Source organism: Taudactylus pleione, unplaced genomic scaffold (assembly GCF_031769625.1).
Source record: "Taudactylus pleione unplaced genomic scaffold, aTauple2 ptg000212l, whole genome shotgun sequence".
Taxonomy (NCBI): Eukaryota; Metazoa; Chordata; class Amphibia; order Anura; family Myobatrachidae; genus Taudactylus; species Taudactylus pleione.
In genome coordinates, this window is record NW_028284614.1 from 23,300 (window position 1) to 311,657 (window position 288,358).

The window sequence follows — 288,358 nt, forward strand, 5'->3', positions numbered from 1 at the left end:
CGAAGACAAACATTGAATCAGCTAAGGGGGATCTGCTGAGAACCCCTAAGAGGCGGCCAAAGCACCGACAACCATTAAAAACAGCAGAGGGGGACCTGCTGAGGACCCCTAAGAGGCGGCCGAAGCGCCGACAAACATTGAAACAGCAGAGGGGGACCTGCTGAGAACCCCTAAGAGGCGGCCGAAGCACCGCCAAACATTAAAAACAGCAGAGGGGGAACTGCTGAGAACCCCTAAGAGGCAGCCGAAGCGCCGACAATCTTTGAAACAGCAGAGGGGGACTTGCTGAGAACCCCTAAGAGGCATCCGAAGCACCGACAAACATTGAAACAGCAGAGGGTGACCTGCTGAGAACCCCTAAGAGGCAGCCGAAGCACCGACAAACATTGAAACAGCAGAGGGGACCTGCTGAGAACCCCTAAGAGGCGGCCGAAGCGCCACCAAACATTGAAACAGCAGAGGGGGACCTGCTGAGAACCCCTAAGAGGCGGCCAAAGCACCGACAAACATTGAAACAGTAGAGGGGGACCAGCTGAGATAACCTAAGAGGCGGCCGAAGTGCCGACAAACATTGAATCAGCTAAGGGGGATCTGCTGAGAACCCCTAAGAGGCGGCCAAAGCACCGACAACCATTAAAAACAGCAGAGGGGGACCTGCTGAGGACCCCTAAGAGGCGGCCGAAGCGCCGACAAACAATGAAACAGCAGAGGGGGACCTGCTGAGAACCCCTAAGAGGCGGCCAAAGCACCAGCAAACATTGAAACAGCAGAGGGGGACCTGCTGAGAACCCCTATGAGGCGGCCGAAGCGCAGAGAAACATTGAAACAGCAGCTGGAGACCTGCTGAGAACCCATAAGAGGCAGCCAAAGCGCCGACAAACATTGAAACAGCAGCGGGGGACCTGCTGAGAACCCCTAAGAGGCGGCCGAAGTGCTGGCAAACATTAAAACAGCAGAGGGGGACCTGCTGAGAACCCCTAAGAGGCGGCCGACGTGCCAACAAACATTGAAACAGCAGAGGGGGACCTGCTGAGAACCCCTAAGAGGCGGCCTAAGTACCGACAAACATTGAAACAGCAGAGGGGGATCTGCTGAGAACCCCTAAGAGGCGGCCGAAGCGCCGGCAAACATTGAAACAGCAGAGGGGGACCTGCTGAGAACCCCTATGAGGCGGCCGAAGCGACGACAAACATTAAAAACAGCAGAGGGTGACCTGCTGAGAACCCCTAAGAGGTGGCCAAGATGCAGACATACATTAAAAACAGCAGAGGGGGACCTGCTGAGAACCCCTAAGAGGCGGCCGAAGAGCCGACAAACATTGAAAAAGCAGAGGGGGACCTGCTGAGAACCCCTAAGAGGCGGCCAAAGCACCGACAAACATTGAAACAGTAGAGGGGGACCAGCTGAGATAACCTAAGAGGCGGCCGAAGCGCCGACAAACATTGAATCAGCTAAGGGGGATCTGCTGAGAACTCCTAAGAGGCGGCCAAAGCACCGACAACCTTTAAAAACAGCAGAGGGGGACCTGCTGAGGACCCCTAAGAGGCGGCCGAAGCGCCGACAAACATTGAAACAGCAGAGGGGGACCTGCTGAGAACCCCTAAGAGGCGGCCGAAGCACCGCCAAACATTAAAAACAGCAGAGGGGGAACTGCTGAGAACCCCTAAGAGGCAGCCGAAGCGCCGACAATCTTTGAAACAGCAGAGGGGGACTTGCTGAGAACCCCTAAGAGGCTTCCGAAGCGCCGACAAACATTGAAACAGCAGAGGGTGACCTGCTGAGAACCCCTAAGAGGCAGCCGAAGCGCCGCCAAACATTGAAACAGCAGAGGGGGACCTGCTGAGAACCCCTAAGAGGCAGCCGAAGCACTGACAAATATTAAAACAGCAGAGGGGGACCTGCTGAGAACCCCTAAGAGGCGGCCGAAGCGCCGACAAACATTTAAACAGCAGAGGGGGACCTGCAGAGAACCCCTTAGAGGCGGCATAAGCGCCGACAAACATTGAAACAGCAGAGGGGGACCTGCTGAGAACCCCTAAGAGGCGGCCGAAGCGCTGACAAACATTGAAACAGCAGAGGGGGATCTGCTGAGAACCCCTAAGAGGCGGCCGATGTGCCGACAAACATTAAAACAGCAGAGGGGGACCTGTTGAGAACCCCTAAGAGGCGGCCGAAGCGCCGACAAACATTGAATCAGCTGAGGGGGACCTGCTGAGAACCCCTAAGAGGCGGCCAAAGCGCCGACAACCATTAAAAACAGCAGAGGAGTACCTGCTGAGGACCCCTAAGAGGCGGCCGAAGCGCCGACAAACATTAAAACAGCAGAGGGGGACCTGAACCCCTAAGAGGCAGCCAAAGCACTGACAAACATTGAAACAGCAGAGAGAGACCTGCTGAGAACCCCTAAGAGGTGGCCGAAGCGCCGCCAAACATTGAAACAGCAGAGGGGGACCTGCTCAGAACCCCTAAGAGGCGGCTGAAGCACCGACAAACATTAAAACAGCAGAGGGGGACCTGCTGAGAACCCCTAAGAGGCGGCCGAAGCGCCGACAAACATTTAAACAGCAGAGGGGGACCTGGTGAGAACCCCTAAGAGGTGGCCGAAGCGCCGTCAAACATTGAAACAGCAGAAGGGGACCTGCTGAGAACCCCTAAGAGGAGGCTGACGCGCCGGCAAACATTGAAACAGCAGAGGGGGACCTGCTGAGAACCCCTAAGAGGCGGCCGACGCACCGGCAAACATTGAAACAGCAGAGGGGGACCTGCTGAGAACCCCTAAGAGGCGGCCGACGCACCGACAAACATTAAAAACAGCAGAGGGTGACCTGCTGAGAACCCCTAAGAGGTGGCCAAGACGCAGACATACATTAAAAACAGCAGAGGGGGACCTGCTGAGAACCCCTAAGAGGCGGCCGAAGAGCCGACAAACATTGAAACAGCAGAGGGGGACCTGCTGAGAACCCCTAAGAGGCGGCCAAAGCACCGACAAACATTGAAACAGTAGAGGGGGACCAGCTGAGATAACCTAAGAGGCGGCCGAAGCGCCGACAAACATTGAATCAGCTAAGGGGGATCTGCTGAGAACCCCTAAGAGGCGGCCAAAGCACCGACAACCATTAAAAACAGCAGAGGGGGACCTGCTGAGGACCCCTAAGAGGCGGCCGAAGCGCCGACAAACATTGAAACAGCAGAGGGGGACCTGCTGAGAACCCCTAAGAGGCGGCCGAAGCACCGCCAAACATTAAAAACAGCAGAGGGGGAACTGCTGAGAACCCCTAAGAGGCAGCCGAAGCGCCGACAATCTTTGAAACAGCAGAGGGGGACTTGCTGAGAACCCCTAAGAGGCTTCCGAAGCGCCGACAAACATTGAAACAGCAGAGGGTGACCTGCTGAGAACCCCTAAGAGGCAGCCGAAGCGCCGACAAACATTGAAACAGCAGAGGGGACCTGCTGAGAACCCCTAAGAGGCGGCCGAAGCGCCGCCAAACATTGAAACAGCAGAGGGGGACCTGCTGAGAACCCCTAAGAGGCAGCCGAAGCACCGACAAACATTAAAACAGCAGAGGGGGACCTGCTGAGAACCCCTAAGAGGCGGCCGAAGCGCCGACAAACATTGAAACAGCAGAGGGGGACCTGCTGAGAACCCCTTAGAGGCGGCATAAGCGCCGACAAGCATTTAAACAGCAAAGGGGGACCTGCTGAGAACCCCTAAGAGGCGGCCGAAGCGCTGACAAACATTGAAACAGCAGAGGGGGATCTGCTGAGAACCCCTAAGAGGCGGCCGATGTGCCGACAAACATTAAAACAGCAGTGGGGGACCTGCTGAGAACCCCTAAGAGGCGGCCGAAGCGCCGACAAACATTGAATCAGCTGAGGGGGACCTGCTGAGAACCCCTAAGAGGCGGCCAAAGCGCCGACAACCATTAAAAACAGCAGAGGGGGACCTGCTGAGGACCCCTAAGAGGCCGCCGAAGTGCCGACAAACATTAAAACAGCAGAGGGGGACCTGAACCCCTAAGAGGCAGCCAAAGCACTGACAAACATTGAAACAGCAGAGAGAGACCTGCTGAGAACCCCTAAGAGGTGGCCGAAGCGCCGCCAAACATTGAAACAGCAGAGGGGGACCTGCTGAGAACCCCTAAGAGGCGGCTGAAGCACCGACAAACATTAAAACAGCAGAGGGGGACCTGCTGAGAACCCCTAAGAGGCGGCCGAAGCGCCGACAAACATTTAAACAGCAGAGGGGGACCTGGTGAGAACCCCTAAGAGGTGGCCGAAGCGCCGTCAAACATTGAAACAGCAGAAGGGGACCTGCTGTGAACCCCTAAGAGGTGGCCGACGCGCCGGCAAACATTGAAACAGCAGAGGGGGACCTGCTGAGAACCCCTAAGAGGCGGCCGACGCACCGACAAACATTGAAACAGCAGAGGGGGACCTGCTGAGAACCCCTAAGAGGCGGCCGAAGCGCCGACAAACATTGAAACAGCAGAGGGGGACCTGCTGAGAACCCCTAAGAGGCGGCCGAAGCGCCGACAAACATTGAAAAAGCAGAGGTGGACCTGCTGAGAACCCCTAAGAGGCGGCCGAAGCGTCGACAAACATTGAAACAGCAGAGGGGGACCTGCTGAGAACCCCTAAGAGGCGGCCGACGCACCGACAAACATTAAAAACAGCAGAGGGTGACCTGCTGAGAACCCCTAAGAGGTGGCCAAGACGCAGACATACATTAAAAACAGCAGAGGGGGACCTGCTGAGAACCCCTAAGAGGCGGCCGAAGAGCCGACAAACATTGAAACAGCAGAGGGGGACCTGCTGAGAACCCCTAAGAGGCGGCCAAAGCACCGACAAACATTGAAACAGTAGAGGGGGACCAGCTGAGATAACCTAAGAGGCGGCCGAAGCGCCGACAAACATTGAATCAGCTAAGGGGGATCTGCTGAGAACCCCTAAGAGGCGGCCAAAGCACCGACAACCATTAAAAACAGCAGAGGGGGACCTGCTGAGGACCCCTAAGAGGCGGCCGAAGCGCCGACAAACATTGAAACAGCAGAGGGGGACCTGCTGAGAACCCCTAAGAGGCGGCCGAAGCACCGCCAAACATTAAAAACAGCAGAGGGGGAACTGCTGAGAACCCCTAAGAGGCAGCCGAAGCGCCGACAATCTTTGAAACAGCAGAGGGGGACTTGCTGAGAACCCCTAAGAGGCTTCCGAAGCACCGACAAACATTGAAACAGCAGAGGGTGACCTGCTGAGAACCCCTAAGAGGCAGCCGAAGCGCCGACAAACATTGAAACAGCAGAGGGGACCTGCTGAGAACCCCTAAGAGGCGGCCGAAGCGCCGCCAAACATTGAAACAGCAGAGGGGGACCTGCTGAGAACCCCTAAGAGGCAGCCGAAGCACCGACAAACATTAAAACAGCAGAGGGGGACCTGCTGAGAACCCCTAAGAGGCGGCCGAAGCGCCGACAAACATTGAAACAGCAGAGGGGGACCTGCTGAGAACCCCTTAGAGGCGGCATAAGCGCCGACAAGCATTTAAACAGCAAAGGGGGACCTGCTGAGAACCCCTAAGAGGCGGCCGAAGCGCTGACAAACATTGAAACAGCAGAGGGGGATCTGCTGAGAACCCCTAAGAGGCGGCCGATGTGCCGACAAACATTAAAACAGCAGAGGGGGACCTGCTGAGAACCCCTAAGAGGCGGCCGAAGCGCCGACAAACATTGAATCAGCTGAGGGGGACCTGCTGAGAACCCCTAAGAGGCGGCCAAAGCGCCGACAACCATTAAAAACAGCAGAGGGGGACCTGCTGAGGACCCCTAAGAGGCCGCCGAAGCGCCGACAAACATTAAAACAGCAGAGGGGGACCTGAACCCCTAAGAGGCAGCCAAAGCACTGACAAACATTGAAACAGCAGAGAGAGACCTGCTGAGAACCCCTAAGAGGTGGCCGAAGCGCCGCCAAACATTGAAACAGCAGAGGGGGACCTGCTGAGAACCCCTAAGAGGCGGCTGAAGCACCGACAAACATTAAAACAGCAGAGGGGGACCTGCTGAGAACCCCTAAGAGGCGGCCGAAGCGCCGACAAACATTTAAACAGCAGAGGGGGACCTGGTGAGAACCCCTAAGAGGTGGCCGAAGCGCCGTCAAACATTGAAACAGCAGAAGGGGACCTGCTGTGAACCCCTAAGAGGTGGCCGACGTGCCGGCAAACATTGAAACAGCAGAGGGGGACCTGCTGAGAACCCCTAAGAGGCGGCCGACGCACCGACAAACATTGAAACAGCAGAGGGGGACCTGCTGAGAACCCCTAAGAGGCGGCCGAAGCGCCGACAAACATTGAAACAGCAGAGGGGGACCTGCTGAGAACCCCTAAGAGGCGGCCGAAGCGCCGACAAACATTGAAAAAGCAGAGGTGGACCTGCTGAGAACCCCTAAGAGGCGGCCGAAGCGTCGACAAACATTGAAACAGCAGAGGGGGACCTGCTGAGAATCCCTAAGAGGCGGCCGAAGCACCGACAAACATTGAAACAGCAGAGGGGGACCTGCTGAGATTCCCTAAGAGGTGGCCGAAGCGCCGACAAACATTGAAACAGCAGAGGGGGACCTGCTGAGAACCCCTAAGAGGTGGCCAAAGCGCCGACAAACATTGAAACAGCAGAGGGGACCTGCTGAGAACCCCTAAGTGGCGGCCCAAGCGCCGACAATCAATGAAACAGCAGAGGGGGACCTGCTGAGAACCCCTAAGAGGCGGCCGAAGGCCGGCAAACATTGAAACAGCAGAGGGGGACCTGCTGAGAACACCTAAGAGGCGGCCGAAGCACTGGCAAACATTGAAACAGCAGAGGGGGACCTGCTGAGAACCTCTAAGAGGTGGCCGACGCGCCGGCAAACATTGAAACAGCAGAGGGGGACCTGCTGAGAACCCCTAAGAGGCGGGTGACGCACCGACAAACATTGAAACAGCAGAGGGGGACCTGCTGAGAACCCCTAAGAGGCGGCCGAAGCGCCGACAAACATTGAAACAGCAGAGGGGGACCTGCTGAGAACCCCTAAGAGGCGGCCGAAGCGCCGACAAACATTGAAAAAGCAGAGGTGGACCTGCTGAGAACCCCTAAGAGGCGGCCGAAGCATCGACAAACATTGAAACAGCAGAGGGGGACCTGCTGAGAACCCCTAAGAGGCGGCCGAAGCACCGACAAACATTGAAACAGCAGAGGGGGACCTGCTGAGATTCCCTAAGAGGTGGTCAAAGCGCCGACAAACATTGAAACAGCAGAGGGGACCTGCTGAGAACCCCTAAGAGGCGGCCGAAGCGCCGACAAACATTGAAACAGCAGAGGGGGACCTGCTGAGAACCCCTAAGAGGCGGCCGAAGCACCGCCAAACATTAAAAACAGCAGAGGGGGAACTGCTGAGAACCCCTAAGAGGCAGCCGAAGCGCCGACAATCTTTGAAACAGCAGAGGGGGACTTGCTGAGAACCCCTAAGAGGCATCCGAAGCACCGACAAACATTGAAACAGCAGAGGGTGACCTGCTGAGAACCCCTAAGAGGCAGCCGAAGCGCCAACAAACATTGAAACAGCAGAGGGGACCTGCTGAGAACCCCTAAGAGGCGGCCGAAGCGCCACCAAACATTGAAACAGCAGAGGGGGACCTGCTGAGAACCCCTAAGAGGCGGCCAAAGCACCGACAAACATTGAAACAGTAGAGGGGGACCTGCTGAGAACCCCTAAGAGGCGGCCGAAGCGTCGACAAACATTGAAACAGCAGAGGGGGACCTGCTGAGAACCCCTAAGAGGCGGCCGAAGCACCGACAAACATTGAAACAGCAGAGGGGGACCTGCTGAGATTCCCTAAGAGGTGGCCGAAGCGCCGACAAACATTGAAACAGCAGAGGGGGACCTGCTGAGAACCCCTAAGAGGTGGCCAAAGCGCCGACAAACATTGAAACAGCAGAGGGGACCTGCTGAGAACCCCTAAGTGGTGGCCCAAGCGCCGACAATCAATGAAACAGCAAAGGGGGACCTGCTGAGAACCCCTAAGAGGCGGCCGAAGCGCCGGCAAACATTGAAACAGCAGAGGGGGACCTGCTGAGAACCCCTAAGAGGCGGCCGAAGCACTGGCAAACATTGAAACAGCAGAAGGGGACCTGCTGAGAACCTCTAAGAGGTGGCCGACGCGCCGGCAAACATTGAAACAGCAGAGGGGGACCTGCTGAGAACCCCTAAGAGGCGGGTGACGCACCGACAAACATTGAAACAGCAGAGGGGGACCTGCTGAGAACCCCTAAGAGGCGGCCGAAGCGCCGACAAACATTGAAACAGCAGAGGGGGACCTGCTGAGAACCCCTAAGAGGCGGCCGAAGCGCCGACAAACATTGAAAAAGCAGAGGTGGACCTGCTGAGAACCCCTAAGAGGCGGCCGAAGCGTCGACAAACATTGAAACAGCAGAGGGGGACCTGCGGAGAACCCCTAAGAGGCGGCCGAAGCACCGACAAACATTGAAACAGCAGAGGGGGACCTGCTGAGATTCCCTAAGAGGTGGTCAAAGCGCCGACAAACATTGAAACAGCAGAGGGGACCTGCTGAGAACCCCTAAGAGGCGGCCGAAGCGCCGACAAACATTGAAACAGCAGAGGGGGACCTGCTGAGAACCCCTAAGAGGCGGCCGAAGAGCCGACAAACATTGAAAAAGCAGAGGTGGACCTGCTGAGAACCTCTAAGAGGCGGCCGAAGCGTCGACAAACATTGAAACAGCAGAGGGGGACCTGCTGAGAACCCCTAAGAGGCGGCCGAAGCACCGACAAACATTGAAACAGCAGAGGGGGACCTGCTGAGATTCCCTAAGAGGTGGCCAAAGCGCCGACAAACATTGAAACAGCAGAGGGGACCTGCTGAGAACCCCTAAGAGGCTGCCGAAGCGCCTACAAACAATGAAACAGTAGAGGGGGACCTGCTGAGAACCCCTAAGAGGCGGCCCAAGCGCCGACAATCAATGAAACAGCAGAGGGGGACCTGCTGAGAACCCCTAAGAGGCGGCTGTAGTGCCGGCAAACATTGAAACAGCAGAGGGGGACCTGCTGAGAACCCCTAAGAGGCGGCCGAAGCAATGGCAAACATTGAAACAGCAGAAGGGGACCTGCTGAGAACCCCTAAGAGGCGGGCGACGCGCCGACAAACATTGAAAAAGCAGAGGGGGACCTGCTCAGAACCCCTAAGAGGTGGCTGAAGCGCCAGCAAACATTGAAACAGCAGAGGCGGACCTGCTGAGTACCCCTAAGAGGCGGCTGAAGCACCGGCAAACATTGAAACAGCAGAGGGGGACCTGCTGAGAACCCCTAAGAGGCGGCCGAAGCGCCAACAAACATTGAAATAGCAGAGGGGGATGTGCTGAGAACCCCTCAGAGGCGGACGACGCTCCGACAAACATTGAAACAGCAGAGGGGGACCTGCTGAGAACCCCTAAGTAATGGCCGAAGCGCCGACAAACTTTGAAACAGCAGAGGGGGACCTGCTGAGAACCCCTTAGAGGCTGCCGAAGCGTCGACAAACATTGAAACAGCAGAGGGGTACCTGAGCCCCTAAGAGGCGGCAAAAGTGCCGACATATATTGAAACAGCAGAGGGGGACCTGCTGAGAACCCCTAAGTGGCGGCCGAAGCGCCGACAACCATTAAAAACAGCAGAGGGGGACCTGCTGAGAACCCCTTAGAGGCGGCATAAGCGCCGACAAACATTGAAACAGCAGAGGGGGACCTGCTGAGAACCCCTAAGAGGCGGCCGAAGCGCTGACAAACATTGAAACAGCAGAGGGGGATCTGCTGAGAACCCCTAAGAGGCGGCTGATGTGCCGACAAACATTAAAACAGCAGAGGGGGACCTGCTGAGAACCCCTAAGAGGCGGCCGAAGCACCGACAAACATTGAATCAGCTGAGGGGGACCTGCTGAGAACCCCTAAGAGGCGGCCAAAGCGCCGACAACCATTAAAAACAGCAGAGGGGGACCTGCTGAGGACCCTAAGAGGCGGCCGAAGCGCAGACAAACATTAAAACAGCAGAGGGGGACCTGAACCCCTAAGAGGCAGCGAAAGCACTGACAAACATTGAAACAGCAGAGAGAGACCTGCTGAGAACCCCTAAGAGGTGGCCGAAGCACCGCCAAACATTGAAACAGAAGAGGGGGACCTGCTGAGAACCCCTAAGAGGCGGCTGAAGCACCGACAAACATTAAAACAGCAGAGGGGGACCTGCTGAGAACCCCTAAGAGGTGGCCGCCGCGCCGGCAAACATTGAAACAGCAGTGGGGAACCTGCTGAGAACCCCTAAGAGGCGGCCGACGCACCGACAAACATTGAAACAGCAGAGGGGGACCTGCTGAGAACCCCTAAGAGGCGGCCGAAGCACCGACAAACATTGAAAAAGCAGAGGTGGACCTGCTGAGAACCCCTAAGAGGTGGCCGAAGCGTCGACAAACATTGAAACAGCAGAGGGGGACCTGCTGAGAACCCCTAAGAGGCGGCCGAAGCACCGACAAACATTGAAACAGCAGAGGGGGACCTGCTGAGAACCCCTAAGAGGTGGCTGAAGCGCCGACAAACATTGAAACAGCAGAGGGGGACCTGCTGAGAACCCCTAAGAGGTGGCCAAAGCGCCGACAAACATTGAAACAGCAGAGGGGACCTGCTGAGAACCCCTAAGAGGCTGCCGAAGCGCCGACAAACAATGAAACAGTACAGGGGGACCTGCTGAGATCCCCTAAGAGGCGGCCCAAGCGCCGACAATCAATGAAACAGCAGAGGGGGACCTGCTGAGAACCCCTAAGAGGCGGCCGAAGCGCCGGCAAACATTGAAACAGCAGAGGGGGACCTGCTGAGAACCCCTAAGAGGCGGCCGAAGCACTGGCAAACATTGAAACAGCAGAAGGGGACCTGCTGAGAACCCCTAAGAGGCGGGCGACGCGCCGACAAACATTGAAACAGCAGAGGGGGACCTGCTGAGAACCCCTAAGAGGCGGCCGAAGCACTGGCAAACATTGAAACAGCAGAGGGGGACCTGCTCAGAACCCCTAAGAGGCGGCTGAAGCACCAGCAAACATTGAAACAGCAGAGGCGGACCTGCTGAGTACCCCTAAGAGGCGGCCGAAGCACCAACAAACATTGAAATAGCAGAGGGGGATGTGCTGAGAACCCCTCAGAGGCGGCCGACGCTCCGACAAACATTGAAACAGCAGAGGGGGACCTGCTGAGAACCCCTAAGTAACGGCCGAAGCGCCGACAAACTTTGAAACAGCAGAGGGGGACCTGCTGAGAACCCCTTAGAGGCTGCCGAAGCGTCGACAAACATTGAAACAGCAGAGGGGGACCTACTGAGAACCCCTAAGAGGCGGCCGAAGCGCCGACAAACATTGAAACAGCAGAGGGGGACCTGCTGAGAACCCTAAGAGGTGGCCGAAGCGCCGGCAAACATTGAAACAGCAGAGGGGGACCTGCTGAGAACCCCTAAGAGGCGGCCGAAGCACCGGCAAACATTGAAAAAGCAGAGGGGGACCTGCTGAGAACCCCTAAGAGGCGGCCGACGCACTGACAAACATTGAAACAGCAGAGGGGGACCTGCTCTGAACCCCTAAGAGGCGGCCGAAGCGCCGGCAAACATTGAAACAGCAGAGGGGGACCTGCTCAGAACCCCTAAGAGGCGGCTGAAGCGCCGGCAAACATTGAAACAGCAGAGGGGGACCTGCTGAGTACCCCTAAGAGGTGGCCAAAGCACCGGCAAACATTGAAACAGCAGAGGGGGACCTGCTGAGAACCCCTAAGAGGCGGCCGAAGCGCCAACAAACATTGAAACAGCAGAGGGGGATCTGCTGAGAACCCCTCAGAGGCGGCCGACGCTCCGACAAACATTGAAACAGCAGAGGGGGACCTGCTGAGAACCCCTAAGAGGCAACCGACGCGCCAACAAACATTGAAACAGCAGAGGGGGACCTGCTGAGAACCCCTAGGAGGTGGCCTAAGCGCCGACAAACATTGAAATAGCAGAGGGGGACCTGCTGAGAACCCCTAATAGGCGGCCGAAGCGCCAACAAACATTAAAAACAGCAGAGGGGGACCTGCTGAGAACCCCTAAGAGGCAGCTGAAGTGCACACAAACATTGAAACAGCAGAGGGGGATCTGCTGAGAACCCCTAAGAGGCTGCCGAAGCATCAACAAACATTGAAACAGGAGAGGGGGACCTGCTGAGAACCCCTAAGAGGCAGCCGAAGCGCCGACAAACATTGAAACAGCAGAGGGGGATCTGCTGAGAACCCCTAAGAGGCGGCCGAAGCGCCAACAAACATTAAAAACAGCAGAGGGCGACCTGCTGAAAACCCCTAAGAGGTGGCCAAGGCACAGACATACATTAAAAACAGCAGAGGGGGACCTGCTGAGAACCCCTAAGAGGCGGCTGAAGTGCACACAAACATTGAAACAGCAGAGGGGCATCTGCTGAGAGCCCGTAAGAGGCGGCTGAAGCGCCAACAAACATTGAACCAGCAGTGGGGGACCTGCTGAGAACCCCTAAGAGGCGGCCGAAGTGCCGACAAACATTGAAACAGCAGAGGGGGACCTTCTGAGAACCCCTAAGAGGCGGCCGAAGCATCAACAAACATTGAAAAAGCAGAGGGGGACCAGCTGAGAACCCCTAAAAGGCGGCCGAAGCGCCGACAAACATTGAAACAGCAGAGGGGGACCTGCTGTGAACCCCTAAGAGGCGGCCGAAGCGCCGACAAACATTGAAACTGCAGAGGGGGACCTGCTGAGAACCCCTAAGAGGCAGCCAAAGCGCCGACAAACAATGAAACAGTAGAGGGAGACCTGCTGAGAACCCCTAAGAGGCGGCAGAAGCGCCGACAAACAATGAAACAGCAGAGGGGGACATGCTGAGAACCCCTAAGAGGCGGCCCAAGTGCCGACAACAATGAAACAGCAGAGGGGGACCTGCTGAGAACCCCTAAGAGGCGGCCAAAGCACCGGCAAATATTAAAACAGCAGAGGGGGACCTGCTGAGAACCCCTAAGAGGCGACCGAAGCACCGGCAAACATTGAAACAGCAGAGAGTGACCTGCTGAGAACCCCTAAGAGGCGGCCAAAGCGCCGACAAACATTGAAACAGCAGAAGGGGCCTGCTGAGAACCCCTAAGAGGCAGCCGAAGTGCCGGCAAACATTGAAACAGCAGAGGGGGACCTGCTGAGAACCCCTAAGAGGTGACCGAAGCACCGGCAAACATTGAAACAGCAGAGGGGGACCTGCTGAGAACCCCTAAGAGGCGGCCGAAGCACCGGCAAACATTGAAAAAGCAGAGGGGGACCTGCTGAGAACCCCTAAGAGGCGGCCGACGTGCTGACAAACATTGAAACAGCAGAGGGGGACCTGCTCTGAACCCCTAAGAGGCGGCCGAAGCGCCGGCAAACATTGAAACAGCAGAGGGGGACCTGCTCAGAACCCCTAAGAGGCGGCTGAAGCGCCGGCAAACATTGAAACAGCAGAGGGGGACCTGCTGAGTACCCCTAAGAGGTGGCCAAAGCACCGGCAAACATTGAAACAGCAGAGGGGGACCTGCTGAGAACCCCTAAGAGGCGGCCGAAGCGCCAACAAACATTGAAACAGCAGAGGGGGATCTGCTGAGAACCCCTCAGAGGCGGCCGACGCTCCGACAAACATTGAAACAGCAGAGGGGGACCTGCTGAGAACCCCTAAGAGGCAACCGACGCTCCGACAAACATTGAAACAGCAGAGGGGGACCTGCTGAGAACCCCTAGGAGGTGGCCTAAGCGCCGACAAACATTGAAATAGCAGAGGGGGACCTGCTGAGAACCCCTAAGAGGCGGCCGAAGTGCCGGCAAACATTGATGCAGCAGAGGGGGACCTGCTGAGATCCCCTAGGAGGCGGCCGAAGCGCCAACAAACGTTAAAAACAGCAGAGGGGGACCTGCTGAGAACCCCTAAGAGGCAGCTGAAGTGCACACAAACATTGAAACAGCAGAGGGGGATCTGCTGAGAACCCCTAAGAGGCTGCCGAAGCGCCAACAAACATTGAAACAGGAGAGGGGGACCTGCTGAGAACCCCTAAGAGGCAGCCGAAGCGCCGACAAACATTGAAACAGCAGAGGGGGATCTGCTGAGAACCCCGAAGAGGCGGCCGAAGCGCCAACAAACATTGAAACAGCAGAGGGGCATCTGCTGAGAGCCCGTAAGAGGCGGCCGAAGCGCCAACAAACATTGAAACAGCAGTGGGGGACCTGCTGAGAACCCCTAAGAGGCGGCCGAAGTGCCGACAAACATTGAAACAGCAGAGGGGGACCTTCTGAGAACCCCTAAGAGGCGGCCGAAGCATCAACAAACATTGAAAAAGCAGAGGGGGACCAGCTGAGAACCCCTAAGAGGCGGCCGAAGCGCCGACAAACATTGAAACAGCAGAGGGGGACCTGCTGTGAACCCCTAAGAGGCGGCCGAAGCGCCGACAAACATTGAAACAGCAGAGGGGGACCTGCTGAGAACCCCTAAGAGGCAGCCGAAGCGCCGACAAACAATGAAACAGTAGAGGGAGACCTGCTGAGAACCCCTAAGAGGCGGCAGAAGCGCCAACCAACAATGAAACAGCAGAGGGGGACATTCTGAGAACCCCTAAGAGGCGGCCCAGGCGCCGACAACAATGAAACAGCAGAGGGGGACCTGCTGAGAACCCCTAAGAGGCGGCCGAAGCACCGGCAAATATTGAAACAGCAGAGGGGGACCTGCTGAGAACCCCTAAGAGGCGACCGAAGCACCGGCAAACATTGAAACAGCAGAGAGTGACCTGCTGAGAACCCCTAAGAGGCGGCCAAAGCGCCGACAAACATTGAAACGGCAGAAGGGGCCTGCTGAGAACCCCTAAGAGGCAGCCGAAGCGCCGGCAAACATTGAAACAGCAGAGGGGGACCTGCTGAGAACCCCTAAGAGGTGACCGAAGTGGCGGCAAACATTGAAACAGCAGAGGGGTACCTGCTGAGAACCCCTAAGTGGCGGCCGAAGCACCGGCAAACATTGAAACAGCAGAGGGGTACCTGCTGAGAACCCCGAAGAGGCGGCCGAAGTGCCAACAAACATTGAAACAGCAGAGGGGTACCTGCTGAGAACCCCTAAGAGGCGGCCGAAGCACCAGCAAACATTGAAACAGCAGAGGAGGACCTGCTGAGATCACCTAAGAGGCGGCCGACGCGCCGACAAACATTGAAACAGCAGAGGGGGACCTGCTGAGAACCCCTAAGAGGTGGCCTAAGCGCTGAAAAACATAGAAACAGCAGAGGGGGACCTGCTGAGAACCCCTAAGAGGCAGCCGAAGCGCCGGCAAACATTGAAACAGCAGAGGGGGACCTGCTGAGAACCCCTAAGAGGCGGCCGAAGCACCGACAAACATTAAAAACAGCAGAGGTTGACCTGCTGAGAACCCCTAAGAGGTGGCCAAGGTGCAGACATACTTTAAAAACAGCAGAGGGGGACCTGCTGAGAACCCCTAAGAGTTGGCCTAAGCGCCGACAAACATTGAAACAGCAGATGGGGACCTGCTGAGAACCCCTAAGAGGCGGCCGATGCGCCGGCAAACATTGAATCAGCAGTGGGGGACCTGCTGAGAACCCCTAAGAGGCGGCCGAAGCACCGACAAACATTAAAAACAGCAGAGGGTGACCTGCTGAGAACCCCTAAGAGGTGGTCAAGGCGCAGACATACATTAAAAACAGCAGAGGGGGACCTGTTGAGAACCCCTAAGAGGCGGTTGAAGTGCGCACAAACATTGAAACAGCAGAGTGGGATCTGCTGAGAACCCCTAAGAGGCAGCCAAAGCGCCAACAAACATTGAAACAGTAGAGGGGGACCTGCTGAGATACCCTAAGAGGCAGCCGAAGCGCCGACAACCATTGAATCAGCTAAGGGGGACCTGCTAAGAACCCCTAAGAGGCGGCCAAAGCACCAACAACCATTAAAAACAGCAGAGGGGGACCTGCTGAGGACCCCTAAGAGGCAGCCGAAGCGCCGACAAACATTGATACAGCAGAGGGAGACATGCTGAGAACCCCTAAGAGGCGGCCGAAGCGCCGACAAACAATGAAGCAGCAGAGGGGGACCTGCTGAGAACCCCTAAGAGGCGGCCAAAGCGCCGGCAAACATTGAAACAGCAGAGGAGGACCTGCTGAGAACCCCTAAGTGGTGGCCAAAGAGCCGGCAAACATTGAAACAGCAGAGGGGGACCTGCTGAGAACCCCTAACCGGCGGCCGAAGCACCGGCAAACATTGCAACAGCAGAGGCGGCCCTGATGAGAACCCCTATGAGGCAGCCGAAGCGCCGACAAACATTGAAACAGCAGAATGGGACCTGCTGAGAACCCCTAAGAGGCGGCCGAAGCGCATGCAAACATTGAAACAGCAGCGGGTGACCTGCTGAGAACCCATAAGAGGCAGCCAAAATGCCGACAGACATTGAAACAGCAGCGGGGGACCTGCTGAGAACCCCTAAGAGGCGGCCGAAGCGCTGGCAAACATTGAAACAGCAGAGGGGGACCTGCTGAGAACCCCTAAGAGGCGGCCGACGCGCCGACAAACATTGAAACAGCAGAGGGGGACCTGCTGAGAACCCCGAAGAGGCAGCCGAAGCGCCGGCAAACATTGAAACAGCAGAGGGGGACCTGCTGAGAACCCCTAAGAGGTGGCCGAAGTGCCGGCAAACATTGAAACAGCAGAGGGGGACCTGCTGAGAACCCCTAAGAGGTGGCCAAAGCGCTGGCAAACATTGAAACAGCAGAGGGGGAGCTGCTGAGAACCCCTAAGAGGCGGCCGAAGCACCAGCAAACATTGAAACAGCAGAGGGGGACCTGCTGAGAACCCCTATGAGGCGGCCGAAGCGCCGAGAAACATTGAAACAGCAGCTGGAGACCTGCTGAGAACCCATAAGAGGCAGCCAAAGCGCCGACAAACATTGAAACAGCAGCGGGGGACCTGCTGAGATCCCCTAAGAGGCGGCCGAAGTGCTGGCAAACATTAAAACAGCAGAGGGGGACCTGCTGAGAACCCCTAAGAGGTGGCCTAAGCACCGACAAACATTGAAACAGCAGAGGGGGATCTGCTGAGAACCCCTAAGAGGCGGCCGAAGCGCCGGCAAACATTGAAACAGCAGAGGGGGACCTGCTGAGAACCCCTAAGAGGCGGCCGAAGCGCCGACAAACATTAAAAACAGCAGAGGGTGACCTGCTGAGAACCCCTAAGAGGTGGCCAAGATGCAGACATACATTAAAAACAGCAGAGGGGGACCTGCTGAGAACCCCTAAGAGGCGGCCGAAGAGCCGACAAACATTGAAACAGCAGAGGGCGACCTGCTGAGAACCCCTAAGAGGCGGCCAAAGCACCGACAAACATTGAAACAGTAGAGGGGGACCAGCTGAGATACCCTAAGAGGTGGCCGAAGCGCCGACAAACATTGAATCAGCTAAGGGGGATCTGCTGAGAACCCCTAAGAGGCGGCCAAAGCACCGAGAACCATTAAAAACAGCAGAAGGGGACCTGCTGAGGACCCCTAAGTGGCGGCCGAAGCACCGACAAACATTGAAACAGCAGAGGGGGACCTGCTGAGAACCCCTAAGAGGCGGCCGAAGCACCGCCAAACATTGAAACAGCAGAGGGGGACCTGAGCCCCTAAGAGGCGGCCAAAGTCCCGACATATATTGAAACAGCAGAGGGGGACCTGCTGAGAACCCCTAAGAGGTGGCCTAAGCACCGACAAACATTGAAACAGCAGAGGGGGATCTGCTGAGAACCCCTAAGAGGTGGCCGAAGCACCGGCAAACATTGAAACAGCAGAGGGGGACCTGCTGAGAACCCCTAAGAGGCGGCCGAAGCGCCGACAAACATTAAAAACAGCAGAGGGTGACCTGCTGAGAACCCCTAAGAGGTGGCCAAGATGCAGACATACATTAAAAACAGCAGAGGGGGACCTGCTGAGAACCCCTAAGAGGCGGCCGAAGAGCCGACAAACATTGAAACAGCAGTGGGGGACCTGCTGAGAACCCCTAAGAGGCGGCCAAAGCACCGACAAACATTGAAACAGTAGAGGGGGACCAGCTGAGATACCCTAAGAGGTGGCCGAAGCGCCGACAAACATTGAATCAGCTAAGGGGGATCTGCTGAGAACCCCTAAGAGGCGGCCAAAGCACCGAGAACCATTAAAAACAGCAGAGGGGGACCTGCTGAGGACCCCTAAGAGGCGGCCGAAGCACTGCCAAACATTGAAACAGCAGAGGGGGACCTGAGCCCCTAAGAGGCGGCCAAAGTGCCGACATATATTGAAACAGCAGAGGGGGACCTGCTGAGAACCCCTAAGTGGCGGCCGAAGCGCCGACAACCATTAAAAACAGCAGAGGGGGAACTGCTGAGAACCCCTAAGAGGCAGCCGAAGCGCCAACAATCTTTGAAACAGCAGAGGGGGACTTGCTGAGAACCCCTAAGAGGCTTCCGAAGCGCCGACAAACATTGAAACAGCAGAGGGTGACCTGCTGAGAACCCCTAAGTGGCAGCCGAAGCACCGACAAACATTGAAACAGCAGAGGGGGACCTGCTGAGAACCCCTAAGAGGCGGCCGAAGCGCCGCCAAACATTGAAACAGCAGAGGGGGACCTGCTGAGAACCCCTAAGAGGCAGCCGAAGCACCGACAAACATTAAAACAGCAGAGGGGGACCTGCTGAGAACCCCTAAGAGGCGGCCGAAGCGCCGACAAACATTTAAACAGCAGAGGGGGACCTGCTGAGAACCCCTAAGAGGCGGCCGAAGCACTGACAAACATTGAAACAGCAGAGGGGGATCTGCTGAGAACCCCTAAGAGGCGGCCGATGTGCCGACAAACATTAAAACAGCAGAGGGGGACCTGCTGAGAACCCCTAAGAGGTGGCCGAAGCGCCGACAAACATTGAATCAGCTGAGGGGGACCTGCTGAGAACCCCTAAGAGGCGGCCAAAGCGCCGACAACCATTAAAAACAGCAGAGGGGGACCTGCTGAGGACCCCTAAGAGGCGGCCGAAGCGCCGACAAACATTAAAACAGCAGAGGGGGACCTGAACCCCTAAGAGGCAGCCAAAGCACTGACAAACATTGAAACAGCAGAGAGAGACCTGCTGAGAACCCCTAAGAGGTGGCCGAAGCGCCGACAAACATTGAAACAGCAGAGGGGGACCTGCTGAGAACCCCTAAGAGGCGGCCAAAGCACCGATAAATATTAAAAACAGCAGAAGGGGACCTGCTGAGGACCCCTAGGAGGCAGCCAAAACACCGACAAACATTAAAAACAGCAGATGGGGACCTGCTTAGAACCCCTAAGAGGCGGCTGAAGCGCTGACAAACATTAAAAACAGCAGAGGGGGACCTGCTGAGGACCCCTAAGAGGCAGCCGAAGCACCGACAAACATTAAAAACAGCAGAGGGTGACCTGCTGAGAACACCTAAGAGGCAGCCAAGGCGCAGACAAACATTAAAAACAGCAGACGGGGACCTGCTGAAAACCCCTAAGAGGCGGCCGAAGTGCCAGCAAACATTGAAACAGCAGAGGGGAACCTGCTGAGAACCCCTAAGAGGTTACCTCCCACAGCTTAACGTCCGACCAGGTTGATGGTCGCGATGGTGATCACCATCGCGACCATCGGGGGGCTTACGACCAGACCCTATGGTTGGGTGTGGGCACTCGTAAGCCCCAGGGAGCTTTCTGCTCTGATGGAGCAGGAAGCTCCCCACTGACATCACTGATGATGTCAGTGCGGCCGCATACAAAACGGTAGGCGTTCGTAAAGGAATGCCTCCATTTTTTAAACCACCCCAACGGCCCGCCTACCAAACGGGGGCAGCTGTCAATCAGCATCGACAGCCTGCCCTTTGGTAGTGAGCTCCAGAGCGACAGAGTTTCTCTGTCTCTTCGGGGCTTACGCACGTGCAGTGCGGTCGCTGTGCGTGCGCAGGCCTAACCATCGAGTCGGTTACGAGCTCATCAGCGCTTGCGACTGACTCTGAAAAATGTCCTGTATGCCTATAAAAATTGAAGTATAATACAGACACTAATATACTCAGAATGAATGGATTGGGAAACAATTGTTTGACATCTAAGCTATCATTAGTCAATGTAGGCCTTGGATCTAATATGATGTGGTTAAGAAATGAATTGTATTATAAATAAACCATTGTCTTTAAGTCTGATGCTTAAACAAATTAGCCTTACCTTTGTGATTTCATCAAGCACCTTTTGACCCCCTGTGTAAACCCATTGTCTGTAATTTTTTAGTCCAGACAAGTAATATCAAAAATATGTCAAGTAATACATAGATATATATATATATAGATATATATATATATATATATATATATTAATTAATGATAAATAAGTGCATGCACATAGGCAATCGCATGTGTACCCGCAATGCGTGCATATATATATATACACAGTTGCTATTGCAGATATAAACACGCACACAGTGCACCTTTTATGCTGTGCTCAGATGCACAACACATACTTACATATAATCATAAAATACACACGCACTCATAAAAGGTTCCTGGACATTATGTTTAATATTAAAGTTATTAATTATGATGTAAAATGTATATATTTGATATTAATGGTATAGAACATTGTAGACATTTCATGTTTGGTACTGTACTGATACTCTGTCTATTTCCAGATACCCAGTTATATCAGCAAGGGAATCGGATCATGCATTCAGGAGTTATGGGCCATAGTGAATTATTGGTTAAAATATAAAACTCTATGCTGAGCCTGTGGTTATTTTAAATCAATTAAAGAAAAACAATGCAATCTGGAGAAGATTGGACATACCCCTAGAACTGCAAAATAAGAAGATCACCCACGAGCTAGAACCAATGGAATTATGTTTGTCTGTCTACATTGCTGTTATCATGATCTGTTCAGGTATATAGCCTGTGTCCTGGTCCCAGTTAGTAGCCATTCTTCTTCTTCTTCTTGGATGACCGCAGGCTTCTGGATTGATAACTGTAACAGGGACCGGTGCACTGGCGTATGTATCGACTGTACCATAATGATTGTAACCTTTGCACAGTGATCACAGTGCTAAGTACATTTTTCTTTGCTAATAATATCTTTTGTGCGTTGGAACCACAACCAAGGTCTGAAAGTGTTTATTTCTATGTGCGACTAGTCATAACGCTAAATACCGTCATCTAAGGTATAGAGGTCTTAGGCAAGATTCCATAGAGGTTTAAATAGGATTCCAGACAGCAGCGGGGGACCTGCTGAGAACCACTAAGAGGAGGCCGAAGCGCCGAGAAACATTGAAACAGCAGCGGGAGACCTGCTGAGAACCCATAAGAGGCAGCCGAAGCGCCGACAAACATTGAAACAGCAGCGGGGGACCTGCTGAGAACCCCTAAGAGGCGGCTGAAGCACCGACAAACATTGAAACAGCAGCGGGGGACCTGCTGAGAACCCCTAAGAGGTGGCCGAAGTGCCGACAAACATTGAAACAGCCGAGGGGCACCTGCTGAGAACCCCTAAGAGGCGGCCGAAGCGCCGAAAAACATTGAAACAGCAGTGGGGGACCTGCTGAGAACCCATAAGAGGTGGCCGAAGCACCGACAAACATTGAAACAGCAGAGGGGGACCTGCTGAGAACCCCTAAGAGGCGGCCGAAGCGCCGACAAACATTGAAACAGCAGAGGGGGACCTGAGCCCCTAAGAGGCGGCCAAAGTGCCGACATACATTGAAACAGCAGAGGGGGACCTGCTGAGACCCCCTAAGAGGCGGCCGAAGCATCAACAAATATTGAAAAAGCAGAGGGGGACCTGCTGAAAACCCCTAAGAGGCGGCTGAAGCACAGGCAAACATTGAAACAGCAGCGGGGGACCTGCTGAGAACCCCTAAGAGGTGGCTGAAGCACCGACAAACATTGAAACAGCCGAGGGGCACCTGCTGAGAACCCCTAAGAGGCGGCCAAAGCGCCGAAAAACATTGAAACAGCAGTGGGGGACCTGCTGAGAACCCATAAGAGGCGGCCGAAGCACCAACAAACATTGAAACAGCCAAGGGGGACCTGCTGAGAACCCCCAAGAGGCAGCTGAAGCACCAACAAACATTGAAACAGCAGCGGGGGACCTGCTGAGAACCCCTAAGAGGCGGCCGAAGCACCAACAAACATTGAAACAGCAGAGGGGGACCTGCTGAGAACCCCTAAGAGGCGCCCGAAGCGCCGACAAACATTGAAACAGCAGAGGGGGACCTGCTGAGAACCCCTAAGAGGCGGCCGAAGCGCCGACAAACATTGAAACAGCAGCGGGGGACCTGCTGAGAACCCATAAGAGGCGGCCGAAGCGCCAACAAACATTGGAACAGCAGAGGGGGACCTGTTGAGAACCCCTAAGAGGCGGCCGAAGCGCCGACAAACATTGAAACAGCAGAGGGGGACCTGCTGAGAACCCCTAAGAGGCGGCCGAAGCCCAAATCAGACATGTCTCCTCAGCTAGGTACACAAAATGGGAACTAGCCCTGATAGCACCTGCAAACATCACCATAAAGCGGAGCAATACGTTAATCCAGTAACGTACTTACCTTATGTGTCTCGAAATACACAAAGGGTGGAGGGTGAGTCGCTGGCAGAAGGTGAGTTTTGCAGTAGTACTGATAAGCATAATTGTATGGTTTATTTGAATCAAACTTTTACAGCTATGCCTGATATACGTCCATCATTGTAAACAGTGTAGACTTTGCACAACGGGGGGATATTATATATCATTGGTGAGTTGAATACAACATTTTTTGCTCTAAATTTTACCTTAATTACCTTAATTACCCTTTTTTAGATACAGTATTAGGGTCATACCTTGTAGACCTGTGATCTGACTTCAATTCATACATATCCCAGCATCATTCTTTATGGTTTATGGTTCTTTGATACAGATATACTGCATTTTTGTATGTTTCAAGCATTTACAACGCTATTTGACAAAAAGCATTATTATTATTATTATTATTATTATTATTAATAATAATAATATGAATAATAATGATAATATGTAGCATTATGTCAACTTTACTGTAAATTAGGAAAATATTATAAGTCATCAAGTAATTGCATGACAATTTAGAACACAGTAGAATGTGTGCTTTTATACATGTCATGAAAAGGGATAGTAACTTCCAATATTTTTTTTTAATTTGTAGCAGGAGGTGCGTAGTTCCTCATAATACACACTTTCCTGCTATAGTCTGAAGTGATGACATCAGAACTCACAGTTTAGTCATATATTAACACTACTTGAATAAAAAAAATACAAATAAAAAAGAATATTTATTCCTGACATTTAAAGCAATATACGGATTGAAACAAATGTCTCTGAACTTTGAGAAAACCTTTATTATTATGTGTATTTATTTAAGAGTGATTTTCAGTAAAACAAGGATTTTTGTTACATAAAATGCTTTTAAAAACAGACATAAGTGCTTTTGACAACTATTAAGACGTGTTCATTACAGAAGGCTAAGTACTATTATTAAGAGTTTGCACATTCCAGAGTCATAGTGTATTTATATAGTAGAAGTGTTTCTGCCACTAATGTTTATTAGTGAATAAAAACAGATACCCCCTCTTATCCGCAGAGTACTCCTAATGACAGCTTCTATGTTCCAAACCAACCTCAGCCTATTATTTGTGTATAAAGTAACCCTCAGCAACTAACTTTCATTTTCCACCATATTATGTCAACTTTCTGAAACAAATTAAATCATTTTCCTATGCTCAGAAGCTGGGAATGCATAATAAGACTCGCAATTGCGCAATCCAGTCAAATGTCAAGTGACTTCTAATTAGACAATGTGGTAACAATTGCAAAAGGTTTAGGGGGAAGTTTATCAAAGCTTGGAGAGAGATTAAGGGGTACATTTACTGAGATGGGAGTTCTATTTAAGAAGTGATGTTGCCCATAGCAACCAATCAGGTTCTACTTCTCATTTATCTAGCACCTTCTAGAAGATAATACCTAGAATCTGATCGGTTGCTATGGGCAACATCACTTCTTAATAGAACTCCCATCTTAGTAAATTTACCCCTAAGTACCAACCAATCAGCTTCTGTTATGTTACAGGCTGTGTTTGAAAAATTACAGTTTGGAGCTGATCGGTTGGTACTTTACCTCTCTCCAAGTTTTGATAAATGTCCTTAGAATATAAGAAGGGCTCCATTTAAGAACAAGCCATAAACATTTTAGCAATCTTTAAAGGGGTTATGACATCCTTTTAGTATTCAGCAAATAGCGATGCGCCTAGCTTACCGCTGTTTGTCACTATACTGCTAACGCTTTCTATAAATGGTGTTAGCAGTTTCGTTCCCCATTGCCAGCTATATGCACCTAGCTAAAACATTTTCTGGCTCCAGCACAAACATAAGGATTTTTTTGTTATTGTAAAACAGCTTTTAAACTATTAATATTATGTTTTATCACTATATATTTTTTTAAATAGCAAAAATAGAAGGTGAAAACTAAGCTGGGTAAATTTCAGCAATAAGTATTCACTATGATAAGCGGTAATAAATAAATTACACATTTTGCCATTATTATTGTAACCCTCCCTCCCCGCACCCTAAACCTAACCTCCCCCCAAGTGGCTAAATCTATCCCTTCCCCTTAGTGTCTAACCCAGGGGTTCTCAAACTTTTTTGCTCTGGGACCCCATCTAACAATAAAAATTATTACAGGACCCCAGCATGTTACTGCAGAATGACTGCCACACATGTGGTCAGCAGACCGCTCATGAACAGTAACACTATGGAGACACAAAACTGTGAGGTGTCCGATTATGCAATCATTTAATTTTTTACACATTGTAGGGACGAGCTATTTTCAAAGCCCCTGTCCCTGCAAGGTGAGGCAGAGAGTGACTGAGGAGACAGGGCCGTAGCTAGGATAGTGCGCCCTGTGCCATCGCACAGGGCACCACAGGGCAGGGGGCACTGTTTGGACCAGTCAAATATCTGTTTATTATCATTCTTACTCGCAGTTTCCTCTTATTTCATCCCCAGTATCTCCTGGCCTCCCCTATCTCTTCCCTGGCCCTTCCCCATGAGGCAATTCCACTTTTTTGGGTGTATTATGTACCTATGAAAAATGAGGGGGGCGCCAATGCTCTTTCTGGCACAGGGCACCGAAAAGTCTAGCTAAGGCTCTGTCAGAGGAGACAGTGGGTTACTGGTGAGGCAAAGGGTGATGCAGGAGGCAGTGGATAACAGGGAAAAGCTGTGAGTAACAGGGAGAAACAGAGGGTGACAGGGGTGAGGAAGATGGTGGTAGAGGGTGGCATGGAAAGGCAGAGGGTGACTGGGGAGGCAATAGGTGATGTAGGAGGCAGGGGCTAATAGGGAGAAGCTGTGGGTGATGGGGAGGCAGTGTGTCGGAAGGTGATGGAGAGGCAGGGAGTGGCAGTGGCTGGCAAGTAGCAGCATAGGGTGGCAGGGAGAGGCATAGGGTGGCAGGGGAGACAGTGGGTGACTGGGGAGGTGGTGGGAGGCAAAGGGTGACATAGGAAGCAGTGGTTAACAGGGAGAACCAGAGGGTGATGAGGGAGGCAGATAGTGTCAGAGGGTGAGACAGAGGCAATAGGTGATGTAGGAGGCAGTAGGTAATAGGGAGGAACAGTGGGTGACATGGGGAGGCAGAGGGTGTCTGTGGGTGACTGAGAGGCAGTGGGTGGCAGGGAGAAGCAGTGGATGACAGGAGGGTTGCAGGAGGAGGCAGTGGAAGGCAGCAAGAAGCAGTGGGTGACAGGGGAGGAAGTGGTGACAGAGAGAGGCAGTGGGTGGCAAGGAGCAGCAAAGGGTGGCACAGAGAGCCAGAGGATGGCAGGAAAGACAGTGGGTGACTGGGAGGCAGCGGGGGGGAGGCTAAGGGTGACATAGAAGGCAGTGGGTAACAGGGAGAACCAGTGGGTGACAGGGGGAGGCAGAGGGTGAAAGAGAAAGACATAGGGTGGCAGGGGGTGATTGGGTGATGGGGAGGCAGAGGGTGATGGGGAGGCAGTAAGTGAGAAAGACAGAGGGGGGCAGTGCGTTTCAGGGGGGAGGTGGTGGATGACAGGGGGGAGGCAGCGGGTTTTTAATAAATTAATTTATTTTCTGCTTCCCCCCTCCAGTTCCCACACTATGGGCCTCATTCAGAGGCAGTGGAAGGATGCAAGCGGTCGTTCTGAAACAGGGCGGCCACTTGAATCCTGAACGGCTGCCTCCATGTCGGTCGTTAGGCTGTGGGTTAACACCCACAGCTCTAATGACCGACAAGGGTGATGGTCGCGATGGTCAAGACCATCGCGACCATCGGGGCTTACGACGAGACCCTAAGGTAGGGTCTCGTCAACCTTAAGCCCCAGGGAGCTTCCTGCTCTGATCGAGCAGGAAGCTCCCCACTGACATCACTGATGATGTCAGTGGGGCCACCCCCAAATGGCAAGCATTCCTACTGGAACACCTCTGTTTGGCCAGGCACGCCCCTGGCCCGCCCAGCAAACGGGGCGAGCTGTCACTCAACATCGACAGCTCGCCCCGTCTGCAACGAGACCCCTAACGACGGATCACCCGTCGTTAGCCAGGTCTCGCGCATGCGCACGACGGAGCTGGCTCCGTCGTGCACATGCGCTGTGGGGCAACATCGAGTCGGTCGTGAGTGCTCATCGCTCACGACCGACTCTGAATGAGCTCCTATGTGCTCCCTTGTTACCCCATTGGGTCTGTGCTCAGCACTCTCATTCCTCATGCTCCCCTGCTGTTTCTTCCCCCTCCACAGCAATCATCACAAATTCTGTGTCCCCCCCACCCTGGCAGCTGTGGCCCCCCAGGCTGCACTTACTTAAGAACATCTGCACAGACTGCAGAGATAGTCCGGCAGCTGGCTCTTCTGAGTCTGTCTGCTGCTGAGGCTTGCTGCCTGTGTGTCAGTTTCTGCTGCTGAGCAGGAGGACAGGAGACGCTGAGCACTGGGGTGGGGACGGGGCTGCCTGATGACACCTTGGATCTCTCAGCCAGTGATCCGAGGAGTCTGAAATAACAGACCAACTGGTTTCACTCTTCTCAGATCACTGACTGAGAGATCAGAGGAGTCATCAACCTGACCCCATGTGAGTCGCGACCCCAAGCTGAGATGGCCGCGACCCACTTTGGGGTCACGACCCACAGTTTGAGAACTGCTGGTCTAACCCTCCCCCTAACTCCATTACTTACCGTCGTGATACCGGCGGCCGTAATCACGGCGCCAGGATTTTGACTGGTGTGGGGATTGCAGCCCTGGCATTGTGAGCGCCTGCATCCCGGCGCCTGTCGATATTTCAACTACAGATGTAGCCACGCTCAGTGTTTCCGTGATGCAACAGCATAGAGCAGCATTCGCCAGGCTGTGAGCACACACGCCATAGATGCGGGCACACTAGTTGCGCCATCCATGCGGGATAGATGAGCTTGGCTACATCTGTACCTCCCAGTATAAACATTGTGGTCAAGTTTAAAGCAAATTCATGTATATGTAAGCTCCTATGAGCAGGGCCCTCTACCCTCTTATGCATCTCCTTACCATACCTTCATCTACTTCTTACTCTCTACCAGGGCACCTAACACTTGGTTGCTTTGCATTGTTGCTCATCTGGGTGTTATGGTCATGAATGTAGCAATGTATATTATCCATGTCCTGTAATGTATTGTACTGTACTGTAAGTCACTGTAAATCAATCTATTTGTTTATGTACTTTGTAAGGCGCTGCGGAACACTTGTGGCGCCATATAAATAAACGATAATAATAATAATAATATGATAAGCTGACACAGCAACAGTTGGTTAACAGCAGGTTCAGGCAGTCGGTGCCACTGTCTCACGGTGCCCACTTATTACCCCAGCTGGTGGGTGCATTTAATAAGTCACAAATAAAGCAATGATAATTTTGTTACTGTCTAAGTGCAAGTGTGAATAGTGAATGATGGGTGCATTCTTAACCTTAGGTTAGGAGAACCTTGTTCTATCACTGATTAAACCTTGACATCAAACATTTCTTTAATGTAATGTTTAATTCTGTATTTCCCGAGGGTGTAAATATCCAGGGCTTGTTGCTTCATGCAATTCGGTTATAGAAATGTTTCGTACTAGAATTTCTTAGATGACAATTACTGAAATGCATTCTCATTCGGTTTAATATGTATCCTTTGTGGTTTGTTTAACATAAAAAAAATTTTTAACATACCGATTTGTCATGCTATGTTATATTTAGTCTTTTGACTCCAACTTTTAATCTATTTTAGCAATAAATTTTACAAAATGACAGGCGTTAGCAAAATGTCCACGAAAATATTATTTGTAAGTCAGTAATAAATCTAATTTGCAGAAAGATGAGTTGAAACTACTGGCCTATCCTCTATGGGGTAAATTGACTAAGAATAGTGTTTGGTTGGGACTAGTAAACATGCTGGGCATCGCTGGGATACGTGAGAGTTTTTCCCAATTAAACATTCAAATTTACTACAAGTGCCGCAAGTCAGGCTTGCTGGGACCTTTAGTCCCACTGTGAAGAACAATATTATTTCTATATTTAACGCATTGCCCCTGCATCCACCGCCTCCATGCAGTCAAGAAGCCAACGGTCGAAATGCCGACCGCCCAGCCTCCCAACTGTCAAATCCCGCAAGGTACTAATGACAGGCGTCGAAATCCCAACGCCTGTCATTAGACCTACGCCGGGAGCCCGAGCCCGGCATACCGAACAAAGGTAAGCTGGGCGCGGACAGCCGCGGGAGGGGAGGGTTAGGTTTTAGGGCTCCCGGGGGGTCTTAGGGTCAGGCACCACCCCGGGAGGGTTAGGTTTAGGCTAGGGGAAAGGGGAGTTAGGGCTAGGCACCCCCGTGGGGGAGGTTAGGGTTGGGCACCCCCCAGGAGACTTAGATTTTGTCTGCAGGGAAGGGGGGGTTAGGTTTAGGCACTTAGAGGGGGGTTAGGGTTAGGCACTAGGGAGGGAGGTTAGGGTTAGGAACCCCTAAATAAGGGTTAGGGTTAGGGGGGTGGGTTTGACAGCGCTAGGTGGGTTTGGGTGCTCCTAGGCATTTGCTTATTTTGTCTATGCCTAGGGCCGGCTCTGGGGGTGTACTAGGACTGGAGGGGGCCCATGTGCAGTCTGTGTCCAGGCCCCCTCCTCTCTAGCCGGCGACGCTTGGAGGAGACTCTGGCACATATTCAGAAAAATGGCGCTGCCGCCCTAATTACTGCGAATTATGCAGCACTGCTGACACCGAACTCCAGAGAGAACATGGGTGAAGGGTGTGAAGTGTGTTAGCATTAGGGGTGTGCACCGGCCACTTTTCGTGTTTTGTGTTTTGGTTTTGGATCTGGATCTTTCTTCGTGTTTTGGATCTGGATTGGTTTTGCCAAAACCACCCTTCCGTGTTTTGGGTTCTGGGTTTTGTGTTTTGGATCTGTATTTTCTTGAAAAAAAGCATAAACAGCTAAAATCACAGAATGTGTGGGTTTTTCTGCTCCTATGCTATTATTAACCTCAATAACCTTCATTTCCACTAATTTCCAGTCTATTCTGAACACCTCACACCTCACAATATTGTTTTTATGGCCAAAAGGTTGCACCGAGGTAGCTGGATGACTATGCTAAGCGACACGAGTGGGCGGCACAAACACGTGGCCCATCTAGGAGTGACACTGCAGTGGCAGACAGGATGGCAGTTTGAAAAACTAGGCCCCAAACAGTACATACTGCAAAGAAAAAAAAGAGGTGCAAGATGGAATTGTCCTTGGGCCCTCCCTCCCAGCCTTATGTTGTATAAATAGGACATGCACACTTTAACAAACCAATCATTTCAGCGCCAGGGTCTGCCACATGACTGTGGCTGAAATGATTGGTTCGTTTGGGCCCCCACAAAACAAGCTGGCAATTAATGTGTCCCTGCACAAACTGGCTCTACGGAGGCAAGATGTCGTCCTCATCCTCCTCATCCACCGATTCCTTGGATAAAACAGGAAAAAGGAATTTAGGTGTCCCTGGACTGCTTACGGTCTTACCCAAAGTTTCTGAACTTGACAGTAACTTTTTATGAATGTGCTGCAGGTGACGTATAAGGGAGGATGTTCCTAGGTGGTTAACATCCCTACCCCTACTTATTTCACCTTTACATATGGTACATATGGCAAGACAGTTGTTGTCCGGATTTGGATAGAAATATTGCCAGACCAAAGAGGTGGAATGTTTGGTCTTCTGCCCAGGCATGACCGTGATGGGCTTTTTCATCCCACGGACAACAACTGTCTCCCCCGGAGCCTGATTTAAACAAACCACATCACCATCAGAATCCTCCTCGCCAACTTCCTCCTCAGCGCCAGCTACACCAGTATCCTCATCCTGTTGTACTTCAACAGTGACATCTTCAATTTGCATATCAGCAAGTGGACTGTGGGTGCTCCTTTCAGGGGGCGTGCAAATGGTGGAAAGAGCCACCTCTTCCCGTCCAGTGCTGGGAAGGTCAGGCATCGCAACCGTCACCACACTTGGACTCTCCTTGGGGATTTGTGATATCTTCTTAGAACGCACAGTTTTTCACTGTGCTTTTGCCAGCTTGATTTTTTTAGCGGGAGGAGGGCTTCCATCGTCATGTGAAGCTGAACCACTAGTCATGAACATAGGGAAAGACCTTAGCCATTCCTTGTCACTCCGTGTCGTAAATGGCATATTGGCAAGTTTACGTTTCTCTTTAGATGATTTAAATGTTTTTTTTAAGGTCATATTCCTGAACTTTGTCATTTGGGATTCTATGTGCCCTCTACTATGACATTGGGCATCGGCCTTGGCAGACGACGTTGATGGCATGTTATCGTCTATGTCATGACTAGTGGCAGCATCAGCACTAAGAGGAAGTGGTTCTTGATCTTTCCCTATTTTATTTTTATCGGAGAAAGTTTGGTCCTCCATTTATGTTATATTGATATATACGTGCGACTAAGGCGCACATAAACACAGAAAATTATTTTTTATTTTTGTTGGAGACTAGTGCACTTAGTGGGTTATACCACCCTTTAAGAAATGAGCCAGCTGGCTCTTTACTTATGGGACACAGGCGCACGCTTGGTGCTGCTCCTTTGTTGATGCACGTGCAGCCACAGTGCACACAATTCACAAACACAGAAAATATTTTTTTATTTTGTTTGGGGTGTACTTTGGGGGTTACAGCACCCTTTAACGGACAAGCCAGCCGGCCCTTTACTTATGGGACACAGGCGCACGCTTGGCGCTGCTCCTTTGTTGATGCACGTGCAGCCACAGTGCACACAATTCACAAACACAGAAAATATTTTTTTAATTTGTTTGGAGTGTACTTTGGGGGTTACAGCACCCTTTAACGGACAAGCCAGCCGGCCCTTTACTTATGGTACACAGGCGCACGCTTGGCGCTGCTCCTTTGTTGATGCACGTGCAGCCACAGTGCACACAATTCACAAACACAGAAAATATATATTTTTTTGCACTTGGGGGGGGCACCCCTGATGGACAGAGCACCCCCTGGACAACACTACAGCACCCCTTTAGGACTGAGACAATGCACAGGACTTTGGAGTGGACACAGCCCCTATGGACAACTGACTGCACAACACAGTCCAGCCAGCCCCTATGGACTTTGAAGTAGTGGACACAGCCCCTATGGACAACAGCAGCACAGCGCAGCACAGCACAGCACAACACTACACTGCACTACACTACACTACACAGCCCAGCCAGCCCTAACTCCCACCCTCCCTCTTCACTGTCCACAGCCGAGTGAGAAAATGGCGCTGACGCGGGTACCTTATATAGGATCCAAAACCTGCGAGACCCGGAAGGCGGGATGATGACGTTTTGCCTCGATTTCAGATCCGAGTCAGGCGGGAAAAGTCGAGCCTGACTCGGATCGGCCTCGGATCGGGGGGGCTCGGGAGGGTTCGGATTTCAGAAATCCGAACCCGCTCACCCCTAGTTAGCATACATCTCTGAATCAGGCCCTCTGTCCACAGCCGCTGTGGTGCTGCCAGTCACGACTCTCACGCCTGCCAGCAGCCAGAGACAGGCTTTACAAATACTCCTACTCTCAAAACCAAAATGAAGCAAGGGAGCATCATTATCTTCATCTGTCATGTGAGATTTCCAAAATATTTTTTTATTTGTTCAGTGGACACGTTTTTTTTTTAATGAAAATGCATACACTGTAGTTAGGATAAATTGTGAACTTTAAATGTGCTTTAAATGTCCAAATATAACAAGATTCTATGTACAGCCTGCACTTTGCCTTCATGGGAATGTAATTCCCATATAATGGGGAATATGTAACAGGGTGCAGTGCGGGTTGACTGCGCTGGCGAGATTTCCGCAAATGTCTCCCGGTTTTTAATTTTTCAAATGTAGCAACCCTACAAACAGGTAGAAGTTGGTAGAGTCTTCTGCACTAGGTTAGGAGCCTTTTTTAAAGCTAACCCTTATGGAACCACACTGCATGTACTTAACTGGGGAGACCTGGGATTACAGTAAATACCCCAACACCATCCCTGGGTTAGAAGTGAACCGTTGGGTTTAGCAGTGAGAAGTGGCAGCAAGTGAAATCCACATTTTAGTTAGAGGATACTGCACATGTTCTTAATTTTAAAGTATGGGCATCATGCAGGGCTGGCAACAGAAATCTTGGGGCCTGGTGCATCCATTTCTTTAGGGGCCCTTCCAGGGGTGTTTTAAGAGAGGAGGGGGCCCGTGTGCAGCCTCCATTTGGGGCCCCCTCCTTTCTGACGGTGGCTCTGCGGCTCTCTGAGTGCTGTAGATTCTGGCTTCATGCCAGAATCTACAGCGCATGCACGGGTCTCCGGGAAAATGGCGTCCGCGCCTACTTTCCTTGGGACATCTTTTCTGCGCATACGCAGATCACTGGGAAAATGGCTGCCGCCCTCCCCTCCCCTTCCCGCGTCCCTGTCAGGTACAGGCAGTGGCATATCTATAATGGGGCGCACAAGACCCTGGGTCCAGGGGGGCCCACACCGCGCACCCTGCACACATATAATTAGTATACTTACCTCTACGGAGTCCAACATCAGCCGTTTATTCTGACTTTAATCACCGGGAAAATGACACGATGGCCATTTTCCTGGTGATTTGCACATGCGCAATAGTGATGTCCCCAGGAACAAGGTGCAGACATTATGCTCCCAGAGACCTGCTCAAGGCAGTAGACTCTGGCACAAAGGGGAAGGAATGGTTCCTCCCTCAGTAGATGGTGACTTCGGTCAGTATTCATGTTAGAAATTACATCGTCCGGAAGATGCCTGTTTGCGTGGGAATATAACCAATGTCATTGTCATATAGCAATGTCCCTTCAGCACCCACAGTGTCTCTCCAGCCCATACAAGGTCCCTCCAGCCCCCACAGTGTCTTTCCAGACCAACAATGGCCCTTCATCCCCCACAGTCTCACTAAAGTCCCCACAGTAGCCCTCAAGCTCCAACAGTGTCTCTCCAGGCCCCTCAGTGTCTCTCCAGCCCCCACAGTGGCCCTCCTGCCCACACAGTCTCTCTTCAGTACACACAGTCTCTCTCCAGCCCCAACAGTCTCCAGCCCCAACAGTGGCCCTCCAAATGTCTCTCCAGCCCCCACAGTCTCCCTCCAGCCCCCACTGTGGCCCTCCACCCCCACAGTGTCTCTCCAGCCCCAACAGTGGTCCTCTTGCTCCCACAGTCTCTTTTCAGACCTCACAGTCTCTCTCCAGCCCACATTCTCTCTCCAGCTCCAACTCCAGTCTCCACAGTATCTCTCCAGCCCAAACAGTGACCCTCCAGTCCCCGCAGTGTCTCCCCAGCTCACACAGTCTCTCTCCAGCCCACACTGTGGCCCTCCAGCCCCCACAGTGTCTCTTCAGCCCCCATAGTGGCCTTCCTGCCACCACAGTCTCTCTTTAGTCCCTACAGTCTCTCCTGCCCACAGTCTCTCTCCAGTCTCCACAGTCTCTCTCCAGCCCCCACAGTGGCCCTCCAGACCACAAAGTCTTTCTCCAGCCCCACATTAGCCCTCCAGCCCCCACAGTGTCTCTTCAGTCCCCAGAATGTCTCTCTAGCTCCACAGTCCACCTTCAGCTCCCATAGTCTTTCTTCAGCCCCCAAAGTCTCACTGCCGGTGGCTACGGCGGCTCCCAGTACAGATCCCATTGCCTGTTTCCTTTTGTTCACTGAAGGAGCACAGGCAACAGTTAGATCTAGTTAATCAGTGGTCCTCTGGAGCCAACTGGAACCTCAGGGCCCAGTACAGCTGTACCCTTAAGTCCCCACCTGTCATTGGGCCTGGCATCATGTTCATTGACTATACATGCTAAGTATTACTTTGAAGTTATGGGCCTAATTCACAGTTGTATGCTAAAAGCATCATTGCTGTGTCTTTGAACGCAGTGCAATGCTAAAATATGCTAATGCCACAGGAGGCGTCTGAAGAAAAAAGACGCCCACTGCTGGTATTGCAGATTTGAGTGCTGTGTCCAAAGTGAGCAATCGGTTGTCATGGAGAAATGGGATTGAAATAACTGCGACTGTTCAGCCGCCAGTCAAATCCCTACAGTGGAAGCCTGACAGGAGGAGATCCCGATGCCAGGTGGTAAGTATCTAACCCTCCCCTGTCCCCCCCGTAATCCTAACCCTCCCTTGGTGGTGCCTAACTCTAAAACTCCCTGGATGGTGCCTAACCCTAAGTCCCCCCGGATGCGTCTAAACCTAACCCCCCTTCCCGCATCCTAAACATAACCCTCCCGGGGGATGCCTAACCCTAACCTCCCCCCAGTGATGCCTAACCCTAACCCCCCTCTCCCCCCTCTAACCCAAACCCTCCCTGGGGGGTGCCTATCCCTAACCACCCCCTTCACAGCTAACACTTACCTGGGTCCAGTCTCTTACGATCCGGATGTTAGGATTCCGATGCTGGTATCTAGATCGTAAGAGAGATAGTGGCGTCTGCATTTTGCCCGGCGGTGGGAGGCTAGAGGCAGTATATCGACGGCCGGCATCTTGTCCGCCGGGATATTGACTACATCCCGTCATGGATGAAGCCATCGGTTGAGGATTGCTCAGAATGACCGCCGGAACTGCTCAATCTACATCAGTTCCTATCTGCACATGCACAGAATGGGTTGTGCGCATGTGCAATCCCCCCACCCCCCACCATAGGACTTGAACGCACACAAATTTACAAAAATGGAGAGATTATCCTGAAAATTCATTGTCATCCTGCTGATTGCTGTTAAGGTTAATAACATTCATTAATGGGATATTCATTTCATAGTGACCTTGATTTAAAATAACATGTAGCCAAAGGAGGAGTGAAGACTATAGCCTGGGGAACTGGGTGATTAATAGCACACGTAAAAATAGCTATATTTCATACTTATTCTATTCCAAATATAAAAAAGTTTCACGTCTAGATGTATTTCAGTGCAACGTAATAATTAACCTTACATTATACATATACCAATAATATTAATGTTCTGCATAAACCAATATTGGGGGCTGAATAAAATAACATAGCTCAGAGGGAGAATCTACTTATATTTTTGTATCTCATCAGTCTACTAGGTAATAATATAAATAGGCAGGAATTTTTTAATATACATTTAACAAACTAAGGGCCTGATTCAGAGCCGGACGCTCAGACCAGAGCGCTCGCTCTGAATCAGGGCCGTCCTACCTAAACTTGGAGTGGCCTCTTGGACGCTCGCATAGCTGTGGGCGACCATCGGGCTTGCGACGAGACCCTGCGGTAGGGTCTCGCTGCCGCAAGCCCTGGAGTGATTTTGGCTCTATCAGAGAGAAAATCACTCCCACTGACATCACTAGTGATGTCAGTGGGGCCGGGCCCAGACGGTAGGCGTTCCCATGGGAACGCCTCCGTCTGACAGCCACGCCCCCGGCACGCCCACCAAAGGGGGCGTGCTGTCACTCACCATCGACAGCACGCCCCCTTTGGTGCGAGATCCCGAGCGACGGCTACCCCATCGCTCGCCTGGTCTCGCGTATGCGCAAGACGGAGCTCCCTCCGTTTTGCGCATGCGCATTTGGGTACCATCGACCCGCTTGCGAGCGTCCTGCGCTCGTGAGCGGGTCTGAATGAGACCCTAAGAATTTTGGTCGGGGATAAAACAACACAGGAAAATGTCTGTATTGTGCTCAAACTGAATTTCTCCTGTTACTACAGACTTAGAAAAATCGCTGCAAAATGTAGAGTAGTATACGTGGGCCACCCCAGGGGTTGAAATATGTGGTGGCTGAGCCGGGCGGTGTCCCTCTCTCAACTGACACCCCTGACGAGTGCCAACCTGGCCTACCGGTAGTTATAGCCCTGGCTTCCACTAGAGAGATCTTTATGGCTTATATGACTTACATAACGCAGTCTGAAATCGGCTGATTGGGTTTTTGCGTATGTGTGAGCAGATAAAATCATACATGCTCAGTCCGAACACGGCTAGACTATCTTGAAGGCATGTGCAAATATCTTGAATTGAGGGAAAAATCAATAGCTATACGCTGATGCCAGGCTACTGAAACTTACCGGAGAGGTAAGTTTACACAGGACCGCTCTGGGGGGTGCTGTTTTACTAAGTAAAGCACAAATAGGGGTGCAAAAATGGGTGAAATGTGCCGATGCTTTAAATCCAAAAAGAGAGAAGTTCTGTAGTTACACCCCATCATGTCTCACACTTAGGTGATCAGTTGCATCTGCTCCCTCATTGCACAACCAACTCAGTAAAGATTCCCCTGATCTCTATGCCTGATGCATTAAGGAACGCAGTTACTAATACACACGCAGTCGGCCTTTTCTTGCGTTCTGCGAATGCGTATGCATCGCAGTGTGCGCGTGCGAACTGGCCATTGTGATCGGAACTGCGATCGCATTGACTACACAGACCCATTGCAGAGTGATTGACAGGAAGTGCCGTTTCGGGGTGGTGACAGGGGGGAGGGGTCGGCTGAACGCAGGCGTGCCAGTGCGTTTGAACACCGTTGCATGTGCATGCATAAATGATTCACTGTGATGCCCTGCTCAGCCTGAGGCCTGATAGCATGCGTGGAAGTAAGGTCAGGGCTTGTGCAAGTGTGCGTGAGGCTGCGATGGTACTCGATTGTACCGATGGTTTCGCAGCCTTGCTAAACATTATGCTTGTGTGCTAAGTAAAGTGGGCGTCCTTGTGTAGTTCAGCGGCTGTGGCATTGCGATCGCAATGGATTAGCATACTATCGCAGTTGAACTGCGTGCACAATCACTATTGCATTCGCAGTTGCATTCTGTAGTGAATCAGGCCCTCTGTCTGTATGACTTGCTTACCTCAAAGTATATCTGCAGTGTAAATTCATGTACAGTCGTTTTGTTGTGACTGGTGGTAAAACTATTGGAGCAATTGGAACAAAAGGTTTTGAATCATTTGTAAATTTTTCTTGACAGCTACTTGCGTCTGCTGCACGCAACAGACTCCCGCAAAGATCTCAGCGCTCCTAATCTACAGCGTCCTTTCTTCAGTGTAAAGCGTCAGACGATGACCTTCCGTTATTAGGAACTGTTCTGTACAAATGCAAGTTTTGGGCTCATGTATTAAGTAGGGGTGAGCGGGTTCGGATTTCTGAAATCCGAACCCCCCCGAGCCCCTCCGATCCGAGTCCGATCCGAGTCAGGCTCGACTTTTCCCGCCTGACTCGGATCTGAAATCGAGGCAAAACGTCATCATCCCGCCTTCCGAGTCTCGCGGGTTTTGGATCCTATATAAGGTACCCGCGTCGGCGCCATTTTCTCACTCGGCTGTGGACAGTGAAGAGGGAGGGTGGGAGTTAGGGCTGTGTAGTGTAGTGTAGTGTAGTGCTGCTGTTGTCCACTACTTCAAAGTCCATAGGGGCTGGCTGTGTTGTGCTGCTGTTGTTAATAGGGGCTGTGTCCACTACTTCAAAGTCCATAGGGGCTGGCTGGACTGTGTTGTGCAGTCAGTTCTCCATAGGGGCTGTGTCCACTCCAAAGTCCTGTGCAGTGTCCCAGTCCTAAAGGAGTGCTGTAGTGTTGTCCAGGGGGTGCTCTGTCCATCAGGGGTGCTCCCCCCAAGTGCTAAAAAAATAATATATTTTCTGTGTTTGTGAATTGTGTGCGCAGTAGCCGCACGTGCATCAACAAAGTAGTGCCAAGCGTGCGCCTGTGTCATAAGTAAAGGGCCGGCTGGCTTGACCGTTAAAGGGTGCTGTAACCCCCGAAAGTACACTCCAGTCCAAACCAAAAAAAAATTATTTTCTGTGTTTGTGAATTGTGTGCGCAGTAGCCGCACGTGCATCAACAAAGTAGTGCCAAGCGTGCGCCTGTGTCATAAGTAAAGGGCCGGCTGGCTTGACTGTTAAGGGTGCTGTAACCCCCGAAAGTACACTCCAGTCCAAACCAAAAAAAAAATTATTTTCTGTGTTTGTGAATTGTGTGCGCAGTAGCCGCACGTGCATCAACAAAGTAGTGCCAAGCGTGCGCCTGTGTCATAAGTAAAGGGCCGGCTGGCTTGACCGTTAAAGGGTGCTGTAACCCCCAAAGTACACTCCAGTCCAAACCAAAAAAATTATAATTTTCTGTGTTTGTGAATTGTGTGCGCAGTAGCCGCACGTGCATCAACAAAGTAGTGCCAAGCGTGCGCCTGTGTCATAAGTAAAGGGCCGGCTGGCTTGACCATTAAAGGGTGCTGTAACCCCCAAAGTACACTCCAGTCCAAACCAAAAAAAAAATTATTTTCTGTGTTTGTGAATTGTGTGCGCAGTAGCCGCACGTGCATCAACAAAGGAGCAGCGCCAAGCGTGCGCCTGTGTCCCATAAGTAAAGAGCCGGCTGGCTCATTTCTTAAAGGCTGGTGTAACCCACAAAGTGCACTACTCTCCAGCAAAAATAAAAAAATATTTTCTGTGTTTAGCCGCACGTATATATCAAATCGATATAACATAAATGGAGGACCAAACTTTCTCCGATAAAAATAAAATAGAGAAAGATCAAGAAACACTTCCTCCTAGTGCTGAAGCTGCTGCCACTAGTCATGACATAGACGATAACATGCCATCAACGTCGTCTGCCAAGGCCGATGCCCAATGTCATAATAGAGGGCACATACAATCCCAAATGACAAAGTTCAGGAAAATGACCTTGAAAAAAACATTTAAATCAGCTGAAGAGAAACGTAAACTTGCCAATATGCCATTTACGACACGGAGTGGCAAGGAACGGCTAAGGTCGATCCATAGTATGTTCATGACTAGTGGTTCAGCTTCACATGACGATGGAAGCCCTCCTCCCACTAAAAAAATCAAAAGAGTTAAGCTGGCAAAAGCACAGCGAAGAACTGTGCTTTCTAAGAAGATATCACAAATCCCCAAGGAGAGTCCAAGTGTGGTGGTGGTTGCGATGCCTGACCTTCCCAGCACTGGACGGGAAGAGGTGGCTCTTTCCACCATTTGCACGCCCCCTGCAAGTGCTGAAAGGAGCACCCACAGTCCACTTGCTGATATGCAAATTGAAGATGTCACTGTTGAAGTACAACAGGATGAGGATACTGGTGTAGCTGGCGCTGAGGAGGAAGTTGGCGAGGAGGATTCTGATGGTGATGTGGTTTGTTTAAATCAGGCTCCGGGGGAGACAGTTGTTGTCCGTGGGATGAAAAAGCCCATCACGGTCATGTCTGGGCAGAAGACCAAACATTCCACCTCTTTGGTCTGGCAATATTTCTATCCAAATCCGGACAACTGTCTTGCCATATGTACCTTATGTAAAGGTGGAATAAGTAGGGGTAGGGACGTTAACCACCTAGGAACATCCTCCCTTATACGGCACCTGCAGTGCGTTCGTAATAAGTTACTGTCAAGTTCAGAAACTTTGGCTAAGACCGTAAGCAGTCCAGGGACACCTAAATCCCATTGTCCTGTTGTATCCAAGCGCCTGCAAACCACACCGTCAACTCCCTCCTCGTCAATTTCCTCCTTAGTCAGGATCGGAAGTAGTCCTGCAGGCCATGTCACTGGCATGACTGACTCTCCTATCCGGGATTCCTCCGAGGATCCTGCAGTGCTACGCCTCCTGCTGCCGCTGCTGCTGCTGGGAGTCGTTCATCATCCCAGAGAGGAAGTAGGAACACCACTACTTTTACTAAACAATTGACCCTCCAACAGTTCTTAGCGAGGAGGATGAAGTACGACAGCAGTCATCCTGAAGCAAAACGTATAACTGAGGCCTTGACTGCTATGTTGGTGTTAGACATGCGTCCGGTATCCGCCATTAGTGCAGTGGGATTTAGACAATTGATGGAGGTAGTGTGTCCCCGGTTCCAAATCCTGTCTAGATTCCACTTCACTAGGCAGGCGATACTGAGACTGTACAGAAACGTCAGAAAAAGTGTCCTCAGTGTCCTGAAAAATGCCGTTGTACCCAATGTCCACTTAACCACGGACATGTGGACAAGTGGAACAGGGCAGACTAAGGACTATATGACTGTGACAGCCCACTGGGTAGATGTATCACCTTACGCAGCAACAGCAGCAGTGTCACCAGTCGCAGCATCTCAGAAACGCCAGCTCGTTCCAAGGCAGGCTACGCTGTGTATCACCGGTTTCAGTAAGAGGCACACCGCCGACAACCTCTTAGAGAAACTGAGGGAAATCATCGCCCAGTGGCTTACCCCACTTAGACTCTCCTGGGGATTTGTGATATCTGACAACGCCACCAATATTGTGCGGGCATTACATCTGGGCAAATTCCAGCACGTCCCATGTTTTGCTCACACAATAAACTTGGTGGTGCAGAATTTTCTGAAAAGCGACAGGGGCGTGCAGGAGATGCTTTGGGTGGCCCGAAAAATTTCTGGCCACTTTCGCCATTCAGCGACTGCGTGCCGAAGACTGGAGCGCCAGCAAACACTCTTGAACCTGCCCTGCCATCACCTGAAGCAAGAGGTTGTGACGCAGTGGAACTCAACCCTCTATATGCTTCAGAGGATGGAGGAGCAGCAACAGGCCATTCAAGCCTATACATCCACCTATGACATAGGCAAAGGAGGGGGTATGCACCTGACTCAAGCGCAGTGGAGAATGATTTCCGTGTTGTGCAAGGTTCTCCAGCCCTTCGAACTTGCCACACGTGAAGTCAGTTCAGACACTGCCAGCTTGAGTCAGGTCATTCCCCTCATCAGGCTTTTGCAGAAGCAGCTGGAGAAAGTGAAGGAGGAGCTAAGACGGAGCGATTCCGCTCGGCATGTGGGACTTGTGGATGAAGCCCTTCATTCGCTTTGCCAGGATTCCAGGGTGGTCAATCTGTTGAAATCAGACCACTACATTTTGGCCACTGTGCTCGATCCTAGGTTTAAAGCCTATGTGGTGTCTCTCTTTCCGGCCGACACAAGCCTGCAGAGGTGCAAAGACCTGCTGGTGAACACACTGTCAGCTGAAGCGGAACGTGACACGTCAACAGCTCCTTCTTCATTTTCTCCCGCAACTGGGGCTGCCAGGAAAAAACTTAGGTATCCTAAGCAACCCGCTGGCGGTGATGCAGGGCAGGCAGGACCAAGTTTGGACATCTGGTCCAGACTGAAGGACCTGGCAACAATTTCTGACATGTCTACTGTCACTGCATATGATACTGTCATTGACAGAATGGTGGAGGATTACATCGGTGACAGCATCCAAGTAGGCATGTCAGACAGTCCATACCTGTACTGGCAGGAAAAAGAGGCAATTTGGAGGCCCCTGTACAAACTGGCTATATTTTACCTGAGTTGCCCCCCCTCCAGTGTGTACTCCGAAAGAGTGTTTAGTGCAGCCGGGAACCTTGTCAGCGAAAGGCGTAGGAGGTTGCTTCCACAGAATGTGGAGAAGATGATGTTCATCAAAATGAATTATCAGCTCTTCCAGGGAGACCAGCCTCCAGAACGTACAGAGGGACCTGTGGTGGTGGATTCAAGTGGGGACGAGTTAATACTTTGTGAGGATGAGGATGTACACACTGAAGAGGGTGAGGAATCGGTGGATGAGGAGGATGAGGATGACATCTTGCCTCCGTAGAGCCAGTTTGTGCAGGGACACATTAATTGCCAGCTTGTTTAGTGGGGGCCCAACCGAACCAATCATTTCAGCCACAGTTGTGTGGCAGACCCTGGCGCTGAAATGATTGGTTTGTTAAAGTGTGCATGTCCTGTTTATACAACATAAGGGTGGGTGGGAGGGCCCAAGGACAATTCCATCTTGCACCTCTTTTTTTTCTTTGCATTATGTACAGTTTGGGGCCTAGTTTTTCAAACTGCCATCCTGTCTGCCACTGCAGTATCACGCCTAGATGGGTCACGTGTTTGTGCCGCTCACTCGTGTCGCTTAGCATAGTCATCCAGCTACCTCGGTGCAACCTTTTGGACATAAAAACACTATTGTGAGGTGTGAGGTGTTCAGAATAGACTGGAAATGAGTGGAAATTAAGGTTATTGAGGTTAATAATAGCATAGGAGCAGAAAAACCTACAAATTCTGTGATTTTAGCTGTTTTTATGCTTTTTTTAAAAAAAATACAAATCCAAAACACAAAACCCAGAACCCAAAACACGGAAGGGTGGTTTTGGCAAAACCAATCCAGATCCAAAACACGAAGAAAGATCCAGATCCAAAACCAAAACACAAAACACGAAAAGTGGCCGGTGCACACCCCTAGTATTAAGGGCCCGATTGAGAGATGCACGCTAATACCGCCACTGCTGCATCGGTGTACGCAGCTGCAGTGCAAAAATATGCAAATGTCGCAGCCGTGGGGCGATGTATTGAGATACCCACCTGCGCCTCTGCCAATCCAAGCATCTGCGTAACATGTCGCGGCATCTGCGTACAAAGATGCAGCTTTGGTCGCAGATCTTTCGATTATTGCAGTCCTGAGTGAGTCTATGATCACTCAGAATGTCTGTGGGAACTGAGACAACGGAGCCATATTTCTCGCGTACGGGATCGCAGACACAGGGTGTGACACGCCCCCCCGTTACCTCCCCAAAACTCTCCCTGACTGTCAATTACACTGCGAATAAATAGTTGTACCCTGACGCATGCGCAGTGCGACTTAGACGCATGCTTGATGTACTGATCATCGCTCAACTCCGTAAACATCGGAAAAGCGTAACTATTTTGAATCAGGCCCATAGTTGCGTGAATCGGAACATTTTTCAGTGCATCTATCTATGGCCATGGATACAAAGGCCTGATTCAGACCCACTCGCTAGGATGCTTTCGCTCGTAGCTACCGATGGTTCGCAATGTGCGCATGCACAAACTAGTCCATGCGATAGCGAAGCGATTGCCCCATGTCCAAAAACACCCTGCCAGAATGAGTGACAGTACAAGACGTTTGTGGGTGGTGACAGGGATTGGTCTATAAGAAACGGGGGAGTGGAGGTGCGAACATAGGCGTGTCTGAGCGTCTCAACGCCGTTCCAGTGGAATGCATAATTAAGATGAAGCATCATAGTACACGTCACCTGGCTGGATTTTACACTGAAGTGATTGCAGTGCTTGCGGTAGAGTATAGTCAAACCACAAGTGTGCGTTCGCTTCCGATGGTGGCATACACATCCTGGAGATGACGTGCCCAAGTGGCCGTCTTTAGGCTGGTGGGCGTCTGCATACACAGGGCGATCGCCTGCCTTGCTGTTAGCCGAATTTGCATACTCATCTAGCGAGCGGACCTGAATCGAGCCCTATATGCAGTAACAAATAAAAGATACCAATATTTTGCCCTTACACATAATAAATAAGTTTACAATTGATGTACATTCTCACAAAACTGTCACGTGAAAATAAAGCCTCTATTTTCCCGTGGTGCGATGTCATGTTAATCTCTTAGCTAATGATTATGTGAAAAAATTCATAATCGGCATCATAAACCACTTTGAAATCGCTGTAGAATCTTTTGAAATGTAACAGATATGGTGCCTGTTAAGGTGGTTAGGCAAATATTTATTTGCTGTCTCTATGGTAGACAATAGTAAAAACAATTACTTATAGCAATTTTTTTTTGTGAATTTTTTTTTTCTTTTCATTTTGCTCACTATTTCTCTCTTAAAAATAGATATGGTAAAGTTAGTATCATTATTGAGGCTAGGAAGATAAACTGCTCTAAAAATATGTGAATGTTTTAAAAACAAACAAACATACAAGAAACATAAAATCTCTTTCAATTTTTTGAAGATAAATTATACCAAGGACATAGGACCTCATTCAGAGGCGGTCGTTAGTTGCAAGCGGTCGCACTGAATCAGGGTGGCCGCTTGCATCCTGAACGACCTCCTCCTTGTCGAGCTCTAAGCTGTGGGTTAACACCCACAGCTATAGCAACCGACATGGGTGATGGTCGCGATGGTCAAGACCATCACGACCATCGGGGCTTACGACCAGACCCTAAGGTTGGGTCTGGGCACTCGTAAGCCCCAGGGAGCTTCCTGCTCTGATCGAGCAGGAAGCTTCCCACTGACATCGGCAATGATGTCAGTGGGGCCGCCCCCAAACAGCAAGCGTTCCAGCAGGAATGCCTCCGTTTGGGCAGGCACACCCCCTGCCCGCCTCCCAAACAGGGCGAGCCACCACTCGCCATCGACAGCTCGCCCCATCTGCTGCGAGACCCTTAGCGATGGAGCGTCTGTCGCTAGCCGGGTCTTGCGCATGCGCACGACAGAGCCGGCTCCGTCGTGCGCTTGCCCAGTGGGGCAACATCGAGTCGTTGCAAGCACTCAGCGCTTGCGACCGACTCTGAATGACCCCCATACTATCCAGAATGGTTCAAACTTTGGGTATGTCAGATGAGGGGTATCCAATTAGGTATCCAATTAGCCGTGGTAAATTACCGTGGCTAATTACCTCGACCGGGGCTATCCAATTATCCCCAATGCCAGCACTTATCGGGGATTTTGTGGCAGGTGATAAGAGGCTGTTTTTCCCCCGAAAATACATAGGTTCGCGGATGCTACGTGTTTTCGTGAGAAAAGCAGAAAGTTTTCGGATGTAAAGAACGGGGTTTAATTGGATAGCACGAAAAAACAATCAGCAAAAAAGACCCCAAAATTTAAGAAAAACAGTTTTCTGCGTCCAAAATTTTTTCGCCAGTAATTGGATACCGGTTTTGGAGCTCATTCAGACCCGTACGCTGCACGGCAGGCGATCACACGACAAGGCATAAGCACGCCCTCTATGTCTTGGCGCGCAATGACTTCGTGTATACAGATGCCCCCAACAGCTTGTCTTAAGATACCCACTAATGCACGTCATCTCCAGGAAGTGTATGCAAGCATCGGTACATCGGGTACCATCGGAAGCGAACACAGCGTTTGAGGTAGACTATACCCTACCTCAAGCACTGCGAGCACTTGAGTGTACAAAACAGCCAGGTGACGTGTACAATGACGCTTCCTTTTAATTATGCATGCCTCTGGAACGGCGTTGTTTGGGTCAGGCACGACTGCGTTCTCATCTACATTCCCCCGTTTCTAGTGGCCTGCCCCTGTTACCTCCCACAGACGGCTTCTCCTGTCACTCACTCTGCTGGGCTGTCTATGCTGATTAGAGAGCGACCACTTCCCGATCTTTCACAGTGGTTTGCGTACGCGCACTGCGATGCATATGCATGCGCACAATGCGAACCATCGGCAGCTACGAGCAAATGCTTTTTAGCGACCGGGTCTGAATCAGGTCCTTAGAGTATAATTAGGTACAGTACATGGAGAAAAACCCTAATTTTTTCCCCATACTCTCCCTGTCGTACCCCTTCCAAGCAAATGCAAGTTCAGACAATGAAATCTCTTGTCCTCAGTCTTCATTGCATGTAAAAAAAATAACAATATAAATTCTTCCCTCTTACACACTAGCCAGATTGGACGACATATCGGCAACATCGTCTAGTGTGTACCCTCAATGTCACAGACGATACCTGTATGTGTTGATGTGGGACAGGTATGTGGGGGTGTAAATGATGTGGGACAGTTGTGTGGAGGTGTAAATGATGTGGGACAGGTATGTGGAGGTGAAAATGATGTGGGCCAGGTATGTGGAGGTGTAAATGATGTGGGCCAGGTATGTGGAGGTGTAAGTGATGTGGGACAGGTATGTGGAGGTGTAAATGATGTGGGACAGCTGTGTGGAGGTGTAAATGATGTGGGACAGTTATGTGGAGGTGTAAATGATGTGGGACAGGTGTGTGGAGGTGTAAATGATGTGGGACAGGTGTGTGGAGGTGTAAATGATGTGGGACAGGTATGTGGAGGTGTAAATGATGTGGGACAGGTGTGTGGAGGTGTAAATGATGTGGGACAGGTGTGTGGAGGTGTAAATGATGTGGGACACGTATGTGGAGGTGTAAATGCCGGCGGACAGGTATGTGGAGGTGTAAATGATGTGGGACAGTTATGTGAAGGTGTAAATGATGTGGGACAGTTATGTGGAGGTGTAAATGATATGGGACAGATATGTGGGGGTGAAAATGATGTGGGACAGGTATGTGGGGGTGTAAATGATGTGGGACAGGTATGTGGGGGTGTAAATGATGTGGGGCAGTTATGTGGAGGTGTAAATGATGTGGGACAGGTATGTGGAGGTGTAAATGATGTGGGACAGGTATGTGGAGGTGTAAATGATGTGGGACAGGTACGTGGAGGTTTTAATGATGTGGGACAGGTATGTGGAGGTATAAATGATGTGGGACAGGTATGTGGGGTGTAAATGATGTGGGACAGGTATGTGGAGGTGTAAATGATGTGGGACAGGTATATGGAGGTGTAAATGATATGTGACAGGTATGTGGAGGTGTAAATGATGTGGGACAGGTATGTGGAGGTGTAAATGATGTGGAACAGGAACAAGCTCCTACAAATGCTGGGCAATAGTGAAAAAAATATTTAAACGTCAACATTCTAAGCAGATAGGTCGAGTTGGGAGATACTTTGAGACAGATGAAGAAATGTATGTTGGCGTTCATGGTTTGTTTACGGCCTTGTATGTTAGTAGAAGCATTTTATTTTGGAATTAGTAATATACAGGTAGCCATTGTAAGGGCCATCAGAGTAGAGCAGCAGGAAAAGAACGTTTTGCAAAGAAAATCAATCTATCACTGCAGCCAGGGCCGTTTCGAGGGTCTGGGGCTCTGAAAATTAGTTCCCCCCCTCCCCCAGAGAAGCAGTGGTCACTAATTGTGCCCCTGGGAAGGGGGAGTAGCCTCATTGCAAGGGGCATTGTCTCAAAGTAAGGTGGTGTTGTCTCAAATAAATAAGACCACAGAATGTCAGCTGCTGTGACTGCTGAGCCCAGAGGCGGCTAACCAATCAGAGACAAAGAGTCAAAAAATATCTGTAGTCAAGTTAAAGAGTCAACAGTATGCGCCTAAGGCACGTGCTCATAAATGGGGCGTGGCCTTTGGTATGACATTTGCAGGAGTCACCTTGCGTCACACCCCCGTTTTTAATCATGCTGGGGGCGAGCCACTGTAGCATAAAATACACTGTAACAAGCCACTTCCACATAAAATACATTGAAAAAACCAGAGCCACAGAAAATGTTTTTTTAAATCCAAATACGTTTTGAAATGCAGAACCACATAAAATACATTGAAAAAGCAAGATTCACATAATACACACTTCAGCTCCTCCATGTGTCACTCCAGCCCCCTCCTTTACCATTCAAGCCCACATCCATGTGTCATTGCAGCCCCCAGCGGCCCCTCATGTATCACTCCTGTCACCCCCACCCCCTGCCAAGTTATCTCAACAGCCCCACTCTGCCCCCATAAGCATGAAAGCAGGCATCATCCCACCAGCTCTCAGGCTGCCCCCCCACTGGCTCTCAGGCAATAGTGCCTATTATGCTGTGCCCCCTGTTGTTGTCTCCATATGCAATGCCCCCTGTAGTTTTGCCCCTTATGCAGTGCCCTCTGTATTTGTGCCCCTTATGCAGTGCTCTCTGTATTTTTGCCCCTTATGCAGTGCCCCCTGTATTTGTGCCCCCTGTAGTTTTGCCCCATATGCAGTGCCCCCTAAAGTAGTGCCCCTTATACAGTACCCCCTAAAGTAGTGCCCCATATGCATTTCCCCCTAAAGTAGTGCCCCTTATGCAGTGCCCCCTAAAGTAGTGCTCCATGTGCTGGGCACCCTAAAGTAGTGCCCCATTTGCAGTGCCCCCTAAAATAGTGTCCCATATGCAGTGCCCCCTAAAGTAGTACCCCATATGCATTGCCCCCTAAAGTAGTGGCCCTTATGCAGGGCCCCCTAAAGTAGTGCTCCATGTGCTGGGCACCCTAAAGTAGTGCCCCATATGCAGTGCCCCCTAAAGTAGTGCCCCTTATGCAGTGCCCCCTGTAGTTTTGCTCCATATGCAGGGTCCTCTAAAGTAGTGCCCCATATGCAGTGCCCCCTAAAGTAGTGCCCCTTATGCAGTGCCCCCTAAAGTAGTGCCCCTTATGCAGTGCCCCCTAAAGTAGTGCTCCATATGCAGTGCCCCCTAAAGTAGTGCCCCTTATGCAGTGCCCCCTAAAGTAGTGCTCCTTATGCAGTGCCTCCTAAAGTAGTGCCCCATATGCAGTCCCCCCTAAAATAGTGTCCCATATGCAGGGCCCCCTAAAGTAGTGCCCCTTATGCAGTGCCTCCTCTAGTTTTGCTCCATATGCAGGGTCCCCTAAAGTAGTGCTGCCTGCTCCTGCTGCCACTGCCGCAGCGCCGCTGTCTCTGAGTCGCTCTGACTGGATCTGTATAGATACAGCAGGCACACAGGGCAGGCTCGCTCCTCACATCGCGGGTTACGTCATGGCGTCACCCGTGCAGTGCATCACTGGGAACGCTGGCCTCTGAAGCGATCAGAGGCTTCATTAGCCTCCGATTATTTCAGAGGCCAGCGTTCACAGTTCCAGGGAACCGCATGACAAACCATGGGTCGGAGGCATGATATTGCATGGGTCGCCCGCCCCTAGAAACGGCCCTGACTGCAGCACTTACAGGACTCATGCACCTCAACTGTATAATGGTCCTGTCTGTAATGGAAAGTGTAATAATCACACTTTTATCTCAGATATCTTCAGCTTTGTTCACTATTCTGCTTTTTGGGTAGGATACATCGTGGCACAGTCATACCAGGGACACTTTGCTAACAGGCAGTCTACCTTGGGTGGATGGCAAGCAGAAGGAAAGTGCAATGTGCCCACTGAATGGTGACTTGGAAATGCCTAAAGATCACCTATGAGCTGATTTCCGCTGTTCGGAACCTTTCCAAGGCTCTTCCTTGTGGGACAGTGAAAGATTTTGGACCTCATTCAGAGTCGGTTGAAGCGGCCGCACGGTCATACGGGAAAAGGGGCCGGATATGCAAATGATTCCCTCGCAAGTTGCGTCCCTAAGTTTGGATCGGTAGCTGGCCGACCAAGGGGAGGAAGCGGTCGGAAGACAAAAAAATACACCCCCTTCTCGTACGCATTGCACGTCATCTCCAGGCATATAAGGATTAATTGAGACCATCGGCAACCATCGAAACTGGTCGTAGAGCTTAAGGTTGACCATACCCTCTCTTAAGCTCTACGATCATGTCAGTGTAAAAACCTCCCATGTGCCATGACACTACTTTGTTAATTATGCACTCCCATAAACCATATGCACTCCCATAAAACGCTGTTCGCATAATTAGGCACGCCTGCGTTCGGATCTCCACTCCCCCATTTTCAAGCACCTACCCCTGTTACCACCCACAAACGTCTCAATCTGTCACTCAAACTACCGACCTGGCTGTGTTCAAGGAGAGAAAAATTTCTGATCGTAGCGGCTAGTTTGCGCACGAGCATTGCGAACTTTACACATGCGCAGTATAGCTAACATCGGTGGCGTACGATCGTGCAGCCGCTTCGACCGACTCTGAATGAGGTCCTTTGTCCCTAGTAAAAGTTTCCTTATAGCACCTTTTCTGTATTATTATTTTGTCTCACATTAAGGGCCCTATTTATAACATCCCACATTTTTAATGCAGATAAGGTGTGATAGATAATATAATCTAAATTCACAAAGTGAAAAAGAAAATCTTCACGCAAATTTAGCAATAATCTCCAATAAGAGCCCATCCCAGCAAACAGCTGGAAGCAGAGTGATGGCAAGCTGAATAACACGTGCCAGTTGAGGCAGATGGAAAAGGATCCCCCCCCCCATATGGGAGATGACATTGTAGTCCTCGTAACATCCTAGGGATGCTTACATTTTGCCGGGGCTTTACCGCAATTTAATTTTAATAAATATGCCTCTATAACCGTACAATTTAAATATGTAAGCACTCTGGTACTTACACTGCATCATTTATAGACACAGCATATACAAACTACAGTAAGATAAAGAGGAATGACTTCATTATAATGTACAGGTACACTCATCACCATTAGATATTCCTCTGTATGCACAGCTATATACAAAGATAGACTTACACAAACACACAGTGTTGTAATGCAAACAATGGACACACTTGGCACAAGTTACACAGACTGATGCTCTTTGTGTCTGCTCATACACAATGATATGTATACAAATTAGGGGTGTGCACCGGCCACTTTTCGTGTTTTGTGTTTTGGTTTTGGATCTGGATCTTTCTTCGTGTTTTGGATCTGGATTGGTTTTGCCAAAACCACCCTTCCGTGTTTTGGGTTCTGGGTTTTGTGTTTTGGATCTGTATTTTTTTGAAAAAAAGCATAAAAACAGCTAAAATCACAGAATTTGTAGGTTTTTCTGCTCCTATGCTATTATTAACCTCAATAACCTTAATTTCCACTCATTTCCAGTCTATTCTGAACACCTCACACCTCACAATAGTGTTTTTATGTCCAAAAGGTTGCACCGAGGTAGCTGGATGACTATGCTAAGCGACACGAGTGGGCGGCACAAACACGTGACCCATCTAGGCGTGATACTGCAGTGGCAGACAGGATGGCAGTTTGAAAATCTAGGCCCCAAACTGTACATAATGCAAAGAAAAAAAAGAGGTGCAAGATGGAATTGTCCTTGGGCCCTCCCACCCACCCTTATGTTGTATAAACAGGACATGCACACTTTAACAAACCAATCATTTCAGCACCAGGGTCTGCCACACAACTGTGGCTGAAATGATTGGTTCGTTTGGGCCCCCACAAAACAAGCTGGCAATTAATCTGTCCCTGCACAAACTGGCTCTACGGAGGCAAGATGTCATCCTCATCCTCCTCATCCACCGATTCCTCACCCTCTTCAGTGTGTACATCCTCATCCTCACAAAGTATTAACTCGTCCCCACTTGAATCCACCACCACAGGTCCCTCTGTACGTTCTGGAGGCTGGTCTCCCTGGAAGAGCTGATAATTCATTTTGATGAACATCATCTTCTCCACATTCTGTGGAAGCAACCTCCTACGCCTTTCGCTGACAAGGTTCCCGGCTGCACTAAACACTCTTTCGGAGTACACACTGGAGGGGGGGCAACTCAGGTAAAATAGAGCCAGTTTGTACAGGGGCCTCCAAATTGCCTCTTTTTCCTGCCAGTACAGGTATGGACTGTCTGACATGCCTACTTGGGTGCTGTCACCGATGTAATCCTCCACCATTCTGTCAATGGTGACCGTATCATATGCAGTGACAGTAGACATGTCAGAAATTGTTGCCAGGTCCTTCAGTCCGGACCAGATGTCCAAACTTGGTCCTGCCTGCCCTGCATCACCGCCAGCGGGTTGCTTAGGATACCTAAGTTTTTTCCTGGCAGCCCCAGTTGCGGGAGAAAATGAAGAAGGAGCTGTTGACGTGTCACGTTCCGCTTCAGCTGACAGTGTGTTCACCAGCAGGTCTTTGCACCTCTGCAGGCTTGTGTCGGCCGGAAAGAGAGACACCACATAGGCTTTAAACCTAGGATCGAGCACTGTGGCCAAAATGTAGTGGTCTGATTTCAACAGATTGACCACCCTGGAATCCTGGCAAAGCGAATGAAGGGCTTCATCCACAAGTCCCACATGCCGAGCGGAATCGCTCCGTCTTAGCTCCTCCTTCACTTTCTCCAGCTGCTTCTGCAAAAGCCTGATGAGGGGAATGACCTGACTCAAGCTGGCAGTGTCTGAACTGACTTCATGTGTAGCAAGTTCGAAGGGCTGGAGAACCTTACACAACACGGAAATCATTCTCCACTGTGCTTGAGTCAGGTGCATACCCCCTCCTTTGCCTATGTCATAGGTGGATGTATAGGCTTGTATGGCCTTTTGCTGCTCCTCCATCCTCTGAAGCATATAGAGGGTTGAGTTCCACCGCGTCACAACCTCTTGCTTCAGGTGATGGAGGGGCAGGTTCAAGAGTGTTTGCTGGCACTCCAGTCTTCGGCACGCAGTCGCTGAATGGCAAAAGTGGCCAGAAATTTTTCGGGCCACCCAAAGCGTCTCCTGCACGCCCTTGTCGCTTTTCAGAAAATTCTGCACCACCAAGTTTATTGTGTGAGCAAAACATGGGATGTGCTGGAATTTGCCCAGATGTAATGCCCGCACAATATTGGTGGCATTGACAGATATCACAAATCCCCAGGAGAGTCTAAGTGGGGTAAGCCACTGGGCGATGATTTCCCTCAGTTTCTCTAAGAGGTTGTCGGCGGTGTGCCTCTTACTGAAACCGGTGATACACAGCGTAGCCTGCCTTGGAACGAGCTGGCATTTCTGAGATGCTGCTACTGGTGACGCTGCTGCTGTTGCTGCGTAAGGTGATACATCTACCCAGTGGGCTGTCACAGTCATATAGTCCTTAGTCTGCCCTGATCCACTTGTCCACATGTCCGTGGTTAAGTGGACATTGGGCCTGATTCAGACCCACTCGCGAGCGGCTGTCCGCTCACAAGTGGGTCGATGTTCTGGACTGAGCATGCGTACGACGGAGGGAGCTCCGTCGTGCGCATGCGCCAGACGCGATGAGCGAAGGAAAGTCCTTCGCTCGTTGTGTCCGATCAAAGGGGGCGTGCTGTCAATGTTGATTGACAGCATGCCCCCTTTGGTAGGCGTGCTGGGGGCGTGCCTCTCTGATGGGGGCGTTCCCACGGGAACGCCTTCCGTCAAAAGCCGGCCCACTGACATCACTAGTGATGTCAGTGGGAGTGATTTTGGCTCTGAGCCAAAATCACTCCGGAGCTTGCGGTTGAAAACCTCAACCGCAGGCTCCGGCTCGCAATTTCGATGGTCGCGATGGTCTCGACCATCGCGGCCATCAAAATGCACGCTCGTATAGCCTGTGGGTGGTGACCCACAGCTATACGAGCGTCCAGAAGGACGATCCATTTTCATGGAGGCCGGCCCTCATTCAGAGCGTGCGCTCTGCTCAGAGCGTACGGCTCTGAATGAGGGCCCTTGTGTACAACGGCATTTTTCAGGACACTGAGGACACTTTTTCTGACGTTTCTGTACAGTCTCGGTATCGCCTGCCTAGTGAAGTGGAATCTAGACGGGATTTGGAACCGGGGACACACTACCTCCATCAATTGTCTAAATCCCACTGCACTAATGGCGGATACCGGACGCACATCTAACACCAACATAGCAGTCAAGGCCTCAGTTATACGTTTTGCTTCAGGATGACTGCTGTCGTACTTCATCCTCCTCGCTAAGGACTGTTGGAGGGTCAATTGTTTAGTAAAAGTAGTGGTGTTCCTACTTCCTCTCTGGGATGATGAACGACTCCCAAGCAGCAGCAACAGCAGCAACGGCAGCAGTAGGCGTAGCAATGCAGGATCCTCCGGATGAATCCCGGATAGGAGAGTCAGTCATGCCAGTGACATGGCCTGCAGGACTACTTCCGATCCTGACTAAGGAGGAAATTGACGAGGAGGGAGTTGACGGTGTGGTTTGCAGGCGCTTGGATACAACAGGACAATGGGATTTAGGTGTCCCTGGACTGCTTACGGTCTTAGCCAAAGTTTCTGAACTTGACAGTAACTTTTTATGAACGCGCTGCAGGTGCCGTATAAGGGAGGATGTTCCTAGGTAGTTGACGTCCCTACCCCTACTTATTTCACCTTTACATATGGTACATATGGCAAGACAGTTGTTGTCCAGATTTGGATAGAAATATTGCCAGACCAAAGAGGTGGAATGTTTGGTCTTCTGCCCAGGCATGACCGTGATGGGCTTTTTCATCCCACGGACAACAACTGTCTCCCCCGGAGCCTGATTTAAACAAACCACATCACCATCAGAATCCTCCTCGCCAACTTCCTCCTCAGCGCCAGCTACACCAGTATCCTCATCCTGTTGTACTTCAACAGTGACATCTTCAATTGGCATATCAGCAAGTGGACTGTGGGTGCTCCTTTCAGCACTTGTAGGGGGCGTGCAAATGGTGGAAAAAGCCACCTCATCCCGTCCAGTGCTGGGAAGGTCAGGCATCGCAACCACCACCACACTTGGACTCTCCTTGGGGATTTGTGATATCTTCTTAGAAAGCACAGTTCTTCGCTGTGCTTTTGCCAGCTTAACTCTTTTGATTTTTTTAGTGGGAGGAGGGCTTCCATCGTCATGTGAAGTTGAACCACTAGTCATGAACATACTAGGGATCGACCTTAGCCATTCCTTGCCACTCCGTGTCGTAAATGGCATATTGGCAAGTTTACGTTTCTCTTCAGCTGATTTAAATGTTTTTCAAGGTCATTTTCCTGAACTTTGGCCCTCATTCAGAGCCGTTCGCTATTTGCGGTCGTTCGTTCAAAAGCAAGGGGTGGCTATTCAAATGATCCGTTCGCAAGTTGCAGTCTGTTCACACCTCTAAGTCTGAACGAGCGAGCAAAACATACGCTCGTTTATTTGATAAAAACGCCCCCTGGCCGCTCGCACCATACATCATGTCCGCTATTTATTTGATTAATCGAGTACATCGTACAGCGTATGAACTGCTCGCTATTCTTGTGGTTGGTTTTTTCAACCGCTATTTTGCGAGCAGTTCTGAGTTTAAAAAAATCAAGTGACGTGGTCAATGACGCTGCTGGATTAATTATGCACACCCTTAAAACGCCCGTTTTGACCTTTAAGCACGCCTGCGTTCGAATTCCACTCCCCCCTTTTCAAGCACCTAACCCTGTTACCACCCACATACGCCTCATTCTGTCACTCAAAATAGCAGGCACTCGCTATATAGCGTACAAACGATTTTCGGCCGCACTGACTGGTTCGCGCATGCGTACTAAAAACCGTACGCATGCGCAGATGTGCAAACATCGCTCGGAACGAGCGTACTGCCGCTAACGAGCGGCTCTGAATGAGGGCCTTTGTCATTTGGGATTGTATGTGCCCTCTATTATGACATTGGGCATCGGCCTTGGCAGACGACGTTGATGGCATGTTATCGTCTATGTCATGACTAGTGGCAGCAGCTTCAGCACTAGGAGGAAGTGGTTCTTGATCTTTCTCAATTTTATTTTTATCGGAGAAAGTTTGGTCCTCCATTTATGTTATATCGATTTGATATATACGTGCGGCTAAACACAGAAAATATTTTTTTAATTTTGCTGGAGAGTAGTGCACTCTGTGGGTTACACCAGCCTTTAAGAAATGAGCCAGCCGGCTCTTTACTTATGGGACACAGGCGCACGCTTGGCGCTGCTCCTTTGTTGATGCACGTGCGGCTACTGCGCACACAATTCACAAACACAGAAAATAATTTTTTTTTTGGTTTGGACTGGAGTGTACTTTCGGGGGTTACAGCACCCTTTAACGGTCAAGCCAGCCGGCCCTTTACTTATGACACAGGCGCACGCTTGGCACTACTTTGTTGATGCACGTGCGGCTACTGCGCACACAATTCACAAACACAGAAAATAATTTTTTTTTTGGTTTGGACTGGAGTGTACTTTGGGGGTTACAGCACCCTTTAACGGTCAAGCCAGCTGGCCCTTTACTTATGACACAGGCGCACACTTGGCACTACTTTGTTGATGCACGTGCGGCTACTGCGCACACAATTCACAAACACAGAAAATAATTTTTTTTTTTGGTTTGGACTGGAGTGTACTTTGGGGGTTACAGCACCCTTTAACGGTCAAGCCAGCCGTCCCTTTACTTATGACACAGGCGCACGCTTGGCACTACTTTGTTGATGCACGTGCGGCTACTGCGCACACAATTCACAAACACAGAAAATAATTTTTTTTTTGGTTTGGACTGGAGTGTACTTTCGGGGGTTACAGCACCCTTTAACGGTCAAGCCAGCCGTCCCTTTACTTATGACACAGGCGCACGCTTGGCACTACTTTGTTGATGCACGTGCGGCTACTGCGCACACAATTCACAAACACAGAAAATATTTTTTTATTTTGTTTGGAGTGTACTTTGGGGGTTACAGCACCCTTTAACGGTCAAGCCAGCCGTCCCTTTACTTATGACACAGGCGCACGCTTGGCACTACTTTGTTGATGCACGTGCGGCTACTGCGCACACAATTCACAAACACAGAAAATAATTTTTTTTTTGGTTTGGACTGGAGTGTACTTTCGGGGGTTACAGCACCCTTTAACGGTCAAGCCAGCCGGCCCTTTACTTATGACACAGGCGCACGCTTGGCACTACTTTGTTGATGCACGTGCGGCTACTGCGCACACAATTCACAAACACAGAAAATAATTTTATTTTTGGTTTGGACTGGAGTGTACTTTCGGGGGTTACAGCACCCTTTAACGGTCAAGCCACCTGGCCCTTTACTTATGACACAGGCGCACGCTTGGCACTACTTTGTTGATGCACGTGCGGCTACTGCGCACACAATTCACAAACACAGAAAATAATTTTTTTTCTGGTTTGGACTGGAGTGTACTTTCGGGGGTTACAGCACCCTTTAACGGTCTAGCCAGCCTGCCCTTTACTTATGACACAGGCGCACGCTTGGCACTACTTTGTTGATGCACGTGCGGCTACTGCGCACACAATTCACAAACACAGAAAATATATTATTTTTTTAGCACTTGGGGGGAGCACCCCTGATGGACAGAGCACCCCCTGGACAACACTACAGCACCCCTTTAGGACTGGGACACTGCACAGGACTTTGGAGTGGACACAGCCCCTATGGAGAACTGACTGCACAACACAGTCCAGCCAGCCCCTATGGACTTTGAAGTAGTGGACACAGCCCCTATTAACAACAGCAGCACAGCACAACACAGCCAGCCCCTATGGACTTTGAAGTAGTGGACAACAGCAGCACTACACTACACTACACTACACAGCCCTAACTCCCACCCTCCCTCTTCACTGTCCACAGCCGAGTGAGAAAATGGCGCCGACGCGGGTACCTTATATAGGATCCAAAACCCACGAGACCCGGAAGGCGGGATGATGACGTTTTGCCTCGATTTCAGATCCGAGTCAGGCGGGAAAAGTCGAGCCTGACTCGGATCGGCCTCGGATCGGGGGGGGCTCGGGGGGGTTCGGATTTCAGAAATCCGAACCCGCTCACCCCTAATAAGGAGATGGGGAGACTGGATCACAGCCTCAGCGGAGTGTTTTGGACATGTGGAATATGCATCCTCGTGGTCTCTCTCAGCATCAGTCTGTTTGAAAACGTATTATTTTATTCTTGGGGGGAGATTTATCAAAGCTGGGAGAGAGATAAAGTGGAAAGACAAAGTACCAACCAATCAGCTTCTAACTGTCACTTTACAGATTCTATTTGAAAAATGACAGAAGCTGATTAGTTGGTAGTTTATCTCTCTCCAAGCTGTGGTAAATCTCCCCCTATGATAATATTTTCAATGAAGCTGAAATGTAATAATTAAACAGAGACAGAAATTTTGCTGTACATTTTATTTTGCCATTAAATTCACACTGATAGAAGCAAACAGTCTGTAATCCAAACAAAGGACCTGATTCAGACCCGTTCACGAGCGCACAGCGCTCGCAAGCGGGTCAATGGTCCCCCACTGTGCATGCGCGAGCCCCGGAGCGAGAGAGAAATTCTCTCGCTCTGGGACTCACTACAAAAGGGGCGGCTGTCAATGTTGATCGACAGCTTGCCCCATTTTGTAGGCGGAGCGGGAGGGTGGCTACACAAATGGAGGCGTTCCCGAAGGAACGCCTGCCGTTTGTGGGAGGCACCACTGACATCACCAGTGATGTCAGTGGAAAGCTTCCTGGTCTGTTAGAGCAGGAAGCTCTCTGGGGCTTGCAATGGACAAGAACCTACTACAAGGATCTCGTCGCAAGCCCCGAAGGTCACGATGGTCGCGACCATCGCGACCATAACCTGGCCGCCCGCAAAAGCTGTGGGTGGTCATCCACAGCTTAACAAGCGGCCAGGAGGCCGCAACCGAAAAAAAAAAAACGCCCTGATTAAGAGCGAGCGCTCTTAAAGAGCGTCCGGCTCTGAATCAGGGCCAACGTACGGCTACATCACTACAATTTCACCTTGTATCTGTCATTTATCCTACCTACTATCTCATGCTTGGCATTGGAGTATCATACCCAAGGTTTTGAAACGGGCTCTATATAATAACCAAATAATTAGGTCACGTCTAATCATCAAAGTGTTACTGCTCTGAAGGGAATGTTAATTTATGCATTTTTTTGCAGCTAAAGTTTGAGAATCAGGGGGAGATATACTAAGCCTTGGAGAGAGATAAAGTGGAGAGAGATAAAGTACCAACCAGTCAGCTCCTAATTGTCACTTTACAGCCTGTGGGGTAAATGTACTAAGCTTTGCACAGAGAGATAAAGTACAGTATCAACCATTCAAACCTCTCCCGTCTCCAAGATGTACCCATGCTGCTTCCTACCTCTGGAATTCTCCCCTTTAGATTGTACGCTCTCACGAGCAGGGCCCTCTTCCCTCATGTGCTTCTCCTTTCTCTTACTTACACTGGGGTAGATGTACTAAGCCTTGGAGAAACATAAAGTGGAGAGAGATAAAGTACCACCCATTCAGCTCCTAACTGTCGTTTTTCAAACACAGCCTGTAACATAAAACAATTATCCAAAGTGCCTGCGCCCTGAGACTGCAGCCCAGTACAAGCTCTAGGAGCACCACTCCTCCAGATATATACAACGATAAAAATGAGCGTTCCACAGGCGCTGTCCCAATAATGATGTCCTGTTAGCTGGATAAAATATATCTCAAAAATAAAGGAGATAGGACAAAGGTTACACTTTTCATCAACAGAAATATTACTAGGATGGAAGGGAATGACCACTTCTGGCACTCACCTACTAGGGGTGCCCTATGTTCCCATAAATGTTTCTTTAACTTCCTTTTGCCACCTCCAGTAATAATTTCTTCACTGAATAAGATACAAGTTCTCCCCTCAGGGATTTAACTCACCTGGGACCAGGTATTGCTGTTACCCAAAAGGTTTCTTTATATCTCTTAATCCTCCATACCAATGCGTCACACCATAGATAGGTAAAAAATATTTTATTCAGAAGTCTTCCTCCATTAAAAATTTTTTATTGCAGGTACAAAAGAAAATAATACAAAAAATCCCAAAAACCAACATCTATGGACTGTCTATAGCCTCTGGAAGGTGTCTATAGTCACCTTTGTCTGAATAATAGGTTCCTCCACAGCAGTCCTTAGTTCTTTACAGGGACTAAGTCTAGTCTTATAAAATATTAATATACACACCAACGCGTTTCTGACCTTCTCGGTCCTTCCTCAGGGTGAATATTAAAGTATTGCTCATATATATATATATATACCCCTTCCTCTAATTAGGGAGGAGGGCTGGTACTTTGGGGTCTATGTACTAAGCCTTGGAGAGAGATAAAGTAGACAGAGATAATGTACCAACCAATCAGCTCCTCAGTGGCATCACTCACCTAGGTGACACTTGGTGCAGAATCCTGGTAGACGATAGTAGTGCGCGCCAGTTAAAAAGGGGAAGTGGCATTGTGGGTAGGGGCGTGGCCTCGCAGCCCAAACCGCCTGTTTTAGTTACTCCGGAGGTCCCGGAGGTGCTGACTGCCCCTGGGGACCGCTCTATGTTCTGTGTCGGCTCCCTCACTGTGTCAGGAGCTGAGTACTGCATGTAATGCTTCTGTCACTGGGGAGGAGTCGGCACTTTGGCATCATCTCTCGGCGAGTGACACCTGGATGCAGCCTGCACCCCTCTTGTGACGCCACAGCAGCTCCTAACTGGCAGTTTACAGGCTGTGTTTGTAAAATGACAGAGGGACGGGATGTACTAAACTGAAAAATGCGGTGAGACCCTTGAAACTGCTCAGAAGGATGGCAGAGGGACTTCTGGGTGTTAAACCCGAAATTCTCTCTATCTGAGGCTATCGCAAAGGACAGCCTCTATCAGGAGAGCTGTCCTTTGTGATTTTAATCGCATTTCTAAGTACATACCGGGGTAATTATGCCCAATATGTACCTGATAAGAGGCGGGATGTACCTCATTGTGGATGCAATTCTTAGTACATCCCGCTCAGGAACTGATTGGTTGGTACTATATCTCTGACCACTTTATCTCTCTCCAAGGCTTAGTACATAGGTCCATTAAACTCTCATCACTTTATCTCTCCCAAAGACTTAGTACATCTCAGCCATAATCTTATACTTCCTACAACAGCACCAAACCTCTGGTTGCTGCCGCCCTGCAGCTTATTTGAGTGATATATTTGCGGATGCAGCAATGTTTATAAACCATGTCCATGTCTGGCATTGTTTTGTACTGTAAGTCATTGTATTCATGTTTTGCTCATTTGTGAGGTGCTGCCAAACCCTTGTGGCGCCATAAAAAATAAAGGATAATAATAATAATGCTAATAATAATAATAATAATAATAATAATAACCAATTAGCTTCTGTCATTTTTCAAATACAGTATAATAGAGTGACAGGAGCTGATTGGTTGGTACTTTATCTCTCTCCGCTTTATCTCTCTTCAAGGGTACAGTAAATTTACTGAAGGTTATTTTCAATGAATTTAATAGATTTCAGATTCGATCTAAATTGATCTAAACCACTGTTGTGTTTCTGAGTCTAAATCACACATTTACTAATAGACAATTTTTGATTTGGTTTTTTGTGTTAGTCAATGTTTGAATTAGCCCCAGAAACACAACATTAATTTGAAATCGATTAATATTGACCTTTAGTAAATATAACCCCAAGGCTTAATACATCTACCCATAATCCTAAAGTGGGTACACACTATACAGATATATCTGCAGATGATGGTTGTTCATACACACTGAACAACCATCTGTGCCTGCCCGCAGGTCCCGGCGACCGGGGGGTGTCCCGGCGGGTGGGGACATGTCGCGCTCCCCTTCTTCGCGGCTGCCGCTGTGTGTGTATGGGCGGTCTGCCGACCGATGGTACACACCTGCTGATGGACAGATATGTCTGCAGACATATCTGTCCATCGGCTGTGCAGCACAGCCAATGCGATATGTCGGTGAACGCTGACATTCACCGACATATCGCGGGTGCACAATGCCCAATGGGCAGTAGATACATTGGCCAATCAATTGATCGGCCAATGTATCTGTCAGTGTGTACCCAGCTTTAGATAACTGGGATGTATACTATTGCTGTCAAGCTATATTTCACTTTAAGCAATGAAATAACACCTCAGTGGCGTTTCAGCTCTGTATTTCATAAAGTGTAGTAATTACATCTTACCAACCAAGCTGTCGCAATAATAATGTAACATTACATGTAAGACTTTGACAGATTATGTTCCATTTTTACTTTAAAGCATTTCCAGCATCTCAAAATTCCTTTATCTGAATCAATATATATTTGTTTGACTTTCATTGTAAAACTTAACTCAAACAAATGGTAAACACCTTCTTACAGTATCGGCCATTTTAGATTTTGCTATTTGATCCATGTTTCCATGGTAACCCTACATTGTTTACTGCTAAACATGTATTGATTAAATAAAGCGCTAGGAAAAAAAATACCAATTAGCCAATCAGATTTATAGCCATGTGTCATTTTTTTTTTCTTTCATAGGTCCATAACTTTTATATTGTGTCTAAATATTATGGCATCCATGGCAACAGGTGCAGTTAGCCGCAGTTATACAGTGATAAATGAAGATATGTGAGACCTCACCCATCTAGTGCCATATATATGCTTTTGTTTTCCTAAAGCAATCATGGGTGTTCTCATGCTTAGCTTTGTATTGTTAGCTTCTGATTCAAATTAATATAAATATAAGTCCCAGGCCATCATGTGCGCGTAAAATGGCTTCTATGTGTTTTACTAACAGCTGCAGGATATTATATCAGGGCACAAGACTGTATTTACTTTATTATGTTTATCAGTTTCTAAGTCGGGTTAAGTGGTTTACAGTGTAATTGGACGTGTTGCTTCTTCAGTATGTGAAATATTATAGACACTGGTGGTTTATTTTTTTCATTATTGATTAGCTTTCTTTGCACTATGTTACAAATCTGCAATAACCACCAGGGCTGTCTTAACAGCAGTGTGGGCCCTGGGCAAAACAATGCACTGGGGCCCCTACCCACCCAGTCACGGGAAAAAAATGTTACTGCACTGTGAGAACAGCTCTCATCCACTCAGTATAGTAAAAGGAGATATATATATATATATATATATATATATATATATATATAAATATTCAGTATGACACTATAATTATGTGCATTACTACCCATACATGCCTACCCTCCCGGTTTTCGCAGGAGGCTCCCGATTTTTCAGGTAACCCCGGAAGGGTAGGCAATTCTCCGGCATTCTGCCCACTTCCTAGTGAAGTGGGCAGAATTAGGAGAATACCCGTGGCAATCGCGGGTCTCCGTGAAGGGGGCGGGGCTTAAACTGTGATTCTGCATGAATCACAGCATTTGGCCCCGCCCCCTATGTAAATTGTGCCCAATCGCGACAATTTTACCGCGAGGGGGCGGGGCTTAATGACGCAAATTGTCAAGCCCCGCCCCCCGTCGGCCCCCTGCTGCTTCTCTTACCCGGGCTTCTCCCGGGAAGAGAATATTAAAGGTAGGCAACCCTGTTACTACCTACAGTACTGTGTATATATGCTGGCTGCCCAGAACACTGATATGACACAGCCAGCCACCACCATATATTACACAAGAGAAGCCTGCTTCCCGTATTGGTGCTATCTAGCCTGGCATGCATTGCACTTTCTTAGTGGGGGATCATGTAATGTAACACCTGATCCATTCCCGAATCCCAAACCCTAATGAAGGACCGCCCAGACAGACCCTGTCGCGGAGAACAGGCCCTCACCTGCCGGGTCGGGCAGTGCCAGATTAAGGTCCACATGGGCCTGGAGCTGACATTTATGAAAGGCCTATTGTGTGGTGTTGGGGGGGTGACCTACACTGTGGGTGTGTGTCTACTGATGTGGGGTGTGGCTAGTACCATGGAGGACATAGCTACCACCTACCACCAAATACCACAATCTGTCTCCCCTCTTTCCATGTATGAAGTATGCACCACCTGCTTATAAATGCACACATACTGTGTGTATATATATATATATATATATATACACACATCCACAAATCTCTAAAAATAAACACACACTGCGAGGGAGACGGGCTGCCGGGGTAAGTATGGGGGTGTTGGGGGGGAGGGGGGGGGAGGGGGAGGAGGTACATGGCCACGATGGAAGAAGAGGACAGCAGAGAGGGATGTGACCAGTTAAAGAAAAGGTGGAGTGGAGTAGAGCAAGGGAGGGGGGATATATATATATATATATATATTTATATATGCAAGCGAAGAAACAGCGGCACTCCCGGACTTAAGAAATCAAAAGTGTAATTTATTGCATGCCCAAAGATGCCGACGTTTCAGGGCCATATACGACCCTTTTGTCAAGGCTGGCTTTGCACAAATATACAAACAACAGATAAGAAGAAACAACTAGGTCTCTTACCTTTAAATAGTGTTCTCCATACTGCACGCTGTGGCAGGCCAGGGCTGACAGGGGGAGGCGGTGCCGGGCACGCAGCCTCTCGGTCCTCCAATGATGACATCATACCGAAGTCCGTGGGTTGTCATAGTAACGCTCCACAGATCGGATACACAGTCTCCCCGAACCACACACAGAGGCTGCAGGATGGAAATGATAAATACAAATATACAAAGTTGCGGTTGGCAAAGAGATACTGGCGAACTAGCAGAGAAAATAAAATCAATAAAGATTATATCAAAAGTCTAAACTACAACATGTATCACAAACAATACAAAATATAACATTCAATTAGGCAGGATATTTAAATCTTCTATTCATTTATGTCGTGTCTACAATAGAAATTAGGTGAATACATTTAGAGAAAGTTTCTCATTTAAGCCAGCCGGATAAATGGTATTCAGTCTATGGATCCAGGTAGCTTCCAGTTTTAATAATTGACCTCCTCTATTGCCTTCCCATATTGAAGGCGGAATATGGTCTATAACCTGATGTTTGAATCCTGACAAAGAATGACCAGCCTCTAGAAAGTGGCGAGCCACTGGTTGTTCTGCTGATTTTTTTGTGAGCGCTATTTTAATGGCTGAGCGATGTAAGGCCATTCTCTCTCTAACCGTTCTAGTGGTCTTACTCACATAGTAATAATTACAAGGACATTTAATTAGATACACAACAAAAGAAGAGGTACAGGTAAGTACGTGTTTGATGTAATAAATCTGGTCCCGGTGGGGATGCTTAAATGTCGATCCTGTAAGCATATGTTGACACGTAGTGCATTTGTCGTTTGCCTTTAAAACATGGTAAATCTTTATCTGATGTTATTAATGGCCACAAGGCTCTGGTTGCTCTTTGTATAACTGGACTGCTTGTTTGAAACTCCATTTTCCATGGTATGACATTCTTATCATTCTTAATCCTTGGTTTTAATAGTTCATCACGTTTGATGGTTAGAACTTCATCTCTCTGTTTTTTTAAAGTGTTAAATGCATATCCTCTGGTCACAAATTTATCAATGAGTTTGTCCAGTTCATTCCTAGTTTCTTCAAGGTCACTCGATATCCTTGCTATTCTCAACATCTGAGACTTAGGAAGCCCTCTCACTAACGCTTTTGGGTGATGGCTACTAGCTGCAAGGAAGGTATTACGATCTGTAGGTTTTGAATAGACTCCAGTTATTAATTTGTCTTCTTTTATCGTAACTTGCACATCCAGATAATTTAATGTAGATTTACTAAACTGGTATGTGAGTCTAATCGCTGACTCTCGTTCATTGATGTATGACATTAAAGATGCAAATGACTCCTCACCTCCAGTCCATAACATAAATATATCGTCTATATATCTCGTATAAACAAGAATATTTTTGCTGATATCCTCGTTCTTAAAGAACATTTCTTTTTCTTCGCTGAACATATAGATATTAGCGTAGCTAGGAGCTACATCACTACCCATTGCGCATTCCGACACTTGTAGGACAAAATTCCCATTATACATAAAATAATTATGTGTCAAGGCCATCTGAAGTAATTTAACAAAAAACTCTTTATCCACAAGGGTTAGTTGTTGTTCTGCGAGGAAAGATCTTACTGCTGTTATTCCTTGTTCATGCGGAATCGATGTATATAAACTGGATACATCCATGACACAGATCAATGTGCCAGGAGGAATTTTTGGAACAGATTGTAACGTTAAAAGGAATGCTTTAGTATCTTTAATGAATGTTGGTTGGGATGTGACCATGGGTTGAAGAATAGTATCTAAATACATTGAAACCGGTTGGTAGAAAGAGTTTCTCGCTGATATAATCGGGCGGCCCGGAGGTGACTGCAAATTCTTGTGGATTTTAGGTACCGTGTATATAATCGGTACCACAGGAAATTCCTGTGTTAATGCTAATTTAATTTTAGGACTGATAATGCCTTCCTGGCAGGCTTCTGAAAGATAACAATCCAATTCAGTTTTATATTCGATGGTAGGATCCCTCAATAGGACTTGATAAGTGTGTCTATCTGATAATTGATGTTCTAATTCATTCATGTAATCACATAAATGTAAAATCACGATAGCACCCCCCTTATCGGCGGGGCGTATTATTATATCGCGATATGCACCTAAATCTTTTAGTGCCTTCTTTTCCTGTATACTTAAGTTATAATGTTGTATAGATGAAGCATTAGTATACCGGGAAACTGAATTGTCCATTAGACGATTAAACGTTTTTTAATGAAGAATTTGATGATTGTGGGTCAAAGGTGGATTGGCTCCGTGTTTGAAAAAATTTCTTGAACGGATTCGTATCATCTGTAGAATCTTGAGCTTGAAAAAATTCTTGCAATCTGAGTTTTCGTGAGAAGCGATTTAAATCAATTTGCCACTTTAGATCATTATGGACATTTGTAGGAACACATGACAGTCCTTTATTGAGAACATTGATTTAAATTTCAGACAATGTCCGTGAGGAGAGGTTACACACTAAATTTTGTTTTGTGAGGGTTGACTTTTTATACCTCTCGTTTTGACCCCCCCGACGGGTGGGCGTCCTTTTTGGGTTTTTTTGTTGGGAGCCACGGCTTCTGCCCCTAAAGGGACTGCTGCTGCTTCCATGTTGTCTTCTGAATCCCTAATGGCAAATTCGCTATCGCTATTAGATGTATTCGTTTCTCCTTGTTTATTTTCACGTCTAGTTCTCCAACTTGATCTTATCCTCTTTGTACTCTGAGATTGGAACCCCAGGGTGCTATAAGTGTGCTAAATGCACTACGTGTCAACATATGCTTACAGGATTGACATTTAAGCATCCCCACCGAGACCAGATTTATTACATCAAACATGTACTTACCTGTACCTCTTCTTTAGTTGTGTATCTAATTAAATGTCCTTGTAAGAGAGAATGGCCTTACATCGCTCAGCCATTAAAATAGCGCTCACAAAAAAATCAGCAGAACAACCAGTGGCTCGCCACTTTCTAGAGGCTGGTCATTCTTTGTCGGGATTCAAACATCAGGTTATAGACCATATTCCGCCTTCAATACGGGGAGGCAATAGAGGAGGTCAATTATTAAAATTGGAAGCTACCTGGATCCATAGACTGAATACCATTTATCCGGCTGGCTTAAATGAGAAACTTTCTCTAAATGTATTCACCTAATTTCTATCGTAGACACGACATAAATAAATAGAAGATTTAAATATCCTGCCTAATTGAATGTTATATGTTGTATTGTTTGTGATACATGTTGTAGTTTAGACTTTTGATATAAACTTTATTGATTTTATTGTCTCTGCTAGTTCGCCAGTATCTCCTTGCCAACCGCAACTTTGTATATTTGTATTTATCATTTCCGTCCTGCAGCCTCTGTGTGTGGGCCGGGGAGACTGTGTATCCGATCTGTGGAGCGTTACTATGACAACCCACGGACTTCGGTATGATGTCATCATTGGAGGACCGAGAGGCCGCATGTCCGGCACTGCCTCCCCCTGTCAGCCCTGGCCTGCCACAGCGTGCAGTATGGAGAACACTATTTAAAGGTAAGAGACCTAGTTGTTTCTTCTTATCTGTTATTTGTATATTTGTGCAAAGCCAGCCTTGACAAAAGGGTCGTATATGGCCCTGAAACGTCGGCATCTTTGGGCAATAAATTACACTTTTGATTTCTTAAGTCCGGGAGTGCCGCTGTTTCTTCGCCTGCATATCCAGTTCTACACAAGGACTACTATATATATATATATATACATATATATATATATATACACCACAATGTCCACCAAATGTAAGTGCTTGCATACCAAGTCGCAGAGATCAGTCAGCAGCAGCTGGCCATCAGGAAGTGACACCTTACTCAGCAGCACTGTAGGACTGTAGTGCTGTACACTATGGTCAGGAAGGATCATTCATCCGGTTGGTCGGGGCCAGGCAGCCTTCACGGAGCTGAGGCTGAGCTCCTACTTGCGGGCAGTGTTTATGCTGCATACGTCGGGGTGACATCACATGGAGGCACAGAGACGCTGCACAGTGAGGCTAGTGAAGCCGCTGTGTGTGATGTCTGGCGTTTGAACAGCGGGCAGAGAGGACCAGTCCGGAGGGGGCGGGTGCCACCGGGGGCTTCAGTGGGCGGGGCCTTGACGGCAGCTGCCAGTGAGGCAGGTTGTAACAAAAAGTAATCGTTACCCGGTCGGGAGTCGCCGGGACAGAGGCAGTGGCTGGCCTGGCAGTCAGAGGAGTCTCCTAAGTCCTGACTTCTGTGGAGGCTGAGACCGGGACGCCGACGTCGAAATAGATCCTGCAGTCCGGCACTGTGACCAGACTACGCGGCAGGCGGTGGCGGCTGAGCGGCACACATGGAGCCAGCAGCAGGTCTCAAGGCAGGCAAAGCCCCACTGCTTGGCCTGGGCGGAGCTGCTGCGGCTCACGCATTTAGCAGTCACTGAGGTGACAGGTCAGGTGAGTACTCGTCACGGGGGGTGGGGGGGGGTTTGGTTAGGAGGGTGTCGCTCGTCACCAAGGGGGATCGGAATACATACAGTGCTATCAAAAACAACAATCATTTACCAACCTGCCACGGCTGCGTGGCTGGGGGGCTGGCGGGCTCCTTGAAGCCTCGGGCCCTTGGGCAGCAGCCCAACGAGCCCAATGGAAGAGACGGCCCTGATAACCACATAACATGGCTACGTGGTAGCCATGTTGTTCTAGTTACTGTCTGTGCATAATATATCCAAACGCTTTCATGAGACATTTCTAAAGTAACATGTGCTGATAGCCACCTAGATAAGCGACATTTATGGTTTTGATCAGATGGAGTAAGCCTTAAGGTCAGTTTGATTTTTCAAATTACCCGAGCCCAGCCTGACTGAGGGGCCCAGCTCAGCCTGGGAGGAGGAGCAATGCCCCCCTGTCGGCATACACATTACCATCAATACATATTATTGTGAGAGGGGGAATGTTCACACCCCTAGGATTGGCCACACTCCCACATCAGCTTCTGGGCCCATCTCATACCTCCCAACATGACCCTCTCCAGGAGGGACACAATGCTCTGGTCCTGGACTTCCCTGGTAATTTATGATTGGTGGCGGCTCCAGGGGCGGGGCTGCAGCACAGTCCAAAATTCAAATAGTGGAGTCACACCAACTGCCAGTGAGTCCCAGCCGGTGATGTTTGGCAGCGTGTGAAATGACAGTTGGTGTGAGTCCCCTATTTGACTTTTGAACTGCGCTGCAGCCCCACCTCTTACCAGGGAAGTCCAGGACCAGAGCATTGTGTCCCTCCTCAGTGGCGGAACTCCCGGAGACAATGGAGTCATTTGCCGCCGGGCGTCAGCCCTGAAGGGGGCACCTGGCTCCATTGTCCCCGGGAGCTGCATGGAGAAGGAGCGCCGCTGATCGGCGATCCACCTCCATTGGTGTAACTACGGAGGGTGCACCCTCCATTTGCCGGGCGGCCGGTGAGTGTGTTAGCAGCGGGTGCCCGGCTCCTATCCTCCTGGCGGTAGCCGGAGGACGGAGCTCCCTCCGTCTTCCGGGTCCCGCAGTGTACTATGGGAGTGACGTCATAACGTCACTCCCATAGTACCGAGGAGCGGACGCCGGGGACGGAGCTCAGGAGTGAGCTCCGTCTTCCGGGTCCCGCAGTGCACTATGGGAGTGATGTAATGACGTCACTCCTATAGTGCCGAGAAGCAGACACCAGGGATGGACGGCAGCAGCACTGGAGCGGGGATAAAGGTAAGTGGGTTTTTTTTGTGTGCGCGCGCAATGGGGGCAACTACAGGGGCCTACTACTGGGAGCAACTACAGGGGCTCACTACTGGGGGCAACTACAGGGGCCTACTACTGGGGGCAACTACAGGGGCCTCACTACTGGGGGTAACTACAGAGGCCTCACTACTGGGGGTAACTACAGGGGACTCACTACTGGGGGCAACTACAGGGTGCTCACTACGGGGGGTAACTACAGGGGCCTCACTACTGGGGGTAACTACAGGGTGCTCACTACTGGGGGCAACTACAGGGTGCTCACTACTGGGGGCAACTACAGGGGCCTCACTACTGGGGGCAACTACAGGGGCCAACTACAGGGGCCTCACTACTGGGGGTAACTACAGGATGCTCACTACTGGGGCAACTACAGGGTACTCACTACTGGGGCAACTACAGGGGCCTCACTACTATGGGCAACTACAGGGTGCTCACTACTGGGGGCAACTACAGGGGCCTCACTACTGGGGGCAACTACAGGGGCCTCACTACTGGTGGCAACTACAGGGGGCTCACTACTGGGGGCAACTACAAGGGGCAACTACTGGGGGCTCACTACTGGAGGCAACTACAAGGGGCCTCACTACTGGGGGCAACTACCGGGGGCTCACTACTGCATAGGGGGACCATTACTGGGGAGCACTACATAGGCGGACCACTACTGGGGGCATTATATAAAAGAAACTGCATAAGGGGGGCGGCGGCAGCTGGGGCTGGCATACTGGGGGGTGGTACATTTTAGTTTGGGGGAGGGGGGGCACCAACATTTATCTTGCCTCCGGGCACCTTGGATGAAGTTACGCCACTGTCCCTCCCGGAGAGGGTCATGTTGGGAGGTATGCTATCTGATGTTTTTTCCGGCTCTGCACTACACCAGTAGCTGCACAGTAATACCAGTTGCCTGTCAGTGCTTTATTATTATTATTGGCAGCTGATTAAGCTGCTGTCATAGTATAGACACATAGACTTGACCTACAAACAGCTACAGTTATTTTTCCGCTGCCTTACGTATCAAGTGTTGACCATACCTCTTAGATTACCAGATTCGCTCAACTGGCAGTCTTGCGTAATGTGCCAGTGCTTTAATAAATAAGAGATTATAACAATAGTATAACCAAGAAGGAATATATTGTACATACAGTAGGTAGAATGAAAGTCACAATTGCAGATATTGGCCTAAATGTAATCATTCACAATTGGCGCAGTTTCGGTGAGATAGCTGCTAGAATTAAAGAGACAGTTAGTTTTATGGCAAAAGCTGTTAACAGATAAAATATAAAACATTAAATATCACAAAACATAATATGCATACATGCATACTGTACATATATACATACACATGGTACATGCATGCAGTTCATATATACAGTACAAGCATATAGTACATACGGTAAATATATACATACACATGGTACATGCATGCAGTTCATATATACAGTACATGCATACTGTACATACGGTACATATATACATACACACGGTACATGCATGCAGTTCATATATACAGTACATGCATATAGTACATAGATACATACATGCAGTGGTACATACACGCTGTACATGCATTTCTATGGTACATGCATGTGTTGCATACATACAGTATATACATATTACGGTTTGCTAAATACACTAAATACACTGCCGTTCATTAGATAAATGACATAGGGTGGATGTATCTGTTAGAGGTGTGCTCGGCACTGCCTCTGTCAGCCCTGCAGCTGTCAGGTACTGGGACCCAGCAGCTCTCCCTGGCCTCCGACATGCTCCTTCTGTGCATCCGTGGCTGCACCGTCATTCTCCTGTGGCGTACTATGCAAGCAGTCTTACTCCTTCATAAGGGGAACATACAGGGACCTACAGACACCCCATTTTACCCTGTACCAACATTGCTTAGTACGGGGAACATTACCCGTTAGCCTACAGGGTGTGTGTCTAAGGGCGTAGCTATAGTAGGTGCAGAAAGTGCCGCTGCTACGGGGCCCAGGTCTCCTCTGGGGCCGGCCCTCTCCCTGCACCGAGTTACACTGCCATCTCCTGAGCCCCGGCTATTCTATTCTCACCAGAGTGCTGCTGCCCGGCATCTGGGCCCAGAGCTGATCCCAGCTACTGCCATCTCTAGCTGCTGCCTGCAGGCATTGTGATGTCACAATGCTGGTCACAGCCCTATATAAAGGAGGCCCAGCTACTGGCAGCCATTTTGTGGTGACATTTTGTACTAGGTTGATACTCTGAGTAGTTCCTGCTTTATTTAAGCGACTTTGGATAACGACTACTGATATGAACTTTGGATTACATCTTCCAATAAGGTACTGAACAGCAATATCTTCAGAAACAGAGTATGAATAACATTTTTAGGAAACAACCTATATCCCAAATTTTGGCCTGTCACCCATACCCCTTCAGACTCTCAATTTATCTGTAGTTTTTAATTTAAAAAAACATGGATAAAGCAAATTATTCATCTGCTATGATGCTGCATGACTTAAGATGGGTTCACACTTGTCCAATCCTCCGAGGATCGAACTCCAGACCAGACTGTGTACACAATCCTACTGGAGAACTGGATGCAGATTCAGCACCCAATATATACCTACACACCTGTCCGATTTTGCAGCAGATCTCAGATCTGCATCTGCTAAAACAATCTGCTGAAAGGATTGTGTCACCGTATACACTCTTCCAATCTTTGGAAGACCAGCTGCCACTCACAAGCAAGGGACCAGCTGCCACTCACAGGCAAGGGCGTAGCTACAGTAGGTCCAGAGAATGGAGCTTCTATGGGGCCTCTGAGGCCCGGCCCTCTCCCTGCTGCGGACCCACGGCACAGTAGTCCACATAGAATTCTATGAAGCTGTAAAATTAAACTCTCCAGAGCTTCTACACAATAGGCAATGACATCTATGGATGGTGTTACCTATAGAATTCTATGTGCAATAGGACTCCTGGGTCATAAACCCCTGGAAGTCTTCCCTTTGCTGGGACAGATCGTATCGGAAGAGCTCTCCCAGAAGGTAAGTATACCTGCATAAAGACAAAAATAGATTCGGGTAGGCCATAGGCATTTGAAAAAGGACGAGATGTATAGGAATTTTTATGGGAAAATTGATACATCCCGTCCATTAACAAATAAAGAAAAATCTGAATGTGTTACTTGGTGCACAGAGGGACCTGGTTTTATAACAAGAGTTTGCTACTGTGACCTCCTGCGTCCTGTATTTAATACATAACTTTTATTATATCATGGTGTTTTATTACACCATAAATAACTTGGCAAAATATTGTGATATGCATGTGTGCAGAAAGTATGTGTTTTAAAAACAAAAAACATGTCACTGTTACAGCTTTACCTAAATATATTTGTGTATATGTTCACTTATTGGGGTGTGTCTTAATGAATGACGGGTCTGCTGTTGACAATATTCTTCAAAATCTGCACAGTTAAAACAACCCCTTGAATTTGGGAATTGCTTTATTGTGAACAAGTTATTAGGTGGTTGACAGTATTTATCTTATAATAGAGAGCAGACTTGATACATTAATTACAATTATCCTGCAGTGTTTATTGCAGCAATAATAAGTCTATGCTACATAATTACCTCTAAAGCAAAGGAATCAATAGTAAGCAGTTCAATCACGTTATTGCCATTTATAGCGTATTGTATACCTTATAGTTTATGTGTGTGATATAGTTATCGTTTGTAATAATAATGCTCCACATTTTTCTGTTATAATAGTCTCCCAAATACTATAAGTTACCGATAATGCCAAGGATTCATAGCTGACATTCAGCTTATTCTTAAGACGTGTATTCTCTCAGTATCTATTTGCAATATAAATTAGAAATGTTCCAGGAAGCTGTATAGTAATAAATAAAGAATGACATACCATGTTAGGAATTTAATCAAACAATGATACTATTATGATGTTTAATATTTCTCGTTATCTCGCCAATATTAGGTAAGTGATAACACAGAGGAATAATAACCTGTGTGTTGCAGTGACCTTAATGTTAGGATATAAATTCCCCCAGTAACAATTTTGCTGGTGTGGTCAGTGGAGGGAGCACAGCTACACCCTCTTATTGTGTATGTACCTATGGTGTCCGCCAGGGGTTTCGGGGGCAAATGTGGGATTTATAAAAGGGGGTTTCGAAGTGCTTGAATTTACAGTGAGTAAACCAGCCCATGATGAGAGCAGCATGTAACAAGCTATATTCTGCCTCATACAGTGTATGTAATGTTTCAGACACATGCAGGACCAGCATTTGCAGTAAGCCATTAGATGCGGCAGCAGTAACAGCCCGTCTCATCTGAATGGGTTTTTATCCAGATGTGGTCACTATTTCCCATTCCAAGTCCCCTGCTCTGCGCAGTATTAGAGCATGACCAGGAGTCTGGGGGAGAGGCCTAAGAACCTAGCACCAGCACTGAACATATATGTACGTATTGGTCTACTTATACAATGGATAGTGTACGTGATACAGTGTTATAAATGAAACATTTACTATGATCTATACTGGGCATAAGCAGCAGCTCCATCCTTTATACTGCATGTTGTGGCTGTAGTTCTAGTAAAATCGTATTATTTATTACTGCTATTATGGTCATGATTTGAGCTGCTGGTGGGCCAGGGAGGTGAATGGGGGTTTCCAAGCAACTGGAAACCCCCTATGTTTGCCTATGGGTGTGGTTTCAGCATTACAGGGAGTGTGGTTACACCTCCACTGCATTCCGGGCCACTGCAGACCCAGGTAATACATACTCCTTCTCTTCTTAGCACCCCTGGTTATATTGCATTGCCACTTTAAGGGTCATTAATAAGAACTTGTGGACTATGGGTCTGATTCAGACCCGAACGCTATTTGCGTCCGCTTGCTGGCTAAAAGAGGCCGGCTATTTAAATCATGTGCTCGCACAGCGTCGCGTAAAGCTGCCCACTAAGTAATAGCGAGCGGCCGCAATATGCGCTCGCACCTGTATAAAGACGCCCCTTTGCCACTCGCAACACACGTCTTCTCCGGCAGTTGTAGGATTAATCGGGAACATCGAGAGCCATCGGAGCTGCTCGCAGCGCTTGTGGTAGCCTTTTCCCACCACAACATTGGGAGCAGTTCAGGCTAAAATACAACCCAGTCACGTGTGCAATGATGCAACTTTGCTAATTATGCACCTTCCCCTGCTACCACCCACAAATGGCACTATCTGTCACTCAAAATAGCGGCCCGACTGCGTGCTATGGGCGAGCACTTTCCCATCGCAATGACTGGTTCGTGCACGCACATTGCGACTTATACGCATGCGCAGATTGCGAAAAATCGCTCAATGCAAGCGAGCGCAGCATAGCGTCCGGGTCTGAAACAGGCCCTATGTACAGTTCTAAAGGATATCTAATAACGCCCCATCACAGTCCAGTTACACCATTTCTGTCGTAAGTGGAGATGGGCTTAAAATCCACATGACAGTTCATCGCCCTTAGTTTGTGCACTTGGTACCGCAGCATGTGGATACATGCAAGATACATTAATCAAGCAAGTATGCACTCCACACAGTATGCAGTCACCATGTCTCCGTTGACAATGTTGACATGGTTAAAATGTCGACATCATCGATGTCGACACCTCAGCATTGGCAGAATGTTGACATCGGACATGTTGACAATGTCATAATTTTGACATTTCATTGAGGCTTGGGGTTATGGTTACCGTTAGGGTTACCATTACGGTTGTGGAGAGAATGACAGGGAAAATTGTATGTCGGCATTCTAAAAATATTGACATAACATCAGTGTCGACATGCTGAATGTGGACACTGTGAATGTGCTGACATCACGGCCATGTCGACATTCTCACATCGACCTTCTGAATGCCTAACAAACATTCTGACCAGACCATCTGGACTAACTAACGTCACTGCGCCTAATTTACGGATGATACCAAAACAGTTCTCATCGGTGTACAGGTCGTTCCAGTACATTCTTTTCACACTCTGCAAATAGCTGGAGACTTTTGCTATGTCAGAATCTTTCATTTCCTGTGTGACGCTGCCCCCGTCCTTTTCAGCATGACAGGGAGCGGCTCTGTAGGTTTTTTGTGATTCTTACTCAACTAAAACACTTTTCAATTTAGCCTATGTTGTTACAGAGAAGATAAAATGGAGGGAAGGCTGATTCACATGACGGTTTACTTTGCGTGCCTCTTCACATGTCTCGCTGCTTGATGCTTTCAGCCTGTCCAGACATATTGTGATTGAAAACTGTTTACGCTCACCGTAACCATGGCGATTAAGCACCCATAGGGGGGGAATAATAATAAGCAGTTTAGGAAAATTATTTGAAATGACTACACCAAGTACAAGGATTGCAACAAGCTTTTTGCTTTTAAAGGTATTGGTAGAAAGTCAGCGTGTCATGAATGTGTAATTGGTGTGATATATAGATAGCCATGCTCAAAGAAAGGATAAAACACAACAATTGTATATGAAAGATTTTAATGCATGCAACATTAGAGAACATAGCTTTCCAGGGTGTGCGGGGAACATGGGCCTCTGGGTCCAGGGGGGCCCCACACCTCACACCCCGCACCCATAATATTACTTACCTCTTCAGAGTCCCACATCGGCGTGGGGGTCCGGCGCTGTAAAACGACTGGAAAAAGGCCGCCGCGGCCATTTTCCCATCATTTCCGCATGCGCAGTACAGGGAAAATGGCCGCCACGGCCATTTTCCCGGGGACCTGTGCATACACTATAGACTCTGGGAACACTCTAGTGCCCAGAGTCTATAACTCTGGCATTGGCCGCGCACAGCTCAGTCGGAGAGGAGGGGGCCCGTGTCGGAGACTGCACACGGGCCCCCTCCTCTCTAGAAATGCCCCTGGTATAAGTAATGTTTTCATGAAAAAATAAATGTAAGTGTGTAAATATGGGATGTTGTTACGATCCCGGCGGTCGGGATGCGGTTCCGGCATCCTGGCGGTAAGTATTGGGGTTAGGGGGAGGGTTAGGTTTAGGGGTCAGGGTTAGGCACTAGGGGTAGGGGTAGGGTTAGGCTGTGGGGGGGAGGGTCAGGATTAGGTACTAGGGGTAGGGTCAGGGTTAGGCTGTGTGGGGGTGGTCAGGGTTAGGCACTAGGGTAGGGTTAGGCTGCGAGGGGGGGGATCAGGATTAGGCTGCAGGAGGGGAGGGTTAGGGGGACAGTTAGGGCTTAGGGTAGGGGGACCTACCTAGAGGTGTCGGGATACCTCTGTCAGTATTCTGACCACTGGCATCCCGATCGCCGGGATCCCGTACATACGGAAATATTATGGAGTTTTGGTGTTATAACAATCACTATATTTCATTCTGTTACTGACATAGTCAAATACTAAAAATATAATGTTACATATGCAGAGATTTCCATATGCTCCTATATTTCTGCATAATTTAACCAACATCTCCCAACCAGCTCCATTTGTCAGGCAATACAAGTCCTTTAATTACACCCAAATATCATTTAATAATAGGAAAGCTTTAGGCCTCTTACCCAGTAATGTTACTTTCATTTATTTTTTAACACTGATACAACACATGCAAACTTGTTTTAAAACAAAATAGAACTAATTGCTTATAATGACACTATACAAACTTACAATTTCAGTAACATTTGGATACACTGCGTTAATGTTTCATTTTTCCCCACATATATTTCCATATGCATGTTTATGCACGTGAATGCAATATAGTAATCACCAATGAGCCAAAAACACAATTAAAAAGGCTTGTCAGAAAAGTGTTATGTGCCTGACATACATGTTCACTGTCATTTTTACAAGCATTTAAAAACCACTCCAATACCAGTATTTGTGAGGCCTTAAAGAGCCAAACTAGTGTTGTTTATTGTTATTGCCTCTACCTGACCTTGTACACTATGTAGACAAAAGTGATTGGACACTGACAGCAAATAGATCAATGAGATTTTATTGACGTCAGTACTATGTAGGTCCAACACATGCAGTGATTGCTGCAGACGCCCTTCTTGGCAAACTGTCCATAAGTTCCTGGACAACAGCAGGCGGTACTGTATGATTTGCCATTCCGCCTTAAGTACAGTCACCAACTGTGACACTGTAGAAGGTTGAGTCGGCCTAGAAAGCTCCCATTGCTCCAGTTTGTCCCAGAGGTTCTCCCTGGAGTTAAGATCTGGACTCTGAGCTGCCCAGTCCATCCGGGTTACCGAATTTCCCTGTATACCAGTCCAGCGTCGCACTGGAAACATGACAGGTGGCATTGTCGTCCTGATAAAAACATTCATTGTTTCCATAGAACTGCAAGTGGATGGGCCTCCCTAGTGTTCTCAAGTCAAAACCATCATATTAGTGGCCACTTGGAACTCAGGTAAAATGGTACGCATGGTATGCATTTCGCTTGTGTGGGGGTGTCCAATCACTTTTGTCTACATAGTGTATTTCTGTCTTTACCCTGCTCCTCCTTACATAACCCTGTTGTAGTTCCAAACTTCCAAACGTGCCCTGGGAGCATCCTAATACTCCAGTGGAGCAGTCCTGAGGTGCAAGGCAGGTTCTAAAGGCAGTGTCGGACTGGGGCATGAAGGGCCCACTGGGAAAATGTACTGGTAGGGGCCCATGTTTAAGTGTTGTGGCCATCCATCAGAGAGGTAGTTTCTATAGTAGGGAACCAAGCCCCCATGTTGATCAGTGGTTGTTCTCCTCTAAGTAATTGAACATCTAATAGAGTGACAATCTATAATTTGAGGTCTGGAACCTGAAACCTAGAAGAGGAGTGTGGGCCCACAGGCAGTGGGGCCCAGCCGGGATTTCCCCTGTACCCCTGTGGGCCAGTCCAACCCTGACTAAAGGCCCAAAGCATGCTAAGACCAGGGTTTTACTTCCCTATCATTGTGTTATTCCTGGCTCAGGCTTATTCAATATCCTCTTTGTCCCCTTTGTATCTGCGAATAACCCATGCTTGCCGATTGTTTTTAAAGTGTTCTTAGCACCATACAGTGAAAGTTACATTAAAACATGCAAATAATACAATTTATTCAAACAGAGATATTTAGACAACGAAGTGACACACGGCCTGATTCAGCAAGGGAGAGAACGCACGCAGTCGGCCGCTGCTTTCGCACTGTGCGTGCGCAAACTAGCCAGTGCGATCAGGTAAGAGTACGCAGACTAGACGCAGTGTGTACGCAGACCCTTCCGATATTGATTGACAGTAAGTGCCGTTTGTGGGTGGTGACAGGGTGGTTGGGCGAATGCCTGTGCATTGGGACACCATTATAGGGGTGTGCATAATTAAGGCAGCGCGGCGACACACGCAGCCTGATGACTCGATGCAGGCAGGAAGTAGCCAAAATCCTGAGCCAGGTCAGCTCATCCTCTATTGTGCTTCTGGGTCCGATGGTTCTCGATGTTACCGATCTTTGTGCTATCCTTGGTACAGATTGAGCATTGAGTAAAGGGAGATGGGTGGCACTATGTATTGCTGGGCGTCTGCATCCTTGTGCTGCGGTTGCCGTGCGTATGCATTGTTTAGCATATACACACAGCGGCTGAGTGCTTGCGTATTCTCCCTTGCTGCATCAGGCCCACAGTGGCCTGGGACTGGTGAACGCAAAGGGTCAGAGTCCACTGTTCACTGGGGCTTACGATGGACGAGACCCTACCACAAGGGTCTCGTCGCAAGCCCGATGGTCGCGATAATCGCGACCCTCGCCAGGCCACCCGCTAAAGCTGTGGGTGGTCACCCACAGCTTAGCGAGCGGCCTGGAGGCCGGGGATAATAGAAAAATGGCACGCCATGATTCAGAGCGAGCACTCGCAAATAGCGAGTGGCTCTGAATCAGGGCCTTTGTTTGATATTGTTGAAGTTAACACATTTCTATGATAATGAAATTGCTTTGGTATCATAGGGGGAGATGTACTAAGCCTTGGAGGGAGATAAAGTGGAGGGAGATAAAGGGTTCTATGCACGGGTGGTGCCAATACACAGGACGATTTTTTACACGATATGGCCAGTTATGACAGGTTGGACAGACCAATCGTGTGAAAATAGGTGTATTTTGTGTGTTCTGCGACCCCGATGCGCGTCCCCTCCGTCCTCTAGTTGGATCGCAGATCAGATGGTTTTGCAGAGAGATCTACGATCTTTTGAGTATAATGTGATTAGGGGTGAGCGGGTTCGGATTTCTGAAATACGAACCCCCCCGAGCCCCCCCAATCCGAGGCCGTTCCGAGTCAGGCTCGACTTTTATCGCCTGACTCGGATCTATAATCGAGGCAAAAGTCATCATCCCGCCTTCCGGGTCTCGCGGGTTTTGGATCCTATATAAGGTACCCGCGTCTGCACCATTTTCTCACTCGGCTGAGGACAGTGAAGAGGGAGGGTGGGAGTTAGGGCTGGCTGGGCTGTGTAGTGTAGTGTAGTGTAGTGCAGTGTAGTGTTGTGCTGTGCTGTGCTGCGCTGTGCTGCTGTTGTCCATAGGGGCTGTGTCCACTCCTTCAAAGTCCATAGGGGCTGGCTGGACTATGTTGTGCAGTCAGTTGTCCATAGGGGCTGTGTCCACTCCAAAGCCCTGTGTAGTGTCCCAGTTCTAAAGGGGTGCTGTAGTGTTGTCCAGGGGTGCTCTGTCCATCAGGGGTGCTCCCCCCAAGTGCAAAAAAAAAATATTTTTTTTCTGTGTTTGTAAATTGTGTGAACTGTGGCTGCACGTGCATCAACAAAGGAGCAGCGCCAAGCGTGCGCCTGTGTCCCTTAAGTAAAAGGCCAGCTGGCTTAAAGGGTGCTGTAACCCCCAAAGGGCACTCCAAACAAAATAAAAATATATATTTTTTTGTGTTTGTGAATTGTGTGCGCAGTAGCCGCACGTGCATCAACAAAGTAGTGCCAAGCGTGCGCCTGTGTCCCATAAATAAAGGGCTGGCTGGATTGACCGCTATAGGGTGCTGTAACCCCCAAAGGACACTCCTAACAAAATTAAAATATATATTTTTTTGTGTTTGTGAATTGTGTGCGCAGTAGCCGCACGTGCATCAACAAAGTAGTGCCAAGCATGCGCCTGTGTCCCATAAGTAAAGGGCCGGCTGGACTGACCGCTAAAGGGTGCTGTAACCCCCAAAGGGCACTCCAAACAAAATAAAAACATTTTTTCTGTGTTTGTGAATTGTGTGCACTGTGGCTGCACGTGCATCAACAAAGGAGCAGCGCCAAGCGTGCGCCTGTGTCCCATAAGTAAAAGGCCGGCTGGCTTGTCCATTAAAGGGTGCTGTAACCCCCAAAGGGCACTCCAAACAAAATAAAAAATATATATTTTTTTGTTTTTGGGAATTGTGTGCGCAGTACCCGCACGTGCATCAACAAAGTAGTGCCAAGCGTGCGCCTGTGTCCCATAAATAAAGGGCCGGCTGGACTGACCGCTAAAGGGTGCTGTAACCCCCAAAGGGCACTCCAAACAAAATAAAAAAAAAAATCTGTGTTTGTGAATTGTGTGTACTGTGGCTGCACGTGCATCAACAAAGGAGCAGCGCCAAGCATGCGTCTGTGTCCCATAAGTAAAAGGCCAGCTGGCTTGTCCGTTAAAGGGTGCTGTAACCCCCAAAGGGCACTCCAAACAAAATAAAAAAATATTTTTTTTGTGTTTGTGAATTGTGTGCGCAGTAGCCGCACGTGCATCAACAAAGTAGAGCCAAGCGTGCGCCTGTGTCCCATAAATAAAGGGCCGGCTGGATTGACCGCTAAAGGGTGCTGTAACACCCAAAGGGCACTCCAAACAAAATAAAAAAAATGTTTCTGTGTTTGTGAATTGTGTGCACTGTGGCTGCACGTGCATCAACAAAGGAGCAGCGCCAAGCGTGCGCCTGTGTCCCATAAGTAAAAGGCCGGCTGGCTTGTCCGTTAAAGGGTGCTGTAACCCCCAAAGGGCACTCCAAACAAAATAAAAAAAATGTTTCTGTGTTTGTGATTTGTGTGCACTGTGGCTGCACGTGCATCAACAAAGGAGCAGCGCCAAGCATGCGCCTGTGTCCCATAAGTAAAAGGCCGGCTGGCTTGTCCGTTAAAGGGTGCTGTAACCCCCAAAGGGCACTCCAAACAAAATAAAAAAATATATTTTTTTGTGTTTGTGAATTGTGTGCACAGTAGCCGCACGTGCATCAACAAAGTAGTGCCAAGCATGCGCCTGTGTCCCATAAATAAAGGGCCAGCTGGATTGACCACTAAAGGGTGCTGTAATCCCCAAAGGGCACTCCAAACAAAATAACAAAAATGTTTCTGTGTTTGTGAATTGTGTGCACTGTGGCTGCACGTGCATCAACAAAGGAGCAGCGCCAAGCGTGGCCCTGTGTCCCATAAGTAAAAGGCCGGCTGGCTTGTCCGTTAAAGGGTGCTGTAACCCCCAAAGGGCACTCCAAACAAAATAAAAAATAAAAAATTTCTGTGTTTGTGAATTGTGAGCGCAGTAGCCGCACGTACATCAACAAAGTAGTGCCAAGCGTGCGCCTGTGTCCCATAAATAAAGGGCCGGCTGGATTGACCGCTAAATGGTGCTGTAACCCCCAAAGGGCAATCCAAAGAAAATAAAAAATATATTTTTTTGTGTTTGTGAATTGTGTACGCAGTAGCCGCACGTGCATCAACAAAGTAGTGCCAAGCGTTCGTCTGTGTCCCATAAATAAAGGGCCGGCTGGATTGACCGCTATAGGGTGCTGTGATCCCCAAAGGGCACTCCAAACAAAATAAAAAAATATTTTCTGTGTTTGTGAATTGTGTGGGCTGTAGCTGCACGTGCATCAACAAAGGAGCAGCGCCAAGCGTGCGCCTGTGTCCCATAAGTAAAGGGCCGGCTGGCTCATTTCTTAAAGGGTGGTGTAACCCACAAAGTGCACTAGTCTCCAACAAAAATAAAAAAATATTTTCTGTGTTTGTGTGCGCCTTAGCCGCATGTATATATCAATATAACATAAATGGAGGACCAAACTTTCTCCGATAAAAATAAAATAGGGAAAGATGAAGAACCACTTCCTCCTAGTGCTGAAGCTGCTGCCACTAGTCATTACATAGACGATAACATGCCATCAACGTCGTCTGCCAAGGCCGATGCCCAATGTCATAGTAGAGGGCACATACAATCCCAAATGACAAAGTTCAGGAAAATGACCTTGAAAAAAACATTTAAATCATCTGAAGAGAAACGTAAACTTGCCAATATGCCATTTACGACACGGAGTGGCAAGTAATGGCTAAGGTCTTTCCCTATGTTCATGACTAGTGGTTCAGCTTCACATGACGATGTTAGCCCTCCTCCCACTAAAAGAATCAAATGAGTTAAGCTGGCAAAAGCACAGCGAAGAACTGTGCGTTCTAAGAAGATATCACAAATCCCCAAGGAGAGTCCAAGTGTGGTGGTGGTTGCGATGCCTGACCTTCCCAGCACTTGATGGGAAGAGGTGGCTCTTTCCACCATTTGCACGCCCCCTGCAAGTGCTGAAAGGAGCACCCACAGTCCACTTGCTGATATGCAAATTGAAGATGTCACTGTTGAAGTACAACAGGATGAGGATACTGGTGTAGCTGGCGCTGAGGAGGAAGTTGGCGAGGAGGATTCTGATGGTGATGTGGTTTGTTTAAATCAGGCTCCGGGGGAGACAGTTGTTGTCCGTGGGATGAAAAAGCCCATCACGGTCATGCCTGGGCAGAAGACCAAACATTCCACCTCTTTGGTCTGGCAATATTTCTATCCAAATCCGGACAACAACTGTCTTGCCATATGTACCATATGTAAAGGTGAAATAAGTAGGGGTAGGGACGTTAACCACCTAGGAACATCCTCCCTTATACGGCACCTGCAGCGTGTTCATAAAAAGTTACTGTCAAGTTCAGAAACTTTGGCTAAGACCGTAAGCAGTCCAGGGACACCTAAATCCCGTTGTCCTGTTGTATCCAAGCGCCTGCAAACCACACCCTCCTCGTCAATTTCCTCCTTAGTCAGGATCGGAAGTAGTCCTGCAGGCCATGTCACTGGCATGACTGACTCTCCTATCCAGGATTCCTCCGGAGGATCCTGCATTGGTACACCTCCTGCTGCCGCTGCTGCTGTTGCTGCTGCTGGGAGTCGTTCATCATCCCAGAGAAGAAGTAGGAATACCACTACTTTTACTAAACAATTGACCCTCCAACAGTCCTTAGCGAGGAGGATGAAGTATGACAGCAGTCATCCTGAAGCAAAATGTATAACTGAGGCCTTGACTGCTATGTTGGTGTTAGACGTGTGTCCGGTATCCGCCATTAGTGCAGTGGGATTTAGACAATTGATGGAGGTAGTGTGTCCCCGGTTCCAAATCCCGTCTAGATTCCACTTCACTAGGCAGGCGATACCGAGACTGTACAGAAACGTCAGAAAAAGTGTCCTCAGTGTCCTGAAAAATGCCGTTGTACCCAATGTCCACTTAACCATGGACATGTGGACAAGTGGAACAGGGCAGACTAAGGACTATATGACTGTGACAGCCCACTGGGTAGATGTATCACCTTACGCAGCAACAGCAGCAGCATCACCAGTAGCAGCATCTCAGAAACGCCAGCTCATTCCAAGGCAGGCTACACTGTGTATCACCGGTTTCAGTAAGAGGCACACCACCAACAACCTCTTAGAGAAACTGAGGGAAATCATCGCCCAGTGGCTTACCCCACTTAGACTACTGGGGATTTGTGATATCTGACAACGCCACCAATATTGTGCGGGCATTACATCTGGGCAAATTCCAGCACGTCCCATGTTTTGCTCACACAATAAACTTGGTGGTGCAGAATTTTCTGAAAAGCGACAGGGGCATGCAGGAGACGCTTTGAGTGGCCTGAAAAATTTCTGGCCACTTTCGCCATTCAGCGACTGCGTGCCGAAGACTGGAGCGCCAGCAAACACTCTTGAACCTGCCCCGCCATCACCTGAAGCAAGAGGTTGTGACGCGGTGGAACTCAACCCTCTATATTCTTCAGAGGATGGAGGAGCAGCAAAAGGCCATACAAGCCTATACATCCACCTATGACATAGGCAAAGGAGGGGGTATGCACCTGACTCAAGCGCAGTGGAGAATGATTTCCGTGTTGTGCAAGGTTCTCCAGCCCTTCGAACTTGCCACACGTGAAGTCAGTTCAGACACTGCCAGCTTGAGTCAGGTCATTCCCCTCATCAGGCTTTTGCAGAAGCAGCTATAGAAAGTGAAGGAGGAGCTAAGACGGAGCGATTCCGCTCGGCATGTGGGACTTGTGGATGAAGCCCTTCATTCGCTTTGCCAGGATTCCAGGGTGGTCAATCTGTTGAAATCAGACCACTACATTTTGGCCACCGTGCTCGATCCTAGGTTTAAAGCCTATGTGGTGTCTCTCTTTCCGGCCGACACAAGCCTGCAGAGGTGCAAAGACCTGCTGGTGAAAACACTGTTAGCTGAAGCGGAACGTGACACGTCAACAGCTCCTTCTTCATTTTCTCCCGCAACTGGGGCTGCCAGGAAAAAACTTAGGTATCCTAAGCAACCCGCTGGTGGTGATGCAGGGCAGGCAGGACCAAGTTTGGACATCTGGTCCGGACTGAAGGACCTGGCAACAATTTCTGACATGTCTACTGTCACTACATATGATACTGTCACCATTGACAGAATGGTGGAGGACTACATCGGTGACAGCATCCAAGTAGGCATGTCAGACAGTCCATACCTGTACTGGCAGGAATAAGAGGCAATTTGGAGGCCCCTGTACAAACTGGCTCTATTTTACCTGAGTTGCCCACCCTCCAGTGTGTACTCCGAAAGAGTATTTAGTGCAGCCGGGAACCGTGTCAGCGAAAGGCGTAGGAGGTTGCTTCCACAAAATGTGGAGAAGATGATGTTCATAAAAATTAATTATCAACTCTTCCAGGGAGACCAGCCTCCAGAACGTACAGAGGGACCTGTGGTGGTGGATTCCAGCGGGGACGAATTAATACTCTGTGAGGATGAGGATGTACACAACACTGAAGAGGGTGAGGAATCGGTGGATGAGGAGGATGAGGACGACATCTTGCCTCCGTAGAGCCAGTTTGTGCAGGGACAGAATAATTGCCAGCTTGTTTTGTGGGGGCCCAAACGAACCAATCATTTCAGCCACAGTTGTGTGGCAGACCCTGGCGCTGAAATGATTGGTTTGTTAAAGTGTGGATGTCCTGTTTATACAACATAAGGGTGGGTGGGAGGGCCCAAGGACAATTCCATCTTGCACCTCTTTTTTTTCTTTGCATTATGTACAGTTTGGGGCCTAGTTTTTCAAACTGCCATCCTGTCTGCCACTACAGTATCACTCCTAGATGGGTCACGTGTTTGTGCCACCCACTCGTGTCGCTTAGCATAGTCATCCAGCTACCTCGGTGCAACCTTTTGGACATAAAAACACTATTGTGAGGTGTGAGGTGTTCAGAATAGACTGGAAATGAATGGAAATTAAGGTTATTGAGGTTAATAATAGCATAGGAGCAGAAAAACCAACACATTCTGTGATTTTAGCTGTTTTTATGCTTTTTTTAAAAAAAATCCAGATCCAAAACACAAAACCCAGAACCCAAAACACGGAAGGGTGGTTTTGGCAAAACCAATCCAGATCCAAAACATGAAGAAAGATCCAGATCCAAAACCAAAACACAAAACACGAAAAGTGGCCGGTGCACACCCCTAAATGTGATACACTTCTATATATCTCCTTCAATGTTTTAGATCTGGATTTGTTTTACAAAACCTACCTTGTGTGTTTTGGTTTTGGATCTCTATTTTTTTCTAAAAAATCATAAAAACAGCTGAATTCACATAATTTGGGCCTGTTTTTGTTCCTACAGTATTATTAACATCAATAACATTTATTTCCTGACATTTCCAGTCACTTGTGGCCACCTCACAGCTCACAATATTGATTTCATCCAGTTTAGGCCAAATGGTTGCAGCAAGCTAGCTGGCTGAATAAGATAAGCGATAGCAGTGGGCGGCACTAACATGTGGCAGTTCAGCTTCCAACATGGCACAGAGTGGCACAGCAGTGGCAGACAGGATGGCAGTTTAATAAACTATAAAATTAAAAAATTCAGGCAGCAATGCCCGAAACAGCACATAATGTAAAGAAAAGAGGAGCAAGATGGAATTGTCCTTGGGCCCTTCCACCCACCCTTATATTGTATATAGGACATGCAAAGTTTAACAAACCAATCACTTCAGCAACAGGGACTGCCAATTGTGGCTGAAGTGATTGGTTTATTTGGGCCCCCACAAAACAAGCTACCAATAGGCAGCTGACATTGCTGGCAAAAATCTCTCCATGCACAAACTGACTTTACAGAGGCAAGATGTTGTCGCTATCATCATCTGATTCCTCACCCTCATCAGTGTGTACATCAACTTCATACAATATTAATTCATCCTCGCTGGAAGCCACCATTACAGCCTCATGCGCCTCTGTCATTTTTGGATGTAATTGGCGGTAACGATTTTCCTCATGAAATTTATAGCTCATTTTCGTTCATGAACATCATCTTTTCCACATTTTGAGGAAGTAGCCTCCTACGCCGATCGCTGACAAGGTTCGCGACTGTGCTGAAAACTCTTTCTGAGTACACACTGGAGGGTGGGCAGCTCAAGTAAAGCAAAGCCAATTTGTGCAAGGGCCTCCAAATTGCCTTTTTCTCCTGCCAGTAGTGAAATGGACTGTCTGACATGCCTATTTGGATGCTACCATTAAAATAGCCTTCAACCATTCTTTGAATGGTGACCGTATCAGATGGAGTCACGGTAGAGGTCTCATTAATTGTAGACAATTCTTTTAGACCCAAACAGATGTCAAAACCTGGTTATGATGACTCATCTGCATCACCAGTGGGTCCTTTTTTGGGACGTTTAGTTTTTTCCTGTCTGTCGCACTTGCTGGAGAAACTGATGGAGGAGCCATCGCTGCATCACATGCCGCTTGAGCTGACAATTTCCTTACCAACAGCTCTTTGCATCTCTTCAGATATGTGTCCGCTGGGAAGAAAAACATGATGTATGACTTTAACCTAGGATCCAGCACTGTCGCCAAAATGTATTGATCTAATTGTAAGATCCTGACAACCCTTGGATCCTGGTGAAGGGAATAAAGGACTTGATCTACAAGTCCGACATACTTAGCAGAATCACTTCGTTTGAGCTCCTCCTTCAGTTTCTCAAGCTGCTTTTCCAACAGTCTAATTAGAGGAATTACCTGACTCAAGCTGGCGGTGTCTGAACTCACCTCACAGGTTACTACTTCAAAGGGTTTCAGCACTTTGCACAACACAGAACGTATTTTCCACTGAGCTTAAGTAAGGTACATTCCCCCTCCTCTTCCTATGTCATAGCTCGTTGTGTAGCTTTGGATGGCTTTTTGCTGTTCCTCCTTCTGCTGAAGCATATAAAGGGTGAAGTTCTAGCTTGTAACTACCCCTTGCTTCAGCTGGTGACAGAGCAAATTCAACAATTCTTGTAAGTGCTGCAATCTTCAACATGCATCTGCTGAATGGCAAAAATGTCCAGACATTTTGCAGTCCACAGAGAGCATCTCCTGCACGGCCCTGTCTTTTTTTTTTTTTTTGCACCGCCAAGTCAATTGTGTGAGCAAAACATGGGACGTGTTGGAATTCACCCTGCTGTAATGCTCTTACAATATTGGTGGCATTGTCAGGAATCACAAATTCTGAGGAGAGTCCAAGCGAGGTAAGCCATTTTGCAATGACTTCCCTAAGTTTTTCTAAAAGGTTGTCAGTAGTGTGTCTCTAATAGAGACCGGTAATACACAGAGTTTAGTTACAAAATAGTGGTGTTGCTGGCGCAGATAGATAAAAATTGTCCTTTTGTGTGAATGGGAAAATTGTACTGCGGATGGTGTGACTGGTGAATGATTAAAAAGGGAGAGACATATGGGGTGGTATATTAGTGTTTAATATGAAATGTAAACTGGATAAAATCAATGATTGCAAAATACATATATATAAAACACTCTAAAATTCTTTTGCCTGAAAATGCTATGTTGTCACCTTGATTATAACATGAATACATAAGCACAGTACAGAATAAAAAAAATAATATTGAAAGGATTGTGCTGGGTGGTAAACAGTTCTTAGAGTAAATTCACTTATTCCTTGTAGTGTGTAGTTCGGTAATATACAGAGTAGCCTGCCTTTGAATGAGCCGCTGTTTCTTCGATGCTGCTGTTGGTGGTGCTGAAGGCAATACACCCACCCAGTGGGCTGTACCAGTCATGTAATCTTGCATTTACCCTGTTTCACTTGTCCACATATCTGTGGTTAAGTGGACAGTGAGTACAATGGCATTTTGTAGGACACTAATTAAGTTTTTTTAATGTCCCTGTACAGGCTGGGAATTGCTTTTCTAGTGAAGTGGAACCTAGATGGAATTTGGTAGCGGGGACACAGGACCTCAATTAACTGTCTAAAACCCACTGCACTAATGACAGATATCAGACACACATCTAATACCAGCATAGATGTTATGGCGTCAGTGATCCACAACTGGGTGACTGCTGTCATACTTGCTCGCCCTTGCAAAGGATTGTTTAACAGTCAATTGTTTTTTTAACTACTACTAGGAGTCTTCCTGATCTACTCCCAGCAGCAGCAGGCATAGTGCTCAAGGATTCTTCTGAGGAATCCAGGATAGGGGTGGACTGAGTTAGCCTTATCAAATTGGATGCAGCACTAGTTTCATCATGATTGAGGACATTGTTGATGAAGGTGTTGGTGGTGAAAATGCCAGGTGCTTGGACCTAGCAGAGTTAAGGGAGCTAGCTGATGCTAGACTACTTGTTGTTACTTTTTTAGCCAAAGTTTCTGAATTGTGCTGTAGATGATGTAACAGGGAGAAGGTTTCTAGATGGTTAACGTCCCTACCTCTACTTACTCTGGCATGACAATGGGTACAGATGGCTTGACAATTGTTGTCCGGATTTAGGTAGAAATTATTCCACACATAAGAAGTGTATTTTTTCGTTTTATGTCCAGGCATGACAATGGGCTTTTCCTTATCATGGGCAACAACTGTTTCCACTGGGGCCTGATTTACACAAACAACATCCTCAACAACAACATCCTCATCATCAGCATCCTCATCATCAACATCCTTATTAGCGTCAGCTACACAAATATCCTTCTCATCATGGTGCACTTCCACAGAAGCATCCTCGGTTTCTATGTCAGCATGTTGACTTGTGCTGCTCATCCCCACATTTGCAGAGGATGCACAAGTGGTGGAAGGAGGCTCCTCTTTGAGTACAGTTTTGGAAAGGTCAGGCTCACACATGGCACCCACTGACACACTTAAGGCGCATATCCACTACACATTATAAGTGAACGATAACGATATTGTTTATCATTTGCAATACCATGCAGTGTATATGCCAGCAGTTACCAGAGATGCACGCTCCTGCTGGTCGCTGTTGGCATCTGTCATCACCTGAATCTACTGTCCAACCTGACGGTATTGTCAGGTTGTGCAGGTTCGCTGATGAGGGAGGGTGACTGCACTGAATGACATATAATTCAGTGTGGGCACAATATCCACTGCACAGTATAATGAACAATTGAACAATAATGATGTTGTTATTGTTCAATCGTTCATTAATATTGTAGTGGATATGCCCTATTAGACTTTCCTCAGGGATTTGTGACATTTCTGAGAGCACAGTTGGTGCCTGTGCCTTAACGATTTTCATTTTTTTGAAACATCTACAAGGGGAAGGGCTTACATCATCATAAGAGACAGTCCAACAGTCATAAATAAAGGCCAAGGCCAGCCTTTCCTTGCCACTTTGTGTGGTGAGGCATATTGCCAATTTTATGTCTTTCTGCAGCTAACTTTCCCTTTGCTGTTTTCTTCTTTACCACTGTAAAAGATTGCTTCTTTGATTTTAGATGCGCTGACTTAAGCCCTGGATGCTCTTTGGCATCACTTTAGTAGATGACGTAGACGGACTAGTATCGTCATGACTGGTGGCACTGGCTGCAGCTCAAGCACTAGTATGTGGTTCCTACTCTCCTCTCAACTGATCGTTCTCCATATCAACAAACAAGAATGAAGTGGGGTACAGCACACATATCAATTTGTACCAATTTTAAATATTACATTGCGATATCAATTACCTACAGTGTCGCAATATTTTTATGAATACACTGCGCTACCACTTACAGTGTCACAATTTTTTTTATGAATACACTGTGCTACAACATACAGTGTCACAATAGTTGTTGAATATTACACTTTGTTTCCACTTACAGTGTCTTAATATTTTTTATGAATAATACACTGCGCTACCACTTTCAGTGTCACAATATTTTAATGAATACTCTGCACTTCCACGTAGAGTGTCTCAAAACGTGTTGAATATTACACTGCTTTTCCACTTACAGTGTCAAAATATGTGTATATTACACTGCAGTTGCACTTACAGTGTCACAATACGTGTATGAATATTACACTGTGCTACGACTTATAGTGTGACAATACGTATATGAATATTACACTGCGGTCCAACCAGCAGCAATATATATATATATATAAAAAATTAAAATTTATATAATACACTGGGGTACAGCACAAAAAAAATTATATTATTAGCTTTTTTTTTTTTTTTTTACACTGGGCACCCTTGGAAGGACAGAGCACCCCTGGATGGACAAAGCAGATGCTGCCCCTGGATGGACAAAGCAGCCCCTGCTCCAGAAGGACACAGCAGCCCTTGGATGGACACAGCAGCCACTGCCCCTGGATGGACACAGCAGCCCCTACACTGGATGGACACAGCAGCCCCTGGATGGACACAGCAGCCACTGCCCCAGGATGGGCACAGAAGCCCCTGGATGGACACAGCATCCCATGCCCTGGATGGACACAGAAGCCCCTTGAAGGACACAGAAGCCACTGCCCCTGGATGGACACAGCATCCCCTGCCCTGGATGGACACAGAGGGCCTGATTCAGAGCCGGATGCTCTGACAGAGCGCTCGCTCTGAATCAGGGCCGTCCCTGCTCCTTTTTGGAGCGGCCTCCTGGCCGCTCGCATAGCTGTGGGTGACCACCCACAGCTCTAGCGAGCGGCCAAAATGATGGTCGTGACGAGACCCTGCGGTAGGGTCTCGCTGCTGCAAGCCCAGGAGTGCTTTTGGCTCTATCAGAGCCAAAAGCACTCCCACTGACGGCGCGTTGTTGGGTGTGCCGGGGGCCGGACCCAGATGGTAGGCGTTCCCATGGGAACGCCTCCGTCTGGGCAGCCACACCCCCGGCACACCCAACAAAGGGGGTGTGCTGTCAATCAACATTGACAGCACGCCCCCTTTGGCGCGAGACCCATAACAATGGCTTGGCCGACATTACTCGGGTCTCGCGCATGTGCACTTGGGCATCATCGACCCGCTTGCGAGTGCTCTGCCCCTGGAGGACACAGAAGCCACTGCCCCTGGATGGACACAGCAGCCCCTGGATGGACACAGCAGCCACTGCCCCTAGACAGACACAGCAACCCCTGGATTAACACAGCACCCCTCTGTTCACTTCACTCTCTTCACTGCCGGAGTGAAATGGCGCTGAAAACTGGGTACCTTTATAGTATACATAGCCCAGGAGAATCCGACAGCGGGATGATGACGTTTTGCCTCGTTTTGGGATCCAAGTTAGGTGGGAAAACCCGAGCCGGACTCAGAGCCCGACCCGGATCGCGAAGTCTGTACTCAGAACCTCTGTGTAAGCACTACGTACAGTATGAGTGTATGTCATTCACGATTTTAAAATGGCTGTGTAAGAGATTGTGTGAGCAGCAGAACCAATCAGAATGCACCGTTTTTATGCTACCAATTGGTCCTCCTGCTAACTTGTCCTCTCTACTGAGCTCATCTAAAATTACTAAATGAAGAATCCCTGTGGCTTTGGGAAGGTGAGAGGAGTTTTGAATATTTTTTTGTTTTAATTACTGAAGGTAGAAATTTTATCAAAATTAACTCAGTTTATTTTAAGTTGCAAACTTTACTAGGGTTCTAGGAGGAAAACTGAAAAAAGGCACCCTTTCAATTGCAAATCTGGCTTTTCTTTATATGCACATATGTAAATTACATATTGAATTTGTAGCGTGTACATCTACACAGGCTTATGTACTTTTCACTATAAACCCCAGTTTCCATTTCAAAGTACGAAATGTTTTTCAATTTCTGATCTTGCTATTAGCCCAGTTTGAAGCAATTTTCCGGATTTTTAAACTGCAGTTTTAATCCCCTATTTATTTTTTTATTTATTAGAAATATGTGAGACATAGTAGCAGCCAGGCAAATCTATTAAAAAATGGAGACATACCTCCGAGAATGGACAGTTACATAACAGTTGGCACAACACAAACATATAAAGTAAGCAGGGCCACCCAGATGTACAGGATGAAGTTATTTTAGTAGACAAGAGAACGGTAGTGGCAAATACATTTTTTCAATCGTAGCTCTCAAACATCTGTTACATATTCCTCTTTTAGCACTGTCATTAAATAAAGAGGCGTCTTGAGAAGTACATATATTTCCATCTCCTGTCCTCTCACTGTATGTTACAGATTAACATTTCTCATCCCTAAATTAATATTTACAATGTTGCAAGATTGGGCAAAAATCACTAAAGCACTCATATATTTGTAGTTAGCTTGCCGACACCCGGTATGTCGGCCGTCAAAATTCCAACATTGGAAGCCCGACTTGAGACTAAAGATAGGCGTTGAAATACTGACGCCTATCATTAACCCCACACCAAAATCCCAACAAGCCGGCATGCTGAATGAAAGTATGTGGGGCTCCTTAGCTGTTAGCCATGGGGGAAGGGTTAGGTTTAGGAAGCATAGCGGGGTTAGGGTTAGGTTTTTGGGGGGGTTAGGGTCAGGCACCACTGGGGGGGTTAGGGTTAGGCACCAAGGGGGGACAGTTAGGTTTAGACATCAAGGGGGGAGGGTTAGGGTTATAGTGCGTGGTGGGGAGGGTTAGGGTACAAGAAGAGAGGTTAGGATTAGGGAAATAAGGGGATAAGGTAAGTATACTTACTGGACCCCTGTCGGGATCTTCACCATTGGGATGCCGCTGTCGGTCTTCTGACCGCTGGCACCCCGTACGCCGGGTAATCATACAGATTCCTTCAGAATATCGAAAATTTAAATAAATACAAATGTAATTAAACTGTTTCTTTTTCTGCACATTCATTCCGAACAGTGCAGGATCAACAGGGTGGGCTGGGCAGTTGCCCAGGGGGCCCCCCACACATAGCTATCACCAGTGGGATGGGCAATGTGACATAATGTGAACTGGGGCACCACAGTGTGTTTAACATAGTTGTGGTTTTGGTTGTATACACACATTATAATTTTTAATAACATCACCAGCATACTGTATCATACTGAGAATGTATTGGTGGGGGCCCCCACAAACCTTAATCTAGCCCTGACAAATGAATAAGAAGATCTATTTTTCACCTACATGTTTGACTTCAGCATTGACGAGAACGGGAACCAAAATGGAAGAAATATATACCCAGCGCTAAACCAGCAGGAGGATCAAGTAATAGTGCAGCAGTAAGATAAAGAGGTGATTGTCAACCTCTAATAACTGCGCTCTAATACTTGAGTTGGGACATTAGTAAGCACAAGTGGAATAGATAAAGATAAAAATGTTTAATAAACACAAATATCAAAAGAATAATAAATCATATACAAATATTACGACTAATGAGGTAGAAAGAACATACATGAAATTACAATTACACATAATGGAGCGTACACACGGTCAGATTTGTCAGACTTGTCAGATGAACGACTGAACGATTAAACGATTTGAACGATTTGGACGATTTGACCAAAGTTTTGAACGATTTGAACGATTGAACGATTTTTGACTGCATTAAAATGAATGGAATCGTCCAAGTCTGACTGCAAACCCATCAGATGTCAGATATCGTTATCTGACAAACGGGAACGCGCATCGTTGATCGTCCATCGTTCAGGCATGTCAGATATGAACGATTTTCCTTCAGATATGAACGACTGAACGATTTTTAAATCGTTATCGTTCATATCTGAAGGAAAAATCTGATCGTGTGTATGCACCATAAATGTAACTAATCAAACACTGAGACTGCTTGAATTGTATATAAAGTAAAAAAGAGAGTTGATAAGGCTCTCTATAAAATAGTGTAGATAGACACATCGAGTCCCATATAAATAGCAAAATCTTGACTGAATGAAGCTGTTTTACTAAAAAGTGATTCCGGGTGGCAATTTAGTATGAACAAATAGCGGATGTAATTGCAATAATTCTCAATTGTCCCTGGAGATTCTCTCTTAAAGTGTATGTATATTCACACACACTCTAGCTCTTCTTTAAATGGTATACCTTGAATTGATGCGTAGCTCATCACAAATGATATGGCAGTAGAATGGGTTAATTGATCACACAAATTGGCGACGATTTGACTTAACTATTGTAGATGGACCCATATAGGTGCATAGCAGTGCACTCGATAATAATACAGGGCCTGATTCAGACCCGGTCGCAAGCGCATAGAGCTCACAAGCGGGTCGATGGCCGGTCAGTTCACACGCGCGGTGTGTGCACTGCGCATGCTCGAGCCTCGGAGCGAGTGAGAATTTCACTTGCTCCGGGGCTCGCTACAAACGGGGCGGCTGTCGATGTTGATCGACAGCTCGCTCCGTTTTGTAGGCGGGGCGGTGGCTTGCCAAACGGAGGCGTTCCCGAAGGAATGCCTGCCGTTTGGGGCGGCCCTACTGACATCACCAGTGATGTCAGTAGTGAGCTTCCGGCTCTATTAGAGCCAGAAGCTCACTGGGGCTTGCGGCAGACGAGACCCTACCGCAAGGGTCTCGTCGCAAGCCTGATGGTTGCGATGGTCGGGGCCATCGCGACCATCACCTGGCCACTCGCTAAAGCTGTGCGTGGTCACCCACAACTTAGCAAGTGGCCAGAAGGCCAGTCAAAAAAAAAAAACACCCTTCAGACCTGTGATCTGCCTCCGGCAGCAAGCGGGTATGAATCAGGGCCACAGTACATAGACACTTGTAGCTCATAAATAGAGTTGTCCCTGGAAAAGTGTCCTGCACAATGCTGAAGGGAACAGCCTGGTGTTATAAGCTGCTGTGAAAGATAAGCTGCGCTCGTCTTTAAGTGGTAGTAGCGGTGCAAAATGTAATGCAGCGCTTAGGTCCCGATCAGCTCCCGTCTCCACGTCCCAGCAGTAAAAGACTGTAAGAGGTGCAGTGCTTAATAGCGGTCACTTGCCAATTGCCGGTTATAGTCAGGGAGAGCGGCTGAATGAAGAGAGAATCTCCGGTATTCCAGAAAGGAGCAGCAACACGTTTCGGCTACCTCTGTAGCCTTTTTCAAGCAGTCTCAGTGTTTTATTAGTTACATTTATGTGTAATTGTAATTTCATGTATGTGCTTTCTACCTTTTAGTCATAATATTTGTATATGAATTCTTATTCTTTTGGTATTCGTGTTTCTTAAATATTTTTATTTTTATCTATTCCACTTGTGCTTACTAATGTCCCAACTCAAGTATTAGAGCGCAGTTATTTTCTTGGGAGAATGGGAACCATACAGATATGGGCCCTGATTCAGACCCACTCGCAAGTGGGCGTACGCACGTTCGGCGTACGTAAAAAAATATTTAAATTCAAGCACTCGCTCGTATTTTCGTACGCAGCTAAAAATCCGCCCCAAAGTCAGGCGACCCCTCCTCTAACTAACGAGCGTGCCAAATAGCGAGCGTACATCCCCGAAATGGCTTGAAGGGAACGCACGCACAAGTACAAACCGGAAGTGGGAATGTCAGATTCCGATTACCTGCTCGTTTTTTCGGCCTACCTCCCTCAATCGTATCATGGCAATCAATATATCAATTAGCTTAATTGTTTTTTTTTTCAACACAATGCAATAAACTTTAATCTTGTCCGTGTTTGTATTTGCTCGCAGAATACGTACGGCTGAAACCTTCGCTTTTATTGTTCAAAAGACATGTTAGCCCCAATTAAACAATTGTTCTATTTGTTTGTCTCCCCACAATTTTTCTGTGGTTCATTTCTTTATTTAAATTTGCTTACGCATGTCACTGCATCAAGCCTATCATAACTCTCAAGAGATTTGTGGCCCTGTCGAACACATGACTCATACACTAACCAATAGAATTTGTCCTGTTAATTTCCCAAATACATTAGCCAATCAAATTTGTTTGGGGTGCTTTATTAAAAATATTTTGTCAAAAAAACACCATTGCCATCATGAGATCCGCCGCATTCACCAGGCGCGAACTGCTGGTGCTGACGGAGGTGATGGACAGGCGGATCACCAGTCAGCCTCCACCCATCTCCAATAGGCGCAAGCGTTCCGCATATGCGGAGGTACGTCGATGCCTGCGCTCCTTCGGCTCACGCCGACATATTGGCCAGCTGGAGCGCAGGTGGTCGGACCTGCACCGGCGAACGACCCGCTTGCTGGCTTGCTTTCGCATGCAGAATGCGGAAAGTAAGTGTTCTGGACTGTGGTTTTCAAGTTTATCTTGTGGGCCCTAACTGCGTGTGCATGTTTTCATGTCTGTCCTATTGAGTCATTGTAGTCATATCTGCATGTGCATGTTTTCATGTCTGTCCTATTGAGTCATTGTAGTCATATCTGCATGTGCATGTTTTCATGTCTGTCCTATTGTGTCATTGTAGTCATATCTGCATGTGCATGTTTTCATGTCTGTCCTATTGAGTCATTGTAGTCATATCTGCATGTGCATGTTTTCATGTCTGTCCTATTGAGTTATTGTAGTCATATCTGCATGTGCATGTTTTCATGTCTGTCCTATTGAGTAATTTTTTATTTTTTTTGGATTCCTGTTGAAACTAACCACAATATTTTTGTCATTTTTTAGGGGCACAGCAAACACTACGGCGGCATCGCCACACAAGACGCCGGTCCCGGCCCCTCTCTCCAACCCCCAATTCGTCTATTACCCCCTCCTCCCCAGACCCTGTGGCCGAAATTTCAGGCCTACTTCCCCTCCAGCCCAATTCCCCCTCTCCTCCATCCGTCCCTCCTCCAAATACCCCCTCCCAGGATTCCGCAAACACCTTGCCCCTAGGGTTGGGGAATGTAGCCACCTCCGAGGTGGTCCAGGGAGTGGCTGCTGGCTCTGTCGTTTTGGAGAACGGTATGTTTTTAAAGTTTATTTTGGACACCACAAACTGTTTGTATGTAATCATGTGTAGTCCCTATTTTTTTTGCCTTTCTGTCGCCTTAGGGTATTTTTGGGGGTTGTCTTTACCTGTTCCTGCTGATGTCACCATACACATATCACACCTGTGTGCCTTTTTTTAGGGCCCTTGTATTTTTGCCCTTAGACATTTTGGGGTGCTGGGTTTTATCCGTGTAATGTTTTTTTGGCCCACAAGCTTGTAAGTTTTGGTTTGCTTGTTTTGTGTTTTTTTAGAATGTTGCTTCATTATCGATTTATTAATCCCCAAACTTTTGTCACCCACAGAGGAACAGAGGCGTCGGGAAGAGCTAGTGAATTGTGTGGGCCGTATGCGGGAGCAGGTCACCGGGCTTATGCAGGGCCTTGACCATCTGTTGGTCCTCCTTAGGAATTAGTTTTTTTTTTATTTTATTTTCGATTTGTTTCATAATAAATCAGTTTTAAATCAAGCTCTGTCTCATGCGTTTGGAGTAAATCCAAGATTCTTTACACTGACATAAGTAGACTCTTCAAGCAAGGATTGCCACAGAATCTCACTACAGATTGTGTGTTGTATTTTGAATGCAAACAGGCACAAGAAACACCTCCCAGTACCAATGTCATTTTCCTTTTTTGTGGTGGTCAACATGATAGTTTACACCATTTTTCAGGTTCCTATTTGGTGGCCAAACTGCTTAGGACAATCTTACGAAGGCAACTGATTGTACACGATTCCTTGTTGTGTTGGTTAGTACCCCGAAAACATATTACATTTTAGCTCCACTTGCTTCATTACTGGGTTACCCCTTAGGTAAAATTAACGTTTGGGAGTTTGTATACACTTGCTTCTAACGTGCCCAAAAAGGAAACAAATTACACTCTCCAAATATTTATTAACAGAAATCAAAATACAAAGTGGTCACTCACAAACAAAACACACAGTGATAATCAGAAATACACCACATACCAAAAACACGAAACAAACACACAACAAATCAAGAACTGGTTGACGAAGGTCCATGCCCACATGATTTCAAAAATATGGCGTTGCAATATTGGTGTCAGAATATATTCCCGAAGTTTCAACATAAAGGTTTTTGAAGGGTAGCAGGAAGTAGTCATCGTGGGAGTGCCAAAGATTATGCAAACAAACAGAAGATGGTGCTAGAATTAATATCAAAAAAGATGAACGTTAAAAAACCGTAACACATTGGGTATACACACTGTTGTTTGGTCAATAATTACCTAAAATATCGGGCCACCACATCATCGCGTTTGGCCCCCCCACATACTGACCTCCGACCAACCTCGGGGGGGCCATCCTCAGGTAAGGCATCCTCTGGCTGCATTGGAACACCACTCCTTATGGCGATGTTGTGAAAGATCCCACACAGGACCACAATTTTCGAAACCATATCCGGCAAATACATGAGCTCGCCACCAGAGCGGTGGAGGCATCTGAATCGACCTTTTAAAAGGCCGATACAGCGCTCCACCACTTGCCTGGTGGCTGTAAGTGCGGTATTAAACTCACTTTGTGGACCTGGTGTGGGAGCCAAATAAGGAGTGAGCAGCCAGGGCATGCAAGGGTATCCACTGTCTCCTGTGAAAAAGAATAGACAACATCAGGATCACTGTGTATCAAGCTTAACATTGTTATGTACTAAAGGTCTACACTTACCCAGAAGCCACGCATCACCAGCTTGGAGGTTGTTTAATTTGTGCCATATCCCTGATTGCCGGATGACGAAGGAGTCATGTGCACTTCCTGGTAATTTTGCATTCAGGGACAGGATCTGGAGGGAGGCATCACATACCACCATTACATTCAGGGAGTGATAGTGTTTCCTGTTTCGAAATATGGCCTCCAGCCGTGCTGGAGGCTGAAGTGGTATGTGAGTACCATCCACAACCCCTATGATGTGTGGGAAGCCAGCTAATTGGTAAAAATTGGCCTTGGCCACACTAAGGGCACCCATATCCAAAGGCTTTTGAATAAAATGATGGAGGTGCTTGAAAAGTGCCTCCATCACTGCCCTCAGGATCCGGGAAAAGGAGGATTGTGAGATGCCCGCCACTATTCCCACCGTTGTTTGAAACGATCCTGAGGCACAGAAATGTAACACCGCCATAATTTGCGTAAGTGGTGGTATTGCTGTTGGACTGTCAATTTGCCGCTCAAGATCACTCTCTATTAATGAGAGAGTGTCTATGATGATTTTGGGAGGAAGACGGTAGCGTCTTAAAACCTCATCATCGGGCATTCCAAAAAGGGTGACACGTGTTCGAAATATCTGGGGCCTTGCACGCCTACGATGCCTACGCCTGGGACGAGATTGAGGTTGGTCGGCTTCCGGGAGCATGGCCAGAACAATCCGCCCAAGATCAACCTGAAATGGCAAGATTGGAATGTAAGGCTTTGGATCCACCCCAAAAGAAAATTAAGAACAACTTAGCTTGATGCTACCATCCATTGCTGCTTACATGCCGGGGTATTGTCATGATACGTCCAAACTGAAATTAATCACAAAAAAAATGTGACAAATTTTACTCTGTGCATTTATGTTTCTAAATTTTGTGCTAGACAGAACTTAAAATATGCGAAACACACATTTGGCCAAAGAGCAAAACGACATTGCACACAGTACATCAAAATGGGTTGAAATGTTTCCCAAAAAAGCGAAAGGGCAGCCACAAAAAATTTTACAGGATTAATAAGCATTTAAAAATGCGCTAATTAGTTCGAAAATACAAGTCACAGTAGTAAGTAGTAAAAATGCGCTAATTAGTTCGAAAATACAAGTCACAATAGTAAGTAGTAAAAATGCGCTAATTAGTTCGCAAATACAAGTCACTATACAAACTGAGAAAAATGCGCTAATTAGTTCACAAATACAAGATAAAAAATGGACTTACCAAGAGCAAATATATGAGTCCAAATCAAAAGGTCTTTGGGTCCGAAATTAATAAAAAGCTAAAAGATATGAAATTATGGATCCAAAAATTAAAAACAAGAAGAAACACAATGAGACACCAATTGAACAAAAGTTAGAAACGAGGCCAAAAAAAAAAAAACCAAAAAAGAGAACGGAAAATAAAAACGCAAATCTAGCAAACAAAATAAACTCCAAACGCCAACTCCTTTATCCGCAAACAAGAAACTCCAACCAAGGTAACCTCCAACAATCCAAAAACGCCACCTCGACTCGAGACACACCAAGCCATAAATAGTGTTTCGTTTCCCGCACAAATTAAGGAGGGATCATAGGAACGCACAATCAATGATGCGGCCGCAAAATAAGGACGCATGTATAAATACATCACGAAAACACATTTAAATTCTGGTGTATTTCTTGTTTGGACCTCAGACATGGCGACAGACCAGGGAAACAATGCCCAAGAGTCAGGCGGTAAGTCTTTCATGCATTTTGTATCAATGATTAATTTGAAACATAAGATTGGGCAAGTTGTGAATTTGTGAAATCTGAATATTTACACAAATAGGTGAGGAGGCTGACATGGAAGAGGCTGCTGGGCCCAGTATTCCGGCCAAAGCTGCAAAAAAAAAAAGGCAGCCACATTTCACAAGAAAGGAGATGGAGGTTTTGATACAGAAGTGTGTGGACATCCTGCCACAGGCAGACAGGAATATGAGTCTAAGCCAGAAGTGGAGAATGTGGGAAGAGGTAGCCGTTGCTGTCAATAGGGTGGGTGATTATGTCCGTCTAGCCCGGGATGTCAAACGGCGGTAAGTAAACACTGCCCCCCCTAAAAACAAACACCATTTTAAACAAAAGGATAATGGCTTCCATTTTTTCCCACAGATGGGCCGACTTCAAATATCGCCTAAAGCAAAAACTCGCGGACAGGGCTAGGCATGCAAGGGGGACAGGTGGGGGTCCCACCCCTGTGTCATTGGAGTTGACGGATTTAGAAGAGCTGGCACAGGGGTGTGTGCAGCCTGTGGAGGTGTTTGGCGTGTCCAACATGGATACGGACATGCCAGACTTTGCGGCTCCTCATGTTGTCCCAGGTAAATCTTTTGATGTCACCAACTCTGAAATGTTAGTGGGCCAATATGTAGATTCTAATGTGAGTCTTTTCTCATTTTTCCTAACAGAGACACAGGCGGATGAGTCTGCTCCAGAGGGGAGCCTTGGCCGCCGAATTTCTGCTGGCTCGGCAGGGGAGGAACCAGTACATCCGGCTGAGGACCCTGCAGAAGCCAGTCCAGGGCAATCCCCCTCGCAGGCAGTGTCCCTCCTCACAGAACTCAATTTCAAATCGGATTTCCATACGGAGATTCTGCAGAGGATGGACGCCAGTCTGCTACGGGTGGCTGAGGCCCTGGAGCAAAATGCTGCGGCCAACGTGACCATTGGTCAGGCCCTGGCGGAAAATACCAGGGCCAACATCCGCATCGCCAATGCCCTGGAGCTGCTCGTTCGCCAGCACATGGTGGAGCCGACCTCCCTTCCTGCCGGAACATCAGGATCCTCCACCTCTGGCACAACATCAGCCAATCCTCCAAATGTGCCTAGCCCTGTGCCTAGTCCAGAGGCCACAACATCTGCCTCTGGACAGGCCAGCCCGATGACATCCCGGACCCGGTCTGGCGCCCTCCCTCCCCCATCCAAACGGGTGAAAAAACGGTGACAGCAATGGCGACTTTTCCCACACTCCTTCTGTGCTTGGCTCATATTCCTTTCTGGTCAAAACTTCCCTCTCCTTTCTTGTGAAATGTTTTTAATTTTTTGTTGTATGTTTATGTCAACAGTTATGTTGGGCCAATTTGTTTGATTTTGGGACTGATCTTTGCCAAAAAAAGATGTCCCCAAATTTTTTAGTAATTTAGTTTTGGTTTGACCAATAAATTGACGCCAAAAATCTGACATTGTATTGTGACATTATTGTACAAATGGGTTACATTTAATCCTGGCAAAAACTTGCCAAAAAAAAAATTATAATTTTTTTTTAAAAAGGGCTCTTTAAGGAACGTTAAAAAATTCATATAACGAGGCAAATTCAAGAGGCAAAAATAAAATGGTGAGAAAATTAAAACATGATGACATTATTGTTACAATAGGCCCTAACCACCAAATTGAGGCCAAAATAAACCCCCACAAATGTACGCAAATTGATTGTGTCATCCTGACATTAGCAGCTCTGATTTCCACCTGCGTACGGTTTTGTGCTATCCCAAAAAACTGATTACAAAACACATACCAAGCCGGTTTTCAATCCAACACTAATTGCTTTTCAAATCACCCGCGATTAATCGCAACAACATCGTGGAGTCCCGGGACGGAGGAGAAGGCCATCGCCAATGTGGTCGAGTAATCCAGACCCTAAGCTGTGCGAGCATTTTGAAGGGAAAGAGGATCATCCAGTGACGTATGAGTCGGTCCGAACACATTTTACGCTCGCATCTGCTAATGTATGTACGCCCCAAAAATGCCTCGCCACGCCTGCGTTTTTCCATCTCCACCCCCGTCAACACCCAAAAACGCCCTGTTCTGTCAATCACATTTGACATGTCACTTCCTGTACGCTATTTGACGAACGAGACCAAAAAAACTCGCAATCTGCCGTACGCACATGCGCAGTGTTACACCGACGCATGCGCAGTTATTCAACATCGGAACGCAACGAGCGTACTGCTGTTTGCGAGTGGCTCTGAATGAGGGCCATAATTTCCTTAACCCACAACAGTTAAACACAAACATGAGTTATCCACAGTTGGTATAGGAAATTCCAGGATTGTCCACACTGAGGGCCTGATTCAGACACGCTCGCGATCGCTATGCGCTCGCAAGCGGGTCGATAGTTGCCCAGTGCGCATGCGCACAATGGAGCCGGCTCCGTCATGTGCATGCGCGAGACCCAGATTGCGACGGGCAAACCATCGCTCTGGGTCTCGTACCAAAGGGGGCGTGCTGTCGATGTTGAGTGACAGCACGCCCCCTTTGGTGGGCGGGTCTGGGGAGTGGCTGCCCAAACGGAGGCGTTCCCATGTGAACGTCTCCGTTTGGGGGCGGCCCCACTGACATCACGAGTGATGTGAGTGGGAGAGATTTCGGCTCTGTTAGAGCCAAAATCTCTCCGGGGCTTGCGGCAACGAGACCCTACCACAAGGGTCTCATCGCAAGCCCGATAGTCGCGATGGTCTTGACCATCGCGACCATCTTCCTGGCCGCTCGCTATAGCTGTGGGTGGTCACCCACAGCTATGCGAGCGGGCAGGAGGCCATTCAAAAAAGAAAATAGCCCGGCCCTGATTCAGAGCGAGCGCTCTGTCGGAGCGTCTGGCTCTGAATCAGGGCCTGATTACATTGGTCGTGTTCTATGCTGTAAACCCGTCATGCAAGGCGGATAAAATTGTAAGTGCTATGTTAGCTTTATTTAGATTCAGTCAATAAGTGCTGAAAACAGGATTATTAGTTGAATTTTACAGTAATTCCACACGGTATGCACAGATTTTAAATAAAATAAAAAAATAATATTGTTGCTTCTGGTGATACAACTGCTGCAAATTAGCAAATCAAACGTTGGGTTATTCCAGCGACCAGGGGAACTGAGAAGGGGGTGTGGGTTTATTAATGACTTGGCCCTTCTGTAGGGGCCCGGTAGTGTGGGGACCCTGAGAGCAAACGCACAATTATCATTTGCTCCCACACACACAACTAGTCGGCCGATTGAAAGAATAATCTTCTTATGTGTGGTCATCCTACTGTAAGTCTAATACAGGTAGGCAACCAGTGGCACTCAAGGCCGCCATCATGAGGGAACTGCTGGGACATCAGACCCGAGCCTGGAGAGAGAGGGGGGCCCGGGTGTCAGCGGTGCGGATTGCATCGGCAGCCAGGGAGAAACAGCACTGGCAGCAGTTCAAATATGGAGTGACGGAACGGCAGCCAATCAGAAGCGGCCGCAGAGGCCATTCCTGATTGGCTGCTGGTTCGCAAGCTGTGATAGGCTAGTGATTTATCATATCAGGGAAAAAGAAAATTATGTAATTTTACTGAGCAAATGCGTGTGAATGTCTGTGATGGGGTTAATGCAAAGACGTATCTGTAATGGGTGCATGGTGTGAGGGGGCACACGGGTCCCCAAGGGGCCCAAACCGTACACCCTGCACCCGCATATAGTTATACTTATTTCTCTGCACTCTCCAGAGTGCTGCTCTGCAGCGACAGGCCGATGAGCTGCCAGAGAGGAGGGGGCCTGCAATGAATCTGCACACGGGCCCCTCTCCTCTCTTAAAACACCTCTGGGTTGATGTATAGCAGTGTGAAGAGTGGAGAATAGAACCAGTGGAGAAAGTGCCCATAGCCGCCAATCGGCTTCTACCTATTATAACTTGCTAAATGTTATCTCTAAGCTGATTGGTTGCTATGGACAACTTCTCCACTCCTATTACTGCGTGATACATCAATCCTATAATAGACGCAAATGTAGCAAGAATGTCTTTAATGCTATAACTCTGCATTCACTAAACCCTGTTGCCTTTCTTCTAAGTGCATATTGCATTATAACCAAAATAGCTTCTCGGTTCCCTACAAATCAATCTTTGGAGCATTTTTACAAAATGAACAAATGTAGGTTTATACATCCTTAAAAGTGAGATGCTGAAAAGGTTTTAACACATTTATGTGTGAAAGTCTGTTATGAAACTGCCAATAGGAACCATATGACACCAGTGAAGATCACAAGGCTAGCCAGACCGTGCTCACTGGAATGTCACAGATAATGTGGAATGTGCTTTTAAAATAACTGGAGCCAGAACTCGCTGTAGATTGCATAGAGAGTGGAAACTATTTCTCCATACTTAACAATGTCAAGGTTTAGAAATAGAAAACATAATAAAATTCAATTAAAACCCTGTCGCTTGACATTAAGATCTAATTTGTCCAGACGTCCTACTATTCTAGCACTGAAAGAATGTTCTACAGCATCCCATCACATTACCTGGATCAGCTGGGATCTGTCACTTGTCATTGGCAAGCAGGAGGTTAGTCTTGCTATGAATCAGCACTCGCGGGAGAGACACTTCGCCATCAAACGCACGATGCTTTAAAAAACCTAGTGAAAAAGTGGGGGATATGCAAAAATAAAGTAAAAATAAAGGGCCTGATTCAGACCCGTTCGCTATATGCGTGCGCTCGCAAGCGGCCTGATGTTCTGCGTACGTACTTGCGCACTGCGCGAACGACTCACTGCGATCGCATACCACAGCCCAGTGTAATGAGTGACAGGAGAGGCCGTTTGTGGGTGGTAACAGGGGCAGTCCAATAAAAACGGTGGGTTGGCAATGCGAACGTAGGCGTGCAGAAGTGTTTCAACGCCGTTTCAGAGGCGTGCATAATTAACAGGCAGTGTCATAGTACACGTCACTTGACTTTTTTTTACACTGAAATGCTCGCAGAGCTTGTGGTAGGGTAAGGCTATCTCAAGCACTGCGTTCGCATCCGATGGGCCTCGATGTACCAATGTTTTAATACACTTCCTGGAGATTACGTGTGCCAGTGGGCGTCTCTATATACACTAAGGGGTGTCTGCATACACAGCAATCGCTCGCACAGCCAAAGTGGGTGTGTTTATGCCTTGGAGAGCGATCGCATCCCATGACGTCAATTTGGAAAATTTGCATACGCTCAGTGCGAGCGCACGCATATAGCGAACGGGTCTGCATCAGGCTCAAAGTTTGTTGCTGCTAAAAGAAAGTCAGACCCGTAGGCCACATTTCTTAACGTAATACATGAAATAAGAATTACTAATTCAAACCCTTAGTGTCACCCTACTTAACCTAGCACATAACTTTACAGGCACCACAGATGGTGAAGTGGTTAGCATTGCTGCCTCACAGCATGGAGGTCATGAGTTCAACTCCCAGTCATGGCCCGTCTGGGTGAAGTTTGTAGGTTCCCCCAATGTTTTAGGTTTCCTCAGGGAGATTAATTGGCTACTGACAAAGAAAAAAAACTCTAGTGCAGAGGTTCCCAAACTCGGTCCTCAAGGCACCCTATCCAGGTTTTAAGGATAACCATGCTTGGGCATATTTGTCTTAATTAGTATATCAGTCAATTTGACATCTGTGCTCAACCATGGATATCCTTATAACTAGGGGTGTGCACCGGCCACTTTTCGTGTTTTGGTTTTGGATCTGGATCTTTCTTCGTGTTTTGGATCTGGATTGGTTTTGCCAAAACTACCCTTCCGTGTTTTGGGTTCTGGGTTTTGTGTTTTGGATCTGTATTTTTTTTTAAAAAAGCATAAAAACAGCTAAAATCAAAGAAATTGTGAGTTTTTGTGCTCCTATGCTATTATTAACCTCAATAACCTTAATTTCCACAAATTTCCAGTCTATTCTGAACACCTCACACCTCACAATAGTGTTTTTATGTCCAAAAGGTTGCACTGAGGTAGCTGGATGACTATGCTAAGCAACAGGAGTGGGCAGCACAAACACGTGGCCCATCTAGGAGTGACACTGCAGTGGCAGACAGGATGGCAGAGAAGTGCAAGATGGAATTGTCCTTGGGCCCTCCCACCCACCCTTATGTTGTATAAACAGGACATGCACACTTTAACAAACCAATCATTTCAGCGCCAGGGTCTGCCACACGACTGTGGCTGAAATGATTGGTTCGTTTGGGCCCCCACAAAACAAGCTGGCAATTAATCTGTCCCTGCACAAACTGGCTCTACGGAGGCAAGATGTCGTCCTCATCCTCCTCATCCACCGATTCCTCACCCTCTTCAGTGTTCTGTACATCCTCATCCTCACAGAGTATTAATTCGTCCCCGCTGGAATCCACCACCACAGGTCCCTCTGTACGTTCTGGAGGCTGGTCTCCCTGGAAGAGTTGATAATTCATTTTTATGAACATCATCTTCTCCACATTTTGTGGAAGTAACCTCCTACGCCTTTCTCTGACAAGGTTCCCGGCTGCACTAAACACTCTTTCGGAGTACACACTGGAGGGGGGGCAACTCAAGTAAAATAGAGCCAGTTTGTACAGGGGCCTCCAAATTGCCTCTTTTTCCTGCCAGTACAGGTACGGACTGTCTGACATGCCTACTTGGGTGCTGTCACCGATGTAATCCTCCACCATTCTGTCAATGGTGACAGTATCATATGCAGTGACAGTAGACATGTCAGAAATTGTTGCCAGGTCCTTCAGTCCGGACCAGATGTCCAAACTTGGTCCTGCCTGCCCTGCATCACCGCCAGCGGGTTGCTTAGGATACCTAAGTTTTTTCCTGGCAGCCCCAGTTGCGGGAGAAAATGAAGAAGGAGCTGTTGACTTGTCACGTTCCGCTTCAGCTAACAGTGTTTTCACCAGCAGGTCTTTGCACCTCTGCAGGCTTGTGTCGGCCGGAAAGAGAGACACCACATAGGCTTTAAACCTAGGATCGAGCACGGTGGCCAAAGTGTAGTGGTCTGATTTCAACAGATTGACCACCCTGGAATCCTGGCAAAGCGAATGAAGGGCTTCATCCACAAGTCCCACATGCCGAGTGGAATAGCTCCGTCTTAGTTCCTCCTTCACTTTCTCCAGCTGCTTCTGCAAAAGCCTGATGAGGGGAATGACCTGACTCAAGCTGGCAGTGTCTGAACTGACTTCACATGTGGCAAGTTCGAAGGGCTGGAGAACCTTGCACAACATGGAAATCATTCTCCACTGTGCTTGAGTCAGGTGCATACCCCCTCTTTTGCCTATGTCATAGGTGGATGTATAGGCTTGAATGGCCTTTTGCTGCTCCTCCATCCTCTGAAGCATATAGAGGGTTGAGTTCCACCGCATCACAACCTCTTGCTTCAGGTGATGGCGGGGCAGGTTCAAGAGTGTTTGCTGGCCCTCCAGCCTTCGGCACGCAGTTGCTGAATGGCAAAAGTGGCCAGAAATTTTTCGGGCCACCCAAAGAGTCTCCTGCACGCCCCTGTCGCTTTTCAGAAAATTCTGCACCACCAAGTTTATTGTGTGAGCAAAACATGGGACGTGCTGGAATTTGCCCAGATGTAATGCCCACACAATATTGGTGGCGTTGTCAGATATCACAAATCCCCAGGAGAGTCTAAGTGGGGTAAGCCACTGGGCGATGATTTCCCTCAGTTTCTCTAAGAGGTTGTCGGCGGTGTGCCTCTTACTGAAACCGGTGATACACAGCGTAGCCTGCCTTGGAACGAGCTGGCGTTTCTGAGATGCTGCTACTGGTGACGCTGCTGTTGTTGCTGCGTAAGGTGATACATCTACCCAGTGGGCTGTCACAGTCATATAGTCCTTAGTCTGCCCTGTTCCACTTGTCCACATGTCCGTGGTTAAGTGGACATTGGGTACAACCACATTTTTCAGGACACTGAGGACACTTTTTCTGACGTTTCTGTACAGTCTCGGTATCGCCTGCCTAGTGAAGTGGAATATAGACGGGATTTGGAACCGGGGACACACTACCTCCATCAATTGTCTAAATCCCACTGCACTAATGGTGGATACCGGACGCACGTCTAACACCAACATAGCAGTCAAGGCCTCAGTTATATGTTTTGCTTCAGGATGACTGCTATCGTACTTCATCCTCCTCGCTAAGGACTGTTGGAGGGTCAATTGTTTAGTAAAAGTAGTGGTGTTCCTCCTTCCTCTCTGGGATGATGAACAACTCCCAGCAGCAGCAACAGCAGCAGCGGCAGCAGTAGTAGGCGTAGCAATGCAGGATCCTCCGGAGGAATCCCGGATAGGAGGGTCAGTCATGCCAGTGACATGGCCTGCAGGACTACTTCCGATCCTGACTAAGGAGGAAATTGACGAGGAGGGAGTTGACGGTGTGGTTTGCAGGCGCTTGGATACAACAGGACAACGGGATTTAGGTGTCCCTGGACTGCTTACGGTCTTAGCCAAAGTTTCTGAACTTGACAGTAACTTTTTATGAACGCGCTGCAGGTGCCGTATAAGGGAGGATGTTCCTAGGTGGTTGACGTCCCTACCCCTACTTATTTCACCTTTACATATGGTACATATGGCAAGACAGTTGTTGTCCGGATTTGGATAGAAATATTGCCAGAGCAAAGAGGTGGAATGTTTGATCTTCTCCCAGGCATGACCGTGATGGGCTTTTTCATCCCACGGACAACAACTGTCTCCCCCGGAGCCTGATTTAAACAAACCACATCACCATCAGAATCCTCCTCGCCAACTTCCTCCTCAGCGCCAGCTATACCAGTATCCTCATCCTGTTGTACTTCAACAGTGACATCTTCAATTTGCATATCAGCAAGTGGACTGTGGGTGCTCCTTTCAGCACTTGCAGGGGGCGTGCAAATGGTGGAAAGAGCCACCTCTTCCCGTCCAGTGCTGGGAAGGTCAGGCATCGCAACCGCCACCACACTTGGGGATTTGTGATATCTTCTTAGAATGCACAGTTCTTCGCTGTGCTTTTGCCAGCTTAACTCATTTGATTTTTTTAGTGGGAGGAGGGCTTCCATCGTCATGTGAAGCTGAACCACTAGTCATGAACATAGGGAAAGACCTTAGCCGTTCCTTGCCCCTCCGTGTCGTAAATGGCATATTGGCAAGTTTACGTTTCTCCTCAGATGATTTAAATGTTTTTTTTAAGGTCATTTTCCTGAACTTTGTCATTTGGGATTGTATTTGCCCTCTACTATGACATTGGGCATCGGCCTTGGCAGATGACGTTGATGGCATGTTATCGTCTATGTCATGACTAGTGGCAGCAGCTTCAGCACTATTTTTATCGGAGAAAGTTTGGTCCTCCATTTATGTTATATTGATATATACGTGCGGCTAAGGCGCACACAAACACAGAAAATATTTTTTTATTTTTGTTGGAGACTAGTGCACTTTGTTGGCTACACCACCCTATAAGAAATGAGCCAGCTGGCTCTTTACTTATGGGACACAGGTGCACGCTTGGCGCTGCTCCTTTGTTGATGCACGTGCAGCTACAGTGTACACAATTCACAAAGACAGAAAAAAAAGAAGAATTTTTTATTCTTTGTGGAGCGCACTTTGAGGGTTACACCACCCTTTAACAGACAGACGCACGCTTGGCGCTGCTGCTTTGAGGAATGGATGTACAGTGCACACAATTCACAAACACAGAAGAAAATGTTTTATTTTTCTTGGAGTGCACTTTGGGGGTTACATCACCCTTTAACAGACAGACGCACGCTTGGCGCTGCTGCTTTGAGGATGCACGTACAGTGCACACAATTCACAAACACAGAAGAAAATGTTTTATTTTTGTTGGAGTGCACTTTGGGGGTTACACCACCCTTTAACAGACAGATGCATGCTTGTCGCTGCTGCTTTGAGGATGCAGGTGTAGCTACAGCCCACACAATTCACAAAGACAGAAAAAAAAATGAGAATTTTTTATTTTTTGTGGAACGCACTTTGAGGGTTACACCACCCTTTAATGGAAAAGCCAGCCGGCCCTTTACTTATGGGACACAGGCGCACGCTTGGCGCGCCTCCTTTCTTGATGCACTTGCAGCCACAGTGCACACAATTCACAAACAGAGAAAATATTTTTTTATTTGGTTTGGAGTGCACTTTGGGGGTTACAGCACCCATTAACGGTCAAGCCAGCCAGCCCTTTACTTATGACACAGGCACACGCTTGGCGCTTCTTTGTTGATGCACGTGCGGCTACTGCGCACACAATTCACAAATACAAAAAATATATTTTTTTATTTTTTTTGGAGTGCACTTTGGGGGTTACAGCACCCTTTAAAGGACAAGCCAGCCGGCCCCTTACTTATGGGACACAGGTGCACGCTTGGTGCTGCTCCTTTGTTGATGCACGTGCAGCCACAGTGCACACAATTCACAAACACAGAAAATATTTTTTTATTTGGTTTCGAGTGCCCTTTGGGGGTTACAGCACCCTTTAACGGTCAAGCCAGCCGACCCTTTACTTATGACACAGGCGCACACTTTTCGCTACTTTGTTGATGCACGTTCGGCTACTGCGCACACATTTCACAAACACAGAAAAATATTTTTTTTTATTTTTTTTTGGAGTGCCCTTTGGGGGTTACAGCACCCTTTAACGGTCAAGCCAGCCGGCCCTTTACTTATGGGACACAGGCGCATGCTTGGCGCTGCTCCTTTGTTGATTCACGTGCAGCCACAGTGCTCACAATTCACAAACACAGAAAATATTTTTTTATTTGGTTTGGAGTGCACTTTGGGGGTTACAGCACCCTTTAACGGTCAAGCCAGCCGGCCCTTTACTTATGACACAGGCGCACGCTTGGCGCTAGTTTGTTGATGCACGTGCGGCTACTGCGCACACAATTCACAAACACAAAAAAATATATTTTTTTTTTGCACTCTGGGGGAGCACCCCTGATGGACAGAGCACCCCCTGGACAACACTACAGCACCCCTTTAGGACTGGGACACTGCACAGGACTTTGGAGTGGACACAGCCCCTATGGACAACTGACTGCACAACACAGTACAGCCAGCCCCTATGGACTTTGGAGGAGTGGACACAGCCCCTATGGACAACAGCAGCACAGCACAACACAGCCAGCCCCTATGGACTTTGGAGGAGTGGATACAGCCCCTATGGACAACAGCAGCACAGCACAACACAGCCAGCCCCTATGGACTTTGGAGGAGTGGACACAGCCCCTATGGACAACAGCAGCACAGCACAACACAGCCAGCCCCTATGGACTTTGGAGGAGTGGACACAGCCCCTATGGACAACAGCAGCACAGCACAACACAGCCAGCCCCTATGGACTTTGGAGGAGTGGATACAGCCCCTATGGACAACAGCAGCACAGCGCAGCACAGCACAACACTACACTGCACTACACTACACTACACAGCCCAGCCAGCCCTAACTCCCACCCTCCCTCTTCACTGTCCACAGCCGAGTGAGAAAATGGCGCCGACGCGGGTACCTTATATAGAATCCAAAACCCGCGAGACCCGGAAGGCGGGATGATGACATTTTGCCTCGATTTCAGATCCGAGTCAGGCGGGAAAAGTCGAGCCTGACTCGGATCGGCCTCGGATCATCGGGGCTCGGGGGGGTTCGGATTTCAGAAGTCCGAACCCGCTACCCCTACTTATAACCTGGACTGTTAGGGTGCCTTGAGGGGCGAGTTTTTGTAACTGTTAATAAATGTATGGGTGGCCTTTTACCCAAAACATTGTAACCTTTCTTGGACCCCTTCCCTCTATTTGGTTGAAAGTTCTTGCAAGCAGCTTTTACACTTAATTTTTCTCAAACATCTTTTCCAGTATTATCATCAATGTATATGAAGTTGGTGCTTTATATATAAAGTAATAATAATAACTAGGGAATCCCAATGGTAACTGCATTTAGTTATGGAGGATATTATGGATATTAGTTACTTAGGATATTATGGAGATTATGGGGCCTATTCATCAAACAATAAATGGCCCATTCATCATTAGGGGTCCTTTCAGACCCCGCTGGTATTCAGCAAACTCCGAAAACTGAAAGATTTCGGAGTTTGCTGCCGAGAACAAGCGCCATCTTCAGACAGTGCTTGTTCTCAGATCCCCACTCCTTCCAATGATGAATTGCTCTGGTGTCAGGCTTCCCCCGCTGCAAGTTGGATACTAAAGTATACCTCGCAGCGAGTTCTAAACTTCATACGGCCTTTGATGATGAATAGTTCTCTATGAGTCGGGAATTTGAGGGTATTTGTCATAAAGAGTTCTGCTAAATACACGTTGGACATCTATAGGACCCAAAGAGTAGTATTGTGGTGAATATGTCATGTCCAATGCAAGTGGCATATTAGTTAATCTTGTTATAATTTGGTTGGGCCGATAATATTCTTGACTGTAAGATTCTTGAACTGCACGCTCTGGGCGACCTGGATGGGTTCCACCACATCAACGTCCTCGAGGCCGGCCACTAAACATGTTAGATGTAAGCAAAGCGTTGAGAAGTAAATAATGAAATAACACAGTAGTCGGTTATTGAGGTCCCCACTGATATATGTGGCTGCAAATAACTTTCATAGTTTCCAGACCACCCAGCAGGTCATATGTTACAGGTCACCCAGCAGGTGCATAGGGAGAGTTCACAAACTGACACATTTTCCAGAGTACAATGGTAATGCATTGTAAATGGTGGGTGGATGTTTTGCCACATAACTCCGAAATGAAGCAACCAATTACAACGTCAATATTTTTCTGCAAATCTTCGAACCAAGACCTTTAATTTGGTATATGATGTGGCCTGCTCAGACAACTGCATCATAGAAATATATCACTCATAAAATCATCCTTCTGATATTAATATATAGATGTAGCCCCTGAAAGCTGTGACTGTGATAAAGTAAATCATTCCCCTCATGGTGAATGCTCTTTCCTGCCTTCCCTCCTACTGCCCTTTACCCACCTTAGTAATACTACTGCATCAGCTTGATTGGAGTCCGATGGACACTCTGTCTGGGCACTCACCCAGCATCTTAGTGAGCAACTTAGCCTTCCTGGTCAATGGAGACCTGCCAGGATCATCTGCTAGAACCCCATAAGAAAAAACAAAGAACAGCTCCAACCCGGAGGCAACCTAACTACCAATTGGAGGAGACCAAGCACCCATTTCTGGCCTACTATGTTCAAAACACTGCTGTCTACTAGTCACTAGCTAACCAGCAGAATCCAGCCTACCATCAGCCAGACCCCCCTCCTCCCCAAGCAAATTAGCTAAACAAGGTGCACCCGTGCAAACCCACAGACAGTTTTGAATGACCTAAGGCTGACCAGACCCACAAAGCCAAAGGATGCTGTAGGCGGTGGCTCTCTAGGCAGCAGGGTGCAATTCCAGGCACCCTACATGCCAAATACAGGTTCCACGGGGCAATGACAGCACCAACCCCTGAGCCCTGGGTGGCAGAACCACTCGCCCACTCCTAGTTATGGCCCTTGGCTGCTTAAACAAGGTCTCATCAAACTGCTCTCTGCCTATCCCTCAAATTTCTCTGCCTATCTCAAGGGTATTGTAAAAAATATTATTGTCGGAGGCGGTCCCAAAACAAAATAGTTTGAGTACTTCAGTATGATGTAAAACAAAACTAGAAATGTGTGCAGACCCCGTATTTTGGATTTAGTTGTAAATTATCATCGTGTTTTGGTTTTGGCAAAACCACCCTCAAGTGTTTTGGTTCGGTTTCGGTTTTGGATTTCTTTAAAAATTGATAAAGACAACTAAAATCATGTAACTTGGACCTGTTTTTGTTCCTATAGTATTTACTACATCAATAACATTAATTCACAGTCATAGCAGCTGATATCACAAGGGAGGGCCTTAAATGCAATCCAAAAAATGCGAGATACGGTTTTTAGATCCAAGTTCCGAACTTGGCGAGAAGACCCAAGTTAGGACTCAGTTCTACTCGGAACCCCAAAGTGATCTGAGCCAGGACTCAGTTTGACTCAAAACCCCAAATTTTGGTTTTCAGCAAAACCAAACAACTCATCTCTAAAGAAAACACCCATATAATTAAATAACTTTGTCTTATTCATTTCAATCAATTCACAGGTCTTTATACGGAAGCATTACTCACTTTAAAATATATATATATTATTTAGACGAATCCAAATTTGCTTCTGCTGTGTAAAACTAGCCATAGACTGCCGCCGACACATACGATGCGTAGAGCAACGAGCTGATAATCAGAGCGCCTCCTTACACCACAAGATGCATGGAGGCAACCTCCACTCACAGCCTGAAGTTGGCTGAATGACAGTCGGATGGATCGGACAGGTTCAATAAACAAGCCAAACGATCCAGAACATTTTTCATCCATTTTCAGGCTGTAAACGATTATCGATCATTACCATACACTGTTCGATAATCGTTCAAACCAGTCGTTTAGAGGATCTTGTTTGTGCAATTATAACAATATAGCATGGCAACTTTTGCTTTTATATATAAATGGGAATATACAGATACAGTATATTATGTGTACAACATATGACAAAACTGGTTTGTTCTACTTAACCCTTCAACAACAAGACAAATGCAAAATTACCTTTTTAAAAATATATAAATATTTTATTTGAATTCTAAATTTACTGCAACAGCCAGACTGACTGCTTTACTACAAAATGTAACATCCGCTTTCTACTCACAGTCTGAAAATAATAGTTCACTCCATGTCAGAAAGTATTTGCATTGCCGAAGGCTAGAATTCTCTCCTTTGTTAGCTAAGCCTTGCTATCAATGTCAATTAGCCCATGTCAGTCATAATAATCCTATGTAGACAGTGTAGCTTTCCAATAACCATGCCCACATGCAAGCATTAATAACGGTGCATCAAAGGAAAAGTTATCAGTGAAGAGATGACCTCCGGCACAACTGAGTGGTGCTAATCGGCTACTTTATCTAAAGTAAGTTGCGGTCCAGTCATTCAGTTACAATATTAGATAAATCAGTGGTAAAATGTCAACACAATTGTAAATCATAATGGGATTGTTCTACATCTTTAGTTGCGAGGTGGCAGCTGGAAAATTAGTAACATAAATGCATTGGTTAGCATTGTACATGCTGTACACTTACTGTAGCAAGGCCTGAGGTTATTAACAAGTATCTTGAAATTTTAATTTACTACAAGTGTGCCCCACATAGAGTTTTCTGTCTTTCTCTCATATACTCTATGAATTTACTGACTCTAGGATGCACCAGCAACCTGAGAAATTGTTATCCCTAGGTACAGTACATTATTATTTACATTGTTGGTCTTGATACTATTATATAATCTAATATCCAACCCAGTGTGGTGTCAGTTTGTCTTTTTTGATGTTTAGCATGTCCACGGTGATCAAGTCAACATTCATCATGTCTACACAGATGACATTTCGACATGATAAAATGTCGACATACCGTTCCTGGTGGCTCAGCGGTCACTTACCTGCTCCCGGTGACAGTGGCATCCCCAACGTCATCTTCCGAGACCCGGCAGTAATGTGACCGGCACTTCCGGCACAGAATTCTGGTAAGCGGCTGTTCCGGTGAGTATTCTCCCTCTATCCCTAATCCCTACCCCTAACCATACCCCTAGTACCTAACCCTAACCTCCCCCCTGCCCTTTCCCTGCAGTCTAATTCTAACCTCCCACTAGTGCCTAACCCACTCGGTGGCACCTAAACCTAAGTATTGGCATTCTGAGAATGTCGACGTTTCACATGGTGACATTCAGATGTTGACACTATAGACATGTCGACATTCTGAGGACTTTGACATGGTGCCAGTCAACATGTAGAGCCATGTTGACATTCTAGTGTCGACATTGAGGTGGGCTTAGTATAGCTCATACAGATGGGATGGGCACAGTCTAGCTCATACAGTTATGGTGAGAACAACACAGCTCATACACAAATAGGGGTGGACACAACATACAAAGTTGAAGGTGGCCACAGTGCAGCTCATAGTTGGTGTGGTAGAATTTGTTGACATTCAAAATTGTTTATATGTCAACACTCTTGAAGGTCAACACTCCAGAGGCAGGTCTATGTGGAGGAGGCGGAGCCAAAACTATGCAATTCTAAGAAACGTGTTATAATGGCTCCACCTAAAACCGCAAATCACAACATTATGCTCCCCATCCTGGCCACTTCACTAGGAAGTGGGTGGGTTTATAGCCACAGTGCCTTGAGGAGGCAATGCTAACCACTGTGCCACTATATCACCCTATATCGATGGCTTTCAACTCCAGTACTCAAGTACCCCCAACAGGTCATTTTGTCAGGATTTCTATCTGTGGAAACAAATCGGATAATTACTGACCCAGAAAGATAGATCAGCCCACTTGTGCATGATTAATGAATCAACCCACCTGTGCATGATTTAAGAAATCCAGAAAACATGACCTGTTGGGGGGTACAGGAGTACTGGAGCCCAGAACCACTGCCCTGTATAATCCCAAATTATGGTCATTGACATTAGTTTTTCCTTATAGAGAAACTCTCCAATGTAAAATAGATAGCCAATTTCTGATTAGCTTTGATTGACATCCTCATACATATATAAAGATTTAAATTAGATGATTATTTGATGTTAACAGCTAAATTGATTCATTTGGGTCTCAGATGATTACAGATGAGGACTTTCCACTAAATATAGAATGCAAATTTTCATCCATTACCATTAATATATGTTACACCTATCATTTGCAATAAATTGACAATATCTTGGTTTTCTGGCAGCAGATTAAAAAGTAACATTCATTTGTTGGTTATATTATTTTAGATCTCTAAACAATTTAATTTGTGCAGCCTCTATCTGGCGTGGAATGCAGTGTTTGTTTACTAGATTGTTTAACAATAACATTGCGTAAAATGTTATTACATTCCACAATCCTACCAGGTGTTATTTTAGTTTTAAATTAAGCTTGTCAAATTGTTGTTTTCTAAAATAAATCTGTAGTTTATTTTAAAATGTGGGTCACGCACCTGTGTGTATATTTCAGGAATTGCATGCATATATTTTAGTAAATAAATCAGAGATTTTTCAGAATAGACAAGTCCCGTACCTTTGTAATCTGTATTTTCTAGAAAATATGATTATCTCTGATTTTGTATTTTCAGATTTGTTTTTATTTTCCAGTAAATTTATCTTAGAGAATGTTTCAAAAATTATTTCTAGTTTGTTTTTAAAGAGGAGGCTATTTCATGTGGTTTTTGTTTAACAATCTTATTTATTTTGGTAATTTTGTATGGTACAATGGGCCTGATCTAGAGCATCACGGGCTACTGCTAGATTATGCTAATGACGGCAGGAGGTGGCTTAAGGAAAATGATGCATCATTGGATCGCTATTGCGACCATCTGAGTAAGTCTAAAGCTGTGTACTCACTGAGCGATGTGTACCAAGCCGATATGCCGTCCCTGACAGGCCGACATGTCCGATCCTGGGTACACATCAGAACGAGGTAATGAACGACGGAATGATCACTCGTCCTGCCCGTCATTACACTGACTGGAGCCGCATGGGATATCGTTGGGTTGGATGTGCAGCACATCCAACCTGACGGCGTCACATGCGACCACGGGAGCGCGCATATCGTGCATACAAACTGCACAATATGTCATACTGATTTTGCCAAATTGAAAAGGCATCGTGCCAGTATGTACCCAGCATAAGCTTACTCAGAATTGGCGACAGAACTCCTCAACTGGGGCCAGGAAATCTGCGTCGGAAGACGTAGACCCTGGCCATGCCTACAAAAACGCCCCCGTTTTATAGAACGACTCCCGCTCCATCCCACAAATGGCCGCTGTGGGGCACACCTAGCGACATCACAGATCAGGATCTGCACATGCACGGTGTGACCTCTGCACATGCTCAGTTCAAAAACATTGTGGCACTGCAAAAACATTGCAATCCCATGATTTTCTTAATCAGGAATGCTAATTTTTACATAAGGTACACGTGTGTTTGGTCAGGAACCATATGGAGAAATTAGGAAAAGCTTATGAACCTACAAGACCGTATCAGGATATACCTAGCTCAACTCCGATGTTTAACGTAACTTTTTCTTTCTCTTGTAGTCCATTCCCCCATAGATGTTCCTCTTCACATAGCATTTCAGCTTGTGAAATGGACAAGGTTTCATACTGTATATAAGGGGAGATATATCAAATCCTCTAAACAGGCTAAATGGAGAGTTGTTGCCAATAGCACCCAATCAGATACTAGCTATCATTTATCTAATACATTATATAAAATGATAGCTAGCATGTGATTGGCTACCATGAACAATACCTCCACTTGTCCTCTTTAGAAGGTTTAGTAAATATCCCATCATTTAGTGTATAACTAAACAAGGGCTGGTTACAGTTGCTTTGATGGTAGTGCCTAATTATCAATTATTAAACAGAAGGGAAGAGAAGATGCATTTTCTTGTCTTCAGAAACTTTTGTGAAGTCACACCTAGACGTAGCATTTTGTTTTTTGGGCTCCTCAAGGAATTTGTAAGATGACTACAGGAAAATGGAATAACCTAATCGGGCCTATCATGTTCGCCAATCTTTTGTCTTACAAGAGTGTGCTTTTCCTGGTCCTCAGCGCCAGAGTGAAATGAAGGCTGGCTTGTCCATTTGTTCAGGTGCTGACTCCAAGCTGTCAGACATTGAGGGGGTCATTCAGACCCGGTCGTTAGCGCCGATGCGCTCGGACCGGGTCGATGGCCCCCCACAGAGCATGCGCATGACGGCGACGGTGCCGTCGTGCGCATGCATGAGACCCGCTACGACCGACAGCGCTGGTCGTAGCGGGTCTCGATCCAAAGAGGGCGAGCTGTCGATGTTGATTGACAGCTCGCCCCGTTTGGAAGGCGGGCCGGGGGAGTGGCAGCCCAAACGGAGGCGTTCCCATGGGAACGCCTACCATTTGGGGGCGGCCCCACTGACATCACTAGTGATGTCAGTGGAGAGCTTCCGGCTCAGACAGAGCCAGAAGCTCTCCGGGGCTTACGACAAGGGAGACCCTACCCTAGGGTCTCGTCGTATGCCCCGATGGTCGCGATGGTCTCTGACCATCGCGACCATCACCGGAGCAGTCGTTAGAGCTGTGGGTGTTAACCCACAGCCTAACGACCGCAACAGAGGTGGGCGGTCAGGATGCAAGTGGCCGCCCAGTTTCTGAGCGACTGCTTGCATCCTCCGACCGCCTCTGAATGAGGCCCTGAATTTCAACAGAATGTGAATTTCAGGGAAGACTAAGTTTTGCTCTGTACAGTTTGTTTCGCCTGGAATGTGCTGGAGAACATTCTACCATAGTGGAAATGTTAAACTGTGTCACACTGGAGGCCTGATGGAGGATTTGTGAACCTCGGTTGGTTTATGTTGGTATTCCTACCTGAAAGGCAAAACAGAGAAATAGACTGAATACCGCCTTTGATGATTATATGAAGTCTTTTAAGGATAACTGTCTGGGTTTTTTGAGTCAAACTGTGTCCCAATAGGTTACTAACATCTAGGGCTTGTTCTGTCCAAAGATCATTTCCACACCAATACACAGCTGATACTTATTCCTGCAATTATCAAGGTAGATCAAGTAACCTGTGAAATTCGGTTAGTGCTAGATTATCATGCTTAGTAAATTCTTGTTGCTGCCTGTAGCCTTTTGTAATGGCCATGCTGTCCTCTGGAATCCTGACCTCTGCTTGTGATTTAACCCACATATTACTGCTGCTACTGTTTGTACAAAATGGGCCTGATTCGGCAGCAATCGCTAATGCGATCTCAGCTGTGATTTTGCACGGAATGCAGCTGTGGAAATATGCTAATGCCTGCCAAAGCAAAGCCGGCATAGAGATCGCCCACTGCTGCCTTCTCACATGCGCATGACGTTGATTACCTGCATAAACATCGGTACCATCGACACCCATCAACCGCTCATGCAGTATTTACACCAGGTCTGATCTGCCGGAGACACTGCCAGTCTCCTGGCATGCAGTGGGCTCTCAAGCTGCATAGGCAATCGCAGGGGCTAATTTATTCACGCCCGAGCAACGGCGTTTAAACGGACAGGCACGCCTGCATTTTTTCCGACCACTCCCCGATCACCACCCCCAAAAGCTCACATCCTGTCACACACTCAGAGATGGATTCCTCTGTGCATGTGTAATCGCAGTGCGATCGCAAGGCACGTGCAGTGTGGCTTATACGTATGCGCAATGGCTAACAATCGCTCGAACTGTGTACGTAGGTGCATTTGCAATCGCTGCTGAATCAGGCCCAGTATCCGGCTTTCAGAGTCCACTTGCATCTCGGATCTTCCATTATTGTTTCCTTTAAATGCTAAATAATCTGGCTCTGTAGACTCTGCTGGAGTCCCCCACTAATTAGAGTCGAGTAGTGCTACAAATTTTCACACAAATGGGTGTTAATCAAATGAATCACTTGCAGACCATTTTCCCCCTAACTAATGAATATCCCCCATCACCCCCATCAGTGCTCAGTCGGATAACAAGTCACATATTTTTGTGAACTATGTAATCAACATGGGTCTGGTTTCGTAGATGACATTTTTGATCAATTTAAGTAGCAGATCGCACTCATAGCAACATTCCATTCCAATGATCTCCTGCAGCCCAACAAGCCTTTGAATATCCTAAATCTGCTCTTACAGTACTTCTGCTTTGGTTCTGGCACATCCAGACCTTACATGCCCATTTATCTTGGAAATATATGTCTCATACACAGCAGCGGTGGCCTTTCTGCCTTTCTGTCTCTGGGAACTAAAACCAATTTATGTTAAAAGGGTAACTTGTTATACACTAGTTTATCAGAATACAGCAACCTGGCCCCACAAATGCTCTTGCCCCCTCTTTCTGTTTGAACCCCCTCCACTCTGACCTGAACTACCCCCCCCCACACACACACACACCTTTCCTCCTCCTGATTTACCAGCTGGTAGTTTAGGAGATCACTGGGTCAAAGCTGATGAAGGTGAACTGTCCAGAAGTCATGTATAGAGTTGTACGTACCAAGGATGTGCAGTCAGGGGAGGCTGAGCCCCGAGATTTAATATAAAAATGATTAGAATAATACAAAGAAGATATTTATAAATTATAAACATCTTTTTTGTTTATTGTAATCATTTTTATAGTTAACACTCACCAGCTTTGGGACTGCAGTGAGACAAGAGATGAGGCAGCAACAGCTCAGCCTCGCTTCTGTATAGTCAGACACTACTTGCAGAGCTGGGGGCGGGGCCACACCACCTGCAACTGTCGCTATAGTTTGATGCTAAATTAAATAAACGGAATAAACTTTAATTTATCAAAAAGAAAAATAAATATGTCTACTTCATTATGAACTCAATTTATTTCTCTTTTACAGACTCATTTATTAAAAAATGTATTTAACTTTAGTAATAGTTAGGTTATCCCTAAAGTGGTTTGTTTAATACTGCTATGATCACAGAAGCCTACAGATAAACTAATGAATTTATTATCTAGTTTACTGAAAAGCCTGATCTATTAACAATCTGTTATTATTATTATTATTATTATTATTATTATTATTATTATTATTATCATCATCATTATTACTGGCTCTTGATGAATAATACTAAATCCATGAAATCCGTAACTAAGGAGTAACTATAAGAGAGAAGCTTCTTAATTAAATTCACGTACATAAACACTTGATAATTAAGCACACTAAAACATGATAGACAATAATCATGGAAGTTCAATTAGAAATTATTTTACCACAAATTCTGTATATAAAAAAAATCTATAAAAAGTTAATAAATTGAGAGAAACATTAAAAGATTAGTGCTATTTACAGTATCCATTCAAAATTATTGATTGGAAATTATATTAAAATATAAATAGGATTTAATATTATTAAAATTTTCAAAAAATGTGAAATAGGATAGCCATCACCTGATGAAGTCAAAGGAAAGATGGTAAATCTATATATTAAGATTTAATACAAGGGTTTAAGTTAAGGGTGTAAATCCAAAATGTTTTTCTTAATCTGTCCCCATGTTTTATTTATGGCCTAACTGTTTAGGAACACTATAATATGTAAGAAAATCACATTCTAGCTATCATTTTGTAGAATGTACTTCTTTTGTTTTTAAAATTCATTGGTTTGTTTGTCCGGTTATGGATTCGGACACCCCTGCAGCGATTGGGATGAAACCAATATGAGGTGGTCCAGTTGGATTCTGACAGGGTTTTAGGGGGGTTAGAATCCTTGTCGGACCTTCCGTTGGTGTACGCTGGGCAGAACTTTGACGCGGAAAGCCTGTTTTCAGCCTTTCACTGGATGGATTTGGTAACACTGGATCCCAGAAGTCATACTAAGAGGTTGAGGTCCCAGTCGGCCCACCTGTTAGAATACGCTGGGCTGAACTTTGACCCAGGGAGCCAGTTCTGGGCCTTTCACTGAATGGATTTGGATGAAAACTTCACAAAGGTGTGGCAATTGGTCTGGGATGCCTAATAGGGTGATTGGGGTCCCAGTCAGACCTCACGGCAGAGTGTGCGGGGCAGAACTTTTACCCAGGGAGCCTGTTCTGGGCCTTCCACTGGATGGATCTGGACAACATCCTATAATAAAAGTTAAAAAACTTGAAGATTTAAATTTGGGCATCGCCGGGTACTTCAGCTAGTAAATTACATATAGAAGCTGATTGGTTGCTATGGGAAACTTCTCCACTTGTCCTCTCTAGAAGGTTTGATATATACATCTAACCTAAGTGTTTTCTGGTCTCTGAATTTGAGACAGAGAAATGGAATACAGCAAATAGCAAGCTGTCCCAAACTACAGACACATTTGTTCTTAGCACAAAAAAAAGACCCTGTTCAATGATATTTCAAGGACTACTTGTCTTATTTTTACGATGTTATGGAAATAACGCAGCTTTGGGATATTGTAAATATGTGTAGAGTGAAATACAACAATAAATGGAAACTGATAAAGTACACTGAGAATTCTACTCTTTATGGGTCTATAATGCTGCAGTCTTCCAATCAAGCCCCTGACAGCACCCTTCACTGCACGCAGTTGGTGTTACACTGAACACAAAAGAATATTTTGTTTATATCTTGAGGTTTGGCAAGCGTTAGGGTGCCATAGGTTACCCACCTCTGCCCTTTAAGTTGCCCCACAACTCGCTGCACGCTTTGCCCACAAAACATTATGGAATGTTAGTTGCTATGGAGACAAACTCTGTTTCATGACTGCTGTACTAATACACAATACAATAATCTGCAGTGTGTGTGTGAAAACTGCAATGTCATTGCGTGTTGGCACCAGCAGGGCACTGGTTATGGATGATTATTAAGAGATCTGTAACTGAAAAGAACCTGCTGGCTCGCTAATTTTTAATTTTTCTTATTATTTTTTTATTTTCCTTATTATTTTTTTATTTTTCTATTTTTTTTTACTCCCTCTGTAGTTTAGAATGAGATATTTTTGTTTTACCTCATTTACAACCAACTAAAATGTTCTGCTCATAATTGGGGAAAACAGATGTGACTTTGTTCTCATGGGTATGATTAAGTAACATGGGTATCATATCTGTGCTAAATGCTAATATATCTTGCACCTGCTGTACCCAATAAAATTAAATCACCAGTTTAGTTGACAGATTGCCTGGAACAGAAAACACATAAAGGGCCTTTTGGAAAGATGCAAAAAATACCTGTATCTGTGATTCCATTTCCCCTAAGTAATGTGCCCATTTGTGTGTTATTATTACACATTGTATAGGTTCATGCCTAGTTTAACACACCATGGTGGCTCTAGGGTGCTACATTTTGTGCCTTCTGGTTGGAGATTGTACTGTGCCCCAAAGAGAGATGTTTTTTGACATGTGCATTACGTATAATTTAATAAACAATTCACCTGATGTCCCGTCACTCACTCTGCGATGGCCTTGTATACCGAGCTTAACGTATCACAAATTCCACTCTGTACATCAGGGGCGGGAAACCTTTTTTCTGCCGAGGGCCATTTTGATATATATTACATTATTTGCGGGGCCGTTGCAGGCCACGCCCCCTCCATGTGATGTCACACAGGGGCAGGGCTACAATCGCCAGTTATTACAGCAATGCCCGGAGTACCCTCAGGATGCTCCAGGGAGCTGTAAGGGCAGCTGAAGTGCCCTAGGAACGCTCCAGGTGGCATCGATGCATAGATTCTAGCTGCAGGGTACCATTCTAGGCACCCTGTTAGCCAGGTGAGGCTAGCAGAAAAAAGCTCACAGGGCCAGCCCAAATGATTCTGTGGGCCTTATACAGCCCCCACCTTGAGCTTCCCCATCCCTGCTGTACATGATGTGACTATGCAGAGCAACCTACTATAATCTCAGAGGAATTAGTTCTGGCCGTTACTGTGAAAGAGAAGACTATCCACCTTTTTGGGGACCTAGAAGTGGTCACTCTTCTTTTGTCAATGTAAGTATTTTTGGTTTGCTATCCTTATCCATGACATTATACTGCATTTAGTAGACTGCAACCCTTGAGATCCACATGACAATTCAGTGGTGCTTACCTACAGGGTGTTTCCTTGGCAGGAAAATAATAATCATTACAAGTTGGCACATTAATAAAATAGAATCTGCCTGGGAATCAATCCTAAAGGGATTACTTATGTTAATTATAACATGCGCATTATAAAGCCCAAATAATTAATTAATTCGAGATGTCATCTTAAAAATGTAATCTTTGTTTTTTTTGGCAAAGTGGAGAATTCTGCAAAATGTGTTTTAATTAAGGTGTATTTATTTACCGGCACCCAGGTCAGTCCTAGGTTTTGTCATAGAAAATCTTTTAGCTTGTGACCTTTATTTTCCAAGCATTCCGATTCTCAATGATTCATGACATAGTTAGGTGCTGTTACAGAGCTGTGCGCAAGCTGGCTGCTAATAATTCCGCATAGCCTGCACGGGACTGATGTGTGTCTTCAAGTTCAATGGTATGTAGAGTTGAACGAGTCTCTGCAGGCAGACAGCGCCTATCCGTGTGCTTGGTCTCACAGCTGTCATCACCCCTGGTGCAAAAGATTAGTGTGAGACCTGGTGTAATTAAGCAGATGCAAAATTCTGCACAGCCCGCAATCCCTTCAACACATCCTATCGGAACTTACGTGCCAATGCCCCATTACCACCCTGCTACGCCTCTTCATCCTCAAGTGTAGGTGCGACTAAGGGCCTGATTCAGCACGGAACTGCATACGTACGTGACGCACCCGGCAGCTGCGAAAATATGCTAATGACTGCAATCGCAATGCCGTCGCAGCACAAAATGCAGCCGCCCAGCACTACATAAAGCCGCCCCCTTACCATTACTCACATCCACAATACCACGCTATACTTCATAAACATCGGTAACATCGAGAACCATCAAACCCATTAGCATAATAGTGGTTGACCTGACGTCGCTCAGGATTTGGGCCGTTTCCCGTGTGCATCTAGTGCTCAAGCTGCGTCTTCCGACGCAGGGGCTTACTTATGCAAGTCCCTGTAACGGCGTTCAAATGCACAGGTACGCCTGCGTTTCCCTGACCACCCCGTCACCACCCCCAAATGGTCACTTTCTGTCAATCAATGTGTTCTGAGACTGTGTGCTCCCTGCAATCGCTTCTGGATAGCAGTGGAGTGTTCACGCACACACACTGCGATACATATGCATGCACAGAACGCAAACATCGGCCATGTGCGTGCAAATTCACAGCTGCGTTCCTTGGTGAATCAGGCCCTAAGTTGCCTAAGCTCAGTCCCAGAGCATGTGTATTGTGCAAACACATAAGACAAATCCGCGAAACCATTCAGGTTTATACCATTTTCAACTCCACAAGCAGCATTTCGTAGTTTTGATGGGATGCAGTCAGGAAGCCAATGGTCAAAATGCCGACCGCCGGCTTCCCGACTGTCAAATCCCGGCAAGGTACTAATGGCAGGCATAAAAATCCCGACGCCTGTCATTAGAACTACGCCGGGAGCCGGACGCCCGCATACCGAACGAAGGTAAGCCGGGCGCTGTGCGCAGACAGCCGCGGGGGGGCGAAGGTTAGGTTTTAGGGCTCCCGGAGGGATTTATGGTTAGGCCCCCCCCCGGGAGGGTTAGGTTTAGGCTAGGGGAAGGGGCTGTTAGGGTTAAGCACCCCCGGGGGGAGGTTAGGTTTAGGCACTTAGAGGGGGGTTAGAGTTAGGCACTACAGGGGGAGGTTAGGGTTAGGCACCCCTAAAGGAGGGTTAGGAGGGGAGTAGGGTTAGTAAATACTTACCTTTGGAGCTGTCAGGATCTTCACTGCTGCCGGTCTTTCGGCATCGGTAATTGAACCGCCGAACATACCGATCCCGTTTTGATGGACCCAGCAAACTTAAAGAATCGTGCGCCAATGTGCAGTAACTCCCCCAAGTTAGCCTCCAATCGTAGGGCAAAGTCTGGTGGGGGCACTTTCCCTTACTGTACAGTATAATCACTACTTTATAACCACCTAGGAGTTATGGGAGAGGCAGATGCACCAGAAACACATTCAAATAGCCAGTGTGCACTATAAGCAGCACACAATCTACATGATACCTTTAGAGCGCTTTGCTGAAACTCACTAGATGTGGCCTCATCCAGACCAGCGCATGACTCAGAATCAGTTTGGGTGAGATGTACTAAGCCTTGTACTACCAACCAATCAGCTCCTGTCATTTTTCAAACCCAGCCTGTAACATTGCAGTTAAGAGCTGATTGTCTCCGTCCACTTTATCACTCTCCAAGGCTTGGTACATCTCCCCCTGTATGAGAAACTGGACTGACATTGGCGCTGATTCTAAGGCGCACGCTATTGCAGCCATGATGGCATCAGTATGCTAATGCCACAGCCAGTGGGATTTGTACAGAGATGCACGCCGGCTGCGACGATAATCCGCCACTGTGCGCATTAAGATGCGCTAAGGGCCACAATGTCATCAAGGACAGTTTTTAAAGAGTTTCATGATGTATTTGCCCAGATCTGTATTCAGATAATAAGCGCTAGGGGTCTCCTTTATTGTGGCACCATTGTTGCGAGGTGACCAAACATAATACGCCATTGTGAAATATCAATAGCATCGTGTTAAGAAATGAAGCAACTTTTTTTGCTGAGCTATGTGATCATTAATCATCACAGGTGGAGGCGTGCTGTATGCAATTTACTATTTGCTGAACTGACAGCAGCCACACGGGCCGCTGCAGTACGAGGGAAGTCTCTTTGTGCGTTTTTCAATAGAAACTTTCCCTACTTCCTTCCCTTGTTTGATCTAATCTTGCTGATATTTGCAAAAGCTAGATATAGAGAGTCACGTATGCTGGTCGGCTGCCAAGGCTCGGCATAGTTATTTTAATAGCGTGTCCTGAATCAACTCACATGGGAAACTGCTCTGTCCGTTGTAATATTATCTTACCTGGAGATTACGCACGTAGGAATGCTGTTTGATATTTAGAATTTCCTAAGCCCAGCGGGAAAAGTTATATGAGCAGGGTTATCCAGTGATGTATAGTACTAAGGGCCTGATTCAGACCTGGTCGCTATTTGCGCCCGCTCGCTGTCAAAAAGGGGCCGTCTATGCAAATCATGTGCTCGCTCTTTGCGGTGTAAGGACACCTCTATGTCTAAGCGAGCGACGGCATATTGCGCTCGCAAGTGTTTAAAGACGCCCCCTTGCCACTCGCAACACACGTCATCTCCGGTATTTGAAGGATTAATCAGGAACATCGTGAGCCATCGGAGCTGCTCGCAGCGCTTGAGGTAGCCTTACCCTCTCGCAAGCACTGCGAGCAGTTCAGGGTAAAAAACAACCAAGTGACGTGTTCAATTACGCTACTTTGCTAATTATGCACACCCATTAAACTCCGTTCTGACGGTCGGGCACGCCTGCGTTCGCACATCCACTCCCCGTTCACAAGCACCTTCCCCTGTTACCACCCACAAACGCCACTATCTGTCACTCAAAGTAGCGCTCACACATTGTTTTACGGGCACACGATTTCCCATCGCACAGACTGGTTCACGCATGCGTATTTAGAACCGTACGCTTACACGGACGGGAAAAAATTGCTCAGAGCGAGCGGCCGCTTACAAGCAGCTCTGAATCAGGCCCTAAGTAATGTACGGAAACAGTGTTTCTCTAGCAGTACATCTCCAGTGTGCCCTCCACACTGGAGATGTACTGGGGCAATGTGAGAGAGAGCGCATAAGATAATAGCTAGAATCTGAATGGTTGCTATGGGCAACATACCCCTTTTATATCCTTTTATACTTTGTACAAGGATACTCTCAAGATCAACTACACTATATAAAACAGTAACAATAAACAATAGTAAATTGTAAATACTTTTTCGATTTCAGCAGCATATGCAGCAGATAGCAGAACATTATTGAATCTAGTTTTAGGACTGCCAGGATCCTTGTAATAACACGTTTTCCAAGCAGCACATAATGTGTATAATCATGGGTTTGTGCCTAACCTGGAGGCTTCCATATAATACTATCATAACTGAAATATATCTAATTTATCAAGTGTATTTTTTTTAGTTTGCTAAATTACAGCCTACGCATAGTGCATTAAAATCTTTCAATTACTAATTTTCATGGGTAACAGACAAAGTGAAAGAAATCATATATTATAAATCATAAGTGTAAGAGCATTTTGTATTTCATCTTCTCAAGACCAGAACTGCAGATGGCTGCAGGGCCTATAATAGTCAGGACTGTTCCCTAAAAATGTGGATACTTAAAAATTGGCTACGTAATATTGCAGAGTGCACAAATTCATGTGCAGAATCCACTTATGGAATCCAGCATCGGGCGTATGTACAGGGGCGTTTTAGAGAGGTGGGGGCCCGTGTGCAGTCTCCGACACGGGCCCCCTCCTCTCCGTCCGGCGGCCGGCTGCGCACTGATCGGTGCGCGGCCAGCGCCACACTTATAGACTCTGGGCACTAGAGTGTGCCCAGAGTCTACCTCGCATGCACCCAGAGTCTACCTCACATGCACAGGTCACCGGGAAAATGGGCGCGGCAGCCATTTTCCCTGTACTGTGCATGCACAAACGACGGAAAAATGGCTGCGGCGGCCATTTTCCAGTCGTATTTACTGGCACAGACACCTGAGCCAACGTGGGACTCCGGAGAGGTAAGTTTTATGGGTGCAGGGTGTGCAGTGCAGGCCCCCCCTTGACCCAAGGGCCCGTGTGCCCCACACACCCTGCAGTCATTATAAATACGCCCCTGCGTATGTAGTATCATTGCACTTACACTGTATTGGCTGCAAGTGGCAATGTGAACAAGATGGTGTCTTGGCAAATGAAGATGGAGACCTATGCAAACAAAATTAATGTGTACAATCGGCTTTGGGGCAGTCTTTATAAATAACAGGCTTTCTTATTGCTTTCCAGTTAGATCACAAAACAAAATGGCAGATGGGCCAAGACAAAATAAAAATAATCAAAAAAGGACAGATACCACAGAGATTTTGCAGAGTGCAAACATGTTATTTATCAGTTGAAAAGAGATGGGTTTGTAATGGGAAAAATATATGCAAAATGCAAAAATGTTCTACTTTCTTATCCACTTATCTGGCTAATTTTTTTTCCTAAAAACTCTCAGAAATTGTTTTTTTTTTTTTTTAATGATTGAATTAGGTCAAGAACATCTATTTAAAACTTATCCAGCATGATTTTATTTAAAAAAATAAATAAATTATTTTTTGAAACACCAAACAATAATATTGATTTTTCAAAATATCAACTAGAGATATATCGGAATATCGATCATCATCGCAACTTTACATCTCCCCAGTGGCTGCTCCTCTTGGCGACCGCCGGGTCTACACTGAGGGGCTGTTGGCTGTTCATTTACATTTCCCTGCCAGCTGTTCCCCTTTGTAGCTGCCGAGTGGGAGGTGCTGCCAGGCTGCCCAATCAGCAATGATCGGCAGCATGGCAGACACTGGGGCAAATTATTATGCATAATAGGATACAATCAAAATAAAGTATATCTGTATAAAGAACATCGCATTTGTCTCATTAGTGACCTCAAAAGAAGATAATAGATTGGGTTATCTAGATAAACAAGTAATGTTTTTAGACTTTCTTTGCATTGTACAGAGGTGGATTTGTCTATTTGACTTGATCAGTAATTATCCCACCTGTTCCCCCAGATGGACAGTTAGGACTATAACCTGTAGGGATAATTAAGGACCACAGATGAGAACATCTGCTGTAGACTGTCCATTACGGTGCCCACTGTTTTGTTTGTTTAGTTGTGTGGCATGTGTGATATTATTATTATTATTATTGTTTATTTATATGGCGCCACAAGTGTTCCGCAGCGCCTTACAAGGTACATATCCAAAAAGGGACTTACAGTAAAATACAATACAATGAAGGACAAAGACATGGATAATATACATTGATACATAGGTGGCCATAACACCCACATAAGCAGCAAAGCATAGGCACCAAGTGTTAGGTGTCCTAGTGGTGAGTAAGAGGTAGATGAACATATAGTAAGGAGAAGCACAAGAGGGTAGAGGGCCCTGCTCGCAAGAGCTTACATTCTCAAGGGGAGGGGCAGACAGATGGGTGTGATACAGATGGGGAAGACAGGGAGGAGGAAGCATGCAGTAGCAAGTTAGGATGAGAGCTGGAAAGCGTTGATGAAGTAGTGGGTCTTGAGAGCCCGTGTGAAGGATTGTAGAGAGGTGGAGAGTCTGATGGGGAGAGGGAGAGAGTTCCAGAGGTGGGGAGCGGCACGGGCAAAGTCTTGGAGGCGGGAGTGGGAGGAAGTAATCAGCTGGCATGAGAGGAGGTGTGCATTTGTTGAACGAAGAGGGCGGACAGGAAAGTGAAGGGAGATGAGGTCAGAGATGTAAATGGGAGAGGAATGGGTGAGGGCTTTGTAAGTGAGTGTGAGAACCTTGAATTGGGCTCTGAAGGGGAAGGGGAGCCAGTGGAGGGCTTGTAGGAGAGGGGAGGCAGATGCAGAGTGTTTGGAGAGGAAGATAAGCCGTGCAGCAACATTAAGGATAGACTGGAGAGGAGCGAGATGGGATTTGGGGAGGCCAGATAGGAGAAGGTTACAGTAATCCAATCTTGAGATGACCAGAGAGTGTATTAACGTCTTAGTTGCATCCTGGGTGAGAAAGGGTCTGATCCTGGAAATATTTTTAAGATGGAAATGACAGGACTGTGAGAGGTTCTGGATATGTGGTTTAAAGGAGAGGGAGGAGTCCAGGATAACTCCAAGACAGCGCACTTTGGGGCTAGAGGAGATAGTTGTGCCGTCAATTGATAAAGAAATAGTGGGAGGTGAGGTTATGTGGGAGGGTGGGAAGATGATCATCTCAGTCTTAGACATATTAAGTTTAAGAAATCGCTGGGACATCCAGGAAGATATAGCAGAAAGACAGTTGGAGATCCAAGTGAGGAGAGAGGGAGAGATGTCAGGGGAGGAAAGGTAGATCTGAGTGTCGTCAGCATAAAGATGATAATGGAGGTCAAAAGAGCTGATGAGTTCACCTAGAGAGGATGTATAGAGGAAGAAAAGGAGTGGTCCAAGAACAGAACCTTGGGGAACACCTACTGTGAGAGGATGTGGGGGGGAAGATAGGCCATGAGAGGAGACAGAGAAGGATCGATCAGAAAGGTAGGAGGATAGCCAGGAGAGGGCAGTGTCACGTAGACCAAGGGAGTGAAGGATTTGCAGCAGGAGAGGGTGGTCCACAGTGTCAAAAGCAGCAGAAAGGTCAAGGAGAATGAGTAGAGAGTAGTGGCCTTTGGATTTGGCAGCAAGGAGGTCATTGCTGACTTTAGTGAGGGCAGTTTCTGTGGAGTGGAGAGAACGGAAGCCAGAATGAAAAGGGTCAAGGAGGGAGTGGGAGGAAAGAAAGCTGGTAAGGCGGTTGTAAACAATACGCTCAAGGAGTTTGGATGCAGAGATGGGTCGGTAGTTGGCGAGAGTGTTAGGATCAAGAGTAGGTTTTTTAAGAATGGGGGAGACAAGGGCATGTTTGAATGCAGAAGGAACAGTGCCAGATGAGAGGGAGAGATTGAGGAGGTGGGCAAGATGGGAACAGGCACAGGGAGAGAGGTAGCAGAGGAGATGTGAGGGGATAGGGTCAAGGGGGGAGGTGGAAGGGGGGGAGGACTGGATAAGGGCCATGACTTCCTATCCAGATACGGGGGAGAAGGATGTTAGTGTAGGTAAAATGGAAGGGGAGGGATGACTCGGGAAAGGAGGAGGTGTAGTGCTGGGCGACTGGTGGGATATGATATCCTGACGTATGGAGTCAATTTTAGATGTGAAGTAGGAAGCAAAGTCAAGGGCAGAGAGCAAGGAGGGAAGGCGAGGAGGGGGTGGGCAGAGGAGGGAGTTCAGGGTGGTGAAGAGACGCTGCGGATTTGAGGATTGGGAGGAGATGAGGTGCTTGAAGTATGACTGTTTAGAAAGGGAAAGGGCAGCACTGTAGGATGAGAACATAAATTTGAAATGGAGAAAATCTGCCTTAAAGCGTGACCTTCTCCACTGTCACTCGGCGGTTCGGGAACACTTTTGCAGATATCTGATGCATTTGGAATGCCAGGGTTGAAGTGTGGATCTGCGAGGGTGAGTAGTGATCGCCGGAGCAACAGAGTCCAGAGCAGAAGTAAGGGAGGTATTGTATAGGGAAGCAGCTTGTTCAGGGCAGGAGAGAGAGAGCAAAGGAGAAAGAAGCGAGTCAAGTAGGGAAGAAAAGGATACGGTGTCGATAGCCTTAATGTTACGCCTAGTGATAGTGGCCTTGGGAGGTAGAGGGGGGGAAGGGGAGAGGGATAGGTTAAAAGAGAGAAGGTGATGGTCAGAGAGGGGGAATGGGGAATTGGAATAATCAGAAATATCACAACGGTGAGTGAAGACCAGATCAAGCGAATGCCCACTCACATGGGAGGGTGAGGAGGTCCATTGGGAGAGACCAAATGAGGATGTTAGGGTGAGAAGTTTGGAAGCAGAGAGTTCAGTGGGGATATCAAGTGGAATATTGAAGTCACCTAAGTTAATGGAGGGAAGGTCTGAGGAGAGAAAGTGAGGGAGCCAGGAAGCAATGTTGTCAAGGAATTTGGAGGGATTGCCAGGGGGACGGTAAATGATAGCTACTCGCAGGTGTACTGGTTGGAAAAGACGTATAGTATGAACCTCAAATGCAGAGAATTTAAGGGATGGTTCAGGGGGTATAAGTTGGTAGGTGTAACCAGGGGATAGAAGGACGCCAACACCACCACCATGGCGACCCCCAGGCCGAGGGGTGTGAGAGAAGGTGAGGCCCCCAGAGGAGAGAGCTGCAGCAGAAGTGGTGTCAGAAGGTGAAATCCAGGTTTCAGTAATGGCTAGGAGATGCAAGTTGTTGGAGATGAAAAGGTCATGGGTGGGAACCAGTTTATTACAGACTGATCTGGCATTCCAGAGGGCACAGGATAAAGTGACAGTGTTTGTGGGAGAGATGTGAATGAGATTTTCAGGATTACTGTAACGAGTATGTGAGATTGATTTTGGGGCCCGAGATGAATAGAGTGGAGAGATTGTGTGGTCACCAATGCTGGGAAGGGAACCTTTAGGTGGTGAGTAGGGAGGGGGCTTAACGAGATGTGTATGGAGGTGGGATGAGGTGGCATGGAGAGGAGGATTGGAGGAGGGATTAGCAGTGGGGTAGTAGGACCATGGGGGCTAGAAGAGAATGCAAGTGTATTAGTGGGAGAGTAGAGGGAGGAAGGCAGACAGAGGAGGGGAGATAAGGGAAGGAGAAGGTGAAGGAGGCAAGGGGAAAAGGATAAAGGTGGAGGAAAGGGGCAGAGCAGAGGATTAGGTAGACACTGAGTGAGGGTGGAAGTGGAAGAAAACATGGTCAAGGTGAGGTAGAGGTGGTTAGGGGGAAGAAGACTGGAAGAAGGAATAAAGTATGAGTGTGAGTGGCAGTGCAGGAGATTTGCAGAAAATCACGTGAGAATACAGTGGATAAAAGGTGTCTGCACAATAACAAAAGTTTATTATTGAGGGGAGTAAAAGTGGAGATTTAATAGGTGGAGAAAATGAATGTGAAAGTAGACTGTTAGAAGTTAGATTACATGTGGCAGGGCATAGGACTTAGGGAACAAGACATAGTTACTAAGAAGAAAACGGAAATTGGTGCAGAATACAGTGGGCTTTGAGGTCTAGGGCAAAGTTTAGCAAGTACAGTGTTAAGTTCTTACAATGAGCAAGCAGAATCCAGTGAATAATGTCCTGGCAATTCTGACATCCGGTGTTTGTATTGAATAAGTAATATTTTGCGCTCTCATTTCATGATGTTACGTTGTCCAAATGTTGTTCAGATTTCTGGTGCAGTTAGCATGTTATCCTTCTGTTTGACTTCGGTTTAACGGCAGTATAACGGCACAATTATGTTTAAATTGCACTTTTAATTTCGCACTTCTATATTGAGCACTACAGCCAGGCTTCTACAGCCATGTAAAGGCTCTTAAGATATGATCTTTTATTTGTTTGGGGGGGTGTTTATTAATTTCTCTTAAAAATGCATTCCAGTGGTTGTAAACATAAAAATATAAGCAAATTAATACTAACTGATACAGGAGGAGATGTATCAAAGCTTCTAACAAGGGGAAGTGGAAGTGTTGCTCATAGCAACCAATCAGCTATCATTTATCTAGGGCATTCTTTGAATTGATAGCTAGAAGCTGATTGGATGCTATGGCCGACATCTCTACTTGTCCTCTTTAGAAAGCTTGATACAGCTCTGCCAAGGGATGCAGTCATAATGTCGGCATTTACAATGTCCACACCACAATGTCGACAGTTATGTTGACATTGATGAAATGTCATTATGCAACATGTTCACATCTGCAGAATGTTGATATCTTCACATGTGAAATATCAACATTCTGCAAGGAGCTAGGGCTGGGTCAGGGCTAGGCTGCGGCAGCAGAGAGTCAGGGATGGGCTACAACAGCCGCAGCTTAGCCCTAACCCTGGGGGCCCGGGTCTGGGACCGCTCCCCCCCTTCTTACATCACAGCAGCCCAGCACATGCTGCTGTGTGCTGGGCTGCACTGGGAGACTGCTCGCAGCTGCTAAGAAGCAGCCACAGCAGTCTACTATGCCTGTGGGGGGAGTGATCAAGCTGATTGCTCCCCCAGTGGTTATGTGCCTGGCTGAGGGGCTCGCCAGCATGTAATGCCGCTTTGAGGCCCTGCAAAACTTTTTTTTTTTAAACCTAAGGGGGTGTGACTGCACCTCCCGCGATTAGGTCACACCCATTTTTTACTGGGGCGCGGCTCTTGGCTGGCCTGTGCGGCAGTGGAGGGTTAGGGTTGGGCTACAACAGTGGAGGTTTAGAGCTAGGCTGTGGCAGTGGAGGGTTATGCATAGGCTGTGGCAGTGGAGGGTTATGCTTAGGCTGTGGCAGTGGAGGGTTATGCTTAGGCTGTGGCAGTGGAGGGTTATGCTTAGGCTGTGGCAGTGGAGGGTTATGCTTAGGCTGTGGCAGTGGAGGGTTATGCTATGGGAGGGGAGAGTTAAAGTTAGGCTGGGGCAGCAGGCTATGGCCTTAGGGGGCGGGTTAGGGTTGGGTTGTGGGTGGGGCGGTTAGGGCTAAGCACTAGGAGAAGGGTTAGGGGATAGGGATACTCACCACTGGAACTGCCAAAGGAACACACGGAAGTCACCGTCAGCTGCCCTCTGGACCTAGAGGACACCACTGGGGACACCAAACCCTGCCAACCCAGGTTATTCACCACTGGACCACCAGGAACATTTTGTTGACTTTCTAATCATGTCAACATTACAACCATGTCAACATTATGAATGCCAATACGATGAATGACAGATTATACAAAACCCTTAACCGATATGTGAATGTGATTTTTTGGTTTGGGGTAGTGTCAGGGGCGTTTTAAGAGAGGAGGGTGCGGCTCAGCAGCACTAAGCGCTGTAGATTCTGGCTTCATGCCAGAGTCTGCTGCGCATGTGCGGGTCTTCGGGAAAATGGCACCTTCACCTACTTTCCTTGGGACATCTTTTCTGCGCATGCGCAGATCACTGGGAAAATGGCCACCATTTTCCCAGTGAGTGTTTGCTGCTCTGTGAGTGTTTGCTGGAGCAGCACTTTGGGAATCGGCGGAGACGTAAGTATAATTACCTATGGGTGCAAGGTGTACGGTTTGGGCCCGTGTTCACCGCACACCTTGCACCCATTATAAAGACGCCTATGGGTAGTGTTCATAAATTCTGCTTTATGCTAGAACTATCAAGGTTACAAAATAGGTAAAAAAGGTTGTGTCTAGCGGAATGGGTCTGGTTCAGGGCTATGCCACAATATGGAATAACTGCGGTCACTTCCCTACATCCACTGTCCTTCTCCTGTAATACAACTTACATCTAGTAAACGTACTGGATCATGCCGCATATATGCTATTGTTATCCAGAATAGTCACAGGAGTTTCCGTAATAGATCAATGTTTTTCTTACACAGCAATAACACTGATGACGAGAATTACAGTCCCACCTATAGAAAAGGCTATTCCTGAATAAGATGAATAATGGTCATACCCTTGAAGATGGAATTCTTTTGTGTGCATGACCTATTTTTATTATACTTGCCAAGCAAAGCAATAATATATTTTCTTTATGTTCGCCTGGGTGTTCCCAACAGCCTGAGGCCACATTGACAAACTGTGAACATTTACACACCTATGTGTGCTGAGGATTTCTGTGCTCTGTCAAGACTCATCATGAAGAGTTTAAGAAGAACAGAAATCACTCACAAGTGGGTCACGGCAGGATTGAGCTTCTGAGTATCTATTCCGAATGTCTTAAACACTGACGTCAAGGATTACCACATGGCTTTACATTTTATATCAGAGGAAATTAGTGCAACAATATCTACTTTTGACACTTGTTCCTTAGGAACATTTTATTTAAAATTGTCTTGTGTGGTAAAATTGCTTAGTATAAGAAGAAAAAAATTGGGTCACAGAATCACCATGGCAATCACTGTTAAATATAGATGGATTATCTGATGACTTCAATCTTATAGACAAAGAAGAGTATATAATTATTTTCAGTGCACATATTTTATTTCAGACTAAAACATAATACAAAGATGACATACCACAGAAAGCATAAAAAAACATTTGCTGCCTGTGTTGTTGAAAGAGGAATGTGCTACTGCAGACTCCAGTCTTCCTGTCCCTCCAGGGAGACTTCATGCCCTGTTCCAAGATGGCCACAGAGGTCACAACTGAGCATGTACAGCAGCCATCTTGTTTTTACTCTTTACTGTGTAGAGTGACATAGTGGGAGACAAAAGTCTCTTACTTAGCTCCTATATAAAACCTGTGTCAAGATACGGCCTGGGATCGGCCGCAACACACCGCCAAACTGGTTATTACCTGATATATAGGTGTTCCAGCAATCATCTTCTAGCATACACTAACCGACTGGTGAGCTATATAGAATCCTACTCCCCTCCAGTGCCAGTATGCATGTAACAGTGAGTATGGCTGTACTTGCTATCTTTTAATAAACCAACACCACTGGTTAAGTAACTGGACTGTTCATAGTTTGAGTCATCTGCTGGTGTGTGCCTATATAACTCTGCAGTGTGAAAACCTGCACACACATAATTTCCAACATGTATTCCCAGCTTAGTGTAGCTCACTCCATTTCCTCAGCATGGGGGAGATGTGTTAAAGCTTACTAAGGAGAAGTGGACAAGTGAAAAAGTTGTCCATAGCAGCCAATCAGTGTCTCGCTACCATTTATCAAGTATATTCTATAAAATGATAGGCAATAGCTGATTGGTTGCATGCTTCCATTTAACGTGTAATTCAATTGGAAAATAATCATTCTGGTGTTCGCCCGGTAATTCTTGCTGGTAATATCCGCATTAAGGGCTCTATTTATTAACATTATTTTGACTAAAATAAATTGAAAAAGGGTGTTTTCACACCTTTTTCACATTATTTTAGTATCACCTATAGTTATTACAGGGCAATTGGAGTAGAATTCGTAAAATTCTACTCCAACCCCTAAGTATCACTTATTTTTAGTAAAGCAGATCGCATTTCCCATAATTGTAATGGGAAATGTGATCCAACCAGAGTTACTAAAAATAAAATGTGAAAAAATACCGGGGAAAGCCCTGTGATAATACCGCCACCTGGAGGTGGCGTTATCCAGGGTCTCCCCCCGGTTACCGGGCTCCTGTCCTGCTCTAACGGGGAGAGCAGAGCCGGGAGTCGGTCCCTGGAATCAGCTATGTGGTCTAAACAGACCGCAAGCTGATTACTGTAAAAAAAAAAAGAAAAAAAAAATAGTAAAAAAAAATTTACTTACCTGACTCCAGGGATCGGTGATCCGTCCTCCGGTGATGACTCCCCTCCGGTTAGCTGGTCTCCCATAGTGCACTGCTGCCCGGTCATGGAGAACATCACCGGAGGCCCGGATCATGCAGGTAAGTGTAATTAACGGAGAGGGGGGTCGCGGGGGGTCCGCGATCGCGGGGGCGGGGCTTAGCACCGGGGGGTAGCAGCAGCGACCGGACGGCGCATGCGCAGGCACTTAATCACGGTATTTTTGCAAAAATACTGTGATAAGGCTCCGAAGGGGATTCGCAGGCACAGAGTTTTATCGCAAGCTCTGTCCTTGCAAGGGATTTGTAGTAAATCCCTGTGATATTGCCTGAATTCGCAATGCGAATTCAGTCGTTAATATCACACTAAAATCTGCATTCAATATGCGGATAGTAGTAAATAGAGCCCCTTGTATGGGTAAAAATGGAGAAACCAGCCTGTACCCAAATGAAATGCAAGCTAATTTTGGATAACAGTATAGAAGTCTGTTAGTGGCCAAAAGCAAAGTATCTGGGGCTCTTAAAATATGGCAAATGGCTGTTATATGCATCTTTTAAAAACAGTGAAAAAAATATAAAAAAAGCAAGTTGTTCTGCAAAGTACGTAAATGCTCTAGATACATTTGGGGTGCATAAAAATGTGTGTAAGTAGATATTTGTGTGATTTAAGCCACTTTTAAAATTTGCATAAAAAAAAAACACCTGTAACTCCCAGCTGCAAGCTTAAAAACACCAGTCCCATTCATACAGCACCCCCTTATAAATGTTCTACATCTTGTAACCCATTATTCTGCATTTTGCAGACTTTCACTCCAAAAATGACATAATTATTGGCCAAATTAAGCTAATTAAAAACTTCAAAGTGCCTAATTAATCATTAAGGAAGGTGACACAGTGGTTCTGAGCCAAGGTTTTTGTACCTTAAAATAGGGATTTTCCCCAACTTTTCACCTGTTCGAGAGGACCTGAAGAAAAGACACATTAACGTAAAAAGAATTAACACACGTTATTATTGAATAGTTTCAAGTTCGCGTCACCCATAAAAAGTCACATTTACCCGTAATTGGGTCAAAGCATCTAATTGCAATTGTGCACAAAAAGGTTACTTTAAATTCAGCTTCTCATTTTATCTGGATTTCACCAAATTTAGACCAGCCCTTGTCTAGATGTTATCCTCTGTACCTGAGAGGTGTCCTTTGATCATTCTTGTCAGACAGGAGCACTAATACTATAAAGCAGCTGCCTGGATTTGGGGAAATCCAGGTCAACGAGAAACCAATTTTAAAGAAACCTTTTATGTACACAACTCAAGATTACTTAATGGGTGTATCATCACATAGGCAGGGCCGGATTAAGGGTTGTGGGGGCGCTGGGGCAACTAAATTGTGGGGGCCCCCAACAAGTCACACGGAGCCTACCCCTCCTGATTGCTTACCTTCGGGATCCATCATGTGAATGCATCAGTACAGGCAGTACTGCTGCATAGAGCTCAGTGCGGCTCCTGAGGCCCGACATCAGTGATTAGCGTCGGACATGATTTGTCATGTGACACTGATTAGGGACTCAGGAGCCACTCTGCGCTCTATGCGGCCACGCTGACTGTGCTGCTGCATTCACAACACAGAGTCACAGCAGCTCATCCCCCATCAGGAAACAGGTTCCAAAGGACACCTGATCACGGCAGGGGCCCATCCACCCTGTGTGGGCAGGGCAAATGCAAGATTTCTGTTTTTTTTTCCATATATATATATACATACATACATACAAACACACACATATACAGAACAGAATTCACACACATAGACACATACATAGCACACTATCACATATACATACACAGTATACACACACTAACACATATATACACATTAACACATACAGACACATATATACACTCTAACACATAGACTGTATATGCATTGCACACTAACACATACTGTATATACAATAACTAGGGATGTGCGCCGGACCATTTTTGCCGGATTTGGATTTGGATTTGGTTCTAATTCGTCGTCCAGATTTGGATTTGGATTTTTTTACAAAAATTGACAAAAAAAGCTAAAATCACATAGTTTGGGCCTTTTTTTTTCTAGAGTATTATTAACCTCAATAACATTAATTTCCAGTCATTTACAGTTAATTTAGACCACCTCACAGTTTAAATTATAGTTTTCACTGTTATTAGCCAAAGGTTGCAGTGAGCTGACTGGTTACCAAGCGACAGAGCAGCGGCACAGACACCGCAGTTTAAAGCACATCTATGACACATTGCCACACAGCAGTGGCAGAAATGCAAAGTAGTGCACCCACCCAGTGGGGTACGGCCAGCAGAGTCACAGTACTTGTATACATAGTGGGCTATGGCCCAAGGAGTCACAGTGCACAATCTTATTCACATTACACCGCACATAGGCCCTGATTAACATTACACCATAAAGTAGTGTCTCTTATTTATGTTACGACACAGTAGTGCCCATTTTACACAATGCCAACAGTAGTGCCCCTTTTACACAATGCCCACAGTAGTGCCCCTTTTACACAATGCCAACAGTAGTGCCCCTTTTACACAATGCCCACAGTAGTGCCCCTTTTACACAATGTTAGTGACTCTTATACACAAAGCCCACTGTAGTAATGCCCCTTATACATTGCTCACAATAGTAGTGCCCCTTATACAATGCCCACAGCAATAGTGTCCCTTATACAATGTCCCCATCAGTGGTGTCCCTTACACAATGCCCTCAGTAGTAGTGCCCCCTATGCAGTGCCCCTCAGTAGTATTCCCCCATTAGTAGTACCCCTAGTTGTATGCCCCCAGTAGTACGTCCCTAGTAGTAAAAACTTACCTGAATCCCCGCTCCTGCTTGTGACCACAGCTGTCCGCTCCTCTCTGCACTATGGGAGAGACGTCATGTGTGACTCTCATTGGCTGCTATAACAAACACACAGCTGCCACTGGCGGCTGTGTGTTTGTTTCTTTGTAGGTCAGACCGCTATCACAGCGGTCGTCTGTCCTACACTAGAGGTGCCCTCTCGCGAGAATCCGACATCAGGAGGCCGCCATTCGGCCCCGAACAGGGATCCGAGTCAGGCGGGGACCACCCGAACAGCGTTCGGGTGGACTCGGTTCCCCTATGTTCAGAGCGGTTCGGATTCCACAGAATCTGAACCGCTCATCTCTAACAATAACACATAAATACACACACACACAATAAAACAGTACACATACATTTACATTTTATGCAGCTGCTTTTCACATCATTAGGCCCTCTCACGCCATAATGCTAAGATTCACAAGAGATATGGGGGTGGGGCTTGTCATATTGACTCCACCCCCACTTTGGCTGAGGTAGCAGGAAGAACTTGTCTGTCAGGGTTTTTTTATGTACTAAGAAAATCCCTGCTGCGTGCCCTTGTTGTGGGAGGCCCGGGACGGCCGCCCCTGTCGCCGCTCCCTTAATCTGAGCTTGCACATAGTGGAGTGCCCAAGGGTGCCAAGAAGGGGGGGGGGGGTACTACTTACTTGAAGGATCGTGTCCACCACCGCACTCTCTCCCTCCCTCCATTTTTAAAACAAACTATCTGTATGTTCGCAAAATATGATATTCTTTTTTTTGAATACTTCATTGTGATTAATGTAGCGCCATTTTGGGGTTATACCTCAAACACAAGGTTTTAAAGGTCATAGAGGGCTTCTCAGTAAGACGCATGCTTGTACACCAGGGGAAGGGCTTATACTAGCACTAACATAAAGTTGCACACGCTACACCAGCAAGAGATGCACACAAGGGTGCAGCAGAGTACAACTCACAATCATTCCCTAATGGCTGTTCTGTTTAATGTATTGGAGAGTATATTGCATATCGCCTCACCACTGTATAACGTTTTGATCAGCAACTTTTTAAGAAACTGATCATTTTGAAGGAACATTTGTAACAATTCTTTTAGTTGCATTCAGCTGTATGCTGGGGCTGGGCTGTGGTGGGTCCAAGGAGGCTGCTTCCGATGATCAGCAGTAGCAGCAGTACCCTCTGGCTGTGCAGGGTCAGCAAATACATTATATTTTCTATTTTATTTTTGTAAGAGGCATGGCCACGCCTTCTTAGATTAGGCCACACCCCTATTATCTGGGCTGGCAGCCTGTCTCCGCTAGCGACGTGCTGCTCAGGCGCGACGGCTGTACTCACACATTACACTTAATATTGGCGCTGCTTTAAATTTAAAACCGCAGTTACGAAATGTATACCCCCTAGGATGTTTTTTTCTGTTTAAACTATCTGTCAGTGAATAAATCCATTTTTTTTTTGTGTGTATTCATTATGTACAACGCTGGTTGTGTAGGTTCAACTTCCAGTTTATTTTCAGGTGTTGGTTAGCATACAAACAAAGGCTTTCTTTATATACTGTAATTGAAATTGTATGTAAGAAGAACTGAGGGGGAAGGACTCATAAAATACATATTTGGCTATGGAACACAAGGTCTTTGTTATGACATTTCCTTAATAACCCAAACTGCTTAGGAAATGTTAGTTTTGGTCGGAATATGAGAACCGTTTGTTAATAACAAACAGATGGCCCAAAATCCAAACAACATGGGCTTTGGGATAAGACGAGCCATCAGCGTCATCTAAAAACGACAGTAGTGATTGTCTGCGATTGTCTGTGATTTATCGGTAAATTCCTGCACTTTTTAGGTCAACAGAAGGAAATTGTATAATGATTGTGACGTTAGAGTCTAATCATCCGCAGGCAATGTGAGTCATCACTATACACTTACTCTTCATGGGGTAACATCTTTCCTGCATCATGGCCCTGCTACATTGCAACATCATTAGTAGAGGTCAGGATACCTTTTGCAGTAAGAGTATTTTTAGAGACCATTTATTACACACATCATATATATATATATATATATATATATATATATATATATATATATAGGCATATGCACTTTACTAAGTTTTATACATATATATATATATATATATATATATATATATATGAGCGATTGTTGCCCGTCTGCGCATGCATATTCATAGCAGTGCGCGTGCGTGAGCCAGTCACTGCGATCAGGAATCGTGCGCTCGTAGCGTGACAGATAGCGCCGTTTGTGGGTAGTAACAGGGGAAGGTGCTTTTGAACGGGGGAGTGGTGCTGCGAACGCAGGCGTGTTTGGCCGTCAAAACAACATTTAAAGGGCGTGCATAATTAACATGGAGGAGTCATTGTACACGTCACCTTGTTGTATTTCAGCCAGCAGTGATCGCAGTGCTTGTGGCGGGGTCTACCTCAAGCGCTGCGTGCAGCTCTGATGGCTATCGATGTTACCGATTAATCATACACTTCCTGGAGATGATGTGTGTTAATAGTGGGCGTCCTTACGCCACACAGTGCGATCGCGGAATTTGCATACCCGGCTCCTTTTTGCAGCAAGTGATTGCGGCTTAGTGTCCGGGTCTGAATCAGGCCCACAGTTCTTAATCTTGATGTATGTGACCATTATTACAAGTAAAATAATATTTTTTATACTATTCTCACGAGTGCGCTATTCCTACTATCTGCTATCTCTCTCTCTCTCTCTATATATATATATATATATATATATATATATATACAGTCCAGTAATACGGCACACTCCATAAGTATATATTACCTTGTCCAGGTGCCACCACACATTGGGGGTCATTCAGACCCACTCGCAAGCGGCAGTACGCTCGCAAGTGGGTGATGTTCCCCACTGCATATGCGCACGACGGAGGGAGCTCTGTCGTGCGCATGCGCGAGACCCGGACTGCGACAGCCAAGCTGTCGCTCCGGGTCTCGCACCAAAGGGGGCGTGCTGTCGATGGTGACTGACAGCACGCCCCCTTTGGTGGGCGTGCCGGGGGCGTGCCTGCCAGACGGAGGTGTTCCCATGGGAACGCCTACCGTCTGAAGCCGGCCCCACTGACATCACTAGTGATGTCAGTGGGAGTGATTTTGGCTCTGATAGAGCCCAAATCACTCCAGGACTTGTGGCTGGGAAACCCTACCGCAGGGTTTCCGTCGCAAGTCCGATGGTCGCAATGGTCAAGACCATCGCGACCATCTTTTTGGACGCTCGTATATGCTGTGGGTGGTCACCCACAGCTATACGAGCGTCCAGGAGGACGCTCCATTTTAATGGAGGAGGGCCCTGATTCAGAGCGAGCGCTCTGGTCAGAGCGTCCGGCTCTGAATCAGGCCCATTGTTAGTACTCACAATTACCCCCAGCAGTGCGGCACTCAGGCTCCATATAAAATCGCAAACACGGTGAAGTTTTCAACGTTTCAATTCATATACCAAATTGTCTTCAGGATACAGCAAAATACAAATGTGCTTACCTTATAAAGCCCACCACTAACACCATGTGAGACTGATCAGCGCCTTCCGTCGTCCCGTTGGGACCCACACCAATGACGTCACCAGAGCCCGCCGATGATGCACCCGCATGCATCCAGCCGATGCACATCACGTGACTGAACGAATAAAGCCATCACCTAGCAACAGAATCATAACAATATTATTTGAAGTCCTACTCTAATTAAGAACATCCGCTGTAATAGAGGTTTCTTAATCACTGCTATTGTAAGTAGCTCAACTATGTAAAGCGGTGCACACTCGATCTTACATCAATAACAGTTTGACACATCGTGTGAATCATAAATATTGCCAATATCAAGGAACATATTAAAGCATTCATATAACACCGCTATAACAATATTATATCTAGACACACAAGATGCTGAATAACACAACTAATCAGAATGATGTATTTATATGTTACAATTTACAATTACATTGCAATGCTTTCAAAAAATATAATTTGTTAGCACATATTATAAATTTTATAACCCATCCTCCTAATATTAAACAATTGACTACTATATAATGATCAAAATAGGACACAACACATCACATCGTCAATCCATGTCTCGTATGTAGCCAAATACGGGCACCCACCAGTCTATCTAAAGGGACCTCTAGTCTAAACCCCCAGGTGCCCCACCCCCACATTGCTACATACTTCGTTATTGATTCCTAAATATGACTATGGGCCTGATTGAGACCCGCTCGGGAGCGCTGTGCGCTCGCAAGCGGGCCGATGTTGGGCCAGTGCGCATGCACACGACGGACCCGGCTCCGTCGTGCGCATGCGCGAGACCCGGATAGCGACGGGCAAGCCGTCGCTATGGGTCTCGCTACAAAGGGGGTGTGCTGTAGATTGTGAGTGACAGCACACCCCCTTTGGTGGGCATGCCGGCGGCGTTTCTGGCCAGACGGAGGCGTTCCCATGGGAACGCCTACCGTCTGGGGCCGGCCCCACTGACATCACAAGTGATGTCAGTGGGAGTGCTTTTGGCTCTGATAGAGCCAAAAGCACTCCAGGGCTTGCAGCAGACGAGACCCTACCACAAGGGTCTCGTCGCAAGCCCGATGGTCGCGATGCTCTTGACCATCGCGACCATATTTTTGGCCGCTCACTATAGCTGTGGGTGGTCACCCACAGCTATGCGAGCAGCCAGGAGGCCGCTCTAAAAAAAGAGAGGGAGGGCACTGATTCAGAGCGAGCGCTCTGTCAGAGCGTCCGCCTCTGAATCAAGCCCTATATTCACTATCACTATAGAGGGAACAGCTGCTAAAGCGCAGCGACATCAATGAGCAGAAAGAGTTATACCAAAATTACACATATGATTATATCCACTATCACTAAGGGGAATTCTCAAAGGAAACAGGAAAGTGGCAAATTCTCATTTAGTCCTTTTGGGGCTATTACATTTAATTTAAAGATCCACTCTGCCTCCCGTTTAAGCAGTATTTTATCTCTATCCCCTTCACGTATTAATGGGGGCACATGGTCAATCATTCTATAATGCAAAGATGTTAATGGGTGATTGCACTCAAGAAAATGGCGAGCCACTGGCTGTTCACTACTCTTATTCATTAAAGCTGTTTTAATGGAGGAACGGTGGACCGCCATCCTTTCCTTAAATTTCCTTTTGGTCTTTCCCACATAGGATAGGCCACAAGGGCAAATAATCTGATATATGACATAGCTGCTATTACAGGTTAAATGATGTCGAATCGTATAACCTTTGCCCGTATGTGGGTGATTAAATGTATTTCCAGGGATCAAAAACTTACACGTTACGCAAGTACATCTAAAACACCCCATCTGTTTAGTTGCTAAAAAATTTTGTTTTGGTTTCAAAACACTCTTGGAACTGTAATTAGTTTTCACCAATATATCTCTTAGATTTTTACCCCTGGAATAACAGGGCATGATCTCCATATTACTGAGTCATAGATCTAGATCTGAAGTGATCATGGGCCATAATCTCTTAGACATTAAACCGTGTTATCCATGGAAATTTATTATTTTTATTGATCTTCGTCTGTTTAGATAAAAGTTCTTCCCTGCTAATTTTAAGCACTTTACTCTTAGTATATTCCAGATGTTTTCTGTTATAACCACGTTCCACAAATTTTTCTATAATTTCATCAATCTGAAAAGTTGTTTTACCAATGTCATTAATTATTCTATGGACATGGATCATTTGAGAATAGGGTAAACCCTGCTTAAGATTTCTGGGATGGGCACTCTTATAATGGAGTAGGGAATTACGGTCTGTTATTTTGCTAAATAATGTGGTATTGATCTTACTTCCTTCTCTACTAATTCTCACATCTAGGAAATCAATAGAATCCTCACTAATCACATATGTGAATTTGACCTGACATGATGTGTTGTTATGTGTCTCCATTAATTCTTTGAAGTCTTGTTCAGACCCCTTCCATAGGATCAATAAGTCATCAATAAACCGTACCTATAACAGTAAATTAGCCTTTAATTCTATATTCTGAAAAAATAATGAATCCTCAATGTAAAACATATATGAGTTGGCATAAGCTGGGGCCACAGATGAGCCCATGGCGCAACCGGTTAGTTGTTGAAAAAATACACCATCTAACATAAAGTAATTGTTGGTAAGTATATACTCCAAAAGCTGTAGATATATAGATATATGTGCCGGATCCAAATTACTGCACTCCATCAATAATTTTTGTACTGCCGCTAAACCCTCCAAATGGGGAATAATGGTGTACAAACTTGTTACATCTGCTGTTATAAACCATATTTTTTCTGTACCCAACTTAACACTTTCTAATTTTTTCAGGAGCGAGGTAGTATCTAATAAAAATGGGGGTTTCTCCTGTATTAATGGTTGTAAAATTGAGTCTAGTAATTTAGAAGTTGGAAGAGGTAACCTCTTGCCGAAATAATCAGACGCCCAGGGGGAGGGTTTACATCTTTGTGCAGCTTTGGCAACGTGTATATAATAGGTGTAATTGGATTGGAAGGTATCAATATAGAGTGCAATTCATCATCCACGAGGGACGCATCTCTAGCTATAATTAAAATATTAAATGATTGTTTTTAAAAAATATTTGTTGGATCTCTGGGTAGTCTTTTATATACTTTAGTATCACATAGTTGCTTCTCAATCTCACGTACATAGTCATTAGTGTCCTGCAAAACAACTCCACCACCCTTATCTGCAGGTCGGATAGTTATATTGTTATTATTTGATACAGACTGTAATGCTTGATACTCCAAAGTTGATAAACTGGGATATGTCCTGATATTATTTTTCACTTTATCCATCACCTCATGATCCAAGGATCTGATAAAGGTTTTTATTGTTGCGTTCATGGATATAGGATCAAAAGTTGATTTCACCTTAAGTTTCTTCAATTTATCAGGAATTATCTGTGCAGTAAGTCCTGGTTTCAGATTTTTATTATAGAATTCTTTGAGTTTCAGAATCCTTTGTAACCTGAATTTCTCCTTCTGTCATTCAAAGTTGTCAAAATTACCAGAGGGGACAAAGGAAAGGCCCTTGTTCAGTAAACTAATTTCACTCTTAGTTAAAGTATGGGATGAAAGATTGAATATCACCTCCTTCGCGGCAGGGGCGGTTTGCCGCCATGTTTTACCTCTCTTATTCTGCCCCCCTCGTCTAGGGCGACGTCTTGTATTATGGGGTTTCGAGAACGTGTGGTGACACCTAAAGGACCTGAGGGTAATCTTCTAGATATGGTTTTCAGAGTAGAATATGTCCCTTCCTGGTGTTGCCTGGAGCGATATTGTCTCCTAGGGTCTCCTGGGTTTGTTTAGTCACGTGGTGTGCATCGGCTGGATGCATGCGGGCGCTGGTGACATCATTGATGTGGGTCCCGACGGGACGACGGAAAGCGCTGATCAGTCTCACATGGTGTTGGTGGTGGGCTTTATAAGGTAAGCACATTTGTATTTTGCTGTATCCTGAAGACAATTTGGTATATAAATTGAAACGTTGATAACTTCACCGTGTTTGCGGTTTTATATGGAACCTGAGTGCCGCACTGCTGGGGGTAATTTTTTACATATATATATATATATATATATATATATAATAAGCGGTTCGGTTTTGCTGAAAACCGAGCACACCCAAACTTTGGGGTTCCCAGTTTCATACAGGAAACTGTATGGAGAGGGTGTGGGCTGCAATAATTCTACAATACTACATACTAGATAAATTTGCACCTAGATTCTATATTCTACCCACGATGAGTTGGCAAAGTAAACTTAACTCATAACATGATATAACTGATAAACTGTAAATTATTATATATTGATAATAACCAATGGCACTCCCCTAGTATAGTGGGAGGCTATGATCAGTGGTGGTACACTAAGTTGCAGGTGTAAGTGAAGTGGAAAGGGGTGAAGCAAATGGTGCGCCTAGTAGTGTTTAACAGAGTAACAAATAACAAATGACAATGACAAATGAAATCTAGAAAAAAAATGAATGCTTAACTTAATTTTTTGTTTACATTGGGTTTAATAGGGACAATAGGTCGCAATCATTGTCTCAGGTTTAAGCGTAAAATATGTATTAGATTAAAAAAAACACATACACAGGACCAACAGTAGGTTGCAAACGTAGAGGAATACAGAATAAAAAGTGCTTATCTGTCAATTTGGATGAGTCCAGGTATCACAACCAACGCGTTTCGTCTATTAATCAGACTTTTTCATAGGGATAACCATAATGGGGATAGCGCAGGTGTTTATAGCAGAAGATAAAATGAAATCCAAAACACATGGGATGTGGAATTAGCATCACTTCCAGTTATGTCATATATTTTTACAGTGTGCTTAATAAATCTTAAATGATCTAACTTCACATTTAGGGCCTAATTCAGCAGTGCACGCAGAGTCCCGTAGATTCCCTCAGCTAGATGTAGCCCCCAGTTACTTTAAAACTTGGAATGCTACCTTGAAATCAGGTACAAATGACAAGTATGTAAATATCTTTATATATTTTGAGCCTGCTGCTGAATCGGACGCTTGTTGAATGTAATTTATGCAAAAAAATGCGGCATGGAAAAAAAGCATATATACACACATATGGCGCTGGGCACAGCACAGCCTAGCACCAGCACTGTTGCAGGGAGTCAGGCAGGGGTGTCCCGAGGCAGGGAGCCAGGCAGGGGTGTCCCGAGGCTGGGGTGTCCAGAGGCAGGGAGTCAGGCAGGGGTGTCCCGAGGCAGGGAGCCAGGCAAGGGTGTCCCGAGGCAGGGAGCCAGGCAGGGGTGTCCTGAGGCAGGGAGCCAGGCAGGGGTGTCCCGAGGCTGGGGTGTCCCGAGGCAGGGAGTCAGGCAGGGGTGTCCCGAGGCATGGAGTCAGGCAGAGGTGTCTCGAGGCAGGGAGTCAGGCAGAGGTGTCCCGAGGCGGAGAGTCAGACAGGGGTGTCCCGAGGCAGGGATTCGGGCAGGGGTGTCCCGAGGCGGAGAGTCAGGGAGTCAGGCATGGGTGCCCCGAGGCAATGAGTCAAGCAGAGTTGTCGCGAGGCAGGGAGTCAAGCAGAAGTGTCCCTAGGCAGGGAGTCAGACAGGGGTGTCCCGAGGCAGGGATTCGGGCAGGGGTGTCCCGAGGCGGAGAGTCAGGGAGTCAGGCATGGGTGTCCCGAGGCAGTGAGTCAAGCAGAGGTGTCGCGAGGCAGGGAGTCAAGCAGAAGTGTCCCTAGGCAGGGAGTCAGGCAGAGGTGTCCCGAGGCAGGGAGTCAGGCAGAGGTGTCCCGAGGCAGGGAGTCGGGCTAGGGTGTCCCGAGGCGGAGAGTCAGACAGGGGTGTCCCGAGGCAGGGATTCGGGCAGGGGTGTCCCGAGGCGGAGAGTCAGGGAGTCAGGCATGGGTGTCCCGAGGCAGTGAGTCAAGCAGAGGTGTCGCGAGGCAGGGAGTCAAGCAGAAGTGTCCCTAGGCAGGGAGTCAGGCAGAGGTGTCCCGAGGCAGGGAGTCAGGCAGAGGTGTCCCGAGGCAGGGAGTCGGGCTAGGGTGTCCCGAGGCGGAGAGTCAGACAGGGGTGTCCCGAGGCAGGGATTCGGGCAGGGGTGTCCCGAGGCGGAGAGTCAGGGAGTCAGGCATGGGTGTCCCGAGGCAGTGAGTCAAGCAGAGGTGTCGCGAGGCAGGGAGTCAAGCAGAAGTGTCCTTAGGTAGGGAGTCAGGCAGGGGCGTCCCGAGGCAGGGAGTCAGGCAGGGGTGTACCCTGGTGGCTTCCTCCTGGACCTACAGCCATTGTCAGGTGTTTGCCCTGAGTGTTTTGGAGAAGGAAAGATTAGCCCGTGTACCAGGGACCACAAAACCCGTTTTGTCATTGAATTATTTCGGCCTCTATGAATGAGAGCATGAAAAGTGTCACTAGTCAAAAGCAATGTTAGTCCCAACTTCAATCAGTCCTGACTGCAGTGGCGTAACTAGGCCAGGACGAGCAGGGTGCGTGCCCTGGGCGCCGTTGGACCGGCCACGGTACCGGCCCTAGTTAGCCAGTGTAGCGCTGACCGCAATGAGTGCGGTCAGCGCTACACATTTACACAGGACCGGCGCTAGGCTTCCAGCGCCGGTCCTGTGCTTCACACCTGAGCCCGTTCCCTCCCCCTGAGCGCTTGCCCAATAGCGCTAGGAGGCGGGCTCAGGCTGTGCATAACACACGCATCGCCGCCAGCGCTGTGTTAAACAGCAGCCAATGAGAGTCAGATAGACTCTCATTGACTGCTGCAGCACCCACTGCAAGAGCCGGACTTCCGTCCGGCTCCTGCAGTGGGTAATGGGACTGTCGTCATGACGTCATGACGTCTGTCCCATAATGCTGAGCGCGCCAGCCTGGGCGGACTGGCGGGTGGCCAGGAGCAGGAGCTGCGTGGATTCAGGTAAGTATATTTTTATATATTTATTTTTTTTAACCTATCTGCACAATGGGGGAGGGGGGTGGCTACTACTGGGGGGACCTCTACTGGGGGAGGGGGCTACTACTGGGGGTGCCATTTTTGGGAGGACCTCTACTGGGGGGGGCTACTACTGGGGGCACTTAATAGGGAGGGGGAACCTCTACTGGGGACTACTACTTGGGGGGGAACTACCACTGGGGGCATTATAAAAGGGGCCTACTACTAGAGGCACTGCACTCGGGGGACCACTACTGGGGGCAATAATAGGAAGGGCCACTACAGGGGGCACTGGATAGGGGGGATCACTACAGGGTGCCTGCATAAGGGGGACCACTACTGGGAAAACTGCATGGGGGGACTACTGCTGGGGGCACTATATAAAGGGCACTGCATAAGGGGATACTGCTACTGGGGGCACTGCATAAGGGGGAACACTACATGGGGCACTGCATTTGGGGGGGCCACTACTGGGGGTACTGAGTAAGGGGAACTAATTGGGGGCTGTATAAGGGGGACCACTACTGGGGATACTGTATAAGGGGCACTACTATGGGCCTGCATAAGAGGGACCACAACTGCAAACTGGGGGTACTGTGTAAGGGGTACTACTGGGGTTAAGGTGCATATGGATTGGAATGTTCAGTTTGAAAATAAAGGGGTGTGTCATGTTGACATGCCCCATTTTTAAGTGACCACGCCCATTTTTTGCCGGGGGAGGGGCTCCCTTTTCAAATTTGCCCTGGGCTCCAAATACCCTAGTTACACCACTGCCTGACTGATACTTATTTGTTTATTGTAATTGAGAATGTTGCAATCAGGGCTATTTCTCTGGAAAAATAGGTTCAGGAACTGGGGGTGGAGTTATAAAATTACAATTATATATATATATATATATATATATTATTTATATGTATGGATAGTGTACATATATATAATATATGTATATTATATACATATATATAATATTTACAAAAGAAGGCACTCAAAAGGGACTTTAAAATAAAACTTATCTTACGGAAAATACATTTTGGCCCTGGAAATTACGCCATAGTTAATGAGAGGTTCAGGAACTGAGTTGCTGATTGTTCTTGCTGAAAAATAGCCCTGGTTGTAATGCAACTAATTTATTTATTTATTTTACTTTTGTAGCAAATACAATTTTATTCTTTTATTTATTTATTTTAAATACACAGTCATGTCTTACTTTGTGCTTTTTACTTTATGCTGGAAACATGACTTTTAATTTAAAGCCTGAGCACATTTCAATTTTCTAAGAGTATATTTAAGTATAGAAATATATATTATGGAGAGGTATAAAAACAGATTCAAAATTTCCCTTAAACTTTTGTCAGTGTTTAGCACAAAGTACAACCCAACCTATAGATGGGCAAACCTAAAATAGTAAATACATATATTTTTATGCATATATTTTTCTACAAGTCGATCAGAGTGTCTGCATAGAAATCTGTCACCCACATGTAGAACTGAGGACCGAGTTGCTTTGTTAATAAAATATATGGAATATTGTAAGATGAGGTAGAAGAGAGGCTAAATGTCCTTTATTCATGCGTGTATATAATTTTTCGCTGCTATTGGAAAGCTTTTAGGGATGACTCAGATCAGCCAAAGATATATTGGATGCTTTACACGTATTGCATGGCTCTGCTGGGAACAGCTCACAAACATGCAGCACATTCTATCAAGCACAGTGGTTAGCATTGCTGCCTCATATCACTGGGGTCGTTTGTTCGATTCCAAGCAAGGCTATATTTGTGTGGAGTGTGTATGTTCTCCTTATGTTTGCACGGAGGTCCTACGGGTGCTCCAGTACCCTCCCACACTCCAAAACATACTGGCAGGTTAATTGACTTCAGAGAAAAATTAATACTGGTCTGTGTGAATGTACGTACATACAATAGGGATTATAGAGTGCAAGCTCCACTGGGGCAGGGACTGATATATAACTTACTATGAGGCTGATTAGCATTGCACAAAAGTGCAATGCTGAACGCAGATTCCCGATCAAGAATCCATTGCCTTAAAGCCTGCAAAGTACAAATGGTAAACACATTTTCATTCCTACCATATTTTCACAATAAAAAGCTTAAATGTCAAGTAAATGTTTAAAATGAAAACAGGATTGTGAGAAATGCTACATTTCTTGTTAAAAGCACTGAAGCTCAAACAAAGACTTGTCTGTAACTAATTGTTTGAACACTTTGCCAGTATAAACTGAAAACATGTAAGAGTGTAAAACCCACATACCTGTATAAGTGCCTAAATTTATACTCTCCTCTCCAGGAAAAGCCCAGAGAGGAGATGTAGATGACATATGATGGGGGAGGGGCTTGGCTCTTCACGTCATCAGGTCACGCCCCCTTGTGGAAGTGGGCAGGATGCTGGAGGACCACCTACTGTTCCGGGGCTACAGGAGAATCCTCTCAAATATAGGAGTCTCCCAGCAGTTGCGGGAGAGTAGGTAAGTATGCCCAACTATTCTGATTTCTGTGGGACTGTCTCGATTTTGTGGTTCTATCTCTTCCTCCAGATTGGGAGCTCCGTGAAAAGGTCGTTTCTGGGCGGCAAATGGACGGCGACCAAGTGAATGCATGGAACTGTTCCATCTTGTGGGAGTGTTATGGGTGCTTCCTGGGCATGTAGTCCGATTGTAGCATGCGGATAGAAATTGGACGCCTTTTTAGGACGGATCTTTTGCAGCCAGCATGGGGTGGGTGTCGGACCACTTACTAATGATGGCGGTTTTCGCTACGGATGTAAAAACAGTGGGCGGGATAGGTTTCCACGTTCTAGCATTAGCATAAAGAAGGGAAAAGCCTGCTGCAGCCATATGGAAATGCGGCTACGGGGTTGTAAGTCTCAGTATCAGGCCCAGCATATGCAGGGGCAATGATAGCCGAAGCCATCGTCTTCAGTATTGGCACTTGCACACAGAGCCGGAGCAGGGCTCAATGGTGCCCTCGAGCCCCAAACTTGTGAGGGGGCGCTGCCGCTGGCAGGGGAAAGTGTAGAGCTGCCCTTTGGATTCTCAGAGCAGCACTGCGGCAGCGCAGGGTGTCATTATTCTAGGCACCCTGCTAGCCGGATGCAGGGGCCATAGGGCAGCGTCGTCGCACCTTGCACACGTCTGTGATTTCACACATTCATGTTAAATAGCAAACAGAATGACGTCACAGTCATTAGTCTCATTCGTTTTTGGAACACCGAGATGGATGAATCCAGGTATATAGTGATTAATTTGTTAAACTTACAGATAAACTTACAGTAATACCCCTTTTAGTCACAGGTCTGACCCGGGATTTGGAACATGCTTCCAAACTGGGTCAGACCCAGGACAGGCCCCTTTCACACTGAGGCACCAACCCGGGTTATTCCTGGGTCAGCGCAGTTCACACTGCACCTGTGTGCAGGGAAACTCTTCTGCCGTTACTTGGAGATGACATCATCTCTAAGCGCCAGGAAATCTGGATCTCCCCATGCTGTAAATGGGACCCGGGAGAGAGAGAGACAGGGGGAATAGGGAGAGAGAGAGACAGGGAGAGAGTCAGAGTTAGGGGGAGGGAGAATGTTAGACAGGGGGAATAGGGAGAGAAATTAGATGAGGTAAGACTGGGGGTGGGGTGTATCAAAGGCAAAAATGCTGCCAAACCTCCAAAAATGCTATTTTCTCTGGGTTTGGGCCGCATTTCGCACATGCACCAAGCTCCAAGAAAGCAAAACTATCCGGAGCTTGGTCTCTGTAAGCGACTCCATCTACAGATGGCATTGCCTAATAGAAGCCTATGGGCTTCTTTTCCGAGTTTTCTCCTAGAGGGATCCGATTGGGCCCCTCCCAGGGATCCCCTGTGGCTCGTGTATGCCCTGGCAGACGGCCCCGCGCAGGAGGACACCAGAGGGACTTCTGGCTAATAAACCCGGAAGTCCCCACACCGCAAAGAACCGCTCTTATCGGAAGAGCTGCCCTGTGCTTAAATGTTCATTCATATGTTGTTACTAAACGCAGGAATGCCTGTGATCAGTGGCGGAATGCATCGCAACGAAAATGTGATGCATCCCGCCCTCTGAGAGAGAGAGATAAAGGGCAGAACAGCTGCTGATGGATCCATTATAGGCTTTTACAGGAAGATTGCCTTCCACTTTGCCTACTGTCAGAGGATCAGGAAGGAAGACCCCTTATACAGTATAACCTCTAAGTTCCAGATCTGATTACATTACTGTGTGCATCTACACCTGGCAGCCATCTTGAGAAGGTCAGGGTCTGTGATTATGACTCGCCCTAACAGCTGTCCGTAACAAACACAGGAATCAGCAACCGGAACATGCCAACGGGAACATGATAGCAGTCTACATTATTTACTACTAATAATAGTTAACAGTTTTTATTGTTATTTTTACATATCATTGTACATATCAGTTAAAACATGGACTAGCGGGGACATGTTCTGATCAGCATAGTTAGGATGGAGCCTGGGTTTATTACCGTAGTGTTCCCGACATGTAGAAAACATTGACTGGAATATCTGTTTCAAGAAAAACTTTCTCATGTTATTTCCATTTACTTTAATCTGCAGCAGCAAATCAGTGGCAATGCACCACACTAATCCATTACTTCCAAATGCTCAAATTCCTTCTGAAAACTGCCAGAGAAAACTGTGTAGGAGGCGGAGAGGAGAGAGCTGTAAACTTAGCTCCTGAAATAAGTATTGGCCAGACTGTCTTCCAGAGTGGGAGAGAATCTGAACTATTTAGCCTACAAAATTATAATGGCTCGGTCTCATTGCATAAGGTGAATAAGAATCAGGGTCTTTAGGTGCATTATTTAATGACAAAACAGTTTTGTATTGCCTAAAGGAGTCTGGCCCTGATTCAGAGCCGGACGCCCTGACAGTTCACTTACTCTGAATCAGGGCCGGCCTTCTTGTTTTTCAGACCATCGCGACCATTGGGCTTGCGACAAGACCCTTGTGGTAGGGTCTCGTTGCCGCAAGCCCTAGAGTGCTTTCAGCTTTAACAGAGCCGAAATCTCACTTGTGATGTCAGTGGGGCCGGCCCCAGACGGTAGGCATTCCCATGGGAACGCCTCCATCTGGGCAGACACCCCCCGGCCCGCCCACCAAAGGGGGCGTGCTGTCACTCAACATCGACAGTACGCCCCCTTTGGTGCGAGACCCGGAGCGACAGCTTGCCCGTCACTATCCGGGTCTCGTGCATGCGCATGACGGAGCCGGCTCCGTCGTGCGCATGCTCACTGGGCCACCATCGACCCGCTTGCAAGCGCATTGCGCTCGCGAGCGGGTCTGAATCAGGCCCTCTGTTCATAGTGTCACCCACTCATTTTTCAAAGCTATTGATTGCATCAGGATCAAACGTTCTAAGGTAGACAAGCGGAGATGTGGCATATACTAAGCAACCAATCAATCAAATTCTAGCTTCATTTTATAGAATGTACTATACTAAATAAAAGATAGAAGCTTATTGACCGCTATCACCCGCGCGTTTCCGAGTACCTAGAAACCCCGACCTGCCTGTTGCTTCATCGCCGCCGGCAAGTAGCTGATCAATATTATAACTTTTTTTTGTACAGAGTCTGACACTGCCTGGGCTGGCTGTAGGGAGAGCTGCAGCGCGCAAACCGCCCCCAGTCAGTTCCCATAGGGGCACTCTGTTACCGGCAATGTGACAGACCTCCTGGCTGCCGCTGCCCTGCCCGAGACACAGTACTACTGCCAGCGTGGCCGCGAGTCCCGCATTGAGCAGAACAAAGTAGGTGGCGGGGGTGCAGCCGCTGGGGGTGAATAATGTTTGCCAGATGACCACCAGTGCTGTATCAATGTATATGCCTGGAAGGGGCGGGGGAGGGGGGCTGGGCGGCGGCTGTGGAGGAGGATAATGCTTATTAAAATGATTCCAGATAACTGCTGCATGTATTTGCGGCGGGGGGGGGAATATTTATTACTTATTAAGTGATGCCAGATGACTGCTGCATGATGTATGTATTTGCAGGGGGGGGGAATAATATTTATTAAGTGATGACAGATGACTGCAGCAGTCATCTGGCATTGCTTAATAAATATTATCTCCCCCCCCCCCTGCAAATACATACACCATGCAGCAGTCATCTGGCATTGCTTAATAAATATTATCTCCCCCCCCCTGCAAATACATACACCATGCAGCGGTCATCTGGCATCGCTTAATAAATATTATCTCCCCCCCCCCCTGCAAATACATACACCATGCAGCAGTCATCTGGCATTGCTTAATAAATATTATCTCCCCCCCCCCTGCAAATACATACACCATGCAGCAGTCATCTGGCATCGCTTAATAAATATTATTCCCCCCCTGCAAATACATACACCATGCAGCAGTCATCTGGCATCGCTTAATAAATATTATTTCCCCCCCCCGCAAATACATACACCATGCAGCAGTCATCTGGCATCGCTTAATAAATATTATTCCCCCCCCTGCAAATACATACACCATGCAGCAGTCATCTGGCATCACTTAATAAATATTATCTCCCCCCCCTTCCCCTGCAAATACATACACCATGCAGCAGTCATCTGGCATCGCTTAAAAAATATTATCTCCCCCCCCCTGCAAATACATACACCATGCAACAGTCATCTGGCATCACTTAATAAATATTATTCCCCCCCTGCAAATACATACACCATGCAGCAGTCATCTGGCATCGCTTAATAAATATTATCTCCCCTCCCCCTGCAAATACATACACCATGCAGCAGTCATCTGGCATCGCTTAATAAATATTATTCCCCCCCCCCTGCAAATACATACACCATGCAGCAGTCATCTGGCATCGCTTAATAAATATTATTCCCCCCCCCCCCTGCAAATACATACACCATGCAGCAGTCATCTGGCATCGCTTAATAAATATTATCCCCCCCCCCCCTGCAAATACATACACCATGCAGCAGTCATCTGGCATCGCTTAATAAATATTATTCCCCCCCTGCAAATACATACACCATGCAGCAGTCATCTGGCATCGCTTAATAAATATTATTCCCCCCCCCCCTGCAAATACATACATCATGCAGCAGTCATCTGGCATCGCTTAATAAATATTATTCCCCCCCCCCTGCAAATACATACACCATGCAGCAGTCATCTGGCATTGCTTCATAAATATTATTCCCCCCCCCCCTGCAAATACATACACCATGCAGCAGTCATCTGGCACCGCTTAATAAATATTATTTCACCCCCCCTGCAAATACATACACCATGCAGCAGTCATCTGGCATCGCTTAATAAATATTATCCCCCCCCCCCCTGCAAATACATACACCATGCAGCAGTCATCTGGCATCACTTAATAAATATTATTTCCCCCCCCCCCCCTGCAAATACATACACCATGCAGCAGTCATCTGGCATCGCTTAATAAATATTATTCCCCCCCCCCCCCTGCAAATACATACACCATGCAGCAGTCGTCTGGCATCGCTTAATAAATATCATCTCCCCCCCCTGCAAATACATACACCATGCAGCAGTCATGTGGCATCACTTAATAAATATTATCTCCTCCCCTGCAAATACATACACCATGCAGCAGTCATGTGGCATCACTTAATAAATATTATCTTCCCCCCCGTATGTTGCAGGCTTATTCTGGTTAAAAGTTTTAGTTACTGGGTCGGTAACCAATTATTTGGAAACCCCCCTTTCAAAATCCTGCGTTTACCACTGGCTATGGGCAGTGTCGCACTGGGGCATAAAGGTCCTATCGGGGGGATGCAGTGGTCGAATCCCATGCTTAAGGGGTGTGGCCAGTCACTACCATTAAATCGGAAATAATGGACTAGCCTTGTTATAAATAAATAAAAATTATATATGTGTGTTTGTTTGTGTACATCCACGTTCCTGCTCCACCAGATAACTGACCATCTACTAGAGTACCAATATTCAAGTGCACAATCTGGAACTTAATATTAGGGGATTGGGCGCCGCATCAAGTATTTCACCTGTATTCCTGTGGCCAATCTGACCTTGGCTATGGACAACACCTCCATCTCATTTAATAAATGGTGGCCAGTGTGGGGGGCAGGAAGGGGCTAATTAGAGCATCATTGCCCTGTCCTGCCCACACTGCACAAATCCACAAACTTGCAGTCACGTGACCGCTGTAAATTTGTCATCCAGTTCAAGCCAACCTAAGCCTATTTACACAGGCTATGCTACATAGTATGTTGCCAAATATTAGGCTCCTACCTGTACTACAGTGCATTTCCTGAGACTGCTCCTTGTGATTTAGATCCCGACTATTGCTGACACCCATCTTGTTTGCTGGTTTTGTTCTGACACTGAGTCTGATTATTGCTGACCCGGCTTCTCTTGATGTCCCCTTCTAATTACAACTTTACTGTCACAATCCTGGCTAGTTTTTACCTTTTGTGACTTACCTCTGCCAGCTGCTCCATGGATCTGTGTTTGTAATTCTCCTGGGACATCTGCTCTGGCTGAATCATGCTGGCTGTGACATCTCTGTGTGTGCAGACTGCTCTCCTTCCCACACTGATTAATCACCTGGACCCTGCTCTGTCTGTGAGCATTGCTAGTCTTAATTGAAATCACAGGTGTGGTCCTGATTCTCAAGGGCTGCAGAGATGATTACTCCCTCTGCATGTTGTGCCTTGCTCCACTCAGAATGCCACTGCCAGACCACCTGTCTGTGTCCACCAATCGCTGCCAGACTCTAGGTATATAGATCCTCCTCTAATAGCACTCAGTGCTTGAACATCTCGTTACGTCCCGTGGTGTACAATTTGTGCTATAGCTGTACCTCTGAGTACCAGTGTGTCCCAGGCTCCTGCTGGTTCCTAGACCAGTGCTATCTGTAAGCCTGCTGCGTTCAGCTATCCACGCTACCAGCCTCTCACCTACGGCTCCCAGGCCGCTCCAAGTAGCTTCCACGCTACCAACTTCTCCACATGGCTCCCAGGCCGCACCAAGTAGCTTCCACGCTACCATCTCTCACCTACGGCTCCCAGGCCACTCCAAGTAGCTTCCACGCTACCAGCTTCTCCCATGGCTATCCAGCCGCTCCACGTAGCCACCCAGCTACCAGCGTCCACCCACGGCTATCCGGCCGCTCCACATAGCCACCCAGCTACCAGCATCTACCCACGGCTATCCAGCCACTCCACGTAGCCATCCAGCTACCAGCGTCTACCCACAGCTATCCAGCGGCTCCACGTAGCCACCCAGCTACCAGCGTCTACCCACAGCTATCCAGCCACTCCACGTAGCTACCCAGCTACCAGCGTCTACCCACGGCTATCCAGCCGCTCCACGTAGCCACCCAGCTACCGACGTCTACCCACGGCTTCCCACGCCACAACAAGTAGCTTCCACGCTACCATCCATCTGCAAGCCCATCTACTAGTAACCCGACCAGCTCAGTCAGCCTTCCTGCCGGTCCCAGTCCGGTTCCTCCCAGTCCACTCTCCTCACGGCTCATTAGCTGCACCAAGTAGCTTCCGTGCTACCATCCATCTGCAAGCTCATCTACTGGTACCCCGACCAGCTCAGTCAGCCTACCTGCCGGCCCCAGTCCGGTTCCTCCCAGTCCACTCTCCTCACGGCTCATTAGCTGCACCAAGTAGCTTCCGTGCTACAATCCATCTGCAAGCTCATCTACTGGTACCCCGACCAGCTCACTCAGCCTACCTGCCGGTCCCAGTGCGGTCCCTCAAAGTTCCTTCTGGTCTCACTCCAACGTTTCAAGTTTCCAGTTCCAGTCACTCATCACCAAAGGCAGTTCTCACTGCTACCCACTTCTTATATTAAAAGAGCTATTCATGTTACCCATGGTTCCAGTCCAGCCGGCCTCCAGTGATTCCAGTTCATCACCTGAGACAGGTAACTCACTAGCATCAACTGTGACATTTACTCTTCTTCCAGTCGGCACCAGTTTATGACGCCTGAAGGCGGTACAGAGGGCCACAAGCTGCAAACCTGCCAACCAGGGGCTTGTTAGCTTCCGCGCCTCTGCTTCTGCCGATGCCAACCCAGGTTGGTAACTGAGAACCCACAAAATTCCACTCAGCTGTGACATCTCTTTTTGCACAGGAACATTTAAGGGTGGTCTTTTTGTAGCGGTGCCTGCTTGCTTTTTTGTAGCTTCCATTTCCTGAACATATTTTTTTTAACTGAACTAATAGCGCGCACTGTGACATCCAAACATTTGTATATTATTTTGCTAATTGATGCATTTATATTACTTTGGGGTCTATGTACTAAGCAGTGATAAGAGACAGATTGAAAAGTGATAAGTCTGTGATAAGGTGCTAGCCAATCAGCTTCCAACTGTCATTTCTCATACACAGCCTGTGAGATGACAGTTGGGAGCTGATTGGCTGGCACCTTATCACTTTCTTATCACTTTTCACTCTGTCTCTTATCACTGCTTAGTACATAGACCCCTTTATCTCTTACATCTTTGGGAAGTTCTATAGTCATTTCCTCGGCTGTCCTTTGTATTCACAATCTGAATAATGATCATTTATTTAGTGGGGTTTTTATCTAGAATAAATGGCAATTATTGTAATGATTCATTGGTTGAGGACAATTCTTTGGGCACATATATGATGCAATTTGACAAGCGCAGAAAATTGTAACTTTTAGCAGCTATTTAATTTTATTCTGTTCACAAAACTGAAACAGCTGTATCTGATATCATTGCAAAACGCGCATTCCAGGAAACATCTGTTTACATTCCTAAACAAACTGATTTTTGGCCTCTCTATGCAAATGACACAGTCCCAAATAAACATGTTATTATAGTTTGCAAGAAGGAAAATAAATTAAGTCTAAAGAGAAAGTAAGTTCAAAGAGATTGGGATCTAACACTACTTACGGTCATAAAGAAATAAAACATTTTAAATAGGCGGATTACTAAAATGATGAATTCTTCTAGTCTGGCTATATTTTAGGTTTAAAACAATCCTTCAATATAACAAAATAAAAAAACAAATAATCTCAGCAGCAACAAATGTGCTTATAACGTCCTTAAAATGTTGCACACATCACCTTAATCATAAGAATTACATTATTATTATTATTATTATTATTATTATTATTATTATTAGTTTGGGGGCTGCCTGATGGGAAAAGCAAGAAGATCTGCATGAGGTGCAGCACAAAAGTTTTGGCAACATGAGTAGGAGTTATGAAATAGGAGGAGACAAGGCCGTAAAAACCCGATCGAAATAAAAATCAATAAAAACTGCTGTGCGCACCAAGGCGATATTCATCCCCCTGCGCCGCTGATAATCGCTTCTGCCCCGACCCATCCCACCCCCCCACTCCCTTGCTCGGAGCCTCTGGTAGGAGATTGTGATGGAACCACAGAGGATTTGCAGAAATGTATTTAAGGATGACATAAACGATGTAAGGAAGAACCTATTTATTGCTATGTGAAGATTTTTTATTTATTTGGGAAATTATAGGAAGAAAGTGGAGGGACTTGCCAAAATGGAAGCAGGTTTGTATTTTTTCTAAGCTATTGCATACCATAATACATTGTTTCGGATGTTAACTTCTGAGCTCCTGGGAGTTTTTTATTTAAAAAAAATTGCATTCATTTATTTCCCTGGTCCTTATATTTATTGCGGTCATTGTCACTTTCAATTTATCATTAAAACGGTTATGAACAACAGTGTTCCCAAACCTTTATAAAGATCTATAAGGGATTAAGGGCCTGATTCAGACCCGCTCGTGAGTGCATAGCGCGTGCGTGAGCCCTGGAGCGAGTGAGGACTTCACGCGCTCGGGGCTCGCAGCAATACGGGGCGGCTGTCGATGTTGATTGACAGCTCGCCCCGTTTTGTAGGCAGGTCGGAGGGAGGTGGCTGCACAAACAGAGGCGATCTCGTAGGAACGCCTGCTGTTTGTGGGCGGCCCTAGTAACATCACACGTGATGTCGGTAGTGAACTTCACTGGGGCTTGCGGTGGACGAGACACTACCACAAGGGTCTCGTCACAAGCCCGATGGTCGCAATAATCACGACCATCGCCAGGGCGCCCGCTAAAGCTGTGGGTTCCTGCCATGATTCAGAGCGAGCGCTCGCAAATTGCGAGCACCTCTGAATCAGGGCCTAAGAGTTTGGGGAATTGAAAACAAAAAGCCTTAATCTAAAAAGGGAAAGGTACATTGAGTGACTCATCTACAAGAATGTCCCAACGCATTTCATCTCTATCTGAGACTTTTTCAAGGGTTGAAAAAGTCTCAGATAGAGATGAAACACGTTGGGACATTCTTTTGACCTATTTTGGACATATCCATATTATTTTATATCATTGTTCCCTGTATGTTATCACCCCCCTTTTCCCAGTTTTGTGTACCTTGTACACCTGCATCACTGGCGATTGAGCAGGAATAAAATCTACTATTTTACCCCTATATATGGTTATACTACTACATCAAAGTGGAGCACCTTCCATATCCTACCACCCGCACATCTTTCACCCTGTGGAGCAAGGTATCTGGTGAACCAGCAGGCAGACGACAGAGATCGGGTAAGTTAACACCACTTACCTATGCACTTCATAATAGTGTATTCCAGTACCTGATGCTCCGGTTCTGTTTTCTATGTGATTTTCGAGGTGGAGAGGAATTGTGTAATCATCAGTATACCAGGAAAGAGGGATTTAATACTTCTTTCACGAGGTTAGGATAACTCGTACACTTTAGCAGCTAGAGACCATCATAGACCCCCCTTTTTTGTAGCGCAGACCTACTTAAAAACCAGGAAAAACATGTAACCTTCTATTTTATTTGCTGTTTACACCACCAAATACGACATATCTCATTACACCTATTTAAGAAGCTTCAAAAGCTTTATAGTCAGTAAATTGGAATAAAATTGTAAAGTTCCTGAGTACTGGTAAACAGACATTTTGGTTCCCCCAGTAGTGTAAATTCACTTCTTTATGGTGTAAAGTGAAAACCAGTATTATAACAATAATGAGGAATTAGTGCCACAAAATACAAATAAAAAAATTATTAGCTAAAGGGTGAAAAAGTTATTTTCTTGGTTTACCAAAAAAATAAAATAAAATCACAATAAGGGCATTTGTCCAGCTGCTTCAAATATATTTCCCCAACGAGAAGCCATAAATCCGCTCCACTTGCTGAAATTACACAACAGTTTATGGATACATTCTCACATGTGTAGCATCTCTTCTAATATGTGATCTAAGGACGAGCTTTATATTAATGTCCTAGTGATGAGACTCATTTACTCTGGCAATAGGGTACCTCCCGGAGCAATTCCATTATTTCTATATTCCACTCCCGCAATGATAGTGCTACAGAAGTAGAGACTTGTGCTGACCCCCGTGTTTTGATTTTGGATCTTGATTCATATTCGTGTTTTGGTTTTGCAAAACCACCCTCAAGTGTTTTGGTTCTGGATCTGGATTAAAAAAATATATATATATGATAAAAAGATTTTAAAAACAGCTAAAATCATGTGACTTTTTTGCAATCCAAAACCCAAAATTTATAATCTGAATTCCGAAACGTGGGAAGATTCACGAAATTCAGGTGGATTCGGATTTCTGGAGAACCAAGCCGCACATCTCTATACAATGTAATGAATAAGCCTGAACGAGGTAAGTCCGGGGCGCCCTTAGTGTTAGCCGTTGGGGGGGGTTAGGTTTAGGAAGCATAGCGGGGTTACGTTTGAGGCTGGAGGGTAGGGTTAGGCACCCCTAGGGGGAAGGGTTAGGGTTAGGGACCCCCAGGGGGAGGTTAGGGTTAGGCACTAAGGGGGGAGGTTAGGGTTAGATGCCACTAAGGGAAGGTTAGGGGGGGATAGGGTACTTATCTGCCCTGTCAGGATTTTTTCCCTTCGGGCTGCCGGCGTCGGGATATTCAGCTGACGGGACTTCATACCCATTGCATTAAAACAAATTAGTGCATTATAAGTCATAGGAAATAAAAATCTGAAGAATGGATTTTGTTTTGGTATTTTGGTGAATATATAAGTCAGCGATAATAAGCACAGTAGATATTTGCAAGTTATATTGCAACACACTTTTTTGTTAAAAGGTAGATAAAACACGTGCTCCATCATGGTGACATACTAACCACCTCAACCTCTAATAAATGAATCACTCTGAGTGAATCATATAATTTACTTAGATAATTACATTTCATAGAAAGAGCCCACTTCATCTGTAATGAGAAAGACTGAAGTGTAATGTAATATGAAATAATAGGTCGTAGAGCTTTTATAGCAGGCAAAAGATCAGTTTGTCAGCAGGTCCAAAAGGATCACATACAAATACAGTTGGTAGTAAATCGGTGACAACCTCTCACTTATGGGTCTATAGACCTTATTCAGAGTCGGTCGCGAGCGCTGAGCGCTCGCAACCGACTCGATGTTGGTCCACAGGGCATTAGTCCACGCACTAATGATGGGTGATCCATCGTTAGCGGGCTCGAAGCAGACGGAGCGAGCTGTCGATGTTGATTGACAGCTCGCTCCGTTTGCTGGGCGAGCAGGGGGCGTGTTTGCCCAAACGGAGGCGTTCCCGCCGGAACGCTAGCCGTTTGGGGTGGCCCCACTGACATCATCAGTGATGTCAGTGGGGAGCTTCCTGCTGAAACACAGCAGGAAGCTCCCTGGGGCTTAAGGTTGACGAGACCCTACCCTAGGGTCACGTCGTAAGCCCCGATGGTCGCGATGGTCTTGACCATCGCGACCATCTCCCTTAGCGGTCGTTAGAGCTGTGGGTGTGAACCCACAGCCTAACGACCGACATGGAGGCGGCCGTTCAGGATGCAAGCGGCCGCCCTGTTTCTGAACGACTGCTTGCATCCTACGACCGCCTCAGAATGAGGCCCTATATACTAAGCCTTGAAGAGAGATAATGTGGATGGAGATAAAGTACCAACCAATCAGCTCCTAACTCACTTTTCAAGCACAGCCTGTAAATGGGCAGTTAGGAGCTGACTGGTTGTACTTTATCTCTGTCCACTTTATCTCTTTCCAATGCTTAGCACATCTCCCCCTGTGTACAATATAGAAATGTTGATTTTTCAAATGCTTAGTTGCGTTGTTGTGTTCTAGCTTACAACCAGAGAATACGTTTAGAATAATGCAGGCTTCTAAAAGTGGAGGTTTTGAGCATAGCAACCAATCAGATTCTGTGTATCATGTATCTGACCCAAGCTACAAATAAATAGCTAAAATTTGATTGGTTATTTTGAGCAATACCTTCACTTTTTGCTTACCTACTCGCCCAAATGGTTGGGAGGCTCCCAGCCACCCAGAAGAGTGGGCAAGTCTCCCTGAAGCGGCTGCCACCCGGCCGTAACCATCCACTTATCAAGCAAAAGTGGGCAATGATGTGATTTGCTCTGAATCGCGTAATTTTGACCGGTAATTGCATCATGGTGTAACAATGGCGGGGCCACGATGTTGCAATCACATAATTAATTATGCCCATCGTCCAGCGCAATTTCCCGAAGACACCCTCCCACTGAGCCAGGGGTTGAACAGGATCGCAATCTGTGACCCGCCCAAACTGTTCCCAACACACCTGCGACATCACTCCCCCATTACCTCCCACAAATGGTCCCTGACAGTCGATCATACTGCCGCCAAATCCTAGCAGTGACCGCCCACGGTAGTGAAATTTGGAGCATGCGCAGTGCAACTCATATAATGTGCAGATTACTGATAATCGCTCAACTGCGCAAACATCTGCATATCATCCATTTGTGATTCAGGCCCTAAATCCATCATCATTCATTACAATAAAGGATGTTGGTTACCTAAGATAACTTGTCCTCTATTCCTTGTACCACTTATCCCAATACTTACGATAGTGCCATTACAATGGGCCAGATGTACTAAGCTCTGAAAAGTGATAAACTGGAGAGTGATAAACCACCAGCCAATCAGCTCCCAACTGTCATGTTACAGGCTGTGTTTGAAAAATGAAAGTTGGGAGCTGAGCAGAGGCGGGCTGGGCCGGGGAGCAGGGTGCCATGTGCCCCCCCGGCCGCAGCACCATGCGGGCCGCGGGCAGTCTGTGTCTCTGTGGCACAGACTGCACCGCGTGTGTAGCACTGACCGGACGGAGTTCGGTCAGCGCTACACAGTGACTGACAAACACACAGCCGCCGGCCCCGGCAGCTGTGTGTTTGTTTTGAGTGACAGCCAATGAGAGTCTGTCAGACTCTCACTGACTGCAGCTGCGCCCACTGCAGGAGCCGCTCCATCTTCCTGCTCCTGCAGTGGGTAATGGGAGAGATGTCATGACGTCTCTCCCATAATGCAGAGCAGCCTGGCCCGGGAGCTGGGAGGACAGATGGAGGAGCGGATGGCGGCGGCGGGAGCGGCGATTCAGGTAAGTGTTTTTTGTTTTTTTTATTTATTAAGTGTGTGTGTACTGTGGGAGGGGGGGGACTACTACTGGGCACACTACAAGGGGGAGAGCAGTACTGGGGGCACTACAAGGGGGGGCTACTACTGGGGGCACTACAAGGGGATGAGACTACTACTGGGGGCAATACAAGGGGGATTACTACTGGGGGCACTACAAGGGGGAGAGCACTACTGGGGGCTCTACAAGGGGGATTACTACTGGGTGCACAAAAAGGGGGGCTAGTACTGGGGGCATTACAAGGGGGGATTACTATTGGGGGCATTACAAAGGGGGGACTACTACTGGGGTCACTACAAGGGGGAGAGAGCACTACTGGGGGCACTACAAGGGGGGAGAGCACTACTGGGGGCACTACAAGGGGCAGCTACTACTGGGGGCACTACAAGGGGGGGACTACTACTGGGGGCACTACAAGGGGGGAATCTACTACTGGGGGCACTAAATAGGGGGCACCACTACTGGGGGCACTATGTAAGGTGCTTACTACTGGGGGCACAAGGGGCACTGCACAGGGGAGACCACTACTGGGGGCACTATATAAGAAGAGAACTACTGGGGGCAAAAGGGGCACTGCACAGGGGGGACCACTACTTGGGGCACTATATAAGGGGCACTGCATAGGAGGATCACTACTGGTGGCCGGTATAAGGGGGTCCTCTCCTGGGGCACAGGGGGCACTGCATATGGGCACCACTACAGGGGGCTGTCCCGTATCTTTATTTTTACTTTACATTAATTCCATATGGACCCGCCTCCTCCCTGGAACACTTGAGGGGTGGGGGGGCGCCTAAGCAGGCACGTGCTTCCGGGCACCCTGGCTACACGCTACTCCTCTGCCAGGGCCACCTGCATGCATTTGCCCCCCAGGCTAAAAGTTGCCAGCCAGCCCCTGGAGCTGAGTGGCTTGTGGTGTATCACTCTCCAGTTTATCACTTTTCAGAGCTTAGTACATCTGGCATTATCATGGAATGGAACATTGATGTATTAAATGTATTTATTATTTATGTACAGTATATATAATGATTTATTTATGTATCCATTCACAGTGTTCTCTATCTTTGTCAAAAAAAATTTACTTACTATTAAGTGTGTAATCAGCCCTGTTAAGTTAAATGATCGTCTACACCTATTCAATTAGCCCGACTTAACGGGGATTTCTCTTGAGACCCGAGCAGAAATCCCAGACAAGTGTGCAGTTACAAGGTGAAAACTCCCAGTTAACGCATAGGCCCACAAACTTTTCACGGGCTATATGAGTTAACACCCGTTAACTTCACTTACTGCCCCTTTTTAACACTCGTAAAAAGAAGGCTTGGGTGAAAAAGGGAGCCTAATTGTATAGCCTCAGGCGGCAAAGCCGAAGGCTACCTCCCTTTTTCACCCGTGAAAAGTTATCACCTGTAATTGAATTCCTCCCTACAGTAAGTGTGGAGATATATCACTTTTACATTTTATCTGGGTATACTGTATAGTGGACATATTACAGAATGCAATGTGTGGGCAAAAAATAAAATAAAAAAATGATAAAGTAGTCATTAGTTCCTGCTGGACATTGCTAAATGCCTGTGAGGTTTTAGCACAAAGAAATCTATTCAGAAGAAAAATTCTAGGCATGTTACATATTCATATATTCATATATTTTCTGAATTTTTTTTAATTTTGAACAAAACCCGTCCACATTCATCATTGTTTTTTTAGCTAAATGTGCTCCTCTTATATAATTTGAGAATAAGAGCAATGATCTGAGTCATGAAAAGCATGTTTGTACTTTATTATACACATACATACATACATACATACATACATACATACATAAATACATATATATATATATATATATATACATACATACATACATACAGGGCGGGACTGGGACTAAAAATAGGCCCTGGCATTTAAAGTACACAGGCCCACCTCGCGTCAGCATGTGACTCCTGGCATAGACTCCTCCCCTTACTATTCCTGACTCCTCCCACTTCTTAGTCTATACTCTTACAAATATAATTACTATTTGAACAACATACAAGTGTACATCATTCTCTGTATTAAAATACACACAACAGAGCTCACCGTGCAGGGGATTCATACATGTGTCATATGTTGACATTTGGTTGGTTCTGTTAGCTAAAGCTGACACTTCATTGGTGTAGGTCACACACAAAGAAAGGGAAAGGCATTTTCCCAATAACCAAGCCCTAGCTTAGCAGCTGTAGAGGATTAAGGTGGGTACACACTAGAAGATTTTATGCACGATTTGGCTGATTACGACACATTGGAACGACAAATCGTGCAGTGTCACTGCTCATCGTCAGCGACATCACCCATCGGACCTGCTGCAGGTCCAATAAGCGACCTAGTCAGCGAGGGCCATGCTGTTGAATGCAACATGGCCCCCGCCATCGCGATGTCGCTCCCGACATTGGCAAGTGTATATGCACTTGCCGCTGCCAGGACCAACCAGGGCGCATCGCTAACGAGGTCGGTATACACTAGACATCGTCTAGTGCATAGGTTCTCAAACTCGGTCCTCAGGACCCAACACAGTACACGTTTTGCAGGTCACCCAGCAGCTGCACAGGTATAATCATTACTCACTGACAAATTTTAAAAGGTCCACATGTGGAGCTAATTATTTCAGACCTGGAAGACACTGTTTGGTGTCCTGAGGACTGGGTTTGGGAACCTGTGGTCGTGTGGTAGTTTTAGGGCAGGGGTGCTGAACACAGAAGAGGACACATCTGTGCACACCGAAGCAGAGTCATACAGTAACTACACATTTTGGTATCCTGTGTAGTTTTCACAGTAGGATTTTGTTAGGGCATTAGTGATCACCAGTAAAGGGGAGTGCCTCTCAGTGAGGGGCATGGCCAATTTCTATCACTCATACAACAGGAAAGGAGTCAGATGATGGTTGAATTGAATGAATATTAACATGAGCCAAAAACACCCAAACCACAGCATAATTTATGACCTCAGCTACTAAAGATACACAAGGAATACACAGTAAACAAACATTTGGATAGAAAATAATAATACACAGAATTTATCTCACATTTACTACTAAACTATCTGCTCAGCAACATGTGGGAAGGAGCCGCACGCACACTCCTCCTCCTCACCCGGGCAGCTGTTGAATTTGTAAATAAACCTTTTAATACATTCCTGCCTATAAACCTCTAAGATTCACCTGCCTAGAACCTCTAAGACAAAACCTGCCTATAAACCTCTAAGATTCACATGCCTAGAACCTCTAAACACAACGCTAATTGCGTACGCAGTATGACCGCAAATAAAGACAGGAGTGGAATCTGTGGTTCCAACGCACAAGTATTATTCAGGTAAAAGTACAGTCAGTTACACGCAATCTATACATACATAATTTAGGCGTAAAAAGGAAATAATACAGACCCAAGTACGGTTATACATACGCTGCGCCTCTGGACCCAGAGATAGACTTCTGACTAGAAATCCTCAGTTCACCCAAAATTCAGCATGAACTGCCAAACCAGTGTTCGGACACATGTATTTATTCCCCCCCAGACTGAAACAGGACAAAGGGAGAACTTCCTGCTGATCTCATTGGTTCCCAGAGGAGAAGCATATGTAACGACACATTTAACAGGTTGTTTCAAATAGACTTTCCCTGCCTCTAACAGCCGGAGTCTTTCTGGTAACTCCTCCTTTAGCATCCTAACAGTTGAATCTAAAATATACATTTTGGTTGCTTGTAGGTTCTGCGGTCCATAACTCGAGAATGCATAATGCGATCTCCTCACCGATAGCACCGGGAAACTGTGGAAAGAGTATGCATCAGAACAACTCCAAGAATGACATGTTTATCTTGTATAATTCCTTAGTTAACAAATATCTTTATTTCTTAGCATTTAAACTAACTGAACCTTCTTGAATCATACATTTTGATGCTTATGGAACCTTATGTGCGAATATGTAGTGTGTGGGTATTCGGGGTTTGGTATAAGGACGCTAGTTGTTAATGGGTGAGATTTAAGTGCATAATCTCTCATACACGAAGTGAACATCCAGCAGTGTGGATGGCTGAGGGTTGTAGTTCTACATGCCCTCTGTCAGCAGGCCCCCACCTGTTGTGTGTTCAAAGGAAAACAAAACCTCTTTTGTTCTCACAGACTCTTGTGTGAAATGCAAATGTATTATCACCTCAAACTGTGGGATTTGGGGCCATCCTGTCTAGGATTCAGGCAAATCCAATTGTGTAGATATTATATTACAATTGCCACAACTATACTTTATCTGCATCCAGGGATTCCCAATTTGTATGTAAAAATACCCATTGTCTCTTCTTATTTACTTTTACTCAGAAAGCTGGTTTTTCCCGTTGCCCTTGGTAGGTTAACAAAAACATTGCCATCTGTTCTTAGCTCCTGAGTTATAACTTGAATTAAGGTTGACCACAAAAATGGTGTCTTGCGAACTCATTTCCAAAATGGAGTCTTTCGGCCATTCGCAAGATGGCATCGCTGCGATTAAATTTTAAACTGAACTTGTCTCACTCAATTATTCAGCTTCGACAGTCCCCCCTTTGATAGCAAACAACATGCTATCACAACCTAATTTGAATCTGTTTAGCCATGCATGAGAATATACCGTTCAATGTTATTATGGTATGACACAGTATGGTCATTTGAACCATTCAGATAATGCGTCTCCGGGAGGGACATAAAACTGCCCTTATACGCACACCGCGGATCCTTAAGGGATCATGGAAAAGATGTGGGGATGCACCTATCCTATAAGGAGAGCCTTGGAAGGGGTTGGGACTGCATTACCTAAGATGACTTAAAACAACATAAACGTTATATCCATGCACGACCACTCAAACTCAGGCTACATTGTTATACGCTACGTTATAACTCAGGATTGAATTACAGTTCTTCCTTATTATTGTTATTCACATTTTCACAACAATTTACTGTACTGAAATTGGACCGGCACTCCCCTGATTTGGTATAGCACTCCTCCTCCTGACTCCACTCCATCAGCTCCGCCATCAGCTCACATCTCCTTTATCGGTCCCCCATCACAGACACCGAGCATCCCCAAACAGATCATCATGACAAAAAAAATAAAACTCTTTTTAATCCTTCCGGCACAAGCTCGCAATCGACAGGTCCACGTTATCGGCCTTGTCTCTGCCTTGTATCTCCACCGGTTGGTTAACCTCCCTATAGTGAGCGAAATGGACCCACGTATCTTCCCTGGCCACCCTTTGAGGATGCTGTATCGTCAGATACGGACCTTTCCACCGATCAGTCAAACAACCTGAGCTAAAAAAAAATTTGGATCATAACAAATTCTTCCAGATTTGACATCATGACAGTTTGCATTAGACATGTTAGTTAATAACACTTCCAATTTCAGTTATTCTCATTCATCTTCTTGAGACCCTGCACAGTAACCTCATTATCATATTTTCACATGAGGCTGCCTGTTTGGACAGTATCTCAAAGGGGGGGCAAATAAAGGAAAAGACAATCTGGGATAATCTCAGTGTTGTTACCCATCATCTTACACATGTTCTTGGAAACGTCACCTATAAAATAAGTCCCCCTATCATTTTTAATAATTCTAGGGATATAGTATCTGCATACAGGTTCCTGCAATAAAATCTTGTTATCAATAGTAGTTAGATAGTATTCCGAGTAGTCGACCTCAGCCTGGCATGGCTGCCGTTTATCCTTAGCAACCTTGTGTCCTATGAGTGGGAGATAAAGCACAACAGTTTAATATCATTTAAACATGACCCAAAATACAACAATAAATCATCCACATTTTACATTAGAACAGATCCATTGATAGGTTGAAAAGATTGTAAACAGTCATATAAGGCCTGGGAGAAGATACTGGGGTTACCTATGAACTCATGGGAAACTCGTGTTCCTGTGTGGTGTTCTTCGCTTTGCAGTACTTACTTATGTGTCCCACTTGGTGACAGTTAAAACATAATTTTGAACGGGGTGGATGAAAAGATTGTTGTGGGATTTGAGCAAGAGGGAAAGGTGGTGGGTATGGGTAAGGATAGGGAGGGTAAGGATATTGTGGGGGATATGAGTATGGGACCTGTGGTTGTGTATGATATGTGGGGTAAGGATGTGTTTGCTGTGGTGTGGGATTGGGGAGGACGTGTAATTGTTCAGGTGCAGGTGTGTGTGTGGGTGCAGGTGTGTCGGTTGGCTGTGATGTTAACGTCATTCTCTCCAGAGTTTGTATACTGAAAGCCATTAATTTTTCGCTCTGGGTCTCCCTCTTTTTTGAGATGTTTTTGTCATGTTCTATGGCAGACTCTATGAGGTTATCTATTGTAAGTCCCCGCCAGCCAGGCTGTGAGGTCTGAACCCGAGTCTTTAAATCGTCTTTCAGACCGTCCATGAGTACCGTGACTATCATTCCCCTGTGGTGAATGCTATCTTTAATTTCTTCTATCCCAGTGTACTGGGTGATAGCCTGCATAGCCCGGTCGCAATATAATTCTGCAGTTTCACTCTCTTTTTGCTTAATTGTAAAAATTTTGTTCCAGTTAACTACTACTGGAAAATATACACCCAATTGAGTTACAATGCGGGAAATGTTACCTTGGTTTACTTGGTCTGTTAAGGGAACGTCGCATTCCAATACACAGTCCGTGATAAATTTTGTCACGTCGGTATTGCGTGGTAGACAGGCCCTTAACACCACAAGCCAATCTTTATTAGTGGGCTCATGAGAACTTCCCAAATTTCTCAAAAATCTTTGACATTTGGCTAGTTCCTTTTTGGGATTGGGGAAATCATTTATGATGGAATTTAGTTCTGCTCTTGTCCATGGACAATGCATTACTACTTCCCTCGTGGGCACTACACCGTTTGCATCTGCATTTCCATTTGGAACAGTTATTGTCCGAATGGGATGCAGACCGGCAGCGTTGCTACTTCTGACCTGGTTACCTGGCTGGGGGTTTAATCTGCTGCTGCTACGTATGGTATTAACAACTTCCTCAATGGGTGCAGAGGGTATTAACACTTCCCTTGCTGTTACCGATGGAGACGGCGGCACCACTCGTGATTGTGGTGATGCAGCATCTATCATTTGTACAGCATGGGAAATAGCAGACATTACAATAGGCTCATCTTCTACATCATAAACATTTTCTTTATGGTTACTTAAGAGGGGGTACAAATTACTTGTTAAATTTTTATTGGTATTTTTGGTAACCGTACTTGCACCTCCATCCACATAAGGTGGGGGAGGTGAGCGTGAACTGCTGGCAATACTCTCCACGACACTACTTTGCCGCACGTGCGCGCCAATTTGCGGCTCGCCCGTATTGCATCTCAGCATCGTGGATGTATTTTCTGGCAATGCGTTCGCAATGCTAGTTTGCGTCGTTTGCACATTTTTAAGCCAAGCATCCCCTTCATGCTGCCATATTTTTAAACATTCAAAATACTTAATCTTTTTCTCTCGGGATCGCACCATACTGATGTGATCCTGGACATTATCTAACACATTTTTATCAAAACTACCAATTCTGGGAAATGGTCTAACACTCTTCCTCGTCATATTAAACCATAAATCACAATACCTTATTGCATAAGTACCGTACTTAGTATGCATAATACGACGGGCTGATCCAATCGGCGCCTCCATTAGCAGCACATCATTGCCTAACATTTCTACTGTTTGCGTGGCTCCCATTCTGAGACAACTCCTACGCTTTTCAATAAAAATTTAAACTGGTGAAAGACAATCAAGATACTTTCACTTACCTACGGACGAAATTTCTAGATGCGCCACGCTCACCTACGGAAGAAATTCTAGATGCTCCCCGCTCACCTACGGAAGAAATTCTAGATGCTCCCCGCTCACCTATTATCTCTCAGCTCACAATCACACCTAGTGCGGCTCAACTACAATGCTCAAATATTATTGAACAATGCAGTCACACTGAGAGCCGGTCCCTAACAAAAATAACAAACCATACACCTGCTCTGTGTACTGAACGGTAAGCTGCTTACCGAGCGGCTAGGCTAACCCTTGCACCTAGCCCTTAAGGATCATACGATACCCTTAACTGTCCAACACATACTCACTGTTACACACTTTTTCACTGCGCAGAAAATAAACGTTTAACCCAGATATTGGTAGATAGAAAAAAAATTTAAACCTTAATGGCTTTGTTCAAACACGTGGCAGCAGAACCGGAAGTGCGTATACGCTTATTGTGCGACCGGCCGCATACACAATTATGCGACTACCACACAAGCGTATAATGACTTTTTAACTGCGTACGCAAAAATGCATCTCAGCCGCATACTCAATACTGCGGCACCCCTCTAAACGTAAGGTTCTATCAACAGAGAAAAAAAACTTTTTTTTTTTTTTTCTCTCTTGTCCCTGGATTCTGATCAGCGCTTCCTCTACACAATAACCGGCAGTACACTCTCAGCAACACTGTGGTAATGAAAGACTAATGCATCTCTCAAAAGGCGCCTCCACCCTTTTGCTGAGAGAGGACTGACCGAGTGTTATCGTGTATCAGATAGTGTGATAAACCGATGAGCCCCCACTGTTGAATTTGTAAATAAACCTTTTAATTAGGGGTGTGCACCGGCCACTTTTCGTGTTTTGTGTTTTGGTTTTGGATCTGGATCTTTCTTCGTGTTTTGGATCTGGATTGGTTTTGCCAAAACCACCCTTCCGTGTTTTGGGTTCTGGGTTTTGTGTTTTGGATCTGTATTTTTTTGAAAAAAAGCATAAAAACAGCTAAAATCACAGAATTTGTAGGTTTTTCTGCTCCTATGCTATTATTAACCTCAATAACCTTAATTTCCACTCATTTCCAGTCTATTCTGAACACCTCACACCTCACAATAGTGTTTTTATGTCCAAAAGGTTGCACCGAGGTAGCTGGATGACTATGCTAAGCGACACGAGTGGGCGGCACAAACACGTGACCCATCTAGGAGTGACACTGCAGTGGCAGACAGGATGGCAGTTAGAAAAACTAGGCCCCAAACTGTACATAATGCAAAGAAAAAAAGAGGTGCAAGATGGAATTGTCCTTGGGCCCTCCCACCCACCCTTATGTTGTATAAACAGGACATGCACACTTTAACAAATCAATCATTTCAGCGCCAGGGTCTGCCACACAACTGTGGCTGAAATGATTGGTTCGTTTGGGCCCCCACAAAACAAGCTGGCAATTAATGTGTCCCTGCACAAACTGGCTCTACGGAGGCAAGATGTCATCCTCATCCTCCTCATCCACCGATTCCTCACCCTCTTCAGTGTGTACATCCTCATCCTCACAAAGTATTAACTCGTCCCCACTTGAATCCACCACCACAGGTCCCTCTGTACGTTCTGGAGGCTGGTCTCCCTGGAAGAGCTGATAATTCATTTTGATGAACATCATCTTCTCCACATTCTGTGGAAGCAACCTCCTACGCCTTTCGCTGACAAGGTTCCCGGCTGCACTAAACACTCTTTCGGAGTACACACTGGAGGGGGGGCAACTCAGGTAAAATAGAGCCAGTTTGTACAGGGGCCTCCAAATTGCCTCTTTTTCCTGCCAGTACAGGTATGGACTGTCTGACATGCCTACTTGGATGCTGTCACCGATGTAATCCTCCACCATTCTGTCAATGGTGACAGTATCATATGCAGTGACAGTAGACATGTCAGAAATTGTTGCCAGGTCCTTCAGTCCGGACCAGATGTCCAAACTTGGTCCTGCCTGCCCTGCATCACCGCCAGCGGGTTGCTTAGGATACCTAAGTTTTTTCCTGGCAGCCCCAGTTGCGGGAGAAAATGAAGAAGGAGCCGTTGACGTGTCACGTTCCGCTTCAGCTGACAGTGTGTTCACCAGCAGGTCTTTGCACCTCTGCAGGCTTGTGTCGGCCGGAAAGAGAGACACCACATAGGCTTTAAACCTAGGATCGAGCACGGTGGCCAAAATGTAGTGGTCTGATTTCAACAGATTGACCACCCTGGAATCCTGGCAAAGCGAATGAAGGGCTTCATCCACAAGTCCCACATGCCGAGCGGAATCGCTCCGTCTTAGCTCCTCCTTCACTTTCTCCAGCTGCTTCTGCAAAAGCCTGATGAGGGGAATGACCTGACTCAAGCTGGCAGTGTCTGAACTGACTTCACGTGTGGCAAGTTCGAAGGGCTGAAGAACCTTGCACAACACGGAAATCATTCTCCACTGCGCTTGAGTCAGGTGCATACCCCCTCCTTTGCCTATGTCATAGGTGGATGTATAGGCTTGTATGGCCTTTTGCTGCTCCTCCATCCTCTGAAGCATATAGAGGGTTGAGTTCCACCGCGTCACAACCTCTTGCTTCAGGTGATGGCGGGGCAGGTTCAAGAGTGTTTGCTGGCGCTCCAGTCTTCGGCACGCAGTCGCTGAATGGCGAAAGTGGCCAGAAATTTTTCGGGCCACCCAAAGCGTCTCCTGCACGCCCCTGTCGCTTTTCAGAAAATTCTGCACCACCAAGTTTATTGTGTGAGCAAAACATGGGACGTGCTGGAATTTGCCCAGATGTAATGCCCGCACAATATTGGTGGCGTTGTCAGATATCACAAATCCCCAGGAGAGTCTAAGTGGGGTAAGCCACTGGGCGATGATTTCCCTCAGTTTCTCTAAGAGGTTGTCGGCGGTGTGCCTCTTACTGAAACCGGTGATACACAGCGTAGCCTGCCTTGTAACGAGCTGGCGTTTCTGAGATGCTGCTACTGGTGACGCTGCTGCTGTTGCTGCGTAAGGTGATACATCTACCCAGTGGGCTGTCACAGTCATATAGTCCTTAGTCTGCCCTGTTCCACTTGTCCACATGTCCGTGGTTAAGTGGACATTGTGTACAACGGCATTTTTCAGGACACTGAGGACACTTTTTCTGACGTTTCTGTACAGTCTCGGTATCGCCTGCCTAGTGAAGTGGAATCTAGACGGGATTTGGAACCGGGGACACACTACCTCCATCAATTGTCTAAATCCCACTGCACTAATGGCGGATACCGGACGCACGTCTAACACCAACATAGCAGTCAAGGCCTCAGTTATACGTTTTGCTTCAGGATGACTGCTGTCGTACTTCATCCTCCTCGCTAAGGACTGTTGGAGGGTCAATTGTTTAGTAAAAGTAGTGGTGTTCCTACTTCCTCTCTGGGATGATGAACGACTCCCAGCAGCAGCAGCAACAGCAGCAGCGGCAGCAGTAGGCGTAGCAATGCAGGATCCTCCGGAGGAATCCCGGATAGGAGAGTCAGTCATGCCAGTGATATGGCCTGCAGGACTACTTCCGATCCTGACTAAGGAGGAAATTGACGAGGAGGGAGTTGACGGTGTGGTTTGCAGGCGCTTGGATACAACAGGACAACGGGATTTAGGTGTCCCTGGACTGCTTACGGTCTGAGCCAAAGTTTCTGAACTTGACAGTAACTTTTTATGAACGCGCTGCAGGTGCCGTATAAGGGAGGATGTTCCTAGGTGGTTGATGTCCCTACCCCTACTTATTTCACCTTTACATATGGTACATATGGCAAGACAGTTGTTGTCCGGATTTGGATAGAAATATTGCCAGACCAAAGAGGTGGAATGTTTGGTCTTCTGCCCAGGCATGACCGTGATGGGCTTTTTCATCCCACGGACAACAACTGTCTCCCCCGGAGCCTGATTTAAACAAACCACATCACCATCAGAATCCTCCTCGCCAACTTCCTCCTCAGCGCCAGCTACACCAGTATCCTCATCCTGTTGTACTTCAACAGTGACATCTTCAATTTGCATATCAGCAAGTGGACTGTGGGTGCTCCTTTCAGCACTTGCAGGGGGCGTGCAAATGGTGGAAAGAGCCACCTCTTCCCGTCCAGTGCTGGGAAGGTCAGGCATCGCAACCACCACCACACTTGGACTCTCCTTGGGGATTTGTGATATCTTCTTAGAAAGCACAGTTCTTCGCTGTGCTTTTGCCAGCTTAACTCTTTTGATTTTTTTAGTGGGAGGAGTGCTTCCATCGTCATGTGAAGCTGAACCACTAGTCATGAACATACTAGGGATCGACCTTAGCCGTTCCTTGCCACTCCGTGTCGTAAATGGCATATTGGCAAGTTTACGTTTCTCTTCAGCTGATTTAAATGTCTTTTTCAAGGTCATTTTCCTGAACTTTGCCATTTGGGATTGTATGTGCCCTCTACTATGACATTGGGCATCGGCCTTGGCAGACGACGTTGATGGCATGTTATCGTCTATGTCATGACTAGTGGCAGCAGCTTCAGCACTAGGAGGAAGTGGTTCTTGATCTTTCTCTATTTTATTTTTATCGGAGAAAGTTTGGTCCTCCATTTATGTTATATCGATTTGATATATACGTGCGGCTAAACACAGAAAATAATTTTTTTTTTGGTTTGGACTGGAGTGTACTTTGTGGGTTACAGCACCCTTTAACGGTCAAGCCAGCCGGCCCTTTACTTATGACACAGGCGCACGCTTGGCACTACTTTGTTGATGCACGTGCGGCTACTGCGCACACAATTCACAAACACAGAAAATAATTTTTTTTTGGTTTGGACTGGAGTGTACTTTGGGGGTTACAGCACCCTTTAACGGTCAAGCCAGCCGGCCCTTTACTTATGACACAGGCGCACGCTTGGCACTACTTTGTTGATGCACGTGCGGCTACTGCGCACACAATTCACAAACACAGAAAATAATTTTTTTTTGGTTTGGACTGGAGTGTACTTTCGGGGGTTACAGCACCCTTTAACGGTCAAGCCAGCCGGCCCTTTACTTATGACACAGGCGCACGCTTGGCACTACTTTGTTGATGCACGTGCGGCTACTGCGCACACAATTCACAAACACAGAAAATAATTTTTTTTTGGTTTGGACTGGAGTTTACTTTCGGGGGTTACAGCACCCTTTAACGGTCAAGCCAGCCGGCCCTTTACTTATGACACAGGCGCACTCTTGGCACTACTTTGTTGATGCACGTGCGGCTACTGCGCACACAATTCACAAACACAGAAAATAATTTTTTTTTAGGTTTGGACTGGAGTGTACTTTCGGGGGTTACAGCACCCTTAACGGTCAAGCCAGCCGGCCCTTTACTTATGACACAGGCGCACGCTTGGCACTACTTTGTTGATGCACGTGCGGCTACTGCGCACACAATTCACAAACACAGAAAATAATTTTTTTTTGGTTTGGACTGGAGTGTACTTTCGGAGGTTACAGCACCCTTTAACGGTCAAGCCAGCCGGCCCTTTACTTATGACACAGGCGCACGCTTGGCACTACTTTGTTGATGCACGTGCGGCTACTGCGCACACAATTCACAAACACAGAAAATAATTTTTTTTTAGGTTTGGACTGGAGTGTACTTTCGGGGGTTACAGCACCCTTAACGGTCAAGCCAGCCGGCCCTTTACTTATGACACAGGCGCACGCTTGGCACTACTTTGTTGATGCACGTGCGGCTACTGCGCACACAATTCACAAACACAGAAAATAATTTTTTTTTTGGTTTGGACTGGAGTGTACTTTCGGGGGTTACAGCACCCTTAACGGTCAAGCCAGCCGGCCCTTTACTTATGACACAGGCGCACGCTTGGCACTACTTTGTTGATGCACGTGCGGCTACTGCGCACACAATTCACAAACACAGAAAATAATTTTTTTTTTGGTTTGGACTGGAGTGTACTTTCGGGGGTTACAGCACCCTTAACGGTCAAGCCAGCCGGCCCTTTACTTATGACACAGGCGCACGTTTGGCACTACTTTGTTGATGCACGTGCGGCTACTGCGCACACAATTCACAAACACAGAAAATAATTTTTTTTTTGGTTTGGACTGGAGTGTACTTTCGGGGGTTACAGCACCCTTAACGGTCAAGCCAGCCGGCCCTTTACTTATGACACAGGCGCACGTTTGGCACTACTTTGTTGATGCACGTGCGGCTACTGCGCACACAATTCACAAACACAGAAAATAATTTTTTTTTTGGTTTGGACTGGAGTGTACTTTCGGGGGTTACAGCACCCTTAACGGTCAAGCCAGCCGGCCCTTTACTTATGACACAGGCGCACGCTTGGCACTACTTTGTTGATGCACGTGCGGCTACTGCGCACACAATTCACAAACACAGAAAATAATTTTTTTTTTGGTTTGGACTGGAGTGTACTTTCGGGGGTTACAGCACCCTTAACGGTCAAGCCAGCCGGCCCTTTACTTATGACACAGGCGCACGCTTGGCACTACTTTGTTGATGCACGTGCGGCTACTGCGCACACAATTCACAAACACAGAAAATAATTTTTTTTTTGGTTTGGACTGGAGTGTACTTTCGGGGGTTACAGCACCCTTAACGGTCAAGCCAGCCGGCCCTTTACTTATGACACAGGCGCACGCTTGGCACTACTTTGTTGATGCACGTGCGGCTACTGCGCACACAATTCACAAACACAGAAAATAATTTTTTTTTGGTTTGGACTGGAGTGTACTTTCGGGGGTTACAGCACCCTTTAACGGTCAAGCCAGCCGGCCCTTTACTTATGACACAGGCGCACGCTTGGCACTACTTTGTTGATGCACGTGCGGCTACTGCGCACACAATTCACAAACACAGAAAATATATTATTTTTTTAGCACTTGGGGGGAGCACCCCTGATGGACAGAGCACCCCCTGGACAACACTACAGCACCCCTTTAGGACTGGGACACTGCACAGGACTTTGGAGTGGACACAGCCCCTATGGAGAACTGACTGCACAACACAGTCCAGCCAGCCCCTATGGACTTTGAAGTAGTGGACACAGCCCCTATTAACAACAGCAGCACAGCACAACACAGCCAGCCCCTATGGACTTTGAAGTAGTGGACAACAGCAGCACTACACTACACTACACTACACAGCACTAACTCCCACCCTCCCTCTTCACTGTCCACAGCCGAGTGAGAAAATGGCGCCGACGCGGGTACCTTATATAGGATCCAAAACCCGCGAGACTCGGAAGGCGGGATGATGACGTTTTGCCTCGATGTCAGATCCGAGTCAGGCGGGAAAAGTCGAGCCTGACTCGGATCGGACTCGGATCGGGGGGGCTCGGGGGGGTTCGGATTTCAGAAATCCGAACCCGCTCACCCCTACTTTTAATACATTCCTGCCTATAAACCTCTAAGATTCACCTGCCCAGAACCTCTAAGACAAAACCTGCCTATAAACCTCTAAGATTCACCTGCCTAGAACCTCTAAACACAACGCTAATTGCGTACGCAGTATGACCGCAAATAAAGACAGGAGTGGAATCTGTGGTTCCAACGCACAAGTATTATTCAGGTAAAAGTACAGTCAGTTACACGCAATCTATACATACATAATTTAGGCGTAAAAAGGAAATAATACAGACCCAAGTACGGTTATACATACGCTGCGCCTCTGGACCCAGAGATAGACTTCTGACTAGAAATCCTCAGTTCACCCAAAATTCAGCATGAACTGCCAAACCAGTGTTCGGACACATGTATTTATTCCCCCCCAGACTGAAACAGGACAAAGGGAGAACTTCCTGCTGATCTCATTGGTTCCCAGAGGAGAAGCATATGTAACGACACATTTAACAGGTTGTTTCAAATAGACTTTCCCTGCCTCTAACAGCCGGAGTCTTTCTGGTAACGCCTCCTTTAGCATCCTAACAGTTGAATCTAAAATATACATTTTGGCTGCTTGTAGGTGTCTTGCGATCTCATTTCCAAAATGGAGTCTTGCGGCCATTCGCAAGATGGCATCGCTGCGATTAAATTTTAAACTGAACTTGTCTCACTCAATTATTCAGCTTCGACACAGCGGACATGACACAGTCACACCTGCACTCATGTGAGGGGGGCTGTGGAGTGCGACACTGAGCCTGGATTCACGCAGTGACAGCAGGCCTGATGCCGGAGCCTGTGGGGGTATCACTGCTCACCTCCCCCCAAAAAGACCTATGCTACAGAGAAGGGCTCCAGATTCAAAGCATGGCACACAGTAGGGCTGCCAATTTGGAATTGTATTGAAATGCAGCCTGTTCAATCCAGACAGCAGATGCCTGATAGGATCAAGGTCCCGACTGGGCAGCTAAGTACCCTAACCCTCCCCTGTCCCCCTCTAACCCTCCCTTATGGTGCTTAAACCTAACCTCCCCCCTTAGTGCCTAACCTACCCCCAGGGGTGCCTAACCCCCCCCCCTTACTGCTCCCTAAACTTAACCCTCCCATGGGGGTGCCTAACCCTAACCTCTGCCTGGGGGTGCCTAACCCTCCCCCCTAGGGGTGCCGAACCATAATCTCCCCCCCAAACCTAACCTCGCTAGACTCCCTAAACCTAACCGTCCCCTCCCCCGCAGCTAACGCTAGGGGCGCCCCGGACTTACCTTCGTTTGGATGGCATCCTCGGCGTCGGGATTATGACAGGTGTCAGTATTTCAACGCCTATCATAAATCCCTAGCCGCATTCCGGTGTCGGGATTGTGACCCAATTCATAGTATGACAAGCAGTAGGGCCCCCATATCAATATTTCCTAGCACATCTTCAGCAGTTCCAAATAGATGTACATAATAATTACAAAAATAATGTTTATATGAAGTAAGCTGAGCCCTGCCAAGGGGCCAATTTATTGTGGTGCATCTCCTAAACTAATGCATTGGCCCACAGCCTTAAATGAAAAAGAATTTTTTTTCTTTCTCTGTGAAAATGCTAATAAATATTGCACACAGTATTTTAAAAGAATTACCATGTACGGTACATCAGACTTATCGTTTACTTCATTTATGAAAATTGGTGACAGAGCTAAATGCCCTGAGGCCTATTTCTCAAATTGTCTTCAAATGACAAAATACAAAGGGCCAAATGTAATAGGGTGTCTGTTTTGGTAAATGGCGAGTTTGGTGCTAAACTCGCAATTTTTCACAACTCTCCAATGTAATAGGGTGTCTGTTCACTAAAACTCGCATTTTTCAGAGTTACTAAAACTCTCCATTCTCAAACTCGCATCCAGATGTTTTCACATTGCAAACAATCAACTCGCCCAATGTAATAGAGTGTCTGTTTCAGACTCGCAAAAAAAAGATTACCAAAAGTCCCCAAATAATAGACCTGCTTCAGGCTAGCGAGTACATCCTGAGCAGGTCAGATTAACACAGAAACATGCACATATCCATGAGATATGTACATGTTTCTGTGTGTACTTATGTAAAATGTGTTTAAATAAAAAAAAAATGACGTGCACCCCCTCCCCAAAAGCATAATTGATGTTAATCTTGTGGTTTACATCAATGATACAATGTCGCGACATTGTATTATTGATGTAAACCACAAGATTAACATCAATTAATCTTGCGGTTACTATGTAGCGGCTCTCACCATAGACGGGCTATGGGGATTTCTCACCATAGACGTCTAAGGGAGACAGAGGCTGGCCGCATTCAGCTAATCAGGGAGCTGCTCCGACGGAGATGCTCCCTGATTGGCTGGCGGCCCCTGCACTGACGGGGCACACGTGTGCCCCGGTCATTTACGCGGAGCAAAGGTATGTGTACACACATACCTTTGCTCAGTCCGGCATGGATCGGGTTTTTTCGTTTTTTTATTTTAACCCCTGGATTGCCTACTTGGAGAAGAGGACGTGATCTACGCATAGGAGAGGTGAGTATGGATTTTTTTTTCAGGTACACCCCTATGGATTACTTCGGATAATAGGTGAGTATGTGTGAGTGTGAGTGTGCATGCATGTTTTATTAAAATTATACTTTCACGGTGTAAGTTTTTTTTTTACGTATTTCTTTCGTTGTGGAACTACAAGTGCCAGCGGGCCCGTAATGCCCCGCATGCTGGTATTTGTGGTTCTCCAAATACCAGCATGCAGGGGGGGCTTGCTGGTACTTGTGGTTCTACAAATAAAGACAATATGGTAAATTTAATTTTACACTTTCATTTTACACTATCAACCCGGCACCCACCGCCCTAGGGTGCCGGGGATAGCCCCGGGCTATCAGTCTAGGCCTGGGGTGCCCTGGAGAGGGGTACCCCTTTATTGGGGGGGTACCCAACTCCCCAGGGATCCCCGGCCTGGACTGACTAGCGGTCAGGGATAATGCTTTGGCCGGGGAAACCGGTGAAAGGTTTTCCCTGGCTGTGGCATTATCCCCCCGCTAGAAAGAGTTCGGTGCTGGTTCAGGAATTTTCAGGGGACCCCTACTCGTTTTGTCCCCTGATTTTCCAGAACCAGGACCAGCTCAACAAAGCCCTGTGCTGGTTCTTAATATACAGGGGCCCCCTACGCATTTTGGCCCCTGTATTTTTAGAACCAGAACAGGCTTTATAAAGCCCGGGGCTGGTTATGCTTTTGGGGAGGGGGTGCACGTTTTTTTTTTTTAACACACACAGAAGCCATCACGGATCTCACTGATCTGTGATGGCTTCTCTAAAACTCGCACCTTTTAATGCTACTCGCATTAAAAGGTGTCAGTTTACATAGTCCTAAACTCGCCTGCACTCGCAAATGCAGTAGCCTCGAGCTGAAAAGTTCGCAGGCTATTGAATTTGCGAGTTTCAGTACAAACTCGCACTTTTTAAAAGTGCGAGAAAGTGCGAGTTTGTACTCTTACTAAAACTGACTACCTATTACATTTGGCCCAAAGTATTTTTTGGTCCGATTCATTAAAAATAAAAAAAGTTACCACTGCTGTTGAGGGATGCTCTGTTCCCTGACAACACTGCCAGACAGGGGTGAAAGTAGTCTTACCACTTACCAGGCCAATCATGTATCGGAGAGACCCTGCAAGCCCAGACTTAAATTTGAAGTTCCAGAATCTACAAAAAATAATAAAATACAGTTTGTTAAAAAAAAAAAAAAGGACAAACGGGTATTTTCATCAAACCTAAACGTTTGTTTTTAAGCTACTTTTTACCATATTTACTGTATGTATCACATTTGTACTCAATAAAATAGTTAATGCAGGAGATATGACTTATCTCCTGGTTATGTCAGTTTCCGTTAATTTCAACACTCCCCATATAGTAATATGGGGATGTTGAAATTCTTATTTTCATCATGCTGTAAATGTACGCCATCTGCAGATGGCGTACATCCTCCGAAAGGGCTCACAAGCTGCATTTTAGACGTCACGGCAGCTTGTGCTTGTGTAGCAATTGTCTGACTCCCGCTTCGGTGGTGCGCTCCTCCCTCTCTTCGTGTCAGCGGCCACCCTCTCCTCCCTTAGCTGGACACTTCTTACCCCATCAACTGCTGACTACAAGATTGTCCGGACCTGTGACCTTCTCCTGCAGCATTCATACCTTGGCGCTGCTGCTTGTTTTTACATAGGACACTACTGTCCTACAGGGCACTAGTAAGTGTGAATTGTAAAACATTATCTAATTTAAATGAATTTAAACAGACTCTTGTTTAATAGACTTGTTATTTTAAACATATATATATATATTTTTGCAATGTCATTATTTCACTTATTATTATTTAATTATCCTTATAGATTCTAATTTGTGTACACTTCCGGCTTTTCTGTTTGAAAGAGGGCAGGCTGCGCATGCGCACTAAATACAATGGCAGAGTTAATCAGGGTAGGAAAATATCACATCTGGAAAAAAAATTACGCAGAAATGGCATTTTTTCGGATGTGATACTTATGTAGATTCTGCATGATGAATACAACCGAAAATTTAGTAAAAATTTATGAGAATTCTAAACTAAATTAACACTAGACAATTTTACGGCCACAAAGAGTGATAATTAGGATTCCACCATGCAAAGCATGGGGTAGGCATTGCAGAATACCCCGAGTGAAAACTACCACTTGAGATAGGGCCTGATTCAGCGGTAAACACAAGTTCACTGTTGATCGCATATTCGCGATTATAGGGAAGCAGCGCAGGACCCATTCTGCAAGTGTGCAGAATGGGTCCTGTGTAGACACACATGAATGCCTCTGCCTGACTGACAGAGGCATTTAAGGGGAGGTGCGGGGGTGGTGTCAAACGCCGTTCCTGGAAACGGGGGTATGTACACCACGTTTTCCAGGAGTGGCTAGCTCAGGATGTTAGAGGTCCGGAGCCATCCGCCATCATGACCATCGATAACTGATGGTGCAATGGTGATCCCAGCCTGTGACCGCAAATGCAGCAGGGGGTGTCATACACCTACTGCTGCATTTGTATTATTGCAAGAATTGCAATTGCAAGGCTGACTACGTAGTCAGCTTTGCAGTTGTGATCCTTGCTGAATAAGGCCCATAACCTTCACTATAAAGAAAGGGGACTTTGAAAATAGGCAAAATCCCTAAAACTTGCAAAAACATCTAGTTATCCCATGGGGATGTAGTTATGATCCTGTTAATCGTGATGACGGCACTCAGAGTGCTGACACTGGAATCCTCACACCAGGCAGAATCCTGGTACCAGCATCTCAACAGTAAGGGTTAGGGTGCGGGGGAGGGTTAGTGTGTGTCGGGGGGGATGGGCGATTGAGGTTAGGCTGCGGAGGGGAGGGTTAGCCTACTTACCAGTAGGTGTCAGTATTATAACCCAGTCAGGATATACAGTCAGGTCCATAAATATTGGGACATTGACAGAATTTTCAGTTTTTGTCCTCTATTCACCACCACAATGGCTTTGAAATGAAACAAAAAAGATGTGCTTTAACTGCAGACTTTCAGATTTAATTTGAGGGTAATTACATCCAAATCAGGTGAACGGTGTAGGAATTACAATGGTTTCTATATGTGCCTCCCACTTTTTAAGGGGCCAAAAGTAATGGGACAAACTAAACAATCCTAAATCTAACTTTCACTTTTTAATACTTTGTTGCAAATCCTTTACAGGCAATTACAGCTTGAAGTCTGGAACGCACAGACATCACCAGACGCTGGGTTTCATCCCTGGTGATGCTCTGCCAGGCCTCTACTGCAAATGTCTTCAGTTCCTGCTTGTTCTTGGGGCATTTTCCCTTCAGTTTTGTCTTCATCAAGTGAAATGCATGCTCAGTCGGATTCAGGTCAGGGGATTGACTTGGCCATTGCATAACATTCCACTTTTTAGCCTTAAAAAACTCTTTGGTTGCTTTTGCAGTATGCTTCGGGTCATTGTCCATCTGCACTGTGAAGCGCTGTCCAATGAGTTCTGAAGCATTTGACTGAATATGAGCATATAATATTGCCCGAAACACTTCAGAATTAATTCTGCTGCTTTTGTCAGCAGTCACATCATTAATAAATACAAGGGAACCAGCTCCATTGGCAGCCATACATGCCCACGCCATGACACTACCACAACCATGCTTCACTGATGAGGTGGTATGTTTTGGATCATGAGCAGTTCCTTTCCTTCTCTTCTCTTCCCATCATTCAGGTACAAGTTGATCTTTGTCTCATCTGTCAATAGGATGTTGTTCCAGAACTGTAATGGCTTTTTTAGATGTTGTCTGGCAAACTCTAATCTGGTCTTCCTGTTTTTGTGGCTCACCAATGGTTTGCATCTTGTGGTGAACCCTCTATATTCACTCTTGTGAAGTCTTCTCTTGATTGTTGACTTTGACACATATACATCTACCTCCTGGAGAGTGTTCTTGATTTGGCCAACTGTTGTGAAGGGGTTTTTCTTCACTAGGGAAATAATTCTTTTGTCATCCACCACAGTTGTTTTCGGTGGTCTTCCAGGTCTTTTGGTGTTGCTGAGCTCTCCGATGCGTTCTTTCTTTTTAAGAATGTTCCAAACAGTTGATTTGGCCACACCTAATGTTTTTGCTATCTCTCTGATGGGTTTGTTTTGATTTTTCAGCCTAATGATGGCTTGCTTCACTGATAGTGACGGCTCTTTGGATCTCGTATTCAGAGTTGACAGCAACTGATTCCAAATGCAAATGTCACACCTAGAATCAACTCCAGACCTTTTACCTGCTTAATTGATAATGAAATAACGAGGGAACAGCCCACACCTGTCCATGAAATAGCTTTTGAGTTGATAGTCCCATTACTTTTGGTCCCTTAAAAAGTGGGAGGCACATATTGAAACTGTTGTAATTCCTACACCGTTCACCCGATTTGGATTAAATTCCCATCAAATTAAATCTGAAAGTCTGCAGTTAAAGCACATCTTGTTTGTTTCATTTCAAAACCATTGTGGTGGTGAATAGAGGCCAAAATCTGAAAATTCTGTCAATGTCCCAATATTTATGGACCTGACTGTATGTACCCACCCCGTCCCTTGATTTAGGGCTTTTTGCCTTTGATAAATAGACGGCTATATTTAAGAATTATTTGATTCATCTTTAAAATGAAAGTAGACAATCTGTTTAAAGTCTTAATTAAGCATAATTTCTGAATGGGGATAGAAAGCAATAAGAGCATAGAAGCTTTAAGCTTCTTAAATCAGTGACTGCCCTGCAAGTCTCTTTGGGGGCAATTCAATTCAATGAGAATTGAATAGCGCCAGAGAATGTCGGTTATCGCACCTTAACAAGTGTGTTAAGGCACGTTAAACGGCATTCTTTGACCAAAGTGCCGGGCGCGCGGCTGTTAGCGCCGCGCTAAGCAGAAAAACAGTTGTGCGACCGGCACTTTGGTCGGATTTCTCCTCGCATCCCCAGGGGGGTGCGAGAAGAAATCCTTAGCGTGCCCAAACAGCGCGGTGTATTGAATAGCTGCGGGAGCTCCCTCCCGCGGCTATTCAACATCGCGTTGAATTGAATTCCCCCATTTGGTAACAAAGATGTTCCAGATAAATATGATGTAAGTAGAGTCATGATCTGAGTGGTGTTTAAAACTATACCTTTTCATATCAGTCTGAAAGAAAATCTATTTCAAGTAGATCATTATATTTTATGACAACTTTTTGTAGTATGCTGATGTACTAACCAGAATCCCCACCAACTTAATAAAGGCCTGTAATTTTTTAAACTAACATTTCTTGTCCTGTTCCCATGCTTGGAGCTAGCATCCCCTCCTGTTTCTTTGTCCTATGATCAACTTGACAGAACTATCAAAACACAGGTAGGGATTTTTCTGCTTTTAGATTATGTAATTAATCCATGGACTAAGCTCTAAACAGAAGTATAATGTGCAGATCTGAACATACTCATGCAGCAAGTGTTACAGCATGCTTTTCTGAATCAACTGTTGTTTCTAACTCTAACATCTAAAAAAAACAGTAAGTTAACATACAAGGCTCTCCAGCCTTTTAGAACAACAAGTCCCAGCTTGCACTGTGGCAGGGAATTCACAGCCTTGTCATTCCACAATGCTGGTGAGCCACAACAACTGACAGGCTTTCACTCAAACAAAACACACACTAGTGTGAGTGTGACACTGACCAGGCTCTACCTTTGTGTTGCTGTTGGCTGCTGCATGCACTGCAATCTCTCTCTCCAACTTCTTTCAACCTGTTTCCCTGCAATCAATCAGTGTATGTAGGGGGGCGTGTCTAAGCTCCGATTGGCTGAGTGACAGTGTGTGATGTATCACTCAGTCAATCGGAGCACTTCATACACTGTTGAGAAGATCCTGCTCCGATCAGGTAACTTCTCAGTGTTGGAGCATTCTGCAAAGTTTAAACGAAGACTGCATAGGGGTGGGCCACCTAGTCCTGCCAAATTCAGTAAACTATAGTACAGTATAGACTGTGACCAGCCCCTATTTGCATTGCCCCGCCCCCGATGGTAGTGGGCGGAGCTACCAAGCTGGGGGGTGGGTACCAGGGGCCGGGACCAGTGCCGTACGTGCGACCCTGAAGCTGTTTCTTTAGAAAAAACTGCTGCTGCTCGGCTGCCTTGGACCGGCCCATCTGGTCATCTACCCTTCTGGCATTTGCCAGAACTGCCAGATGACCAGTCCGGCCCTGCATACATATATCTGAGCCGGCAATGGAAAGTGAAAAAAAAGTCATGCATGTGTGTCGCCTACGCGGAAAGTCAATAAAATGTAATAGACGAAAAAGATTTACCTCTGAATAGCAGTATATATATATATTGTGACACAGTCAGGTTAGGGGGTCCCTCTCCTGGGTAGAGGACTCCTTCCTTACACACACAGCAGCTGGGAAACAGTACGCCAGACTGGATTCGAGTACAAGCTGGTCGGCGCCAGTCTTTATTGTACAATGTCAGAAATAACATAAAGGAAACAAAACATAACTCCTAGCCCTGTCGGGGCACTAACTTCACAGGTGGTTCCCTCACTACCAGAACCTGGCAGGGCATAATGCCCTCACCAGCAACAAAGGCACAGCACAACACTCACAGATAGGTTTTTCCAGTGTCTCTGAGCAAACTCCCTGTTTGCTCTCCCAGGTGAGACACTCAGCCCTATACACACTAGGCTTATATTGGCCACTCTCAGGTGGAAACCCTAACAAGCCTGTTACAAGGCTGCGAGAACCAAAACCTGGAGTGGCCGTGGGTGGAGCCCTCCCTCTCCTCTCACCCACAACCCCCAGGTCCCAAACCGGCTTTTCAAAAAGCCGAGACTAAAGCCTGCTACACTGCAGACTTTCTCCTGGGGGTTTAGAACACATAAGACAGGAATCTGGGACAAATGTACCTGCCACAGACCACTTTACCAGTGATCCTATCACATATCCCCCCCCTTTGTTTCGACCTGTGGGGCGGAACAACTGAAGCCCCCAAACAATGAACGCGTGACAACGCGTCTGCATTGGCCAGCTGGCTTCCTGGCCTGTGTTCCACTGCAAATTTAAAAGTTTGTAACGCCAAGAACCATCTCGTAATCCTCGCATTACTGTCCTTATTTTCGGACATCCACTTCAAAGGGGCATGGTCAGTGATCAATTTGAGCTTTCTTCCAACCAAGTAGTACCTGAGAGCCTCTAACGCCCACTTTATGGCCAACGCCTCCTTCTCCACTGTGGCATAGTTTCTCTCATGTACATTCAACTTTCTGCTAAGATAGAAAATAGGGTGTTCCTCACCCTCCTTGTTCTGGGACAGGACCGCTCCTATACCTACTTCTGATGCATCGGTTTGTACTATGAATTCCCTTTCAAAATTAGGAGTCATCAGGACTGGTTGGGAACACAACGCTACTTTCAACTCCTGAAAAGCTTTCTCTGCCTCAGGACTCCATTCTACCATGACTTTTTGTTTGCCTTTGGTCAGGTCAGTCAGTGGGACTGCCATGGTGGCAAAGTTGGGTATAAACCTCCTGTAGTACCCCGTAATTCCCAAGAAGGCTCTCACCTGCTTCTTATTCAGAGGCCGTGGCCAGTTTTGTATGGCATCAACTTTATTGAGCTGAGGCTTTATCAGGCCTCTGCCAATGGTGTATCCCAGATATTTTACTTCCTCCATGCCTAGACAACACTTTTTTGGGTTGGCTGTCAAACCTTCCTTATAGATGGAGTCCAACACTGCTTGTACCCTGGGTAAGTGAGACTGCCAATCAGGACTATGAATGACCACGTCATCCAAATAAGCAGCCGCATACCGTCTATGGGGCCTTAGAATCCTGTCCATCATTCTTTGGAAGGTAGCAGGTGCCCCATGTAGCCCGAAGGGCAACATCTTGTACTGAAACAAGCCCTCTGGCGCTGAAAAAGCTGTCTTTTGTTTGGCGCTCTCAGTTAACGGTACTTGCCAATACCCTTTGGTTAGGTCAAGAGTGGTTAAATACCTTGCCGTCCCTAGTCTCTCAATCAGTTCATACACTCTTGGCATCGGGTAGGCATCGAATTTTGAAGCACTGTTCAACTTTCGGAAGTCATTGCAGAAACGCACACTCCCGTCGGGCTTTGGAATCAACACAATGGGACTTGACCATTCACTATGTGATTCTTCAATAACCCCTAACTCTAGCATATTTTTAATTTCTTTCGACACCGATTCTCTTTGTGCTTCTGGTAACCTATAGGGCTTTAGATTAACTTTGACCCCTGGGTCAGTGATTATGTCATGTTTAATGACCGAGGTTTTCCCAGGTACGTCAGAGAACAGCACCCTATTTCTGATCAGAAACTCCTTGACCTCTTGTTGTTGAATTGCCGACAGGGTTTTTGCCACTGTCACTTCGGGAACTAAGGGCCCTGGATTTACTGGAGGGGCTCGGACGGCCGACAGTACCGTTCTATCTTTCCAGGGCTTTAACAGATTTATATGGTATATCTGTTCCGGCTTTCTTTTCCCCGGCTGGTAAACTTTGTAATTGACCTGTCCCACTCTTTCTAAGATTTCAAAGGGCCCTTGCCATTTAGCCAAAAGTTTATTTTCCACAGTGGGAACCAACACTAACACTCTGTCCCCAGGAGCAAAGCTGCATAACCGGGCATTGCGGTTGTATACCCTCTGCTGTGCCTGTTGAGCCTGTTCCAGGTGCTCTCTCACTATCGGCACTACCGCAGCAATTCTCTCCTGCATTTGAGAAACATACTCAATCACCGTTTTGTAAGGACTAGACTGCCCCTCCCATGTCTCTTTGGCAATGTCTAGTAACCCCCTTGGGTGTCTCCCATACAACAAGTCGAAGGGTGAAAACCCGGTGGAGGACTGGGGAACCTCTCTTATGGCCAACAATAAATACGGCAATAAGTAATCCCAATCCCTACCATCCTTGTCGACCACTTTCCTAAGCATGTGTTTTAACGTCTTGTTAAACCTCTCGACCAGCCCATCGGTTTGGGGGTGATAAACCGAAGTTCTTAACTGTTCAATTTTGAACAGGCGGCATAACTCTTTCATGACTTTTGACATAAACGGTGTACCCTGGTCAGTTAGTATCTCCTTGGGTATACCCAGCCTGCTAAAGACATGAACTAGCTCTCTGGCAATGGTCTTGGTTGACATATTGCGCAACGGGATCGCTTCCGGGTACCTGGTAGCGTAATCCATTATGACCAGAATATACTGGTGTCCCCTGGCAGACTTCATTAAGGGTCCAACCAAATCCATCGCTATTCTTTCAAACGGCACCTCTATAATAGGCAATGGAACTAGTGGACCCTTAAAATGTGGCCTGGGAGCATGATACTGACACTCAGGGCAGGATGCGCAAAAGTCAGACACCTCTTTATGAAGCCCGGGCCAGAAAAACCTCTGCATTATTCGCTCAGTGGTTTTCTCTACCCCTAGATGGCCTGACGTTATATGACCATGGGCCAGATCCAACACTGTTCTTCTGTAGGCTTTGGGAACTATTAGTTGTTTCACAATATCTTCCCCCATCTTAGTCACCTGATATAACAAATCCTGACACATTGCCATGTGGGTATAGGACAAAGGACTATCAGGGTCTACGGGTTTACCATCAACTACTTTTACATTCTCCCTGGCTTTTACCAAAGCAGGGTCATTCAACTGCTCCACGGCAAAGACCTCTCTTCTGACCTCTAAATCAGGCAGATGATCACCTGGCCCAACAACACTTCCCACCTCAATGGGAGGCACATCAGTTGGCGGGCCACCGTCACGCTCCGCATTCTCTAGTTCGCCAATCATAGTAGAAAAAGGGAATAACTCTGACTCAGAAGAAACTCCCTCCTCCACTACATCGACAACCTTCTCAAATGGATCGGGGTTGTTCACTTCTGGAACAAAACGGCTTTCCCACAACTTCCAGAAGTGAGCAAAGTCTCTCCCCAATATTGCATCGTACACCAGATCATGCACCAAACCCACAGAAACTATAGCAGAGCCACATGGTGTCTTGATGTTCACCTCGGCAGTAACATAATATCGAGTATCCTCATGTATGCAGGTCACACCAACAGTTTTCCCCTTACGCCTCAAGGGGTTCACCAGCTCAGCTTTTATAAGTGTCACCAAGCTACCAGAGTCTAACAGTGCCTCTACTCGGTTGCCATCTACAGTGAGTACATGTGCTTATCAGTCTCAGCCTGCCGGTCAGCCGTGCAGGCTGTCTGTGCAAAGAAAGACCCCCTGCGGTAGACATGAGCAGTATCACATTGCATAGGTTCAGTTGTAAGTGAACAATTAGCGGCAATATGGCCAAAGCCACCACATCGGAAACACTGAGTCATATTAATGTCTAGTCGTTTACGGGGCAAGAACCTTCCTGGCCTGGCAGGCCTGTCTCCAGGTTCTACACCCTCAGTCTTAGGTACATTCCACCGCCCAGCACCCTTCTCCCCTGGAACAGTCTTACCAGTGTCTGTGGGAGTTCGCCAGTGTGCCATCGGGGCTCGGTGGGGCATACTCATCAGCTCCTCAGCCGCCACGTACCTCTCCACCAGCTCGACCAACTGGTCCGCGGACTTAGGGTCTGCATGGCTCACCCACCTGCGCAGAGTCAAGGGTAATGATCGCAGGTACCGGTCCATCACGACCCTTTCCACGATCTGTGGTCCCGTCAGCGTCTCGGGCTGTAGCCATTTTGAGGACAGATGGACGAGGTCATGCATCTGTGAACGTGGAGGCTTGTCCATATGGAACTCCCAGCAGTGGACCCGTTGGGCACGAACAAAGGAGGTGACTCCCAAGCGAGTTAGGATCTCCTGTTTTAGTTTTTTATAGTCCTTGGCATCAGCCAGGCATAAGTCGAAATATGCTTTTTGTGGCTCCCCAGACAAAAAAGGTGCCACCAGACTTGCCCACTGCTCCTTGGGCCAACTCTCCCTTTCGGCCGTTCTTTCAAATGCGGCGAGATAGGCGTCCACATCATCGCCCGAAGTCATCTTTTGGAGGAAGTGACTGGCTCGTACGGAGTAAGTGGTGGTGGGAGGACCAGTATTAACATCTCTGGGCCGGGCGACCAGATGCTGTACCACCTCCTTTATGGCCTGGCTGTTTTCCGCTAAGGCCTGGCGGTTTTCCGCTAAGGCCTGGCGGGTTTCCTCGATGGCGACCTGTTGTTGCCTGGCGGATTCCTGCTGAAGTTTGTTAGTCTCCTGCTGAGCCCTGGTAGCTTCCTGCTGAGCTGCTGTAGCTTGGAGCAAGGCCTTAATAATTTCCTCCATTTTGTCCTGGGGTATAGATTGGAAGCTGAACTTTGCCTCTCTGAGCATTGGCTGATGCCTCCTCTATGGGACTCCAAGGACACAGTGTTATTTCCACACTCACAAATTGGGTGTCTGTCCCTTTAACTTTTAAATGGAAAGTTTTCCTCTTGCTGCAACTTCAGTGTGTGTGGATGCCCGCATTCTCCACCATATTGTGACACAGTCAGGTTAGGGGGTCCCTCTCCTGGGTAGAGGACTCCTTCCTTACACACACAGCAGCTGGGAAACAGTACGTCAGACTGGTTTCGAGTACAAGCTGGTCGGCGCCAGTCTTTATTGTGCAATGTCAGAAATAACATAAAGGAAACAAAACATAACTCCTAGCCCTGTCGGGGCACTAACTTCACAGGTGGTTCCCTCACTACCAGAACCTGGCAGGGCCTAATGCCCTCACCAGCAACAAAGGCACAGCACAACACTCACAGATAGGTTTTTCCAGTGTCTCTGAGCAAACTCCCTGTCTGCTCTCCCAGGTGAGACACTCAGCCCTATACACACTAGGCTTATATTGGCCACTCTCAGGTGGAAACCCTAACAAGCCTGTTACCAGGCTGCGAGAACCAAAACCTGGAGTGGCCGTGGGTGGAGCCCTCCCTCTCCTCTCACCCACAACCCCCAGGTCCCAAACCGGCTTTTCAAAAAGCCGAGACTAAAGCCTGCTACACTGCAGACTTTCTCCTGGGGGTTTAGAACACACAAGACAGGAATCTGGGACAAATGTACCTGCCACAGACCACTTTACCAGTGATCCTATCACAATATATATATATATATATATATATATATATATATATATACAGTCAGGTGCATAAATATTGGGACATTGACAGAATTTTCATATTTTGGCCTCTATTCACCACCACAATGGTTTTGAAATGAAACAAACACGATGCCCTTTAACTGCAGACTTTCAGATTTAATTTGAGGGTAATTACATCCAAATCAGGTGAACAGTGCAGGAATTACATCGGTTTCTATATGTGTCTCCTACTTTTTAAGGGGCCAAAAGTAATGGGACAAACTAAACAATCCTAAATCTAACTTTCACTTTTTAATACTTTGTTGCAAATCCTTTACAGGCAACTACAGCCTGAAGTCTGGAACGCATAGACATCACCAGACGCTGGGATTCATCCCTGGTGATGCTCTGCCAGGCCTCTACTGCAAATGTCTTCAGTTCCTGCTCGTTCTTGGGGCATTTTCCCTTCAGTTTTGTCTTCATCAAGTGAAATGCATGCTCAATCGGATTCAGGTCAGGGGATTGACTTGGCCATTGCATAACATTCAACTTTTTAGCCTTAAAAAACTCTTTGGTTGCTTTTGCAGTATGCTTCGGGTCATTGTCCATCTGCACTGTGAAGCGCCGTCCAATGAGTTCTGAAGCATTTGACTGAATATGAGCATATAATATTGCCCAAAACACATCAGAATTCATTCTTCTGCTTTTGTCAGCAGTCACATCATCAATAAATACAAGGGAACCAGTTCCATTGGCAGCCATACATGCCCACGCCATGACACTACCACCACCATGCTTCACTGATGAGGTGGTATGTTTTGGATCATGAGCAGTTCCTTTCCTTCTCCATACTCTTCTCTTCCCATCGCTCTGGTACAAGTTGAACTTTGTCTCATCTGTCAATAGGATGTTGTTCCAGAACTGTAATGGCTTTTTTAGATGTTGTTTGGCAAACTCTAATCTGGTCTTCTTATTTTTGTGGCTCACCAATGGTTTACATCTTGTGGTGAACCCTCTATATTCACTCTTGTGAAGTCTTCTCTTGATTGTTGACTTTGACACATATACACCTACCTACTGGAGAGTGTTCTTGATTTGGCCAACTGTTGTGAAGGGGTTTTTCTTCACCAGGGAAATGATTCTTCTGTCATCCACCACAGTTGTTTTCCGTGGTCTTCCGGGTCTTTTGGTGTTGCTGAGCTCTCCGGTGCGTTCTTTCTTTTTAAGAATGTTCCAAACAGTTGATTTGGCCACACCTAATGTTTTTGCTATCTCTCTGATGGGTTTGTTTTGATTTTTCAGCCTAATGATGGCTTGCTTCACTGATAGTGACAGCTCTTTGGATCTCATACTGAGAGTCGACAGCAACTGATTCCAAATGCAAATGTCACACCTAGAATCAACTCCAGACCTTTTACCTGCTTAATTGATAATGAAGTAATGAGGGAATAGCCCACACCTGTCCATGAAATAGCTTTTGAGTTGATAGTCCCATTACTTTTGGTCCCTTAAAAAGTGGGAGGCACATATAGAAACCATTGTAATTCCTATACCGTTCTCCTGATTTGGATGTAATTACCCTCAAATTAAATCTGAAAGTCTGCAGTTAAAGCACATCTTGTTTGTTTCATTTCAAAGCCATTGTGGTGGTGAATAGAGGCCAAAATATGAAAATTCTGTCAATGTCCCGATATTTATGCACCTGACTGTATATATATGCAATCGGGAAACCGGCTGCCTTAATACCGGCAGCCGGCTTCCCGACTGTCATATCCCGGCGAGGGTAAAATGCCGGGCGTCTAGATGTAGACGCCTGACATTTCCCCGACGCCGGGAGACCTGCGCCCGGAATCCCGATTGAAGGGATGCCAGGCACCGCGAGCGGACAGCCGCGGGGGGGAGGGTTAGGTTTAGGGCACCCGGGGGGACTTAGGGTTAGGCACCCCCCCGGGACGGTTAGGGTTAGGCTAGGGGGAGGGAGGGTTAGGGTTAGGCACCCCCGGGGGGGACATAGGGATAGGCACCCCCCCGGGGGACTTAGGTTTAGGCAGCGTGGAAGGGAGGGTTAGGGTTAGGCACTTAGAGGGGGGATTAGGGTTAGACACTTGGGGGGAGGTTAGGGTTAGGCACCCCTAAGGAGGGTTAGGTTAGCTTATACTTACCTTAGGGACGATCAGGATTTCCAGCGCTGTCGGGCTTCCGCTGCCAGGCTCTGCTCATCTGTCAGCCAGGCGCTGCTGGGAATCGAACCGCCGGCCATTATATATATATATATATATATATATATATATTATACAAAAAGGCAGCTCTCCAGTATTCAACATATGATGGCCTGGTAACCTCGTACCCTCCTCAGTTGCCCCAAACGTGGCCCAACATATATATCCTGGAAGGCGGCACTCAGAAACTTACATCAAATACAGGCAACAGGTTACAAAATCTATTACAATTTGCATCTTAATAATTTCAAAGAACGGTCCCCACCACGTAGAGACGGCGGAACATGATCTATAACCATGGAGCGCAGGGCTGACAAACTATGCCCTGCTATTAAAAATTGGGGAGCCAGCGTCACACGCCGGGTGCTACTGCTATAAGGTCAGTGTATTTTGTATTGTCTCTTTATCCTGATGACAAAGCAGGAAAATTTGCATTAACTATAGTAGTTTATTTGCACATAAATATCAACTTTTCAAATCAATATTAGACCCTGTACATATCAAACATAATTTGGTAAGAATTTTTTTAATACTACTGGTGGCACTTGAAAGTGGACACCCATGGGGGAGTTATGTCATTGGTTCCGGGATTACGGAACAGGCGTGATTTGGTAAATTCGCCGTTAAATTTAAAACAGCAATCAGTTATAAGGCAAAAGCAGCATTATAACTGATGACTTCTGTAATGTCAGAAGCTATAACTGATAACCAATTTACTTAACACATAAGCTTAAGTTTAAGAAGCAGCAAGTATGGCTATTTCTTGTCAGACAGCCATGGGAAATCTGCTCCCCAACTAACCCTAGAGCTATTCTAGCTTGTTCTCAGAAACACCATAGTTAAAGTGCTTTCTATGAAGTTTTCTCCATGGTTCATTACTCTTTATTGAAATAATAAAACATTAAACTCATTGTTTAACATCTTAAAAGGTCTCCATCTTTGAAAATACCATGACGGGGGCGTGGCCTGACAGCCATCACGACTGGTCATGTCTTGCAGCGGCTCCCATGAGGTGTCTGAAATAACTGCTCCCTGAGCCACTGAGAGGGACATATTGGACACAAGACCACTCGGGTTCGTCTCTGTCACCCCTTCTGCATACCCGGGGACCAAAGTTACGGAAACGGGCTATTTGGATTACCCGCCCACGGGTTGCGGCCTGGTCCCTACTCTGAAGCCGGGGCCTCAATTTTCACGCCGGCACTCGGTGGAGACATCTCAAAGCGGCGAAAACAGTGAACACCCACCTGCCGTGATGCTGTTACCTGCTCCGCTCCACCTGCAGACATCTGCCACGCTGTTGACCTCAGAGGAGGAGACGTAGAACGGCTTGAGCTGACGGACAGCGCCGCGGAGACCCAGTGCCCGGGAACACAGATGCCTGGGGTAAGGGAGGCTCACACCTCCGAGTTGTGTAGCGGGACTTCCCCTCCACTTTCCACCCAGCCTCTCTGCCCTGCTGCAAGTTGCTAAACACCCCCCTGGAGCTCCCTCTATAAGGGACTTTGTTGTGGCATCCCTCAGCGGGTGCTTCCTGTAGGTTTCCCTGACCTGTGCCCGTTATTACAGAGCCACGCGACCCCAGATTATTTTTCCCTACACTCATCCTCTATGGAGGAAGAAGATTTCAGCCAAAGGTATTGGAGTTAAATCCTCTCCCCCTGCCGGCTTTTTCTATTATGCCTCCATACATTGATCCTGTCGGCCTTGCATTCCCTGTCCTGCTACTTCTGAATGGGGAGATGAGATGCCTCTCTGCTGGGTCCTATCTAATGCCCATTGATTGGGCTTGCTGCTGACATGATATCGACTTAGTCACCGCTATGGGGAGACGTGACCAACGACAGCCTTACTTTTGATACACACCACCTATGTGTTGAGATTTCTCCTAAGGGATATAATTTCTCAGCCACCTGATCCACTTCTTCAGCTCTTCCATGGGGAAAGATAAAAAACATGATTCCAAGAAAGACTCTGCACATCCTGTCGGCACTCCATTCTGCTCTGGTGTGCGACAATTCTTCCAACCTTCAAATCCTACTCCATCCGGCTCCAGTCCCACACCACACTCTTCTCAGCACTCGCCGTCTTCTGATGTGCATTCTAAAATGTAAGACAGTGCTTCCCTGGACTCAGCCACAGAAACTGGTGATATCAGCCAAGTCTTACAGCTGTTGAAATCTATGCCTACCAAACAAGACTTTGAGCAGTTAGGCCACAGTCTCCGGGACACTATACGCACGGAACTCAATACCATCAAAATTGATATATCCCATCTGGGCACTCGATTGTCTTCCCTAGAAGAATCCACAGATGCCTCAATGATATCTCATAATGCTCTCCGTGAAGTTGTGATCCGGCAGGTGACTGAATTTAAACAACTACAGCGGATACAAGTCTTACAAGATCTCTCTTGAACCACTCTCCAAAACCATAGAGCCTTACAGCCTCTTACGGCGGAGCTAAGAAAATTAGGCATCAAATATAGATGGGGCTTCCCATTTAGCTGACAGGTCACCCACAATGGCATAACGTCTGTCCTCAAGGAACCAAATGACTTGCCTATCTTTTTCTCCGTCCTGGGTATCCCATTGATAGCTTTGCCCGACTGTCGGGATCACCTTTTAGACTCTCTACCTCCGACTCTCACTACGGGTGAGAACAATTGGCAGCTTGTCGATAGAGGCATGAAATCTCCCAGAAACCAGCGAGATAATCTGAATTCTGTACTGCCCTGATAGTCTTATTTTGCTCACTGTCTTCTATCTATATTGTTCACGATATAATGCATCTGATTTTCTTTTATTTTTTTATGATTCTATTTCTATACGAAGAGAATTCGTTCGTTAGATATCCCATGATACTGTAATTTTTGTGTAATGGCTTTTACACCAGAGCCATAAATTATTGATTTTCTACATAATTGACCCCTCAGCTTAGTCTTCCTAGTTTTCATAAGTGGTTCTTTAACCTTCTCTTTTCATGGGAGGTGTTTTTTCATTATGTTGTTCTACTGATTTTTCTGGTGGTCGTTGTCACTAATCCCCAGTGTCCCCTGATCTGCCTATGTTTTTTTTCCCTGGTCTTGGACGTGAGTATCATGTCCATACCCCCAGGAAGCGGATGTTCTTTTTTCACACTCTTTTGTATCTGTATGTTACATTAAGTATGTTCACTGTCTATTATGTTCCCCCCCATTCCTTCCCTCGTGTTTCTATCCTTTTCCCCTATCCCATTCTAACACTGCTCTATACTTATGATGGCAGCTGATAAACGCGCAACAACTATACAAGTAGTATCCATTAATGCTAAAGGTTTAAAAATACCCGAGAAATGCTCTAGAGCTCTCCGAGAATTATATGCTGCAAGGTCAGATGTGGCCTTTATAATGGAAACACACTTTAAAAGCGGTGCTGCTCCCTTACTTAAAGACCGAAACTTTCCTCTGACTTTCTTTAGCAATAACAGTAAAGGTAAAACATTAGGGGTGGCTATTTTGTTCTCCAGGAGGCTTCCGTTCCAAGATCTGGAAAGATTTAATTTGGATGAGGGTAGGGCTCTTCTAATGAAATGCAAATTATATGGTCAAGCGTATACATTTGTTAATTTTTATGTCCCTAACCAGAACCAGCCGGCTTTCATTGACAGGATGTTAGATAAGGTGGACTCTTTGGCGGAAGATATTCTCGTGGTGGGAGGAGACATGAATTGGACTGTACAGCCGGAACTTGATGTGTCCAGCACTTCTGCCAGATGTTCCTCTAAATTTCACCGTAGGGTAAGACACACCCTGCATGAACACCAGCTGGTTGACACGTGGAGGCTCCAAAATCCAGATGTTAGGGACTACACTTTCTTCTCCACTCCACATAACATTTATTCAAGACTGGACTACTTTTTCTTGTCCCATAGATTCCTCCATTTACTTAGACATACTTCCATAGGCTCCATGACATGGTCTGACCATGCTTCTATTTCTATAACGTTATCAACCTCCTTTCCCTATACCAAGCAGTGTACGTGGTGACTAAATGAATCTCTCCTCACTGATACCCGTTGTAGATCACAGGTAGCTGAAACCATTGGTGATTATTTTTCCCTCAATGAGACCCCTGAGGTTTCAGGGATTACAGTGTGGGAAGCTCACAAATGTATTTTGAAAGGCAAACTAATCCAATTAGTGCTAAAAAGAGAAAAGGAAGGTCAGAAATTCCTCCTCCTACAAAAGCTTAAAGATTTAGAAACCTCTCATAAGTCAGCCCCATCTGACACAGTGGCCCTCATTCAGAGCCGCTCGCTATTTGCGGTCGTTCGTTCTAAAACAAGGGGTGGCTATTCAAATGAACCGTTCGCTAATTGCGGTCTGTTCACGCCTCTAAGTCTGAACGAGCGAGCAGAACTTGCGGTTGTAATTTTGAAAAATACGCCCCCTTGCCGCTCGCACCATACGTCATGTCCGCTATTTATTAGATTAATCGAGCACATCGAACATCGTATGAACTGCTTGCTATTCTAGTGGCTGGTTTTTTCAACCGCTATTTTGCGAGCAGTTCTGAGTAAAAAAAAACCAAGTGACGTGGTCAATGACGCTGCTGTATTAATTATGCACTCCCTTAAAACGCCAGTTTTGACCTTTAAGCACGCCTGCGTTCGGATCTCCACTCACCGTTTTCAAGCACCTTCCCCTGTTACCACCCACATACGCCTCATTCTGTCACTCAAAATAGCAGGCATTCGCTATTTAGCGAACAAACGATTTTCGACCGCACTGACTGGCTCGCGCATGCGTATTACAATCCGTACGCATGCGCAGTTGGGCAAACATCGCTCGGAGCGAACGAGCGGCTGCTTACGAGCGGCTCTGAATCAGGCCCAGTGTTAGTAGATCTAATGGAGACAAGAGCTGCTCTGAACAAACTGCTCTTTGATGGAATAAAATGCGATTGTAGGAACCGCTTCTTCCAGTGGGGCAATAAACCTGGCAAATACTTAGCAAGGGCTCTCCGTATGCAGAGGGTCACTTCCTATATCCAAACGATTAAAGATTCCTCTGGTAAAGATCATACTCTTGCCCAAGACATTGCGAAAGCTTTCCACTCATATTATTCCAAACTATATAACCTTTCTGATCCCCAAACTCCTGAGGAGTCTGCCTCCTTCCGAGATATAGTGGCCCAGTATCTCCAGGAGTCCGATTTCCCTAAATTATCTTCAGCAGACCAGTTTTGGCTCGATACTCCAGTTACCCTAACAGAATTAAAAGAGGCCCTTAAGTCCACACCCTCTGGTAAAAGCCCAGGTCCTGATGGCTTCATGGTTTTCATTTACAAAACCTTTGGCAAAATGTTGCTCCCCAAAATGCTACTGGCCTTTAATGAGATCTCCATGGAAAAATGTTTTTCAGCACAGTCTTTAGAAGGACACATAGCAGTTATTCATAAAGAAGGCAAGGACCCTGCTCAGTGCCCCAGTTACCGCCCAATCTCACTCCTTAATGTAGACATGAAGTTATGTGCCAAACTGATTGCCAACAGACTTAAAACACTACTTCCCATGCTCATTCATTCTGATCAAGTGGGGTTCGTTCTGGGCCGAGAGGCTCGTGATAACACCACTAAGATCATTGACCTCATGCACTTGACTTCCAGCAGCTCTATCTCATTAGTACTACTCTCCCCCGATGCTGAGAAGGCCTTCGATAGGATTAATTGGCTTGTTATGCAAGGATTATTGACTCACCTGGGCTTAAGCCCCATGTGTTTCCAAAGGATAATGTCTTTATATCGTTTCCCCACTGCTCGCATTAAAATTAATGGTTCTCTGTCGGAGCCAGTATTAATTAACAATGGCACACATCAGGGATGCCCTCTTTCCCCCCTTATCTTTATACTTTGCATGGAGGCTTTAGCCCGCACTATATGATACAATCCCGACATCTCAGGCTTTGTAGTTGGTACCAAAGAGTATAAATTGGCGTTATTTGCCGATTACTTATTGGCGATTTTATCGAATCCAGTTATTTCAATTCCCAACCTCATGGTTGAATTCAATAGATTTGGCCTACTTCCAAATTTTAAGGTGAAACAGCCACGAAATCTGTGGCTGTTAATTTGTCGTCACCTCCCCATTCTGTCTCCATGCTGAAACAGTCCTTTGATTTTGCTTGGCATCCGTCTAGCTTAAAATATCTGTAGGCGGTGCTAAATACCAACCTATTATGTCTCTTTATAAATAACTTTATCCCTCTAATCCGAAATTTTAGACTAGAACTTGGGACATGGGGATGTAGAAATTTTTCATGGTTCGGAAGAATTAGTATAGTGAAAATGAACATTCTCCCGAGGGTGCTCTATTTGTTACAAGCTCTCCCCATTCATATTTCACAACAGTGTTTTCTTGGGCTTCATAGACTGGTGAGAGATTTTGTGTGAGGAGGACGGAGACCCTGTTTTAAACATGACACTCTGTTTCGGCAAAAGCACTTAGGAGAGTTTCGACTACCCCACTTTCCTAAATACTACAGCGCCGTCATGCTTGGTAGGATACTTGACTGGTTTAGATTTGAGGACGATAAGCAGTGGGTTATCTTGGAAAATAATTCCCTCCCAAATTCTATATCTACATATGCTTGGTTATCCAAAATTTCCAATTTATCTCATCCCACTATTGGCCCTACATTGACACAGTGGAATAAGCTACGGAGACAGCCCTATATCTCTTCATTGTTCTCGCCTCTGACCCCACTGTTTGAAAATCCTGATTTTCCTCCAGGTTTATTAACAGCTAGTTTTAAAGTATGGTTACAGTTGGGGGTGACACGTGTGGGCCAGCTGGTGGGAAGCATAGGTGTACTGCCTTTTTGTGAACTACAGTCGGCATGGTTCTTTCCAAGCTCTGAGGTTTGGCATTACCTACAGCTACAACATTTTGCCCAGTGCAGAGACCTACGAGTGGCTAGTGGCAGATCTTTAACCATTTTTGAGAACATGTGTCTGGCGTCTACCCGTCCGACACACTTTCTCTCCAAGGGCTACAAACTCCTGATTGAGAACTCTTCCTCAACCCTGCCCAAATTCACAGGAGATTGGGAACGTGAATTGCAACTTCAATTAAATCAGAAGGATTGTCAGAAGATTTTTCTTACTACCTTCTCATGTTTTTTTAGTTATTCAGTAATAGAAACTCAATTCAAGGTTTTGTCCCGTTGGTATCGATGCCCCCTGACCTTGGCAAAAATGATTCCCCAACATATATAACAGCTGTTGGAGATGTTCTCCACTACATATATGGTGGGACTGTTCAATTTTAAGACACTTTTGGAAGAAAGATATTTCTCTATGTGATATACTTTTGGGTGGAAACACACCCACTGATCCCTCTTTTTGGTTATTGAATCTATTTCCTGGTTCTATAGCGACCTATAAAAAGTCTCTGCTTAAGCATCTTAATAGTGCTGCCAAGGCGGTGATTCCGGTCCACTGGAGGTCGGTTGTTCCACCCACTATACATGAATGGTTTCATAGATTACATCTTTATATGAACATGGATGATCTCCTATTGGGGGTGGAAAGAAATTAAGAATTTAGTGCTGTTTGGGGCCCATGGCTTGATTTCAAGTCCTCTGCAACCTTGATGTGCAATTAATTACAAGTCACTACGTTATAAGCTGCAAAACTTTTTACTATATGAGGTAATTGTTGCTATACCCCCTCCCTCCCCCCACTCTTTCCTTTCCCTTCTTCCCCTCATTTGTGTTGTCTAATGTTTGATGCTTAGATTTTTATTTCTGCTGAGCTAATTTTCATGGTATTGTTATACTTATATATTTTTGTATATGTATGAGGTTATTTTGATTGTACGATTTTTGGTGATTTATACTGTGCCTCTTTTTTGTTGTGTCATGTACTAAATAAAATAAACATATTTGGAAAGAAAAAAAAAAAAGAAAATACCACGTGGGGGTTTCAATTGTTTTCTGCAAACCCCTGCTGGGCATCTATATGAATAGGCGTTCGTTGGACCAATTAAATTGTTTCTCCATTCAGTTGCACAAAGCAGCTAAATCCATCTAAAGATCTGGTTAAACCAACATTAGGGTGCCCAAACAACGGACTTTGCACACAGAGGCTGTGAGAAGAAATGTGTCCCCCGGCAGCTTTAGGCATCCGAACGGAGCAACATTTGAATGGCTCCTTCAGGCACTCAATTGTATAGACACCCAGCGGGGGGGCACCCAAAACAATTGAATTGCCCCCCATATGTCTTTCATAGTGCCTCTTGTTATTAATCACTTTTACATATGTAGGAAACTTCCCAAATCATTGTCTGCGGATGAAAAACAAGAATTTGTAGTCGGGACATATTCTGGGATCCAATTTTCCTGTGGCCAACTATCCTATTAAATCCATTGAAAAGACTATGGTCCAGGAGATAATTTTTCGTTATGACCCTCTTCTTATAAAAAATGTTCAATTCAGATATATCCATCAGCCTGACAGAGGGATGTAGTAGTCACATACAAAATGGAGGATACTGGTGTCAAATGTATCAAAGAGTCACACTAAGAGATATCCGGCATCCCAGTAATGTAAGTAATGTAATGTCTCTGTCCCTTCCGCCTCAACCATCTCTTCCTTGCTTACTTCCTGCACTCAGGTCCCCCTCTACATACTCATGCCTCATCATCTGTCTGTCTCCCCTCTCCCCTAGATTGTAAACTCCTAAGAGCAGGGTCCTCCTCCCCACTATCTCACAGCCTTCTTCTCTAACACTTCTATGACAGCCTTCACCTTCAGAGCTGTACTGTGTATGGAGAATTGTGTTGCTAATTGTTACTTGTGTTCTGTTTATATTTTGGTTACTGTATTGTAGTGTAATGTTCTGTGTACCCTTTAATGTATGTACGGCGCTGCGGACCACTTGTGGTGCCCTATAAATAAAATGTAATAATAATAATAATGTAAGCTGAGCGCCATTCTTAGATGGCCCTGTATGCTATTAGACTATTGATGAAAAGACCAGCTTTTCATTGCTTAGCAAGTTACCAGCACGTTTCACCGCTATAGATGGCCCTATATGCTATTAGACTAGTGATAAAAAGTCCAGCTTTTCATTGCTTAGTAAGTGTCCAGCGCATTTCACTGCTATAGATAGTGCTGTATGCTATTAGACTAGTGATGAATAGACCAGCTTTTCATTGCTTATTAAGTTACCAGTGCCTTTCACCGCTATGGCTGAACCTATATGCTATTAGACTAGTGATGAATAGACCAGCTTTTCATTGTTTAGTAATTAACCAGCGCATTTCACCGCTATAGATGGCATTATTTGGAGGGAACAATGTCACTGCTGTAAAAATCACTGATTTCTCCATGGACTGACTTTTAATACATTTAATGAAGCAATAATAACCCATTTTTTAGGCAGGATAAAACTGCTTGATACATTTACCCCATTGTCACTTATCTGTTGATTGTCCTCAGATGTTCTACTCCTATTCTTCAGACTTGCATGTACTTTCGGTGGTGATTAATTATGCCTGGTGTGGATGCCTCTTTAATATGCATCTGAGCAACAATTTCTGTACATTAGTTGTTTAAATTACTTTGTACCAATCCCACATGTTCATTTACATTTGTCTTTAGTGGCCCTTCCCTCCAGCCTTGTTATTCCACTTACATAGAAACATAGAAATGCAGAATTTGACGGCATATAAAAACCACTTGGCCCATCTAGTCTGCCCTTTTTTACCTTTTAGTAACCTCAACCATATGTGATCCTTAGTTCTTTGTAAGGATATTCTTATGCCTATCCGAAGCATGTTTAAATTGTTCCACTGTCTTAGCCTCTACCACCGCTGATGGGAGGCTATTCCACTTATCTACTACCCTTTCTGTAATTTTTCCTAAAATTTCCTTTGAATCTCCCTCCCTCCAGTCTCAGTGCATGTCCTCGTGGATTAGGACTTCCCTTCTTTTAAATAATGTCTCCCATCTGCACCTTGTTAAAAACCCATGATATATTTGAAAGTTTCTATCATGTTCTCCACTTCCCTTCTCTGTTCCAGACTATACATATTGAGATCCCTTAGTCTTTCCTGATAAGTTTTGTGATGTAGGCCATGCACCATTTTAGTTGCCCTTCTTTGTACAGTCTCTAATGTATTTATATCTTTCTGGAGATGTGGCCTCCAGAACTGAATACAGTATTCTAGATGAGGTCGTACCAAGAACCTATACAGTGGTATTATCACTTCTTTCTTTCTGCTACTGATTCTTCTCCCTATGCAACCAAGCATCTAACTTGCCTTCCTTATTACTTTGTGACAATGCTTACCTGCCTTTAAATCACCTGAAATAGTGACTCCTAGATCCCGTTACTCTTCTGTAATTTTCATTAGAGTTCCCTTAATACTATATTTCATTTTTGGGTTCTTGAGACCCAAGTGCATAATGTTGCATTTTTTAGCATTAAACTGTAGTTGCCATGTTCTTGACCATTCCTCTAGTCTACCTAGATCATCAATCATTTGTCTTACCCCTCCAGGTGTGTCTACATTGCTGCCTATTTTTGTGTCATCTGCAAAAAGGCATACTTTCCCTTTAATACCATTTGCAATGTCACCAACAAATATATTAGAACGCACTGGTCCCAGTACAGAACCTTGGGGTACTCCACTTGCCACAATTCCTTCCTGAGACTGCACACTTCATAGCAGCATTGCCTGCCCCTGACCTCGGATTGCATTCTGACCTTGGACCTTATCCACCCTTCTTCATTATGTCAGCACTGCAGCCACCTAACGCAACTATCCCAAGGCTGCAATTTGTGGGTTCCCTGTAGTAAAGACTGTTACTCCCAGAGGTACCTGATAAAGATTGGAATTTCCATTTGACTCAGCACCCTGGGTTAGTTAGCACCAACCACAAGTAGCACAGTGGGGTCTTTAGTTGTTTTGTTTTCTCCTGGATGGATCTTTCTGAAACTGCCTGAAATCTTGACATGCTACGTTATATGTATTATTTCACATTACGCAGTGATTAGCTGGTGTTATGTAACACTGCTCTAACATTTATAGTGACACAATGGATCTTTCAGCCTCGGAATAGTTTGCTGATTGGCAATGACATGAATTTGCTTGTTTCCTTCAATGGAATTTCACATTCACATTACCCCATCATAGCATTGATCTGGTAAAGGTCATCCAAATCTTCCCCTACAAGTGGACTATGTTCTATGTGTTTGTACGGTTCTGAAATGTGAAGAGAAAAAAAGAGTAATTACTTCTGTATATGGTGTTTTTGTAAATTGAATGACCAATTCTAGCTACAAAAAACTGCATTCACACACATAAGACAAACATGTCCGGTCCTTTTGTTGGTTTACACTAGAGATATGCGCCGGCCCTCGTGTTTTGGTTTTGGTTTTGGATCTGGATCTCCCCTGGTTTTGGATCTGAATCTGGTTTTGGATTTTTTTCCTTGGTGTTTTGTTTTTGTGTTTTGGTTTTGGATCTGGATTTTTTTCTTAAAAAATCAATAAAACTGCAAAAATCACATAATATGTGCCTTTTTTTTGTTCCTACAGTATTAATAACCTCAGTAACATTTATTTCCACTTGTTTCCAGTCAATTTTGGTTACCTCACAGCTCACAATATTGATTTTTTTTCATCTAGTTAAAGGGCCAAAAGGTTGCATCCAGCTTGCTGGCTCAAAACTGATTGATATAATTATTAATAGAGTTGAGAACTGTGCAAAGATGATGGTTGGGATACCCTTGAGGATTGAAGGCATGGGCCTTCATAGAGGACAAGAAATTTGATGGCCTTGCATTATCATAATGACTGCTGGCAGCAGCTACAACATGTGGTTCTTGGCCTTGCTCTCCTGTCATGTGACAGCACTCCATACTGTATATTCTGCGGTCTTGAAGCAGTGTCACAAGCACCAATAGTGTAGCCAAGGTGCGGTTACAAAATTCACACACGTGCAGTCGTGCGCACACAGAAAAATTATACAAAAGACACTATTTTTTTTTTTCGGGTCCAGAACTTGGGCCCAGAGCACAGATTGGTGACGACTGGAGTCGGGCGGCACTAGGTTGCGTTGCTGTATCTTGTGTGGCTAAGCCTAGGACGCACACACAGAAAATAAATAGACAAAAGACAGCATTTTTTGGGGAGGGGGGGGTTTCGGGTCCAGAACTTGGGCCCAGAGCACAGATTGATGGCGACTGGAGTCGGGCAGCACTAGGTTGTGTTGCCGACTTGCTAGATCTTGCGCGGCTAAGACTAACACGCACAGACACACAGACAATATTTAGAAAAAAAAACAATTGATTTTTATTATTTTTATGCTCCAGAACTTGGGCCCAGAGCACAGATGGAGCCTAACATGCACGCAAACACAGAGAAAAATATAAAAGACACTTTGATTGATTTTTTTTTTTGACTATATATATATTTTTTTTTATTATTATTTTTTTTTTGGAGTCCAGAACTTGGGCTCAGATGGACACAGCACCAGCCCATATGTATCTACAGTTCTGCACCAGCCCAGATGGACACAGCAGACATGAAAAACACCAGCCCAGGACACAGCAAACAGCACAGACAGCCCAGATGGATCAGCAACAGCCCAGATGGACACAGCAGACAGCACAGTGACAGCTGTCACAGGCACCAACCCATAATGGATCGGCCACCACCAGCCCAGGACACAGCAGACAGCACCAGCACCTCTCCCAGCCATACACTACCCACCCTCCCTGTTCAGTCTCCACAGCCAGAGTGAAATGGCGTACATTGCGTGGTCCCTTATATAGTATATTGATCATAGAGACGAAAGCTCGCGAACCACGAGATTTCGTCTCATAGTTTTGCCTCGATTTGAGAGATCCGAGTAAGGTGGGAACATCCGAGCCTGCTTGGATCCGACTCGGTTCTGCTAAATTCGGGTGGGTTCGGATCTCTGGAAACCAAAACCAAACACTGACAGGCTGCCTGCGAATGCAGCCTTGCGACCAGGTCTGAATCAGGCCCTAACTACGAAGCTAAGCACTGTCTTGGTAAAGGGGCTTACTTATCAATAATAAAATTCAGGAGCAACTCAGTATTGCTTCGGTGCTGGGACGGCTGTTAAGAAAATCAGCTGTCCCCATGATACTTACCACAGCTGATTCCACCGCTAATTAGTAGTGGCAGAATTTATACCGCCTGTCCAACCCGGCGTTGTTAGTGCATATGCATAAACTAAGGGGATGCAGGGGCGGAGGGATGTGATTAGATCCTTCTTCACACTCCAGAACCCCTTCTAATTAGAAGGAATGGGCTACCAGGAGCTAACGTCATCTGAAGATAGAGGGCCTGATTCAGAGCCGGATGCAATTAGCGCTCGCTCGTTCAGAAAAAGGGGGTGGCTATTCAAATGATCCGTTCGCTCCTTGCGGTCTGTTGCCTCCTCCATGTCTGAATGAGCGATCAAAACATGCGTTCGTTTACTTAATAAAAACGCCCCCTGGGCGCTCGCATCATACGTCATGTCCGCTATTTAATAGATTAATCGAGTACATCGAACAGCGTATGAACTGCTCGCTATTCTTGTGGTTGGTTTTTCCTACCACTATATTGCGAGCAGTTCTGACTATAAAACAACCAAGTGGTCAATGACGCTGCTGTATTAATTATGCACACCCATAAAACGCCCGCTTTGACCTTTAAGCACGCCTGCGTTCGGATCTCCACTCCCCGTTTTCAAGCACCTTCCCCTGTTACCACCCACATACGCCTCATTCTGTCACTCAAAATAGCAGGCCTTCGCTATATAGCGTACAAACGATTTTCAGCCGCACTGACTGGTTCGCGCATGCGTACTAAAAACCATACGCATGCGCAGATGTGCGAACATCGCTCGGAACGAGCGTACTGCCGCTTACGAGCGGCTCTGAATCTGCCCCAGAGTCAGTTCCCACAAGCAAACTCCCAAATCTTTTAGTTCTCAGAGTTTGCTGATCACGGGGTGGCCACATTGGGTCCCTAATAACGAATGAGCCTTGTTACTTAGTAGATGCTAAAACTACGGAACCTCCATGTTGTGACATCATCGGCAATAGCGGTCATGGACAATAGTTGGTGCGTCCTAAAAAGGTGGGAAAGTTCTTTGTGTTAGAATGAACATTATCACTCCCAACACGAGTGTCACTACTTTTTCATGTCATCAGCTCTGATATTCACACATGTTAATTAATGAACACTATACTTATGTATTATACAGCACATTGCTATACATAGTGCTTCCGTGCATTGTTCTCTGAAATTACTGTCTATTACACAATATATTGCAATGATACAACATCCTCAGTAAGAGTGTGAGGGCTATATTTACTAAAGTGCTGGTTTTTAGAAGTGGAGATGTTGCCCATAGCAACCAAACAGATTCCAGCTATTATCTTCTAGAAGGTGCTAGATAAATAAGTAGAATCTGATTGGTTGCTATGGGCAACATCTCCACTTCTAAAAACTCTCACTTTAGTAACAAAATACCCCTGGGAGCAGACACAATGTAAAACAGATACAGGGGTCCCCAGGTTGCCAGCACAGACATACTGCAATATTATTCACGCATTTCTTCTGCTGCTACTAAATCAGGCTTGCCTACCCTCCCGATTTGGCCAGGAGCCTCCCAAAAATCGGGTGCAGCTCCCGCCCCCCCCGGAAAGGCAGGCAAGCCTCTTAGCACAAACTTAAGGGCGCTGTAGCTATAAGGTGAGAAATGGATATGTGCCTATAAAGCAGCTCGGCCAAAGGAGAGGTGGCTAACCTCAAATATTGTGGAACAATAAGAAACAAAACAATGGGAGCGCAATATATCAAATGCAGAACATTAAATCATTGGTAATGAATTGAAACTGAAAACCATGTGTGGAACAAAGCAATAGAAACGCAATATGTCAAATAAAAAGCACATTTAATAAAGACATTATAATTGAATTGTAATGTAAAACATATCAATATAAAATGTGTAGATGAATCAAGTAGATTGTCCATACAGTGACAATAGACCTCAGAGTAAGACAATTAATACAGATAAAATTAAATTAAATATAATAAAAATTGAAAGCAGATAGCAAAAAAACGTCACTACATAATGCAATGGAGAAAACCTAATGAACTCCTTTGGTTGTTTGAATAGCATACACGTGGTGATATGTCTGAATATTGATTTAGGAGCTGTAACATTCAGATATAAATAGTCAGAATGGAAGTTATTATGTATCCAAGTGGGTAAACTTCCACAGTGTGGTAAGTATGGGTAGCTGATGACCTGTGAGGCAGGTAATAAATGATACCTGAGATCGGCGTACTAATAGCCGGATGAGGTGAACGGAGGGCAGTGTCCGGAATGCCGCTCCGAAGACAATGGCTGCCTGCCGAACCCCCCTATCCCACAACCCCCCCCCGTGATTAATAGTTAAACCCCCACAGTGGAGGGAGCCAGTGACGCGATTCACACTGAATTGCATCGTTTTGGCCCCGCCCCCTGCTCCGCAATGCCTGCATTATCGGCATTGTGTAGTGGGGGCGTGGCCAAAATGACGCGATTGCGTGACACCACCACGCCCACAATTAATCATAACCCACCCGGCCACTCCCCCTTGACACGGCCACGACCCCCCCCAGTCCTGCCGATCTGGCTGCTCCCTCCCGGAAGGAGCAGCCAGAAAGGCGGCAAGTATGTACTAAGGGCCTGATTCAGAGCCGGACGCTCTGACAGAGCGCTCGCTCTGAAACAGGGCCGGCCTTCTTGATCTTTAGAGCGGCCTCCTTGCCGCTCGCATAGCTGTGGGTGACCACCCACAGCTATAGCGAGCAGCCAGGAAGATGGTCGCGATGGTCAAGACCATCGCGACCATCGGGCTTGCGACGAGACCCTTGTGGTAGGGTCTCGTTGCTGTAAGCCCCAGAGTGCTTTCGGCTCTGACAGAGCCGAAAGCACTCTCACTGACATCACTGATGTCAGTGGGGCTGGCCCCAGTCGGTAGGCGTTCCCATGGGAATGCCTCCGTCTGGGCAGCCACGCCCCCGGCCTGCCCACCAAAAGGGGCGTGCTGTCACTCAACATCGACAGCATGCCCCCTTTGGTACGAGACCCGGAGCGATGGATTACCCGTCGCTATCCAGGTCTCGCACATGCGCACGACGGAGCCGGCTCCATCGTGCGCATGCACACTGGGCCACAATCAAACCACTTGCGAGCGCATAGCGCTCACGAGCGGGTCTGAAACAGGCCCTAAATACGCAGCCCTGTTTTAGTGAGTAGTCGTGGCTTAGGACTATACCAGCAGTGAAAGTAACAATAAAGATAAAGTAACAATAAAGATAAATAAATAAACCAAAATAAAATGTTTGCATCAACCACAAGTCTAGAGCTTTCTGCAATACAAATGCTCTAATAGTTATTCATGATGAGGTATAAGAGATACACTTCAATAAACAAGTATTAAAAATAAATTGTTTTACTTTCCCACCAACTTAATCCTAACACGTTGCTGCTTGTCTCCTTTGATTTGTTGTATTATTATTTCCTTAGCCTCCAAACTTATAACTACATAAATATGCAGCAGCTTCAGTAACTTTTTTTGAACACCACAAAATAATCTGTAAGAAGAAAAAAACACTTATCAGCCGGAAGCAGAGGAGAGAATTAGACAAAGGCGCTAAGCTTTATTCTCAGATTACCTAATGCAGTTTGTAATAACGCATGAATAATTTATGTTGACTTTTTTTAACTTTAAGAGATAATTTACCTATTGACGCAAAGAATTTAATTACATCAGGCTAATATTACAGTTCAGAAACAGTTAAGCATTGCTGTAATAATTAGTTGCCTGCTTCTCGGAGTTAGGAAGTCTGCATAGAAGTATAAAAAACTTTGCACCATTGCCCGATTGAAAAGCTCTATTACCAGATTATACCATGCGTCGGTCAGCCATAAGCCATATGCTTTACTGTTGAACACTAGAGAGGGCTACATCGCAGTCTGCATGATGCTTCTTCAGGGACGCATCGAGTACTTTACCAAGATGGCCGCAGTTTGGTCTTCTGTGCATGTGACCTTGTCACTGTGTTAGAGCACCTTAGCTCAGTGAGACCCTGCGATATACTGCACTCCACGCGCTATTCACCGCCTGTACCCTGCACCGCTATCAACATGCAGTCACTGGTTGCTGGTGACTGTCTGTTACATTCATAACTGTGAGTATGGCTGTACATCCACATTGCTGCTAAATAAACCAACCCACTGGTTAAGTACTGGGCTGTTTACTGGCTTAGGCAATCTGCTGGTGTATATAATAACTCTGCCAAATCATACCTCCCAACATGTCCCTCTCCAGGAGGGGCACAATGCTCTGGTCCTGGACTTCCCTGGTAATTTATGATTGGTGGAGGCTCCAGGGGTGGGGCTGCAGTACAGTCCAAAATTCAAATAGGGGAGTCACACCAACTGCCAGTGAGTCCCAGCCAGTGATGTTTGGCAGTGTGTGAAATGACAGTTGGTGTGACTCCCCTATTTGAATTTTGAACTGCGCTGCAGTCCCGCCTCTTACCAGGGAAGTCCAGGACCAGAGCATTGTGTCCCTCCTGGAGAGGGTCATGTTGGGAGGTATGGTAAGAGGAGGGGTTGCAGCACAGTTCAAAAGTCAAATAGGGGAGTCACACCAACTGTCATTTCACACACTGCCCAACATCACTGGCAGTTGGTGTGGCTCCCCTATTTGAATTTTGGACTGTGCTGCAGCCCCACCTCTGGAGCCTCCACCAATCATAAATTACCAGGGAAGTCCAGGACCAGAGCATTGTGTCCCTCCTGGAGAGGGTCATGTTGGGAGGGATGCCATATTACTGCCAACAGTACACACATATTTCAACATTTATAACAGTTCTCGCTGCTGTAGACTAAGCGGTATATTTACTAAAGTGCGGGAATCTAGAAGTGGAGTTATTGCCCATAGCAACCAATCAGATTCCAGCCAGTGAGGATGGCAGTTGGTGTGCTTCCCCTATTTGAATTTTAGATTGCCCCTCCCCCGGAGCTGCCACTGCTAGTCAGTAGGTCTTCCTGCTTCTGACAGTGGTGTTGTGTACTGAGGTGTCCGCATTCATCATGTCTGTGTGTTACGTGCCCATGTGGACTTTTATCGACTCCAGCACATCTGGACAATAAGTAGTATATTTACTAAAGTGCAGATTTTTTAGAAGTGGAGATGTTGCCCATAGCATCCAATCAGATTCTACTTATTTATCTAGCATCTTCTAGAAAATAATAGCTAGAATCTGATTGGTTGCTATGGGCAACATCTCCCCTTCTAAAAACTCTCACTTTAGTAAATATACCCCTCACAGTTATGGGCTTGACTCTGATTTGGGCACAAAGTGACTGTTTTTGAATGAAGACCCGGGAACCAGATTTAGGGCCTCATTTACTAATGAGTTTTATCAACAAAACGAGTGATAAATGTCACTGTGTATGATAAATGGTGCTCCAGCCAATCAGCTCCCAACTGTCAACTGTTAGAAATAATGACAGTTGGGAGCTGATTGGCTGGAGCACCATTTATCATACACAGTGAAATGTATCACTCATTTTGGTGATAAAACCCGTTTATAAATGAGAGCCTTACTGCCTTATGCTAATGTGAGTTTCCGTATGGCTTCAATTGCAAAGTCGCGCTTCCCACTGTTTTTACGTCCACAGAGGCCACTGTCATCATCACCATCTACATGTGCACCAGCCCCATGCGAGGTGCTAGAGATCCATCAGAAACAGACCCCCCCTTCCCCATACGTGCGACTGAGAATACCACTCCCAACAATAAATCAGCACACAGTCTGCCATTGCCTTAAAACACACACAGACATAGAGATTCCGTACCAACCAATAAGCTAGCAATACGCTGCTCACAGCACAACAACTTGTTAAAGTCAACAACTAACTGCGCTAGAAACACCTACATGTCTAAAATACTAATTGGGTTATATAAAAGAGATGCAGCAAAGACAGACTGCAAAGAGAAATCAGCCGAAGAGAGTCTGACGCCATGGGCCACAGAAAGTTGCAAATTGCTTCCTATTGAAAGTTTTAATCAGCCAGAGCTGAATTTGCCCCCAAACCCTGTTCAGGTGTTCCCCACCTGACTCAGATCCCCGTTCGGGGCCAAACGGCGGCCGCTTGATGTCGGATTCTCACTAGAGAATCCGACATCAGGGCTCCTCGAGTGTAGGGCAGACCGCGGTCTGCTCTACACAGAACAAACACACAGCCGCCAGCAGCAGCTGTGTGTTTGTTACAGCAGCCAATGAGAGTCACCCAGACTCTCATTGGCTGCTGCACGGAGGGAGCCGGCTGGAGCTCACTCATGAGCTCTGTCTTCCAGCTCCCTCCTCGTTGCGTGGCAGCAGAGCGGACGGCGGCTGGAGCGGGGATACAGGTAAGTTTTTGTTTTGTTTTTTTTATGTGTGTATGGGGGCCTGCTAATGGAGGGGCCTACTACTGGGAGGGTATACTATAGGGGGCCTGCTAATGGAGGGGCCTACTACTGGGAGGGTATACTACAGGGGGCCTGCTACTAGGGGGGCCTACTACTGGGGGGGCATACTACAGGGGGGGCATACTACAGGGGGCCTGCTATTGGGGGGCCTACTACTGGAGGGGCATACTACAGGGGGCCTGCTACTGGGGGGCCTACTACTGGGGGGCATACTACAGGGGGCCTGCTACTGGGGGGGCATACTACAGGGGGGGCCTGCTACTGGGGGCCTGCTAGTGGGGGCCTACTACTGGGGGGGCCTACTACTGGGGGGCATACTACTACTGGGGGCACTGCATAGGGGGCCCTACTACTAAGGGGACTGCATAGGGGGCACCACTACTGGGGGCATTGTGTAAGGGACACCACTGCTGGGGGCATTGTGTAAGGGACACTATTGCTGTGGGCATTGTATAAGTGGCACTACTACTGTGGGCATTGTATAAGGGGCATTACTACTGTGGGCTTTGTGTATAAGGGTCACTACTGTGGGCATTGTGTAAAAGGGGCACTACTGTGGGCATTGTGTAAAAGGAGCACTACTGTGGGCATTGTGTAAAAGGGGCACTACTGTGTATCGTAACATAAATAAGAGACACTACTTTATGGTGTAATGTGAATCAGGGGCACTATGTGCGGTGTAATGTGAATAAGATTGTGCACTGTGATTCCTTGGGCCATAGCCCACTATGTAAACAAGTACTGTGATTCTGCTGGCCGTACCCCACTGGGTGGGTGCACTACTTTTCATTTCTGCCACTGCTGTGTGGCAATGTGTCATAGATGTGCTTTATACTGTGGTGTCTGTGTCGTTGTGCCGCTGCTTTGTCGCTTAGTAACTAGTCAGCTCACTGCAACCTTTGGCCAATAATGTTGAAAACCATATTATAAGCTGTGAGGTTGTCTAAATTGACTGGAAATTAATGTTATTGAGGTTAATAATACTCTAGGAAGACAAAAAAGACCAATTTAAGTGATTTTAGATTTTTTTGTAAATTTTTGTAAAAAAATCCAAATCCAAATCCAAAACCCGTCACCACAGTTTGGCAAATCCAAATCCAAATCCAAAGCCGGACGACGAATTAGAACCAAATCTGGCAAAAATGTTCCGGCGCACATCCCTATATGTAACATTCGGAAGTACATATTTTAATTTAGGTTCTTTATTCATCTCTGTTTTAAATAGAAATATCTGTTCAGAAGACTTTAGTCTGGGACGGAGGGGCATACTGTATGTTGTGTGTACAGTATAGAGTTTGGGACGCAGGGACACAATTTGCTCATACAGCATAAAGAGATATCTCACTTACAGATGTGTCCTTACACATTTTTGCTGCAGTTGCCCTCTCGGCGTGCCAGGTCCATGCGACTCTGCTAGCAGCGGGTGTCTCTTTTGGCCGAAAATGCATCTTAGTGGCAATGCAGTCTGTGCTGATTGATTTGATATGCGACACTTGTATATCTGTGTGAATCTGTATACGAAGTGCTAAAGTGCTAAAGTGTAGCGACCGCAGCTTTTTTCATTGCAAGTCCTGGTGTAGCTTCATCTACAGACTCAGTCCCACACAGATATACAAGTGTCACATATGCTGGAGCTTCCTAATCGTATTTCATTATGACTTAGAAGCATTTGTAGCAAAAAAAAAATTCCCAACGCTAGCAGAGTAGCACGGGATCTGGCAGCTCACTCACGCCAGGCAAATCGCGCAGCCTGTCATTTTGAGGCTAGATGTATGAAGACACATTTGTATATCTGCACTGAGACATCCACAATCTCAGCTTATCGCAGCAGTGCAGAATGTCTTAAGGTGCCCACACACATAACGATGTCCTCACGATACAATTTTATGGCCAATTTCCTCATGAACTTTCACGGGAGCTCCCTTGCCGTCGTGATTGCGATTTGGAGTTAAAAATGTCCAATCTGAATAAAGATCTATCTTGCAGCCAATGCATTGTATCCCAGATTGGCTAATCTGGCCTACAGCACGGCAGATCAGAAGATGCGATGTACGACGAGCGGGGATGCGCATCGGCATCCTGCTCATGAGTATAAACTCACGATTTGTACTTTTTTTACCCGATTCGTCGTCACGATTCGTCGAAATCGGCCAAATCGTGTAAAATGTCGCTATGTGTGTGGGCACCTTAAGAGCAGTGATGTATTAAAAAGGAGAGTCCCTGGAGAGGTGTTACAGTAACTCACCCCACCGGCAATCTCGGATCTCGCTGTATCGCATCAGTCTAGTGCTGATGCGATGTGTTACGGTTCCTGAGTGGCCCCTTTGAGCGTGCCCGTATAGGGAAAAATGTGAAATGTCATTTAGAATGGATGGAGCACGCAGGTGACATGTAAGTAACTATAGCATCATCCTCATGGTGCTATGTGTTACTAGACAAGCTGATTTCAGCACGTTATAACACTTGTATTAAGAGGAATCAAAGGAGCTACTCAACAGACTGAGGGCCCGATTCAGACCCGTTCGCTATATCCGTGTGCTCGCAAGCGGCCCGATGTACTGCTTACGCACATGAGCACGCTTCGTTCTGTGCGTGCATGAACTACTCACTGCAATCGCATACCGCTCGCTCGCCCTGCAAAGACAGCCCAGTGTAGTGAGTGACAGGAGAGGCCGTTTGTGGGTGGTAACAGGGGCAGGACACTAATAACGGGGGGGTGTTGGAGATGTGAACGCAGGCGTGCCTGGGTGTTTCAACGCTGTTTTAGAGGTGTGCATAATTGACAGGTAGCATCATAGTACATGTTACTTGCCTTTTTTTTACACTGATTTCCTCGCAATGCTTGCGGTAGGGTGAAGCTACCTCAAGTACTGCATTCACATCCAATGGTGCTCGATGTACCAATGTTTTAATACACTTCCTGGAGATGACGGCTCTGCCTGTGCGATTGGGCGTACACATACACAAAGTGGCCGCTTGCTAAGACATGGTGGGCGTGCTTATGCCTTGGCGAGCGATAGCTTCCCGCGGCGTCACTTTGACAAATTTGCACATGCATCCAGCGAGCGTACGAAGATAGCGAATGGGTCTGAATCAGGCCCTGAGTTTTATTACATTTAGGAGAAGTTGTAATAATAATTCAAAACAACTGAAAAAAGTTGGTTATTACCACTTCAGTTCATACATTTGCCCAATAATCTGGGACGAAAGGAAACTTATGACTACACTAAGGAGATGCAACCATCAATTGACCAGGAGACTTGGCAATTATTACAGGTGGTTTATTATAGAATAAGTAACAGACTTGCAGAAATGCAGCAAGCTGAATAACAATAGATCAGTAAACAGTCCAGGAAAAAAACAGATTGCACTCTCAATAATGAGAAAGACCAGGAATGCAATGACATGGTAGTACAGAAAGGGAATGCTGTGAGTAAAACTAGACAGGTTTACCAGATAGCACAGGCAATGCAGGGAATCCAGGAATCCAAGGACAGGAACGCGATGCTATAGCAATACTGAGCAGGATTACCAGACGGAATCCGTATGATTTACCGGCGGACTGAATGCCGTCGGTCAGAAGATAGACAGCGGCATCCCGATGTTACAAATCCCAACAGCGGCAGGAAAGTAGTCTAACCCTCCCCCTCTCCCCCCTAACCCTCCCCCAGTGGTGCCAAACCCTGACCTCCCCCCGGTGGTGCCTAACCCTAACCTCCCGCACCCTAACCCTAACTCTCCCTGGCCATTGCCTAACCCACCCCGGCAGGTCCCTAAACCTAACCCCCTCATCCCCGGCCTAACGCTTACCTTAACCCGCATACTTACCTTCGGGATGCCAACGTCGGTATCTTGATCTCTTCAGGACACCGGCATCTTGACTGGATCCCTACCAGACAATGCAGGCACGGAATACTGTGAATAGTGCTAAGCATGTTTACCAGATAAACCAGGCAATTCAGATAATTCAGGAGTGGCAGGACAGGGTCCAGTAAGGTAAGAAGTAGCTAGGGATCCAGAGGAACCTACATACTGTCCACATACATCTATCCTCCGTGTGCTACAAGTCGCATTACACATAACGATTGAGCGCCATGTGACTCGGTAGCTCATAGCGTCTTTTTATGTAAATTTTTACCTTGAAATGTGTGTTATTTGTTCAGCGATGTGAATAGGATGCACATGCAGCTTCTGCTGATTAAAATGATATGCTGCATGCGCATCCTACTCACATTGCTGTGTGAATAAGACGCATTTGAAGGTAAAAAGTCACATGAAAAGACGCTTGACGCTGCCGAGTCACACCACGGCATGGAAGGGCTGTTTAACGCACAAGGAGGCTAGATGTATGTGGACACATATGTAGCACATGGCAGGCAAGAGACAAGCAATAACCTAATCTAAACAGGTACATGAACACAGCAGGAACATCAGAAGACCACAAGTCCAGCACAGGAAATAGTAATCACCCAACAATGCGTGCTGGGATCCGGCAGACTAAATAGGCAGGTGTCAGGTGTTGTCCATGCTGGTAATGAATGAATAATTAATCACCGGACAACTGGCCACAGAACAAAATAAGGATCTAGAACTGCAGCTCACAAATTAAGAGGCTTGGTGACCTCTAGTGGCAGGGAAACACACTGCTGGAGAACATGGCAAAACAGAACGACAGCAATGATAGGGAGATTAACATGTTGTGAGAAAAGACAGAAGTGGCCCCTGTTTGCACAAGAGATTCTAAACTGTTGAGTTTAATAAGTGCAATTAGTTTTGTGTTCCAGCCACAAGACCACCCCTCTCATGGACTACATCAAAGTAAAGCCCCGTACACACTGGACGATATTTTGGAATGATATGAACGATAATGACATCACTGATCGATATATCGTTCAAATCATCCAGTGTGTATGCACTAAATGATGCGCGCTCTAGCGTGTCGTTAATGATATCCCCAGTCGTCTGTACATGTAGCTCAATCTGGGGATATCATTAATGATGCCATGCTACCAAATGCAGCATGGCCCCGCTCCCAAAGTCACCACCACAGTCATTCGTCGATGCAGGTATCGGCAAGTGTGTATGCACTTACTGATGCTGGCACCCCCGCCACGTCGGACCTAGCTATGTACACACATCGTCCAGTGTATACGGGGCTTAATTGTTGGATAAGGATAAACTTATTTTCTCTAATCATTTACCCCAAAGATCTTTGGGGTAAATATGTGAGTGTGGAGGTAACTAATTTGTGTCACAGCAGCTTTGTTGCCAGTAATCCCATAGATAGATGGACCCTGTTACCAACCTGCTTTCAGCTTGTCATGACTAAAATACAATAGCTCCAAACTATTTAGCAAATGCAAATACACGGTCAAACATCTGATGTTTTGTTATGGTATAGACAGATTAACAATTGGGCGGATAGAGCTACAGCTCCAGTTCGCCACTTAAAAACAGGCCCACCATCAAGACAGCATGATGTTGATGACCAGGCAGCTGCCCATTTGGTCAAACAGTCGGCCATAAATCTTAAGTATTAAAAGTGTATTTCTGTTTTCCTCACGTAACGATGCAATCTTTCTACTTTTACATATGTATGGAGACATTTAGGCTGATAGCGTAGTGAATGTACACGCCCACATTGCCCTGGCCACACCCACACCACATTGGCCACACCCACACTGCACTGGTCTGCCACTCCACTTCTCGCAATAGATCATTTTCAGCTCGAGGCCATTGTAACCAGCCCTAGGTACGGATACATTAATGCCGGGCACAAATGCTTCCGCAGATATCGGCTGGAAGATTTAGGTGACTACGCCTAGGTGATAAAAGTAGATGGTAAAACTATTAGGTTCATCAGTCATTAAAGTTTTACAGATCAGCCATTTGGCTCTATTATGTCCAGCATGATTTACTAATTTTGGGCAAGCAGTGCAAACCCTAGACCCTGTGTAGAGATGGTAGAAACAGTGGCCCTGATTCAGAGCCGGACGCTCTTTCAGAGCGCTCGCTCTGAATCAGGGCATTTTTTTTTTTGTGGAGCCGGCCTCCTGGCCGCTTGCTAAGCTGTGGGTGACCACCCACAGTTTTTGCGAGCGGCCAGGTGATGGTCGCGACAAGTCCCTTGTGGTAGGGTCTTGTTCCCGCAAGCCCCAGGGAGCTTCCTGCTCTAAATAGAGCAGGAAGCTCACCACTGACATCACTGGTGATGTCAGTGGTGCCTCCCACAAACGGCAGACGTTCCTTCGGGAACGCCTTCGTTTGTGTAGCCACCCCCCCTGCCCGCCTCCAAAACAGGGCGAGCTGTCAATCACAATCGACAGCCACCTCGTTTTGGTGCGAGACCCGTAGCGACGGAGCGCCCGTCGCTGGCCGGTTCTCATGCATGCGCACGCCGAAGGCGGCGCATGCGCAGGGGCAAACATCGACCTGCTTGCGAGCGGCTCTTTATCAACCCCATAGTACTTGAATTCTTAATAGACAGAGACTAAAGCTGCATACACACACAACGATTTAGTTAATGAACGATTTTAGTAAACGATTTTCTACCTTGAAAAAATGAACTAAAATCGTCTACTAAAGTTGTTCATTTACTATGTTCATTTAAATGTAATGAACGATTTTTTAGAACTACAAACGATTTTTGCATATTCCCTAACTGAAAATCGTTGAGTTGACAAGTCTGACTGAACTACAAACTACAAACTACAAACGTGAACGCGCATGAATGAAAATCGTTCATCGTTTGACTCAGAAAGTGAACGATTTTTACAAACGATTATCGTTAAACGATATCGTTTAACGATAATCGGTCAAAAAATCGTTGTGTGTGTATGCACCTTAATGGAGCATACACACGGTCAGATTTGTCAGACTTGTCAGATTTGTCAGATGAACGATTGAACGATTTGAACGATTTTACCAAAGTTTTGAACGATTTGAACGATTTGAACGATTGAACGATTTTTGACTGCATTAAAATGAATGGAATCGTCCAAGTCTGACTGCAAACACATCAGATGTCAGATATCGTTATCTAACAAACGGGAACGCGCATCGTTGATTGTCCATCGTTCAGGCATGTCAGATATGTCAGATTTTCCTTCAGATATGAACGACTGAACGATTTTTAAATCGTTATCGTTCATATCTGAAGGAAAAATCTGACCGTGTGTATGCACCATTAATGTTACTGAATATTAGCATGGTAGACAGCTGGAGCCCAGCCACCACTGTCCAAACCCCAGCTATCATGTGACTATTGAAAATAAACTCATATAAAAGATCCCTCACTTAACCACCTATAATATACAGTACTTGTTCGGAATCTGTATCCATATACAACTTGCAACATTTTCACTATGTCCTCAAGTACCCCAAACAGGTCATGTTTTCAGGATTTATAGCTATGGAAACAGGTGGCATAATGACTGATCCTGCAAAATAAATGAATTCACCTGGGCTTAATTAATGAAATCCAGAAAACATGACCTGTTGGGAGTTGGGTAAAACTGCAATAGGCTCTACAGGCTGTATATATATTTCTGAACAATGGGCCTGATTCAGCAAGGAACGCAGCTGCTAATACGCACGCAGTCGGACGATTGTTGCGTATTGTGCATGCGTATGCAGTGCATGAGCTAGCTATTGCGATTGGGACTGAGATCGCAGTGGCTGCGCAGACCCCTCGCAGATTGATTGACAGGAAGCATCATTTGTGCGTTGTGACGAGGGGGTGGTCGGGGAAACGCAGGAGTGCAACGCTGTTGCAGGGGCGTGCATAAATTATCCACTGCTATACCATACGCAGCCTGACGTCTCATAGCGTGCGCGGTTGTTAGCAATTTCTGAGTAAGGTCAGAGCTTGTGCAAGTGTGCGTGAGGCTGCGATGGTACTCGATGGTACCGATGGTTTCGCTATTCTGCTAAGTATTACGGATGTGTGCAGTGTAAAATGGGCGTCTTTATGTAGTGCTGAGTTTACATTGCGATTTCAATGGATTAGCATACAATCGCAGTTGAACTGCGTGCCTACGCAATATTGAGTACCGTACTGAATCAGGCTCAATATCCGTATTATTAACAGTAAAATCAGTAAACTGTAATCATGCTCTGTTCTTCTTCCGTCACCTGGGGGTGTATTTACTAAAGTGCGGGTTTTTAGAACTGGATATGTTGCCCATAGCAACCAATCAGATGGTAATTACATTTATCTAGCACCTCTAGAAGATAGTAGCTAGAATCTGATTGGTTGCTATTGGCAACATCTACACTTCTTCAAACCTGCACTTTAGTAAATATAGCCCCCGGTTCTAAATCGTTAACTATTCTTTATTAAAAATGTATCTGTTGTCTATATAACCGGGACAGTTTATTCATTGTTAGTGCATTCGGGAGGCAGCTGTTATTTTTTACCTGCGGGACAATGAATCCTTTCAGATTATATTTGTAATTCTCAGTAAAGCGAATGAAAAATAAATACAATGTTTAATGCGGCAACTTTTCTCAATATGATAGAACAGACAGGATCCCATGACAGTCGAATAAAGGGATCAGAACAGCAGACGTAATTCAGCCTGATAAAGTCATCCATCTCTAAACCATTGACGTCATTTGTTTCAGGTGCAGATAAATCATTGTGAAGCCATCCAGCTGTTTTCTTTCGGCTACAGTGAAGATGAGAAATACATTCAATTTATCTTGCTGTATGTGATAGAAAAGAAACTTTCTGACATATTGATTTCTATGCAATTAAGAGTTATTTTCTTATAATTAATAGTTCATTCATTTGCAGCCAAAATGTTTGCTGAAATAACAATAAGAGCAGTGTACAGTTATTGTAATAGCGAGGGAATGCTGCATTCACCCTGCTTTAATGATACATTCCACGTGTGCATTGTTTGGGATTATTGATCCCTATGTAAAATGGAGTGTTTATTGGATTTTAATAATTGGAGATAGATTGGTGATGCATATTGGATCTAACCTGTTTTTTTTTTCTCAAAAATCGGTGTACAAGAGCATGGGTTGGGAACAGGATCCCGGCCGTCAGAATCCTGACACCCAAAGGTAAGTTGCCTAACCGTAACCCTCCCCCTAACCCACCTTTCCCGCAGCCTAACCCTCCCCCTAACCCACCTTTCCCTCATCCTAACCCTCCCCCTTGTAGCCTAACCATAACCTCCCCCCTGCAGCCTAACCCTAGCCCTCCTCCTGCAGCCTAATCCTAACCCCCCCCAGTGTCTAACCCTAACCCACCTTTGCCACATGCTTAACCCCTCCCACTCGCATCCTAACCCTAATCTTCCCCTCTGCAGCCTAACCTTAACCCCCCCAGTGTCTAACCCTAACCCACCTTTCCTGCAGCCTAACCCTCTCCAATGCAGCCTAACCCCAACCTGCATCCTAACCCTAGCCCTCTCCCCTGCAGCTTCACCCCAACCCCGACAGTGTCTAACCCTAACTCCTTTCTAACCCACATTTCCCACAGCCTCCCCCTAAGGTTAGGATAGGGTTAGGCTGCAGGGGGAAGGAAGCTGATAGGGGCTGGGGACAGAGGAAGGTGATGGGGGCTGAGGATAGAGGAAGATGAAGGGGCAGAGGAAGTTGATGGGGACACAAGCTCCCAGGCTTTCCAAGCAAACACATTGAGAATAATACATAATTATTATATAGATCTATAGCAATAAAAAAAAAAAGATGTCAAGTAGCACACTCCACGTAGTTTTCTGATAATTAAGAATAAACAAATCACAGGTGATGTCTCTCACACACAACATTGTGCTGTTCCTAGGAAGTCCTTGTCCACCATGATATGAGGGAGATATTTTCAAGCACTGGAATCCAGGTCAATTCGCTGCACCCCTGTAATTAACCCAGATTCTCACGGAAATCGGCAATGTTCTAAAATGATTAGAGAAAGGGGACTCTGTCAGACTCGTGTTTGTTTGTTAACTCGGTGTCTAATATTCATCTGTGTTGGTGTCTGGAGGTGTGTGCAGAAAGCTGGCAGGCCTAAGGAGACCTCCTGGCATGAAATGTAGAACACTTCCCTGACCGGGAATTGAACCCGGGTCTCGGCAGAGAGATGTCGTATCATACCCACTAGACCACCAGGGACGTCGGTGATGGAGACAAGTTGGTATGTGCAATCAGTGGAGAGTGTCTTAGTAGACTGACCTTGCTGATACTGGGTTAATACTGTAGAAAGATAAAATAATTCTTCTTACAGTAACCGGAATGCTTGGAGTGATAGATCTTGGCAACATATTCACCAGGCCGGAACTGGGTTGTCGCTGTAGTCCAGGATCCAGCAGATGGTAGCAGGACCAGATGCAGACCAAACACCAGAATGGATAGTAGGTGATGATACCAGGAATGGCATCTAATGGAGCAGGAACCAGGAACACTCACCATGCAGGGAGAATGGTATACACAGGAGAGTTGCAGGTTCGGATATCAGGAACAGGCTGAGATTCTCCATGCAGCCAGTGGGATAGCTGCCCCAAGTGTAGATCACTTGCAGGAGTCTGTGCGGCAGGAAGGAACAAAACTACACAACAGGATACAGGTAAGCAACAGGAGCTCAATATAGAGCTTCCAGAACCCCATTCCTGCAGTAAAATACACTGCTGGTAGTACATGAAGCAGCTCTAGAGACGAGTAATAAACGGGAGGTAGCTGAAATCCCAGCTGTCAGGATGCTGGCGCTCAGAATGCCGGCGCCAGTCAGAATCCCGGCACCGGCATCCTGACGGTAAGTAGTGGGGTTAGGGGGAGGGTTAGGCACTAGGGGGAGGGTTAGGCACTATGGGAGGGAGGTTTAGGGTTAAGCACTAGGGGATAGAGTTAGCTTTAGGGTGCGGGGAGGGAGGGTTAGGGTAGGCTTAGGATACTTATCTTATCCTAATCCTGTCTGGATAACAGCGTCCAGATTCTGAACGCCGGGATCCCGTACCTAACCCGCCTGGCTCTGTAGCATACATGCCTACCCAATAGGGTTTTAAGTGAGGCGGGCAAGAAAACAATATTACAGGGCTGGTTGGACAGCACACAGCCCCAAATGTCCTTATTTTTGAATAAACTCCACTTTTTGGCTAAGATGGATTGGGTGGAAACACTCTCAAATAAGTAAAAGCCTGTGGAACACATCTTCACACTATGGGAATCTTCCATTGTCACCCTACCACTCACTACCAGAAAACAATTCCACCGTAGTCTTCAAAAGACTACCTGGTATCTTACTAGAATGTCAGTACAGGATCCGCCTGTCTTCTTGGATGGATAATTATGGTCTTACTGGTGCCTTCCTCTCGAGTTCATAAAACCACGTTATAAATTTAGCAACTAATTATACTAGAAAACATTCTATATTTATGTATTGGTTTTTTGGTTTTTGTTTTTTTAAAAATGTACAGCAACTGTAAATGTAAATGTTGCAATTAATATTTGAGTCATTTGCTCTTAGATTATATCTATGAATGTTAGTTGCGAAATCACTAAAAGTATATGTTACCTGTATTCTATGGAAATGGCAATGTACTGTAACTATGAATGCCAAGTTGATTTGAGATGCCTCAATAAAAAAAATGTTTTTGGAAAAAAAAAAATACAATAGGGTGTTTATGCAGTGAATAAATATAATGTCAAACGGGAGTACTGGTCTTATGTATCAAAAACACAGGAGCCTTAGTTATACCCTGGGCTTCTATGATTTCTCTGTATCAAAGTATCCCATGTTACAACTTCATGCTTAACCTTGGCTTTCAAAATAAAGTAAATCTGTTGAAGGAGCCTATTTCTCCTTGTCCTGAAAAATAAGTATTGTGGGGTGGAAAAGGGGATGTCTTAGAAAACTGAGAGACACATGGAACCTTAATTGTAACACCCAGCTTCTTGTCCTGCGCAACGTTTTCTTAATGCAAAGGTCCTGGTAGAATATTTTATCTAAACAATATTGACACCTAGTGGCTGTTTAAATTATTGCAGTTTATTTCAATGTTGCTTTAATTATTACCCTTTATTTAAATAGCCCTAATAAACTATTCAGTGCTTTGCAAAGAAAAGAAAAATTTCGTAATCATTCACATCATATTACATATGTCTTAAACATATATGTCTAGAACAAATCCATTTGTAGAAACTTCTTTTTTTTTTAAACTGAAAAGTTGCCCTTATAGAACTTATTACAGTTTATACATACAATATTGACACCTGGTGGCAGTTTAAATTATTGCAGTTCCTCAGTTTATACGAACACTATTGACACCTAGTGGCAGTTTAAATTATCGCAGTTCCTCCCAAGGTGTAGTTTCAGTTGCCAATAAATCTCTCGACGTCATATATATTATTATTATTATTATTATTATTATTATTATTATTATTATTATTATTGTTATTATTATTACTATTATTAAACTAATAATAAAAACTATTTATAATACAGCAACAGATATTGGTTTGCAAAGAATTTTTGATCTCTCACATCGAATTACGAATGTCTTAATATTATAAAGAAATCTATTTAGAAAAATGAAATTTATTGCAATGTTATCCATAAAAGGTTTATTTTTTCTGGTCTAGCACTCTAAGCCTAATTTATGAGATGTGAAACAGCCAAGGCGCAGTGCAAAATCCTCTTTAGTGGTGCCGCATGCCTCTATTATGCTCTATTAGAGCCGGAAGCTCACTGGGGCCATCACCTGGCCGCACGCAAAAGCTGTGGGTGGTCACCCACAGCTTAGCAAGCGGCCAGGAGGCCAGCTTAAAAAAACAATGCCCTGATCCAGAGCGAGCGCTCTGAAAGAGCGTCCGGCTCTGAATCAGGGCCACAGCCCCTATGGACAACAGCAGCACCAGCACAGCAACCCCCACCCTCACCCTTCACTGCCCACAGCTGGAGTGAAAATGGCGCTGACTCGGGGACCTTATATACAATCCAAAAACTGCGAGAATCCGACAGCGCGAGGATGACGTTTTGCCTCATTCCGGGAACCGAGTCTGGCGGGAAAACCCGAGCCGGACTCAGTTCCCGGCTCGGATCGGGGGGGCTTGAGGGGGTTCAGATTTCTTAAATCCGAACCCGCTCATGCCTAGTTTATTCACAGTAAACACTTCCTAAAATCTCTATTCAGATTACAACATTGATAATATTCAGATAAGCCTCAGCAGTCTAGTAAAAGTTTTAGCAACAATACTTTTATGCTAACAAGACAACACACAGTCTTTTGATAGATCATCAGCAGTTCCACGTGAACAAATAATAACAGGGGATTTAAATGTAAAACCCTAGCAAGATTAACAATAGATACAAGGAGGGGGCCTGTCACAAGCTGCCGCACTGCGAACGCAGGGCAAGGCGAGCGCCGGACGATCGTTCGCTGATCTCCTCCTACCAGTTGTCCATCATCTCTGGTCCGATCTTGACTGACTCCTGTGGCTATTTCCTGCTGGTGCAACGGCTGCTCTGGTGCCAGTGATACCGTTTCACGTGGTTTCGGTTCTGGCTTCGTCTCCTGTTTGTACAATCGAGTACCCAGTTCTCCTGTCAGCTTTGTTATCCTGCCGTTTGTGCAATCCAGGTGGCACGGACCGCCCTCCTGTGTCCAGAGTGCGCAATCAAGCATCCAGCTGCTTGTGTCAACCCGGCGACACAGGCCGCACTCCAGAGTACGCAATCTAGCGTACTTCCGCTTGTGTCAACCTGGCAGCACAGGCTGCACTCCAGTGTCCAGAGTACGCAATCCATCATACTGCCGCTTGTGTCAACCCGGCAACACCAGCCACACATCAGCCACAACTAGCCAAGGGTTACCAGCCCTCAAGGCTGCTTGCTGGCCCAAAGGCCTCATCTTGTTCTACGGCCCACTGGCCACAACTTGTCCAGATTTACCAGTCCTCAAGGCTGCTACACGGCCGCAGCTAGCCAAGTTATCCAGCCCTTAAGGTTGTTGCAGGACTAATTTGTGGAGGTACCTCTATCCATAACATTATCGCCGTCCCAAAAGAAAGAACTTCTTTGTTTATGATGATAGGGATATTCATCTTTATTCTTCTTTTGTCATGGAGCCCGCTCAGAATCCTGCACAGATACTTGCAGCCCAGATTCAGGTTCTGACCCAAAAGGTGCAAGAACTTTCCCTTCGAGTTGAGGAGACTCGGGCTGCTCCTGCTTATTCTACAGTCATGGAGCCTAAATTGAATATGCCCGACCAGTTTTCTGGGAACCATAAGGATTTGCTAAGTTTCAAAGAGAGTTGTAAACTCTATTTAAAGCTCAGACCCATATCCTCGGGCTCGGAGGTCCAAAGAGTTGGGATAGTAATTTCCCTCTTACAGGGAGATCCCCAGACTTGGGCTTTTGGCCTTCCTTCAGCCTCAACCGTGCTACAGACCATGGATTCCATCTTCACAGCTCTAGGTCTGCTTTATGATGACCTGGACAAGGCAGCTATGGCTGAGGCTAGCCTCCGGTCTTTGAAACAGGAGAACAGGGCTGCCGAGGATTATTGTACGGAGTTCCGTAAGTCGGTCGTTGACTCTGGGTGGAATGACTCAGCTCTTCGGACTCAGTTTAGATGGGGACTTTCAGACCAGATAAAGGACATATTGGTTCAATATCCTTCTGCAGAGAGCCTGGATGATTTGACGAGTCTGGCTATTTGCATCGACCGATGGTTCTGAGAACGCATGGTAGAAAATAACTTAACTTCTCTGGCTCCACGATCTCCAGTTTGGATGTCTCCGGTTGAACAAGAAGAGCCAATGCAATTGGGGGCTTTCCTTCTTCTCACAGAGGAGAAGCACAGGAGACACACATTGGGACTTTGGGCCCGATTCAGAGCCGCTCACAAAAAGCAAGCGTTCACTCTGAATCAGGGCGGCCGCTTTTATTTTTAAAACTGGCCTCCTGGCCGCTCGCATAGCTGTAGGTGACCACCCACAGCTTTTGCAAGCGGCCAAGTGATGGCCGCGATGGTCGCGACCATCGGGCTTGCGACAAGACCCTTGTGGTAGGGTCTCGTTCCCGCAAGCCCCAGTGAGCTTCCAGCTCTAAAAGAGCCGGAAGCTCACCACTGACATCACTCGTGATGTCAGTGGGGCCACCCCCAAACGGCAGGCATTCCTTCGGGAACACCTCCGTCTGGCCAGCCACCCCCATCTAGGCCTTGCATCCATCTCTCCAGAAAATTCAGTCCTTTTCCCTACAGTAATCAAGTCACCATGTGCTCAAGTTCCTGTTTCTGCCTTTGTGGATAGTGGAATGGCAGATAACTTCATGGACCTGAAATTTTTTGAAACTTTGGGACTTACTCCTGAACCCTTATCAAGTCCAGTCACAGTCATTGGTCTGGATAGCAGAAAACTCTCCAAGGTTCCTATTGCTTTTCGGAGTCCTCCATTACAATTGACTATTGGAGCTTTGCATCTTCAAGAATTATTATTTCTTCTACTTTAATGTCTTCTTGCTCTTGTAGTACTGGGAATACCTTGGCTTAAAGACATAACCCGGTGATCCAGTGGCAAACTGGTGAAATCCTCCAGTGGGGGTCCTCTTGTTTTTCTCATTGTCTCTCTAGTCCCATTCGTCTAGCAGCAGCCATTCCATCCGAGTCCTTGTCAATTCCCGCTCCCTATCGTGATCTGGCCGATGTTTTCTCTAAGAAAAAAGCTGATGTTCTGCCACCTCATCGACCCTTCGATTGTGCTATTGATCTTGTACCTGGTACCAGACTTTCTAAAGGCAGGTTATATACTATGTCTGTCCTTGAGAGTAAAGCTATGCAGGAGTATATCCAGGAGGCTCTGGTAAAGGGATTTATTCGACCATCCAAGTCCCTGGTAGGAGCAGGTTTCTTTTTCGTTCAGAAAAAAGATGGATCACTGTGACCCTGCAATGAATTCCGAGGTCTAAACAAGATCACCATCAAGAACACATATCCCCTGCCGCTCATCTCTGTTCTCTTCAATCAACTGTGGGAGACCTCTATTTTTTCTAAAATCACCCTTCGGGGAGCATATAACCTCATCCGCATCAGAGAAGAAGATGAGTGGAAGACGGCATTCAACACTCATTTGGGGCATTTTGAATATCTTGTCATGCCATTTGGTCTCTCCAATGCCCCAGCCATCTTCCAAGACTTCCAAGGCCTAGTTGGGTGTGGCTAACAGCCAGCCCTTGTATAGATGTGTCCCTCTGTATCTAGGAGGTGAGTACATTTAACCAGGGTAGTAGCTAGGGTAGTGCGGCCGGTGCCATCGCACAGGGCACCACAGGTCAGGGGGCGCTGTTTGGGCCTATCAAATTTCTGTTTATTATCATTATTGCTTATGGCTTCCTCTTATTTCATCCCCAGCATCTCCTGGCCTCCCCTATCTCTTCCCTGGCCCTTCCCCATGAAGCCATGGCCCTTTTTTGGGTGCATTATGTCCCTTTGAAAAATGAGGGGGGCGCCAATGCTCTTTCTGGCACAGGGCACCAAAAAGTCTAGTTACGGCTCTGCATTTAACTGCATGGTAATGATGTGTTGAGCATATGTGCTAGTGTTAGGGACCTGCAGAAAAATGGGGTCCCTTGATGCTGGGCTGCTGGCTTAAATGCTTTGATCAAATCATGACAAAATCCCCTTTGTTTTATTTGCTGCACACACATAAATTTGCAGTATATTAGTGTTAGCGCCGATAGCAAAAGTTTTTCTGTTTTGTATACATATATGGCATTAATATTGCCATGCTGTTGGTACCATGTATGATATGGGTAAAACCGAGTGCGGGCATATTTCTTTTCTGTTTTGTTTAAAAGTTTTGCCTTGTGCTATCATGGCAGCTTTCAATTAAGGCTATAAAAGGCCTAGTTGGGTGTGGCTAACAGCCAGCCCCTGTATAGATGTGTCCCTCTGTATCTAGGAGGTGAGCACATTTAACTGCAATGTAATGATGTGTTGAGCAAATATGCTAGTGTAGGGACCTGCAGAAAAATGGGGTCCCTTCATGCTGGGCTGCAGGATTAAATGATTTGATCAAATCATGACAAACTCCCCTTTGTTTTATTTGCTGCACACACAAAAATTTGCAGTATATTATTGTTAGCGCCGATAGCAAAAGTTTTTCTGTTTTGTACACATTTATGGCATTAATATTGCCACGCTGCTGGTACCATGTATGATATGGGTAAAACCGAGCGCGGGCATATTTCTTTTCTATTTTTATCAATGAGGTCTTAAGAGATTTTCTTGGAGTCTCTGCAGTTGTCTACCTACATGATATCCTCATCATTTCCAAGTTCTTGAAACAGCATCAACAGCATGTGACACTGGTATTGCGGAGACTTCTTGACAACATTTTATATGCCAAGTTGGAAAAATGTGAATTTGAGGTGGAAGAGGTCTCCTTCTTGGGTTACATCATTTCCTCTCACAGGTTCTCCATGGATCCAAACAAGGTGAAGACTATCCTGGATTGGGAGCAACCCTCATCGCTGAAGGCCATTCAGCATTTTCTTGGGTTTGCTAATTATTATCGCAGGTTTATTAAATCCTTCTCTACAATTGTCTCACCCATCGTGGAATTGACGAAGTAGCGGGCTGATGTAGCTCATTGGTCCTCCAGCGCCATTCAAGCTTTCAACATTACACACACCCCTTTCTCGTCACGCTGGGAACATTCCTTACCATTCTATATGCACCTTAAGCCCAGAGTAGTAGTGCCCCTCTTGAACTGCCTACTGTGGTAGTGCCCCTTATGCAATGTCCCCAGTAGCAGTGCCCCATGTAGTAGTGCCCTTTATACAGTGCCCCAATAGTGCACCCTTATATAGTGCCCCCAGTAGTGCCCTTTATACAGTGTCTCCAGTAGAGCACCCTTATACAGTCCCCCTATGCGGTGCCCCCCAGTAGTGATCCCCCTTATGCAGGCCCCCAGTAATGCCCCTTATACAATACCCCCAGTATGCAGTGCCCCCAGTAGTGGTCCCCTTATGCAGGTCCCCAGTAGTGCCCCTTATACAGTGCCCCAGTAGTAGTCCCCCTTATGCAGTCCCCCAGAAGTGCCCCTTATACAGTACCCCAGTAATGATCCCCCCTATGCTGTGCCTCTTATATAGTGACACCAGTAGTGGTCCCCTTTATGAAGGCCCCCAGTAGTGATCCCCCTTATGAGTTGCCCCTTATACAGTGCCTTCCGTAGTGCAGAAGATAGACAGACAGACATACATACATAGTACATACACACACATAACACTGATTTGACTTACCTGAATCCCCTGCTTCTGCCGTACCCACCGCTGTCTGCTCCTCCGTCCTTCAGCTGGGTCCCGCCTCCCCGGTGGCTTTGCACATACGTGACATCATGATGTCTCTCCCATCACCCACTGCAGGAGCTGGAAGGCGAAGCTCATGAGTGAGCTCCAGCCCGGCTCTGGCAGTGGGCGCAGCAGCCAATGAGAGTCTGTCTGACTCTCATTGGCTGCTGAAACACACACATCGCCGCCAGGTAGTAAAAGTGTACTACCCAGCGCCCGCAGCGATGTGTGTGTAACAGTGTAGTGCAGACTGCACTCACTGCAGTCTGCACTACATTGGCTGACTAGGGCAGGCCTGTACCATGGCCGGCGGTGCCCGCCCACGCCGCCGGTCCCACGCCGCCAAGGGTACGAGCCCCGGCGGCACTGCCCTAGTTACACCACCAGATATAGAGGGTTGAGGATTGGGTGAGAGCTCTATAAGTGAGTGTGAGGAGTTTGAATTAGGATCTGAAGGGGAAGAGGAGCCAGTGTAGTGCTTGTAGGCAGGGGGACCAAGAGGGGGGACCGGGTACTAATTACCTGGGCCTGGGCTTGCTAGAGGGGCCTGGGTAAGACGCCGTCCTCAGGGTGAGAAAGGGTCTGATGCATGACCAGAGGTCACATATGTGCAAAGCCACCGGGGAAGTAGTGAGGAGGCGGCGGATCATCCCATAGGAAGGAGCGGGGATCTGAGAACAAGCGGCATCTTAGGATGGCGCTTGTTCTCAGTACTTTCAGTTTTCGGAGTTTGCTGAATATCAGGTGATCCTACTGGACCCCTGATGATGAATACCCCTGTAACCTAACTAAGCGGAAACTAACGTATTCGCATGGTTACTGAGCCATTTATCGTTTGATGAATAGGCCCCAGGGAGAGAAACTGTACATGTGGTTTGAAGGAGAGGATGGAGTCAAGGATAAACGCCAAAACAGTGCACTTGCGGGCTAGAGGAGATAGTGATGCTGTCAATAGATAATGAAATTGTGGTAGATGGGATTATTCAGGAGGGTGGGAAGATGATCAGCTCAGTCTTGGACATGTTAAGTTTAATAAAGCGATAGGACATCCAGGAGGAAATAGCAAAGAGCCAGTGGGAAACACAAATGAAGAGAGAGATGCAAAGATCAGGGGAGGGGAGGTAGATCTAAAGGCGCGTATCCACTAGACGATTAAAATGAGTGGTTGAACGATTACGACATCGTTATCGTTCAATCGCACAATAATCATTCATAAATCGTGCAGTAAAATGTCGAAAACGACCAGCGATGCGCGCCCCCGCTGGTCATTTTCAACATCTATCATTGTCTGAACACACAGGCCAATCTGCCGATATCGACAGGTCGAGCATGTTCGGGGATGAGGGAGGGTGCCTGCACTGAATGACATATCATTCAGTGTGAGTACATTATCCAATGCACAGGGTGATGAATGATTGCACACACAATCATACAGTCATTCCATTCTCGTCTAGTGGATACGCACCTTAACAGTCATTAGCATACAGATGATATCAGAGGCCAAAAGAGGTAATAACCTGACCTAAGGAGGAAGTATAAAGGGAGAATAGAGTAAATACTATTAATGCTTTTAACTCATTTGCAACTGCTAAGCAGGATGTATTGTGTACATAATAAACCATTCAGTTCAGGACTTAAATTTCTCTTTCAGTTGTAGAAAGCAACATAACTTCTCACCTGATATATATATATATATATATATATATATATATATATATATATATATTTTACTGCTGCAGTAACTTCATTCCTCCAGTTTAAGAAAGCTGTATTTTCCTTGTTGTGTTGTTTGAAATAAAACTAAATTTTATCGCACTATGAAGCGCCCCCTTTTTATTCTTTTTTACTAGTTAATTTTCACCAGCGGGATTTCAGGATTCCAAGTTGGGGAGCAACGGACCGGATAGTTCTTTGGGACTCTGGTGGTTATATGTGGACTTTTTTCTGGTGAAACATTAGTCTCTTGTGTGTGTCATAAAAATCGTTTCAGTTTATTGAAGTACGCACTTCGACTATGTTGATCTAAATATATATATATATGACATAACACGGGGTGTAGAAATTATGACTCCAGACAGGCAGGTACTCGGTAAAGCAGTGTTTTTAATGGCAGCAGAAACTGTACTTTAGCATACGTGAGTAAAACATAAATAAACAAATAAAGCAAATGTCCCAGCACTCCTCCTCTTGCTTAGTAGTCAGCAGTGGCTTGCAGCCACAATCGGCCATGCTCTCCCGGCATAGCCCTTGGTCCCTGGCACTACAACACTCTCTCCTACTAACTGGCAGCTAGTCAGCATCACTGCCCAGAGCATCAGGCAGGTGAGAGTTTTAAATTCTTCCTGTTCTGCTGACTTCCTGCTGGCTCTGGGGGCGACCTGGAAAACCCAGACTTCCATATTCTAATGCAGAATGGGCTGTTCTTGTTTTCCTCTCCCACTGTGACAGCCTGGAATTCCACACCTCCACTGCTAATGCAGAAAGCACAGGCTTCGCTCCAGCCTCCTTTGGAGGGAGGTAATCCCACCAGCATGTGGTCAATTCTCCACCCCTCTCTACCCCTCTCACAACAAAGGATTAGCATACTATCGCAGTCGAAATGCATGCGTAATCGCTATTGCAGTCGCAGTTGCGATCCGTAGTGAATCAGGCCCTCTGTACTCTGGGTAATGCAAATAGTATGAGCTGTTGGTTGTCCACTTATGCTATTTGCATTGCCCTGAGGACGGTATGTGCTCATACCGAAACGTTAACATACTGTAGGCATTTTGCTACATTTGTGCTGTATGCTTACTATAATCCACCTTTATTTTTGCATCAGATATCATTGTACATATGATACAATCAACCACTGTACTTAAAGTGGCAACTCTAGTCACTCCACCGTAAATGCATGGAGGTTTAATATATCAAATATGACTAAAGTGGCCACCTTAAGTACAGTAGATGAGGTTAGTCTGCCTATAGCCGACTATGATCGCTGCCAGCACGTTTCACATGAGCATTTTATGCCGGTCCCGGGTTGCACAATATTTCTCTTGTCTTTTTCTGTTCTCTTCTTGTCTTACATAACAAAAGCCGACGGGTACAACGTTAGATCTGCTAGAATTCCCATGCCCGTATGTTACCTTTTGTTTATGAGTCATTGATAGAATCTTTGTTCAATTCATTGTCCTCTCAGCATGCACAATCTATTAATCTATAGTTTACATTCTCTGATACCTTTCCATTCACTTAATCACAGTGGTGCAAAATAATGTACAGCCACTTTTTTACTGCATTTATTGTAGCCCAATGAGATGGCTGTATATTTGTCGATTACCACTTTAGACTTTATTACAAAAAAAAAAATCTATAAAAAATAAAGTTTATACTAAAGGAAAGAAAATAAACAATGTAAGTGCTACATTTTATTGGCTAATGAGGCAGATTTTATTTGAAAGTAAAACATTTTCAGGTCTTGTATTTTTACTGTACAAATTTTACTAAAGGTCATTTTTTGGTTGATTTCTATTTTTATTTTATTTTTTTTGTCAATTTTGCCGGAGATTTAATAAAGTTTCGAAATTGATCGAAAACCAACTGCAAACCCAACCAGACCATGGATGTCGGAACGGGGGGCAAGGGAGCGTCTCACCCCCCCAAAAAAAAACAAAAACAAAGGAGCATTAGCCGCGGACTGTCAGGGCCGTGCAGCTTTCTAGCGATAGGCTGCACAGCCCCCGCAATGCATGGAGGAGGAGATGTGATGTGCGATCCTTAAGATAAAGCACCGCAAATTACACTTCCTCCTCTGCGTGGTGCAGGGGGAAGCCTATTACTAAAGCACAACCCCTGACAATCTGCAGCCGCCACTTAGGGAAGTTACCATTTTGTACTTTAAGCAACTTTGTTCTCTTGGAACTTATATAATTGTAACAAAATTGCCACAGCAGCTACGGATCATGTGAATATATTGTGGCTTACAAGTTATGAGAAATAGCTGTGGAAGGCTGTGCTGGGATCACGTGTTTGATCCCAGCATCAGCCGACGTGCAGGGGCAGGCAGAAGGGATGTGTCCTCTGCGGGACACATCCGTTGCCGGCGCTGGGACAGTAATGTCCCTAGCGTCGGTGCAGACACCGCGGGCACCTGGTGAAGGGACCGCCTGGTCCCTTTCACCAGTGCCGGCGGTACTTTGGCGCCGGGAGAAGCTTGGCTCCGGGCGCAAGCTCAGCGGAGCTTGGCGCCCGGCAGCCAAGAAGCGGCGGGTAGCCGGCGCTGGGAGTGAGTACTTGCTCCCAGCGCCGGTCAGGCGTTGGGCGCGGCAGGCGTTTGGCTCTGGCCGCGAGCCAAACCTGGCTCGCGGGCCAGCAGCCAATCAGAGGCGGACGCGACGAGCCAATCGCGGCTCGCCACATCATAGCCCCGCCCACTCACACCGTCTTGTATTAGACGGCGCAGAGCGGGAAAAGTTAGTTCGGCGGCGGAGAGGGAGGAGAGAAGACCTCCCGAAGAGTAGAAGATCGGCGCGGCAACAGGGGCGGCGGCCGCGGAAGAGGCCAGAAGACGCCGCTGTCAAGAAAGAAGAAGACAGGCGGCGCCGGCTGGAAGAAAGGAAGAAGAGGCGGCGCCGCTGGCCAGGACGGGCCAGCGGCCGAAGAATGCGGCTGAGGACCGGAGAGGACTGCGGGGGAGGAAAGTAAAAGAGCATCACGAAACTCCCCCCCGCAGCCTCTTCCAACGTAGCAGGTAGGCCCTCCGTGAGGCCCACCATATACCCCCCTCCCTAGACCGCCAGGGTTGTCGGACGCTAGGCCCGTGGAGCATTGTCGGGCACTAGGCCCGTGGGTAATTAGGCGGGCACAAGGCCCGGGGCATTATAGCGGGCATTAGGCCCTATGAAAGGATTGCCCCATTAGTAGGTGTAAGTGGCCTGGGTACTAGGCCCAGGTCACTATATAATAAAGTAGGCGGGCAACTGCCCGAGCCACCCACCATATAAGGTGGTCTGGGCATTAGGCCCAGACCGCTAGACGAGCCCCACAGACAGGCAGGCAAATAGGCCTGAGCCCCATAAAATGTGGTCTGGGCATTAGGCCCAGACCACTACCAGAGCCCACCGTTTGGCAGGCACCTAGGCCTGAGCCGCAGGTAAGACCCTGGGCGTTAGGCCCAGGGCCCTGAGCCCATTAGCTGCAGTGCTAACAGAGGCGGATGATTAGAGGTGTGAGCAGTGGTGGAGAGCTGTACGGCTTCCACCCATGAGGTAGTGGTTTCCCCAGTCACCGAGAAGAGGAGCTGGCCAGCTCTGGATAGGTAGCAGACATTTAAAGGGACAGCACTGTGTTTTGCTCTTGTGTATTTAGTCTGTGTTTGGTGTTCCGTGCAGGGCAAATGTTTAGTTTTTGTTATATCTGTTGCACTACACACACTGTAGGTTGAGGGTGATGCCGTTTTAGTATGTGTAGTTGCTTGACATAGGTTTAGGCCCTGCACGGCTGTGTTGTGTATCTCCTTACAGGGACCTGTAGGCGAGTGAGCGGACGAAGAGCAAGAGTGGACACGGTGAGGAATATCTGTGTGTACTGTCTCTCCCTGTTTGTCACTATCTATCTCCTTCCTTCTGGGCGGACGGTGAACCTTGCAACCCGGTGCAAGGACGGATCTTCACCTGGTGCGTGAGTACCGATAGGTGAAAATTCGGGATCTGAGGCCAAAAGTGCCAATGATGATCTTCACTTAAAACCTGAATTTATTCCCCGGTTCGGTAGGGCGCGTCGGTCGACGTGAGGAAGGACGGTACTCACCTCGTCTCCTTCCCCCTAGGTCATCGTGTCTGTGTTCTATTCGGAGGTTCCAGGACCGTCTGCTCAACACACGGCCTGAAGGTGAGAGGGTGCGACGCAAGGTAAGTAACAGATGTACACCTGCACGGCAGCAGGCATTGCACCGCACCGGCCTCTCACATTGCTACAACATTGAATGCTGCTAATTGCTGATGAATTCTGTGCTCATACTAATATGTATTAATATATGCACTAGATCGTTTGCTCAGGAGTTCAGGGGAAACCGTCAACGACATTGCATTGTTTGCAAGTTGTCTAGTGAGAACCAAGGGCCTGATTCAGAGCCGGACGCTCTGACAAGAGCGCTCGCTCTGAATCAGGGCCCTCCTACCTAAAATTGGAGCGGCCTCCTGGCCACTCGCATAGCTGTGGGTGACCACTCACAGCTTATGCGTGCGGCCAAAAAGATGGTCGCGATGGTCTTGACCATCGCGACCATCGGGCTTGCGACGAGACCCTGCGGTAGGGACTCGCTGCCGCAAGCCCAGGAGTGCTTTTGGCTCTATCAGAGCCAAAATCACTCCCACTGACATCACTAGTGATGTCAGTGGGACCGGCCCCAGGTAGGCGTTCCCATGGGAACGCCTCTGTCTGGGCAGCAACGACCCCGGCACGCCCACCAAAGAGGGCGTGCTGTCACTCACCATCGACAACACACCCCCTTTGGTGCGAGACCCATAGCGACACCTTGGCCATCACTATGCAGGTCTCGCGCATGCCCACAACGGAGCTCCCTCCGTCGTGCGCATGCGCACTAGGGCACCATCGATCCGCTTGCGAGTGCTCAGCGCTCGCGAACAGGTCTGAATCAGGCCCCAAGTCCTTCTGGCCGGGCAGCATCGCAAAAGACAGCTCTTAGTAGTGCTGTCCTTTGCGATATTCTTGGCACATACCACGGTAATGAACCATAGTATGTGCCCGAAGACAGGTGGGATGTACCCCATTGCTAATGCCATGCTTAGTACATCCCGCCCTTAATATTTTAAACGCTGTATGGACTGACTATGGGTAGAGATACATCTGGGATTACTACTCCTGACCCAAATATTGGGATCTCAGGCTCATTGACACACTAGAGAGGCACCAGTGATGGCCATGACCCGGTAGTTACATCACTGGGGGGTCGAGGGATCTAACAAGCCTTTCAGAGAGATAAAATGGAGCGGTTGCCCATAGCAACCAAACAGCTTCTAACTGTCATTTTATAGACTGTGCAAGACAAATGATAGCTAGGAGCAGATTGGTTGCTATGGGCAACTCCTCCATTTTGTCTCTCTTGAAGGTTTGATACATCTCTCCCTGGATGAGAATCAAAGAATCTATGAACTTGGGGCCTGATTGGGAGTTGATGCTGACATTTACGGAGTTGAGCGATTATCTGTAATTTGTCTGATTCGAACTGCGCTGGCAACAAGAAACACTACCGTAGTCGCTCACAGCGACTATTCTAGAGATGAGCGGTTTGGTTTTGGCTCGGATCTTCCCGCCAAGTTTGGATCTCAGGGCCTGATTCAGACACGGACGCTAAGCCGCGGATGCACACTATGAGCGATTGTCGCCCATCTGCGAATGCATATGCATCAAAATACGCATGCGTGAACCAGTCACTGCGTCCGTGAATCGTGCGCTCGTAGTACACAGACTGGGCGCTATTTTGAGTGACACAGTTTGTGGGTGGTAACAGGGGAAGGTGCTTGTGAACGGGGGAATGGTTCTGCAAACGCAGGCGTGTCTGGGCGTCAAGATGGTGTCTTATAGGTGTGCATGATTAGCAAAGTAGCGTCATTGAAAACGTCTCTTGCTTAGTATTCAGCAGTGGCTTGCAGCCACAATCGGCCATGCTCTCCCAGCATAGCCCTTGGTCCCTGACACTACAACACTCTCTCCTACTAATTGGCAGCTAGTCAGCATCACTCCCCAGAGCATCAGGCAGGTGAGAGTTTTAAATTCTTCCTGTTCTGCTAACTTCCTGCTGGCTCTGGGGGCGACCTGGAAAACCCAGACTTCCATATTCTAATGCAGAATGGGCTGTTCTTGTTTTCCTCTCCCACTGTGACAACATGGAATTCCACACCTCCACTGCTAATGCAGAAAGCACAGGCTTCGCTCCAGCCTCCTTTGGAGGGAGGTAATCCCACCAGAATGTGGTCAATTCAGACCACCCTTCTCCACCCCTCTCTACCCCTCTCACAACAAAGGATTAGCATACTATCGCAGTTGAATTGCATGCGTAATCGCTATTGCAGTCGCAGTTGCGATCCGTAGTGAATCAGGCCCTCTGTACTCTGGGCAATGCAAATAGTATGAGCTGTTGGTTGTCCACTTATACTATTTGCATTGCCCTGAGGACAGTATGTGCTCATACCGAAACGTTAACATACTGTAGGCATTTTGCTACATTTGTGCTGTATGCTTACTATAATCCACTTTTATTTTTGCATCAGATATCATTGTACATATGATACAATCAACCACTGTACTTAAAGTGGCAACTCTAGTCACTCCACCGTAAATGCATGGAGGTTTAATATATCAATTATGACTAAAATGGCCACTTTAAGTACAGTAGATGAGGTTAGTCTGCCTATAGCCGACTATGGGCCTGATTCAGACCCACTCGCGAGCGGCTGTCCGCTCGCAAGAGGGTCGATGTTATGGACTGAGCATGCGCACGACGGAGGGAGCTCCGTCGTGCGCATGCGCCAGACGCGACGAGCGAAGGAAAGTCCTTCGCTCGTTGTGTCCGATCAAAGGGGGCGTGCTGTCAATGTTGATTGACAGCACGCCCCCTTTGGTGGGCGTGCCGGGGGCATGCCTCCCTGACGGGGGCGTTCCCACGGGAACGCCTCCCGTCAGAAGCCGGCCCACTGACATCACTAGTGATGTCAGTGGGAGTGATTTTGGCTCTGATAGAGCCAAAATCACTCTGGAGCTTGCGGTTGAAAACTTCAACCGCAGGCTCCGGCTCGCAAATTCGATGGTCGAGATGGTCTCGACCATCGCGGCCATCACAAAGCACGCTCGTATAGCCTGTGGGTGGTGACCCACAGCTATACGAGCGTCCAGGAGGACGCTCCATGAAAATGGAGCCCGGCCCTCATTCAGAGCGTGCGCTCTGCTCAGAGTGTACGGCTCTGAATGAGGGCCTATGATCGCTGCACAATATTTCTCTTGTCTTTTTCTGTTCTCTTCTTGTCTTACATAACAAAAGCCGACGGGTACAACGTTAGATCTGCTAGAATTCCCATGCCCGTATGTTACCTCTTACCCCTTTTGTTTATGAGTCATTGATAGAATCTTTGTTCAATTCATTGTCCTCTCAGCATGCACAATCTATTAATCTATAGTTTACATTCTCTGATACCTTTCCATTCACTTAATCACAGTGGTGCAAAATAATGTACAGCCACTTTTTTAATGCATTTATTGTAGCCCAATGAGATGGCTGTATATTTGGCGATTACCACTTTGGACTTTATAGCAAAAAAAAAAAATCTATAAAAAATAAAGTTTATACTAAAGGAAAGAAAATAAACAATGTAAGTGCTACATTTTATTGGCTAATGAGGCAGATTTTATTTGAAAGTAAAACATTTTCAGGTCTTGTATTTTTACTGTACAAATTTTACTAAAGGTCATTTTTTGGTTGATTTCTATTTTTATTTTTATTTTTTTGTCAATTTTGCCGGAGATTTAATAAAGTTTTGAAATTGATCGAAAACCAACTGCAAACCCAACCAGACCATGGATGTCGGAACGGGGGGCAAGGGAGCGTCTCACCCCCCAAAAAAAACATTTCTAAGGAGCGTCAGCTGCGGACTGTCAGGGCTGTGCAGCTTTCTAGCGATAGGCTGCACAGCCCCCGCAATGCATGGAGGAGGAGGTGTGATGAGAGGTCCTTAAGTTAAAGCACCGCAAATTACACTTCCTCCTCTGCGTGGTGCAGGGGGAAGCCTATTACTAAAGCACAACCCCTGACAGTCTGCAGCCGCCGCTTAGGGAAGTTACCATTTTGTACTTTAAGCAACTTTGTTCTCTTGGAACTTATATAATTGTAACAAAATTGCCACAGCAGCTACAGATCATGTGAATATATTGTGGCTTACAAAATATGAGAAATAGCTACAACATTGAATGCTGCTAATTGCTGATGAATTCTGTGCTCATACTAATATGTATTAATAGATGCACTAGATCGTTTGCCCAGGAGTTCAGGGGAAACCGTCAACGACATTGCATTGTTTGCAAGTTGTCTAGTGAGAACCAAGGGCCTGATTCAGAGCCGGACGCTCTGACAAGAGCGCTCGCTCTGAATCAGGGCCCTCCTACCTAAAATTGGAGCGGCCTCCTGGCCGCTCGCATAGCTGTGGGTGACCACCCACAGCTTATGCGAGCGGCCAAAAAGATGGTTGCGATGGTCAAGACCATCGCAACCATCGGGCTTGCGACGAGACACTGCGTTAGAGTCTCGCTGCCGCAAGCCCAGGAGTGCTTTTGGCTCTATCAGAGCCAAAATCACTCCCACTGACATCACTAGTGATGTCAGTGGGGCCGGCCCCAGACGGTAGGCGTTCCCATGGGAACGCCTCCGTCTGGGCAGCAACGCCCCCGGCACGCCCACCAAAGAGGGCGTGCTGTCACTCACCATCGATAGCACGCCCCCTTTGGTGCGAGACCCATAGCGACGGCTTGGCAATCTCTATGCAGGTCTCGCGCATGTGCACAACGGAGCTCCCTCCGTCGTGCGCATGCGCACTAGGGCACCATCGACCCGCTTGCGAGCGCTCAGCGCTCGCGAGCAGGTCTGAATCAGGCCCAAGTCCTTCTGGCCGGGCAGCATCGCAAAAGATAGCTCTTATCAGTAGTGCTGTCCTTTGCGATATTCTTGGCACATACCACGGTAATGAACCATAGTATGTGCCCGAAGACAGGTGGGATGTACCCCATTGCTAATGCCATGCTTAGTACATCCCGCCCTTAATATTTTAAACGCTGTATGGACTGACTATGGGTAGAGATACAGCTGGGATTACTACTCCTGACCCAAATATTGGGATCTCAGGCTCAATGACACACTAGAGAGGCACCAGTGATGGCCATGACCCGGTAGTTACATCACTGGGGGGTCGAGGGATCTAACAAGCCTTTCAGAGAGATAAAATGGAGCGGTTGCCCATAGCAACCAAACAGCTTCTAATTGTCATTTTATAGACTGTGCAAGACAAATGATAGCTAGGAGCAGATTGGTTGCTATGGGCAACTCCTCCATTTTGTCTCTCTTGAAGGTTTGATACATCTCTCCCTGGATGAGAAGCAGAGGATCTATGAACTTGGGGCCTGATTGGGAGTTGATGCTGACATTTACGGAGTTGAGCGATTATCTGTAATTTGTCTGATTTGCACTGCGCTGGCAACAAGAAACAGTACCGCAGTCGCTCACAGCGACTATTCTAGAGATGAGCGGTTTGGATTTGGCTCGGATCTTCCCGCCAAGTTTGGATCTCAGGGCCTGATTCAGACCCGGACGCTAAGCCGCGGATGCACACTATGAGCGATTGTCGCCCATCTGCGAGTGCATATGCATCAAAATACACATGTGTGAACCAGTCACTGCGTCCGTGAATCGTGCGCTCGTAGTACACAGACTGGGCGCTATTTTGAGTGACACAGTTTGTGGGTGGTAACAGGGGAAGGTGCTTGTGAACGGGGGAGTGGTTCTGCAAACGCAGGCGTGTCTGGGCATCAAAATGGTGTCTTATGGGTGTGCATGATTAGCAAAGTAGCATCACTGAACACGTCACTTGGTTGTATTTCAGCCTGCAGTGATCGCAGTGCTTGCGGAGGGGTAGGGTCGACCTAAAGCTCTGCGTGCAGCTCCGATGGCTCTCGATGGTTCTGATTAATCACACACTTCCTGGAGATGGAGTGAGTTAAGAAAGATAAGTGGGCGTCTCTAGACTGGCGTGCGTTCGCTCTGCCATAGCGCTTCAAGACATAGAGGGCGTCCTTACACCAGACAGTGCGATTGCGGAATTTGCATACCCAAACCCTTTTAGTTGCGAAAGAGCGCAGCTTCGCATCTGGGTCTGAATTGAGCCCTCAGAGCGAGGCAAAACGAGATCCGAACTTGGCGGGAAGATCCGAGCCAAAACCGAACCGCTCACCTCGAATTTGTTCGCAGTGTGATTGACATTCAGGGAGCGTTTGGTGGCGGTAACAGGGAGTGGCGGCAAAGAACGCAGACGTGTCACAACTGTACGCAAGGCATATGGCTCCAGTGGCCGTAGTAAGTTCCCACGGCCACTCTGCAGGACTATGAGCTTACACAGGATGCAACAATTAAATCTTATACCACCAATGCTGAAACTTTTTACGCCGGTGCTTGGATTTGAAAAGCCGCATGGTCGGCGCTTCTATACTTCTCCCAGCAGCTACCACAGTTGCATATTCCTGCATCTCATACACATTCATAGCAGCTTCGACGTTAGCGTACAGCTCAATCAGCTCCCTGATACAAAAGCAGTGCTAAACGCATACTGTATAAGAAATCCAGGTGAAGAATGTAAAAACAGTAAATCACATAAATTTTATCATACAGATTTAGGCCCTCATTCAGAGCCACTCGCTAGCGGCAGTACGCTCGTTCCGAGCGATATTCGCACATCTGCGCATGCGTACGGTTTTTAGTACGCATGCGCGAACCAGTCAGTGCGGCCGAAAATCATTTGTACGCAATATAGCGAGTGCCTGCTATTTTGAGTGACAGAATGAGGCGTATGTGGGTGGTAACAGGGGAAGGTGCTTGAAAACGGGGAGTGGAGATCCGATCGCAGGCGTGCTTAAAGGTCAAAACGGGCGTTTTATGGGTGTGCATAATTAATACAGCAGCGTCAATGACCACGTCACTTGGTTTTTTTTAACTCAGAACTGCTCGCAAAATAGCGGTTGAAAAAACCAACCACAAGAATAGCGTGCAGTTCATATCCTGTTCGATGTACTCGATTAATCTAATAAATAGCGGACATGACGTATGGTGCGAGCGGCCAGGGGGCATTTTTATCAAATAAACGAGCGTATGTTTTGCTCGCTCGTTCAGACTTAGAGGTGTGAACAGACTGCAGTGTGCGAACGGATCATTTGCATAGCCACCCCTTGTTTTTGAACGAACGCAAATAGCGAACGGCTCTGAATGAGGGCCTTAGTTCCATTAAAAAGATATCGCCAAAAAAACATTGTGGTAGAATCTGTTTAATGAGAACGTGGTTATCCTTCCTAAAAAATATTTTTCTTTTCGGATAAACTCATATGCTAGGTGTATTGTGCATTAGAATTCCGCATGAGGGGTAGTTATAATACGCCCTTATGCAATTCCCTACTAACATATAATTTCAAAATCATTTCTGCCGGGGCTATTTTGCTGCTGACTCATGGAACTTCATAAACCTTTGTGCACTAAAATTCCGTTCATGACATGTTTACTGTACTTGGCTGTGATGTGGTTTTACCTCGTACATTTTTTCGTATAATAAACATTAACCTTCACAGCCCAGAAAATAAGCTCACGTTGTATTTTGTGTACAGAATAATGGAATTATACATTGCAGTTCGGTCATTATGAAATAGAAGTACGGACATTTCAAGGGATAGGGATTTCCGGGAACAGATCCTTAACCACTTCACTGGCTAATATTTTTTTTAAAAAAATTCCCCAAAATTGAGATTATGTAAATAGTAGCCATGTAAACCCGGTTCAGTATAATTTCATTAACAAATATGCAGATTTGTTAATCAAATTATAACGAATAAGTGTTAAATAGCTATTATTTACATAATGTAATCATTTAATAATATAATATACATAATACAAGCATATATACATACGGTTCGGTTCTGCTGAAAACCCAAACTTTGGGATTTCGAGTCAAACCGAGTCCCAGCTCGGGTCACTTTGGGGTTTTGAGTAGAACAGAGTCCCGGCTCAGGTCTTCCCACAAGTCGGAAATCACGTCTAAAAACCGGGCCTCGCTTGTTTTTCATTGTACGTAAGTCCCTTCTTTGTGTTTCAGGTGCAAAAATTGGACAAAATTGACTTCGCCATGAATGTTTTTGATGTTCAGAATACTGTAGGAACAAAAACAGGTTACATGAGTTTAGCTGTTTTTATCAATTTTTTAAAGATATATAAAACCAAAACACTTGAAAGTGGGTTTGCTAAAACCAAAACACAGCCATGATTTAGAACCAAAACACCGGGATCTGTGCACATCTGTAACAACTATGTATGTATGTGACTGTAGCCCTGAGCCTCCAGAGAGCGGGCTGCATGCAGGAAGACTTTTAGGATCGCCCCCAGCCATTCTGGAGGAGGCTGATGAGAGGTTGCCGCTGCAACCGAGTGGCCGCCATGTGGGATGTGACCATGCCAAGCTAGTGTTGACATCTGGGGAAAGATCCTCTGGGACTGCATTGGGAAAATTTCTCACTGCAACCATCTATAACGAAGCATACGTTACAGAGGTTGGCAACCATATATTGCATAGGTACAACACTCAGGATAGCCTGACTGCATCCATAAAATGTAAGCCATACTCCCATTGCCGGTCATATGGTCATTGGTACCTGCTCCACAAGGTATCTGACCCTCTAATAGAGTAACAATGTACAATTCAGTGCACAGTCTGGAACATTTCACCTAGAGGAGGGGGTGAACCCACAGGCCAGTCCAATCCTGACCCTAACCCATATCTAACCCTAACTCTGATTGTAGCCTAACATTAATCCTATTCTAACCCGTGCCCTAATTGTTCCCTAAGCCTAACTGCTGCCTAACCCTAATTGTAACCTAACCCTAATTATAGCCGTATCCCAACTCTAACCCATAATTCCACCCTAACACCCTAATTGCACCCTAATTGCAGCCTAACCATAACCCTACCCCTAATTGTAGCCTAACCCTAATTGTAGCCTAACCCTAACTCTAATTGCATGTGTCAATATTTTACTGTCGACAGTCACAATATTATGTTGACATCAACATAGTGAATGTAGACATCTTATCTGTAGACATTCTAAACATGCCTACATTCTGAAAGTCGCCATGTTGACTGGGACCCAGCCATATAGTGCATAGACATTAAGACATGGGCAGCTATATACCTCAGAGAAATACCTCTATAGACAGACATATATTGTACAGATATACCACAGTGACTGAGGTGGTTTGTGATTTATGATGTCAGTAGTGTTTATACATCTTTTTATAGACATACTGTACATATATGAGGCAAGGGTTAACCGCACCTGTCATGTCGTAAAATGATAGGTTCACTGCAGGCAGTGGTATGATGAATACATACATGTAGTATACACACGCCAATAACAACAGCAGGGGGTGCCCTACTTAATATGTTAGCGTATTGAAAAACTCAATCAGACTATACAGGTGGCCGCGTATGCGAAGTACAAATCCAATAGGCTGATCTATATTTGTATACACATTTGAAGTTCATCTTCTCATGCCCTGAAGGGACTTCCCGAGGGGGATACCCAATCTAATTCAAATGTTCACCCCTCAGTCCACTTAATATATAGAGGGCAATTCAATTATCTGCAATCCCCACAATGCTAGCGATGTAGAGCGCACTCCGGCTACAGTTTCAATATGCACCGCTATGGCACTGCAATATATACCGCTATGGCGCTGCAATATATACCCCTATGGAGCTGCAATATATACCCCTATGGAGCTGCAATATATACCCCTATGGCGCTGCAATATATACCCCTATGGAGCTGCAATATATACCCCTATGGCGCTGCAATATATACCCCTATGGCGCTGCAATATATACCCCTATGGAGTTGCAATATATACCCCTATGGCACTGCAATATATACCCCTATGGAGCTGCAATATATACCCCTATGGAGCTGCAATATATACCCCTATGGCGCTGCAATATATACCCCTATGGAGCTGCAATATATACTCCTATGGTGCTGCAATATATACCCCTATGGAGCTGCAATATATACCACTATGGAGCTGCAATATATACCCCTATGGCGCTGCAATATATACCCCTATGGAGCTGCAATATATACCACTATGGCGCTGCAATATATACCCCTATGGAGCTGCAATATATACCACTATGGCGCTGCAATATATACCCCTATGGAGCTGCAATATATACCCCTATGGAGTTGCAATATACACCCCTATGGAGTTGCAATATATACCCGTATGGCGCTGCAATATATACCTCTATGGAGCTGCAATATATACCCCTATGGAGCTGCAATATATACCCCTATGGAGTTGCAATATACACCCCTATGGCGCTGCAATATATACCTCTATGGAGTTGCAATATATACCCCTATGGTGCTGCAATATACACCCCTATGGAGCTGTAATATACACCCCTATGGCGCTGCAATATACACCCCTATGGTGCTGTAATATACACCCCTATGGAGCTGCAATATATACCCCATGACACTGTAATATATACCCCTATGGCGCTGCAATATATACCTCTATGGAGCTGCAATATATACCCCTATGGCGCTGCAATATATACCTCTATGGAGCTGCAATATATACCCCTATGGAGTTGCTATATACACCCCTATGGAGTTGCAATATATACCCCTATGGCGCTGCAATATATACCTCTATGGAGCTGCAATATATACCCCTATGGAGCTGCAATATATACCCCTATGGAGTTGCAATATACACCCCTATGGTGCTGCAATATATACCTCTATGGAGTTGCAATATATACCCCTATGGAGTTGCAATATACACCTCTATGGAGCTGCAATATATACCCCTATGGAGCTGCAATATATACCCCTATGGAGCTGCAATATATACCCCTATAGAGTTGCAATATACACCCCTATGGCGCTGCAATATATACCTCTATGGAGTTGCAATATATACCCCTATGGAGTTGCAATATACACCCCTATGGCGCTGCAATATATACCCCTATGGAGTTGCAATATACACCCCTATGGCGCTGCAATATACACCTCTATGGAGTTGCAATATATACCCCTAAGGTGCTGCAATATATACCCCTATGGAGCTGTAATATACACCCCTATGGCGCTGTAATATACACCCCTATTGCGCTGTAATATACACCCCTATGGAGCTGCAATATACACCCCTATGGCACTGCAATATATACCCCTATGGAGTTGCAATATACACCCCTATGGCGCTGCAATATATACCCCTATGGAGCTGTAATATACACCCCTATGGAGCTGTAATATACACCCCTATGGCATTGTAAGATACACCCCTATGGCACTGTAATATACACCCCTATGGCGCTGTAATATACACCCCTATGCAGCTGAAACAAAAAAAAAAAATATGATATACGTGTAAATTCAGAGCAAAACCAGGGAGGTTTAGGGTGCCGCTGCATATCACAGGCATTGACCCTACTTGACCCCATAATGTCTCAGATTGCAAGAATGTGGAATTAAATCGCATTGTGTATGTTGTGGCTAAAGGGCCCCATACATCTGCTGTCTGTTTCCACGATTCCTCCGATCGGGCCGGCGGTCATCGATGATGGGGAATTTGTGAAATTCTTAATGTTAAAAATCCGGATCTGGAATTGCCCCATTACATGGCAGATGTACCGGGCCCTTTATACGTACAATCTCTGTACATGTGCTCTGATCTAATGTCCGGATGAAGAGCAACCAGATCACATAATGGAATAAAATAACTACAAAGTTAATATTTTAAAAGTTGATATTACAAGCATTGCCGCATTTAGGTATACTACATGCGGCAACCCGGCTAATGAAATCCCAGCACCGGAATGCCACTACCCGGCCAGAAGACCGGCGCCGGAATACCGACAGTAGGCGATATGCCAACGCCAAGATCCTATCAGCTGGGATGCCGAACGTAAGTATAATGGGCTTATTAGGTCTTGGCCACGGGAGGGGGTGTAGGTTTAGCCGCCATGGGGGGGTTAGCGTTAGGCTAGGGGAAGGGGAGGTTTATGTTAGGTACCCCCGGGGGTGGGTTAGGATTAGGGTTAGGCTAGGGGAGAGGGAGGTTAGGGTTAGGTACCCCCGAGGGTGGGTTAGGGTTAGGCATGACTTAGGGGGGGTGTTAGGTTTAGGCACTATGGGAGGAGGGTTAGGTTTTGGCAGTAACAAGGAGGTTTAGGAAGGGCTGGGGGGAGGGTTAATGTTAGGATGTAGAAACAGAGGGTTAGAGGGAGAAGGGGGGAGGGTTACTATACTTACCAGATCCTTGTCGGGATTCAGAGCATCGGGATGCCGCTGTCGGTATATTGACAGCAGGCAACCCGACTGCCGGGATTTCAAACCCATTCCAATAAAAACTACATACATCAAACAAATATAAAACATAGCAATAAAAAAATAAAACTAAGCAAAATAAAACAGATAACTGAAAGCTAAGTATATAAGTAGAGTAATATTAACAAATATGGATGAGTAATAACTGTATAAATTAACTTATTTACTTTAAAAAAAAAAATTGTAGCTATATTTTTTCTAGTACTATGATCACCAGATGATGGGGTTGTGTTGTTATGCTTGTCGTGTAGCTGCTCGCTGGTGAGCATGAACGGGTCTCAATAGCTGACATCCCATACTGCACTGGGACCCAGTCAGGTGATGACCGGGTCCCAGTGCAGGCTGGGAGACCAGCTGACCGGAGGGAGGATATCACGGGAGCCCCGATCACCGGTCCCTGGACTCTGGTAAGTTTTTTTCTTTTACTTTTTTTTTTTTCTTTTTTTTACAGTGTACCAGCGTGTGGTCTGTTTAGACCACACAGCTGATTACTGGGGCCGGCTCCGGGCTCTGCTCTGCCCGTTAGAGAGGAGCAGGAGTCCGATAACTGAGGGAGACCCTGGATAACGCCACCTCCGGCCTTTACCTGGTATTTTTTCACAATTTAATTTTTATAACTTTGGCCAGATCACATTTCCCATTACAATTATGGAAAATGCGATCTGATTACTAAAAATAAGTGATAATTATGGGTTGGAGTAGAATTTTATGAATTCTACTCCAATTGCCCTGTAGATACTAAAATAATGTGAAAATGGTGTGAAAACACCCTTTTTCACTTTATTTTAGTAAATATAATGTTAATAAATAGAGCCCTAAGGGGCCTATTCATGATGTTAATTATCAGGGTCCAAACGGACCCCATAATTAACACTCTAACTCACCGCGGCCACCGGAGCAATTCATCATTGCTAGGGCGTGGTGGTAGCTGATGTGAAATCAGCTGCCCCCGCGAGTGGCTTCACTGCTCCTTTTTGGAGCAGTGAATCTTTTCACTGCTCCTGTCGGAGCAGTGACGGCGGTGCGCATGCGCGACCTACAGGTCAGGCATGCGCACAAGAGCCTCGACGTCTGGCGGAAGGAGCCGGACATGGGTGGAGGGATCCAAAAGGATCCCTTCTCGCAACCCGAACCTTCTTCCCATAGGGAAGAGCCGGTAGCGATCCACAAGCAGGGATATTCGCCATCTGAAGATGGCGAATTCTCCCGCAGTCAAGCTCCGAAAATATAATATTTTCGGAGCTTGATGAATTCTGGGGCCATTCCGCAAACAGAAGGTAAGCAGGAGATATCTGTGATATTAGTGTATGGGGACAGCGAGCCATTCCGCAAACAGAAGGTAAGTAGGAGATATCTGTGATACTAGTGTATGGGGACAGCGGGCCATTCCACAAACAGAAGGTAAGTAGGAGATATCTGTGATACTAGTGTATGGGGACAGCGGGCCATTCCGCAAACAGAAGGTAAGTAGGAGATATCTGTGATATCTCCTGCTTTACCTTCTTAATGAATGGCCCAAATACTTAATTTTCACAATTGCAGGTGAAAATGTGCTTTTTCACCTGCTTTTGTGGCAATTAAGTGATGACGAATAGGTCCCTTAGTGATTAAAAACACTTTGGTGAGACATGTATCAATGCGTCCTACTGCTTACATTGACATATCTATAATGGGTGCAGGGCAGGGATGTGCAGTCAGGGAAAGCAGAGCCTCCCTTGTTATACTCCTGAGATTTGATATAAAAATGATTAGAATAATACAAAGAAGATATTTATAACTTATAAACATCTTCTTTGTTTATTGTAATCATTTTATAGATAACAATCATCAGCTTTGTGGAGCTCCCTGCAGGGAGACGAGAGAAGAGGCAGCAACAGCTCAGCCTCGCTTCTGTATAGTCAGACACTGCTTGCACAGAAAGAGAGCTGATAGAGGCATGCCTCTGCATATGGGGGGTGTGCCTTGAACACTGATGGACACCTTGAATGTCTCTCATGTGACCAGGAAGTACACTGCAGTGTTTAGAGATTGGAGCTCAGTCAGCAGAAGCAAGAGAAGATACAGTGATGCAGGTAGGAGAATCAATGGACACTGAAGCTTAATGTAGTGAGGGGAGAGTTACAGTGAGTAGGGGGTGAGACAGGCTCCCAACACTCAGATCCATCTTCATGTGTGCCTCCCCAGCCATTGACCTTGCACGTCACTGGTGCAGGATGTGTCGTGCACACGAGCCCTAGAGTTAAGGGGGCCCACCCTGCACTCATTCAATTTAATTACAATTTAATTACCTTGCAGCCAGCACCATATTTACTGTAGACAATACTGGGAAAATTGTGCTAGTGCCATTTGCCCGGAGATATTGCACATGCTCAGTAGACTGTGGCTGTCAGCACACGCACCGGCCCGAGAGGGGGCGGGGTCCACACACAGATTGCACCCGGGACCCCTTCTCTGCTAAAACACCCCTGTGGCCTTGGTCATTTTCAAAATCTGCAGCGGCTGAAGTACTTGCTAAAAGAGACCCAAGGGAGCTGGCACACAGATAGATACATAGTTCAGTCTTTTTTGGGAAAGATGTCCTTGGAATTTTGGCAACCATGGTGAAAGCATGAGTCTTGTGCTTAATGTGTCAGACTGCGTGACAAATATAGAAATGCTGGAGGTGGAATTTGTCAGCCCTCACAATGTTCTAGGTATTAGATAAGTCAGTGATGGAGAGAAACTGTTTTAAAATATTAATACTGATATGAGATCAGTGGCAAAGGCAAGATTTCTAGAGGGGGCTTTCCAAGTGCTTAATTATAGAGTGAGTGTGGCCAGTCCATGAAGAGGACATAATTAGGACTTAACCAGCTTTAATATGCATCATACAAAGTATATTGTGTGTCATAATTACAGCATATAGAGGACCAGCGATCACAGTAATGCTGGGCATACACTCTACAATTATCTGTCAGATATCTGTCAAATCTGTCTGGTGGGAAGGAAAATCTGGTCCGTTTCTAGTGTTTGGGAAGAAATTTCTATTGTCATTTGCTCCCATACATTACCAGGTTTTCATTCCAACCAGCCAGATTGGACAGATATCTGACAGATAATTGCAAAGTGTATGCCTAACATAAGCCATTAAATGCAGCAGTAGGGCCATCCTGCCTGAGCTGAATGTCTTTATTTCAGATGTGGAGCAAGGTTTGGAGTCTGGGAGAGCAGCAGAAGAACCTAGCACTGCCTTGGACATATATGTACATTGGTCTCCTTATGCAGTTAAGGATTCTGGATTCTAACCTCTATACACTCCTGCCTATACCTTCTAATATCCTTCCTATAAACCTCTAAGGATGACGCTATTTTGCGTACGCAGTCATACAGTAAATAAAAACTCCAGACCTTGAACCTGTGGTTCCAAAGCACAAAGTATTATTCAAGTAAAAGTACAGTCAGTTACACGCTATGATCTAAGTACAATTTAGCACAAAGAAATTATACAGACCCAAGTACAGTTATACATACACAAGCGCTCTGGACCAGATCCCGGCATCAGCAAGATAACCTCCGTCAATCAGCAATCAGCAAGAAGACTAGAAACCCAGTGTCAGGGTTCAGCCTAGGATCGGCCTCTCTCACCTCCTTGCCGGCTTCCCCTGACTTCCTTGCGGTCAGACGTCTGGTGCAGTGATGGATGTGGGTTGAGTATTCTGCCTTAGGTGCTTTTTGCGAGCTTCCATGGTCGGCTGTGTGTGCTAGGGATCGGAGTTCCCATCATGGGCGCCGCCATGACAGTTCCTCTCATGTGACAGTACTCCTAACCTATGGTAGCATGATTTCAGTCAGCTGATGCTGTGCTCCAGTAATCTGCTACCCCTGGGTATAAAGCCGCCTCCAGAACGACGCTGTTCAACTTCGTTATTCCAAGTGCCTTTGTTACTCCCACTGTTGCTCTCTGCTAAATCTTTCAGCGTGTTGCTTCAGCCTGCTCACAGTTTCCCAGTTTCCTGTATTAGCTTCCATGCTAAACCTTACTCTGAGACTTTAGCTTTCTCACAAGTACTTCAGTGTTTCATGTCCCTTCCCTGTGTGTCTTTGTATATGTGATGCTAATTCTATTGCAGCTTTCCTGTGGCTATTACCCTGTATCACTGAAGTGTCAGATTACCTGCTGGTATTAATTAGCTCACAGCTGGTCCTCCCAGCACATGTCTGTGTCAATCTGCTCTGTGTCTTATCAGTGCAAATCTGCACTTGTAGTTAGCACTCTCCCAGTGTATGCCTATCTTCTCTATATGTCTTGTCTGTGCAATCTGCACCTGCATATATAATTATTCCCAGTATTTTGCCTTTGCCCAGTACCAGCATTTCTAGCTCTCCCAGTATTTGGCCTTTGTCCAGTACCACATTTCTAGCATTCCCAATATATTCCTTGAGTCCACTCTACTCTTGTATGTGCAATCCCCAGTATATGTTTGTGCTTTATGGCATATTTAGCAAACTCCAGTACCTGCCTGTGTCCACATCTCCCTGAGCTGCTGAGCTAGTCAGCTCCTGGATTTCTTAGTGATTCTCAGTACTTTCTCAGTAATCTCATGCAAGCCGGTTATCAGGATTTCTAATTGTGTTCCAGTGTATCTCCAGTGTTCTAGCAATAACTTAACGTAATATAGTTTCCGGTCTTCTGCCATTCCCAGGTACCTGTCCAGAGGGACGCGACCTGCTCACTTGGTGCAGTGGAAAACCAAATCCCAATTGGAGGGGTCACTGGAGAAAACCACCAAGTGAGTTAGACTCCGTGCTTCTGGGCAGGTCTGGCCAAACCTGGGTTCGGCCGCAAATAGGAGACCTAGCCACAGTCACTCCGATAGTCACCTGAACCCCCCGGCTCACCGTCCTCCACAGAGGATCACTTTCACCGGATTGTGACAGTTTGAACAGCCTAATATGCAAGCCGCCGGGTTCCAGGTTGAAGCAGGTTTTCAGGGTTTACTCTTTCGTGTGTCTGCACAGAAGACAGCTTTGCAATCCATCAGACAGCAGCTGCAAGAACTCTCTAGTCAAATGATGGTTATTCATTCAGTTCTAGCTGCTTTGTACCCAGACACACCACAAGTTCCGCCAGTGAATTCTCCACAGTTCTGTTCCGAAGTTTCAATTACCCCTACAGATGAAACATTTTATGTGCAAGCTAGTGAACCTCTCAAGTGTCCTCTGGTTCCCCAATTTTCTGATATTCATGACCCTGAACCTTTCAAGAGTTTCTACTGGCTTCTAGAACAACTACAAAATCTCCGTCCCAAAATTTTTCAAGTTATTTCCAAGCTTTCTAGTGCTACTCCTGACTTGACTAACAGCTTTTCCAAGCAAACTAAAGTAAAGCATCAAAGTTACCTGCGCCCTAAACTTACTGAGGTTGAACGTCAGCGACGCCGGCAACTGCATCTGTGTTTATATTGCGGTTATGACGATCACTTTCTTAAGGACTGTACTCTGCGCCCACTGAGAAGTGGGGACAAGTGTGTGACTCCTAATGTCTGCGTTTTCAGTTCTCCCCATCATCCATCAGTGATTCCCGTTTCTTCAGTTACAGATAAGGAGGTGATGTCCACTAAGCAAAAGAAAGTTCAAGTTTTCGATTGGGGCCCTGCTACAAGATGCTTCAACCCTCGTCTAAGAAATATTGGGAGGATATTTCAACCTTCTAAAGTCAGGGACACTACTCATTCCATTTCTACTGGTCACGGCCCGGATTCCATTTCCATCGGTCCCAGTCCGGATTCTGTTTTTCCCAATACGAGACTCCAGTCAGTAGCCCCAGGAGGGGTCTCAACTTCCTTACCCCGAGTGGAGGTCCCAAGTCTTGCATCCCAGGAGGGGGTCCCAAGTCTCGCACCCCAGGAGGGGGTCCCAAGTCTCGCACCCCAAGAGGGGGTCTCAAGTTCCACGCCCCAGAAGGGGGCCTTTGTTTCAAGTTTCATGCCCCAGGAGGGGGCTTTCATTTCAAGTTTCACGCCCCAGGGAGGGGTTTTTGTTTCGAGTTTCATGCCCCAGGGGGGGCCTTCGTTTCGAGTGACACGCCTCAAGAGGAGGCCTTCGTTTCGAGTTTCACGCCCCAGGAGAGGGCCTTCGTTTCGAGTTTCATGCCTCAAGGGGAGGCCTTCGTTTCGAGTGTTATGCCCCAGGAGCGGACCATAATTTCAAGTGCTACTCCCCAAGAAAGGGTCTCAAGTTCCATACCTCAAGAGGGGGTTCTGAGCCACTCACCCCAGGAGGAAGTCTGTGTTCTTGCATCCCAAAAGGGGGTTTCATATTGCATACCCCGAAAGGAAAAGCCAAGTCAGCTGCCCCAGAAGGGGGTTTTAGGTCCCATACTCCAACAGGGAGTGTCAAGTGCTGTACTTCAGGAGGGGGCCTTGAGTCTCTCACCCCAAAAGAAGGTTTCAAATCTTGTTTCCCAGGAAGGGGCCTCAAATGCTATCCCCCAGGAGCGTGTTTCTAGTGTTATACCCCAAGAAGGGATTTCAAGTGTCACGCCCCAAGAGGAAATCCTCATTTCAAGTTCTTTACCCCAGGAGGGGGTTTCAAGCCTCCTACCCAGAGAGAGGGTTCCTAGTGTCCTTCCCCTAGAGGGGACTTCAAGTGTCTCACCCCAGGATGGTGTTCCGAGTGTAATACCCCAGGAGGGGATTTTCAGTGTTACGTTTCAAGAGAAAGTTCTTGTTTCAAGTTCTTCACCCCAGGACAAGGGTCCAAGTATCCTACCCCAGGATGGGGTTTCCAGTGTTATACCCCAGGAGGGGATTTCAAGTGTTACGTTTCAAGAGAAAGTCCTTATTTCAAGTTCTTCACCCCAGGAGGGGGTTTCAAGCCTCGCACCCCAAGAGGGGGTTTCAGTTTCCTCACCCCAGGAGGGGATTTCAAGTGTCTCACCTCAGGATGGGGTTCCCAGTGTTGTGCCCCAAGGGGGAATTTCAAGTGTTATTCTCCAAGATGGAACCTCAAGTGTCTCACCCCAGGATGGGGTTCCAAGTGTTATACCTCAAGATGGGATGGGATTCCAAGTGCCATCCCCCAGGGGGGGATTTCGAGTATTACATTTCCGAAGAAGAGTTCAAGTGTCTTACCCCAGGAGGGGGTCTCAAGTCTTGTACCTCCAGAACAAGGGTTTCCAAGTGTTACTCCCCAAGCTGGGGTTCAAGCATCATACCTCCAGAGGAGGTTTCTAGTTATGTACCCTGGCAGGAGGTATCAAGTCTCATAGTCCAGGGGAAAGTCTCAAGTTTTACATCTCAAAAAGGGATTTCAAAATCTGTATCCCAAGGAAAGATCTCTGGTTCTTTACTCAAGGAAGAATCTTCTAGTGTTGTGTCAAAGTCAAATGTTTTAGTGCCCCATCAGTTAAGAGGTTCACAAAATGACGTTACCACTATATCTATGGGTATCCCTCAGGATCCATCTGATGTTTCTATGCCCATTCTTTTTGATGGAGATATAATGCAGTATTATGCCTTGGTGGATCATTTCATCGCTATTATGAAAACCTCGCCATGGTCTGAAATCAAGCCTACTAATGTAGTAAAATTTATAATTTCATCTTTCCGAGGTAAAGCTTGGGATTGGGTTGAGCCTATTTATGATTCAAAGTATCCGATGCTGTCAGATTTAGTAGCCTTTACTGCGGCAGTCATTAAAGAATTTGGTCCAACTTATCCTTACAGTTCTCTCGAGGATACTCATCTCAACAAAGTCTCCAGTTCTGGGGTACCACCCTCTGCTATTAAGCTCAGATGCATTTCTTTGAGTCCTTCTCAAAAAGATCCAGTACAAAAACAACCTGTCCAGAAGGATAAGACTCAAGGAGGCATAAGGATGATGAATTATAACACAGATTCTGACTATGATCCTGAGTACGATGAAAAAACTATTTCGGTAGTTCCCATGAAAGACACTTTGCAACTTAAGTCTTCTTCTTCTTCAAGTGGTTCGAAAAAGTCTCGGAAAAAGAAGAAGAATCGATGACTTCCTGGTGACCAACCTTTCTTGGACCAAGTTGACTATTTCGTCCAATTATTAGTCTCAGAATCCATCTGGTATTGGGAACCTTGTTCTTCTAAATTTTCCAGTTCTTATTGTATCTTCAATCAAGATTTTCAAGTTTCCTGTGTTTTTCAAATATATTTTTTGTGTCTTTCTGAGGAGTTCCAGTTGAGCCTTTATGGGTGTTCGGTGCCCACCCTAAAAGGAGGGGGTACTGTCAGGGTTCAGCCTAGGATCGGCCTCTCTCACCTCCTTGCCGGCTTCCCCTGACTTCCTTGCGGTCAGACGTCTGGTGCAGTGATGGATGTGGGCTGAGAATTCTACCTTAGGTGCTTTTTGCGAGCTTCCATGGTCGGCTGTGTTTGCTGGGGATCGGAGTTCCCATCATGGGCGCCGCCATGACAGTTCCTCTCATGTGACAGTACTCCTAACCTATGGTAGCATGATTTCAGTCAGCTGATGCTGTGCTCCAGTAATCTGCTACCCCTGGGTATAAATCCGCCTCCAGAACTCCAGGAAGACTTCGTTATTCCAAGTGCCTTTGTTACTCCCACTGTTCCTCTCTGCTAAATCTTTCAGCGTGTTGCTTCAGCCTGCTCACAGTTTCCCAGTTTCCTGTATTAGCTTCCATGCTAAACCTTACTCTGAGACTTTAGCTTTCTCACAAGTACTTCAGTGTTTCATGTCCCTTCCCTGTGTGTCTTTGTATATGTGATGCTAATTCTATTGCAGCTTTCCTGTGGCTATTACCCTGTATCACTGAAGTGTCAGATTACCTGCTGGTATTAATTAGCTCACAGCTGGTCCTCCCAGCACATGTCTGTGTCAATCTGCTCTGTGTCTTATCAGTGCAAATCTGCACTTGCAGTTAGCACTCTCCCAGTGTATGCCTATCTTCTCTATATGTCTTGTCTGTGCAATCTGCACCTGCATATATAATTATTCCCAGTATTTTGCCTTTGCCCAGTACCAGCATTTCTAGCTCTCCCAGTATTTGGCCTTTGTCCAGTACCACATTTCTAGCATTCCCAATATATTCCTTGAGTCCACTCTACTCTTGTATGTGCAATCCCCAGTATATGTTTGTGCTTTATGGCATATTTAGCAAACTCCAGTACCTGCCTGTGTCCACATCTCCCTGAGCTGCTGAGCTAGTCAGCTCCTGGATTTCTTAGTGATTCTCAGTACTTTCTCAGTAATCTCATGCAAGCCGGTGATCAGGATTTCTAATTGTGTCCCAGTGTATCTCCAGTGTTCTAGCAATAACTTAACGTAATATAGTTTCCGGTCTTCTGCCATTCCCAGGTACCTGTCCAGAGGGCCGCGACCTGCTCACTTGGTGTAGCGGAAAACCAAATTCCAATTGGAGTGGTCACTGGAGAAAACCACCAAGTGAGTTAGACTCCGCGCCTCTGGGCAGGTCTAGCCAAACCTGGGTTCGGCCGCAAATAGGAGACCTAGCCACAGTCACTCCGATAGTCACCTGAACCCCCCGGCTCACCGTCCTCCACAGAGGATCACTTTCACCGGATTGTGACACCCAGGGTCAGAGCACACATATTTATACCTCCCCATAAATAGACAACACAATAGAGGAGTTTGTTGCTGATCCCATTGGTTCCCAGTGCGGGTGCATTTGTTACAGGGCATTTAACAGGTTGGTTCAAATGGACACAGAATAGCCTCTAACAGCTTGTTGCCTCCTCTATTTCCCCTGCATGCACAAAAATACATTTTGGTTCTTTATGTCTTTACGGTCCATAAGTTGCGAACGCATGTTCCGATCTTCACACCGTTGATACCGGAAAGCTGTGGATAAAGTGCGGATCAGTATAATATCAAACACGGCTTACTTATCATGTATTAAACCTTAGATACCAAAATAGTCTTTATTTCACAACATTTGCAATAAATGAATAAAACTTGGATCTTTTACTTTATAGCTATGGAACCTTTTGTGTAAGTGTGCATTATGTAAGTATTAGGGATATGGGAAAAGACGCTAGTTAGGTTTATCTGATTTGGGGCAGATGTGCACACATGCAGCTAATAAATAGCGTTCGCATGCAGGATATTGTGCATTCGCTACTTGGCGTCATGTTAGCAGCTCAACTGTGCGTAATGTGCGGTGTTTATGCATGAGATTCTATACACATATATATATATACATACACACACACATATCTCATTCCTTACTTACAGTTTCAAACTGCAATGCAAATGTGTTACCCCCAACTGTGAAGCCGGGGCCATTCTGTCTGGGTGTGGGACTAAAACCTGTTTAGGATTCAGACAAATTCAATTGTCTGGGTTATATTACAATTGCCACAACTATACTTGTCTATATACAGGGATTCCCAATTTGTATGTAAAACACTCACAGTATTCTGGTGTATTGTCTATTCTATTTACTTTTCTCAGGGGCTGTTTTTCTAGTTGTTTTTGGTAGATTATCAAAAACATTGCCATCTGTACTTAGCTCGTGAGTTGCAACTTAAAATGGCGCTGGTCACAAAATGGCGTCTTGCAGATTCTTGTTTCTAAAATGGAGTCTAGCTGCCATTCGCAAGATGGCGTCGCGCACGCTAATTTTTACGCTGATTCCGTCTCAGCCACTAATCCAGCTTCGACACACTGGATAGTGTATTATTATACGGTATTAATAATTAACCCTATAGATGGTCTACAGCAGTGCACCCATAACAGTGCATGTTTTCCAGATGTCCTAGTTGGTGTTCAGATGTATTTATTACTGGCTGACACATGTTAAAAGATCCACAGGTTGTGCTAGTTATTTAATTTGTGATACTGAGAAGAACATGCAGCGCTAGTAACATTCTATTATATTGCTATAATTGTTAATTACTATATTGCTATATTACTATTGCTATTGTAGTCATGGTGTGGGCTGGGGAGGGGGTTTCCAGGCAACCGGAACCCCCAAACACCCCCTCCTTTCGTTTGCCTATGGAGATATTCCTGCAAATGTGATCTGCACAGAGGTTGCTTCATCGTGTAAAGGTAAATCAGATTTGCATTGCTACGGTATAATGGTAAATTCAGTTTTTAAACAGGAAAGTAATATATGTGACTTGTAATTCTGTTTTTGAAACATATTGCAAGCATAGCATTCACAGAACAAAATATGGGCAGTAGCACAAAAACATTACTAAACCTATTAGGCCATGCTTGCGAACAGTTAGCTAGGGAGCAGTCGGGATTTCACAGTGGGGGGGGCGTGTTGCTGTGAAAGGAGGCATGGCCCGGCAGATGCCATTAATGGAATTGTGAAGCAGGGGGCGGGGCCACGATGACGCAATTCAGTGCGAATCGCGCCACCGCCCTGGAGCCGGGATTTATATTGTGGCTGAGGCTGGGGGGGGGGGTCGCCGGGGCCGGGAGGCTTGCCTGCCTTTCCTGGGGGGCGGGAGTAGCACCCGATTTTCGTAAGGCTCCCGGCCAAATCAGAAGGGTAGGCAAGTATGTATTAGGCGCATTCCTAGATTTTGAAATATTCTGTTTTTGATACTTGACAATAGTTTGCCAAAAGTAAGTAATTCTCCCTCCCCTTCCCCCAGCCTGTACTTTCAGAGAAAAGTAATCCACCCACTCATCCTCCCAGGCTTTTCTGCACCTGATTTTCTAGAAAAGTAACACTGGTATCCACAAATCATGCAATATAGGCGCAAAGCATGCTTGCCGACAGTGGCGTCCTGGGCCGGGGGGGCAGGGTGCCATGTGCCCCCCGGGCCGCAGCGTCATGCGGGCCGCGGGCCGGTGCAGTCTGACACTAACAAACACACAGCCGCCGGCTCCGGCAGCTGTGTGTTTGTTGTAAGCAGCCGCCAATGAGAGTCTGTCAGACTCTCATTAGCTGCTGCTGCTGCGTCCACTGCGGGAGCCGCTCCATCTTCCGGCTCCCGCAGTGGGCAATGGGAGAGACGTCATGATGTCATATGACGTCTCTCCCATAATGCAGAGCGGCCCGGCCCGGGAGGACAGACGGAGGAGCAGATGGCGGCGGCGGGAGCGGGGATTCAGGTAAGTGGTTTTTTTTATTGTGTTTTTTATATTATGTGTGTCTACTGGGGGGGGTCTGGCACTACTGGGGGCACTACAAAGGGGGGAACTACTACTACTGGGGGCATTACAAGGGGGGTGGGGGACTACTACTACTGGGGGCACTACAAGTAGGAGGGGACTACTACTGGGGACTACTACTACTGGGGGCACTATAAGGGGACTACTACTACTACTACTACTACTACTGGGGGCACTACAAGGGGGATGGGGGACTACTACTACTGGGGACACTACAAGGGGGGGGACTACTACTACTGGGGGCACTACAAGGGGGAGGGGACTACTACTACTGGGGACTACTACTACTGGGGGCACTATAAGGGGACTACTACTACTACTGGGGGCACTACAAGGGGGGTGGGGGACTACTACTACTGGGGACTACTACTACTGGGGACACTACAAGGGGGGTGGGGGACTACTACTACTGGGGGCACTACAAGGGGGAGGGGACTACTACTACTGGGGACACTATAAGGGGACTACTACTACTACTACTGGGGGCACTACAAGGTGGGTGGGGGACTACTACTACTACTGGGGACACTACAAGGGGGGGACTACTACTACTGGGGACACTACAAGGGGGGGACTACTACTGGGGGCACTACAGGGGGGGACTACTACTACAGGGGGCACTACAAGGGGGGGACTACTACTAATGGGGGCACTACAAAGGGGGGGACTACTACTGGGGGCACTGCAAAGGGGGGGGACTACTACTACTGGGGGCAGTATAAAGGGGGGACTACTACTACTACTGGGGGCACTACAAGGGGGGGACTACTACTGGGGGCACTACTGGAGGCCTGCATAAGGGTGTTCTCTCCTGTGGCACACGGGGGCATTGCATATGGGTACTACGACAGGAGGCTGCCCTAATCTTTATTTTTACCTTACATTAATCCCATATGGACCCGCCTCCTCCCTGGAACACTTGAGGGGGGGGCGCCGTAGCACGCATATTCTTCGGACACCCTGGCTACACGCTACTCCTCTGCCAAGGCTGCCTGCATGCATTTGCCCCCCAGGCTAAAAGTTGCCAGCCAGCCCCTGCTTGCCGACATTCTGGCTGCCCCCTCTCGGATGGGATGGGCAGGTCAGCAGAGTGGGGTGGGCTTGGCAATCTATAAGGGAGTATGGTGGGGACGTCATGGTTTATTAGGGGCAGAACTGGGGCGTGTTCGCGTCGTCATGGCCACGCCACCACTACACAATATCGAGATTAACGGCATTGTGATGCAAGTCTTCGCAAATCGCATCATCGGCCCCTCTGCTGTCGGGGTGTAGGAGACTGGTGCATGGGGGGGGTGTCCGGTGATGGCGCAGGGTGGGTCAGGGGTAGGTGGCTGGCTGTGAAACTTGTCCACCTTTCCAGGTGGCCGATTTTCGGGAGGTTCCCGGCCATTTCGGGATGGTAGGCAAGTATGGCACAAAGGGTTGTAGGGATGTTTATGAAATCGGCTGAAACACCAACATTTCCTGCAGAAAATAGGGTCCCTTGCCGCTGGGCTGTAGGCTTAAATGCTTTGATCAAACCATGACAAAATCCCCTTGGGTTTATTTGCTGCACACACATAGATTTGCAGTATATTATTGTTAGTGCCGATAGCAAAAGTTTTTCTGTTTTATATACATTTATAGCATCAATATTGCCATGCTGCTGGCATCATGTATAATATAGGTAAAACCGAGCTCGGGTATATTTCTTTTCTATTATGTTTTACGAAATCGGCTGAAGCACCAAAATCTTTTTTGCTTATTTTTAAAGAAAATAAATTAATTATTTTTGTAATGAACACTGGGCCTGATTCAGACCTGCTCGCAAGTGAGTCGACTGTTAGGCAGTGCGCACGCACGAGCCCCAGAGCGAGCGCAAAAAGCACTCACTTCGGCGCTCACATCCAAAAGGGGCGGCTGTCGATGTTGAGCAGGAAATCCACTGGGGCTTGCGGCAACGAGACCCTACCGCAAGGGTCTTGTCGCAAGCCCGATGGACCATCACCTGGCCGTTCGCATAAGCCAAGAGGCCGCAACTTAAAAAAACAGTGCCCGCCCTGATTCAGAGCGAGCGCTCGCTTTTTGCGAACGCCTCTGAATCAGGGCCATAGTTCTGTCTCCTAACATAAAATCGCACATTATAAGAGGCTAAAAAATTCTGCAACTGGTTAACCTGAACTCTGCTTCTTCACATATGGCCATGAGCACTTAATGAGGCCAGGCGTGTCTACCTGGATGGGAGAACATATCCGTCCTGCCACACTGACAGGACTCCTGTGGGCCTAAATCAGAGATGGCTGCTAATGCCGTCGCAATTGCGTCTGTTTTCACAGTGTAACACCATCTTTATGCTAAAGCCGCAGTCCATGGAATCCGTACAGAGACGCCACCAGCTGCGCCACTAATCGGCTGCTTTGCGTAAAAAGTCACATCGGTCACACTATTTGTCATTGCACCAGCTCTGTGTAGGCACAGAATGTTTGTCTAAACATTGCTTACGAATTCAGTGCAACTGTGGAAAGGGCCGCAGTCACTGACCGCCACACGCTGACTGGCTAGCCTACACCCTGTTACCTCCCAGGAACGCCCAATGAAATTTCCTCTCTTTGCGACTAAATTTGATGTGCATACCCCGGGGATAAGCATCAGTACCCATGGTCAGTGCAACTCAGACGCTTGCGTCCAATGCCACAACAGTGTCCATCTCTGAGTCAGTCCCTGAATGTGCAGTGCGTTGGCACTTTGACCTCCTCCAACTGACGTATGATGGCACATGCCACCACCCACTTGGAGAACCATACAACCAGAGACAGCCTATAAGCAGAGCCATGGCCCAGTGCACTCTAAAGGTGGGTACACACCTAGCAGATATATCTGCAGATCGAGTGATATATATACATATATATATATATATATATATATATATATATACACTGAACGACCATCATCTTCATCATCTTACAGGCAGCCGCTGGTTCCGCTGGCCTGGGGGTGGGGCGGGCACGGGTCCGCTCCCCTCCTCGCAGCTGCCGCTGCATGTGTCCAGGCAGGTGGCTGACCGCCCCTACACACCTGCCGATGGACAGATATGTCTGCAGATATATCTGTCCATCGGCTGGGCAGTACAGCCAATGCGATATGTCTGTGAACTACGTAATTCACAGACATATCGCTGGTACACACTGGCCAACGGGCACCAGATATATTGGCCGATCAATTGATCAGCCAATATATCTGTGAGTGTGTACCCAGCTTAAGAATAAAGTGACTAACATCTACTCTTTGTATAATTGGCTGCTTTAGGGGCCTTTGTTGCACGAGTTGCAGTTGCATGGGAGGATTTCACTGCAGAGAGAACGCTTGGGGTGTGACATAGAGTTATAGATAGTGCAGATCTGGGCTGCTATAAAGGAATGGAAGCAGGGGTGTATTCATAAAGGGTGTGCGGTGCACGGGTCACTCACCTCACGCCGTGCACCCAATTTCATATATTTACCTCTCTGTCGGGCAGGCGCTGGCTGCAGCGCTGCAGAAATCACAGAGAAAATGGCCACCGTGGCCATTTCCCCGGTGATTCGCACAATGCCAGAGTCTACTGCGGTGCCAGAGAGGAGGAGGGGGCTTGATCGGAGCCTGCACACGGGCTGTACCCACACATTAACACTAACTAACAAGTATTTTTCTGACCATGTTGGCTTATTGTATAATTTATGTAACATTATATTTGTAGGCCCCGACATTCCAGGGTTCGGCCAGCAAGCCAGCAGAAGATGTGAAAGCTCTAATAACAGGTATTCACCTCCTCCCCGTCACCCTCAATGCTCCTCATCCTCTCCAATCTTACCCTCACTCCAGAGATTGCCAGGACATTGAGACCCAGCCTGAGACACAAAGTGCAGAGCTGCGGGACGGTTAGGGTTAGGCTGTGGGAGGAATGGGTTAGGGTTAGGCTGCGGGACGGTTAGGGTTAGGCTGTGGGAGGAATGGGTTAGGGTTAGGCTGCGGGACGGTTAGGGTTAGGCTGTGGGAGGAATGGGTTAGGGTTAGGCTGCGGGACGGTTAGGGTTAGGCTGTGGATGGAATGGGTTAGGGTTAGGCTGCGGAACGGTTAGGGTTAGGCTGTGGGAGGAATGGGTTAGGGTTAGGCTGTGGGACAGTTAGGGTTAGGCTGTGGGAGGAATGGGTTAGGGTTAGGGTTAGGCTGTGGGAGGAATGGGTTAGGGTTAGGGTTAGGCTGTGGGAGGAATGGGTTAGGGTTAGGCTGTGGAATGGTTAGGGTTAGGCTGTGGGAGGAATGGGTTAGGGTTAGGCTGTGGGACGGTTAGGGTTAGGCTGTGGGAGGAATGGGTTAGGGTTAGGCTGTGGGACAGTTAGGGTTAGGCTGTGGGAGGAATGGGTTAGGGTTAGGCTGTGGGACGGTTAGGGCTAGGCTGTGGGAGGAATGGGTTAGGGTTAGGCTGCAGGAAGGTTAGGGTTAGGCTGTGGGAGGAATGGGTTAGGGTTAGGCTGCGGGACGGTTAGGGTTAGGCTGTGGGAGGAATGGGTTAGGGTTAGGCTGTGGGACGGTTAGGGTTAGGCTGTGGGAGGAATGGGTTAGGGTTAGGCTGCGGAACGGTTAGGGTTAGGCTGTGGGAGGAATGGGTTAGGGTTAGGCTGTGGGACAATTAGGGTTAGGCTGTGGGAGGAATGGGTTAGGGTTAGGGTTAGGCTGTGGGAGGAATGGGTTAGGGTTAGGCTGTGGGAGGAATAGGTTAGGGTTAGGCTGTGGAACGGTTAGGGTTAGGCTGTGGGAGGAATGGGTTAGGGTTAGGCTGTGGGACGGTTAGGGTTAGGCTGTGGGAGGAATGGGTTAGGGTTAGGCTGTGGGACGGTTAGGGTTAGGCTGTGGGAGGAATGGGTTAGGGTTAGGCTGTGGGACGGTTAGGGTTAGGCTGTGGGAGGAATGGGTTAGGGTTAGGCTGTGGGACAGTTAGGGTTAGGCTGTGGGAGGAATGGGTTAGGGTTAGGCTGCGGGACGGTTAGGGTTAGGCTGTGGGAGGAATGGGTTAGGGTTAGGCTGCGGGATGGTTAGGGTTAGACTGTGGGAGGAATGGGTTAGGGTTAGGCTGCAGGATGGTTAGGGTTAGGCTGGGGATGGTTAGGCTGTGGGAGGAATACGTTAGGGTTATGCTGCGGGATGGTTAGGGTTAGGCTGTGGGAGGAATGGGTTATGGTTAGGCTGCGGGATGGTTAGGGTTAGGCTGTGGGAGGAATGGGTTAGGGTTAGGCTGCGGGATGTTTAGGGTTAGGCTGTGGGAGGAATGGGTTAGGGTTAGACTGCGGGATGGTTAGGGTTAGGCTGGGGATGGTTAGGCTGTGGGCGGAATATGTTAGGGTTAGGCTGCGGGATGGTTAGGGTTAGGCTGTGGGAGAAATGGGTTATGGTTAGGCTGCGGGATGGTTAGGGCTAGGCTGTGGGAGGAATGGGTTAGGGTTAGGCTGCGGGATGGTTAGGGTTAGGCTGTGGGAGGAATGGGTTAGGGTTAGACTGCGGGATGGTTAGGGTTAGGCTGGGGATGGTTAGGCTGTGGGCGGAATATGTTAGGGTTAGGCTGCGGGATGGTTAGGGTTAGGCTGTGGGAGGAATGGGTTATGGTTAGGCTGCGGGATGGTTAGGGTTAGGCTGTGGGAGGAATGGGTTAGGGTTAGGCTGCGGGATGGTTAGGGTTAGGCTGTGGGAGGAATGGGTTAGGGTTAGGCTGCGGGATGGTTAGGGTTAGGCTGGGGATGGTTAGGCTGTGGGCGGAATATGTTAGGGTTAGGCTGCGGGATGGTTAGGGTTAGGCTGTGGGAGGAATGGGTTATGGTTAGGCTGCAGGATGGTTAGGGTTAGGCTGTGGGAGGAATGGGTTAGGGTTAGGCTGCGGGATGGTTAGGGTTAGGCTGTGGGAGGAATGGGTTAGGCTGTGGGAGGAATGGGTTAGGGTTAGGCTACGTGATGGTTAGGGTTAGGCTGGGGATGATTAGGCTGTGGGAGGAATACGTTAGGGTTAGGCTGCGGGATGGTTAGGGTTAGGCTGTGGGAGGAATAGGTTAGGGTTAGGCTGCGGGATGGTTAGGGTTAGTCTGTGGGAGAAATGGGTTAGGGTTAGGCTGCGAGATGGTTAGGGTTAGGCTGTGGGAGGAATGGGTTAGGGTTAGGCTGCGGGATGGTTAGGGGTAGGCTGTGGGAGGAATGGGTTAGGGTTAGGCTGCGGGATGGTAAGGGTTAGGCTGTGGGAGGAATACGTTAGGGTTAGGCTGCGGGATGGTTAGGGTTAGGCTGTGGGAGGAATGGGTTATGGTTAGGCTGCGGAATGGTTAGAGTTAGGCTGTGGGAGGAATGGGTTAGGGTTAGGCTGCGGGATGGTTAGGGTTAGGCTGTGGGAGGAATGGGTTAGGGTTAGGCTGCAGGATGGGTGGGATAGGATAAGGGTTAAAATTTGGGTTCAAATACTTACCAAAATCTGTCTGGATTTTGACCATCGGATGCTGCGTTCGGTATTCTGACCTACCGATGTTACTGCTAGTTGATAATATCACTGGATCATTCAAGAGATCCAACATTTTTAGGAATGGGATTTAAATTCACCGGATACGGTATAGCAGTAGCAATACTGATATTTGCAACACAAACTAACAAAAATACTAGGAGAAAAGCCATACAGTAATAAATGCTATACATGCAAAGTTTAATAACTGTCTCTTCCCGCAAGTTAAAATAACTGTAACTTCATTAATGTCTCATTCTACCCTGTTAGTGAAACAAAATTTGAGATGTTAGACACCATACTACCTAGCAACATAAAATGGTTCATTTAATATAGATTTTGTATATTACAGTAAATTACCGGTGATACTACTTACTTCTTCCTTAGGTGCTTCAAGGACTGAGGCACTTTCTGCATTTCTATGCGTACTGAGCCACTGTCAGGGCTGAGCAGGGTAGGTGGGTTCATGATGATACACAGCACTGATAGCAGATTATAACCACCCACTGAAAGAGGAAGAACATAACAGGAATCTCTTCCCTAAAGCTATAAACCTGAGCGGGAAGGGGGGGGTGGAGGGGGGAGCATCTAGTTTCTGTAAGAAATGTGCAGGAACAGAGCACCTAAGGTACTAAAGTATCTATTGTATTGTAGAGATGATGAAACAGTTTTGCTGGAAGTTTGTTAATTCTTAGAAAAACGCAGGTGTGTCGGACCTTTTAAACACTGTTTTCTGTGTGTGCATAAAATAGCTGCTGTGTCCTTGCTCGCAGCAGGAGAGCCCTCTGTGTGTCTGGAGAACAACTATGCCTCTGGCATCATTACTTGCGACAATGTCGACATCATTACTTGCGACATTGTGGTATCGACATTATGAATGTCAACATTGTAAATGTCAACATTTTGACTACATCCCTATTTTATGCCTTCATTTTTTTTTTAATACAAAATGCATCCAACTTTACATCAGCCTCTATAATAAACTTTACATCAGTCTCTATAATAAACTTTACATCAGCCTCTATAATAAACTTTGCATCAGCCTCTATAATAAACTTTACATCAGCTTCTATAATAAACTTTACATCAGCCTCTATAATAAAGGTAGAAATTGCAAAATGAACGGTTCCTTTTTCAAATTTAGCAACAATTGTAAAAATCATTTTGATCTTTGCAATCAGCATTTCCAGCAGCCGGTGTGTGTGTTCGTACACTGAGGGCCTGATTCAGAGCCGGACGCTCGGACCAGAGCGCTCGCTCTGAATCAGGGCCCTCCTACCTCAACTTGGAGCGGCCTCTTGGACGCTCGCATAGCTGTGGGTTACCACCCACAGCTTATGCGAGCGTCCATGATGATGGTCGCGATGGTCAAGACCATCGCAACCATCAGGCTTGCGACGAGACCCTTATGGTAGGGTCTCGCTGCCGCAAGCCCTGGAGTGATTTTGGCTCTATCAGAGCCAAAATCACTCCCACTGACATCACTACTGATGTCAGTGGGGCCGGACCCAGACGGTAGGCGTTCCCATGGGAACACCTCCGTCTGGAAGCCACGCCCCCGGCACGCCCACCAAAGGGGGCGTGCTGTCAGTCACCATCGACAGCACTCCCCCTTTGGTGCGAGACCCCGAGCGACGGCTACCCTGCCGCTTGCCGGGTCTCGCGCATGCGCACGACGGAGCTCCCCCCGTCTCGCGTATGTGCATTAGGGCACCATCGACCCACTTGCGAGCGTCCTGCGCTCGCGAGCAGGTCTGAATTAGGCCCTGAGAGCACAAGATGCCATTCATCATCGCTGCATTTCCTATGACTTTTAGCCAATCTATTCTGTGATGTCTAAGGCTCCCTGAAAGGTCCCAGTCAAAGGCGGTCACATAATGCAGTCAGTTATTGAGCCAGAGCTATGGTTCACATGCACGCAGCTGCCTGAGCTAAGGCCATAGCTACGAGATGCCTTACACAGCTGAAATACTTGCTGATTGTGAGCAAAGACTTTGGGGCCATTTGGATAATAAAGATCTTATTCAGTGTAGCGAGGGCCGGAAGTTTCAGATGTACGGACTGCTTCTCTCTGAGCCATCCATAGACTTACCACTGATCCATGCCTGCCAGCTTTTTGAAAACAACTTCCAGTGACATTATGCTGTTGGAAAAGTTAATACGTATGTTTTGTACGCAACGCACACTGGACCTGATACAGACCGGTCCTCAGTTGCACCCCACATCACATGCAGAGATTGTGCGCCTGATTCAGCCAGGATCGCTATTCTGCTTATATGCATGCACCGCAGTTGTTTATATCAGGGGGGACTGACCACCCTCCCATCACCACCCACAAACGGCACTTCCTGTCAGTACCGATCGCAGCGTCTGGTTCGCGCACACGCACTGCATACGCATGCGCAGTGCGAAATAATCGGCTGATTGCGTGCACATAACTGCGATCCTTGCTGCATCAGACCCTGTGTTTGTTAGGAAGATGCAAATGCGACCATGTGCAAAGAGGCTACTGTCGCACGCTGATCGGCACCAGTAGCATTTGCGTCTGATTTATGCCATGTACAAGTCACATACATTTGCACCCCTGTTTTAAACCATTTCTCTCATGTAAACCCACCACACAAGTATAATATATGCCTGCACTATAATGAAAGCACCAATCAAAGTCAGCGGTGCATTCGCAATCAGCCAATCACAAGCAGTTCTCTAGAGCTGGGTTTGTCATCATCACCATTATCATAAATTACCATATGTACCTGACTATTCTTAAATAAAACAGGCTTATCACGCGCACTGCATCTTTTTCTATTTGCACTCAGCCAATGTGAGAATACCCCCATCCCGCCTAACCATGCTTAAGCAGCAGAAGGTGGCAGCATCAAGCAGATCTGCATGGGTGTTTGCAGAGAGAATTCTCGCTCCATTTAAAAATGATCCATAACCCCTTCAGCACTCGCTAACAGGATTTTGTCCTCCATTCTGTATTTAGCAGACAGTGGGTTAGTTTATCGCTGTTTGTGACAGTACCGTTTACACCATCTAATAGATCAAAATGCTTTCTGGGCTCCATGAAGCCTTCCAGGCTTTGATGAGCCCCCATGGGGTAGAAGCACAATGCACAGACCACATGCACATTAGCTAGCAACTCATTACCAACCTCCCCCTCCCTGCCCCGCCCCCTAAACCTAACCCTCCCCTTTTAGTGCCTAACCCTAACCCTCTCCCTACTGCCTAACCCTAATGCTAGCCCTCCCCCCAACCCCGCTACTTACCTTCGGGATTCCAGCGGTCGGGATGCCAGTGCCGGGATTCTGAGTGCCGGAATCCCCATAGTCCGGTATTGGCCGCATCCCAGCACGAATATGAAGATACTGTAGGTATAGCACCTGCTGGTCTTACACTAATAAAAAATACTAAACAATACGTAATAAACACAATAAAAAACATAAAACCCATTCTTTTTTTTCTGTAAGTTGACGATTTTCTCCAAAGTGTAATTAGTACAACGTAAAACACCCTTTAGTGAAGAGATCTAAGAATGATGATAATATGATCCTTAAGCTGGGTACACACTGATAGATGGATAGATATATTGGCTGTTCCACTGACCGCGTGATATATCTATAGTGCATCGCCCGGTGTGTACAGCGGATATGTCTGTGAACGGCGTCTTTCACAGACATATCCGATCTGCTGTGCAGATGGCCAATATATATCTGCAATATACAGTATATTGGTCATCTGCTAGTGGGTACGGACGACCCGCCAATCGCCCATACACATACTGCAGGGACCCCAGCGGTGATTGACAGCTCAACTGGGTGGGAAAATTGAAACGCCTGTCAAGCCCGGCACATCAAGCAGACTTCCCAGAGATAATGACATGAGATGGTATATCAGGTCATCTCTGCATTTGCCAGCTGTGTTTCTACATCCCTATATCTCACTTTTCATTTTGAATACAAGGAAATGGGAGGTAGTTAATTGGTCGGCATTCAGATGTAACAATTACATTGCCGACTGTGTAACGTCAAGCAGAGCTAGTAATGCTTTAATCAAGAAGCATTTTAACCGTGTCGGCATTTCAACTTTAAGCATGATGCTTTACCTTCTTGTTTAACATTATGTCGACACAGTTACAATATGTGAATTGACTTTACAACCATGTCGGCATTCTCTCCTCAACATTGCGTTGTCCAAAATGTGATTGTCGACATTCTGAAAAATAATACGGAACCCCAAGAAAATTTTGATATCTCTAGTAGAACGATTGTATTTGTTTCGAATAGCGTAACTTACTGTGCCCTTCTTGTTACTCCGGATGTTTGCTCAATCTGGTTATGAGTGACCTCTAGGTACATTCTATGCAGACCAGAGCACAAATACACTTTATTAAATACTCTACATTAGTCGTGTGGCATATGATCATGTTGGTAATTGCATATATTTTAGTTTTTTACTGTAAAATATGTATATTTATTAGTGTCACTTTTATCTGTACTGCATGATATACATGTACCACACCTGTAGAACCCTGCCATTCTAATTGGATTACCACCTTGAGAGCACTCTTGCCAAAATTGCTTTTGAAGCTGGTAGTCTGTTTGTAAATGAAAGTGGGATGAGTTCGGATTATGGGGGAAATGAATTAAACCTTCTAAAGAGTGGAAAAGTTGACAAGTGGAGGAGTTGCACATAGCAACCAATCAGCTTTGAGGTAGCATTAATCAAGTACATTCTTTAAAATGATAGGTAGAAGCTGATTGGTTTTATTGGGAAACTTGTCCACTTCTACACTGTTTACAAGGCTTGATACATCTACCTATGTATGTTTTAAACTTGAGTCCTTTAGTATAAGGCCCCAATGTCTCATGATAATTGTCTTAAGTTTCATATGGTGGGAGCCATAGCTTATTATAAACACCCATTAAAGCTGTTCTTGTTGTAATCAACCATTGTTTGAGGATTTAAAAGATACACTCTATTACATTTCTTGGCTTCAGTGTTGTACATTGTTGTAGATTGAAGACAGTGTCCCCCTGAATAGCCCGCCTAAAGCATAAGAATTGACTTTTTGGGACTCTATTCAACCAATTCCTATGATGTGCACTATGAAAATCAGTTTAACCATTAGAGTCTGTAGGTTTCTTTTATCCTACATGTAAGTGTCTTTTTCTTTGATATATTTGGCAAAATTGAGAAAATAGTGGTTTGGCTAATATTGAAAGCAGGTTTATGTTGAAGCTGTTATTATTGAAATATGGACAAAACTGGTAGAATTTTATATTTGAACCCCATAACTTAAAAGTGATATCATCAATATAGCGGTACCATGATACAAAGTTCGACCCCCTATTGCATTGTTGTTGAAAATACCAATCTCTTCAAAATAGGACAGGGATTATCATAGCTGGGGGTAAACCTGGTGCCCATTGCAGTTCCAATCTTTTGAATAAAATGGTCTCAATGAAAATAAAAATTAATTATTATTTAATATGAACTCCATTTTTGTGTTAATCCATATTACATTTATTTATTTTAACCTTACCACATGATTGGTAGCTCTCACTCTGCATTATGCTCAGTATGCAGACATAGGGCACTGCACCTACTGAACATATTCTAATCTCTGTAACCAACCTTCCATTCTCTATACACATGCAAGACACTACGCATCTACACATATCAACAGGATTTAAGCATTGGGCATGATAATAAGATGCAATTATACCATATATCACTAACGCACAACTGCCCAGCAGTGGAAGGTGGCAGAGGAAGGAGCTGTTAGTACGGATGCTGGAATATTGCTAAATATCACACACCATCAGTGGCTAATGGTCCAGTAGCGATAACTAGTTAGAAGCTATTGGCGCAATCCTCAAATGCTTTGAAAGTGCATGCAGAACTGCTGGTAGTTTATTGACCATTGATACAGTAATTCTGGTTGCATATTAATGGGAATAATGTTTCTGCTGGTGTACTACTGGGTCCTACTCCAACTGTTGTCTTTTAATTAGGCATTGTTACTTAATAATGACTTAATCATTTATTTTTTATTCAAACTCTGTTTATTGATTTGAAAAGAATACAAGCATATTCACAAGGGAATACATACAGAAAGAACATAAATGAAAGAAACCGTATACAGTATTCCAGAAAGGGATGATAACGACAAATAGAGTAAAAACAAATAATATCAATCTTGGATATCAAAACCTTAAGGGAATATCAAAAATATCAGAAAATATAAAGAATAAAAAGGGGAAAAAGGGACCGGGGCAGGGGAGGTCAGAAGGGTAGATTGGAAAGGAATGGAATAGGGATTAGATGTAAGTGTGATAGAACATTGCTATGTTCCATAGTAATGGGTCTCTGCATCAGCTATTAATGTACTTTAATTGTACAAATGAGGAGTCAAGGTGAGGGAGTGTCAGAAGAAGTAGATAACCCCATGAGACTTAAATACAATGAAGATTCTTTGAACTCCAACCATGGGTACCAGGTGGCAGTAAAATGAGTAGGATTGCCTCTAGAAAAGGATATAACTTATATCCATGTAATAATCAATCCTCCTGAACCAATCCTTTATGGAAGGAGGGGAGATAGATTTCCATAGGACCGGTATGACAGCCTTAGCTGCATTATTTAGATGCCGTAAAAGGGATTTTTTAAATGAAGTTGAGGAGGTTGATGTAATATTTAATAACCAAAACCTGGATCTCTAGGAACTGTGGCCCTCATTCAGAGGCGGCCGCAAGAAGCGAGCACTCGCTCTGAATGAGGGCGGGCGCTTGACCTTTCCAGTGCGGCCTCCTGGTCACTAGCTAAGCTGTGGGTTACCACCCACAGCTTTAGCGACCGACCAGGTTGATGGTCGCGATGGTCAAGACCATCGCAACCATCGGGGCTTGCAACGAGACCCTAAAGTTGGGTCTCAGCAACCGCAAGCCCCAGGGAGCTTCCTGCTCTGATCGAGCAGGAAGCTCCCCACTGACATCACTGCTGATGTCAGTGCAGCCGCCCACAAAACGGCAGGCGTTTCTTAAGTAGGGGTGTGCACCGGCCACTTTTCGTGTTTTGTGTTTTGGTTTTGGATCTGGATCTTTCTTCGTGTTTTGGATCTGGATTGGTTTTGCCAAAACCACCCTTCCGTGTTTTGGGTTCTGGGTTTTGTGTTTTGGATCTGTATTTTTTTTTTAAAAAGCATAAAAACAGCTAAAATCACAGAATTTGTTGGTTTCTCTGCTCCTATGCTATTATTAACCTCAATAACCTTAATTTCCACTCATTTCCAGTCTATTCTGAACACCTCACACCTCACAATAGTGTTTTCATGTCCAAAAGGTTGCACCGAGGTAGCTGGATGACTATGCTAAGCGACACGAGTGGGCGGCACAAACACGTGACCCATCTAGGAGTGACACTGCAGTGGCAGACAGGATGGCAGTTAGAAAAACTAGGCCCCAAACTGTACATAATGCAAAGAAAAAAAAGAAGTGCAAGATGGAATTGTCCTTGGGCCCTCCCACCCACCCTTATGTTGTATAAACAGAACATGCACACTTTAACAAATCAATCATTTCAGCGCCAGGGTCTGCCACACAACTGTGGCTGAAATGATTGGTTCGTTTGGGCCCCCACAAAACAAGCTGGCAATTAATGTGTCCCTGCACAAACTGGCTCTACGGAGGCAAGATGTCATCCTCATCCTCCTCATCCACCGATTCCTCACCCTCTTCAGTGTGTACATCCTCATCCTCACAAAGTATTAACTCGTCCCCACTTGAATCCACCACCACAGGTCCCTCTGTACCTTCTGGAGGCTGGTCTGCCTGGAAGAGCTGATAATTCATTTTGATGAACATCATCTTCTCCACATTCTGTGGAAGCAACCTCCTACGCCTTTCGCTGACAAGGTTCCCGGCTGCACTAAACACTCTTTCGGAGTACACACTGGAGGGGGGGCAACTCAGGTAAAATAGAGCCAGCTTGTACAGGGGCCTCCAAATTGCCTCTTTTTCCTGCCAGTACAGGTATGGACTGTCTGACATGCCTACTTGGATGCTGTCACCGATGTAATCCTCCACCATTCTGTCAATGGTGACAGTATCATATGCAGTGACAGTAGACATGTCAGAAATTGTTGCCAGGTCCTTCAGTCCGGACCAGATGTCCAAACTTGGTCCTGCCTGCCCTGCATCACCGCCAGCGGGTTGCTTAGGATACCTAAGTTTTTTCCTGGCAGCCCCAGTTGCGGGAGAAAATGAAGAAGGAGCCGTTGACGTGTCACGTTCCGCTTCAGCTGACAGTGTGTTCACCAGCAGGTCTTTGCACCTCTGCAGGCTTGTGTCGGCCGGAAAGAGAGACACCACATAGGCTTTAAACCTAGGATCAAGCACGGTGGCCAAAATGTAGTGGTCTGATTTCAACAGATTGACCACCCTGGAATCCTGGCAAAGCGAATGAAGGGCTTCATCCACAAGTCCCACATGCCGAGCGGAATCGCTCCGTCTTAGCTCCTCCTTCACTTTCTCCAGCTGCTTCTGCAAAAGCCTGATGAGGGGAATGACCTGACTCAAGCTGGCTGTGTCTGAACTGACTTCACGTGTGGCAAGTTCGAAGGGCTGGAGAACCTTGCACAACACGGAAATCATTCTCCACTGCGCTTGAGTCAGGTGCATACCCCCTCCTTTGCCTATGTCATAGGTGGATGTATAGGCTTGTATGGCCTTTTGCTGCTCCTCCATCCTCTGAAGCATATAGAGGGTTGAGTTCCACCGCGTCACAACCTCTTGCTTCAGGTGATGGCGGGGCAGGTTCAAGAGTGTTTGCTGGCGCTCCAGTCTTCGGCACGCAGTCGCTGAATGGCGAAAGTGGCCAGAAATTTTTCGGGCCACCCAAAGCGTCTCCTGCACGCCCCTGTCGCTTTTCAGAAAATTCTGCACCACCAAGTTTATTGTGTGAGCAAAACATGGGACGTGCTGGAATTTGCCCAGATGTAATGCCCGCACAATATTGGTGGCGTTGTCAGATATCACAAATCCCCAGGAGAGTCTAAGTGGGGTAAGCCACTGGGCGATGATTTCCCTCAGTTTCTCTAAGAGGTTGTCGGCGGTGTGCCTCTTACTGAAACCGGTGATACACAGCGTAGCCTGCCTTGTAACGAGCTGGCGTTTCTGAGATGCTGCTACTGGTGACGCTGCTGCTGTTGCTGCGTAAGGTGATACATCTACCCAGTGGGCTGTCACAGTCATATAGTCCTTAGTCTGCCCTGTTCCACTTGTCCACATGTCCGTGGTTAAGTGGACATTGTGTACAACGGCATTTTTCAGGACACTGAGGACACTTTTTCTGACGTTTCTGTACAGTCTCGGTATCGCCTGCCTAGTGAAGTGGAATCTAGACGGGATTTGGAACCGGGGACACACTACCTCCATCAATTGTCTAAATCCCACTGCACTAATGGCGGATACCGGACGCATGTCTAACACCAACATAGCAGTCAAGGCCTCAGTTATACGTTTTGCTTCAGGATGACTGCTGTCGTACTTCATCCTCCTCGCTAAGGACTGTTGGAGGGTCAATTGTTTAGTAAAAGTAGTGGTGTTCCTACTTCCTCTCTGGGATGATGAACGACTCCCAGCAGCAGCAACAGCAGCAGCGGCAGCAGTAGGCGTAGCAATGCAGGATCCTCCAGAGGAATCCCGGATAGGAGAGTCAGTCATGCCAGTGACATGGCCTGCAGGACTACTTCCGATCCTGACTAAGGAGGAAATTGACGAGGAGGGAGTTGACGGTGTGGTTTGCAGGCGCTTGGATACAACAGGACAACGGGATTTAGGTGTCCCTGGACTGCTTACGGTCTTAGCCAAAGTTTCTGAACTTGACAGTAACTTTTTATGAACGCGCTGCAGGTGCCGTATAAGGGAGGATGTTCCTAGGTGGTTGACGTCCCTACCCCTACTTATTTCACCTTTACATATGGTACATATGGCAAGACAGTTGTTGTCCGGATTTGGATAGAAATATTGCCAGACCAAAGAGGTGGAATGTTTGGTCTTCTGCCCAGGCATGACCGTGATGGGCTTTTTCATCCCACGGACAACAACTGTCTCCCCCGGAGCCTGATTTAAACAAACCACATCACCATCAGAATCCTCCTCGCCAACTTCCTCCTCAGCGCCAGCTACACCAATATCCTCATCCTGTTGTACTTCAACAGTGACATCTTCAATTTGCATATCAGCAAGTGGACTGTGGGTGCTCCTTTCAGCACTTGCAGGGGGCGTGCAAATGGTGGAAAGAGCCACCTCTTCACGTCCAGTGCTGGGAAGGTCAGGCATCGCAACCACCACCACACTTGGACTCTCCTTGGGGATTTGTGATATCTTCTTAGAAAGCACAGTTCTTCGCTGTGCTTTTGCCAGCTTAACTCTTTTGATTTTTTTAGTGGGAGGAGGGCTTCCATCGTCATGTGAAGCTGAACCACTAGTCATGAACATACTAGGGATCGACCTTAGCCGTTCCTTGCCACTCCGTGTCGTAAATGGCATATTGGCAAGTTTACGTTTCTCTTCAGCTGATTTAAATGTCTTTTTCAAGGTCATTTTCCTGAACTTTGCCATTTGGGATTGTATGTGCCCTCTACTATGACATTGGGCATCGGCCTTGGCAGACGACGTTGATGGCATGTTATCGTCTATGTCATGACTAGTGGCAGCAGCTTCAGCACTAGGAGGAAGTGGTTCTTGATCTTTCTCTATTTTATTTTTATCGGAGAAAGTTTGGTCCTCCATTTATGTTATATCGATTTGATATATACGTGCGGCTAAACACAGAAAATAATTTTTTTTTTGGTTTGGACTGGAGTGTACTTTGTGGGTTACAGCACCCTTTAACGGTCAAGCCAGCCGGCCCTTTACTTATGACACAGGCGCACTCTTGGCACTACTTTGTTGATGCACGTGCGGCTACTGCGCACACAATTCACAAACACAGAAAATAATTTTTTTTTGGTTTGGACTGGAGTGTACTTTCGGGGGTTACAGCACCCTTAACGGTCAAGCCAGCCGGCCCTTTACTTATGACACAGGCGCACGCTTGGCACTACTTTGTTGATGCACGTGCGGCTACTGCGCACACAATTCACAAACACAGAAAATAATTTTTTTTTGGTTTGGACTGGAGTGTACTTTCGGGGGTTACAGCACCCTTTAACGGTCAAGCCATCCGGCCCTTTACTTATGACACAGGCGCACGCTTGGCACTACTTTGTTGATGCACGTGCGGCTACTGCGCACACAATTCACAAACACAGAAAATAATTTTTTTTTGGTTTGGACTGGAGTGTACTTTCGGGGGTTACAGCACCCTTTAACGGTCAAGCCAGCCGGCCCTTTACTTATGACACAGGCGCACGCTTGGCACTACTTTGTTGATGCACGTGCGGCTACTGCGCACACAATTCACAAACACAGAAAATAATATTTTTTTTGGTTTGGACTGGAGTGTACTTTGGGGGTTACAGCACCCTTTAACGGTCAAGCCAGCCGGCCCTTTACTTATGACACAGGCGCACGCTTGGCACTACTTTGTTGATGCACGTGCGGCTACTGCGCACACAATTCACAAACACAGAAAATAATATTTTTTTGGTTTGGACTGGAGTGTACTTTCGGGGGTTACAGCACCCTTTAACGGTCAAGCCAGCCGGCCCTTTACTTATGACACAGGCGCACGCTTGGCACTACTTTGTTGATGCACGTGCGGCTACTGCGCACACAATTCACAAACACAGAAAATAATTTTTTTTTTGGTTTGGACTGGAGTGTACTTTGGGGGTTACAGCACCCTTTAACGGTCAAGCCAGCCGGCCCTTTACTTATGACACAGGCGCACGCTTGGCACTACTTTGTTGATGCACGTGCGGCTACTGCGCACACAATTCACAAACACAGAAAATAATATTTTTTTTGGTTTGGACTGGAGTGTACTTTGGGGGTTACAGCACCCTTTAAC